This window comes from Engystomops pustulosus, chromosome 2, assembly GCF_040894005.1.
Source record: "Engystomops pustulosus chromosome 2, aEngPut4.maternal, whole genome shotgun sequence".
NCBI classification, from domain to species: Eukaryota; Metazoa; Chordata; class Amphibia; order Anura; family Leptodactylidae; genus Engystomops; species Engystomops pustulosus.
This window is the reverse complement of record NC_092412.1, coordinates 230,871,255-231,122,020: the sequence shown is the minus strand read 5'-3', so window position 1 is coordinate 231,122,020 and position 250,766 is coordinate 230,871,255. Positions and strand designations below refer to the sequence as shown.

General features: G+C 41.6%; 3 protein-coding genes across 18 annotated transcripts; 2 read left to right on the top strand and 1 right to left on the bottom strand.

Annotated features, from left to right (window-relative positions):
- Positions 1-8,857: 8,857 nt before the first annotated feature.
- On the top strand, positions 8,858-94,638 carry ST3GAL6 (ST3 beta-galactoside alpha-2,3-sialyltransferase 6). 13 transcript variants are annotated; one of them, XM_072138498.1, is made up of 12 exons: positions 8,858-9,009; positions 33,800-33,929; positions 58,123-58,222; positions 59,860-59,925; positions 65,880-65,945; positions 75,242-75,342; positions 85,582-85,645; positions 86,333-86,428; positions 87,863-88,049; positions 90,541-90,678; positions 91,343-91,495; positions 92,408-94,638. In XM_072138498.1, the coding sequence occupies exons 2-12, from the start codon at positions 33,920-33,922 to the stop codon at positions 92,486-92,488; spliced, it is 1,062 nt and encodes a 353-aa protein (XP_071994599.1). In that variant the 5' UTR covers positions 8,858-9,009; positions 33,800-33,919; the 3' UTR covers positions 92,489-94,638. The 13 variants fall into 13 exon arrangements, with proteins under 13 accessions (XP_071994599.1, XP_071994598.1, XP_071994604.1 ...); XM_072138497.1 differs by having other exon boundaries at positions 8,920-9,077; XM_072138503.1 differs by lacking the exon at positions 59,860-59,925 and having other exon boundaries at positions 8,920-9,077.
- Positions 94,639-97,887: 3,249 nt separating this feature from the next.
- COL8A1 (collagen type VIII alpha 1 chain) lies at positions 97,888-153,566 on the bottom strand. Of its 3 annotated transcripts, XM_072138493.1 has the most exons (5): positions 153,301-153,566; positions 130,217-130,232; positions 120,519-120,531; positions 103,734-103,999; positions 97,888-103,551 (listed from the first exon to the last, which is right to left on the bottom strand). In XM_072138493.1, the coding sequence occupies exons 1-5, from the start codon at positions 153,388-153,390 to the stop codon at positions 101,639-101,641; spliced, it is 2,298 nt and encodes a 765-aa protein (XP_071994594.1). In that variant the 5' UTR covers positions 153,391-153,566; the 3' UTR covers positions 97,888-101,638. The 3 variants fall into 3 exon arrangements, with proteins under 3 accessions (XP_071994594.1, XP_071994592.1, XP_071994593.1); XM_072138491.1 differs by lacking the exons at positions 120,519-120,531; positions 130,217-130,232 and adding an exon at positions 117,183-117,259 and having other exon boundaries at positions 103,734-104,019; positions 153,301-153,363; XM_072138492.1 differs by lacking the exons at positions 120,519-120,531; positions 130,217-130,232; positions 153,301-153,566 and adding exons at positions 117,183-117,259; positions 118,030-118,089 and having other exon boundaries at positions 103,734-104,019.
- Positions 153,567-239,201: 85,635 nt separating this feature from the next.
- On the top strand, positions 239,202-243,165 carry LOC140116769 (uncharacterized). Of its 2 annotated transcripts, none has more exons than XM_072133204.1 (4): positions 239,202-239,257; positions 240,760-240,806; positions 240,891-240,939; positions 241,047-243,165. In XM_072133204.1, the coding sequence occupies exons 1-4, from the start codon at positions 239,248-239,250 to the stop codon at positions 241,595-241,597; spliced, it is 657 nt and encodes a 218-aa protein (XP_071989305.1). In that variant the 5' UTR covers positions 239,202-239,247; the 3' UTR covers positions 241,598-243,165. The 2 variants fall into 2 exon arrangements, with proteins under 2 accessions (XP_071989305.1, XP_071989306.1); XM_072133205.1 differs by lacking the exon at positions 239,202-239,257 and adding an exon at positions 239,340-239,423.
- Positions 243,166-250,766: the final 7,601 nt, after the last annotated feature.

Below are 250,766 nucleotides of genomic sequence, written 5' to 3'. Positions count from 1 at the left end.
CTGTACTCTGACATTACAGTGTGTATTATCCCTGTACTGTGACATCACTGTGCGCATTATCCCTGTACTGTGACATCACTGTGCGTATTATCCCTGTACTGTGACATCACTGTTTGTATTATCCCTGTACTGTGACATCACTGTGCGTATTATCCCTGTACTGTGACATCACTATGTGTATTATTTCTGCATTGTGACATCAGTGTGTGTATTATCCCTGTACTGTGACATCACTGTGTGTGTTATCTCTGTACTGTGACATCACAGTGTGTATTATCCCTGTACTGTGACATCACTGTGTGCATTATCCCTGTACTGTGACATCACTGTGTCGCATTGTCCCTGTACTGTGACATCACTGTGCGTATTAACCCTGTACTGTGACATCACTGTGCGTATTATCCCTGTACTGTGACATCACTGTGTGTATTATCCCTGTACTGTGACATCACTGTGTGTATTATCCCTGTACTGTGACATCACTGTGCGTATTATCCCTATACTGTGACATCACTGTGTGTAGTATCCCTGTACTGTGACATCACTGTGTGTATCCTCCCTGTACTGTGATATCACTGTGTGTATTATCCCTGTACTGTGACATCACTATGTGTATTATCCCTGTACTGTGACATCACTGTGTGTATTATCTCTGTACTGTGACATCACTGTGTGTATTAACCCTGTACTGTGACATCACTGTGTGTATTATCCCTGTACTGTGACATCACTGTTGTGCACATCCTTTAAAACATAGTATCATAGTTTTTACGGTTGAAAAAAGACCCTAGTCCATCAAGTTCAACCGCAAATAACATATTAGTTATACATTTTTTACCTGGTTTTAATGAGCCAAAATGAAAATTTATGAGTGTAAGATAAGATAATCCCTTTTTAGTCCCACAGTGGGGAAATTCACCGCATGTGCTGGGATTGTGTCGCACGCAATCGGTTATAGGCGCAGCTGCGCTGGCTTCCATACAACAGTAATTGGGGGTGTGCCGTAGGACGATCCAACTGATTCAGTGCATAAAATATCTGCACTGAGCAGCTCTGTAGTTCTGCCCTTCGGCTCTGATAAATACCATTAGCAGGTTCTGTTTGAATACTACAGAAGTCATTTAGAGAAGAGGGCATGGGATAGGGAGCAGCTCAAAGAAATCCCTCAGCACAGCAGTGTGAGGAAATTTCATCCAGCTACAATTCTGAAATATAAATCCACTTTTTCTGCTACACACACAAATGTATGGTGATACAGCTTTCCAGGGGCAATCCAATTCTGTTTGAATACTACAGAAGTCATTTAGAGAAGAAGACATGGGATAGGGAACAGCTCAAAGAGATCCTTCAGCACAACAGTGTAAGGAAATTTCATCCAGCTGCAATCCTGAAATATAAATCCACTGTCTGCAGCTTTTTGGGGCAAAACTGTTAATACAATCCTTTTTAGATGTCTGTGGTATATGGGCCAGTATATGTCACAGGATCAGAAGCTACAGAAGAGTGCTGGTGCTTCTTTATTTTATGAAATTGTAACCCAAGAATGGAAGCACTTTGGAAGTCATGCCTGCAAGTCTATGATGATAAATGGAAGCATTAAGAGAATAACTGAAGTGTGAACTGGGGCAAACATTTAGTTTTTCATGCAAAACAACCAAGTGACCCCAGCAATTTTACAAAAGATAGTGAAAATATCGCAGAGATCAATGTGTGGTTCCATTGTAATAGAGAACCTTGGCTAATCCTCTTCTAGGCCACAGGTGCTATACATATATCCTGTATCTATAGGTCACCTGGATACATAACTAATATATGAAGGGTTGCTAAGATAAAATAGCTGTAATGGAAAGACTCTAAATAAAGGATGAAAATGATGGAAGCCGTTGTTACCGAAACATGAAACACAAAGGAACGATTGACAAATCTGCTGTTTCAGATGAAAGGAGTCATTCATTACCATCCAATTAAAAGTGGCAGGATATTGTGATACATTGTGTAATAATCTATATCTGCCATGTATCTCTGCGCTGTACATGTCCGCTAGGATGTGCTATTTAAATATTTGTTCCCTTAGGCAACGTGTTAATGGTCCTATTAGCTGTGGTGCCATACTCCCAGTCTTAAGGGGATATGCGCCCTTTAATTAATATACAGCCGCTGTTATTTGTGGAAAAATAAATAGTTCTTAGTAGCTTTAGGAGCTGAAAAATGAAGCAATTCAGTGATGTTTTATGAGGCCGGTGACAGCTGGGAACTGGTTGTATGGAGGGTTATTATAGTGTAGAGTGACAATGCTGGAAAGACTTGTCATAGAAGCAGAAGAAAAAACCTATTTACATTTTTTCCCAAGATAATTATAAAAATAGAGTATGTTTCCATCACCGGTTTTTAATTCGGATCCTGCCATTGACTTTTTACCAAAATGCCCTATATTCTGTGTGGCATCTGTCCACATTCTGCCACAATATGGGGCACGTCTGTAGCATAAGCCATCAGGTGAACGGGGCCTAGAAGTCTGGGTCTTCATGTGGTCGCTGTGGGATGGTGATGTGATTGAGTTGCTCTCCACTTTTCTCCAAATATTTTAGGCTACTTTCACACTGCTGTTTGTTGGCAGATCAGGCACACGGTAATGCGCTGGAGAGGTGAAGGGGTGAGCGCTGCCCATCCCTCTACATAGCGATGCATGGCACCTGGCCGTATGTCAGTTCATGCAGTGATGCCTGCTCTGTTAATCTGGGGTACAACGGGGGTACTTGTGATCCATGCTGGGTCCCATCACCGAGACCGCCACCAATCTGCAAGTTAGCCTGTATCCTTGTTTTTACTTGGGAACCCCTTTGGACCGTTTTAAAGCATGTGTTTAAAGCATTCTAGAAATGAAGATAAACAGGTTGAAAGAAGCCCAACGCATGGTAAACATTCAAAAACACATACTTTAAAATGGTACGAAAAGGCGACGTGTGGCATCGCCTTAAGGTCGCATTCACAATGCCGTTTCCTGCCATTCCGTTCCACGGCAGTGCCAGGGAGAGGAGGAGGGGGTCAGTGCTGCTCACCCTGCCCCTCTCCATAGGAATACACAGAGCACGGCGCCGTATTCCGTAGAAAGATAGGACATGTCCTATTTTTCTATGAGCAACGGAACGGTGCCGCATGTGTGCTGTACTGTACAGCTCCCGTACGGCGCCGCAAGGCCATTGAAGTGTATGGGGGACGTATATACATTCGTTTAAATGTAGCCTTAGGGTCACTCACTTGAGACTTATACCAAGCCACAAAGGTCTGGTGTCACAGTGGGTTCACTTCCTGATGCCCATACTGTAGTTAATGATATGCTGAAAACACATAAATCACACAATGAAGCTATTGTCCATTCTATGTTTTAATTTGGCTGGTTATACTATTCGGTGCTAAGCTGTAGTGGACTGTAACAACAGTGGTTTGGACAGAAGCCGGAGGCCCCAGGCCCTGTAGAGAAAAACCATCAACTGTGAAAACTTCTATGCACACGTGTGGCAGCACAATATCATTCAGACCGGTGATGTAAGTCTCGCTCACACACTGTCGCACGGACCCTTTCCACACGAACCGGAGTCCGGCTGCGAGATTTACACACTGCCGAGTGACGTTACTGGCAGTCTGAATGATATTGGGGCAAACCCAGCTACAATTATAATAAACAGGGCATGAATAAACTATCAGCCATAGGAGATAGGAGGCGCTCAGGTGACGTGAGCCTAAGCGCCTCTGGCTCATTAGCATATTCAATATATTTCATCAAGACAATACTCTATCAAGTAGTAAGAAGTATGTATTTATAGTATAGTAGTAAGGAGTATGTATTTATAGTATAGTAGTAAGGATTATGTATTTTTAGTATAGTAGTAAGGAGCATTTATAGTATAGTAGTAAGTTTATAGAGAGGGTTGGGGGTAGGAGCTGAGCAGGAGAGAAAAATGGATACCTTCACAAAATCTGCAGCCATTAATAGAAAGTTGTGATCTTACCCCAAGTGTTTTTTTTCACTTCTATTCTCCCCATTACTACTTCATAAAGTGCATCATTACATTTCTGAGTGGAATAGTGGTAACAAACCCTATTCCCGGTTTTCTGCAGGGAAGACAGAGCCTGCTATATAAAGTTAGATATTGGCCAGAACTAGTCTTGCGACTCATGTACACAGACTGTACTCTAGATTTATGCAAATTTTGTTGAAAGGTTAGTGAGCATTTACATTTATCAGGCTGTGACACCGGACTCTGTGGTTTGCTCATCTCCTTGTGTTATCTTTCTATTATGTCTTTGTTAGTTTAGGCTCTTAACTACAAACATTGAGTTGCTGACGCTGCTCCATAAACATAAACTAAATGAGCTTAAACCAAAGTTAAGGTTAAAAAAAAAGTTTGGCTTTGCCTGTTTTTCTTAAATCTTTTTCTGCTGTGTCTTCCTTATTAATCCATCTGTATTGATGTTTTATGTGAGTTTGCAAAAGGGGATATTTCACCCAAGTGATCTTTCACATTGGCATTGCTGTTCAGCTTCAGTTGTGCATCCATTCCGTTTTGTCTCCGTGTCCGCAAAAAAAAAAAAACTGAAGGTGTAACATTGCGTCGAAAAACATCAGACCTGGTTTTTCAGCCTCATCAGTGAGAAAAAAAATAGATGTTGGATCCATTTTTTTTTGCAGACCCATAGACTTCTATTGGCTTCTGTGATCCGCATCAGTGAAAGAAATACGACATGTTTCATAATTTTTTTACAAGGACAATGGATCACTGAAAATACAAGCCAATGAGAAACCGCCCATAGAAATCAATGGTTTTGTGAGGCATTCGTGGAAATCACTGAACCACGGATGAGAGAAACAACAACAATGTGAAAGAGCCCTAAGGCCCCTTTCACACTTGCGTTTTTCACGCGTGCTTTTGACGCGCAGAACTTACATTGCACTCTGACCCATTGTAATCAACGGGTCTTTTCAGATTTGCATTTTTTTTAACGCGCGTTTAAATCTCGACAGGCTCTACTTTTGCAAGTCACGTACGTGAAAAACGCATCATACAAGTCTATGGAGATGCATCAAAAATGCAAGTGAAAAACGCATTGCACTTGCAAGTGTCTCAGAGTGCAATGCGTTTTTCACGCATCAATTGCCATAGAAAAGATAGAGCTCAGTCCTGAGTCCTTTCACGCACATTACTTGCGCGTGAAAAACGCATTGAAATTGCATTGAAAAAGCGTGTGAAAAACTGAGACACTGAACAAGCTCTGACTGAAAACTGATTGAACTCAAACGCAAAATGTGCGTCTCAGGGGGCTCAGACAATGATGTGGTTTGTCGGCAGAGAGAGAAAGACAGTTAATGTGTTAATTATGCAAATAAGATAACAAACAAAGCAACTGTAAGTATTATACCTGGCAGACTGGCTGCATAAAACACCTGAGGCTTAGAAAAATTGGTAACATACATCTATACGGGGTATACATAGGGCACATGAAAGTCCTATGGAAACATAGGCTAATACACACGAGTCTGGATAGGACAGCAGATATGTAGTTGGTATAATAGTAGTGTAATATATGAACTGTAAAGTGTAGCGGAATATGATGGAGCTATATAAAGATTTATTATACTTTCTGTTGTATTAGTATAATACCTCAGTAAGGCACCACACCCCTCCCTATAAAGGCAGCGTACCAAACTGGTGAGGTTGGACACATGCATTTTAAGTTCTCAAAGCAAGCAAGAGATGATGTGATATTTTGTGAGAATTTTTAGCAATGAACACCTCATGAACTTCTTGACCCAAGCTCAGTTTATTTTATGATCTCACATCTGCAGTGAAGGTTATAGGACACATCCCCCGTCGTAAATCCTATTGTCTAAAGAAGTCTCGTCTGCTCACCCTAACCCTCTTATTTGTAAGTAATTTCTTACAGAAACTTCTGTAGCTCAAAATTAGTTCCAGACACCTGGAAGCAGCGGTTTTGGCAGAAAGCTAAAAAAGCCCAAATAGTGACATAGGACAATGGTGAAAAGTTCTATAACATGTAGCCTTTATACGTCGGCGCTGTAAGAAGGTCAGTATGACACTGACACGGGTATTTGTTTTGCCTTGAGAACAGGTAAAAGGTTGGCCAGCAAAGTAAATATTGTTACAGATGAATCCATTACACAAATGTATATTTGACGTTATCTTGATAGTCTTCAACGTCTTTCTCAATGTAGGCTACTATAGAAAACCTTTAACTTACTCGGCAAAGATCAGAATTAAACTTATAGAATTGTGGTGGGCTGTAGGACTCTTGTCAATCTTGAATTCCTAAGGATAGGTTATCAATTTTTTTTGTTAGAACTTGACAACCTTGTTAAATGGTGGTCATATACATTAGATAACCAATCCCTCCATCATCTATCCTCCACACATGTACACACTTGCCAAAGATAAAACTGCATGTGTTTTCACCACGGCCTGAGAACAAAAGAAGATGTCAAAATTGATCTGTCCAATTCTCTTTTACCCCAACATGTGCCATCTGGAGAGAGATCCGACGGTTGAATGGTCCCAAAGAAAAGCCTAAATAAACATATGTGCTTTTCATGTCACCAAAAAGGGGTCCCATCAACAGCCTCAAAATTGAAATCTACCTCAAAGATATTGCTTAAAAATTACCAGGGTCAACTCAGGAGTGCCACGTATGTAACACATATTAGATTCACTTTGAAAGTGCTAAAGGTAGCATACAATTCCCGATATGTGCTTAGGCACATAAAAAGACCAAAAGTCACCTTAACAGCCTTAAACCCATGTTAAGTGCAAATCGCCCTCAAAAGAATAAAAAAAAAAATAACAGATATGTCACATGATCTAAAAACACCAACTTACAAGCTCCATTACAATCTTGCCTAGAGGCCACGTACAACGCACCAATCCACTTCACAAGTAACAGTCACTGCACAATACCCGAAATGTGCAAAGACAGACAATCTCACATGTATTAAAAATACATAAATAACTAGTGCCAAATTCTCCTAAAAATAACACAGGCATCGCCTTTTAAAAAACACCAGGGTCACTGCCATGGCCAAGTTACAAGGCACTGGATATGTGCCAAGGCTATCTCAAATGCATTAAGCATCTAGTCCCAAATTTATCTTAGAAGCATACCCAAAAAAATTACACATAACCTGAAAAGCACTAAATTCACTTCAACAGCCTCAAAGCCACCATAAAAAATCTAAAATCCTCCACAAAAGCATAAAAGCCACCCCAAAAAATACAGGCACCTCACATCACCTAAAAAAACACCAGGATCACCTCACAAGCGCCACGCCAACAATGCAAATCCACTTGACAAGCGCCAAAGTTATGGCACAATACCCAACATGTGCCAAGGCCGCCTCATACTGATTAAAGATACCTTACCAAATTCACAAAGGCCACCCCAATAAATACACCTTCCATCATCTGAAAAGTATTAAGGAAATCTCAAAAAACTCAAAGCAACCTTAACCACCTGAAAAGCATAAAAGTGACCTAAAAACACCAGGGCCACGTCAATAATGTCCAGGCCATGTAAAACGTAGAAAATTCACTTCACAAGCCCCAGGTCAGCACACAGTATCTGAAAGGAGCCATTACTGCCTCAAACGCATTAACTGATATCAAATCCAACTCACATAACATAAAAGCTCTCGCAAAGATAAGACGCCTCAAATCAACAAAAAAAAAAGAAAAAGCACAAGAATCTGAGAAACTTACAAGTGCCTATTCCATGGAAAATGTGTAAAATCCACTTCAAGAGCGCCAAATTAACTGCACAATATCCGATTTGGGCCAAAGCTGCCTCAAACATGTTGATGATACTCCTTCAGTGCCAAATCCACCTCAAAAAGAGTACAAGCCACCATCAAAATAACAGACACCTCACATCTCCTTAAAAATAAGAAATAAAACACTTGGATCACTTAAGGCCACACAAAACGTATAAAATCCACTTCACGAGCGCCAAATTCACTGCACAATACCTGATTGGTGCCAAAGCTGCCTCAAACGTTTTGATGATACCCCTTCAGTGCCAAATCAACCTCAAAAAGTGCAAAAAACGCCTCCAGAATAACAGATACCTTGCATCACCTAAAAAAACACCTGGATCACTTAGGGAGATGCCACAAATGGCGTTTTGAACCCATTTTTGGTCTGTTTTTAAGCAGTCAAAAACGGATGCGTTTTCAAAAAAAGGCGGACTGCTTAAAAACGGACCAAAAATGGGTTCAAAACGCCATGTGTGGTCACATAAAAATGTAAAAAAATCCACCTCACAAGCGCCAAAGTCACCGCACGGTATCTGATATGTGCCAGGGCCGCCTGAAATACATCAAATTTATCACCAAAAAAAAAAAACTGGTCAAAAACGGATGCATTTTCAAAAAAAGGCGGACTGCTTAAAAACGGACCAAAAATGGGTTCAAAACGCCATGTGTGGTCACATAAAAATGTAAAAAATCCACCTCACAAGCGCCAAAGTCACCGCATGGTATCCTATATGTGCCAGGGCCGCCTGAAATACATCAAATGTATCACCAAAAAAAAAAAACCTCAAGCATGACACATTAAGTAAAAAGCAGCAGAGACACCTCAAAAATGATACAGACACCCCACCTCTCCTCAATAGCGCCAAAGTGAGCACAGTATAACCCCACACGTGTGAGAGCAGCCCTGAGCCCTGGCCATTGTGCTGCACAGGTGGCCATCATGTCATGCTCGTCCCTGCACATACACCGCCATGTCAGTGCAGGCGTCATTCCCAGAGCCCCCGCTTCCTCGCACAGGATATCCCCCCTTTGTGTGAGTTTGTTGCCCTGTTACATTGTTGCAGACTCCCCTCCATGTCTCAGCCGCTCCCCCCCCAGGCTGGCGCCTCCCTCTGCCCCTGCAGCTCCCTCCCTCATTCCTCCTGGCCGGGGCTGCTAGCGGATACTGCCTGCCCTGCTACACACAGCAAGTAAGTACAGCATGGGCTGCAGACCCCCAGGACACATAGCCCCCCTCGTGTGATCACTGGACTTACAGGTAATCCCCCATCTCCCCTCCTGCAGCTAATAAGAATCCTCTCCAGCATGTAAGGGGTTAAGGTAGAGCCCCCCCAGCATAAGCAGTGAGGGGCTTCCTGGCCTCCCCTCACCCTGTTCCATCCCCCTGTGTCATAGTTCATGAAGTAGTTTCTTCTTCTCCCCCCTCTTGTATATGGCGCAGTTCCTCTCAGGGAGTTTTGTATTTGGTATATTTTGGGGAGAGCTGTGTCCTCCTCTGCTCCATTGTTTGCAGGGAGACAGGAGCTGTGTACTCAGGGCTTGTCTTCCATCTTTTTGTCTGTGTCCAGGGCCCAGGGGAGACAAGCTGTGAATGGCATCCTGTGTCAGAAGTTTTACAAAGCCGGAGACTCTTGTTTGGGTGAAGTCTGTGTCTCAGAGAGTCCTTGTTATTGGGGAGGAAGGTTTTCATTGCCGCTACCCTGAGACTGCGGATTTGAGTGTTTTTTTGGTACTGTATGTTTTAAAAATTTTGCAGGCAACTTGTTTATATGTATTGCCAACCTTGCAGTGGGTACGGGTGCTCCCTCGCACTGTAAGAATAGTGTTGCAACTGCTCTGAGGCTTTGGATTAGAATTTTAAAGTATTTTCTTTTAAAATTTAGCAAATTTTGGTGTTTTGGGCATCTTGTGTGCATTTATTGCCTCCCCTGCCTCCCCCACAGTTTATAAGAACAAACTGTGACTCTAAGATTTTGGTTGCAACTACCCATAAGCTTCATATTGGGATTTTAAGATGAATATTTTCGTTGTTTCTTTAAAAAATGTTTGGAAATTTGTTTCGGGGATGGTGGCACCTTGTTTTGCCACCACTTTTGGGTGGTCCGTGGTACTGGAACTGACAAAGCATCTTCTTTTACATTCATACAATGTTTCGGGGGGCGCACTTCCCGAAGTTATTGTTGTTTTTGGATAGCCGTGGCCGGACATACACACACTTGCAGTATTTTTGAAATGTAGCATAAGACCGAATAGATTTAGGTTACTTTAACATATAGGTTGCTTTCATCCATGGTGCGCTATCCGTTTTTGCGGATAACATACTGACACATTTAAGGCCAGTTACCATCTACGTGGAGGTTTCTGTTAAAAAAAAAACAGATGAAATTTGCACGGACGTGTAAGGCCGGCGGCACACGTGGCGTTTTGAACCCGTTTTTGGGCCGTTTTTCAGCAGTCCGTTAAAAACACATTTGTTTTTTTAAAACGAATCCGTTTTTGACCAGTTTTACGAATTATCTTATTTATAACGGGTCAAAAACGGATGCATTTTCAAACGGACTGCTTAAAAATGACCCAAAAATGGGTTCAAAACGGGACATGTGTCGCCTGCCTAATGGTGTCCCTTTGTATCCGTTTTTACATTTTCCGTTAGACCTTCAGTTAATTGAACGGACAGTTGGAATAAATAAAAGGGATTGCTATAAAATAATGAAAAACGGAAACAAACTCGCACTACTGAACAGAAAAGTATGGTTTTATTTTAAACATAATCCTCTAAGAAAACTGATACATTGCTTTTCATGTATCTGTCAATTTCAATTAGTTAAAAAAAAAAACGGAAACTGCTAAACGGAAGCCAAAACGCAGATGTGATCTGGCTCTTATTTCAATTGATCCCTACACATGACTTTTTTTTTTTCGGATCTGTATGGAGGCTTTAGAGAAGTCAGGACAGGTCCCATTCCTGCCCTTGTTTTAGACTTAAACTTCCCATAAACTTTAAAGGGAAAAATGAGAAAGAGATGACAGTCTTGCAACATAAACAAACCGCAGATACGTTTTTTGGGGCCTGAGAATAGCGCACGTAACCCAGACTTAAGTTGGGAGACTGTGGTCACATTCTCAGCCAGATTGAGGCGTATTCACACTTAGAGTACAGAGTGTAACCATAGCCCCACGCTATCTTAGCTTCTGCTGACTTGTATATATACAATATAGTGTAATTTTACAGGGGCACAAATGCCCAGAAATATTTTCGGGTTGTACCACCACTGGATAGCATTGGCGCAGTGTGAAAAATAATGGATCTGCAATAGCATTAATCTTGGGAATTTTATACATAAAACAACTTGGTAATGATCTAAATATTTAATTTATCAATATAAAAATATCGAATATGTAAAAGATGAAGGATAAACAGCCGAATAAATAAACACTATAAATATCCATAAATATATGGCGCACTAGTACAGGATCTTATACAGGACGTCCACGGGTTATGTACAGGTTAGGTTCTTGGAAGAGGGAGATTTACATTTACACCAGTGTCTAAGAGCAGAACTGTTCTAGTTTCCATGGGCAAATAGAACAGTTTTACCTCAGATACTTCTGATAAATCCCCCCCCCCCCCTCCCAAAAAAAAAAAAAAACCCAAACAAACAATGGATGTTTGTACTTGAGATGAATTTGTATGTAAGTCAGAACTGGTACATTTTATAACTGTGGCTCTAGTTCCTGTGACGATTGGATTTTCAAAGTTTTGTGTTGTCATGGGAACAAGGATTATCAATAAAGCTTCATTACAGACACTTTACGGCTGGTCATTGCGACCTGGGACTAAAGTAAAGCGGCCAGAGAGCTTAAGCAGAGGTCACAGTGGACAGAGGGGTCCGTCTGTAAGTCGGTTTTCCTTAAGCTGGTGACTGTCTGTATATTCTATGTAAATATCCTCATTGTTCCCATGAGTGAGATCGAGGCCTGGTACATTGGAGGTGGGTCTTGGGCTGTTGGAGTATTGTGGCCCGCTTTCAACTGCTAAAAAACTGCAAAATAATGTACATAATAAGGCCTAAAGCTGTTTTATTAAAAGGGGTTGTCCTATTTATTGGCTATGAGGTAAAGGGCTGATTTGTAAGGGTCTGACTACTGGGACCCCCACTGATTACTAGAACATAATCCCCTGAGTGGAGCAGCAGGATGAGCCTGTGTCCATCAGTGAGAACAGGATCCCTTTTCTCTGAGAGAGCTGGGACCCCAGTAGTGGGTTATAATATAAGCGGTTTGGGCAGTAGCGCGGGGCCCATGGCAACCCAAACCACCCATCAAATTTTATAAGGAGAAGGACCTTCACCCATGAAATCATTGTACATCTGTTCCTGCTCTCAATACACATGTACACAAGAGCCATTTCAGGACTTTTGAAGGTCCTCCAGATTGAAAGCAGGCGGAAGGGACACATCCTCCATTCCCCAAGAAGCTTGATTCTAGTACCATATGTGTAGGACTTGTAGGGGCTATAATAATCATACAGCCCAGGGCCCATGGCAGTCCCATCATATGATCAGTGGGGGTCCCACCATCCGGACTCCCACTGATCAGCTTGTTATACCCTAAGTTGTGGATAGGAGATAACTCAAATAGTTGTGACAACCTGGTAAAGTCACCACCCTCTATGACGCTGTACCTATGAATGGTCAGGATGTGATTCAAGGCTGTAATATGGTCTGTTTAATTAGGATGTTGTAAATAACATTGATGTCCAGGCGTCTTATCAGCTGATCTATTGCCCCATGTACACACTACAAAGTGGAAGCTGCAGACTACGACCATTGTCATTGTAAAAGTTGAAACAAGACTGTAAACAAGAAACCTCCTTTAATCTGCATTATAAAGTGGTCTCCTCCTAGGAGGTGGCCATCAGGCATAGTACACACTATCCAGGCCGGGGTAACAAGGTGACCTCCTCAGTTTCACTTGTATCTAGTGAAACTGTGTAGTGGTTCACCCAGTGTCATGTCTGTATAGAGGTTTATCATTCTATTCGGGATGTGAGGTACAGGAGAGACACAATCTAATTAATACACCATAGCTGAGCACAGCGAATGATTTAAAGGGGATGTTTAGAAATTTACATTCAGGCCCTCCTCCTCTTTGATATAACTAGACATATACAATTACCGCCATTTAATTAATACGTGACCCCCCCCCCCCTTTCCCCCACTAAATAGCACTGAATAGATGCTACTGTCTTCTTCATGGAATAACCCATAAAGCATGACCTTTTACAGATTGTGGACCTTTCTTTGTTCTTTTGCCTGGTGGTACCCGGTGCAACAACCCCATAAGTCCCCTATTAAAAGCACAGTACTAAGATCCAGTGTGATACCCTTTCCACCTTTCCAAAGGATGAAGATAATATGATGCTTGGACCCCCGCATTCTGTAGAAAGGGGGTCCTGCTCTAAGTTGAGCTGTCCAGATGTTTCCGTTCAGGTTCGTCCCGCGTGACTCGGACCTATTGCTGGATTTACGTCCACATACCCAAATTTTGCAAATTGACGGCCCAGGAACTAGCAGCGGCTCGGCCGCCAATTTGGAAATATATCTGAGTCATGTGGGATGAACCTGGATGGAAACATCAATTCCATAGAAAAAGATTACTACACATAGGTAGAAAAAAACGCCAGCTCACCCAATTTCGGACTTACACCAGGGCTTGTAGCTCACGAGACTTATGAGCAAGACGCTAAAGGGCCAAAACGCTTAAACCCTCTTCTCCTCGTGTTGGATATTGCATTTTATCTGAATAAAGGACATATATCTTTGAACAAGTCTACCCGTTGGACTCTTCCGTGAGTTCCGATCTGTTTTATTATTCTGAATGGAAACACCGGGACGGCTCATCTCTAGTTCTCACTCATTGAATAAAGCTGCAGGTCGAGCATTTGTCCCTCCACTACTATGCGGAGCACTGGAGAGTGTCCTGGTATAGATGATGCATAAATCTCTCCGCTCTTCTCCATTCTATGACCTGATTTTGGTTTTATTACGGCTACTTTTATACCGCAGCATCCTGCGGCAGGAAATTCTGTTGTTATAACTTTTAGCAGGGAGGTTTCTGGTCTTACCCCTAAGCACTCAACATGGAGAGGAAATTACAGGACATTATAACTATTTACCTCCTTCCTTTATCACATTGTTTAAATTTATGTCTAGACCTTTCTTAGTTATATATGGTACACGGAAATCTGGAGGGGCCGATAAAATGTCTTCCACAGAGATTTGATTCTCCTGTTACGTCATTCAGGGGCATGGGAAAGCTGGGTTTTTACAGCAAAATAGACTCCACTGATATATATGAGAGCGCATCTTACTTTTACAACTTGAGAGAATCTCAATATATAATGCCACAATATAAGGCATTAAGGGGTCAAAGTCCAATCCAACATCATGCTTGGTACACAGACTAATCCTGTAGCCTTATCTCTAGGATCCATAGGATGTCCTGAAAGAGGAGAGAATGCACACACACAATGTAACTTCCTTTGTTGGGTACTGATAAGGGCACCATGTGGGCAGTGTAGATGAGGCTGAGCATGCACTTTTGCTTTTAATAGAAGATGAGGGAAGAAACCGCTGTCATCTCTAAACTGTTGATCTCCACTGACCCCTCATTACATCACTACTAACAATAGATGAAGTCACAGCTTATCTCCTCCTCCCTGTACAATGACCTCTATATAGATAACATTGACCCATCATTACATCACTACTGACAATAGATGATGTCACAGCTTATCTCCTCCCCCTCCTCTACAATGTCCTCTATATAGATAACACTGACCCATCATTACATCACTACTGACAATAGATGAGGTCACAGCTTATCTCCTCCTCCTCCCCTGAACAATGACCTCTATATAGATAACACTGACCCATCATTACATCACTACTGACAATAGATGATGTCACAGCTTATCTCCTCCTCCTCCCTGTACAATGACCTCTATATAGATAACACTGACCCATCATTACATCACTACTGACAATAGATGATGTCACAGCTTATCTCCCCCCCCCTCCCTGTACAATGACCTCTATATAGATAACACTGACCCATCATTACATCACTACTGACAATAGATTATGTCACAGCTTATCTCCCCCCCCCCCTCCCTGTACAATGACCTCTATATAGATAACACTGACCCATCATTACATCACTACTGACAATAGATGATGTCACAGCTTATCTCCTCCCCCTCCCTGTACAATGACCTCTATATAGATAACACTGGCCCATCATTACATCACTACTGATAATAGATGATGTCACAGCTTATCTCCTCCCCCTCCTTGTACAATGACCTCTATATAGATAACACTGACCCATCATTACATCACTACTGACAATAGATGATGACACAGCTTATCTCCTCCCTTTCCCTGTACAATGACCTCTATATAGATAACACTGACCCATCATTACATCACTACTGACAATAGATGATGTCACAGCTCATCTCCTCCCCCTCCCTGTACAATGACCTCTATATAAACCATGCCTGCTTGTTATATGTGTTTTCTTAGAATTCCCAGCGCTGTATCATGCGGAACGGCCTCGGCCAGAAGCTGAACACAGCGCGGCTTCCATGCCCATGTTTGATGATACTTTATCCAGTGCATTGCCTTTCTCTATTCTTTATTTCCTTCAGATTGAGTTGTATGATCACCTGTTTTTGCAGTGGATAGTGTATAATACAGATTTGGTTTTGTGATGGTAACATGTCTGAGTAACCTTCCATAACATCCTGTAATGTCACATCTATAGGTTCTGCTGCAATTTATTGAGCAACTTCTGTTGCAATGTAAGAATTTCAGTATCCGGGTGCTGCTCTTGTGCTGTATTGCTTTGTACTTGTGCTGTAGCTGTGTATGAAGTGAGCGATTGGGACAGAGGTCACACTGCCATTCACTTTCGAGGTGGTGTTATCTCTTGCTGTATCATGTACGTCTGGCTCAGCTACCAGCTAGAGACAACACGACAAGATACTGATAAGGTGTGTGACTTTCTCAAGTTTTCATAAAGACCGTTTGCTAAAAAATAAACCTATTTAAGATATTAAAAGTATTTTTATCAACTATTAAAGTTATCCACTGATCTGACACAACTTGGATGACGCTAAGACAGCGAAAACTTTTTGGATAGTAGTAGGAACAAAATGGTCAAAAAGGCAGATGATCCACCTATACCACGCTGCAGGACTGATACTCCCCCTTCCTCCATCCCAAATCCCCCTCACTCCTCCCTCATCTTTACATCCTTTATTCCTATAGTTTATATTTGTTCTCCTCTTTTCTATACAATTTGGAAAAATAGATACTTTTGTTAGTTGCATACGTTTATTATGATCTCTACACATCACAACTGTAATGATTACCTGCAATTAGCGGACTCATTCTCCGTAAATGTTAAAGCTTATATTATGCTTCTGCAGTAAAGCGTTGTTATATTTTTTGTCTGTACCCTCTGTGCAATTTTAATAAAGCTTTTTGAATTTAAAAAAAAAAAAGGCAGATGATTTTCCCTGACCAAAAACGTATGATTTTACACCACTAATTTAGGAAGGTTTAAAAATAAGTAAAGGCCTCTATCTGTTAAGTCTTAAGGGCTTGTATCAAGTGGGGGTCCTGTTCTCACTAATGGGTGTAGATGCATGTAGGGCGTGTGTCACATTCCCTTCAATTGTATGGTAGGTACATGAAACTTGGGGTCCAATCACAATGACGTGCTCTCACTGTTTTATTTTTTCCCTGTGCGTGGTATGGTGCGGTGCCACATGTGTGTATGGAGCGGTGCCACATGTGTGTATGGTGCGGTGCCACATGTGTGTATGGTGCGGTGCCACATGTGTGTATGGTGCGGTATGGTGCCACATGTGTGTATGGTGCGGTATGGTGCCACATGTGTGTATGGTGCGGTATGGTGCCACATGTGTGTATGGTGCGGTATGGTGCCACATGTGTGTATGGTGCGGTGCCACATGTGTGTATGGTGCGGTGCCACATGTGTGTATGGTGCGGTGCCACATGTGTGTATGGTGCGGTATGGTGCCACATGTGTGTATGGTGCCACATGTGTGTATGGTGCGGTATGGTGCCACATGTGTGTATGGTGCGGTATGGTGCCACGTGTGTATGGTGCCACATGTTTGTATGGTGCCACGTGTGTGTGTATGGTATGGTGCCACGTGTGCATGTATGGTATGGTGCCACGTGTGCGTGTATGGTATGGTGCCACGTGTGCGTGTATGGTATGGTGCCACGTGTGCGTGTATGGTATGGTGCCACGTGTGCGTGTATGGTATGGTGCCACGTGTGCGTGTATGGTATGGTGCCACGTGTGCGTGTATGGTATGGTGCCACGTGTGCGTGTATGGTATGGTGCGGTGCCACATGTGTGGGACCCCTGTTTCAGGATTGGGGGTCGGGTTTTGGTGCATGTAGGGAATAATATGCAAACAACTTGGAGGCAATTACTTATTGGAGACTTTCATTAATCAGTGGTGTCAAATTGTACGTTTTTGGTAAGGGAAAATCGTCTGGTTTTGATTAACTTTTGGCCTTCCTACTATCCAAAAAACTTTTGCTGTCTTGGTGTCATCCAGGTTGTGTCAGATTTTCGCAACCAATGTTCACAGCTCTGGTCTACTTCCTTCAAACACATGCATGAAATACTGACCGCATTATGGCATCATCCGAATGACATGCATTTTTTTTAAGCTCCCAATGACTTCACTAGGTGAGTCGCACCCAACTGGGATCAGGCTTGTGCCAGTTTTGCAATATAAGACATTTTGGATCAGAGCTGTGCTCCCTGCAAATATCTGGGATAGGACTGGATCCATGAACAGAGAATGGATTTATGGATTTGGCCTGGACTGAAAAACACTTGTGTGCAAGGGACTTAAATGGGTGTTCCCTAACTTGCTGATCAGTGGGGGTCTCAGTGCTGAGACCCCCACATATTGCAAAAACAAGGGGTCCATCGGACCCCTCGTCGCTCCATCAGGCTAATGGAGTAGACGGCTGCGCATGACCCTTCTGGTCCATCAATGTAGCTGACGGAAATTGCCGAGCGCTACCCCTCCTTTTTGCGATCTGTGGGGGTCTCAGCACTGAGACCCCACTGATCAGCAAGTTAGGCCCTATCCAATGGATAGGGCCTAACTTTAGTTTGTGGGAAAACCCCTTTAAATAGTGCAGGTATACATTTCTATAGTGACTATTACTATTAGTAACGAATACCACTCCACATCTATGTCCCACCCATCCATTAGGATACCCTCCAGAATATTTATATAACGCCATCATATTCTGCAACACTTTACAAAGCAATGACCAATTAAGATGCTTTAGATGCTAGAATACACAGCATGGTGTGAACAGGGATCAGTAGCTTCTTGCCTTGAACTTTTAGCAATGGACTTTTCTAAGTGGAAGTTCCCTAGTTCTTTGATATCCCTTGTCAGTATCTGTGTTACCATAGAGGCAAATTGATGCTATGGGATTTCCAAATGTGTTATGAAACAGCAATTGCTGTAAGCTGTACTTGGCACAAGGTTTATGTATGTATCATAGAGGGTGTAGTGTGTCTTCCTGAAGTATTGAATTAAGTATAAAGGTCCTTAAATGAACATGGTTAGCAGCCTCATCTCCATAGAGTAACATAAAAATGATTTGAATATCTAAATACTGTAAAGAGCAACTAACCATTTTAATTCATTTTCTTTCTCATTTCTGGAAATTAATTGAATAAATGATAATAGAAAACTTGGTAATATACGTCACACAGCAAAGCAGCTTCTTTGTATATTTTTTCTGCTCCTTCTTTCTCCTGCAGTGAGCATTGAATCTAAAAGCCTTAGAAGGAGCCTACTTCAGACAGATAAGGTGGCTAAAGATTAACTCATTATCCATACCTATAGAATATTTCGCCCCTCTCTCACTAGACTATCCAGGAACTGTCTGTAAGGAGTTTAAGCATTAGCTACTTTATCAGGGTTCCTTTATCCCTCAGCTGTCAGTGGATACAGGACATGAAGCTGATTTATATAAACTGCTTAAAGGGAACCTATCACCACATTTTTCACAAATACAGCTAGTCACAGGTTCCCATTGAGCCCTATTAACTACCTGACACCCTTCTTTTAGCTAAAAATTGTTTCCCTAACATCCCCATAATATCAACTATATGTTATCCTACCTTACATTTAAAGGGGGCGTGTTCTGCTCGGCCTGCCCCTCCCATCTACTCTTCCATATGCCTCCTACCATTCAGCACTTCATGTCATGTGACCATGGTGATATTATCTAAGGTCCTTTACTCAGTAAAATTTGCTTTACCCTTGCTGTGGAGGCATACGGTGGTTTCATGTGATAAGTTACATGTATGGGGTAGATGTTAAAGGTAATCTACCATTTGATTTCATGCATTCATGAACCAAATATATCTTGTTTAATCCCTGAGCTGAGAGGTTTTGCTAAAAAAAAACAGTTATAACATTCAGGACCTTGGGAAAGCTGGGTTGGATTCAGCCTGCGGTTCATAACCACATGACACAGAGCTTCCTAAATTGTCCAGACAGGACTAATCAACCTGAGTTGGATCACTCAGCTGGGGGCTGGTGCAGCTATTGATTAAAAGTAAAATTTACTATGCAGGACTCCATTAATATCATTGGACTCGCCTCAGGTGAACTGCATGCAAGTTTCCAAACGGATTCTTTTTGTATAAGGGCAATGCTTCGTAATCCTAGTTTTTTTAATGGAATAGTTTATTTGGGGCGGTTTAATTTAAATGGCAGGTTCTCTTTAAATACTAAAGGGGGGAAAGAAGCAGGGATAGTCACGAGGAAAAGAAGGACACAGGAACTGATTTTCTTTACTAAAGTATATTACACGGTTTACAATTATCATACACGCTATTCATTCAGGCATTCATTCATTCAAGGTTTAGTAGCACTGAGTAATAATGAATAATAATTCCTTTATTTATATAGCGCACACAGATTACGCAGCGTTGCACAGAGCTTGTCAGATCGGTCCCTGTCCCCAATGGGGCTCACAATCTAAACAACTTATCAGTAGGTTTTGGAGTGTGGGAGGAAACCGGAGGACCCAGAGGAAACCCACGCAAACATGGAGAGAACATACAAACTCTTGTAGTTGGCCCAGGTCTCCAGCGCTTTAAGGCTGTAATACTAACCACTAAGCCACCGTGCTGCCCCTAGTATATAAGAGAGATTTATGGTATAAATGTATGAAGTGCCTATTCTCTGCCATTGTCATCCAGATACCCCAAGTATTACATTTAATGACCGACTCTCCCTTCATATAGAGCTGTTTGCTGAGCTTCTTAAACCATTGCATTTAGGTGGTGGTGAAGATGCCTTGTTTAGTATGCAGCACATTTTCAGTTTACTGCTAAAAGTTGAGACATGTCGAACTAGTGCACATGTTATATCTTGTCATTTCCAAAGAAGAAATATTTGATGCTAATGAAACATTTTTGCAAATCTCCTCATGCAATGCAGCACTTAGACTGTTATGTGATCACCTCTGTAGTGCAGAGTTATGGTCATTGCTTTTCCACTGTGTATACAGACTTTTCACTTGGAGTTGGAAATGTTTTCAAAAGTTTCCAGGAGGAATTACAGAGGAATATGGAGATTTGTTGCTGTTCCAAGTATTGTTGTACAAAAAAACCCTGTTGTAATGTGGGGTACCCCTTTTAAAGGGGTTTTCTAGCCATTAATAGATGGATGAACCCATATCTGTCAAAGGTTTCAGCAATATTGAGAAATATTGTGGTTGTACCCCCATACAAAATGCAGGAAGCCCTGTGACAGTTCCTACAGAATATTAGGAGAAGTCTGATCTGAACATATTAGTTTAAGTTTGACTTTTCTTAGGGATTTGGATCATTAGGCTCAGCTCACTAATAAGAGCCGGCTCTTCTGGTTCCTGAACAGCTCCCAATAAAATCTATAATAGGGAGCCCTAGTGCAGCCAGTAACCCCTCACCACACCACTTTTAACCCGATTTTAATCGGGTTAAAGAGGGCATAGCTACCTGATTAGTGTCAGGGTTATGTGACCCTGTAGGGCAGTGATTTTCAACCTTTTTTGAGCCGCGGCACACTTTTTATACTTAGAAAATCCTGGGGCACACCACCAACCAAAATAGCACAAAATGACACTAAAAGGTCATAAAAGGCCTCCCTTTACTAATAAAAAACCCCTATCGGCCTCCCTTTACTAATTAAAAAAAGACCCTAGCTTCCTTCCCTATACAAATAATAACCTTATATACTTACCCTTGATGTCTTCTTCCGAGTACCTTCACTCCTAATGGCGATCCGCCCACCTTCTGTAGCTCCTGCACCGCACACCTCTGGTCACGTGACTTAGGCCGCGCGGTGCAGGAGCTACAGAAGATGGGCGGATCGCTGACGCGGGGCTTGTAGGTAAGTATGGACGCAGACACACGGGGCGCGGCGGCAGTGCTACACAGGGGCACCATGGTTCGGGGAACTTTCCACGCGGCACACTCAACCATGTGTCGCGGCACACTAGTGTGCCACGGCACACAGGTTGAAAATCACTGCTGTAGGGAACCAACTCCCATCATTCACACTTAAGAGCCGGCTCGTTTGTAAACGACACATTACTAGAACATATGTACAATATTTTGGATATTGCAGTGTGTAAAGCAGATGAACAATCAAACTATTGACGTCTTATGTATAATTGTCGCCTTTGTGCTACAAATTTGTCCGTAATGTATTGGAGAATCATATGACTACATTGTGATATCTTACGTCTGATGTAGTAATATACATCTTGCCTCTAGCCAGTCCTGGACAGTCAGCAGAACACCCTTCTGCTTTATTACCATAGTCATATAGGGTTCAGATGATTTATTTATTTGGGTGGGTTCACATTTCACCAGTATTTCGGAGAGATACAGAACTTTTAGTGGGAAACTGATGCCAGATCTGATCCTATTTGTTGTTTTCTGAGACGTTGTATTATATGTGACGTTCATATAAAAAAAGAAATCTTATCAAAGTCCAGCATGATCGTGCACTCATCATAGATGCAGGCACCGTGACTGTGGTTATCTTCTTACAGTTGTTATCCATGGTCTCCTTCCTTGAAAAATCAAGTTATAAAATGATGCCCCTCTATTCTCTCCGTTACACTGTTAGGGCTCATTCACACGGCCATCTGCGGGGATGTACATGCGGCCGCAAATTTGCGGCCGCATGTACGTCCCCATAGACGGCAATAGCGGCACGGCGGGGATCCGGGCCGCACACCGCAAAAAGGAGGGAGGAGGGGTCACCTCCTCCTCACCTCCAGCACACGGCGGTATGTCCGCACGGCGGGCATACCGGTGTGTGAATGTACCCTTACTGCTGCCATGAGATGAGGAGAGGTTGAGACAGTGTTGCAGCTTGTAAAAAACAGAGAATGGAGGAGCTTTTCTCATTAGCATAATTCTTAAAGTTGATTTTAGAAGGAAGGAGGCCATGGATAACAAATATAAGAAGATTACACTTCACTTTTGAGCACACTCCAAATTTGCTTGGTTGGCATTTGTATTGTTCCGGTTGGATTATTTTATAACTAATTACATATTAGTTTATATTTTAGTGATCCATTTGAATATGAATTATACCCCTTTAATTTAGTGGTTTAGGAAAGATGGACCTTGTGAAAGACTTCATTCTTTTGCCATTTTTATGGTGTAGCTTTACTTCCTTTTCCTTTTATCACTGACCACCATGTACTGTTAGCACATACCTCCGCGGACCCTATGGAGTGACCTTGTTATACCCAATGACCAGTAGGTAGTATTTCTTCAATGTCCAGAAGGAATTGGTTATTTCTACATAACTGGAAACATGTGGCCACCAGGAACTGGTTTTGCATGTCTTACTGGTCTGCGGGTACGGCTCCTATGTAATCCAGATGTAAACAGTTAATTTAGTGGCCATGAGGGACCGGTACCATATAAGTCACTGGACACTAGGGAGGAGAAGTGTAAACATCTGGCCGACAGGAACTGGTTTTGCAGAAGAGGCTGCAAGTCCTAAGTGGTGACTGGTCCAGATATACCGTGGAGCTGCCATTCTTTCTTTTTATAGTCTGTCTTATCTTCTAGCTCCTTGTTACTGTCAGTTCTCGTGGGAATGTCTCATTTTCAGATAATTTTGGTTGTGTACAGAGATGATTTCATGTACCAGGCATGCACAGCATCCCCTCCCACAAGTTTAACCACTGCTAAACGTGCCGACTGTTCGTACAGTAATATACCTGTGTGATTGTGACCTACAGTAATGTATTTTCTATGTAACCACGGCCAGTGTCATATCATTCAGGGAAGGATCTGCTGTCCGGGTGGTGTCGTATGATACTGGATCTTTTACATCGCTGCTAAGGAGAAGCCTCTTGTAGTTATCTAAACTCAATAGAGCGTGGCTGGCGATAGAAAAAAAAATAGGAGAACAAGTTCCAACATGCCACGCTTGTGAATGTGGAAGCTAAAAGCTGTTTTTGCTCCTGAATAAAGGGCGCCAAGCTCCTGGTCCTACAAGAGCTGTCAGCAGGATACAAGCTGTTGTTTTTAGATCCTAGTATACTGTGTAATCTGCCCCCCCCCATCCATGACTCCTCACTATGGGTGAAAATAAATTGCAGGTGATAATAGTAAACTTTGTGCCTTCTTTAAGCTCCTTCTTTCTCCTGTAGTGAGCAGTGTATGTTAAAGCCTTCAGAACTCCCAGTCCCCTTCAGACCGATGAGGAGGCTAATGATTATTTCTGCACACGACTAGAGAATATTTCCCTTGATGATTCAGCTCTTTGAGAAGATTTGACTATCCAGGGACTGTCTGTGGGATCACTTTCACATGCTGCGTTTCGATTCAAGAGCAGCGGAGAGGAGCTTGTAGCAATTACAGATGTGTTTAGACCTAAGATGCATGCTGCTGATTCTCGATTGTAACTGATAAGGTGTTTTTTACGAATTGCTCAGACTCTGTTAAGACCTGCGAGTATCCTCAGACTTCCATTCACCTTCAGTTTCCTTTAGACTTGTATTTATGAAAGTTTGCCTTCTATTATACTTCCCTTCCACATTCCATGATCAAATAGTGGGAAATTTTTTTGCAGCAGAAATTATTTGCAAAAGATGAAGCAATTGTTTCCACTTTTTGCTAACATAATGTAGAGCAGAACACAGGTGTGAACTGAGCCTAAATATAGAAGAAAGGCAGGGGAAAAGAAGGACACAGGAAAATATTTCTTTATATAAAGTATATTACTATTATCACAAGCACTATTCAGTTGTGTAGTTTAGTCAATAGCTTATTTCCCCTTTGATTGAAATGATGTTGCTCTTCGTGATCTGCAGTAAAATGTATATTATAAACCTGGTTTCTGGTTCTCCTAAACGTGTATAGGTCTAGGTCCGCAAACCCAGTCCATGGTCTGGTGTTTGTGGCCTGACCCTCATAACAAAAGACTCCCTGAGGGTGAAGACACACGTGGCGTTTTTAGGCCGTTTTTGGGCCGTTTTTACTAAGTCCATTTTCAGATCGTAAAAAACGAATGCGCTAAAAAACGCATCCGTTTTTTGAAAACGCATGCGTTTTTGTCCGGTTTTCCGAATTTGCGCAATTAAAAACTGACAAAACCGCATGCGTTTTAAAAAACGCATGCGTTTTTAAAAACCAGATGCGTTTTTTACGATCTGAAAACGCACTTAATAAAAACGGCCTAAAAACGCCACGTGTGTCTTCACCCTGAGGCACAAACTCGGACAGAAGTAGGACGTACTCTCAAATAAAGTAAACTTCTTGAGATTGTGACACCTTTCAATGGCTAACTGAAGTATAAGATGTTACAAGCTTTCGGGACTGCTAAGATCCCTTCATCAGTTTTTAGGCACGGGCAGTCGGCTCATACACTGGGCCATGGAAACAAAAGCGCTATTGTGAGCCGATAGCAGAGACTGGAACGTGTGCTAGCCAATGAAGCAACAGCTTGTCCGAAATAAACGGCTGTGTGAGGGTAGCCTGAGGAATCCAAAGTGCATTGGGTGTGCCACTGTCTGAACGCATGGGATCAGCAACCAGCACAGTGTCTTGCATTTAAACAATACTGGTTACCGATTGCATGCGTATCCATAGAAACTCATGCGATCGTGCCTTGGCCTGCCCCCATGTGCATTTATTCTGTTTCAAAATGCTACGTGTGACTGCACCCTCAGACAAAGGGTGATGGCACACGTGGTGTTTTGAACACATTTTTGTCCCGTTTTTAAGCAGTTCGTCAAAAAACGCATGCGTTTTTGACCAGTTTTAATTAAGATAATTGGTAAAACCTGTGAAAAACAGAAGCTTTTTCAAAAAACGCATGCGTTTTTTTAACGGACTGCTTAAAAATGGACCAAAAACGGGTTCAAAATGCCACGTGTGCCATCACCCTAAGAAAAGTTAAATCTTCAGGTTTCTTATGTGTCACTTTCTGCTAAAAACGGGCCGGTGTATGGGTGTAGCTCCAGGACATGTATGACTGCACAGGAGCACATCCTGTTTTCTGTGGTTAGAAGTGATGACATAGATTTGTACTTTTGTGATTACGGTAATTGTGTGAGTCTCGGTGGGTCGGTGCTCCTGTCTCCTTCACGGCAGCTCGTGTTTGCACAGAAGTCCTTCCAGATCTTGTCCTTCTGGGAGATGTGTACAGACTCACCCCCTGTCCTTTTACTTGTTCTCAGATCAACAAAGGCCCTTTTTTTTGTCTTTGTTGGTTACTGGAGCTTGATGTGACGATGTTCTGGATCGGTGGTCTGCAGCCTGTGACTGACAGCTGCCTGGCGGTCTGGTGGGATCAGCGCGAGGGACAACCTTGTATTATTAACATGGAGAATGTATATGTCCTTCATACACAGCAAATGCATTGTTCATCACTGAGCAATTTATGTCAAGTAGCCATTGCAATCTGTTTACCCTAATAATGGTGGTCCCCTGGTTACAGACAAGATGGGTTCTTAGGTTTAATTTGTCAGTGTAACTACAGATGAAAAAAATTTTTGTCCCGTGACTATTGGATTTTCCAAAAATTTGGGTTGTCAAGGGAACGAGGGTTAACAATAAAGCTTCATTGCAGACGCATTTGATTACTCTTATGTTGACCATTTGTAACCTGAGGCTAAAGTTCGGTAAATAATCAGCTTCCAGAGCGCCTGACAATAGGTCGTAATGCACATATAGTCTGTAACAAGGAGTCTCTGTTGTTGTTAAACGAAACCTACCATCAGGAATCTACCTATTATTATAAGGTACATCTGATAGGTTCCAGTTAATATTATAGACTCTGCTTTCAATAACAATTTCTAACCTTATCTACAGTCTATCTAATATGCTAATTGTCCACTGTAAATCGGACCCTCCCTAATCAGCTGTCTAATCCTAGCGATAACTTGAGAATGCAGTCACACGTGGCCTCGGCCCGATCATATATGGGTTTTCAGTAACCAGAACCTGGTGTCTAATATTGTTTAAACCTGCGTGCAGTTGAATATGGCGCTGTGCAGGAACTCTGCTCATGTTCAGTAGCTCTGGCTTCAGTGATGGATGCGCAAATCATCGCTTACACAGGTAGGGAGGGATCGCAGAGGCTACTTGGGAGTGGGGTAGCCTTTTTTGCTCTCAAATAAGGGTGATGCCACGTGTGCCGTTTTGAACGCCGTTTTGGCCTGCATGCGTTTTTGACCAGTTTGAATTAAGACAATTGGTCAAACCTGTCAAAAACAGATGCGTTTGGCCTGCTTAAAAACGGGCCAAAAACGTGTTCATTTGGGCCATTTTTAGTTAGTAAATAACGCATGCATTTTTGAAAAACGCCATGTGTGTCACCACCCTAGGCTACTGGATGTGGAGTAGCCTCTCTCTGTGGAGCAAAGGCTACTCCACTCCCCATTAGCCTCTGTGATCACTCTCTACCTACGTCCTGCCAAGTTGAATCTGTTGCGTCACCGGCTGCGTATGCCTAGTAGCTCTGGCTTCAGTGCCGGATGAGAGCGATTATGTTGTCCGTGTGCCCGGAACTGAAGCCGGGGCTGCTGCGCATGCGCATTGCTCCACACGCCGGGGGTGCACCTGATTTAACTTGGCTGCCTGCGGGTTCTAAAACAATAAGACACCAGTCGCTGGTTACCGATCGCATGTTTTTCACTGTAAACGCATATGTGATCTGCTAAGGCCTGCCCCTGGGCGCTAGCGACTTTGTTTGCGTTTGCAAGCGCAAACAAAGCGCCACGTGTGGCGCCGGCCTAAGCGCAACGCTAGCGCCACATTTGACCGCGCCCCCAGGTTATCTCTAGGATATGATAGCTGATTATTCATGGTCCGATTGACAGTGGAAGCCCACAATGGAAATGTGAACTAGATCTTATCCTGAAGACTGTTTGTTTTTTTTTCTGAGATAGGAAGTGTATTGTGGTATTCACACGCGGTCTTTGGCCGCGCTCACACGTACTGCTAGACGTCTGTTCATAATGCGACGCTAGCGCACAGGGGGCGGTCCTCGGCCCGAGCGCACATGAGTTTCCAGAGAGACGGATGCGATCGGCTTATCAATCGCATGCGTTTCCCGGGAAACGTATATGCGTTCGGGCCGAGGACCTCCCCCTGTGCGCTAGCGTCGCATTATGAATGGACGCCTAGCGGTACGTGTGACCGCGGCCTTCCAGCTCGTCCTATTACATGCAGTTTGTGGATGTGACCGTGATAACTGTGGTTTTATTAAGAGTCCACAATCTTCATTCACTCCTCCCAGGGAGGCAATTTTCAGTTTTTCATAGTCAAGTTTTTATTGCCACTTTAGAAATGCTATATATTTTCATAATAGTTTTGTGAGTGTTTGTTTTTGTTGTTTACTATACCATATTGTGTATTGAGAAATTTTTACAAGCACTTTGGTGGCCAGAGATGGGAAAAACCCCTTATATTGTTTTTACAACACTTAGTTCCCTGTAAATGTCTCTTTATGGATTCAGCTATGGGAAATATATTGCTGTCGTAACGGCACCTTCTAGGTCGCAACACAATACATCCACCATCATTGGGAGTGATATTGTAGCTTTGCAATATTATATATCGCGGTGTAGCCTACTAAGCATTATACAACCCCAGAGCTTTAATATATGTGATTATGGGTGTTATCGCTATAACATATCTGCAGATGCCTGTGTAAACAGCTCCTACCTTGTGTTGCAATTACCTCCTATGTGTCAATTAAGAATGCAATGGAAATCTTGATGCAATGTCTTGGGAAACTGAGCGATGGGCTGATCCTCAGATGCTCTGCCTTTGGGCCAAAACCAACAGCCAGAAGGTTAATTGGGTGTTCCTAATGATAGACCCAGTCTGATATTTCTCATGGAGCTAACTCTACAGTGTACTTACCCATGGAGCAACATTTAAAGGGAACCTGTCCCCAGATCTTTCCCCAAAAATCTAGTATCCCCCTCAGGTAGGGTATGACATGTTCTTTCTAGAATCCCCTCTTTTATTAGAGGTCTATGCCATTTACCTATTTTTTTGTCCGTTTTTAATTGCGCAAATTCGGAAAACGCATGCGTTTTTTACACTCTGAAAACGCTAAACTAAAACCGTCCCAAAAAGCGCCATGTGTGACATCACCCTAAGGGTGCTGCCACACGTCCCATTTCTGGACCGTTTTAAAGTATGCGTTTTCAGTCCTTTTAAAAACTCACACGTTTTACATGCTACCACGCGTTTGGCTACTTCAAAGCAGGATAAACGCACCCACACGCACCCCCAATGTAATCTTCTGCTAGGTCGTATTCACATACCGCAGCACCATGCAGCTGCAATGTGTTTAGAGGTACTTGCCCTTTAATTGGGCATTTCATTACCTTGTTCTGCTAATTTCAGGTGTCAGTTCCCATAAATTCCCTGATATGAAATCCACACCACATGATCGAAACCAGAAGCAGCTGCTCCGAGCAGATTATTACAATACCTCAGGGTGTATTTAGGGTAATGGACGCGACGCTGGATGAGCAGCGCACTGACATGTGTGGTTACCTTACATCCAAGGATTTTTAAGGTTCGAACCTTCATTGCAGGTAAATAGTTTCTGCTTCTTTGCTCCTCTGGATATATTCCCTTAGGAATTTTTTAAAATGCTTGGTATGATTGTAGACGGCCATACATCACGATATCCAGCTGCCATATTCTACATCCAGATACTAAATATGAACAAGATGCAAATACCATCTGGCAATTCCCCGGTTTCAACTCAATTAACTGACCCCCTAATATGTGTGTGATGCTTCATTTGTAGATGTTGGCAAAGAGGAGGTTTTGCAGTGTTAGAGTGCATTCACATTGTGTTTACTGGGCAGCATGGTGGCTCAGTGGTTAGCACTATAGCCTTGCAGCACTGTGGTCCTGGGTTCAAGTCCCATCCAGGTCAACATCTGCAAAGAGTTTGTATGTTCTCTCCGTGTTTGTGTGGGTTTCCTCCAGGTCCTTTGGTTTCCTCTCACACTCCAAAACATACTGGTAGGTAGATTAGATTGTGAGCCCCATTGGGGACAGGGACTAATTTGGCAAGCTCTGTGCAGCGCTGTGTAATCTATGTGCGCTATATAAATAAAGGAATTATTATCACAATTTTACCATCGGAGAAATTTGCTCCCTGCTGCAGGATTTCCAAGACAGAACCTCTAATCACTGGACTGAACTCGGGTTAGTTCTGGGAAATCCCACCAGCACATTAAGTGAGTTTCTAAGTCTGAACTCGCTTGGTGGCAACCGGTCTCAAAGTGCATTTACGTAAACCTGGTGTTAACGCAATGTCACCATAATATGGACACAATATAAACGCATTGTTAACGTGTGAACGCGGCCTCAGGTTATAACTGTTCGATCATTCTATTCCCAGGGAGATGAGCCGCTGACAGACAACCTGGCATCACCTTCCCATATGACGATACAGAATTTGGCTTGGGGCCAGGGCTTAGTGTGATTGGGAGAATAATGTGAAATTGGAGTCACATGATCAGATATGACATTGTTTTATAGGGCCAGTCATCAGTTCCATGGAATCGTTCTCAGATATTCTAACAATACCGAAAAACACATCTGTCATCCTGATGCTAATCTCTCAGCATTGTGGGGACATACCTTCCCCTTTTCCCAGCGAGCTATCCTTCTAGGTTATATTGTGCATTTTATTTTTACACAAATTAGTTTTCCGGTGCACATTTCGTGACAAGATTCTCGTAAATATACAAGTGGAATTATCTGTGCCTGATCCGTAGGTACATCCAGCCTAAAAATGTGATCTACAGATTTTCGGCCAGATTTTACTTATGATTCTCAGAGGAGATGATAGATGGTAATCTTCTTACATTGGTTATCCCATGTAAAATCAACTTTTATAATTATGCTAATGAGCCAGAAGGGCATTGGGGGTTGGGCGTGTTGTAGCTGTACAGGCTGTTAAACTGTTTCACCTCTCCCCCTTTCCCCCACCCTGCCTCTTCCTGCTGTAATGTCACACAGCGGGATGCTAAAGTGCTGCTGAACAGCATAACAGCCTGTGAAGCTACAACTTGGAGGGGCTCTGGTAACTCAACCCCCACCCCACCCCCACCAGAGACTTTCAAGCTCATTAGCATAATTTAAAAGTTGATTTTAGAAGAAAGGAGGCTATAGAGAAATTCACGCTGCCTGAATGTATGAGAGTCTCTGGTTTAGCATGATGGATTTTGATGGTAGATTTCCCCTAAATAGTTAATACAACCCCATTAATAATAAGGAAGCCCCTGATGGGTGCTGAAACAGACACTAGCAGTGACCTGTATGACCCTACTGACTACTTTGGGGTCTTTTGGGTGGGTGTCTTAACCCTAGAAATTACTGAAGTGAAAACGGAAAAGAAGAGGTAACTAAAACTCTTACATGGGACGTAGTTTCTGTTTCATTTTGAGCCAAAAATAGGTCTTCTTCTAACAATAGAATTCATGTATAGGGTATTAACGGTGACCTGTCCCCTTCCAAATTATCCTAATAGTTTAGGAAGGTAGCTTCTCAAGCTGTTACACTGCAGGAGCACCTCCTTCACCGTGTGAGATTACATCAGGCAGAGGGAGTGGGGAGGTACTGGGGGTGGGGGGACAATGTACTTTCCTGTTGCTGTGAAATTGTGGCATTACATTGGTAACCAGGTTTCTTGTGGGATGAATGGCTGTGGCATTACCATGAGGGTAAATTCTGCAGCCATTCATATGGGCTGATGCACACAACAGCGAAACTATGCTTCACCATGTGTACAACACAGGGCTTCACTAAATACAATACCTTTCATTAGACCAACTCCCACAGCCAATATTTTAGCGGACTGTGCGACGATTCGTTGAAACATTGAGCATGTCCTAGTCGGGTCCAATTTTCCCGGATCACTCAAACTATGTAGACTTAGGGTGATGCCACACATGGCTTTTTGAACCCGTTTTTAAGCAGTCCGTTAAAAAATGCATCAGTTTTTTGAAAACGCATACGTTTTTCACCATTTTCAATCAAGATAATTGGTATAACTTGTAAAAAAATTGATTCGTTTTCAAAAAACGCATGCGTTTTTTAATGGACTGTTTAAAAACGGACCAAAAACAGGTTCAAAACGCCATGTGTGGCATCACCCTTATAGTTCATGAGGATCCGCTATACCCCACCCCCTTCCCATTCATTCTCACCGGTTCCCCCACAACATCTTATTGTTGAGTGTCCACAACAAGGTGCCTGACAAAAGCCGTTGAGGATGAAGAACAAAGCACAATGAGGCTCTTGTGAAGGGTCTTCTGACCACTCCACGTTCCTGCACATAAGGAATGTGTCCAGGTTCTGGTGGTCGGTACTGAAGCCCCTGTGATACCTTCACTTGTAATAACCATTAATGGTACAAAACAAATCTACATGTAAAGCGTCACATGACGTAATCAACCTCTTTCAAAACTGCATTTCTTCTTGTGTGCCAACAAGATTGTGATGTAATGGTTTTCCTGAGAAGGGTGGAATAGTTTTTGGTTTTCCCACTTAAAAAAAAAAAAATTTTTTTCTGCTTCCAAGTTTCCATGTGTTTTATATCATCTGTGTCTGCGGTGCTAATAAAAGCCAGTGAAATGCACACGGACAGATAATTCTATGGACAGGTTAAAAGTACATTAAAGGTGTTGGTCCAAAACAACAGCCAGAAAGTTATAATTTAGTGTTCCTAATGATAGACCTAGTTGGATATTTCTCAGAGGGGTAACCCTACTGAGTCATGGAGGAACATTTAGAGGGAACCTGTCACCAGATCTTTCCCCAATAATCTACTATTAGAATGGAATAGAATTAGAATGGATGGTCTGTACCCCCCCCATTTGTTATGGGTGGTCTGTATAATTGGGCGGCCGGCATCTATCCCCCAATGAGTCAGGATTCGGAAGCACTTGGCTCTGCGCTTTCTTTAGTGGCTCCAAACTGCGGCTCTCATTTACGTCTATAGCCACCGCGGCTCGTAGCAGATGATCGATGCAGAGGCTTTCTGATTATAAAGGGGTTGTCTAGAGGTTGAGAAACAAACCTCTAATCCTGAAGGCAACCTCTAGTGGTTGGCTTGGAGTCATAATTAAAGGGGTTGTCAGAAAGGTTGAAAAACATGGCTACTTTCTTCCAAAAACAGCACCACCCCTGACCCCTTTAATTGCAGTTCAGCTGTATAGAGTTGAATGGAGCTATGTTGCAATGCCACACACTACCTATGGTCAGGGGTGGCACTGTTTTTGAAAGAAAGTAGCCATGTTTTGAACCTTCTGGCAACACCTTTAAGTATGTTTTCAAGTCAACCGCTATGGGATGCCTTCCTGAGGTCTGTGATGGGCATGTGTATGGGTGTTTCCTTGGTTATTGAATCCCTCTAGTGACCTTCCCATAACCCTTTTTTTCGTATATTCTTTACATTGTGGCTCCCTAGTACAGAGGGATCGTGTGAGTCAAATACTATCGTCTTCTTATTATGCATTTGGTGAAATGAAGAAGTAAAACATGTAGTAGAAGCTCTTTTGTTGACAGGGATTTGCTAGATTTGGCTATAGATTTTAGGCCCCTTTTAGCCTAATGATGGGAATATGAACATCCTGCAGCTTGGGGTAGAGTTCAGCCTTTGCATTACCATCGCTATACTGTGTCTATAAATTGTTGTGGACTACCTGGGGGTTTTACTTTACAATATGTGTTAAAAAATAAATCCCCTCCCTCATGCACACAGCAAACTCAAGCATTAGTGATATGAATTATCCATGCCCTCCGAGCAATATGGACCCAACAGGGAATGGGCACCAGGGAGACCCCAATGCCTTTGATGGGCACGGTAATTAAAGATTTGAAAAACAGCAAAGCATGTCACTCATCATAAAACCAATTGATCATCCATTGTACATAATAACCTAGCTTCAAAGGCTAGATCAGGAGCCCAAACTACGTTTTAAGGCAGCTTTTACACCACTGAACAAACCACACCCTGAGCTAGATAAAGAAAGGGCCACCTAAAGTAATGTTCTTTCTCCAACCTGCAAAAAGGACTCATCACGGACAAAAAGTGACTCTTCTCAGGTCATTTGTGTAAAAACTGTGGAGGTTTTCACATAAGAGGGCATTCTGGAAATGACAATTCATCCCCTACCTGGGGGCTAGTAGTTTAATGGTGCACAAACTGGTTACCTTTAAACAAACAGCAAATTGATAGAAAAAAGTTAATTTGTAGAATTTGTTCTTTTTTTATTTACTATCTGCTTATAGTGGTTGATTCTAATTTTATTTCCTTCCTTTCAGGGACCAAAACGTGCGGTTCAATGTGGACTTTTTCCGCTTTGAAAGGAAGGCCGAAAGAGTGCGATGAGGATTTGACTGGTTCAGTTTAGCCGCTGTGTACGGGTAGCGGGAGACGGTACCATGTATCAAGGTACGTTTTGCAGAAATTTTCAGTCTGTATCGGTTTGGTGCATATTTAATTAAATTTGTAGTTGGACACTTGTGTTACGCATACTATTTTATCTTTGTGCAGGCATGCGGTACTACTTGCACCATATTTGTTATGCATGGCCTTATTCCTTCTGAAATCAACTTTTATAATTATGCTAATGAGCCAGAAGGGCTCCTACATGAGCCCTTCTGTCTTCTCAAGTTGTCACACTGTCTCCCACTCATACTGTGTGCTGTTGAGAATATAGGAAGAGGGTGGGGTAAGTGCTGAGGGAATGGGGTGAGACAGTGTAACAGCTTGTGAAGAGAGCTCAGGTAGAAGCCTTTCTGAGTCATTAGCATATTTTTCAAAGTGTATTTAAGAAGGAAAGGGGCCATGAATAACAAATATAAAACGCCACAGTCACGGTGCCTGGATCTAGGAGTCGGTGTCCCTGGTTTATCATGATGGATTTTGATTTTAACAATATTTACTAGTCGTTTTTTGGGTCTAGAATTTGCACAGTTCTTTATTAAATTCTGATAGAATTTTATGCTGTCAGTATTAACACTCCCCCTGCCATGGTGTCCACTATTTCATGTCTTGCCTTTTCAGTTCATAAAAGTCATGTATCCTCTCCCCTGAGTGTACAGTATGATTGTAAGCTCTGCGCCTTCTGGGAAGAGGAGACAATGTGCATGTGTTGTAATAGATAATGACCACTTGTGGGTGACACGATTGAGTCACTACCAGGATGGCAGTGTCTCATGCCATGTGTTGCTATATTTTGGGTTTTGGCTTTTTTTATTGCTAAAGGACTTCAGTAAAGAGCAGGGATGGGAGAGAAGGCAAAGTCTGGGGTGAAACGCGTCGTCTGTACTGGATGTTTTGTGTCATTACTAGTGAGTGCAGTTAATCCTATTGTTTTCCCTCATTAATCCTTTTTGTTCTTGCTGATACTCGCCCGCCTAGCATTTGTATGCTTTTATTGTTGTGTTAGTTTGTTCTATGTTACTTTATTTGAATCCTATTGTGTAGTTTGCCAATGTCCATGTTTGTTTTCCCTTTTGGCTGTAAATGATATGATGTGAACACTGCCTGCCATCACATCAGTGTATTTACGTATGATCCCTTTTATACCCTCATTGTGTGTATTGGAAATACATTTAGGGTGTGTTCACATCTGCCTCAAAATTGAATTGCATTCATTTTTTTTTGTGTGCAGTTTTTGGGTTTAGAGGTAAAACCTGTGTTATAAATTTGTATTAAGATACTGCACCATCATTGATATGACGCATTTTTAACTGCAAAGCATGAACGTAACCTTAGCTTGAATTGGGCTTTGGGAAGATGCATCGGTTCAGTAAGAAGCAAGTGTTTTGCCAATAAATTCTACATTTTGCTGGTCCCCCATATTTGTCTAAACGCATCTACGTTTGGGATAAACTCCTCAATGCGATTGAATCACGTTTCAAGACGCCATTAAAGCGCATTGTGTGAACACAGCCTTAGATGATGTGTATTTACTTAGTATATCTCAACAATGATCTTTAGATTGTCCACATTTGGTGTAGATACAACAGTGGGAGATCTAATTATACGTGAACAAGAATTTGCTAAACATTTACACCTGATTTTACTTCAGAAATGACTTAGGAGCAACTTCATCTACTTAAAATTCCCTAGGAAGTGTAAATATGGATGACACCTGTGTGTCATCTGTGTTTTTCACATTTCCATAGGAATTCCCAGCAGGAATTGGACCTGTTCTGAGTTTTCTACGGCCCCCACACTGATCCATGGAAACACCTTTATGTACATTGAAATGACTGTGTCAGTTTACACCCACAAAATAAATTAGATAGATAGACAGACAGGAACAGCCTGAGGGTTGGTTTTGGTAGAACATTTAGTCATTACTAATGAAAACCCTATCCGCATTAGTTAGGAGCTCTTGGCCCATTAGCGGGGTTGTCCACTTTACCTCATATTTTCTATTATGTGTGTTTAAGTGTGGGGGCAGGATGTTGGGTAATTTACCATTTACATATAAAGAAGGCAGATCAGTTTTACTATATGTATAAGTAAAGCCCCTGGTTCAGGTCTTTCACCTCATTAGCTGCCATTACTTTCCATAAAATGGCCGCTGATGGAGGGTCATGTGATCCAATTTGACTTCCAGCGCCTTAAAGGGGTTTTCACACGGAAGGAAAGTTAGGCCCTATTTTTAGGTCAGGAATGTCTGGCTGATGAGGTAAAAAAGTTAGTGCAGAACTATTAATAGTTGTTTATTAGTAAATTATCTTATATTCAGGTGATATATTTATGTATATATATGTGGCAATTGGCGCATGGAGCAAAAGTGCAGCACCTTACTGCTCTGTACACGGGGAAATTCTAAGACATGTCCTATCTTTCAGCGTGTTATGGCGCCATGTATCTCTATGGGTAGGGAAGGAGTCAACAATTCTCCTCTCCATGGCGCCAGTCTCTTTATTCATCTCTATGACACTAAGGCTATATTCCCACTGCCGTTGCCCACCGTACCGTAGCACATGTCCTATCTTTCTACTGGCTACCCTACCGCTCCAGTACAGCATTGTGAAGCCATTGCGATGTATGGGGGACGTATATACACCGTATATACATCCCCCATATGTTTGTGTGAATGTAGCCTAATAGAGATACTTGACCTTCATACTCGGCTATATCTGTCCATGCCATAGAGCAGTGCATGCGTGACTGGCTGCTGTGTTCATCTTCGGTACAACAGACACCCATTCTCGTGAGTGAGTGGCTGGCGGTTGCGGCCTAGGCACGCTAGTGTTTGGTATGGGGACGTATTCGCAACAACCTCTCTGCCTTGCATCGGCAGGGATGTTGCACCCCATTCTGTGGATAGAGAGCTAACTACTTGTCACCCGACAACCCCTTCAAGCTGTATGGCCATATGTGTAGAAACATGGAAACAATGTCCGTATATAGCAAAAACAGGGGCGCTGCTGCTGCTGCAAAAAAAACAACTAAATAAACAACAAAGAACACATTTATAGTTCATGCAGTTATCTAGACTGTGTGCCTTATTCCAAGAAAACAAACAAACTAAAAACTGATGTTCCTCTGTATTTCCTCAGCATCACAACTAGTGGGTAATTGAGCTGTGGGGTGTGGATGTGCTCAGAGGGAATAGTCTTGCTCAGAAAATATATTGAAATTTTGTATGAGGCAGGTTGGATACTAGATGTGAGATAATGAAGAACAGCTCCTGGCACCTACACGCGCCATGCACAAGCCTGGCCGGGCCAGGATTTCCCCTCCTCTTTGAGTATTGGGCATGGGAGAGAGAGATTTATCTCCATGCCTTATCGATGCCCTGTAATGCTCTGCGTCACTGGGGGCATAACCCTCATCCATAACGCAGGCAAATAGTCTTACAGAGAAATACACTTTGGTGTATACTCAGTGCTATTATGTCTACCGCAAGTGTATGATACCCACACCCTGTAGGTGGCGCTCCTTCCGTGGCTTGTTCTATCAGCCCTGATATATATTTGTACATAAATTTCCCCAAAGTATCTACATGCTTACATCTGCCGTATATAATAATATCATCCTGCAAGTTTTTTTTTTTTTGCCAGACGTACAGAAACCCCCGGAGCCATAAGCAAAGGGGGACATGACTTTGGCACGGGGGGACCTAGAACGCTGGAAGTTTTTATGTAGTTGTATTCATTTAATATAGGTGGGTTCTGCTTTGAGAGGGCAGAGTGTAGGGTAGGGTGGTGCTATGAGAGGGGTGGGACCCAGCAGTAGATATCACTTCCTGTCCTGGGTCTCTCTTCCTCTTTCTCTCACCAGAAGACCATGGAGAAACATGTCTGCTGCCTGGGGGAGTATAATACTGAGGTTATATCACAATGTAGTGACCACATACACCTCACACATCAGGTATTAGTGTAGAATCAGCTTCTACATCAGGTATAGAAGGATTTTTACCTCAGAAATCATAATTAACACAGGAGTTTATGTAATAATCTCCTAATGAATATAAGCCCAGTTATCTTATATATGGCAGACATGACTGTATGTCAGCTTATTACCTCATACACTGTGGATATGGCTGCTTAGTGTTACTGGGGAGAAATATTTTATAATATTATGTGAACATGCTGCAGGGGTGACCTGCTCCCAGTTACCTCACATAGTGCAGACATGACTGTATGTCAGCTTATTACCTCATACACTGTGGATATGGCTGCTTAATGTTACTGGGGAGAAATATTTTATAATATTATGTGAACATGCTGCAGGGGTGACCTGCTCCCAGTTACCTCACATAGTGCAGACATGGCTGTGCAGGTATCTGCTTCACACAGGGATCTCTATGGGATGTTTATTACCTCACACAGCTTTCTGCAACTCATATGTGCTCTTACAGCAGACATGGCTGATACATCACATATTACTGCAGCATCATGAGTCCTGGTGAGCTGGAGACGTGTGATAGGAGAAAGGCTGAGGATAAATGTCACGATTACTGTGCTCTCTATGAGGAGGTCACATGTATCACACACTGGTGGGAGAGGAGCAGGTTGGGAAGGAGAGAGAGCATAGATCACATGAAGCTGGGAGCTGACATTTCCTATAACAACCACTTATAATGTTATCATAGTCTCTGTATATCTGTGTATGTGGCCTCCATCTTAGTCACTGACCATTAGGGATGCAGGTTATTGCCCCTCCCCTCCCTGTGTATTGGGTCTGCTGTTATGTAGTTGGTATTATCAAAAAAAAAAAAAGCTCTATAGTATAAGACTACATGTGCTCATGTATATATTACAAAGGAGGTGGATGGGATAGTAGTGAGGGAGTACATGCACCCTTAGTCTATATTACTGGAGAATCAATGTAATATAAGAATACATGTGCTCATGTATATATTACATAGGTGGATGGGGCAGTAGTGAGGGGAGCACATGCACCCTCAGTCTATATTACTGGAGAAGCTCTGTAGTATAAGACTACATCTGCTCATGTATATATTACATAGGAGGTGGATGGGGCAGTAGTGAGGGAGTACATGCACTCTCAGTCTATATTACTGGAGAAGCACTGTAATATAAGACTACATGTGCTCATGTATACATTGCATAGGAGGTGGATGGGGCAGTAGTAAGTGGAGTACATGCAGCCTTAGTCTATATTTATTATAGCAGAAGCTCTGTAGTGTAAGCCTTCATGTACGCATGTATTATTATATAAAAAATAAAAAAAGTATGGGGCTGGACTGATGGGATTACATAAAACCTCAGTCCTTGGAGTTCTGGAAAATGATGGAGGAAGGGGATTTACCTTCAGTCGGTCTCCGACTTTAAATTATACAGATCATTTAGCCTTCCCCCCTGGGAGTGATGTTGGTTTATTTTTACAATGTGGAAGTTGTGCTCCTCAACTGATGGTGTATGTTTAAAAAAAAAAAAGAAAAGTTGAAAATTTATATTTTAAATTGATGTGGTATCTCTGGCGGGTGGAGGGTCCTCGGGGTTGGTATAAAATGTCTTGGGAGGTGGAGTCGGAGGGGAGTGACACACCTTAAAAAATTTTGGCTGGTTTATTTCTGGTCAAGGCACACATGGGTATGGGGCTCTCACAGGGTGGTGTCCTTGGGGAGCCCGGGAGATGAGAGTAGCCACCTAATGGTGGCTGGCGGTGCCACCGAGCCTGTGGTGGCGGCTGGCGGTAATGGAACATATTTTCCTGGTTTTGTGTGCCTGACCTTTTGGGGCCTCGAGGACTATCTACCTATATAAATATGTATATATTTATGGTTATATTTATATTTTAAATATGGCTCCCCATTTAGTTGTCACCTCTCAAGTCGGTAAGTTTTTTGGTTTGGGCTATTTTGCAGACCTTACTATCGAATTTAAATTTGAAATTAGAATTATAATAATTCTTTATATATAGCGCACAGAGCTTGCCAAATGGGTCCCTGTCCCGTGGGGCTCACTATCTAGTCGGCCCAGATACGGGTTATAAGTTGAACACAGTTACGGAAACAAATGCCTCTTATGGCTGTTGGGTATATATGAACAGGTGGGCATTGGCTGTCTGTATTCAGACCAGCAGGCTTAATATATACTATTATTACATTAGGTTCTAAAACTTTGCTCATTAATGGTAATAGCCTGTAATCTAGCAAAACACATTTAAAGTACGGCCTCTGATGCATTTTGCGATTTGGTTCAATCAATTTGAAAGGTCATTCTTGTGTTTTGCTTTACTGATATACTGGGAGAGGCTTAGAAAGGAGTAAGATTTTGATATATACTACAGACATACTGAAAATATTTATATAATAAAAAAATAAAATAAAAATCATGTCCCCCCCCCCTCCCTGGGGGTAGCCATCACGGGTATGGCCTCCTGGAGTGGAGGAGTAGCCATCACGGGTATGGCCTCCTGGAGTGGAGGAGTAGCCATCACGGGTATGGCCTCCTGGAGTGGAGGAGTAACCATCACGGGTATGGCCTCCTGGAGTGGAGGAGTAGCCATCACGGGTATGGCCTCCTGGAGTGGAGGAGTAGCCATCACGGGTATGGCCTCCTGGAGTGGAGGAGTAGCCATCACGGGTATGGCCTCCTGGAGTGGAGGAGTAGCCATCACGGGTATGGCCTCCTGGAGTGGAGGAGTAGCCATCACGGGTATGGCCTCCTGGAGTGGAGGAGTAGCCATCACGGGTATGGCCTCCTGGAGTGGAGGAGTAGCCATCACGGGTATGGCCTCCTGGAGTGGAGGAGTAGCCATCACGGGTATGGCCTCCTGGAGTGGAGGAGTAGCCATCACGGGTATGGCCTCCTGGAGTGGAGGAGTAGCCATCACGGGTATGGCCTCCTGGAGTGGAGGAGTAGCCATCACGGGTATGGCCTCCTGGAGTGGAGGAGTAGCCATCACGGGTATGGCCTCCTGGAGTGGAGGAGTAGCCATCACGGGTATGGCCTCCTGGAGTGGAGGAGTAGCCATCACGGGTATGGCCTCCTGGAGTGGAGGAGTAGCCATCACGGGTATGGCCTCCTGGAGTGGAGGAGTAGCCATCACGGGTATGGCCTCCTGGAGTGGAGGAGTAGCCATCACGGGTATGGCCTCCTGGAGTGGAGGAGTAGCCATCACGGGTATGGCCTCCTGGAGTGGAGGAGTAGCCATCACGGGCATGGCCTCCTGGAGTGGAAGGGTAGCCATCACGGGTATGGCCCTCGGTTTCTACAGATCCTGTTAATATATCCCTGCATGTCACATGCTTGCAGAATAAATTGGGTCCTCTGAGCTTGGTGTCTTGCGGCTGGAGGAATGGTGCAGAATAAATTGGGTCCTCTGAGCTTGGTGTCTTGCGGCTGGAGGAATGGTGCAGAATAAATTGGGTCCTCTGAGCTAGGTGACTTGCGGCCGGAGGAATGGTGCCTTTCTCAGATGTCCTTGGAAACTGATGCAGGCGCAATGAATAATGCCAACAGGAAGAGCGGGCAGCACCAAGGAGGTGCTGGTCCTGGTCAAAAACCTAATTTTCAACTTGAACTGTTGGCCTGCACAACAATTTATATTAGAAGAAGGAAGTCTGGTCAGAAACTGCAGCAAGAGATCGAAAAACACACAAATGCCCCCCCCCCCATCTATTCTCTTATTGTCTTCTGATCTATATTAAGGGTATATATTGGACTTATTTGGATCCTGGTGTTGATGAATCATAACTACTGGTCTTGGCTGTACAGAACCATTAGCTAGGCAGAGGTGCAGTAATTTTTGTATTTTAATAGGAGAGGGTATGTTAGCCCCCATGTGTTTATTGGAATCATGGTTACTCTTTTATGATTGCCCGCTTCACTGTTTTTAAGTAGATTATTATTGTTGTCATTACTATATAGTCGGTTACATTTTGTAGAGTTGGGCTGTACTATTTTACTTGGACATTTCCTCACTAGTTTTGCAAAAAACATCTCTGAGAACTAGAGTTTATTGGCTTTGTGGGGGGTCGAGTCCATTTGAGGTGTCAAACGGCCTCTTCTGTGGCGGTGGAGGAGTTGGGTGGACTTGCAGGTGGACTTAATTTTAACTCATAGAGGATGTTAAACCTCATGGTGGTGAACAGGCTGAGCTTTGGAAGTGGCCAGCCTGAAGGATGTCTTAATGGTAATGTCATCCAGGGGCGGGCACGGTGGTGAAGCACAGGAGTGAGGATCTTCACAAGGGTCATTGGTGCCCTTAAAGTGGACTGGCTCTGCTAGAATGGCAAGCCAGAGCGTGCCGCCCCTTTATTGCTGCCTGGCCGGTGGGCTGTATGTCAGGCAGCTGGGGATCTCACAGTATAGGTGAATCCCATTCCTAGCAATTCACCCAACTCCTCCTTTAACTGTTTTAGTCTTGTGATTTAAATAAAGCTGTGGCCTATTTGACACCATACAATGAAGTGTTTTGTGTTTATTTATACCCGACACAGTGTTCCCCTTTTCTTTTGAGCTGTTATGACGAAGTGAGGGTCCATCCCATATCCAAAAGTCATGTCTTTGCTTGGTTTTGTCGCACTCCAATCCAGCGTTATACACTTACAGCTAAGTTGTTATGTTATTTTTCTTGTGAATACCAGAGCCAATATCAGTTTATTGCTTTGGCGGAGTTTCTTACGCCTTAATCATCTGTGTACATGGTACAAAGTATTATTAAGAAGTGCCAAGTCTTTGCTCATAGAGGAAATTATTGGGTAATACTGCTGTACATGTGTCCAGCTGTCTGTATATGTGTGTATACAGTTATAACATATATATATATATATATATATATATATATATATATATATATATATATATTAGTTTCTTTAAAGACATCTACCATCAAAATAAAGAATGAAAAACCAGGGGCACTTACTCACAGATCCAGGCTCTGTGGTAATCATCTTATATTTGTTATCCACGGCCTCCTTCTTTCTAAAATCAACTTGTAAAATTATAGTACCAGAACCCTTCAGACCTCCAGTGCTGTAGCTTCAAAGGCTGTTACACTGTACAGGAATATTATCTTCCACTGTGTGCGATTATATCAGGCCAAGCGAAGGGGTAATGCTGAAGAAGCAGGGAAGAAGTGCTTTACAGTGTAACAGCCTGTGAATTGAGAGCATGGAGGGGCTATGGTTACACCCCTTAGAGTCCTGTTGGCTAATTAGCATAATTTTAAAAGTTGAGTGTAGAAGGAGGAACGCCATGGATAATATTTGAGGATTACCACAGTCACGGTGCCTGGATCTATCAGTGAGTGTCCCTGGTTTTTCATGCTGGATATTGATGGTAGATTTTTCTATAATCTCTATGTTTATTATAAACATTTCAGCTACCGCAAAACCTCTTTAAAGTGTGCACGTAAAATGTCACAGGTGTATTACTCTGCTATTCACACTGTAATAGATTGTTTCCTCCTGGAAATGGCTAGAGGTCCACAACAAAGAGAGAATACAGTAAATCCTCTATTCACAGCTAAGCTATTGAGTGTGGCTGATGATAGATAGGGCTGCTGAAGGAGGCCTTTGTGGTGTAGACAGGTGTCTATATGTCAGGGCTATATCAGCAGGGTCCTGTTCAGACACAGAGTGCTGGGAATGTTTGAAGTCTCTTTGCTCTATGCAGGTCACCTAAGGTCTAGGCAAGTCTCCATAATGCCACTTGTGAACTGTCGTGAGACAAAGCGTATAGACTATAGAGAGAAAACTAAGAACCTGAGAAGTAAATGATCGGGCATTTATTGGGGGAGAACTAAGAGGCCGTCATACATGTTCTATGGTTGTCTGTACCCAAATCTGGCAGTAGACTTTCATAAAAGGGTTTGCGGTCAGGGAAGTAAGAGCTCTCCTTTCAGAGCCGCCTGCACGTATAGACTTATAGCCATTGATGCTCCACTGGGGGATTCTGGGAAATATGCAAATATGCTTTTCAGGATGGGATAAGGAAAACTTTGGCTCTTAGCTACCTTTTAAGGCAGCTCCATTAACATCAAGCAGGACTTTTAGCCCAATGGTTGTCCAACTGATTGGTTGGACAACCCCTTTAATATAACATGTATGGGCAGCTCTGCTCATAAACTGTAAAATATATTTCTTCTCTAGTAAAATAAATAGTGTTCCGCATATAATCTAATTTAGCATATAATTAGTATATGGTGCAAGGCCATGTACCTAGTGGATATACAGGTCCATAGTCATGTATCGTCCAATACAGAGCCTTCTCCATATTGACTTATGTACAATAGGCTGGAAGGTGTAGATCATCCCTAAAGATCTGTTCACATCATGGTTTTAGTCAAAGTCTTAGGCCCAGTTCACACCAGCATTGGTAGGGTCTTGATTATACTCTGTGGGAGCGTGAGGGTAAATATAAACATACGTAAAACATGAAAATGTATTTTAATTTATCTTGCTATTGTTGTCTATAGTGGAAAAAACATCCAGGCTTCTGCAGAACGCAGGTGTGAACTTGGCCTTAGTTATACGCTGGAAGGGTCTACAGACATGAATGGGATAGGTTACGCATTTGGTGTAGCGTAGTCTACCGAATTATTCATGGATGCTCTTTCACACCAACTCGACCTAGACCATGGGATCATGTTTTATCATCCAAAGGCCAAAAGGGGCACTTTATTACCCGTATGAATACGATTGGCAAATACAGCAGGAGCTTTACCTGACCTATATATATATATAATTCAGCATTCAGTGCACAGTAAGATTTGCCCCTTGTTAAACATCATGTACAGAGTATGATGGGGGTTGTCTTGATTTTGTCTATGGAGGAAGTGCTTCCCCCTCAGTGTATCTCCTGTCCTGTGTAGTAGCTGCTGTCCGGCCTGTGTACAATATATAACGTGATGGTGGGCAGTGACCTGACAAGCTGGTGCCGGTTGGGCCCCGTCTTATTATCCCCCCACCAACAATAGATCCTCCTGCCTGACGTTACCCCAGATGTTCTCCTCTTTTTTTAATGACTTGTAAACATTTTGTGAGGGGGAGGCCGCGTGCCAGCGCAGACACAATGAAATCTTTGTGTTTTCTGTCTCTCTCCCTGAGCAGCAGATGTTTCTGTAAGCTGGTGACTGGAAGGTAACGTGTCTCATATGTCGGGGGTTTTATGATCGGGTCTTGTTCCCATCACATGAATGGATTTTCCCATGAACTACACAGTATAGAGGACACGAGACTGCTGAGGGTCAGCAATTGTGTGTATGGGGGCTCCTGAATCCCCTGTGTGACAACAGCTTTTACGTCAAACCACGACAAATCATCTCATTTTAACCGGTTTGGTCAGATTTCAGTCCTCGTGCTATGTGACCATCCGTTTTTGTAGTCCTGATCATCAGATTTTTACAGCTCTGGGCAACTTCCGTTTTTTCATGCATACTTTTGACTTCAATTGGCGAATTTCATGCACAACTTAGATCAGATGCGATTTTCTTTGATAGGATCTTGTGGGATCAACAGACCGTGAAAAACATCCGATTTGTGCAAAGCACCATAGACTGTCAGTGAGACGGGTTGCTATCCGCTGCCGACTAAGACAGCACTCGTACGAGAAAATCGTTTGTGGGCAAGGGATCTCAGCTTTGTAGATGTGTAACAAATACTACCGCTTCATTCACACAGGGGAGTGGACCCTAGTACTTAAGATTGTCTTAGGTCAAAGGCTACTGATCTGTAATCCTGCTTCCTCTTCACAGAATAACAGCCTGTGAAGCTACGGCACTGAATGGCTCTGGTAACACACTCAATAGCATAAGTTGATTTTAGGAAAAAGTAGGCCCAGTGTCGAAGGCAGACAGTTTGTGACAATGTAAAATCCGTAGCATTTATGTCTTGTGGACATAACCCTTCCAAGAACTTGATTTGGTCCCCCCTTATGCTGTCATTGACTAGAGTTAGGGTTAGGGTGCCTGCTTTACAAATAAATGTGGTTGTGTTGTGACCTGCCAGATGCTGCTGCGCTACCATTGCCAAAAAATACAGAAATTCAACAAATAATGTCAGTTCTGGCAGCACCACACTGATATTTGGCTGAAAAATGTGACAAAGAGCCAAAGTCTCCCTGTTGTAATACACAATATTTGAGTATTTAAGTATTTAACAAGAGTGGCTGTTGACCTTATGAAGCAAATTTTGGGTATTTTAGTATTTGGACCACTTCTCGTCTGTGCTACCTGCTGCCAAATCACATACTACGGCTCGTTACAGGTATATACAGTGACAAAACGCCTTCCTCAGGTTATCACCGCCTGCAGTCATGGCAGAACCAGTGGCCCCCAAAGCCCCTGAGGCTACAGCGTTCCTAATGAGGATAGGAAGTCAGGACTAAATAGCTTTATAAATGTGACAGCCACATGGCCCCATCACATTATCATTAAAAAACCAAAAGAAATCAATACACAGACTTTACTTTTTGCTGTAGAAATCTGTAAAGTCTCAGAAATTTGCCACAGTCTCTGCTTGTGAGTATCAGTAGCCACGTGGGGCACAGTGTTATGTCTACAGCTTAGCCTTTCTTTTATAAGGGATTCATAGGGGGCGGCAGAAGGACAATGCACAGGAAATGTGTCTCCCCCCTCCTCCTCTGACCTGTTCAAACACATCATTGTCATTGCTATGGGAATCACCAGTTTGCTTGGAGAGTGACCAACTTTTAGGATGAGTTAAGACAATGGGGCAGATTTACTTACCCGGTCCTGTCGAGATCCTGCAGTGCGTTGTCCAACGAGGATTCGGAGCTGCCGCGATTTACTAAGATCGTGCGCCCGAGTTCCTGCTTCCGCGCTGAGGTCTGCCGGAGTTGACCTTCTTCTTCCTGGTGCATGTGAGTGCTGATCTTGCAACACATTTCCTTTTTTAAATTCAGCGGTTTGTCCGAATTCTTCGGGTTGTCCCATGACCACGCCCCCCGATTTCTGTCGCATGCAAGCCGGTGTCGATGCGACACAATCCGATGGGCAATTCAGCGCTAAACGCAAATAATCAAGAAACCCGGCGAAAGTGCGGCGTTCTGACCCTTCATAAATGAGCCCCATTGTGCACAATTTTCTGCCTCATAGTGAATGTTGCGCTGTTCATTGGCTTATTCCTGTCCCATAAACTGTAATGGAGATGTCCCTGTACATGTGCAGCGTGTATGACCGGGAGGGAGTAAAAATAACCCTCCACCTGTCCTTCAGCTTCAGTCCGGACCCCCATCTTGCTGCTTTCTGTCTGTATCATGACCAGGCCCAATGTGCGGCACAGAGTTACTTATGACGTCTATGAAAAATGCACGCTGGGTGGTCACCGACTTGGCAAGTCATTGACAGCGGGGGACAAGACGGCCATCACAGGCGGCAGAAGGGAGGAATTGAGTGAAAATTCCCATTACAGCACAGGGCAAGGTATTACAGAAGTATACACTAAGTACAAGTCTAAGAATATAAGAGTCCATTAGTTGTGAGACCGGAGAATGGCTCTAGACTCTCGATTCTCCAGAACCTGTCATCCTGTATAAGAAGTCCATGAGATCTGTATTACTATCTGTTTATACTCTTATTTTATAGTTTCTTATGAAGGGTTCAGTGAAAGTGCTTCCACGTGTCGGATTACTGATAAGCCTCGCTATGACGGGTGTTGTTTTCCGCAGAAGTTATAGGGAATTGTTATTTATAGGTATTTGGATGGTTCTGCAAAAATTTCTCAGCCTGTTATTCAGTGCTGGACTTGTGCAGGAACAGATGTGTTTTTTTTTTTATTTTTTTTTTTTACGGTAATAATTCCTGTAAATGTTGTAAAAAAAAACAAAAAAAAAAAAAAAAACCCTTTTTAACCCTTTCAGGACTGGCCTGTATTGGGCCTATTTCTTTTTTTTTGTTTGTTTTATTTTTACAGCTTGATAACTTTTTGGAGCTCTACAAAGGCTTTGCTTTTATAGGAATGTTTTTCACGTACCATTATATTGGGGAGGGGGGCACTTTTTTAAGTTGTTTGGTTCCTTGTACTACTGTTTCACACTTTTTTTTTTGTCTCATTTGAGCCTTTTTTTTTTGTATTACAAAAAAAAACATAATGTGGAGATAACTCCTTCCCTGAATTAATCGAAAATAATGTTGGCCCAATGCAATAAGATATAAGGCTTTATATCTAAGATGAGGTGTACAGCAATATAAAAAGTTTGATTGTAGGGAATAATGTATATAATATGTGTATATGTATGTATGTATATATAGTGTGTTTTCTAACCTTTTGATCTTTTATTTGCATTGCCCGTCTACGTCATTCATTCACTGTCAGTCATGGTTTCGGTTCTTATTAATAAGTATGTGCAGGGGAATAGTCTTCTGCGTTGACATTGGTGCCCAGATAAAAGTTGGACCAACTTGATCAATAAGCTTCTGAACGCTGGGACTCACTGACGACAGTAATCCATAGAATGGGGGTCCCAATCCCACTAATGAATGGAGCACTGTGCTCAGCAAGTTTGGGTACTCCCGTCCTACTAATGGAGCAACGTCAGTTAGTGAGAATGGGACCTCCATTCTTCTGTAAGACCCACTTCAATCGACTAGTTATCCCCTATGCTATTGATAGGAGAAAACTTTAGAAGTTGGTACAATCCCTTTAACGGGCTGTTGCATTGGATATATGCTGCCGTGACATCTAGGGGGTCAATGCTGTTAATTGGTGTAAAAAATTATTTTCATTTTCCAGTTAGCTGAACACAGTCTGCTATGTAAACAGTGAATATTTCAGGTCCAAGGTCATGAATATGTATACACAAGAGAAGTACAATTGTTCTTTTATATCTGACATGTTTTTGTTTCATTGTTCTGAAAATAAATATAGAGATTGAATATGTTGTGGTACTACTCCCATAGCTTTCTAAGACACTTCTGCAAGCTACAGGTGAACATAAGATCAAAATCATCCACTTTCAATAGTTAAAGGGGTTGTCCAGCAAGAAACATGGGGGGGGGGGGGGAATTTATCAATTTATCACGTGCTTGATACATCATCAAAGGCATAGACCCCATCTTTTGTCACCCCTTCATCCTCATAGACCGTAAGCTCTTGTGACCATTGTACAAGTACTGTCCTCGCCAGTCTCACCCCTTCATACTCATAGATTGTAAGCTCTTGTGACCATTGTATAAGCACGGTCTCCTCCAGTGTCACTCCATCATCCTCATAGACTGTAAGCTCCTGTGTCACCCCCTCATCCACATAGACTGTAAGCTCTTGTGTCACCCCCTCATCCTCATAGACCGTAAGCTCTTGTGTCACCCTCTCATCCCCATAGACTGTAAGCTCCTGTGTCACCCCCTCATCCACATAGACTGTAAGCTCTTGTGTCGCCCCTTCATCCTCATAGACCGAGTCGCACTCTGTTGCATGGCTTTCTTGTGCTTACAATACATGTGTACTGTTTGTACAGTGCTATTACAATATGTGTATCCTACAATTTCTCTGTAGACATCGAAACCAAAACGCAAACATGTTCCATAATAGTAGTTGACCTTCTGTGATCCCAGTGCATACAAGGAGGCAGACAATTTGTGTATTGTACTTCCAGCACTATTGTATGGATATGTCACCTTTTACATAGTCCTTGCCTTCTCATAGGAGAAAACCTTGTGACTATTTGTGTGTGATATAATGTAGTTATCTCTCACTCCAGGGGGGATCTAACCTATGAATGCTCCATTAATACTTATCCTGACGTCTGGAAATGGGAGGACAATGGTTTTTGTTATTACATCCAATTTTTAAGAACAGATAAAAAAAAAATAGGAGCAATCTCTCTCCCTTCCCACGTTTCCAGCTTCCTATCAGTATCTACGTCCTGGTTTTTCTCATCCAATCACCGGACTAGGGGAGTCGCCCTGCAGCTAGTTTTTGGGTTTGCTCTATTTACTATGTGTGTAGAGGAACCAAAATTTAGAGATCAGCTAGGAACCTGGTCAGTATCGGAATAGGAGATCATAACCAAGTGAGCATTGCTGCTTTTATTTTTTTTTAACCCATTCCAAGTTTTTTTTTAATTTTTTTAAAACTTTTGGACATTCATATAAGCCGACTTTAAACATTCGTATTGTCCAGAATATGAGCGATCAGTTATTGATTCTTGGGACCTTCGCTCATGCAAATAATCTGACCTTCAACTGGGATACATATTTGGATTTGGTAAGAACATGGGAAGCCATAGAGGTTCACGCACCATTGTCCCAGAGAAATGGAAAGAATATGAAGCGGATAAGTATGGGAAGCAAGTAGAGAGGGGAGAAAAATGTATGCATTTATTATTATTTTTTCTATATTTTTCTAATTTGACACCTCTCATTTTTTTTAGTAAGAATTATTTTTTACTTTTGTTTGCATAACAACGTTCAGTTTTTCAGATGCAGTTTCCGATGTCCAAACCAGTGTGAAGCAAAAAGAGAGGAGCTATAGTATCAGTCAACAGGGCTTATTTACTAAGGGTCCCGAGGCCGCATTTCCGTCGGGTTTTCTGACGTTTTCGCAGACCGCGCCGCTGGGACAGGTATTTAGTAGGTGATTGGGTTGCACGTGATCAGATTTGGTCACAATCGCGCCGGCTTTCATGCGACACAAATTGGGGGGCGGGCTGTGGGACGATCCAACGGATTTGGACAAACCACGGGATTTTACTTAAAAATTGTGTCGCAATCCAATGCTTACATACACCAGGAGGGAGATGGAGAAATCCGTCGGACCTGAGCGGGGAAGCGTCACATTTAGCAAATCGGGCACACAATCTTCTTGAATCGCGGCACAGTGCATTGTTGTTGGACAATGCACTTTCGGGATCTCCTCCGGACCGGGGAAGTAAATGTGCCCCAATATATGTTCTTACCCATTCTGATCCACAACCTGCTTTTGGCTTTGAAAACTGTATCTGAAAAACTGAACGTTTGAACGTGAGGGCGCTTTCACACGCTGCGTTGCATTACGATTTTTGATGCTTTCCAAAGGCTTCGGCATTGATCACATGCTGAGGTTACATTGCGTTTTAGCAGATGCAGTGGAAACACAATGTAACCTCAGCATGTGATCAAGGCTAAAGCCAGTGGAATGTGTCAACAACGCATAAAAAAAACTTGACACAACGCATCGTGTGAAAGCGCCCTCACTCATGGATCAAGGCACCGTGACTGTGCTTATCTTCTTGTATTTGTTATCCATGGCCTCCTTACTTATAACATGAACTTTAAAAATTATGCTAATGAGCCAGAAGAGCTCTAGGAGGCATTACCAGAGTCCCTCCATTGTAGCAACTTGTTGCAGGAGCACTTCACCCTACCACTGTGGGGAAATCACATCAGGCAAAGGAAGGGGTAAGTGCTTAGGGAGCAGAGGAAGCCTTGGTAACTTCTTCAGCATTAGCATAATTTTAAAGTCGATTTTAGAAGGAAGAAGGTCATGGATAACACTTATAAGAAGATCACAGTCACGGTGCTTGGATCTATGAGTAAGCGTCCCTGGTTTATCATGATGGAATTTGGTAGATTTCATTTAATAGAACTTGTCAAAATCAGGCACAAGAGAAAGTGCCAAAACAAGGTTTTTATTTTGTCATGGTGGCCACATTCTGAAATCCAACCCCAGCACATTTGATCCAGCTTTATTTCATGTGAAGGGTACAGCAGGTACTGTAGACGTTTTAATACATTTCGCTCCGCTCCCTGGGCTTTTAGTATCATTGGCCACAGGTTTTTACATTTTTTTTCCCTTCTTCCAAACACTTGCCTCTTTATTCCAGCAAGGAATGGAGGTTTATTGCCATATTAACAACAGCTGCCTGCACCTATGCCGACTACTCCCATTTCCTTCCAGAAATGACTAGCCCCAGCATGAACAGCTCGTACAGTGTTCTGCCTCTAGTGTGTCCGCGGCCAGAAGGAAGAGAAAGTATGTACGTGGAATCTGACTTATTCACTATACATCCAGACACAAGTCCATTTTTGTTTCTTGGGAGGAATAAAAAAGAAAGTTAAGCCTTTTCACCACAACTTGTGCAAAGGGGCAGATTTGTTGTGGTTTATTTATTTTTTAAATCGGGTAGTTTTTACTAAAGGTTTTTTGTCCCCTTCCATATACCATCAAGAAATGTACATATTAACACAGAAAATATCTGCCGCAGGCAGTGAACATAAACTTTGTCATAAGTACATATAATCAGAGGAAGAAAACAAAATTTCCATGTTTCCATGTTACTGTACTGTTTTCTGTGCTTTAATCTACCGAGGCATATTTATTCTAATAGAATACTATATTCCATACATTGTAAGTATTTTTTTTTTTTTCAAATTTTCTACTTAACAATAATATGATTATTATTATTTACATAGCAGCATCAAATTCAGCAGCACTTTACAAATCTGGTTGGCATTTTGGGAGGGTACAGGACTTGGTGTCATGTGCAGTACCTATATTTATCTGGAACAGGTTTTCTTTTTCTACAAAAGAAAACCCCTCTTCAAAATGTAAGGACGAGTTCACATGTGGCGGTAACGCGTGCATTTTCAAGCGCAATACAACAGCTGAGAAGAGGAGATTTGCTGAATTACATTGCTGTCAACATTGCGTTTAGAAAAGGCATGCGTTAACGCGTTGTTAAGGTTGGTGTCACACGTTTTTAGTCTGTTAAAAAACACATCCATTTTTGTTTGGTTTTCCCAATTATCCTAATTAAAAGCTGACAAAAACTGATGCTTTTTACAAAAAAAATGCACTGAAAATGCATAACTATAAACGGGTTCTATACGTCACATGTGACACCACCCTAAGGCATGTGTTAACACAGCGTTAACAAAGACATGCATTAACGTGCTGTTAATGCATGTGATTTGTAAACGCAATGTTCACAGCAATGTAATTAGGCAAATTTCCTCTTCTCAGCTGTTATGTTGCATTTTTTAATGCCACGTGTAAACACTACCTATGGCTATGTAATGTGTAGATATTCATGGATGACTCTGTTCACACACACCACAAAGTTATATAATCAGGAGTCAAACCCCTATCATCTGGTGGATGTGTATGGTTGATACTTGTTGCTATTCAGGGAATCCCCGGGGATGTCTGCCATCCCCCTGTCACACACCATCCATTGGTCTCTGCATGTCTTGTATTACAAAACCGGGGGGTTGTCCTATCACAAGACCAGGAGTACTGTTCTCAATAATAAGTGAAGCAACAGGTCGAGCACAAGTCCTATTTAATACCATGGGAATGTTGGATATTGCGCAGCCCTTTTCTTGGGCATCTCTATCACTCCCATTCAATGTCAATAATAGTTCTGGAGGTAGTTAAGCGCTGTTCTCAGCATCTTCCACAACTCCTTAATATTGAATGAGAGTGGCAGCCATACCCCAGCGCTGTGCTCAGCTTCTGACACTCCTATTGTATTGAATGGTACAGCAGGACACATGCTCGACCTGCCACTTAATCCATTCGTGAGAATGGGACCACCAATCTCCAGATTGCTGGGGTTGAACGCCCACTAATCGGCTTGTTATCCCCTATCCTGTAGATAGGGGATTACAATCACTCCATTAATGGAACAGATTCAACCAAATGCATTACTATCTATACCCCATAGCAACCAATTACAGCACAGCTTTTAATTAACTAGAGCAATCAGCTTTCATTGTATTATCTGCTGTGGGAAAATGAAAGCAGAGCTCTGATTGGTTGCCATGAGCAACTTAAACAGCTTTTAATGTACATTGACATGAATTGTTGAAAACTGTTTTTCTTATGTGAAAACTCGTCCATCATCACAAACATGAGTAAAGGGGAGGTCAGAAATTTGGGCTGACATTAAGAATACACGCTGGGAGGTACCATAGAGCAGGACCATCAGTGACCGTGCCAGGTACTTTACTTTTGTACTTTGACTCTCTAATACTGGGTTTTCACCTGTATTGGTTTTATTGGTTTATATATGAGGCTGTTTATATAATTAATAACTCTGGTGTTAGGAAGCAGGCAGATTACAAAATAAATATCTACCCGGATCAGTAATAAATGACTTGCATTCTCCATTAAGACCAGTCACCAGGACACATCCACAAGGGACGTTCTATAGAACATACAGAATTACAGATTTGTTGCTGAATTTGCACTGAAATCTTAATTTTATTTTTATTTTTTCCAAGTTGCCGTCAAATGTTACCTTCCATAGCAGCAGCATCTGGAAATTGTGAGTAGATGGGGGGAGGGGGATGTTTTGGGATGAGTTATATATTAGAAACTGCACCACTCTGGTGCTTAGGCCACGTCTGGTACTAGCTTTGCGGTAACGACGCAAATGTAGCACTGCAATGCTACATGCACCCTGTAGACAGGTGACCGGAGAGGGGCAGCTACGTCTTTCTTATTTTTGCACCACCTTCCCCTGTTGTTTACAACTGCTTTATACGTTTTTTTTTTATGGGTTCTTCATATTCACTGGTGAAACAAATGTGGCGTGAGTGTTTCAAGTGGTAAATGCAACTGCATCAAAAAAGCCACACCAAATCTCACCCTGAAGCTATTCCTCCTGACTCTTCTTTACATTTGCTTACATATCTGATGGATTGAGCCATCAGCCAGACAGGATGTGTCCTGAAGCTCCATTCTGTAGCAAAGCAGTGTCGGAAATTGCAGCGCACAGCGAACAGTTATCTCTGGAACTTGTTTGCAGTGAACGAGAGTTCCCAAGATACCAGAACGCTGTGCTCAGCAATGTCTGACACCCTGTATGGAATTGCTACCACCCCTTTAACTATAGATGGTGACCTGTATATCATTGTAAACTATAGCTGGATACATCTATTTTTTTGTACTATTAGAACACTGAGATATTATTCTGTAGATTTTTATTGGCATTCTGATAAGACTTGGCTTCTCTTTTATCTCCTCCAGTCGATCTGTTACTCAGAATTTACTCTGTTTGCACAAGTTACATTTATACAATGAATCATTGCTTGATCTACATGTCAGAGCTCATTGTAGGTCAGGATTGTGAAGTCTCTTATGTCGGTGCCCTGCACCTATTCAGGTCGTCCTCGGAGAGCTCCGCATAGAGGCGTCTTTGTGTCTTATTGAAAATCTTGAGTATGTGACGTACTCAGGAGCAATCCACCTGTTATCAGGATAGACGGCGTTACGGAGGGCATCTGTTACAGGAGCCCGTATCATTATCACACTGACGTGCGGCTTCATTAACCCATTTACATTTTTTTCTGATGTTTCACACAATTTTTGACATTGCTATGAAACCACAACAGAGACTTATAAATACACACCCTATGCCATAAGAGGAAGGGGTGTACATCATCAGAACATCCATCCATCAAAATATAGATGGTGTATTATTTTTTTATTTTTTTTTAAATAAGTTTTTATTAATTTTTCCAAAATTTCTTAACATACAGATGAACTCAAGAATGTTTAATTTACATCGTAAAAGAGACAGGTATAAGATGCATGTAATGTCTACACAGGAGGTAGATTGAAAACGTAAACCTGCAAATGACATGATTAATCTATTCAATAACATCTGTATGTTAAGATGGTGTATTATTAAAGGAAATCTTCCATCAAAATTCATCATGATAAACCAGGGACTGTGACCGTGATCTTCTATTTGTTTTCCATGGCCTCCTTCCTGCTAATATCAACCGTTAAAATTATGCCAATGAGCCTGAGGGGCTCTGGTAGGCGTTACCAGAGCCCCTACATGCTGCAGCTTTACAGACTTACACAGTGCAGGAGCACATCTCATTCTCGCATTGTGTGAGATTACGGCAGGCAAAGGGATTGGGGAGGAGCAGGTTGAGAGTGAGATGTGCAGTAGAGCTTCAACACAGAGAAACTTTGGTATCACACCCCATAGTCTTTCAGGCTCATTAGCAATTTAAAAATTGATTTTTAGAAGGAATGAAGGCCTTGAATAAGAAAAATAGTTATATAATGATATAGTCCAGTGGTGGCGTACCTATGGCACAGGTGCCAGAGGTGTCACTCAGAGCCCTCTATATGGGCACCCAGGCCATCACCCCAGCATAGCGTTCACAAGACAAGACTTATGGCCTCCTCCTGCAGTCCAAAGCCACACAGGTCAGTGCTCTTAAAGCAACACATTAGCTCCCTGGGACTAGAGGAGGAGGGGGAAGGCGTGGACAGGGCTAGATTATCATTGGCGCTCCTGCTCTAGGCCCTACAATTCTTTGTGTTTGGGGGGACCCTGGAGGGTGACTACAATAATGATCTGAATTTCTTTACGTGCTTTCTACTGTATCGGTGTCCTACGGATGCCAATACAATTGAAAGCTGTGACAAAGTGAAATTATTGCTTACCGTAAATTGCCATAGCGGCAATAAGTTGGTTTTTAGTTGTAGTTTGGGCGCTCACTCTTAAAAAGGTTTGCCATCACTGATCTAGTCCCTTCTTCTACATAAAACATCATGATAACAGTCCTGCAATACTGTTTCACAAGGAAACTATGATGCTTAGAGTCCTGTCATCTGCACTGGGGTATATAAAATCCCGCCAGCTCACGACCAGTAACTCGCACACCCACTATTGTTGTGTGTCCCGTTGCCGTTCTGGATATAACCCTGTTTATTCTGGTTATTATTTCAAGTGGAGGTGGATATCTGCCAGGCTGCCCATTTTGCCATTAATGGGTGAAAGGGGCTAAGTTAATCCTTAGGATCATATCTCATACATTATACCGCCATATGGTTAGATAAGCCTCTTGTCTTCCTTTTAGGAGGAGAGCCAATTTATATACTGCTTTGAGTCCTCCCGCTGAGTAATGCTTGCACAGCCTTATTCACACACCATTGTTTTGTTCAGTTATTGTGAGCCAGAACTAGGATCCGGTCCAAAATAAAAACCAGAACAGGTGCAAATCTTTCCATTATACCTTATCTCTGTGTATTCTCTAATCTGTTTTTGGCAAATACAAATACTGACCTCCGCACCGACGTGGAAAATCTACATTGTGGCTGCACGATCTGTATTCGCCCTCTCATCTGTCTGCCAAAAATCTTGTCTTTTATGAACTTCATTCCCTATGTAACATATGAAGCTGCTGTCTTCCGGGCCGGTGGTTCCAGCAATGCGCTCCGCGACGTGTTTACATGGCTACAGCCAGGAGGCGCTAGAGCCACACAATCAACGGACTCTGGGGTATACGGCTAAGACTGCTGAGGCCAGTGATTGGTCGGGTGTAGACAGACTCCTCCTCCTTTAGCCATGTAAAAATATCCCGGCTACTGAGGGCCAGGACACATTGCTGGAGGCTGCTCTCGGGTAGACAGGTAAGTTTAGTGGTGTGTGTTGTTTTTTACCATTGTCTCTACATAGAGAAAATATATACCTCGAGTAGAGCTGGTTCATGCAGATTGCTGTTCTTATCTATGGTATATAGTAATTTAAGAGTATAGAAAAGTTTGGGGGTTTACCTAGATGATACTTGGGCAGGTGTTTCTTGTTGGTTTTCCGTGGAGTTTTAGGGATTTTTGCTAGATGAAGAGTTCTCATAGAACTGAATACAATGAGACGACTATATAGATATGTCAGATCATGAATGATGTGTAACTGGGATATGGGGAGATGTTTGAGACCCAAAATCGTTGACTACCTAAAAACCTGTCCCATTGCTTTTGACTTCTTAAAGGGGATCTACCACCAGGATGAAAGACTGTATACAAATGAGCCTGAGGGGCTCCAGGCTCCATAGGTATTAATGTTGCCTGGAGCCCCTCAGGCTCATTTGCATACAGTCTTTCATCCTGGTGGTAGATGTCCTTTAAAGGAAGACTCAACATAGATGAAGCACATAGCACTAGTCTTCCTCTGACGATTAGACTGATGCACGAGTTACTATTTTTCCATTTCTGAATCTAATAACAAGATCCTCTATTTGGAGTGTTGGACCGTCTGACTTGTGATCCATCTGTCTACCCTAACCCGAAGCCTTCGTAGAATAATGTCGTACCGCACTATAACGTGTAACGCGCCAATGTGTTGTCTCCAATGGATGTTGACCAAAAAAGAGGATCTGTTGGTTTTGTTTTTTTTTTGTTTTTTTTTTACACCATGTAGTAAATAGCTCTCATTTTTTTAAATTTTATTTTTAGGTTTCTTAGTCATGAGAAAGTTCCTGTTTGTTGGAATAGTATTTGCGGCTTTGCTCCATTTCATGCTCCATATATTTGTCCAAAAGAAAACCATCTCGACGTAAGTGCTGTGTTTTGTCTTTAATTTTTTTCTTTTCCCCTTGGATTTTAATAATAATGTTTTATTTTGGCTATACATGTTTATGGTACATGTAAAATCAATTACTGTGTATAGAAAACCACAACTAAAGGGGTTCTCCAGCTATAGTAATTTAGGCCCTATCCACTGATCAGTGGGCGTCCGTTGTACCCCCATTGCGTAACGGATGCATGCACCGGCTGCTCTTTTCAACTCTATGGCACTGACAGAGATAGCCGAGAGCCACACTCGGCAACCTTCATCAGCGCCATATAGGTGAATAAGGCAGCCTGCGCATGCATCCGGAACGCAAGATTTGTGGGGGTCTCATCATCGGCAAGTTAGGCTCTATCCACAGGTTAGGGCCTAACTTGCTATGGCTAGGGAACCCCTTTAATGGGGAACTTGGGCGTCCTCTCTTTGTGATTTCCATACTTTTATTCCTCTTTTTGGGGTCATATATTTGGTAAAGATGTTCTCTTCTGGAAAACCCTAGTAACATAAATTTCTTCTCTCTCTTACCATTCTACGTTTGGTTTCTAACTTCACAGTTCTTTTAACCAACCTTCTGTAAAACCACCATGAACAGGAACAGAGTGGATGTAATGAGTAGGCATAGCTAAGTGTTCACGTCTCCTTTTACAGACAGTAAATTAGATTCCAGAATATGCGTTTTCATTCTTTATTTCCTTTCTGTGGTTATTGTGTATGTTTTATAGAGCTGCTTCAAAATACATGTTTTGTTCTGTAAATAACATAAATTGTGCACTAGATGTAAACTTGTAGATCGTTTGTAAATTTTTGGATAAATTTTAAAGCCACTAATGTTTGGAATTTTTACAAATGTTCCGGTGTTTGTTGCAGTTCTGCTCAATTTTTATGTGTTTTGAGTTTGCATTTACATAAGCTGTACATATACAAAAAAATGGACCTGGTTGATGCTTCAAGGGTGACTCCATCTATCTTCAGATCATGAATGATTTGAAACTGGGATATGGGGAGCTGTTTGAGACCCAAAATTTTGTTGTCTACCAACAAAATCCGTTCCCGTTGCTTTTGGCTTTGTAAAGGAACACTAAACTTAGATAAAGCACATAGCACAGGTCTTCCTCTCTTATTCACCATTGATCATATTTTGTATACATCCCTCCCTGTTGTCTGCACACCACCCCCTTGGTCTATATCCAAAGATCAGAAGAAGGCTACTTGTATGTTTTTTACTTTTTGGTTTAGTGTTTCTTTTAAAGGGTTTTTTCTGGATAATAGTATTCATGGCATATCCATCTAATAGGCCATCAATGGGATGGTGGGGGGGGGGGGGTCACCCATAATGACTTAAAGGGTTGTAGCACCTCTATTGTTTATCTTGACACATTCAATCATCTCCCCATATCCCAGCGTCTCCCTGCTCTTGCTTCAACATAAAGTAAACAGTAAATTTTAGCTAAATGATCAGATCTAATAAAATAAAGAGCCCTGTAATTTATTTGGGCTATGCCTGTTTCTTGATTCTGTGAAAATCTATTTCTGAACAAATTACCAAATTTATTTTTCGCTTTTTTTTTTTTTTTCTTTTCCTGTCTCAATTCTGTCGCTTATAAAAATTTCTGTATGAGCAGGTCCATTCGAGAGTCTTTCACCACACTCAAATCACCGACTCCAGAATCAGTGAGATATTCGTTAAGGTATATTGAATGAGACTTTTTCATCAAAATGCTGTCATGATCAGTAAATTTGCTTTCCACCCTGTGTATAACTCATGTTTTTATATAAAGTTTTTAGATCTTTTTTTTTTTTTTTTTTTTTTTTTTACAGTTTACCAAATTATGCCTCATTCACTACACATTTTGGTCTGTATTTGTTCATACTTTTGCCCAAATATGTCAACCTTCGGATAGAAATTAGCTATATATTGAAATGTGTTACCTAAAATCTTGGGCAGAGAGTGGTACAATGGAAAAATAAACATTTCTTAAGTTCTTAAACCCTCTGCCTCTTTTTGTCTTACAAATGCTAATGCAAATACTGACTAAAATAGTGTGAATAAGGTCTTTAAAGGGGTTTTCCCATGAACTAAAGTTAGGCCCTATCCACGTGGGGTTCACGTAGTGCTGATCAGTGGGGTTCTCAGTACTGTCAGACTAATGGAGCAGACGGCCGTGCATGACTGTTCTGTTCCATTAATCTCTATGGCAACTTCCGTCCGGTATGTGGGACCCCTCGTTTTCGCAATCTGTGGCGGTCTTATTACGGAGACCCCACTGATCAGCAGGTTAGGCCCCATCCTGTGAATAGGGCATAATTTTAGTTTATAAACCAAAGAAAGAGGCAGCCCAATTAGGTACTGCAGTATATTACCGCAACTCCCAAAGACACTATACAATACACAACCCAGAAAAGGAGTCGAAAAAGACATCAAAAGATAAATAAAATAAACAATGTATTTTATTAAAGTGACAATGCACACATAGCAAGAACATATATTAAAGGGACAAAAATGAAAGGGGGAACAATTCAGCCCCTGATGGAAATGGGGCAACCATCGAAAACATAAGCACCCTAAAGAAACCCCAGAACCTAATGTAAAAGGAACTAATAATGCAGACTACACAGTCTGAAAAGTGGTAGTAGATGATGCAAACGGGAATGTGGAAAAGAGGAAATCTCCTCAGTGTAATCCTATGTGGAGTGGGGACCGGAGGTACCAGCCGGCTCCCACCATACACACAATCTTTTATTGCTTACCCGTAAGCATGATGGTAGGTTCTATAGGGAATCCTCAGAGGCCAGTAAACTTACACCCCTAATTTTAGTTTGTGGGAAAACTCGATTCCATCTCGATTCCATCTCTCTCAAAACACAAAGGAAATATACTCTGGTGTTAAGATCTTGCTGTTACATCAGGGGGCGCCATATAAATGTGTATTTTCCAATTCCCTTTCATTGTGTCCACTGAAGCAATTTTTAATCTTTAAAATGACTAAACATCTACTGCCATGTTGTATATGAAGCTCCTATGCGTTTCTGTGGTAACAGACTACAAACAAACCTTATTGAGAGAAGTTCAGAAGGTCAACAAGAAAAATCTTAAAGGAAATCTACCACCAGGATGAACGACTGTAGAACAAGCACACTGACATACTGCTTTGCTTCCTATGGCAGTATTTGCTCTTCTTTTAGCTTCTTATGCTCTTGTTTTTAAGAAAAAAAGACTTTACAAATTATGCAAATAAGCCTCAGGCTCAATTGCATAATTGTAAAAGCCTTTTTTGTAAAAATCCAGCGCACAACAAGCTAAAGAAGAGCAGATCCTACCGGGGGGAGAACACACCAGTATGTCAGTGTGCTTGGTTTACAGTCAATCATCCTGGTGGTAGATGTCCTTTAAGGCATGGCAGAGACTTCATACTTTGATCATATAAATGTGCATAAGGGCTGAAAACACAACATTGCAGCCTATTTTTAATCAATACAAAAAGTATTGGTTATGAAATCTAGGAAACAAAGTTACTAATCTTTTCTGCAACAATTCCTGATTCACTAACCTACTATAGTTTAATATAGAAATCATCTTGCCTGCTGTCTAGTATGCTGATCAGTTTTACGTATTTGGAAGTTACTTTGTATACGTGCTTGAATTTAATGTCCCAGCGTGCTTTTGTTTTATCAGCCCATTTTTGTTTTTTGTTTTAATGTTTTGTAAAAGCAAATTTATATAAATGACTTTGATGATTTTGTCTCTATAAATGAAATTTGGATCAGGAAGCAATGACGTCGCTCTAGCACTGATGCCGAATACCTCTGCTTTTCCACTACTATTGTATACTCAACAGAATAATGAAAAGATACCGTATTAATATTTAGCAAAAAAAAAAAAACTGGGCAAAAATACCCAGACCGCAATCTGTTACTATTCAGTATAATACATTGTGGTATTTCAGTATATTATACTACAAGGCCTAGAGAAGATTAAAAAAAAAAGATAGAAAAAAAAATAAATCTAAAAATGGCAAAAAAAACTTTCAAAATGTCTGAATGGCCACTTTCCTGCCTTTTCACCACCCATTCTAAAATTAGAATTAAAAGTGGTGCAACTCTGGTTTTATGCCGTCTCCATTGAATTTGAATATGCACTCGGCTTCCTGTGCATTGCACAGAATATTTACGGTAATACGGTAATTCCACTAGGAAGTACCACAGATAACAAAGACCTCGTATAGGAAAGGGGCAAAAGCTTGAAAGGGTTAAATAACAATTCTATTCATAGATCCCCCTTTATATGGTATAGCTGCAGCTTTAAAGGGGTTGTCCAGGACAAGGCTTGGGAGGCTTCAAAGGACATCTACCAGCAGGATTAAGGTTTGTAAACCAAGCACACTCACATGATGGTGTGTGACTCCTCTGTCAGCATCTGCTCTTCTTTTAGCTTCTAAAGCCCATGTTTTTACAAAAAAAAAGAATTTTTACAAAAAATTATGCAAATGAGCCCAAGGGGCTCCATGCTCAATAGATGTCAATCGAGCCTGGAGCCCCTCAGGCTCATTTGCATAACAAAACCCTTTTTCTAGTAAAAACAATGACCAGAAAAGCTAAATGTAGTGCCAGTGTCGGGGTGCTTGGTTTACAAACCTGCATCCTGGTGGTAGATGTCCTTTAAAAAGAATAAAAAGCTCATGCTTGCCTTCTCTAGTGCTCCCGTTCTCCTATGGAGCCGCCCCCTCACTGCTGTGCCTCTGTTTGTATACAGAATCCGGACGGTCCCGTCCCGACCTCTGGCTCGTCCATGCATGAGTTACAGAGGCCCAGGAGCACCAGAAGAGGGGAGTATAATCTGTTTATTATTTTTACAACCTCCCAGCCTAGTATATAATTAAAAATTAAAAAAAATCGTCCTGGACTATCCATTTAACTTGCAGGCTGAAAAAATGTACCAAGTCTATTGGACAAGAAAACAATGCAGGTCATTCAGAACCTTTCCTGATTACTTAGTAAAGGATAATTAGAAGACCAAAGTTTTTCTTCATCCATTGGCAATTTTTAGCTTTTTATGTTGACTAAATGTTGGCTTTGTTTCAGCCTGACCTTGGGACAGCTAATTTTACGCATAACTTGTCATGAAGCTTCCACCACATCTTTGACATAATAGATCACCATGGTGTCCTGCTGCTTGTCCGTCTGCACACGTTTATATCTTCTTCACCATTCTTGATTCCTCTCTGCAGTGACGCACTACATCACCACGGCGTATTGGATTTTCCTCCTACTTGTCCTCCTCCACCTATCACTATTCTTGTCCTCTCATGAACTCCGCTCTGCAGTGACACACTAGGTGACCATGATGCCATGGATTTCCCCATGCTTGTTCAGACACTTATTCATCAGCTTCTCCACCTCTGACTCTCACTGAATTGATCTAATTAAAGGTTGGGACCTTAGACCTTTCTCTTCTCCATACATACATACATACCTGCTCTTGGCCAGCTAAGAACTTATATTCACCTAAAGACAACCTTTATCATCTGGATCTTCCTAACCTTCCAGATTGCCCAACATGTACCAAATCCATTCTCTTTCTATCAACGTACTTCCTCACACTGAAAAATAACATTTACTGAAGACTTGCCTCACCATGATCCCTCTCACATCACATTCCTCTTATACACCACATTGATTACTGTAGTAGTGACCCCTGTAGTTTGCTCTTCTACTTCATACAGATAATGTTTACAAATTTCCTTACCAGTCCTTGTACGACCTTGCACCTCTCTACTCTTCTACTGCCTTCTTCTTCATACTATACAATCTGCCATTCCCCAATATATGTCCCTGTCCTTGACTCCTTTAGAGTGTAAGCTCATTTGAGCAGGGCCCTCTCCTATGGCTACATTCACACGACCGTTGGGGGACATATATACGGCAATGGGCACAAGGAGTGGTACGGTGTAGCACACGTGCGGCAGAGTTCCGTACCCGGGGATAAGATAGGACATGTCCTATCTTACCCCGTATTACGGTGCCGAGCGGTACGGTGGGCACAGGTTCGTGTGAATGTAGCCTAAGTCTGTCGCCTATCTGTGAGTATATGTTGTAATATATGTTTATACTTTTACTTTTTCATCCCATTGTGTTCATGTTTTTCTGATGTTTATACCGTCCATCAGCTCCCCGATCACGGTGCAGGACCTCCTTCTACTCAATTTTGACAATTCCTTGCTTTCCGAGTGATACCGGGCGAGAATTGGATCTTACACCTATTAACTTGGTTTACCAAAATGTTCTTATTAATAACAATTAAAAGGATCTTCAAGTACCCTTATGGTCGACCAAAAACATAATACAACTTGCATTCCTTATTTTCCTGCTGATGATCCAGCACTGGGCCTCTTGTGATGCTCCCGGTTTTTCTTAGGAGTAAAGAAAGCACATGACCATTAAGGCCAATCATAACTGAGAGGTGTCACACGAACGACGCTAGCTTCAGGACCGATGTCTACAGAACATCCATTCTCAGCTTTAGCAGCCCCGTGGCCCCCTGCAGTGGCTGATCGGTAACGTTCTGTAGACACTGACCCCCAAGCTGGTGTCTTCAGACTGTTACAGACCGGCTGTACCGGTCACGTGTCCCCCCTGACTCCTAACAAAGACCTGGGGCACCACGGGAGGATCACCTGCATGGAAACAAGGCTACTATGTTTTATTATGTTGTATGTGGACCAAAGGACATTGAAAAGTAAAAATTATCTAGCACAAACCTAATCTCTGCGTTCAGGCCAAGAATTTTCTCAATTAAGTCATATTTATTGTGCAGGACATGTCACCACGTGTTAAGGCTATACGTGAAGGGGGAGCTGACAGGTTCCATTAAAAATATTGTATGTTCATATCTACTGTTTCATTATATGTGGTTTATGACAAAATTGTCATGGGAATCCTTTTGCCACAGATTGTATGCACACTTTGGACCATTGTAAAACCTCATGTATTTTGAAAATCCACAATAATCCCATTTTCTGAAAATACTCAGTCGCTGCTGAATCTACTATTTTGTTGCGTCATTTTGAACATTCCCTTTAAAATACTTCATGGACAAAGCACAATGTACAAGTCTTATTGTTGTAGTATGTAGATGTTTTATTACCTTGACCACCTCTCAACTCTTATGTTCACATCATGTTGATGACCTCCTTTTAATGTCTACTCTGGGATATATTGATAACCCATGGGTGTCGCATTACCCTCATAGACACTTGCACAGACCATTTTACTCCTCGAAAAAAGTCTCATGCGTATAAGTACATATGACACTTTTTTTTTTTCTCTTCTCTCTGTCAGGCCTAGGAGCTGCAGCTTTCCATGCTCCTTGACTGCTGCAGCTCATGGATCCCTATGGAAGGTCATGTGACTGGCGCTCAGGTATTCAATACCGAATGCTGATGCTCCAGTCACATGACCTACAGCGGCCCTAGCTGCAGCAATGGAGAAATCATTAAGCCTTGTATCATGTTTGTCCACCCTATAAACAGAAGAAACATCACGCCTTGTTGGTATAGGTTTTATATGTTTTTATAAAAGTAATAAAATTGTGTTTGGCAGCTATATAATGTTTTATGGTGTTCATGATGTGTGTTCTTCTCTCCAGGTTACCCACAGACTCTATCAAAGAATACAAGTCGTGTTACAATGAAAAGTTTCACCTCCTCTTGAAGTAAGTGGTCATTGTAGCCAGGGCTGTGGAACTGGTGACCATTTGTTGGAGTATTGATGAAATGATCCGATTCCACAACCATAATAAATTGTAAAAATTATGAAATTTCCTTTGCATGCCCCTTCTCTTTTTGATCTAAGGGTTTAGGCCAGGGGTGAACAACGTTGATTGGTCCAAGTGCCACATTGCTATACTACTTTAAGGGGCTTCATCAGTAACCAGAACCCTAGATTCACTAACAACCACTGTACAGCACAAAATGCCACCCCAGAAATTATAAATACCACAGTACAGCAATAAATACAAACTCAGAGAACAAATATTGCATTCAGAGCATAGGGTAATAGTGGAGACCCCAGAGCAGATGATAATAGTACTGGAGACCCCAGAGCAGGCAACGATAATAATGTAGAGACCCCCAGAGTACTAAAGACAGTTATGCATACTAAAAAAAAAAAAGCCTTTATGATCTGTTCTGTTAAGAGAAAAGTGCAGCCCGAAATCTCTGACTTATGGTCTGCAAAGATGTCCTGTAGGTTCAAGTGACTTGTGCCTGGGAGAAACTATCCTGAGAAGATGGGGGGTGAACCTGAAGATGAGAGAGAAGTGGGCACACGGAGTAGCATAGTATTATAGTTAACGTATTTTTCGGCCTATAAGGCGCACTGGAGTATAAGGCGCACCTCTAATAAATGCCTGCTAAGACATCTAGGTTCATATATCAGGCGCACTGGAGTATAAGGCGCAGGATCAAATGCAGTACCTAAAAATGACCAGCAGGTGGCAGACCTGTGCACAGTTCAAGCCAGCTACACTTCCCGGGAAACTTGTCTTCAGTGTGTCCGAGAGCTCTGATCTCAGAGGTATGGCTGCTGGGGGTTAATGCAGGGTGATGCAGGGGTTAAGTGGTCTCTCTCTGCCCCTTCTCCTTCTGGCAGGGTGTTATTCCTGTGGGGTTCCCTGTGGCTCCTTCTCTTTCCCCTGTTACAGGGCTGTCAGGTATGGGGGATTGGTTACTGATGATGATGATTGCCTCGTGGTCGGCACTATGGCAGCTCCGGTCTCTCCGTGCTAGGGGAGGGCAGGATGGGCACAATGTTAGTTGTGCTGCCAGGGCACTTCAGGAGCCAGGGACCCTGTGTACAGTGCGGGAAGGTGCAGGAAATTTTTGGGGATGGAGCTATTAAACACTGGTAAATGTACAGTACATCTTGTCTGTAGTACATTTCTGTATAAGTTCATATATAAGGTGCACCGGCCGAAAAATACGGGAATAGTAATATCAGTACTTTCTTCACATGAATACTGCTCACTGATGCTGTGTAATGGCCTTCATGATGCTTTCATTTTTGGACATCATAGTGACATGAAGGTATGGTTTTTGCAGGTTAAAGGGTTTTTCCCACGAACTAAAGTTTGGCCCTATCCAAATTTTCTTATCCAAGAAAATTGGCCAACTTTTTCACAGATTTAATTAGTCTTACGTTGGTACTTGAACAAATGATCATTTTGAGGAATTCTAGGGTGGAAGAAAAACAGCAATTCTTTCCTGTTTCTCTTTTTGGCCTATTTTGGATTCCTCACTCCTTGTGGTTCGCACCTTTTGTCTCATGGAATATTGTCCATTAAGACTTCAAGGCTGCGATCATAGAAGGACCAGTGATGTGTGACCTCTTGGGTCACATGACATATTGGAAGTGAATACAGGCCAGTATGGTAATGAGAGGTTCATTTATATAAAAGGAAGTTTTGTATTTTTATATATTTTGGGCACAAACATTGTTCCCAGCGCTGCAGCAATATATTTTTAACGCAGCGCAGCAGAAATGTATCAGTGCACATCCTCGGCGTGTGCTATTTTAGCTTACTTAGGACTTCTGGTAATCTGTGTTTTTGAGGAAATGGAAGCTGGAATAACTTAGTCAGCATTTTGGGTCATTGTTGGGTAAAGTAGTGATGGAGAATTGTCGATGAATGATTCAAAGGTTTGTTTTTGACAAAACTGATAAGTATCCATTATCAGGTGGCCGGGGACGTGTTCATCTAAAATTACCTAAATTAATGTTTGTAACAAAATCTACCCAAAACTGGCGTACACACCACATTTTAGGACCGTATATACTGGAGTATAAGCCAAGTTTTTCAGCACAATTTACTCGGGTATATATATATATGTCACCATTCAGACGGCCCGGGCAGCGGCAGCTCTGTGGTCAGCGCCTCCTCTTTTTTCAAGCCGTCGCCAAGGCCGCGCCAGCGCACTCTATGATGTCAGCAGCGACTGACATCTTAGTTGTGCGACAACCATGCCGCGCACTGAGCCATTGCGGACCCGGCTTGAAGAAAGAAGAGGCGCTGCAGATGGAGCTGCCGTGGGCCTGCTGCTGCCCGGGCCGCCGGAATGGTGAGCACCGAGTTCATTTTTTTTTTTTACGGGCAGGCTGCTACAGGGGGCTGTCGGGCTGCTACAGGGGGCTGTCGGGCTGCTACAGGGGGCTGTCGGGCTGCTACAGGGGGCTGGCGGGCTGCTACAGGGGGCTGGCGGGCTGCTACAGGGGGCTGGCGGACTGCTACAGGGGGCTGGCGGACTGCTACAGGGGGCTGGCGGACTGCTACAGGGGGCTGGCGGGCTGCTATATACTACAGGGGGCTGGCGGGCTGCTATATACTACAGGGGGCTGGCGGGCTGCTATATACTACAGGGGGCTGGCGGGCTGCTATATACTACAGGGGGCTGGCGGGCTGCTATATACTACAGGGGGCTGGCGGGCTGCTATATACTACAGGGGGCTGGCGGGCTGCTATATACTACAGGGGGCTGGCGGGCTGCTATATACTACAGGGGGCTGGCGGGCTGCTATATACTACAGGGGGCTGGCGGGCTGCTATATACTACAGGGGGCTGGCGGGCTGCTATATACTACAGGGGGCTGGCGGGCTGCTATATACTACAGGGGGCTGGCGGGCTGCTATATACTACAGGGGGCTGGCGGGCTGCTATATACTACAGGGGGCTGGCGGGCTGCTATATACTACAGGGGGCTGGCGGGCTGCTATATACTACAGGGGGCTGGCGGGCTGCTATATACTACAGGGGGCTGGCGGGCTGCTATATACTACAGGGGGCTGGCGGGCTGCTATATACTACAGGGGGCTGGCGGGCTGCTATATACTACAGGGGGCTGGCGGGCTGCTATATACTACAGGGGGCTGGCGGGCTGCTATATACTACAGGGGGCTGGCGGGCTGCTATATACTACAGGGGGCTGGCGGGCTGCTATATACTACAGGGGGCTGGCGGACTGCTATATACTACAGGGGGCTGGCGGGCTGCTATATACTACAGGGGGCTGGCGGGCTGCTATATACTACAGGGGGCTGGCGGGCTGCTATATACTACAGGGGGCTGGCGGGCTGCTATATACTACAGGGGGCTGGCGGGCTGCTATATACTACAGGGGGCTGGCGGGCTGCTATATACTACAGGGGGCTGGCGGGCTGCTATATACTACAGGGGGCTGGCGGGCTGCTATATACTACAGGGGGCTGGCAGGCTATCTAGCTGCTACAGGGGGCTGGCGGGCTGCTACAGGGGGCTGGCGGGCTGCTACAGGGGGCTGGCGGGCTATATACTACAGGGGGCTGGCGTGCTATATACTACAGGGGGCTGGCGGGCTGCTATATACTACAGGGGGCTGGCGGGCTGCTATATACTACAGGGGGCTGGCGGGCTGCTATATACTACAGGGGGCTGGCGGGCTGCTATATACTACAGGGGGCTGGCGGGCTGCTATATACTACAGGGGGCTGGCAGGCTATCTAGCTGCTACAGGGGGCTGACGGGCTATCTAGCTGCTACAGGGGGCTGGCGGGCTGCTATATACTACAGGGGGCTGGCGGGCTGCTACAGGGGGCTGGCGGGCTGCTACAGGGGGCTGGCGGGCTATATACTACAGGGGGCTGGCTTGCTATATACTACAGGGGGCTGGCGGGCTGCTACAGGGGGCTGGCAGGCTATCTAGCTGCTACAGGGGGCTGGCTTGCTATATACTACAGGGGGCTGGCGGGCTGCTACGGGGCTGGCTTACTATATACTACAGGGGGCTGGCAGGCTATCTAGCTGCTACAGGGGGCTGGCAGGCTATCTAGCTGCTACAGGGGGCTGGCAGGCTATCTAGCTGCTACAGGGGGCTGGCAGGCTATCTAGCTGCTGCAGGGGGCTGGCTTGCTATATACTACAGGGGGCTGGCTGACTGTATACTGGGGCTGTGACCAATGCATTTCCCACCCTCGGCTTATACTCGAGTCAATAGGTTTTTCCAGGTTTTTTTGTGTTAAAATTCGGGATCTCTGCTTATACTTGAGTCTGCTTATATTCAAGTATATACGGTATTATCTTTTAGTTTTTTAGAACATTTTAGAAAGGTGATACAGGCGGTCCCCTACTTAAGAAGACCCGACTTACAGACGACCCATAGTTACAAACGGACCTCTGGATTTCGATAATTTACTCTATATTAGTCCTAGGCTACAATACCGTAATCAGCTGCATCAGTTATCAAATGTGTCTGCAATTAATCTTTATTGTTAATCCTGGTTTTTATTACAACCTAACATTTTTAAAATCCAATTGTCACAGAGACCAAAAAGATTTTGGCTGAGGTTACAATTATAAAATATATAGTTCCGAACCTATAGAACCTATCCTGTACGTAACCCGGGGACTGCCTGTACATAGCTTTAAAGGCAACATTATATGCACCAAAACCAGATTAGTAATTGGCTAGAAAAATGTGCCAAATGTGTTCAGTAATATGTGTCATCCAACAGAAGCTGCTGTGCTGAACATGTTCTAAATTTAAATGAAATCTACCATTAAATTCCAACCTGATAAACCAGGGACATTTACTCCTAGATCCAGGCGAGCCTAAGGCGCTCCTGGGTGCTGTTACCAGTACTAGTTAGTTGTAGATTCAAAGGCAGTTACACTGTGCATGAGCACTTCCCCATCCCCTAAGCTTTTTTTGGTTCTTACCCCTCCCTCTGCCTGCTGTAATCTCACTCAATGGGAAGTGCTCCTTCATGGATGAGAAATAGAATAAGATTACAACAGCCATGTTGCCCAGATCTATGAGTAAGTGTCCCTGGTTTATCATGATGGATTTTGATGGTAACTTTAAAAGGAGTTTTGATAATACTTTTCTCGTTGGAAGAGGTAATCAATAATTTGGTGGTTAGGACTTTTGCTTCAGGGGCCAAAGTTATAGGGGCTCTGTCACTAGATTTCCGTAAACTACTAGCTCCTAATGTAGGGTATGAAATGTCCTTTCCGGCATTGCTTCTTTAATTAAAAAAAAAAAAAAGTAGCAGAAGTGAGTCATGTAATGACTTAGATGAGTCACTTTTAGAGGCTGAAGCAGAACGGTTAGTTTAGATACCGCTAAACTCGGTTCTGCATGACCTAGAACCATGCGTTTAGGATTGTGGTTCTGTGATCTACAGGCAGCTAAAGAAATCGGTTTGGAACTGGATCTTTATCTAAAGGTCACAATTCCATCTATGTTTTTAACCCCTCTCTATCTGCAGTTCTGTAGCTTACAGAACCACAACCCTGATGTAGTCTGAAGGATAAGATTCTTTTCTTTAATATGAAACCAAATGTGTCTAGGTACTATCAAACTTGACTCGCCTATGGCAAAATATGACTCTGGTCTGTTTTTTATGATATTTTTTTTAAATAAACGGGTGAGACTTTACAAATTACATTTCATCCCCTACATAAGGGGGCTGGTAACAGGCAAATTCTTTTAGGCACCTTAAAAAAGTTTCTTAAGGTTGACATTAATGGTAAATTATTATGTCTCTCTCCTGTCTGTAATATCCTCCCGGTAGTGAGTGTAATATTTGGCTGTGGTTTGCAGTGTATTGTTTCTCTGTGGCCGTTGTTGTAGGTTGTGTGTTCAGTTGTAGATACATTCATGATGTCCTCATTTAATAGATGTCTCCTGGTTGTCTGCCAGCGTCTATCGCAGGAGCCTTCCCTATGCCGGGTCAGACCGCAGCTTTGCTTCTTCTCAGGGGTTTTGATTGTCTTTCCTACGGTAAATGAATCCCATTATAAGGTGCGGCACATAGAGGTGGATTAAACCCAATAAATGCTTCTTCATAATACTCTTAATACTTATGTAACGGGAACAATACATCGTATTACGTGGCTTTGTTTTCGTTTACTTTAGTTGCCTGAGAACGGATGATATCCACGTACTGTGGGCAGCAGCCACCACAAGGCGATTCGTACCAATGCGCTGCTTCAGAAACATTTATTTAGAAAAGTTGATGGAATAAAAATAGTAATTTGGTCCTTTCTTGGATAGTAAGTAATGACATATAATTGTGTTATTAGCTTGGACTGTGATGAAGCCCCACCAGCTGTGTAACTCTTCATCAATGAAAGCAGTAGTCCTCTATCTTTTTGTAACCAGGGACCGGCTGCAGCAAAAAAAAATTTAGGGACTGGATTGGGTGCCCTGCCCGTATGGTCCTTTAAAAAAAAAAAAAATCAGTGTGCCCTCAATTGTCCTGTACCATGGAGACCACAAATTGACTGAAGCAATGTCCAACCAGACAGCTTTGTCATGTGTTACCTCCGGTCACTAATGCTCTGGGTTTGTATACGGATGCATAACCGGTGACACCATGTTGTTGTTGGAACCAATTGTGAGACTATTGTGGATGCATATGGACGCTGCAGCATCATGGATTCTGTATATATAAAGAAAGACCAGTGGCGGGGGGAGGCTTTGGAGAGAGCCGAGTCTACCTTGTTACTTATTTTTATACCAATATGACAAAAACTCAATCCCAGATCACTGCCTAAGTCTGAAAACGTCACAGCTGTTCTTTTGATATAACAATAGCTGTGTACATGAAAGGTTTTATTATTTCACCCCGTGCCGCATTGCTCTTGCAGTAGATAGAAATATCGAAGTAGTAATTTGGTCCTTTCATCCTCATGCGCTGAGGTTTTTTCAATTATAGGGTGTTGCTGCCATCTTACTATTCCTGGTTTGTTTCTCTTTGACATAAAAAAAAGTCTTTTAACTTCTAACCTCCCCCCACCCCCTCCCCCCCAAGAAATAAAAAGAAACTAGACCTTGGGTGGGCCATTGGCGTCCATTGCACTTTTGTCTAGCACCCTCTCACAAGTGCAGACACTGCAGTTCTGTTCATCTTAAGGAAACCTGCCATTTGATTTGATGCATTATGAAGCAAACATACCTTGAGAATGCTGTAACTACACTGATGCAGGATCATATCTTGGTTAATCCCTGAGTTGAGTGGTTTTGCTGAAAATACAATTAGGACATTCAGGACCTTGGTAAAGCTGCGTCAGGGTGGCTGCCTACATAAACACATTAGACACAGAGATTGTAATTAGAAATGGAGGTTAGTCAAGACATGACTAATCAACCTGAGTTGCATCACTCATACAGATCTGCTGGGGGATGGTGCAGCAATTGATTATTCTGCCTTCAGGCACAAGCCAGTGATTACATCATCCCGTGGTGCAGTGAATAACTCACATGCTAGGAGAAGCACTGGGCCAGCCATGGAAGAGACAGAGCTTCACTATAATAATGTTATATCTGTTTTATCAGCAAAACCACTCAGCACAGGGATTAACCAAGATGTGATTCGTGAGTAGATTTCAGAAATATTGGGGGGAATGTATCGCTGCTTGTAAGCCAATTTTCTGCCGCAAAATTATTGCAAATTCTTGTGCACTGGAAGAAAATTGCAATTATTATGCAATTACGCCATGTGGGAGGGGGCATAAAGGGGAGGGTAGCCGTCTGGCGGGTAGGGCAAGCATGAGGCAGGAACATACTTTTTAAAAACCTGCAAATGTTCACAGGTTTTTGCGCGAAGCTACGCCAGGTCAGATATTATGCGCCACCCAATGGCCTTAGCCTCATGACGTTTTTGGCAGGACGCGGGGGACGTGGTCGTGCGCTGACATATGATAGATTCTTAGTCAATGCTTCTTAGGTGACGTTCACACAACCATTTTAGGGGACGTTATCTGTATGGAGATGGGATGGGTGAGGAGCACCCGCCCTCTTCACTGCCTTACCGCGGTACGGCCCCAGGGAGCACCGCCAATGTGAATGTAGCCTTAGTGTGACTCCTGGGAGACTGATTAGCCCATTACTGACATGCAGTCAACCCCCTGCTTCATTCTGTTAGTAAGAACCGTAGGACCCTCAACAATCAGATTGTTATCCCAGATTTGATTTCTATAATTTCTTAATAGCGGCAGAACCTATCTTCATAGTATCCGTTGTTTATATTTGGTAAAAATAGATTAGATTTGTAGGTAATAGAAAAATAGATGATCGGTCTAAAAATATTAAATGTCCCTGCGCCATATTACTATGTTGTGGGAACTGTGGTTTAGTCGGCTGCGGCGCAGGGATGGAGTGGGCACAGGAGCTGAGCTTACACCATCATTTGCCATTGCCAACACATGGCCTTTATCATAATGAATCAAGAGTGTAGAAAAAGGGAAGGTGCTCCCTCTGTCACACCACTAGTGTGGATGGTTGGCCATTGTAAGTGGGGGCCACAGAAGACCTCAGGCCTGCCATGTGTGGATACCTTTTTTCCAATACCACACTGCTGCCGGGATACTGATGACCTCACACGACCCCTCAATGACCAATGGGCTCGCACGGGCCTGCCCTTAGGCCGGCGGCACACGTGACGTTTAGAACCTGTTTTTATTCCGTTTTTAAGCAGTCCGTTAAAAAAAAGGCATGCGTTTTTTGCTAACGCATGCATTCTGGACCAGTTTTAATTAAGATAATTGGTAAAACCTGTCAAAAACTGATGCTTTTTTTTAACGAACTGCTTAAAAACGGCCCAAAAACGGGTTCAAAACGCTGCGTGTGCCGCCGGCCTAAGGATGCTTCCACAAACGTCTACGAACCCCAGGCTAGACAACTATAATCCCCCCCAGACTTTCATTGTGCAAGTAAAGTACTTGAAACCTAAAATTAATGGTGTGAAACAACTTGTATAAGGCTTCATATCATTTCACCACCATAGCCCGATGCTACAGGCTGTCATGGCTTGCTGGGAGTTGTAGTTTGCACAACTGGGGCACTACAGGCCGGAGGACACTGCCCTAGCATTGTAATAAATAAGCCATTAAGGAAACATAACCAATCTGTATACATGGGCTTGTTGATGGCAGAGATGTCCCGTTCTTATACGTTATATTCTTCCGTTCACAGCATGTCCGAGATTGATCCTTTTCTATGTGATGACTACAGGAAACAATCGGCTATTCTTGGCAGCAACAAAGTAGATCTCCCGTATGGAACCCGGAAAGGAGGCAAGTTTTTAATTTCTATGAATTTTACCCAATATCATTTAGAATGCATTTAGTTATTGTCTTTTTGTAACATGTCTTAAAAAAGAAAGTTTGTCAAGGAATGTTACTGTAATTGTATGTTATTATAGGTTTGGTCCTAGGTGCTGAGCCGCAGTAGCCTGACACAGACACTAAGCAGCTTCTGAACCTGCTGATTGGTGATTTTGGACCATCTGATACTAATAACTTGTATTAGGAATAGATCATTAGCTTTAAACTTATTTAATTTTTTTTAAAAGGGCTCCACCAAAGTCAGAAAGTTACTCTGTATTTACAGGACAGTGGATAAGAAGATGATTGGTGCAGATAAGGCTGCAGGGACCCTCTTGATCATGGGAACCTGGACCCCCAGCAATCCGGAGAACAGGGGTCCCGTTCTAATAAATTGGTGGAGCAGCAGGAGTAACATGTGTCTTGCTGCCCATTTAATAGTATGGGTGCGTCAGAAATTGCTGAGCACAGCGCTCCACTATCTCCAGCTCTCCAATTCTGTTGGAGCAGTGGAGATATCCAAGCGTTGTGCTATACATTTTCCAACTCTCCCATACTAAGTAGGACACCTACTCGGACCAACATTCTCTGGATTCCTGGGGATCCCAGCTGTCGGACCCTCATTGATCAGCTTGCCTCTGTGGATAGGGAATAACTTGATAACTTTGTACAAGCCAAGTTTTATAACCAGGTTAGCTTATTTGTTTTATGCCCCTGTACGCATGATCATAAACAGTAAAGTTTCTGCCCTGCCTCTCCATTCATCTATGATACTGCCATAGAGAAGCCTAGCGCAGCGCTGTGGTGCGTTCCTCTGGTGTCTTCCTCGGTGTTGAAGACTTAAAATAGCAAAGTAACTTGACTACTACTTCACTTATACAGATGGATATGGAAATCACATTCTCATGATTGGGGACCCTTTAAATCATATTATCATCGAAAGCCTACTAGGTTCTGACCACTATATAGTGGTTGTGCAGGGTTACTGCAGCTTAGCTCATAGGCACACAATTATTATAACGTGATAGATGATGCATTCAATACCTCATGAACTGGTCTTCTTGTGTGAGCTTTGATTTTATCAGTAGCACCTTCCTTATCAGACCACAGGAGGAACTAATACAGATCCCAATCCACTCATGTGTATGAACTTTTGTGCATGGGAAAACCCCTTTAAAGTCAGTGAAGCCACCTCTGTATCTAAATGATCATCTTCATGCATTTCATTATTTTATACTATTTTACATCCCTGCCTCAATTGAAACCTCTCAGGCCGCACTTCTACCTTAATCTCGTCTCCTAGCTGCAAATCTCATATTGCCTTCCATTCGTCCCTGTAATGCTGTCAATGGCTGATTGAAGATTACTTTAGGCTGATTAAAAGAAACTCATCTTATGTCCTCAAGACAGATTACATTGTGTAACACAAGATGATTGTGAGAGGGAAGGGGAACTTCAAGGAAAGATGTGGAAAAGATTCTTACATTTCTGAAACTTACTTACAGATCCAGAGGTCTGAATTTTGTTTCTTACAACTCAAATTTTTCTTTTGGGTTCCTCACAGCAATGCAAGACAGTAAAGCTAAGCAATGAGCCCATAAATTACACACATTAAGAATTCTGTGGCTTACTGGTGACGCTGACTACAAATGGTTTCATCTGTAGTCAGGTTCTATCAGTAGAAGTTACTCTAAAGCTGTTGCTATTGCTACAACTGAGGCTACCTGCGCACAAACAGAACCGTGTTCTTTCATGCATATTCCCCAAAAACACTCCACGGGTAATCCACATTTCGTCTGTTTTTGTGGATCCACAAATGAACCAGAAAGCTGGACAATGGTGTCGCGAGCTTGTGTCAACCTCACGTGATTGTTGTGATCCGCAATAATGAGCGGCACCCATATATTTCACTTACTCATAGACTTCTATGGAAAGCCCTAAGCTTCCTACAGCCTCCACCTGGAGCCACGGACTTCACAATAATGTGCATGAGCCCATCCAAATGAATGTGTCACCAGGGAAAGAAAATTGATTGCATTATAGATGGTTAAAAGTTGAAAGGATTGGATACTTCCAGTACACGTTCCAGGAGAATTATTCTATTTTCACTTATTTTCTTTACACGAAAACTGAAAAACCTCTTTACAATTATAAAGTGACGGGGGACGAGGCAAACCGAGTGCTTGGTGTAAAATAGATATAATGATCCTCGAAAAAATTCGGGTGGGACATGCATTCACTTCATGGTCTAAGCTTCTGTGTACAGTGCTCAGGGACAACAATATATGTGCACAAATAGGAAAAAATTGGATGTGTGCACTTGCACAACCACAGTATATAGTGGAGGGTAGGCCCAGCTGCAACTAGAAGACACTGGCCTATATTATGATTATTGTGGCTGCGGCTGTTCACGAATATTTCGTGTAAATGGTGATTTTCCTGCGGGCCAGAAAACACGTTATTGGAAAGTCTTGTGCTTCTTAACAAACCACTTTAAGGAATAACTCATGTCACCAGACTTGGACATCATGCGTTACGTATATCTGACTTGATGCTAGTGGTACCTTGCGCGACCCATTGGGACTCCTATCGAGAAGAGGGGTCCTGGTTCTCTCAGTGTATTTCACATCTCTGATCACGGTCTGTGTGACAGCGGGAGATAACCAAGTATAGTGCTACCTACCCAGCGCTCAAGGCGTACACACTGCCTATTGGGACCCCATTTATGATTGTAGGGGATCTAGCAACCCAACACAAACTTGCAATCTCTTCACTGCCCTGTGGATAGGAGTTGACAATATGGTCAAGAATAAGATGCACCTCCTTTTAAAAGATGTTCTGCAGCAGATAAGGCAGCAAATCATGTAACACAGAGAACTTCTTTATGAACATAATGGAGTCCCGTCATCTCTGCACACAGAGGTGGAGTATACACAGACGTTCTCTTCCACAGAATCTCATTATAGACAATCCCAGAACTTTTTCATAAAGCATCAGGAAAGTTTTAGGTGCCTAGTTCAATTTTTTTTAAAGGTTCTGCAGCAGCTTCAGTGTAAGCAGTAATGGCAGAAAAAGGACGGCAGTGTGTCTATAAATATATATGTATCCAGTTCAACTCTGTTTTCCTCGGGTGATATATGATCCTCTACTCAGCAATACACGGCGAAACAATCTGGTGTGAGCAGCGGCTAATCTGCACAGATTAGTATCTAAGCAATTAATCTTTTACTACTGATCAGTGAAGTATGTTAATCTGCGTTACACAGTAAGGCTTGTTAGTGTGTATTTCTCAAGAACACTGGGATATTACTTGAAGATCAAAAAGATCTTTGCACCAAAAAAACTTACAATATAGAATATAATACAGATATAGAAGATCCCCATCGCTGCTGCCCCAGTGTGGGACCTACCATTACCATCTAGATGTTACTGTCATTTCCAGGGAAGAGTTAATTCCCAGGGTTCCCTTTAAGCCACAGTTAAACCTACACTTAAAGGAAAATCCCTAACAAACTTAGGGAAGTGCTGGGAAATTCTAAAATGAATCTACTATGTGTGAACAGGTCCTTAGGGGCATCAGTTCGGGTATCAGTGCTGAAGAAAACGAGGGGTCCAAGAGGGTCCCACGTACCTCCGTCAGATCCCTTCGTCACTCCATCAGACTAAGGGAGCAGACGGCCGTGCATGACCGTTCTGCTCCATTTAACTCTATGGGGCTGACGAAAATCGCTAAGCGCCGTGCTCACCGATCTCCGTCAGCTCCATAGAAATTAATGGAGCAGGATGGTCATGCGCGGCCGTCTGCTCCATTAGGCTACATACACATTCACGTGTGCCTGCCGTACCACCGCTCACCCCTGCCCCTCTCCATAGCTGTGCGCCCATTGCCGTGTATGGGGTGGCGTATATACGCCGTATATACGTTGGCCGTATATATGTCCCCCATACGTTCGTATGACTGTCGCCTTACTCTGACGCAGCGGCAAGGGTCTGACTGAGGTACGTGGGACCCCAACAGACCCTTCGTTTATGTGATCTGTGGGGTCTCATCACTGATCAGATTTGTTTGTGGGAAACCCCCTTTAAAAGAACCTGTCCCCAAGGTCGGGTCGGGTGATCTCTTTTGCAGCAGAGAGATCAGCTGATGGCACTGCAGAGGTTGTATGGAAACCCAGGTTGTGGGTTGATGGGTTTTGTGCCTCATCTTACTTTATAGATTGTCTATAGGTCAGGCAAGTTAGATGGCTAATCAAGGACAGTGATACTGTGGTCATTAAACCAGGTATTGGTACTTTTAGCAGAGTGGACAGATGCCAAGTCCTGCTGGAAAATGAAAATCCCATTTCCAAAAAGGTTGTCGGCAGAGGGGAGCATAAAGAGGTAGTATTGGCTGCGCTGACTTATGGTCTTGATAAAACACATTGGATCTTAACTAGCTGATGACATGGCTCCCCAAACTATCGCTGATTGTGGGAACTTCACACTAGACCTCAAAAAGTTTGAAGCTTCTCCACGCTTCCTCCAGACTCTGGGCCCTTGATTTCTGAATCAAATGCAAAATGTACTTTCATCTGAAAACAACACCTTGGACCACTGAGAAACAGTCCCGTCCTTTTTCTCCTTGGCCCAGGTAAGACCCTTCTGGCAGTGACTATTGGTCAGGAGAGGCATGCCACACTTGTCCTGTATACGTCTGAAGCACTGACTCCAGCCGCAGTCCCCTCCTTGTGAATCTCACCGAAATTTTTGAATGGCCTTTTCTTTACAATTACAATCAAGGCTGCGGTTATCCTGGTTGCTTTTTTTCCTTTTTCTACCACACTTTTTCCTTCCACTTTCCATAAATATGCTTTGATACAACTCTCTTACAGCCAGCTTCTTTAGCAACGAGCCTTTGTGGCTTACCCTCCTCGCGGAGTGTTTCAATGACTGCCTTCTGGACATCGGTCAAGTCAGCAGTCTCCCCATGATTGTGTCACCTACTGAACCAGGCTAAGGGACATTTGAAAACGCTTGGGAAGCCTTTGCAGATGTTTTGGGTTAATTACAATTTTCTGACATAATGACTTTTGGGTTTTCCTTGCCTGCAAGCCATAATAATCAACATTAACTTGAAAAAGTGTTCACTCTGTTTGTAATGACTCTGTATAGTATATGAGTTTGACATTTTGAATTGAATTCCTGGAAGCATTTGTATACCTAAAAGGTAAATCCACAGAGAATCGCATGTACAAGCGAACTATTGATAATTCTTTTGTGTGTCCTGAATTTGGCCTTTTATCTGGTTATTCAGGCCTCTCAATGAGGTCAAGTTCTAATGCTGTGCAGAAACAAAGCCAAAAACCATTAATAGATTAAGGATGGAAGCGGAAGTGGAATGATATTGACACCGGCTTACTGTGTATCCTTGGAAACCTCGCCATTGTATACACATCCCTTATATTGGCCTCATACTGACTACTGACAACAGAGGCTTTAATCCTCTATTATGGCTCCCAAACTCCCATCATAAAGATAAAAGGTATAGACAATGCCGCACATTGCATCATGACCTCCATACTTGATCCATGAGTAAACTGTGGTCTAATCCTGTGTTGGCAGGACACGGAGGGTGCGTCCACATGTTCCAGTTCGATCTGCATCACAATCAGTTTTGAGGTGGTTTTAGGTGAAGTTTATTACTTTAACAAGTAAAAGACATGAACTGAGCAGGTGAATGACATTTGTGGAGCAGGTTTCCCCTTCAAAATCAAATTCACCCGTTCAGTTCATGTCTTTCACCTGTTAAAGTACCAAAACTGCACCTAAAACCACCTCAAAACTGATAGCGATGCAGTTTTAACGATAAACACATGGTCGCCCCCCTCAAAATCAGGTTCTCCAGCTCTTTTGTTAGATATAGCACACACTTCATAATCACACAGAAATGAATGGGATTGACCACTTAATAATTGATATTGTTGGTGAAGTGGAACAGTTACACAATTTTCCAATATACTTTCTGTATCTGATCTCTGCTCGCTATCATTCTATGGGAAGCGTCGTTGTTCAGCGGTTAAAAATCGTTCTATGGTCATGTGATGTCAGTAATCATAGCTGTGTGATATAACAAGCCTTGCACCTGTGTGATATCACATTACCATGAATATAACAAAACGCGCACCTGTGTGACATCACCTGACCAGGGATATAACGAGCCGTGCACCTGTGTGATATCACCTGACAGGGGATATAACGTGCCGTGCACCTGTGTGACATCACATGACCAGGGATATAATGAGCTGTGCACCTGTGTGACATCACATGACCGGGGATATACCGAGCCGTGCACCTGTGTGATATCACCTGACCGGGGATATAACGTGCCGTGCACCTGTGTGACATCACATGACCGGGGATATAACGAGCCGCACACCAGTGTGACATCACATGAACAGGGATATACCGAGCCGCACACCTGTGTGACATCACATGACCAGGGATATAACAAGCCGTGCACCGGTGTGACATCACATGACCAGGGATATAGCAAGCCGTGCACCTGTGTGACATCACATGAATGACCAGGGACCAGTTTCTGGTTTCCATTCACAACTGGAAGTGTTCTGCTCTTAGAGACTTCTGAATTATCTCCCCCATAAAGTATATTGGAAAATTGAATAATTTCTCACTACGCAAACCATATCAATTATTTGCTGAAAGTGGACAACCCCTACAATGTTTATTTTATTAGGATGGAAACCTATAGGGTATTTTGACAGCTAGGACCCCCTGCAATTCATACAAAAGGAGACATACTGTAATATATTACATGTACAGTAAATCTATAGCTGGTAGAAACACTTTCTAAAAGGTAAAGCAATAAAACTGGGGATCCCTGGCAGTGAAGGGATCGTTTGACATCATAATAAGATTGAACCAGCATTATTCAGTCATTTCTTGAATGTGACGTGTGCTTTTGGAAGCAGAACACATGAGCGAGCACTTCGATCTAAGAGCGACTTGTAAAGGCCCAAAAGTAATGGATAGACAATGGGGTTACAATGTCTCTAAAATGACTGTATGCAGGGATTAGCATGTATGTATATTGTTGCAATGTAAGGAAAGCCATTGATAGGGGTGATGGCAAATATGGCGTTTTGAGCCCGTTTTTGGCCCGTTTTAAGCAGTCCGTCAAAAAACACATCCGTTTTTGACAGGTTCGACCAATTATCTTTATTCAAACTGGTCAAAAAGGCATGCGGTTTTTAACGGACTGCTTAAAACGTGTTCAAAACCCCACCTGTGCCGTCACCCTAAGTCAGTGATGGCGAACCTTTGAGAGACCGAGTGCCCAAACTGCAAACCAAAGCCAACGTTTCTATCACGAGGTGCCAACACAGAAATTTAGCCCAATGGGTCCACGATATCACCTAACAATAAGGCAAATTATACTGCTATATGATGCTGCCACCTTTACAACCACATAAATAGCATCATTCTGGTAATAAAGACTATAGAAAGGCCAATGTTACCCATAGTACTGCTATACTATGCTATACGAATATAGTGATGAATATCATATTACTGCCATTCAGTGAGGAATATTACCGCCATATACTGATAATCATTACCCCCATACAGTGACAGTAGTCCTGAGTAGATGCAGGGACTGGGGGACTGTGATAAGTTAGATTGCTCATGGACCAAATATTGCCATCTTTACCCCCTTTTTGTTTTTGCGTTTGCATTTTTTTACTCCCCACCGTGAAAGAGCTCTGCATAAAAAATTGCACTTCATAGTGATGGTATTTAATATCCAATTCCCTGTACTGGGAAGTGGTAAAAAAATTCCAAATGCAGTAAAATTGATTAAAAAAATGCCCTTGTGACATATTCTTGTGGGCTTGGATTTTACAGCTTCCACTGTGCACCCCAAAGGACGTGTCTACTTTATTCTGTAGGTCAGTACGATCACAGGGATAATATATTTACTTAGGTTTAATAATGTTTGTATACATTTACAAAAATTAAAACCTCATGTACTAAAAAAAAAAAAAAGTCATTTTGCCATCTTCTGGTGCGAATTTTTTGGGCGCTTTTTCATACTTTGGTGTACGGAGCTGTGTGTGGTGTAATTTTTTGTGATATGAGATGCGCTTTCAGTGCTACCATTTTGAGGACTGTACAGCCATTAGACCACTTTTCATAACATTTTATTACATGTTGCAAAAAGGCAAAAAAGTGGTGGTTTGAAGGGCAAAGTGGTTGTTGTGGGGTGGGATCACCCATAAGACTGCTGTCTGTGGCCACGTATACACTTGCCTCAGCCCTCATCACCTGCACCACACTACCAGTGATGCAGCATAGCACCCGGTTACATGGTGCATAGGGTGCTTACTGTGGGGTTGTCCTGGCTTCACTGGCCGCTTTGTGCAGGTGATGAGCACTTCAGATACAGGCAATGTGGCCACAGACAGCTGTCATACAGGGGGATTTTTGAGACACTAAACCACAAGTATGTATAGTTGGTTTAGTGTCACCTGGCAGGGCCTCCTGTAAGTGTGCACATGTGTGTGAGCAGCCCCAGCAGCTCCTGACCTCCTATGACTGCTCTGCTCTGCTGCTGTCAGCTCTGTTCTGTGAGCTGCCTCACTCCGTTCTCTTCCCACTGTTTCCCGGGCCGATCAGCTTCAGGCTGCCGGAGCTCCGACTTTGATGAGACCGAGGAGATGGTACGCGTGCCTGCAGAGAGGGCTCTGCGTGCCCTCTCTGGCACGCGTGCCATAGGTTTGCCACCGCTGCCCTAAGTGTTCGTGGCTGTATGCGGAGAGCGGAGCCTGGGAAAGAAGACGAGCCGGAGGAGGTAGTCGGGGGCTGTATAACAGGCCCAGATTCTATCTCATTACACACAATTTTATTACCCTGCATAGAGCCAATGCCCCAAAACGAACTTCCCCCTCCCTCGTGCCATTTGCAGTCAGCTGAGGAGCCTGTGAGAGGTCTGGACCTGACATGTGACATTCTCGCCCTTGTATATGTGCAATGGTCACACAGATCATGAGACTTGCTAATGACTCTGAGCCTAGTGCATTAAACCCCAACATGTGGTGTCCCGGGAGCTACACCATAACAATGGTCCGCTTTGTAAGCTGAGGAGCCGCGACACAGGGGTCAGGCCCGTCTCACCCGCGTTGTAAAGAGCGACGTGGATTTTTGTAGTTAATCATTTCCATTTTGATCTTTCCCGCACTGATATCAGACGTTGCTAATTGCTGTTTATGTAGAAGATTACTTTTATGAGCATCTTTTATGGAATTGTTTTTACCTGTAGATGTTGATGCTCTGTTTTAGCCGATCTCCACATGTTGGGGTTGGAATTGCTATTCCCTTCTGATATTTGGACAAAACAAAGTAAAGACCCCCTAAACCTCCCTAGATGAAATTAGTCCACATCCTCCGATCTAATATGTATGGCAGATATCGATCAGTAAATTGCAATTCTTCAGTGTCATACATTTAGATGTGCAATATTTTTGTCTTGAAGTTTACACCAGATAACACTTTTTTGTTTATTCTGTATTATCTACGTAACTTTGCACTACCTATTGGTTGGCCTTCTTTTCTTGCATCATGAGCAGGGTGCACATGAACGTTGGTTCCGGTTGCACAGGATGGGAGTCCTTGCATCATACAGAAATGTGATGCAAGGACTCCCAGTCTGCCAGACAAAATGTTTTGCTGGTACTGCATTAAATGTTACTGTGCCAGCGCTTTGTCCGGCAGAAGGGGAAGCCTTTCATCATAATTCTGTATAATGCCAGGACCCCCACTCTGTGCAGTCTGTGGGAGCGGACTAACATATGGCCCTGCTGCCACAGGCTGCACACAGCAGGTAGTCTTCAAGGAGTTTGCCACCTGTGTACCTGGATAGGAGCCACCAACAGATCAATCCCCAGGCTTGTTGTGATTGCTTTCCTGGATTATTTCTCTAGCGTTTAGTGATAAGTTTTATCAGTGACCTCAAGTGATCGATTTTAATTGCTCCACCACATCCACTACATTATAAATTAACCCGACTTTCTCCAGATCTGTGTCCCTGAGCCATATCTGTATAAATGAATGATGGACAATTGGTGACATTTAGTTGTAAATATCCCAGTGACATTCTGGATCCTCATTGAATTTTTCATAGTATTTACTCAAGCGACATTTTTATTATTTTCACAGAAAGGTATTTCGATGTGGCCCTGAAGAAGCTTCCAAAGTGCGACTTCCCGGACGACATCAGGAAGTAAGTGTGAACTGTGTCGTGGTGCACTACAGATACCACAGAGGGGCCACTGGTATCTATAGGTTTTGCGGTCGGAGCTTCCACATAAGGCATAGCTGTCTTTCCCAGGAAATATCCCCCACACAGACTCCCTCACGGGGACATTGTGGCATCTGAAAAGCTGCCAAAGCCTGGAATAGATCCGCAAGAGCTGAGGAAACGGCTCTTTTTCTCCCTCCATTTTTGGAAGTGAATTTAGGCATGTAAATAGCTGTATATATTATCACACACCCTGTAACCTTCCCTTGTGTGATGTATGGTCCTCGACTCCAGACAAGGGTAGAGTTTGATGCCTCAGTGAGGCGCGGAGTAATATTGTGTACAGAGGAGCATAGGTGCTATCCTCCTGCAGTCTGTATAGGTACTGGGAGTGTACATTGTACGGATTCTTATGGATTCCTGCAGGTTCCGTATGATTCTGTACACAAGTTACTCCGCAAGTCACATAGATAAACAGTGAAAGTGGCGCAGCTTTAGTCATCTAGTTCCCACAGTGATCGTAGAGGTCTCATCACATGGACCCCCACCAATTAAAATTTCGCTAAAGGTTATTTTATGTTGAAGCAATGATGTCTACCCCATACCTATCCTATACGTGTTCCCCCCTCTATAAATCCTCTGATCTTACCTTATGTTTCTCCTCTCCAGTATCTCCTGTAAGAAATGCGTTGTGGTCGGGAATGGCGGAGTACTGCGGAACAGCACACTCGGGAAGAAAATCGATAGTTATGATGTAATAATAAGGTACAGCGACCTCTCTATGCTATTCCTGCATTGGGGGAGGAAGGGGGTCACTTCAGGTCACTGTGACATCCTGTTAGATGGAAAATAATATATGGAGTTGGGATTTGGTTTCTAAATGGAACATATCCGGCTTTGATGTTCTTGGCAGACCTCTTCATTCTTTCATAAGAATATTATAAAAAGTTAATAAACGCCTACATCTTTTAGATTCAATTTTCTTAACACTAAAACGGTGTTTAAAGGGAACCCCACTTACGGTAACTACTAGCCCCCTCAGGTAAGCCATGAAATGTTCTTTCTTGATTCCCTTTTTTATATGAAATCTCACACGTTTATCTCCTCCAAAGTAATGTAAAAATATGAGCAGAGAAGAGTCATATTTTGCCAGAGACAAGTCATGTTTAGAGGTTACATTGGGAGTACCACTTCAGACGCCCCTATGAACTTGGTGTGAACAGAGCTGTAGCAGTACATTTTGGTTTTGGTCCACTGCCTATAATCTGAAGGGTTCATACACATAAGAAAAATGATAGAAGAACATGCAAAATTGGTGGGACAGATAACCACGCAATTTATAAAGAAGAAGCAGATTTCAGGCTGGAAAGAAGTGCAGGGAATGTTGGATTTTAGGGGAGCACGCTATTCTGCTCTCCCTCTTAAAACTACATCCATGGTTAGCTAAGCAGAGTGTATATGTCTACAATGGGAGGGGAATAGACACTATTTAGGGTCTATGGCCACCTTACGTGTACTTCACCAATGGTGTTTTGCCTTTAAGACTTTCAGGATCATATTTTTCCAGGGTTCTGTGTATCCTTTAACAAATCTATATATCTTCATGCTTACGGCTTTGTGAGCCATAATTTTAATTATTTTTTTAACTGCCTGTATGTCCAGTTTTGTAGCTCAAAGAACCATACGCTCGGGGTTTGAAAGATGAGATGCTTATCTTTAATATGACACAAAAACATGCATCTAGGTGCTATAGAACCACATACAGGAGATTCTGAAGAGACTCTACCCCTGCAACCACTAAACTCCACTCATGAAAATGGGGTGAGAAGAGTCATATTTGCCTGAGATTGGAGGAGATTTTTTAATAGGTAAATGGGTGAGATTTCACATAAGAGGTAACTTTAGAAAGGACATTTCATCCCCTACCTGAGGGGTCTAGTAGTTTAGTGGGGTAAAACCTGGTGACAGCTTCCCTTTAAAGAGACCAGTATTTAAAAAAAAATATGGCAGAAAAGAAGGAATGTTTATTTCCAGCAACAACCGTGTCTTCTATCACGGGGCGACTGCATCCACTCACTGGCCTCAACAACAGCCACAAGTGAGTCCAGTGGTCACCTGCAGCAATAATCTCTATGAACATGAAGTCGTCGCTGCAAGAACCTAAATGTATCCTTTTTTTTTTTCTTTCCCCCTCATTAGAATGAACGATGGCCCCGTCCTAGGGTATGAAGATGATGTTGGACAGAAGACGACTTTCCGCCTCTGTTACCCAGAATCCATCTTTTCAGACAGTTTGCACTATGATCCTAACACCACGGTGGTGCTTATGATGTTCAAGCCTCATGATGTCAAATGGTTATCAGAATTACTTTTACACAGAGTTGTGGTGAGTGTATGACGTTGGCCTCACATAATGACGCGTCTCGTATCCAAACTGCTTTGCTTTCTGTGCTCTAGACTGATTTGCTTAAGGACACAATGTAAAATGTGGCCATAAAATTATTATACAAATTTTTTTTTTTCTGAAGTGCTTGGCTAAACCTACTCGTTTGCGATTTAATAAAAGCTACGCAGTCTCCCCTGTTCGATCCGATTTCAGTTTTAAGGTATAAGGTACAAAATGACAAAAAAAAATTGTGCTAAAATCTCAATAGACCAAGTCCTTTGTTGGATGAAGCACAAAAAGTCTTTCAAACTATTACTTCATGTGGTTTTCATTAGTAAATCTGCCTCCAGTGTGCTGAAAAATAATGTACAGTTATATCCGTGTCATAATAAGTTCTAATAATTATACCTTAACAATATGAACTGTATAGAAAGGGTCTATCCAATGAGGTGCTGATCTCTCAGCCCAAAATTCAGCTGTACTCTATGGCAAAATCTAAGAAAGAAGGGATCTGTTTCTCTACAGTGCCTCCGCAGGGGAATTGAGGAATTACACATTACCATTGAAAGTAATAGATGTGACTTGGTAAAGTAATATATCTGTCCCATGAATCTGATAGAAGTTGGTTATATCTGGTCTCTGCTAAAAGCTAATGGGGGGGGGGGTCCTCCAGTTTATTTGCATAATTTGGGTGTCATCCATATCTATATTCTTCTTTTATAAAGCTTGCTTGTGTTCCAGCTTTGCATTAGCTGGCTTAGGCTACTGGGCGGATATAAGCTGTGTATTGATATATGTAAATCTCCAGTGAATGTTGCAGTAAGTGAAGCCTGTGACTATTTACCTGTCCCCGATACACACACAGGAATGTATTCATCTATCATCCTGGATTACATCCTGATGCTTTTCTTATATCAATAGGGAGGTTTTGTTTTTACATGCACATTTGCAAGATTCCTCAGATGTGACACATCACTTCCGTCTTCCTGAAATCCCATGCAGCTCGCCTTTCTCCTTTAGAAAATGCTTAGTTATAGCTGAGGTTCTGCAGGAGCTCAGGCAAAGTATCTTAACCTCTTTATGGCTGCTGCACAGCTACAAACCTCCTAATTGCACATACCCATATAGGTAGCACATTTATACATGTCATGGCAGGGGCTACATTTTCTGAATTGTGGCACCTAGAAACACAGTTCTGGTGTCATTTTAAAGGGGAGATTTTTTTTTTTTTTTTGAGCTGCAACAGGACTAGAGATATTCACTTTTAAAGTTGCAAAGTCAAAGTCAGAAATTAGATTTTTATAGAGATTCCACACCCGACTGTAAATTAAACAGGATTCAGTCGACATCCCCCCGGTGGAATCATCAAATGGTTTCACTGACTGTAGACTCGCTGGCCCATCATTCAGGCTGGACTCTTAATTGTCTACTGGAGGAAGCGAGAGGCAATGACCAAGGGCACACATTTTGTTTAAAACGTGTCAGCCAGTATGGAGGGCAATACCGACCTGTTTGTTTTTAACATGCACTAAATAAATCAAGAATTTTACATTGTGTTACTGGGATGTTTCTCTGCTTTTTCAAGCAAGAAGAGATCACAAGCACAAAGTGCCATTTACTCCAATACTGCAGCATATTATAGTACATGGTAGAAGCGATCAGATCCCCAAAGGTTAAAGTAACCTGCAAGTGAATAAAAAGTGATTAAAGAAAAATGGCACCTAACAAGTCAGTTTGCAGTAGTGCGAAAAAGTTATTGGCGTCAGCACATGGTGAAATACACCTTTTATATATATTTATATATATATATTTTATATATTTATGTAATATTTATTTTATGTATTTTTTTCATACAAAAGGCTTTAATTTTTTTAAATTTATGCAAACACGATAATACCTATATAAATTTTATATCCCCGTGATTGTATTTTGGAACGAAAATCGAAAGGCGTAAATACAGAGGCCACAGGAATAAGGCACAACATTTTTTTTTTTTTTTACATGTTCACCACATTTGGAATTTCCCCCCCCCAGTTTCTTACGGAATGTTAAATGCCGACATTTGGAATTACAAGCCTCATACGGATCTGTACATGGAAAATTAAAAAGTTATAGATTTTTGGAGTTGGGAAGCAAAAAATAGAAACACAAAAATGATAAAGGGCCAAGTCATAAATAAAAAAAAATTGCTGAGCTCCAGACTTCATTTTCTTCTCCACGCTGCTTGAGAGGTTTTTGGGGAACACATGTTTGTTGTGTGGAAGTTAAAAGTTATAGAAACTTGCAATTAGGTCAAAATCTGATGACTGGTTTCCCTATATAAAAAAAATCTTAGTACCGTAATAGTTTTTTTTTCCACAAACATATAAAAAAAAAACCCAGCATTATAACTGCGCATTTGTAATAAAACTGTAGCCATCCCCATAATGTGTTGTCTTTGCTCATGATTTGTTATATTGTAGCCCTCACATATTTTGCTTCCTCTTTGCAGAGCACTTACGGTTTCTGGAGAAAACCTGCCATGAAACTAATCTACCAACCTCATCAACTCCGAGTCCTCAACCCTTTCATCCTCAAACAAGTCTCGCAGAATCTATTGAATTTTCCTACAAACTTCCCCAAGACAGAAGTAAGTTCTTCCAGTCTTCCTATAGGTTCCTTTAGAGTGTTTCGGGGGTTTCCTAGTTGTCTATTCTTGGCGCTGGAAGATGAATCATAAATTAGGTTTATTTTCATCTGCAAGAACTCTCTTCCCTGAGGGATTACTAGGCTTTGCATGAGGAGGTGTAAATTGGCTGGTGGACATTATCCCCTGTGTAATACGGCAACTATAGATCTCTATGGGGCTTGTAGGATAAGGAACTGAAAATCTGATCTTTGGTGGGTCCAACTATTGCAGTTATGAGAGTGGCTGGCCTGATAACGGTGGATATGCCTGACCCCATTCATTTTTGTGGCTGTCCCTGGCGCCAAATAAAACTGAATCCCATTGTCCCATGTCATTGGCATCGCAACCCTCTCATAGAATAATGCAGTGTTAATGGGGGGGTGGCCGTCTTCCTACACACAGTTCTGTGGATGCAAAGTAAGGATAGCAGTAAAAGAAACAACAAAGAATGTGATACAGAAATTTTAAAAAGTTCTGGAGAATATAAATTTTACCATAAAAGGTATTTACAGTAGAAATAATGAAAGTTTTGCTGCTGCCGCCATCTAGTGGTGGTACTCGGGTAATGCCAGATGAAGGATTAGTAACTAAATCCGCTTGTCGCTTTTTTCGTTTTTTCTTTCAGAAGCCAAAGCACCCAACGACGGGCATCATTGCGATCACACTGGCGCTGCACATTTGCAATGAAGTCCACATTGCCGGATTTAAGTACAACCTGACGTCTTTAAATAGCTCCCTTCATTATTACGGGAACGACACAATGTCTGTAATGGCGCAGGTAAAGGATTGTCCATGAAGTGTGGAATAATTTGTTGATTGCAATCGAAATAGTTTTTGGCTGTTCATAACAACCAATCCAGAAGCAGACAGCTCCCTATGTTGTATAGTGGCCATACACTCTTACTGCAGTATCCATTCATGTGAATGGGGCAGGGCCTCTATCACAGAGATGTAGCTGTCTGCTTCCAGTCCCTGTTGAAGGTGCTGCCATCACCTTCCTTTTTTCCATGCAGTGTGTAATGGAAACCCCTGTCTCAGATGTGAACTGGGTCTTATACTGCCTGTCTGATGTCTTGGGATCCAGGCCTATTCTCTCTTAGTCTTAGTTGATTTACAACTAAATTGGGAAAAGAAAAAATAGCACTGGAAGCAGTGCTAGGGAGAGGCGTTCTGTGGGTAAGCAGTTTTGGTCATAATAAACTGCAGACAGTTCTAGGGATAGGCCCTATGTAACTGCCTTTGTGTGTGTGTGTTGTAAGTAGCAGCAGGACTGTGAAAAGTGAATGTTTTAATGCAGGTTTGCAGCTCTTGAAAGTTCTCTGGGTGGGTCTTGCAGCCTGAAGAGCTTTCTACTCAGTGCAATGAACTGTTCCTCAGCCCCACCCCCTCTGCTCTGAGTGACTGCTGTAAGTATCCAACCAATAACCTGATACTGCTCCTACTTCTAACAGGGGGGGCGGGGCTGAGGAGCAGCACAGAAAGCTCTTCAGGCTGATAGACCCACACAGAGCCTTAGGAAGAGCTGCAGAGCTCGACTATAACTTCACTTTTCGCATAAAGCAATGAGAACACAGATCTCCAGAGCTACTACCTAAAACTGCCTGTAGCTTTGTATGGTCAGAACTGCTGACAGGTCCCTTTTAGGTTTCGTGTACAGTAACATCTTTTATCTCTCCTCTCTCTTTGGCAGAATGAATACCACAACATATCAGCGGAGCAGATGTTCCTTAGGGACCTTATTGAACACAAAACAGTAACAAACTTGACGTAAAAAAAAATGGGGGAAAAAAGACCTGGAATATCACCCGACTGTACAGTATTCTTATTTTTATATATTTTGGATTCATGTTTTTTTTTTTTTTTTAAACCGAGAAGGTTTTTGTGAAAAACCCCAGAAAATGACCTTGAAGTCATTTTGCCTATTGGCACTAATTCACAAGAGACTTTGCAGGTCCTGCCCTCAGTATGAGCAGCGCCGCCCGATCCTGGATGAGCCATTGTGTAATAAAGACTTCAGCATTGACTCCTCAACCCCTGGACTGTCCCACATCATGAAGCACAAGGAGCCAAGTTTTTGTGTATGAATGAAATGAAAATGCTTTGTAAAAGAAATGTGTATTATAGTTGTCTGTTTCCTCCGGTTATGTCATTAATTATTGCTGTGTTTGGACAACGTTTGCCGAATCTTCTTCATTTTTACTTTATTAAAGTTAATATAACTTTGGCCAACTTTCTCCCTTGTATAACGAAACCAGGAAATGAGGTTCCAATAACTTGTGTGTCATGGATCACCACCGCCTCTGTATCACTGCTCCGGTAGGTTATGGATGTAGGAGCTACTTCATGCATTGCACTTTTAAAGGGAACATTTCACATTTAAATCATACAGGTCTCTGCAGGCAGCATGTTATAGAGCAGCAGGATCTAAGCAGATTGTACATAGTGCTCTATCTGTGTGCAGCATGTTGTAGAGCAGATGGAGCTGAGTAGATTATGCATAGTGTCCTATCTGCAAGCAGCATGTTATAGGGCAGCAGGATCTTAGCAGATTGTATGTACAATCTGCTCAGCTCTTCTTGCTCTAAAGCATGATGCCTGCAGATAGGACAATATATACAATTGACAGGCAGTATGTTCTAGAGCAGAGGGAGCTGAGTAGATTGTGCATAGTGTCCTATCTGCGAGCAGCATTTTATAGAGCAGGAGGAACTTGGCAGATTGTACATAGTGTCCTATCTGCAGGCAGCATATTATTAAGCAGGAGGGGCTGAGCAGATAGGACCCTATGTACAATCTGCTCAGCTCCCTTTGCTCTATTGCATGCTGCCTGCAGATAGGACACTATAAACAATCATCAGGCAGTGTGTTATAGAGCAGAAGTACCTGAGCATATTTTTAATAATGGCCTATGTGAAAGCAGTATATTATAAAGCAGGAGGAGTTCAGCAGATTATACAATATCCCATCTGCAGGCAGCATATTATAGATCAGGAGGACCGGAGCAGATTATACATAGTCTCCTATCTGCAGGCAGCATGTTATAGAGCAGGAAGAGTTGAGCGCACATTGTACATAGTGTCCTAGCTGCAGGCAGTATGTTATAGAGCAGGAGGAGCTGATCAGATTGTACATGGTGTCCTATCAGCAGGTAGCATGTTATAGAGCAGGAGGAGCCGAGCAGATTGTACATAGTGTCCTATCTGCAGACACAAGACACTAAAACTTTGAGCATAGGACCTGTGCCTTATACTGCTAGGAGTTCAGTAGTGTTTCTCAGTACTGGTAATGTTAGATTGGGTAGGTGATCCCAATTGGACACTTAGAAAATCACTTCCTAGATGCAAAACACCAAGTATAAGAACCACTGAGCAGTTGAAAGGGAATCCTTTATAGGTAACATCCCCTGAGATTGGGAAGCGGGTGGTCACTGCTGCAATTGCTCAGTTTGATCCAATTTAAGGGCTGCCCGTCCACACTTGTAAATGTCTTTATTGAAATGTGTCTTACCATAACGGTGAACCTGGTTATCCCTGATCAATTTGGGGGTTTTCTTCTTTTTTTTTTTTTTTTTTTAAAATCCGTCCGCAGTTTAGGAAGATCTTGTTTCTATTAGTGTAGTTCAGACAGCAGTATTAAGCCGAGCAGCCTGGTGATATCCCACTACACCAGGGAACCTGCCTCGCTGGCGTGACATGTCTACGTTATACCCATATCATCACCAGGATGGATGGGTGCAGCCTCCACAGTGTATGTCCCATATTTTGGGGATTATCTCTGTTATTCTGTATTTTTTGTATGTCTAATTTAAGTTAAAAGATGAACCAGCAGCTTACATTGTATTATAAATGTTCTATGAACCAAGGATTTTACACCCTGATGTTTGATTTATTATTAAAATTCACACACCTTTTCGAGGGTTAATTCGCTGTGTGTTTTTTATGTGCGTTCACTCGATGCGCCAAAGCTGACCGTCAACTTCAGATATCCGCCACCAATAGGCATGAAGGAGCAGGAGCTGGGGCCGCAATTCAAAAATTTTGGTAAAATTTTGAGCCAAAGAAATGGAGAATGAATTCGGCTTGAGGCCAGAGTGAGGCTGCAGTATTGTACGACTGTACTTACTGTGTTTATATAATGGGTACGGGTCATGGGTCTGGAGTCTTGTATATCTCTGTGTGATATGAGTGGAATTGATTGGCTACGTGGTAACATAGCCTGACACTGACCAATCAATGATGAGAATCAATATGAAGGACACAATGGGGGTCATTTACTAAGGGCCCGATTCGCGGTTTCCTGACGTGTTACCCGAATATTTCCGATTTGCGCTGATTTCCCCTGAATTGCCCCGGGATTTTGGCGCACGCGATCGGATTGTGGTGCATCGGCGCTGGCATGCACGCAACGGAAATTGGGGGGCGTGGCCGAACGAAAACCCGACGGATTCGGAAAAACAGCCGCATTTAAAACAAAAAATCTGTCGCGGAGCTTGCACTTACCTTCACTCAGCCCGGCCCGGTGAACTCCAGTGCGTTCCGATGCTTTTCAACGCAGCAGTGCCACCTGGTGGACAGCGGAGGAACTACCTTAATAAATCCCGGCCGGACCCTAATCCAGCGCAGAGAACGCGCTGCTGGTTCGCGAATGGACCGGGTAAGTAAATCTGCCCCAATGTATTGAAAGGAGAATGATAATCAATTTTTACATTTCCAGTGGGAATAACATCGGAACAACAAGATGCAGAGATAATCAGTAAGAACTTATGCTTCAACCTTTCTATTTCGTGGACATAGTCTGCAAGAAAATCAACCATCAAAATGGAAGCATGATAAACCAGGGACACTCATTCATAGATCCAGGCACTGTGACTGTAATAATCTTCTTATATTTGGTGTCTTTGGCCTCCTTTCATTTAAAATTCACTTTTAAAATTATGCCAATGAGCCAGAAGGGCTTTATGTGCATTACCAGAGCCTCTAAGTGCTGCAGATTTACAGGCTGTTACAATGAGCAGAACATGGCGCACCCTCCCCCTGCCTGTGTAATCTAACAGGTAGAGGTAGGTAGGTAGAGGGGAGACCAGCTCTGCTCATTGTAACACCCTCCAGAGCCATTCAGGTTTATTAGCATAATGGTGGATTATAGTGTAGGTGATTTGGGTGGCCACTATATGTGCAGTGGTTGAATCCAGTCCGGCTCTTCTGAACCGGCTGTTAAACAGCAGCTGACTTGGAGAAATGGACGGTAGCCGGAGGCTGACCCGAATCCCACCACATACTTGTGTGACGGAATAATACGCTCCCTGCTCTGCCATAGACCAAGGAGCGCACAGGAAGTCAGTGACATCACACACTGACTGGTAGAAGAGGGGGAGGCCGCGTCGCTCATCAGGGAAGCAGGAGAAGGTAAGTAAAGGTTTATCATTTTGTTATTTTACTGTATGTATTCATTACTAGCAACATTACTTTATTGAAAAAAATTGTGGGAGGGGCCTGTCTAGCCACGTCACAGTCTGAGATTTACGGACAGAGCATGTTTATGTGTTTTAGCTTCAGAGATGTAATCTTTGCCCAGATTGAGCTATTGATGCAGAGGGTGCATGTACTTTTGCAATCTCTATCTATCTGTTGCTCCTTCTCCATTCTGTCTTCAGCTAACATGCGGGAGGGGCAGACTTCAAATAGTAATATTTTCTGTTGGTGCCATTGTTCATAAGATAAAACTGTTTGGAATGGGCCCCTGTCCTGACATCTATACAAATGCTATCTGCATGGGGTGTGTGCAGTTAAAAGCATTTAAAGCCCTATGGCAGTCAAGAATGGGTTAAGCTACAATGCAGTGTTAAAGGGAACCTGTTATTTAAACTAACCCACAGTATATAAACATATCTTTGAAAACTGCTATCATACAGCAATACAACTATCCCTATATTGTTCCTCCCCATGCCTGTAATGTTGACTCACCATCTATGCATATTCATGTTCTTTCAACTCTGCAGTACCTACAGCTTCCTGGCTGACAAGAGCCCTGCTTTCTCTTTAGCTAAGCCAACTCCACTCTGCTACATTATTCCCTCCACCAGCTAGCTGTGTCTGAATTCCTGAGGGAGAATTAGGGACTTCATTTCTCTTCAGTGACTTCTCTCTCAACTCGGTCCTCTCTTAAGGGATTCTCTATAGCGTCTCTTTTAGGAAGTTGGAGGCTTGGCAGAGGAAAGGCGATGGTTGGACTCACGTGGGGTCATTTGCACTTTACGAACGGACTTTCACAGGCATGCAGAATAACAATATAGGGATAGTTGTGCTGCTCTATAATCGCAATCATCAAATAAAGCATATGTTTAGTTAGTGTGGGTGGTTTAACTGACTGGTTTACCTTTTAAGGACCTAAAAGCCCTGGAAATAAAGTAACAGTACCACGTATTTGGGGAAAATAACTTTATTGTTCAACAACATTTTCTTTTTTAGAAACTTTAATGATTTTTTATTTCACATTCCAATCAGTATTGTATTTGTGTGCTAACTCCAGATTTCAAGAACAGCCGTATTCACCTGTGTATAGCATGTTACCTATAGAACGTCATAGATCATTCACAGGGACATTTCATGAAAAAAAAATATTCTTCATTTTAACATTAAATTAAACAGAATCCACTTTTCTATGTTTAGCACCATTTGAAAATTACAGTATCGTCATAGTCATGCTTTGCACCGTTTCAGGAAATCTGAGACACGTGTGAGAAATATTGCAATTTTTTAAAAAGTTTTTTTTTTAAACAAAAATAATTTACTTACGTCATTGCATAGATATAGTAATAACATAGCAGTTACCAGCAGGGTGTAGGCATATTATATGTTTAAAATGAATCTATTCTATCTGTTGTAAGATTAGGAATCTGATCGATACGTGAAAATCTGTCGAAGACTGTATATAGTGAAGCACAGTAAAAAATATTTGCATCAAAAAAGTTTTTGCTGTTTTTTTTTTTTTCTTCTGATTTTTTTTTTTTAATATCAGTTTGTTCAAGCTATGGATAAAATGAAATAGTGAAAGATTCTGCATATGCCTTTTGCATGTGTTAATGTTGTGCTGTGATATAAGAACCTGTTTATTGCCTACAGGTGGTCAGTGATCATTCGGTAGCAGAAAATATCTTAATTTTATTACCGGTATATCAAATTTGGGAGATATATCTGCAGCATAAAGTAGTACACAAAAATGCTCCTTATGTCTGCGCTCCTGAGCAGTGCATGTTACACAAAGCTGGACACAGAACTGGTATAATATCAATGATCTGGTATTTTTCTGGTAATCTGAAATTTAAAAAAAAAATAAAAAAATATGCAAATGCCTTTTAATAATAAAAAAAGAAATTCCTATAATTTTGTGTATACAGTTCCATGGGCACCTCCACTGTCCTCATTACAGTCTAATCCTGCAGTCAAGTTTCCATTATGTAGGGGGGCAAGAAATAGAATTTGGATGGAAGAGAGAATAATTGTAAAATCAGACTACGCAGGATTTGTTTGTAGTCTGTTACCATGGTTACCTATTCCTCTATACAGATGATGTAAACACATAACGAGAAGACCTTTTTTGTTGATATGTAATAAACTATGGAACTGGAACAATAAATCTAATTTATCGTGAAGGTGGATGTGGGAGAAACTAACTTTTCACACAAAAGGTGCATTTATCAATCGTACAATTGAATAGATTTTATCAGAAAAAAAGTGCCTCCTTTAGGCTTAGTTCCCACCTGTATAGATTGTAGATCCAGTCACACTGATGTATGAAATAAGGGGATTTTTAAATGGGACCTTCTTCAGACATAGTTTGATTTGGTTGCCGCTAACTTCACTGTGTGCCAAATGTTGCTATATGCAACTGACAGAATTACACATTTCAAAGCAAACTGTGTCTGAAGAAGGTCCCATTTTCGACCGAAACATCACTTACCTTGTTTGCTGTAATAACTCACACACAAAAGAATCCACTTATTTCATATATATCAGTGTGACTGGATCTATATTGCTGATGGGGCTGGGTCCCTTCCAGAGCACCTGAAAATTCCTCTTCAGTGTGCAGTGAAATTCTTGAAAAGTACCATAGTCCACATTGTGTCAGGGGCTCCCCTTTAACTTGTGTTCCCCACTGACATGTAGGGAAGGTGGCAAACCACTACAATTCTGTTATAATAGAAGAATTTAAACATGCGGAACGCAGGTGTGAACGGAACCTTAAGTTCCTCTCAAGCTCTCTACTTTTCTCTCTGAAATCTCTGCTGAATTCCACTTTGCTAGCAAGATGACAGAAGTTAGTGGACAATAATTGGGAGACATTTATCAGAAGTGTCTGAGAGCAGGATTGTTCTAGTTGCTTCTGGAAACCAATCAGAGCTCAGTTTTAATTTTATAAGTGGCTGTGGGAAAATGAAAACTGAGCTCTGATTGTTTGTCGTGAGCAATTAGAACAGTTCTGGTCTCAGACACTTCTGATAAATCTCCCCCATGAATCACAGCAGCTAGAGATCCTCCCCCAACTCAAAGTACACTGCAAATTTACAGACAGAGATTGCAGAGGGGAAAACTACAGTATTTTTCAGATTATAAGGCGCACCATCAATTAATGCCTGCTAAAACTTCTAGGTTCATATATAAGGCGCACCGGATTATAAGGATGAATGACCAGCAGGTGGCAGACCTGTGCACAGTTCAAGGCAGCCGTTGTCTGTCAGTACGGTTCATATATAAGGTGCACTGAACTATAAGGCGCACCTTTTGATTTTTGAGAAAATCGAAGGGTTTTTTGTGCGCCTTATAGTCTGAAAAATACGGAAATAAAGTTTGTTGAATGCTGAGGAACATTTTAAAATAGATCTGCAATTAAAACTAATAGTGAATCTGAAAATATGCACTACAGGACTTCACAGTCAAACAAGGTCAAACTCACAGGACCTAAGAGATTAGGGATAGGCGTTACTGTAGATACAGGAAGTTCTATTTTATCGGTATATTGGTGCCTGTAAATTTACTCTGTGCTTTAATGGACATAAAAATAGTACAAAAAATCTGATTTTCCATCAAGTCTCATGGATATTTTGGAGCTGTGTTTTCACTATATAATTATATCCGCACCTCTGACAATATAATCCCTTACCTTATGAATCACTTTCTCTATTATCTACATGTATATTAGTCAATAAAACAAGGACCTTGTAGAAAACGTATTTGCTTATTTCCCAGGAACAGCACCACCCTTGTCAACAGGTTGTGCATGGAATTGCAACTCAGCTCTACTATCATGAATACTGAGCAGCAATACCAGACGCAACTCATGTACAGGAGTGATACTGACACCCTTAAAAGAAAATCTACCATTAAAACCTGTCATGATAAACTAGGGACACTTACTCCTAGATCCAGGCACCATGACTGTGGTAGTCTTCTTATATTGGTTATCCATGATCCATGGCCTCTTTCCTTCTAAAATCAACTTTTAAAATTATGCTATAGGCCTAGAGGGTTCTCTGGGCTTTACCAGGGCCCCTCCCTGCTGTAGCTTCACTCTCTGTTACACTGTCCATGAGAGCTGATGGAGAAGGCAGTGTAGCTGCCTTTGAAGCTACAGTATGGAAGGGCTCTGGTAATGCCCCCAGGAGCCCTTCAGTCTTATAAGCATAAATTTAAAAGTTCAGAATGAAGTAGGCCATGGATATCTAATAGCAGATCACCACAGTCATGGTGCCTTGATCTATAAGTAAGGCCTCATGCACACGACTGTATCCACATTTTGTAACCGTTTTCTGACCGCAAAAACAGGCTTTGTGTCAGCCATATGTCACCAATATGCCACTGTAAACTCTCCATATTCGCAAAAAAAATATGGTTGGCTGGCACCCACCTGACCTGAGCTCCCAGGTAACCCACCACAAAAACGGGCCACATATGGTGGACAACACCGAATGTAGGTGGTTTCTTTGTACTCCCATAGACTTCTATGGAGAGACCACACTGCAAAAATATCATCAAAATAGGACCTGTATTTTTTACGTTACGGTCTGAAGGCCAGTTCACAGGTGAGAAAGACGGTAACCGGATACATAGCCATAATCTCTATTAAAGTCAACGGAGCCATTTTTTAGATGCAAAAAGAAAACTTGCAGTGGCCGTTTTTGCATCTCAAAAAACTGTTGTGTGCATGAGACCTGAGACATGAGACCGCGAGACCTAAGTGTTACTGATTTATCATGCTGGCGTTTGATGGTAGATTGAGTTCTTAAAGGGCATCTACTACCAGGATGAAATACTGTATTCAAATGAGCCTGAGGGGCTCTAGGCTCCATTAACACCTATGGAGCCTGGAGCCCCTCAGGCTAATTTGCATACATCCTGGTGGTAGATGCCCTTTAAAGAGATATCAGTGCTTTCTGTACCCCCTACTAACACATAATAACTATGGTGGTCAGATATGGGCATTACATTGTAACCTTGAATTTGCTTGTTTTTTTTTTTTTTGTTTTTTTTTAGGTTTTTCTTTCCCATTCCAAAATGTACCTGTAAACTATGCAATAAAATATATTAATTTCAAATAAAAATGTAAATGAAATAATGTCAGAGTTAAGATTGTGATCTGTATGTGCAATATGTGCCGGGACACTATTTCCGTAGAGGGTAGCACCAGACCTTAATTCACTGGAGATAAAGTCTTCACTCTGTATATAGTGTGCATAGTACAAGAGAAGATTTAGCTGTGGTTAAAGATGGTCCAACCAGTCAACGTTAGCTGATGCCTTCAGACCAGAAACATACCGTCTAGCAACGTTTTATGCCGCTGGTAGCAATGTTTTTAAGGCAATTATTACCAATATAAAAAAAAAGTAAAAGCAAATTTAATTTAAGAGTTTCTACTAAATTTTTGTTCACATTGGATACAATAAATATCCGGAGAATGATGAGTGGACATATTGTCCAGCGTAGAGTCCAGATGCTTGATCTGATGGCATTTGAATATATACTTTGTCTCCGTGCATCAGTGGGACCACTGCGCTGCCAGAAGCTTGGTCCAGGTAGCCCTTTTTATACTCATCGTACGTGTACATCAATGGTTCGGTGTTCTTATATAATGCCACCCAAACATTGGCACCTTTACAATGGACATGGTAAGAAAAGTAGTAGATTCCAGGAATTTCACAAGTGAATATGCCAGTGTGTGGGTTGTAGCCTTGTCTACCATTGTACAGTAATCTTTCAAACTTTATGGGTTCTCCAACAGGTGGGAAGGCAGTGGTTAGTTCAGCTGTGAAGGCTGGCATCTCATGGACTGGCACTGTGCCTCCTTTTTTTCCTGCGTAACCTTGTGGGGTCTTTACTCCATCAATTGCAGGTCCAACGTTTGGTAAATACTGTCCCATTCCTGGAGGTGTCGGGGGAATTTCTGCTGGAAGTCCAGGCACACCTGGTGGGCCAGGAGGACCAGGTAAGCCACGCTGTCCAGGAGGTCCTATTGCTCCAGGTGGCCCTGATGGACCTTGTGGTCCTGGAACACCAGCTTTTCCAACACCAGGTAGGCCAGGTGTCCCTGGTAATCCTTGGTCACCCTTGGGGCCTGGAAGTCCAGGTGGACCAATAGGTCCGCTTGGTCCTGCAAGTCCAGGTATTCCAGTAGGCCCTTGCACACCTTGTTCACCGGGAGTTCCACCTTCTCCTTTAGGTCCAGGTAATCCAGGTGCACCAGGTGGACCAGTTAAACCTTTGTGTCCAGGTTCTCCTTTCGGACCACTTGGTCCTGGCAAACCTCTTAGACCCTGAGGCCCCACTTCGCCTGGAAATCCTTGTTTGCCTGGAAGACCTTGAAGTCCTGGTTCACCTTTTGGACCTGTTGGCCCCTCAGCACCTCCAACACCAGGCTCCCCTTTGGGTCCTGGAAATCCGCCAACACCTGGAGGTCCCATGGGTCCTGGTAAACCTGTGGGACCAGATTCGCCTGGTTGTCCTCCTATACCTGGTTCACCTATATGGCCTTTCTCACCTTTTGGTCCGATAGGACCAGGTGGTCCATTGTAACCACGGTCACCTTTAAGTCCTGGAAAACCTGGTTTACCTATTCCCGGAAGACCTGGAGCACCAGGTAAACCTGGAAGTCCTTGATCACCTTTTCCACCAGGTAAACCAATTTCACCGGGCAAACCATCTTGGCCTGGTTTTCCAACACCTGGTATTCCTGGTGGACCTTGAAGCCCTGGTGGTCCAACAGGTCCTTCTGGTCCTGGTTGCCCTTGTAACCCTGGATTACCAGGGTGCCCCTTTGGTCCTGGAAATCCATTTATACCAGGTTTACCAATACCAGGCAAGCCAGGTTGTCCCGGTGGCCCCTGCAATCCTGGAGGACCTTTATGTCCAGGTAATCCTGGTACACCAATTCCCTTATCTCCTTTCGGGCCTGCCATGCCAGGATATCCTGGTGGTCCTTTAAATCCTGGTTCACCTTTAGGTCCTGGAAGTCCTGGTAAACCTGGTTCACCTGGTTTTCCAAAACCAGATAGTCCCGCAGGCCCAGGAGCCCCCTGGGGTCCAGGCTGTCCAGTTTGTCCACATTCTCCCTTTGGACCGTGATCGCCTTTGGGGCCTGGTATTCCAATTCCTCCTGGTTTTCCTGGCATGCCTGGCATTCCTGGCTTGCCAATCCCGGGATATCCTGGTGGACCAGCTGGACCAGGGTTTCCTTTAGGCCCTTGCATTCCTTGTCCTGGTGGTCCTGGAGGCCCTGGTGGTCCTCTTGGTCCTGGTTCCCCGGCAGGGCCTTGGTCACCTCTTCGGGCAGATGTTGGAAGTTCTGTCATAAAGAAAGACAAGTTCTATTACATCCAAGAAGATACATTCAATGTCATTTAACTTTTTTTTTTCATATGACATAAAAATAAATGTTGTAAATTAGTGTTCAAGTTCATCAATGACTTCTAATCTACAATTTATAAGCAGAGTTTGCCCTTGAAGAATAAATTTCAGAATGTCTACCTTTTCCTTTTCCATCTTTTCTTGGCATCATGTCTTTTCCAAACATTGGCATCTGTGGTATGTCCTTTCCATAATGTGGCATGTGTGCTTTCTCCTTTCCCATGTGGCCCATTGGCGTGCCATCTTTTCCCATTGGCATATGATGCATTTGCTGTCCCATCGGCTGGTACTGGGGGATCTGTGGTAGTGGCTTCATTCCATAATAGGCGCCACCATTGCCATAACTCAGCACACTAAGGAGTATGACTGATAAGAGAGGGAGTCTTCTGAGCTGAAGCGCCATGACCTGGAATACAAGAAAATGTAAATATTTCATGGAGCATGAAAATAGTAACAAATGTCAGATATTATACATGATCCTGTCAATGTCTAATCTTGGACACCATATCCAGGTTTCTAAGCTCATTCTTATCATTATATATATTATAAAATCCACCTTCGACCTGGCATTTTTGAATAAAAAATGATGTCCTTTATGTCCACTTCTTCTTTTCAAAGGCAATTAGAAAAGTGGGTGTGGCTAATTGGAGTAAATAACATGCAAATGTATGCAATTTTTCTCTACCTGGGCTGCCACAGTTTCACCAATTTTATCAAGAGGTGTAAACTAGTCTAACTAAATTCCCACCGCAGAGTTAAATATTATAAGTCTGGTTTCCAGCAGCCTCCACTAGGGGGAGCTTAGAAGCATACACTGTATACATGGATGGGGCTGCCCAATTATTTTTTTTTACTTTCCATTAGAGACTAAATGTTGGATAAAAAAATATCTGACTGCTAACGAGTTGCTCTTTTCTGCCCACTTATTATGGTCAAAGGCATAAGCCTTTTGATGTCTGGTTGGCTTTAGTAGGATAAGAATCAGTTGACCCTTTGAAACTCAGTATGCAGTAAGGGCGGCACTCACGGGTGTTTAAGGCCAAGGTTTGGACACCAGACACTCCACAGAGACAGGCTATTTCATGCACACTACACTTCTTCGAGCCTGGTCACAGGCACAAGACGTCCTATCTCTGTATCTGCTCAGTATCCGAACCTCTGCCTGGAAATAGAACCTTGAACACCGGTGAGAGACGTCCTCTCTCACATCTTCTCCTTGGCATCGTATTGTGTCTGCTGCAGTATAGGACAGAGCAACCGGGAAGGTCCATCAGACTCCTGCTATTACAAGCTTATATCACCTGGGAGTGCCGATGTGACTTTTCTCCTTTTTCAGAATGCAATAAGCTCTTTAGCTCCCTCTAGTGGACAGGTATCCAGAATTCTAAAGCTGTGACGGAGTACTGCATTCAAAAAAGTCTTAACTATGGGATAAAATAAATAACCAATAATGTTTCAGTACTTATGAATATCAATGACTGATTTAGAGGTACATCAGACATGAGGCGAGTTGAGCCTCTTGCCTCGGGCGGCGCCACCTGCAGCTAGGTGGGGGGCAGAATCATGGATGCAGTAACCCACTATAAAGCAGGAGCTGAGAATTGATTTTGACATTGGTGTGAGAAACTACATGGAGAACCCACCTACTAAAGAATAACCTATATTACTACTAGATAGGATGGAGGAGGGCGCTGTTCTATAGCTCACTTCAGGCAGCAGAGAGTTTAGGTTCACCCCTGATCACAGCCTGTTCACCCATTGAGTAGTGGGGGCTTTTATGTAGCCATTCATAAAAGATGATCAAAAGGAAAAGGAAAAAAACCTTGAAAAAATTCCAGATCCTACAACAAATAGCTCAGCAAGCTTTTTCATGTTTCAGAGCCTCCGATGATTAATGTTTCGGGAGAATATGACCTCATATTTCATGATCCTGAATGCACAATGTGAGTTACATAACACAGAGCACATTTTCTGTTGCTGTGATGATGACAGCCGTGTCGACACCAATGTTTATGCTCCCTGTGCAGTTACTTTCCTGTATTTTTATAGCCACTTATTTTAATAATTCAAAGCAGCAGAGCTTGTAGTGTGAACACCCGCACTGCCACAGTGTTGTAGGAAATTCTTTCATATATTAGTTATATAGGGCGGCATGGTGGCTTAGTGGTTAGCACTACAGCCTTGCAGCACTGGGAATCTGAGTTCATGTCCCAGGTTCAACATCTGCAAAGAGTTTGTATGTTATCTCCATGTTTGCGTGGGTTTCCTCTGGGTCCTCCGGTTTCCTCCCACACTCCAAAACATACTGATAAGTTGATTAGATTATGAGCCCCATGGGGACAGGGACTGATTTGGAAAGCTCTGTGTGGCGCTGCATAATCTGTGTGCGCAATATAAATAAAGGAATTATTATTATCCTGAAAATCCCTTTAAAAAAAAGTATAAATTATCGATCAGTGATCGATTGTAATCTGTAACATGGGACACGATGTTCAAATCCTACAGTGCCCCCGCAGGGGAAATGTAGTATTACATGATGCATTGAAATAAATGGGCTGTACATGTAGTATGCTGGGTCCAGAACAAGAGTCTATCGTATTGGGTCTACTATCCCTACTCTTGGCAATAAGTAGATCATAACTGTTTCCTCTGCTAGGACCCTGCAGACGTATATAGCCACATAAGAGAGCTCTCACTCTCTTTTTTATTAAGGGGCTCATGTGAGGACTCTTTCAGATTGCTGAAAGTTATTCTACAGTTTTTGGATTTTCCATTACAGACATTTTCTAGAGAATGCTTGGGGTCTGCGGACTCTGCAGCAATATATACGACACACTGAGGACATCCTGAGGATTCAAAACCTGCAGTGTGAATGATAAATTCTATCAACTATGCTGTGTCAATAAATCACAAAGATTCAGCCTTAAAGTGCAAAATAATCTTCACAAACATAGATCACAGACACCAGGGGGAGCTGAGGAGCATACTGCATACTGCTTTATAATAAAGATCAAGATGTAAACTGTATACAGTTTGCTCAATTACACCGCCTAGTGGTGACTTCAGGCAACCATCATATTAACTTTTTAAATCTATGTCTATACTACAGATGATTTTGAGAAACCTATGAAAATAAATAAGCTTTGACAAGAAGAAATGTTTCAGCCCAGAATGTGGAGTCTAGATAATAATAATAATTCTTTATTTATATAGCGCACACAGATTACGCAGCGTTGCACAAAGCATGACAAATTGGTCCCTGTCCCCATGGGGCTCACAAACTAAACAACCTTACAGTATGTATTGGAGTGTGGTAGGAAACCCACGCAAACATGGAGAGAACATAGAAACTCTTTGCAGATGTTGATCTGGGTGGGAATTGAACACAGGACCCCGGCGCTGCAAGGCAGAAGTGCTACACACTCAGCCACCATGCTTCCCATAAGATACAACAAACGTTAAGTAAATCTGTCCAATAAGTAAGAGCCCCCTTCTATTGATATTATTTCGTGATTCAATGATTGCATTTAAACACAATGACGCAATTCAAGACAACATTTTGTACTTTCCCCTTGTTTGAGGCCTGTGTTCTTAAGACTATGATCTCATAGGTGGAGTTATTTCACACTTGAAGCATGCCCCTTGCTTGTGGCCAGGGCCGGCTCCAGGTTTCAGTAGGCTCCTGGGCGACAGAGCCTCAGTAGGAAGCGGAATTAAAAATTCTGAAACTAAAACCTCCGGTTTCCTAAAATATTCCCTAGTTTATCAACCTCCTATGGATTCATTAGATACAGCCCCTGTCACCCCCATGGATTCCATATGTACAGTCATATGTGGGCCCCCCCAGGAGCCCTGGGCCCTGGCACTTGCCCGGGTATGCCCAGTACTGGCGTCGGCTCTGCTTGTGGCCAGTGGAGCCGATATAATAATACACATAGGCTATACAGCTTTCTGCTTGTCCTCTTCATATATAAATCATATATTTTGTCACAGTGTATAGGAATACAATAAAGCCAATAGTGGATTATAATATAGACGAAGGCTCCTCCCGAGCCGAAACGCGCGTCGGGGACGCGGTCCAAATCTGGCAGCGGAGCTTTGCACTACCCCTTACTGGTAAGAGCTGGTACACATTTATAGACAGCTTTAAACTCCAATATTCTCCTTTCACAGGAGTCTTTGCGCATCTCTCCTAGATATGCATTCTACGGAGATACCACACATCCATTACACCTCTTTGTCCAGCTCCACATTTACTGGTTTCAGCATACTATAATTTTTCTCCTCTGCTCAGGCATATCCGCTTTTCATCTGTGCCAAACCAATGTGTTTTATACTGTATGTTATATTGTTTGTATACACACCAGCGCCAATTATATTGGCACTCTTATGTTTTTGTATTAATAAAGATTAAAATTTTATATCAACACTCTCAACCTTGTTTGTGTCCACTTCCCCTTCAAGAAAGGGGTACCTGTTGTTGTCTATGTAGCTTTGGACTAAACAATCTATATGCGTAATGAGAGTGGGCCACGTTATACAAGGACTCCGTTTGGTTACCATACACACCATAAAATTTAGTGAAATTTGCTACACAGTGGGCCCTCATCTCTGTATCCATTCTGCTTTCTAACGATTTGGGCAGTAGCCCAGGGCCCAAACCTTCTAGGGGGCCTTTGGCCACTGAAGCCACCCACCAAATTTTATATTCAGAAGGACCTTTATATATGAAATCCTTCCTGCTCTCAATACACATAATAACATGTACACATTTCAGGACCTACGGAAGTCCTCAAAAGGTCCTGAAACCACAGAATGAAAGCAACATCCTCCATTTCCCAAGAAGCTGATTCCAGTACCATATGTAGTAAGTGATTCCAGACTTGTAGGGGCTATAATATTCCTACAGCCCAGGGCACATGGCAGTCGTAATCCGCCCCTGAATAAAGTTTTTAAACAATCAGCAAAAAAAAAAAAAACTTACATAGATTGCTATGTGTATTTTACTAAACTAGCACTAGATGGCGACATTGACTTCTATATTACACAAAACTATTGCGCTTTAACTTTTCTCCTCATACTGATAAATAAATTATAACATATGACGATACAGTTGAAAGTGTCTAAGAAATAATAGATTTTATTTTGCCTACCAACCAACCAAAAATGAAAGCTGCGATGTGGTTGTTTTGGGCAATAATGATTGTTTTTGCATATGGACAGTTTACATAAATTGTCCTCACATAATTTCATACATTTGTAAGGTGACACAAAGGGAATTTCTAGGAATGTAAAAAGCCCCCAGGGAACCAATGAGATCACATAAGAAGCGAAGAGCCCAAGAAAGCGGAAATTATGTTCTGTGGTCCACGGAGGCCACTCATCTCCCTAAAAAGCCTTGGAATTTCAGGTTTTCCCCAAAAAAACAGAAGTACCTGAGAAACATGGGACCCAGTAGCTGATGCAGGGGAAGTATGCTTTCTTTTTTCTCCCATCCGTTCCCCTAGGGGTTTTTCAGATTCCTGGAATATCACTCTTATATCTTAAAGGGGGTTGTCCAGTTTAACATAATACTGCATTATTGCTAAAATTGCTGACATAAATTGATCTGACCTAACTGTTCTGTGGTCAGATCAGCGCCACACCTGATCACGGTTTGTGCCGGTATTGCAACTTAGCTCAGCGCCAACCACTTTAAAGGGCTTGTTTGGAGGATGAAAAATATAGCTGCCTTCTTTCAAAAACAGCGAACATGGTTTCTGTTGGTATAGCAAATCAGTTGCATAGAGATAAATGGAACTGAGTTGCAATACCAGAACACAACATGTTCAGGTGTGGCGCTGTTTTTGGAAGAAATCTGCTTTGATTTTCATAATCTGCACAACCCCTTAAAGGAAACCTACCACTTGAAGTGGTAGGTATAAGAAGGCAATACCAAGCACCAGCTCAGGGTGAGCTGGTGCCAGAGCTTAATTTTGTTAGTGTTTTAAAACGCTGTATCGCGGTTTAAAACACTTTTTAAACTTTATGGCCGAAGCTGCTTTGGCGCACGGAGGTACGCACTCGGCGCACCATGCGCGCGACCGTGCCCGCGGCTACATAGGAAGTGAATATTTGAATACTCATGTGCACACATATAGAGCATATACACACATACAGTGCCATATACAAACATACAGAATATATACATGCATACAGTATATACAGACAACATACATACATCACAGATACAGCATATATACATTACAATTATGTTATATTCATATTATGCTGTACAATGTGCAGCATAATAGGGCAAATTTACTTACCTGGTCCTGTCGCGATCCCCGATCCGGGTGGTCCGATGAAGATGAAGTCCGGAGCGATTCACTTAGCTCGTGCGCCCGATTTCCTGCATGTGTCGCTTCCCCCTATGAGGTCCGCCGGAGTTCACCTTCTTCCCAGTGCTTGTAAGTGCTTTGTTAAATCCCGTACGTTGTCCGAATCCGTCAGATCAACCGGTGGCCCGCCCCCCGATTTGTGTTGCGTGAAAGCCAGCGCCAAAATCCGATCATGTGCGCCAAAAAACGGAAATCGTCAGGTATTCCGACAATAGTGCAGACCGCAGACCCTTAGTAAATGAGCCCCATCCTCTACTTTTTAGTGTCAGGTTGGATGACGGGGTTCCCTGACACTGCGGGCCCCATAGCTGCTGCTATGGCTACTACCACTGGAGTTACACCCCTGGGTCCACCCATTTAAGGGCTAGGGCAAGCAAAATTTTCCAGAATGTAAGAGTCACCTATGTAAGAGAATCTTGAGAGACAAGAGATAAAAGGGCAGATATTTTCTGCACTCCTAGTTCATGGCCCTGTAATGCTATTGCTCTGTGCTGTAAGTCAATCCCAAAGTAGAAGAACAGCCAAGTCAGCTTGATGTAAGCAGCCATAATTAGGAGTATTTGCGTATGCTAATGAAACCAGATCCTCCAATCCTTACACATTCCACTTCTCTCCAATGAACACAAATCAACTTAATTACTGGCAGATTTTAGTAAATGACACTAGTGATTTCCTGACATCGAATACACATCAAAGGGGGAAAGTTACAAGGAAACCGAATGAAGGACATGACAGTCTAACAGGAGACAATGGTCTAAATGATGAAAATAATGTAAGTGCAGCAAAAACATTTTCTTTAACATTTTACTTAAATAAAATTTGAGTAGAATATTATATAAAAGCTGCTTTCTGGTTGTTTTACTTAAGAGAACTACAGATTGTTTCTAATCCCAATTATCCCAGTGTCAGTTCCTCTGACATCAGACCCCCTATCATCAGAAATCATAGGGGATCATTTATTATCGCCTTTCAAACGGAAAACTGGCAACGTTTTTTTCTTTCTTAATTGCACCTTAATTTCTGAAGTGTCGGCACCACATTGTTGGTGTTTTCAGACCATCTCTCCCCTTTTTTTGGTGCCGCTTGTGAATGCGATAGTTTTCTGCCACTTCTATTTTTCCAACTCATTTTGTGGTGCAGCTAAATGCAAGTACAGGGAGCTCTAAACCATTTAGTCCGTGCACCAGTTCACTAATCCCTTGCGCCACAAACTTACATTCCACTTACATAGCACGGTTACTGCGCCCAAATTAATAAATGCCCCTAATAGATTTTCTCTGCTACAACAGCACCATACTGGGTCAGTGGTTATTTCTGGTATTGCAGCTCAGCCTTACTTTCAGAGGTTGTACCAACTAAGTTATGGCCTATCCGCATGGGTGAGGAATTGACTGCTGGGACACCCCCATTCACAAGAATGGGACCACCAGAAATCCAGAGAATGGGGTCTCGTTCTGGTTTAGGTGTGGATTAAGACTGCCATGGGCCCTGGGCTGTATAAATATTTAGGACTAGAATTCACTTCCTACGTATGGTACAAGGATTAAGTTTCTTGGGGAATGGAGGATACTTGTGTTCTCCCTGCTTTAAATCTGCGGTTTCAGGATCCTTGGAGGAACTTAAAAGGTCTCTTAAATGGCTCTTGTATACATGTGTATCGAGAGCAGGAATAGATGTAAGAGGGTTGAAGGTCCTTCACAATATCAAATATGGTGGGTGGTTTGCATGGCCATGGGACCCTAGAAGGCTTGCGCACTGACTACCAGCCAAACCGCTTATATTATATTATATTATAATCCACTACTGTTCTGGCTAATAGGTTCAATTTAATGAAGTGTTCAAAATTAACGAGCATGGTGCTCTAAAATATAATTAAATAGAGCCGCCCATTAGTGAGAACTGAACCCACATTCTCTGGAGTGCTTGTGATCCTTGAGGTTCCCATCCTCACCAATGAGTTTGTTATCTCCTTTCATGTTGATAGGGAATAACCTAAACAGTAAATAGTTAGAACAACCCCATTAAATGAAATACAATTCCTCCGCCCATGAATCACAAGAAACGTGGTTCCTGGGGGAGCGTTTGGTGTTTGCATGGGTCCTGATGCTCCATTTAATGTCTACAAGGGTTCCATCAAGCAGGAAGAACAAAACTCATCCTCATGATTGGTGAAGATCCCAATGGTTGGACCTCCACTAATCACAATGCTGTCCCCTATCCTTTGAATAGGGGATAACAAATAAACATTGACCAACCCCTTTAAGTGAATATATACCCAGAGCTCATTGCATTATCTGGAGAGGAAACCATCCAGATTTTTCTAATCTCATATAAGTCTTATCTTTTCTCTACCTACGGAATAACAAACCAACCTGAAGCTGCACGAAGATCTATTGAACCCAGATTTACCTCCTACACTTCTGACCTGTAGACTTCTTTATTACTAGCCAATTCCTTGCCCAAGAAGAATTGGGGCAACTATTCATGGGAAACATTCCCAAAATAAATAGAGCCATAAACTAAGTAATGGGTCCCAGGATTTAGGAATGTAAAATTTACCTTGCCCTAGCAAAGCAAACTTCACAGTGTGTGCTGAAAGAGTAGCGGGAATGTGAAAATTCCTGGAGTTTACACCATAGTCTGTAGACATAATCAAAGAAACACCATCTCCATCATTCGAAGGAGACGTTTATGGCCTCCTTTAAAGAGAGACTCTAGACACACATTGCTAATATTTTAAGAATGCTACAGAACATGTATGAGTAAGATGTGTTTATATAACACTCTGAGATATATGTATTCAGAGCTTTATGGCAGACGGAATATGTTCCGAGGATGTTAAATAAAAACAAATCTTACCCATTTGATATTTGTCTTACGTTTCAGGAATGTTGCCATAAAGTGGGTTCTGTTTCTATACAGTCATTCTTAACAGAAACAGTTTATAGTTTTGTTCCTTGGAGATATTGTTGTGAATGTTATGGCTGAATGTATTCAGGCAGATCAATAAGAGCAGATGAGACGGCTATTCTCACATAAGGGAGCCTCGAAATGCCTGAATAAGCAATTATCTTCTGATCAGGAGAGGTTTGCCATCAGACCGGCTTCTAATGCTTCAGACATATCAGAGGGCTCAAAGTGGCATGGATCTAGCTCCTGGAACTACTCCCAAAAGGAATATGTTACCGAAATATACGAATTTTTGGTGATTTTTAAAAAATGTTTAAATGTTAATATATATTTTTTTAAAAAATGAGAAAATCCTTCATTTTTATTTTAACACATTCTATTGGAGATTTCTTTCGTGCAGTCACCTCTTTACCATCAAACACAAAAGATAGTTCTGGTAAAGGATCCAAAATTTACAATAAGAGATGATCACAACTTATCTTCTTCTCTTCCCAAAAGGAAGGCTTTTGCAATGGTAGCAGAGCAAATGTCAGGGCTCGGAGCCAGTGAACCCCCTGGACCACCACAGATGATGACACAAGCCAACATCCGGGCCAACATCCCTGAGGAAGCGACGGCGAAACGCGCGTTGTCTGGTACAGCGCCACATCTCCTGTTCAATATGCAGCCTGGTTGGTATATATAGCTATTTTGCACGATGCACTTTATTTTGTCTTGTTTGGTTTATATGACCTCCTACCAGGTTCCATGTTATTTAGATTAGGTTTATGTTATAACCTCTCGTTTACACTTGTAATATATTATATTGATTGACTTGTGTGTTACATTGAAACCTTATGTTTACACTTGTAATGTATTGACTGACTGTGGTTTACAATGTGATTGTACAGGATTGGCGGTGTACTTTTAGTCCACTAGGGATTGATTTTATGGGTAGTTTTTATTGCAGTGATCATATGTGTATTATTATTTTGTTCAATAAAATTCTGTGTTTTTCATATTATGGTATTTATGCATATATTTTGTGTACTTTGTTGTACAAGGCCTGTATATAGGTACATATAGAATCTAAGTGGCATCCTGTCTGCACCAGAGCCCGCCGTGAAGCAGGATGGTCTTTCTGGGGTGTGGTGCCACCAGGTTGTTCCACAGGTGCGTCTCCGGATAGGAACAGGTGGCAATGATGCAGAAACTGATATGGAGCAGAAGGTCAGGGCTGGCAGCGAAGGAGCATGGTCAGGGTCAGGTCAGAGGTCACAACAGGAGGTCAGGATACGAGTAACAAGGAACGCAATGAAAAGCTTCTCTCAGGCATATAGCTCAAAGATCCGGCGGGGGTTGATGGGAACAGCCAGTTTAAATAGAAAACCCAGAAGTGGCCAGCACCAATCGGAGGTGTACTGGCCCTTTAAATCTTCAAGAGCTGGTGTGCGCACACCCTAGGGAACGCGCGCGCCAACTGGCTGGGATGGAAGCAGAAACCAAGAGAGGGGAGGTTCGGGGAGGGTGCCGCCATGGAGAGGGGCACAAGTGTGACAGCAAATAATAAATCTTTATTATTATTATTATTATTAATCTTAGCAAAAAGTGGAAAAAATTTAAGGATTTGGCTGGTCCTGTTTAGTCTGGGGAAAAGAACAGTCCATAGGGTTATCCTAGTACCTTTAGTGTTTAATGGAGTACCGGTAGCTGCTGCCTATCCTCCCTATGGGGCCCCACTAGCTGGTCCTGTCCTGAATATAGTAGCATGCGTGTGAGGATACACTGAGATTATTAACTCTTCTACCTTCTAAAAAGAAGATTTGGGTCTATACAAGGGCTCTCTATTTCCAAAGTATGAGTATGTTTAGTAGCATCAAATGAATTTTTATTCCAGCAGAGAATTGCAACGTATTTCAACAACGAACAACTATCTTCTCCAAGCACATGGATGATGTGACTGTTGTGTGCTGGAACCAGGCACTAGGATCACCCTACACTTTCTTCTTATGTTTTATCATCCCAAACTTAAGACAACCTATCCCCAAATTTGAGGGAATGATTCCTATATAGTTGGATTCCAAGTTACTTGCTTGTCTTTTCAGGATACCCAAACATAAAATGTTTTTCTGAACTAGTTATTTTTGCAATATCGTCAGTCTTTAAGTTTACATAAACGTCAGAAAGTATCATAATGATTTTATTTCAGACGTTGGGAGCTAAGCTATTCATATCTTCTCAAGGGATTCTCAGTAGAAGCAAAGTTATCTAGTGACATCATCTTGGCTGTTTAATAAGCTGAGAGTCACCCTCTGATGACACATTGGCTGATGTCGAGCTTCACTTTCCCATGATCTTTCCAATGGGAAAGCAAACCAAAGTTTTTCTGAGTACGTGCTCACTTGTTCTTTACTTAGCAAGTTGTTTCTATGATACAAGTTATGATCAGTGAATGGTAAGACATAACCCATATTTCTATCCGAATATTGATGAGGAACATCAAACTGGCCAAACATCTCAGCATTTTGATCTGCTATCCAGTGTCCATTGTCCATTGTACATGTCGTACTTTTTACTGTCCAGGTTGTTGACCTCGCAGCTGCAGATCCAGCTGTAAAGTTGCCTCCAAGTTGTTCTCATATTAATCCAGCCATTTGAACATTTTATTGATGGTACATTTTGGTTTGAGATTTATTGGCTTTTTAATTTTCAATATATTTTCTACTCAGAAAGCCATCTGTGAAAAAATACATCTACTGGCACTGGCGCAACTTGCACCAGGCATCTGGAAAATAATGTATAATTTATAGCATTGGTCTTCTTATATTGGGGGGAGACTCTCTATGGGCCCCTTTACGCTACTAGCATTGAAGCAGACCTTTAAGTTCAAACAATTTCTTTTAGGACTCCTTGAATTAAAGCATAATCCTTAAAGGGGTTGTCTCATGATTCAAATATAACACCCATTTAGAGGATAGGTGTTGATTGTTTAATTAGTGAGGGTCTAACCACACTGTAATGGGGTTCTGTGTTCCCTTATATGAAAGGAGAGTTGTGTAAACATGTGTGTTGGCAATCTATACATTTCAATGGGCTGAAAAAGGGAAGGTGAATTAGAATGCAATACTGCAGCATAGGCGTTAATACGGTGCAGGTGCCCATGTCTGTATTATAGGGCTTTTTATGTTGAAGAAAATCTACCATCAAAATCTATCATGATAAACAAGGGCACTTTTTAACTTATAGATCCATAGATACTGTGGTCTCTTCATATATTTGTTATCCTTGCCCTACTTCCTTCTAAAATCAACAAGCCAAAAGTGCTATGGTGGGTGTAACCAAAGCCCCTGGGTGTTGTAGCTTTACAAGCTATTATACTGTGTGAGAGGGAGGGGGGAAGTGTCAAGAGAGCAGGGACTGGGTGATATGTGCTCCTGAACAGTGTAACAACCTGTGAAGCTACAACATTAAGGGGCTCTGTTAACGCCCTTTAAGAGTCCTTCTGGCTTATTAGCATTAGTTTACTTTAGAAGGAAGGAATCCATTGATAACAAATATAAGAAGATTATGCAACACCCCTGCCAATGCAAGGCAGAGGCCGCAACCGCCAGCCACTCCGGTATTCTGGGCACTGGCTGCCTTCAGGCGCCAAGAAGAAGGCTAGGCCCCGGTGGGGGCTGTTGCAATTACAATAGTCAATGTGCCTGGATCTATTAGTAAGGGTTTAAAGCATTCACAACCGGCTGCTCTCTTCACCATGGGCATCCGATGGGGGTATAACAGACCCCCATTTTTGTGTTCCATGGGGGTCCTATCACTGATACCCCCACCGATCCTCAAGTTAGAGGGGCTGGAGAACCCCTTTTATGTCACATATATTAAAATTCACTGCAAATGCAAATTGTTATGACCCTTTCTGTCAGAACAGCTTAGGGTACACTGGATTCTCCAACCTCCTTAACATTTACTTATTGGTTTATTTATCATTTTTGTGAGGTAATTTTTCCTCATATGTTTATAGATCACATGATTTTTGTGTTTGCAAGATATGGTTCTAAAAACTAGGCCTCCTTTATCAAAACTGTCTTCGTAGCCTATAGCAACCAGTCAGAATTCAGCTTTCAATTTTCCAGACCACTTTCAGAAATGAAAGACACCCTCTAATTAGTTGCTATGGTTCACAAAGGAATCCTTACTGCTCAGATAGAAGAGGCCCAGTATTTTACCACATGCTTGTCCTCACAACACGAAATATACATATCATGAATATCATAGTCTGCGATAATTATATATAACTTACATTTAAGCTTTGAGGTGGCAAAGAAAATCCTCTTTTTCATATAAATGTGGGTAGAAATCTCTGTCTCCAATAAGCACCTGAAACAAAGGAGCGTACAGTCAGTCATTAAATACTAAATAAATAATGCTGCTATATTTTTTCATAAAAATGCTATTCTCCAACTTTTTGGGTTGTTTTAGCTTCTGTTCAGACTTGTGTTTTATGTTTATTTGTCAAATTTACTGGTAAATGACAGATATTGGACAAGATGTAGACCCTTTATGGTCTTCAAAATCAGAAGTATGACGGCTGTATTTATTTTCTGTATGGTGGCATTATGCAAAAAAAGAGCAATATTATTGTACAATCTAATTTTTTTACACTAATTTTTCAACTTTTTGAATCGATTTCCACCCACACGTGCGTAACCCTTTGAGGGTGAGAATGTATCCTAAGAAAAGAGGCCTAAACGTATCCTTACAACAGAGGGATAAAACGTATCCCTCTGTAACAGCGTACGCTCAGCAGAGGCTGGGGATGGATGCCATACAGTTGCATCCATCCAGCATAAACTATGGCCTCTGTTGAACTCGTACATCAATTTGTAGCAGGAAGCAAGAAGATTGATGGATGCAACATATACTGAGCAGATGGAGGCAAGATGGATGCCTATATCTGCCAGCATGTGTCTCGGTATATGTTCAGCATTACCGCAGGAAGTTTTTTTTCAGCTGAACATATTCAAAAAATGAAATGTGAATAAAATCTTAACGTAACAAATAATGCAGCGTCCGTTAAAGGAAAACAACAGCCATATTAGGAAAAAATAGTTGCTGCAGATTTTGTAGTGTGTCTGCAAATATGTTACCTTTTAAGTGATGATCAGTATCAAATATGAATGTCTCATTATTCACAGACTGCACTGAGATTTACAGCTCTCTTAGATTGAAGATCATGTGTCCTGATGTACTTATGATGGAAATCCACAGCGTGTATGGCTAAGAGGCTAGACTGCAAATTAGGAAAATGAGAAAGTAGAATTAGTACTTTTAGAGTGTTATATCCTTTATGTGTCTATGTTTGGCCATCATTTTTTGTTTTGCAGTCTTTCTTAGTGTCATATATCCATAAAATGTAACCAGATGTTTAACCTAATTTCATAAATAAATAGTAAACTTTGTGATATAGTTAAAGAAAAATCCATCCCTATGTCCTTCTTTTTCCCCTGCCTTTCTTCTTTATTTAAGTTTGTGCAAATCAGCTTTCAGTCCTGTACTCCACTGATAGTTAAAGAGAAGTTGATAATTTGTCTAATGACTTAAAGGGGTTTTTTTATTTCAACAAATTAATGTCATTGTTTGTATTATAAAAAGTTATACAATTTTCCAATATACTTTCTGTATCAATTACTAAAGGTTTTCAAGATCTCTGCTTGCTGCCATTCTATAGAAAGCTTCTATGTTCGTTACCAGTGGACAGAAATCTGACCATGGTCACACAGGTGCACGGCTCGTTATATCACACAGCTCTGATTACTCTCTATGATACTAACGAGCCGTGCACCTGTGTGACCATGGTCAGATTCTGTCTACTGGTAGTAAACATAGAAGCTTCCTATGCAATGACAGCAAGCAGAGATCTAGAAAACAGTGAGGAATTGATACAGAAAGTATATAGCTAAATTGTATAACTTTTTAATATGCAAACAATGACAATAATTTGCTGAAATGGGAACACCCCTTTAACGCTTTAGAATCACTGGATAATCCTGGATGTCCTTACAGAGCTGAATGATGTCAAATATGAAAATATACATGGCAATGAGCTACTCTGAGTAAAAACAAACAAAAACCTAACAAACAAAGGATTTATCAGACTGATGGCTTTCATCCTACATAGTAGAAAATTGGTTTGGACTCTAATACCAATCTCCAGTAATGCTATAAACTCCATGTTACCATTATTACATATTATTTACAATTGCTTACAGCTAGGAAACCCCCATGCAGTGGCCTTAATAGTTGCACGTGGCTCCTAAGCCACTAATTGAGAAACACTGGTATATAATTTTTGTGAAATAATGGGACAATAGATTTTTGAACTTAGTAATGTGTGTTTACAGGCAGTCCCCGGTTACGTACAAGATAGGGTCCGGAGGTTTATTCTTAAGTTATATTTATTTGTAAGTCGAAACTGTATATTTTATTATTGTTGATCCAGAAAAAATTTTTTGGCCCCAGTGACGATTGGAGTTAAACATTTTTTGCTGTAATAGGACCAAGGATTATCAGTAAAGCTTCATTACAGACTCCTTACAGCTGATCATTGCAGTCTGGGACTATAGTAAAGCATTCAGAAAGCTTCACCAGGGGTTAGAGGGGTCTGTCTGTAACTATGGCTTGTCTGTAAGTTGGGTGTCCTTAAGTAGGGGACCGTCTGTATATCTGATTCTGAACAACAAAATTAATTAAAAAATCTTCCATCCCCAGGTTACTACCGGCTGCTGTAAAACTCTGGCAGATTCCTGGAGAAAGGTGGCATTTTAGTATTGGTGGAATTCAATAATATATTATTAGTACATTCTCACGTAAACATTCATCTTCCATATATAAATATATTACTCCTCCTATTATGAAACAATGAATTTCAACAATGATATAGTGATACATTTATACATTAAAGGGGTTGTCCACTTTCTGCAAATATTTGAAATGGTTTGAGTAAGGAAAAGTTCTACAATTTTCCAATTTTCTTTCTGTATCAATAAATCACAGTTTTCTAGATCTCTGCTTGCTGTCCTACTATAGAAAGCTTCTATGTTTACTTCCAGCGGATAGTAATCTGTCCATGTGATGTGATGGACAGACAGATGCTCGAGCCATTATTATCACACGGCTTCTATTACTCTCACTGATAATAACAGCTTGTACACGGGTACATCACATGACCATGGACAGATTTCTATCCACTGGAAGTAAGCATAGAAGCTTTTTATAGCAGCACAGCAAGCAGAGATCTAGAAAACCGTGAGGAAATGATACAGAAAGTATATTGGAAAATTGTAAAACTTTTCCTTACCCAGACCATATCAAATATTTGCTGAAAGAGGACAACCGCTTTAAGATCTATAACACCACCAGGGGTGTAACTAGGAGATTTCTGCATAGGACCCCCCTACCCATATATATATCTTTCTATACTAACACATGTGAGTTACTATCACACACAATTATACACTCAAATACACACATACAGTATATACACGCCCAATACACATCTTATACCCAGATGCTGGGCCCCCTGACACTATGGGCCCCATAGCAGCTGCTATGGCTGCTAGCCCGGTAGTTGCACAACTGAACATCACTATCTTAGTTCTCTTCCAAATAATCCATGGACAGGTTCTCTTTAAAAGCTAAATGTAAATATCTGCAAATATGACAAATTCTAAGAATATCATTAGTTGAACAGAACATACTGTAGGAATAAATAGACCGGGCCGGGGCTATGTAATCCTTTTTGTAATATAATTTGCTATTAAAGCTTGTATTGAATTATTGTCTCTACCCCCTTTCTTGAAATCTACATCAACTAATGCTCTTAAAATATCTGCAGCTCTACCACAGTAGCTGCTTATGGAACAATAACACCTTTTATGTAGCTGGGAATTAGGTAACCGTTTATTTCAGCAATCTGGCAGAGCGCTTACATCTGACACTTACAGCAAAATCCACTGTAAACGCTTGAAACTTTGGGAATTATGAAGCTTGATCTCTGGCTTAAATTTCATGTTTTCAGAGGAGTCTCATAATATTTTAGATGGCATTGAAAGTGTTGTCAACAACTTATAGTGCACCTCCAGTGAACCCTGGACATAAATTATGTTAATCCTAATGACCCTCCCTTCCCCAGCAGGTGTCCACAAAGAGGTGTATTATTCCAGGCAGGGTCTTTGCTGCTTAAAGAGAACATTTCATTACCTCCTTGCATCCTTTAATAGGTGTTGATCTACTGATCCTGGAGTAACCTGGTTATTGCACATCAGATCTCAATTGCAGCTGAGCTGCAATTACTCATCTTGGCCACCAAACAGGAAGTGGAGCTGTCTGCTTCCTGTCATATTCTATGTTGATTGAAAGCTGCTCATTGAGGGTTTCCAATGTCAGGCCCTCTTTGATATTATATTGACAAGCTATCCTAAGGATAGGTCTTAAATATTTGTAGCCTGGTAAACACCATTTAACACCTAGAGTAACTAATGAAGTACATACTTAAAGGCCTCAGAGATAGGGTATGAAATATGAAATATTCTTTTTTCAGAATTATCTCTTTAATTTTAAAGAGGACCTGTCACCTACAAGAACAGCACTAGGAGCTACTTACTAAAGTGAATCTTTAGTTCTGCTGTTTTTTTCTCTTTATTTTTGCAACTTTTTGTTGTCTTGCAACTCATTACTGCAACTGTTGCTGTTATTTCTCCAGTACTCTTTTTCCTGCACTTTGTGAAGTTTGCCTTATGTATCTTTACTTTCCAGATGTTCCCTGTAATTTTTGCCTTATTTGTCATTTTTATGTTTATTTTTGCAACTTAGGCGCTTCTTGCCATGCAAGGGCATTATACTACGTATGGCAGGATATGGCAATTTTTTTTTTTCTTGGACCCTGTTTTAAGGAGCACATGCAAAGCACATAACCTGTTGGGAATTGAAAGTTTGTGTTTTTTTTTTTTTAAACGTTGCTTTCACAGTTGATTCTAAATTCAGTTTACTTTCAATCATTTGTTTTGTGGCCCAATTTCAAGGTTTGATACGTCTCCATTTTTTAGACAACAGTCTAAATCATGTGCAAATGTCCAAAATTTACAGTATCGTAGACTCCTGTACATCCACATGGACTTGTGTCCATTTGGATTTGCAACATTTGCAACAAAATATCTAAAAAAACAAAAGTCACACCTGCCAAGACATGAAAAACTAAACATGTTACACAAGAAAAATGGCATAAACATGCATAAGGTGCAAAAAAGATCTAACAAAAGAGACAATTATACAAAAAACAAACAAACAAACAAACAAACTGAGATACAATTCCCCCTTTGTAGTTCATTTGAATGTTAATTTCACATTTTTTTCTAAACAGCCATGGGAATGTTGAGAATATTTCATACCTTACCTAAGAGTGTTGTTAGTTCAGGGCTGTAAAAGATGGTGTCAAGCTTTCTTTAAAGGGTTTCTACCACTAAGGACATTTCAGAGACTCCCATCACTAAGAGGTCCACCAAATCATAGACCCAGATTTCCAATAATCTCAAACTGTTGGACCACAGTAAGACTACGGTCAGATTGATTAGTGGAAATGAAAGTGAAAGATCAATCAATTAAGAATTAAAAGAACTGAATGAACTAATCTCCCTCTTGCATGGCAGGGTATACTATCTACTGCCACCCTTCCTCTCTGTACTTTCATACTAGGAAGAACACAGGGGATCCAAGAAATGAGACATGTATTAGTTATCCTGTGGGGCAATCACTTAAATGGCTTGGTCACTCTTTTACATAACTTGCCCTTATGCCTTTACTACCTTAATAATAATCCCTAAATGTTCATCAAATGATTCAGCAGTCCTGCTACTTACTTTTGTGCTCTCTGTACACTCTACATGGATCTTTGTTTACATGTCTGAGCTCTGATGAATAAGAGGAGCAGCAGAAAGATGTTTTGACTCATCCTGCTACCCCTTCCTTCTAACTTTGTCTGTCAGTGAAACGGACTGTGAGAAGAGAGACACAGTGGGTGACACTATTAGAATGGACTGAAGGAGGTTTTGTATATATGCAGAGGGCAGCACTGTGAGAAGAGGGAAAGGCCGAAGCTCTCAAAGGAGGCAAAGGTACAGGTACATTTATACATGCAGAGACATGCGGATGTCTAATAAAAGAGATTTATTGAAAAGTGGTCTTAAAATTGGTACTGGTACTGGAACTGGTATGGAAGATATTCAAAAATATTAATAAATAATGATAATAATTATAAAATTACATCTCTTGTTGAGTCCTGGTTTGGTCAACATTGTCTTCTGCTGGACTCTGGATTAGAGTTTTGATATTTTTGAGTACAGTTCTTTTTTAGGATTTTCAGGATAGATTCTGATCCCTATATCCCTAAACATTAGAAATGCTTATACCTCTAAATACATTTAAAATAGGAGGAAAATTTAGATATTTATCCATCAATGTAAATCTTAAGTAATACCTGACCTCAATTTTTTTTTCTGGCGGAGGCTGAGCCCAGACTGGCGGACGGTCAGCTTGGATCAGAGCACGGACATCAGGCTTACAGATGTTCAGAAAACCGCCAGAGTATAAAATTCTGGTAATCAATGACAATAATCCGAGACGAGCTAATCAACTAGATTCTGTCTTTAATCACTAGGCTGGATTTTTTTTTTCCTTTGGCTGTTTGGACCATTTATCCAAATCTGAGCTGTTTTGACTGCATCCATTTTACATGTTAATAAACAAGATTTGAAGTCAATGGAAGAGAACAGATTAAAGTGTTGGGAAGAGAGAGAGAATAGCGATTTTCAGCTTTGCAAAAATAAACACAGATTTTGTTAGTAATGATGTAGACTATTTGGCCATAGGCTCAGCTGAAGATGGGAAAACAGGAACGCACGTTGTTCCAAGAATTGTTTTCATAATTGGATTCATAGGCCTTAATGGAATGTTCTACATGCAACATTGGGCAACAGAAGACAACGACACCCTTGTCTAGTTTCCTTCTGTTTCCTCCGGCGCTGCGCCAGTAAATGTAAAAAGTCTTTGGAGGAATCAAGAAGTTTTTTGGGTGGTTACCATTTAAAGAAATGACCCAGCCCTACTGGAAGGATGACACTTAAAGGAGACATAAAAATAGTATGATTGTGATTCTGCTTCGTTTTTATAGCAAGTTGAAAAATTACAGTGGAAACTTATAGATTTTCATGAAATCCATTTCATGTATGTAACACACATAGTAAATGTCAGTGCTCAACTCTTTAAAAATAGCTATTCAGTCTCAATGAGTGGTCTCACCACCTGTCCGCAGGTTCAAAATGAAAGATCTCCCAGGTTCCCTGTTTTTCTCTCCGTTCCCTTCCACGGGATCCAATTGCAGTCCTTGTATCACCTCCGTGCCCGTGGTGTGCTGCAGGTCCTATGTCGGGAAATGTATGGAGAAATAGTGCAGGCTTCCAGGGTAAAGGAAGAATTTTTATTGTATGTACTTACAAGATGTAGGTTAAAATCGCGCGTTTCAATAAAAGCATTCAGCGCCAAACACCTCTTCATCCTATGGATATTATATACTTATATATCTGCGTCAAACGCCATGCCCCGGAAGAAGCCTTAAGAGGGCACGGAGGTGATACGAGGACTGCAATTGGATCCAGTGGAAGGGAACGGAGAGAAAAACAGGGAACCTGGGAGATCTTTCAATTTTTAACCTGTGGACAGGTGGGATTTGAGCACTGACATTTACTGACTGTGTTACTTGGTGGCCATTGTGGGAGATTGCTGAGTCAGTGGCTCCTCGGAAATTTTATTTTCCGCTTTCCGAAAGTCAAAACTTTATACTATGTAACACACATTAGTCACGTATCTTGGGTTACACATTGGGTGTCTTAAAATTCCCTTTAAATAATAAGGGTCAATTTTCTAGGTATGTTCTCCTTGGATTGTAGGGAGACAAGAGTTTTGTTGTAGTAATCTGTGGTTTAGTAAACTAAATGCTCATTGCAATGTTTCCGCCGCAGTATGGTGTACCGCCGCCCAGGCGCCATAGCTGTCTGTGGGGATGTATATCCTCACAACGGCTGAGTGCCTTATTGCCATTGACACCCCACTAGAAAATTCTGGGAAAATATGCAAATCACACCGCTTTAAGCTACCCTTTAAGGCAGCTCCTGTGACATCAAGCATGTATACAGCCGGGAGTCTGTTCCTTTTGGAATATATATACTGTTTTGGTTTTAATCCCACATCATGCTATTAGGCTTCCTGAAAGTCATGCTTGATGTCAAACTTGCTGCCTTACAAGGTAGCTACAAGAGGCGTGGTTTTCTTTATCCAATCCTGAAAAACATATTTGCATATTTTCCAAGAATCCCCTAGTGGAGCGTCAATGGCTATAAGTCTCCACACACCTCCAAGTCGGCCTCAATTGGACAAGTCTCTGTAAGGAGAACACTTACTTCCTGACCCCAGTAAAAATAGAATAAAAGATTCATGCTTGCAAATGGTGATGTAAAATACAGAGATAATACACACAATAATGTCACGGTACAGAGATAATACACACATTGATGTCACTGTACATAGACAATATACAGAGATAATTCTCTTAGTGATGTTACAGTAACCAGATAATGTGCTTATCGATGTCACAATTATGGGATATTTCACACCATGACATTATAGTACAGATAATATACTCTGTAATCTTGCAACTCGAGAACTCAGATTTTAGCGATAAACAGAGTATAGTGTGATATAGATTCCATTGAATTGAGTTATTTCCATTATATTGAAGATAAATTGTCATAAACTTTATAATTTTGGTATAAACTTTTACCACTTGTGGGGTCAGTGCATGACTTGTGGGTCTAGCATACAGTACATCTGGGGACACATCTAGCAGCGTTATTCAGTATGGTTTTTTTACATCCGCTCCTGGTGTTAATAATTTTCTACTTTGCAAAATTGCATTCACTTCAAAGTTCTCTTTCGGTGGCATTGGCTTTCCATCATTGGCTTACAAATCCACTGTCGAAGTGGATCAAACCTCACCGGTTCCAAAGTAGACTCTTTGGTCCAATTTCCATTCAAGTATGGAAACATACAACATCTCACAAGGGGATTAACTAAGATTAGGGATCAAGAAATCAAATAAATGGGATTACTGAAATATGAAAGAACTAAAACAAATGTGGTTGCCGATCCAATAATGAAGCATCTTGACATTAATGTGCTCATAAATTTTTATGTTATTTCATGAATCTTAGACAAAAGTATGAAAGACATCGTCCTAGATGGCCAATTCATGCACCTGGAAGAACAAAATCCCACATGACTACATCCCACTAGTGTAAATAAAATATTATTATGGCAACTCAGCTTAATGGAGAACAGCGCGAGGAATTGGAACAATGACTTGGTGAGGATCCATATCCATAACGGCAACTCACAACATGGATCCACAACCTGAATAGCAATTGTCTGTTTTGAATAATTTTAGATTTCAAGTGAAATGTCAAAATTCACTATCTCATAATAACTGCAAGAACTTATGAATATTATCATTTTCCTAAAACATATCCACTCCCATACAAATGAGGGTAAGATGTTTTGTCTTGTTTAGGGCCCAGGTTTAACGTCCTGAACTCAACTCGCTTGACGCGACGCCTTTTGTTCAGTTGACCGGGTTTCGGGCAGCAAGTATTGCTGACACCTTGACGGAGTTTGCCAACCCCAAACTCTGCTTTGTCAAGCTTCCCTTAATATATCTTTTGAACTGGTGGCTGCAGAGAATATGTTCTACCTTTTTAGTGTTTTTACTTTTTGTATGAATCTTATGAAACTTTTATCCCCGGGACCTGAATTTAAATCTCCTTAGACTTGTTGTATACGAATGATTGAAATCCGAGAAAAACACACTGTTCACTGGAGATTTCCCAGACTGAACCATGGATCATTGAATAGAACTCAGCAAGTCCATTGGTCATAAGAGGTTAAGTCCAGGAAATTCCTGTAGCCTAGGTGTGTATTTCTTGGAGTGCACTCGCTCGTAAGGGGCCATCTGCATGGAGTTTATGCAGTGTCTGACCGGGGTGACTTGGCCCCACCAGATAAAAATATACTTTGGGCCCACCATTTATCAGATAGACCCTACCAGCCTTCAAATTACTTTGTCTTCTGCTGTGTCTCTGGATCCAGTAATGAAGCCACCAAATTCTCCAGTGCTCTGGTGGGCAAGTCCGACACTGAGTTTATATGTTCTCTATTGGTTTGTATGAGAATCCATTGGTTTGTGTCTGCACCAGATAATGAGAATCTATATTTATATATAGCTTCCAGCTTTGATACTGAACAATCACCGTCTCACGCTCCCCCTGCTTCCTCAGCATGTGTCCAGTGAGCACTCACAGCTCCCTGCAAAAGTGGTGAGGAAGCAGGGGGAGAGTGTAGATTGCAGAAGGGCTAGGGTAGCATAATTTTTAAAGTGAATTTTAGAAGGACATGGATAACAAACATAAGAAGATTACCACAGTTACAGTGACTGGATCTATGAGTAAAATTTGATGGTAAACTTCCTTTAACGAATATGACCATCTGAATATGACCATCTGAAATGCTTTTGATGGGTTTCTGGTATATAAAGGGCATTGGTAGCTTCTCTGTTATCTGACTGATTCCAAATTATCTGCACTTGGATTTGATCAAGTGATTGGAGTTCAGGACTACTCTACTGGGGACACACAGGGGAGGAGAAAGGTGTTGTGGAAACTTGTGGTCCTGCAGCTTAAGTCTGATAATTCTTTAATCTAATAAAGACATATAGAACACAGCAACTGGCACATCGAATACTATTTAAAAAAATGTACTATTTAATCCATAAAAATTCCCAATATAATATAAAAAAAATCCAGCTGATCAAAAAATTAACCAGAAGGTTACACGAACATGTTTCACCAGAACAGATGGTGGCTCAAGTCAACCCCTGCTGCATTGGGGTTGGCACAATCCAAGTAGATTTACACAATCACTACATACACTATTAATATGACTTGTTAATACTAACGTGACCCATTAGCCCCACCGTATAAAATCCAGACCCTAGTTTTACCTTCATCAACATTTGTGAAAGAATAGCTTGTCCTGAAGAATTTGTTGTAGATACAATGTAGAAGTGTCCCAATACTCAATATAGAGTAGGTACAAACTCTGCTGCCAAATTTGGTGTGTTACATATACCTCACAAAGAGATTGGCAACAAAAAGCAAACAGTTTGACCAAAAATAGAATATTTCCATTTGGGTAGAGGACACTCCCTGTTTCTTGGTCCCAGAAAGTGTCTACTTCTAATTTGTCTCCTTTAGTTATAGCTTCTTTGCAGTAATTCTTCCATGAAGGCCTGGATCACTAAGTGTCCTCTGAACCATTCAGATACACTTGGTTCTTGAATTTAGTGAAGCATATATTTGGCCTGCTATTATTAGATGAATTATTACCCTACTACTTTCCTCTACCAATTCCTGTCCAAAGCTATTTCATCACAATGCTTTATGTATATTCCCACTAGAAGCTTTCAAGATTGTTTCAATTTTAACCAGTGTCAGATTGATGTTCCTATAAATCTAAGGACTCGCTTTCACCTATCACCCACATGGTATTATAATCAATAGTATGACCAAGAATGTCAAAGACATTATTTTTGGATTATTCTATAAGAAAAATACCCTGTAGCAAGTGATTGGCTCCAACTTAGTTTGTCTTCTGCTGGACTTCATAGTGACAGAGCTTGAGCCACAGTTGGACCATAGCATGAGCTCCTAGATCCGGCTAGACTACACATAGTTAGGGAGAATTAGGACACAACAAAAATAGGCTTTTCAAGTTACAGGGGTTGTTTCATATACAGCCCCCTATTGCTCCTCAATATGCCCTCATATATGCCGAAAGAGCATCACCTCCCGTAGAGGGTTGTCAGCTGACCATGGTTGCCCATTTGCTCAAGTGTGGCAATGCATGGCTTCTCTAGCCAATAAATGGATATTTAAGCATCTAGATCCATGTCAACCAACTATTTTTTAACGTACAAGATTTATAGATGTTTCACACGCTTGACTTTTCACCCTACCTTGGGAAGACTTTAGTGGCACATGAACAGGTCAAGAGACAGTGGTGCGTTGAACCAATGGAATTGGCAAGAATGAGTTTGAATGAGGTCAGGACAGATAGAGTATGTTTGTGGTGGTATAACAGACAGATCACAATGGGTGGAACAACCTCAGATACAGTAAACAAGCAGAAGCCAGAGCAAAAGGACAGGTTCAATTATGTAAAATAGATAAATTGCGGGAAATAGCCTGATTATAGGCCATAAATTAACCATAATGTCCGGCACTTTTCGCCGGGAGAGGGTGCCTCAAATAAACCTGGGTTGCTAGGGGGGGCTCAACATAGGGTATTGTGGAGACTCTGCACCCGTTGAGACACGGAATAACACAGTTGCTTCACATTTTAGAGGCATGCAAAAATCTCTATAAGATAGCATGGCATATGTCATCTATTTGCATCCAGCCAGGAATAAGAAGGTATCTGATCACTTATTGTATTTGTACAATACAATAAATCTGGACTACGCTTCTCCTTCAAGCAGTTATCAGTGAGCCTTCCAACATAATGCTATACAATGGATGATGAGTCCTAATTCCCCATCAATGTCTTCCATTAGTGAGGTTTCTGGAGTAGCACCCCCCCTGCTTCATCTGGTATCATATCTGTGATGTATTTGCGGGTCTGATCTGGGCACAGGGAGTCACTATGCTGACACTATGCCAGGAAAAACTTGATAAAATCCCCTCAGTATTATTTTTCTCATATCAACAAATCTAGAAGTGATTTGCTGCCAAAATAAGAAAGCAGCATTATTTCTGCAAGCAACCAGCATTCCAACAGCAATACCTATGCGTCTGAAAAACACAAATGGAAGAGGAAATCAAGAATGTTTGACATTTTTCCTGTTATTATTAAAGATTGCCAAGGATGCTTCCAAATTAAAACCATTATATTGACCGATTTAACATTCTGTCTGCTACATAAATGTCCTGATTTGTATGAAATCTGGGAAAACTTTCGAAAGTATGGGGAAGAGGGGTGATGAAGTCAACTAAGAATCAAGGGAGAGTTCTTATGGGGGTGTCTGAGAGTTATAAAATATAGCAATGTGGGCAGGGGGGGGGGCTTCTCAAAAAATAAACATGTACTTGACCTCAGTATCTAAAGGTGTAGCGTGACGTGGTCTCTCCATGCTCTGCTCACACGGCTATTGTTCCAGCGCTGTATCAGGCGGTGACGCCTGGGCACGGAAGCTGTCTGACATGGAGAGGCTGAGGTGAGGGACACCAGTACTGACCAAGGAATTAATTACATATCTATTTTTTCAGACTGCCCCGTCCCCCACCCATGCGGGGGTCACTTTGCTATTTTTTATGACCCTTGGACAACCCCTTTAAGATGAATTGTTATGTAAGTCGGGCCAGGTATATTTTGTAAGTGTTTGGAAGTTGCTCCAACAAAGCAGAACACTTGACTTTTGTGGAATTATTAATTCCCCCATTTATAATAAGAAATTCTGCAATTATGAGCAATTTGACAATTGTCAAGCAAATCTACCACCCAGATTTGCAGCTCCGCTCTAAATGGCAGAGAAGAATATTGGTCTCTGCTCTGCCATTAATTTTAACTGTATTGGCTTCCTCGTGGTGCCAATACAGTCCAAAGCAATTAGGGAAGATGCAGATAAGCATCCTTCTCCTCTCTTTTTCCTTGATTGGTTGCTTCCCATTACTCTCTAGGACATGATCTTTGGGGCCCCATTCGATCATGGGTTGTGTTATAGGTAGATCTACTGCTGTTTATAGAGAGAAGAGAAACTATCGCTCTGTGATCCAGCACTGCTTTAAACTACATTGGCATCTTCTGGATGCCAATACAGTCCAAAGTGCTTGAGGAGAATTCAGCATCCTTCATCACCCTTGTTCCTTGATCAGTTGCTACCCACCACTCTGTGACCCGTGACCTCTGGGGCTCCAATCAATTATGGGTTGTGTAGATCTCTCTTAATGATAGAAGAGAATCTATTGCTCTCTGATCCGTCATTGCTTTAAACTAAATTGGCAACATCTAGAGGCCAATACAGTTTCAAGCACTTAGGTAGGTTGTAGGTCAGTATCATGCTTCACATTTGTTCCTTGATCAGCTGCTGTTTGTACTATGGGTAGATCTGTCACTGCTTATAGAAAAATTGCTTAACATCATGGGAAAAAGATTTTTTTTTTTTAAAAAAAGGGAAAGTGTCCAGTGATATAAAATGGAATATTGTGTTGTGTCACATTCATAGCCAATTACAGAGGCTTAAATGTCATGATAAATGCCATGTCTGGGATTCTAGTATATGCATTCTTTGCTTGAGTTAAAAATACCAGCCCTATGATCAATGAGACAAAAAGTGTCTGACTATAAATGTCATACTCGCTGCATTCTCCGAATACCTTGGCACATTCACCTCGCTCATTTCCTAATCACAGGAAGTGTAACATCATAGATTGCTGGACTGGATCATACCTTCCGCCCGGAATGCTTCTTACTTTGATGTCTAGCAGAACAGTTCATGACAAGGCAAAGGATGTGGAAGTATAATAAGAAGGATGGGATTTCCAGGAGGGCTCACTAAAGGAGTTCTGTTCCTTGTATGCACTGTATATTAGCGTCTTAAAGGAAATCTACCATTTGCTTTTATACATTATGAACCAAACATACCTTGCAAATGCTGTAGCCACACTGATGCAGAAACATATTGGGGGTCATTTACTAAGGGCCCGATTCGCGGTTTCCCGACGTGTTACCCGAATATTTCCGATTTCCGCCGTTTTCCCCTGAATTGCCCCGGGATTTTGACGCACACGATCGGATTGTGGCGCATCGGCGCTGGCATGCACGCAACGGAAATCGGGGGCGTGGCCGAACGAAAACCCGACGGATTCGGAAAAACCTCCGCATTTAAAACAAAACATCTGTCGCGGAGCTTGCACTTACCTTCACTCAGCCCGGCTCGGTGAACTCCAGTGCGTTCCGATGCTTTTCAGCGCAGCAGCGCCACCTGGTGGACAGCGGAGGAACTACCTTAGTGAATCCCTGCCGGACCTGAATCCAGCGCAGAGAACGCGCCGCTGGATCACGAATGGACCGGGTAAGTAAATCTGCTCCATTTTGTCTAATCTCTGAACTCAGTGGTTTTGCGGAAAAAAAACAATTATAAAATTTATGACCTTGGGAAAGCTGGGTGCAGGCTGGCTGCTGCACATAAACATATTGCTTCCACGTACACTGGAGCTGTGTTTATGTACAGCAGCCAGCCTGCACCCAGCTTTTCCAAGGTCCCGAATTTCATAATTGTTTTTTGAGCAAAACCAATTGGTTCAGGGATTAAACAAGGTATGTTTCTGCATCAGTGTAGCTACAGCATTCTCAAGGTAAATTTGGTTCACAATGCATTAAAATGGTAGATTTCCTTTAGGTGACATGTATGAATCAGGAACACTTATATATTAGTAGCTTATTGTTATACAAGATATCATCATCACGTCTAATCCAACAGACTCCATGGGGGCATATTTATCAGAGCCTCTGCGCCATGTCAGTAGCTTATTGCTAGCACTTGCGATTATTTGCCCCAATCCGCCACCACTTCAAGAGGCTGAAGCCTCTATTAAAAAACCCTCCAAGCTGGGTTAAGCTGCAGTATCTAACTGGTAGAAAGGAGTGAGAATGAGAATGAAATTCTCACCGTAGGTCTGTAACAATCCATCCAGTCCACACAAAGAAATCAAACCATAGATGTCCATTCAGTAAGTTGTGTATTATAATGATATACCACACATCGAAAAAGTATTGAACACGCCTACTGTCATTTGTTTAATACTTCGTACAAAAGCCTTTGATGGTGATGACAGCTTCAACGTGCCTCATGTAAGGAGGAACTAGTCACATTGCTCAGGTGGGATTTTGGCCCATTCATCAACTCAAACGTTTAGATCCTGAGGGTTCCATCTGCTCCTTCTATGAACTTTCTAGTTAGGTGATTGGCTAGGCCATACTGGACGCTTTCTCTGAAAGTTTTCTTGTCAGTGTATTTTGACATTATTGTCTTGATGAAATGCCCACCACTGTTTCATCTTCTTTGTAGATGTCAGCAGATTTATATCAAGAATGTCTTGCCACATTTGTCCATTCATCTTTCCTTCAATTATATGAAATTGGTGCCATGTGCTAAAAAACAGCCCCGCCCCATGATGTTCCTACCTCTAAACTTCACTTTTATTATGGCATTTAGGGGGAGAAATACAGATCCTTTTGGTTTTCAAACATGCTATGTATTATAGCATCCGAAGAGTTCACTTCTGGTCTCATCTGATTATATTATATTCTCACAGGTTTGTTAAAATTTCGTTGGGAATACTTTAAATGCGCTTGAACATGTTTTTCGTTCAGCAATGGAGTCTGGCGTGTAGAGTGTGCATAGAGACCATACTGGACCTGCTGGTTCCAGATCTTTCTGTAGCTCTCCACAAGTGGACCTTGGCTCTAGGACAACTCTTCTGATAATTCTTTTCACTCCTCTGTCTAAAATCTTGAGGGTTGTGGAGGGTCTAATCAATGTCATCAGTATGTTTTTCAACAATTAGTTTGTGAAGGTCTTGAGAATGCTCGCTGATCTTCTTTTGTGGCGCCTTAGTAATGAGACAACCTTTTATAGTACATCAAGTAAACCAGCTGATACTATTTTTCACTAACTATCAGGATTGCTTTCTAATTACTGAAATATTTTTAGTGGTGTCCTGATTTTCCATAGTTGTTTACACCGCTCCTTCTTCGTGTGTTCAATACTTTTTTTCCTGTATCATTTCTCATTATTACTCATAGCATAACTTATGGTTTGATGTCTTTACCAGTATGGATTGTTGATTGGTTCAGTAGTTATTTCACCCATTTGGGGAGATAGTAGCTTCTTCGGGTTCCCTTCAAAAAGCCCTTTATCCCAGCCTGCCTTTCCAGAAACCACCTGCTCCTAAAACATTTTAACTGCTATGATATCATTATATAATAAATTGTAGATAACAAGATAGGGAGAGGGGGGATATGCAGCTGCAGTTTTGCTCTCTTTTCTGGTGTATCAAATAAACAATGTTTTATGGAAACCATATAGTAAAATAAAAAAGATAGAAAATAAGGAACTCTGAATTTTACACTGGGTGTACCGCCATGGGATGTAAGCTGGTGTCCATATTACAGATAAGTAATTACACCAGGGCATTTTTTGTGGACAGGTGAAATGAACCTACATCATAATGTTTTATATGTTTTAGGTAGATTTGCTTGTGAATTTGTCAATTGAATTTCAAATTGAAGGAAAACCAGATTGGATCTGTGCTAACAACATCGTCATCATGCCCTTGAGTGTTTTCTATACTTTGGTGGTTCTGTATTACCGACACATTACTACAATGGATATTCTGCATAAAAATCTGTGCCCAAACAAAATCCATATGTAAATTAAATTACCATGAAAGTGTAGAAGAAGCAAGGGTAAGGTTATTCTTTACATACAGCACATTCATGCAAATCACAATTCAGAGAAGAAAGTAAAAGTATCCCTGGAGTCTAGAAAAAAATTAAAACACATGAAAACGTTTTATTAAAAAAAAAAAAATTGGCTTATGTAGATTGTGAATGTTATAAAATAGTCTGGGAATCTAAATTACACCCACTTTACTATCCTTTCTCAGACACGTACCATGTGCAAGTTATTTTGACTGGCACAAACTCTTCCAAATCATCGAGTGATCTGAAAATGACAATCTGGTGTACTTCCCGCTGCTGAAAACAAATCTTTCTAGATTGTTTCAGATTTTATTGGACAAAGCAAATAATCATTTTATAAACGGCGAAGCACTTCATCAACCTACATAGCTTATAGGACATCTACCACTAGGATGAAGGGTTGTAAACCAAGCATAGTGACATACTGGTGTGTGCCCCCTCTTGCAGGATCTGCTGCAATGTTTAAAAATCAGTTTGTAAACTGAGTCCAATGACACTAAGCGAGTCCAATGAGGCCCTGCATATTCATTGGTTATTGCATTGCTCTGCCTTCTTGTTCCTGATTGATAGGTCTCAGTGCTAGGGCATGCTGCTGTATGGAACAGTGAGAGAGAGAGCTCTGTTACTCTTTGCGCAGGGTGATGTCATTTAAGCACCAGTTACATCTGCAACGTCTACCCCATGTATGTATCTGATCACATGAAATCACAGCATGTCTCTATGGATTTCGACTCCTTTCCATGCCTTCATGGACTTCTACACCTCCCCATCCTGCATGGAGACATGCTGGGATTTCATGTGACCAGATACATACATGGGTTAGATGTTGCAGATGTAACAGGACCTTAGATGACATCACCTTGGTCACATGACATGAAGTGCTGAATACTTAGAAGAGGCATGTGATGGAGTTGATGGGAGGGATTGTCCGAGCAGGACACTACCCATCTGATGTCAGGAAATATAACATAAAGCTGATTTATGAGGGTGAAAGGGAATCAATTTTTAACTAAAAGAAGGGTGTGAGCCTCTCGTAATTAGCCGTATTTGTGAAAATGTGGTCACAAATTCCCTTTAAATGTTCAGTAGGTGGTTCTATTAAGTGACCATAGTTATATTAGTATTTACAGATATGAATAATAGATTAGGACTACTCACAGACTCTTAAATGGACCACATTTTACCCTATTAAACTACTACCCCCTTAGGCAGGTTATGAAATGTCCCTTTCTCGTTTTTGAGTGAAATCTCGTCCTATAAAAAATGCCCTTCAAAGTCATATGAAAATGAGCAGATAAAAGTCATATTTTTCAAGCTTAGAAGCTGCAGGGGGAGTGTCAATTCAGATGATTGGATCTTCAGATGTATAGTTCCTAGATTCATGGACATTGTGTCATATTAAGGATTAGTTTCCCTTTCTATATAAATTGCTTTAAGTGGTTTGCAGTAGTTGATCAAGATTGCTATATAAATATCCTTTAATCAGTATGTTCCTCTAACTTAGAAGGATCTGTAGCAGGGATCCAGAAGTACTTTGTCATTCCCAACTCAAGAAGTGGATGCTGACATCTGGCTCCGCGCTGCATTCCTCACTCATCAATGTTCATACAAAAATGGTTTACATTTCTGCCTTAATCCCGCTTTTAATGTCAACTTCTTAGTAAAGCTTTCCAAAACCACAACCAAGTACATCTATTTTGTTAATATGATTTAGCAAAGAACTTTCACCGAAATAATGGAGCCGCCCTTTGGAACGAGGGAAATACAATGTTTTCAGAACTTGCCAAAAGTAGGGGAAAACTCGGTCATTTATTCTTTCTTCAAAAGGTTACATATGGAGTGGCCTGGACTATCATCAATCAATCATGGGGTTTATGATATGCAGTAGACTACCTTTCAGTGTGTACTGTATTAGTGGAGAGAGTTCATTAAAATGTAGCGTAAAGAAAAGTGCTAGTTTTTGCCAATCCTACAAAAATGTTTGACCCTTCTTCTACCATTTTTTCAAAGTTGGAGGTTGTAGCTGTAGAGGTGACCTAACACATTTAGATATTGAATACCAATAATTATAACATCTTTAGATTATCTTTTTATATTTTACTTTGGAAAAATTGATAAAATTTGACCAAATCTCTTCTATACATTGTAACTGCTGCATAGATTCTAATGACTAGAAATTAATTTTAGACTAGTATTAAAGGACTGTACCAAATTGAGTATAATGGGCTGTGTATACATCCGGTAGGCCCATCAGTCACACATCCACTAATCTGACCTTGGTAGCATATCCTAGTGAAATACCCCTTTACTCTACAGAATGGACTGGAATATGCTGTCCAATTCTGGGCTCTGGTCCATAAAAAAGGATGCCCTGGAGCTGGAGAGGGTTCAACGTAGAGCCACAAAAATGATAAGGGGTATGCAGGGTCTTAGTTATGAAGAAAGATTAAAACAATTAGATTTATTTAGTCTGGAAAAGAGACGACTACGAGGGGACATGATTAATTTACACTCACCGGCCACTTTATTAGGTACACCTGTCCAACTGCTCGTTAACACTTAATTTCTAATCAGCCAATCACATGGCGGCAACTCAGTGCATTTAGGCATGTAGACATGGTCAAGACAATTTCCTGCAGTTCAAACCGAGCATCAGTATGGGGAAGAAAGGTGATTTGAGGCCTTTGAACGTGGCATGGTTGTTGGTGCCAGAAGGGCTGGTCTGAGTATTTCAGAAACTGCTGATCTACTGGGATTTTCACGCACAACCATCTCTAGGGTTTACAGAGAATGGTCCAAAAAAGAAAAAACATCCAGTAAGCGGCAGTTCTGTGGGCAGAAATGCCTTGTTGATGCCAGAGGTCAGAGGAGAATGGGCAGACTGGTTCGAGATGATAGAAAGGCAACAGTGACTCAAATCGCCACCCGTTACAACCAAGGTAGGCAGAAGAGCATCTCTGAATGCACAGTACGTCGAAGTTTGAGGCAGATGGGCTACAGCAGCAGAAGACCACACCGGGTGCCACTCCTTTCAGCTAAGAACAGGAAACTGAGGCTACAATTTGCACAAGCTCATCGAAATTGGACAGTAGAAGATTGGAAAAACGTTGCCTGGTCTGATGAGTCTCGATTTCTGCTGCGACATTCGGATGGTAGGGTCAGAATTTGGCATCAACAACATGAAAGCATGGATCCATCCTGCCTTGTATCAACGGTTTAGGCTGCTGGTGGTGGTGTCATGGTGTGGGGAATATATTCTTGGCACTCTTTGGGCCCCTTGGTACCAATTGAGCATCGTTGCAACGCCACAGCCTACCTGAGTATTGTTGCTCACCATGTCCATCCCTTTATGACCACAATGTGCCCAACATCTGATGGCTACTTTCAGCAGGATAATGCGCCATGTCATAAAGCTGGAATCATCTCAGACTGGTTTCTTGAACATGACAATGAGGTCACTGTACTCAAATGGCCTCCACAGTCACCAGATCTCAATCCAATAGAGCATCTTTGGGATGTGGTAGAACGGGAGATTCGCATCATGGATGTGCAGCCGACAAATCTGCGGCAACTGTGTGATGCCATCATGTCAATATGGACCAAAATCTCTGAGGAATGCTTCCAGCAACTTGTTGAATCTATGCCACGAAGAATTGAGGCAGTTCTGAAGGCAAAAGGGGGTCCAACCCGTTACTAGCATGGTGTACCTAATAAAGTGGCCAGTGAGTGTATATAAATATATGAATGGTCCATACAAAAAATATGGTGGTAAGTTGTTTAAGATTAAATCAAATCAAAAGACGAGGGTGCGCTGTCTCCGTCTGGAGAAATCAAGGTTTAATCACCGGAGGCGACAGGGCTTTTTTACCATGAGAACAGTCAATCTGTGGAATAGCCTGCCTCAGGCGCTGGTCACAGCAGGGACAGCAGAGAGCTTCAAGGAGGGTCTAGATGCCTTTCTACATCTAAATAACATTGACAGTTATGTTATATTGAATAGTTTCCCCTAAATCTCTTCCCTTCCTTGGTTGAACTTGATGGACATTTGTCTTTTTTCAACCGCATAAACTATGATACTGTGATATGTATGTACAATGGGAACCTCATCTAATGAATGGGATATGTAGCTCCTCGTAGCATTGGATAAGTCTTCATCTCTTAGTTGAGCTGTTTGTACGGCTGCAGTAAATCTGTCCCACTGCTGGCACGAGCTTCTGTATTTTCTCATATTTATTCATATATATCCAAATGTTCCAGACTTCTCTCATCTTATCACACAATGTTCCTCCACCAACATTCCACATCAACGTAAGGGACATTTAAAAATTTTGTCTGAGAACTTTGGCTGATATTGTATTGTTTTTTATTTCCCTGTGTTATTCTACCCACTTAAAGGTTTTTTGTTTCGTTTCTGTCTTGTGATAGACTTCTACTTATTATCTTCAGAAGATACCAACCAGTTCTGCAGATATTTAGCAGGTGTCTTGAGATGTTGTTAGTACTCGCAGATAATTTGAATGTTGTAGTCACCAATAGAGATGAGTGGACCCGATGGTTGGACCAGGGGGATATTGCCTTTTATTTCCCCTATCTGTAGGCTAGCAAACAGTTACCAAGAAGTTTGAACACTAATGGATTGTCATCCCCTTGAACATAAACTGAAGTCAACTACAAAGATACCAAATATATCATGGCTTTAATAAAGCATCTAATTAATATCAGAGCACCAGTGAATCAAATATATACATTAAAGGAAACCTACCATCATGGATCTGCCTACTAAGATAGATCCGGTGGCAGGTTACTGTAATGTAGTCTAGCCTAATGCTTTTTATTATAAAACTCTTTGTGCCCCAGAACTTCATAAAACTTTAATGTGATTTATATGCAAATTTTCTTAAGAGGCTACTGGGGGTGGAGTAGCCGTGCCGTAGAGTGGGAGCTATGGCTGCTTCCCGCTCCAGTAGCCTCGTTCAATCTCCCTTACCACAGTCTTCAGCGTGCAGCTCACAACAGCTTTGTACACCAGGATCAAGGATTATAAAGCCAGCACACGCACATACTGGTGTTTACCCCCAGAGGCAGTATCTGCTCTTCTTTTGCCCTGGTTTTTTACAAGAAAAATTTCAAATGTCAAATTATGTAAATGGGCCTAAGGGGCTCTGTGTTAATGAAACCTGGAGCCCCCTTAGGCTTATTCGAATAATTTTTAAAGCCCTTTATTCTTAAAAACAAGATCATAGGAAGCTTAAAGAAGAGTGCATCCTGCCAGAGAGGGTTCAAGTATGTCACTGTGCTTGGTTTACAACCCTTGATAGTAGATGTCCTTTAAGGAGGACAAGTTGACAACTGAGCAAGAATTCAGCCAACAGATATTTGTACAGTATAAAGAAACTTTTAGAGCTTTGCTGTAACTAAAGAAAAAAATCAACTCTAGTCATTTTAAAACTGGATTCGGCAAAATATGCAAATACCTTTTCCAAGATGGGATAAGGAAAAATTCCCTGACACACTAGAAGATAAAGCAGATATGTAGAAATCTGGCATCCAGTTATAATTCATCTGGCTCTCCAACGTAATGCAAGTTACATCCCTCAAAACCATAAACTGAAGACTAAACTGGGATAATCTATAAGGAAATCCTTGGGATTAAAAAAATGTTACAGGATGAGATTTTGTACTAATGTATTTTTCGGAGCTTCCTTCCTGAACTACAGCGTACAAGTGAGTTTTACATTCAATTTTAGGATTGTCCAAAAGTGAAGAAAATTGATAGTTTCTGGATAAATGGACCTTTACAGTAAATAAATGTAATCTGTTTGTTCTAGATTAGACATTAAAAAAATCCCCTGATCCTTTGAGGCGTATGTTACTAGAAGGCGTTATAATCTATTTTTAGGTTTAAACAAATGTTATCCTAGACTCTTAAGCGAATAAAACCATTTTTAAATGTAAGAAAAAGAGTAGTTTGTAAAGTTGGCATCTGACTCACGCACTGGGACAATACTTTCATTTCTCACATACTAGTATCTGTGGACTTGTGGTCAAGGAAGGTTCCAAATTCACACACGGCAGATGTAGGAGCTTAACTGCAAAATTCCAGAGGAAATTGACTCCCCAGACAGTACATCTGCTGGAAGACCACACCAGAGTTTCAAATTCTGCACCTTTGAAAATGGCTCTTTGACGAAAGCTTTATCAAGTAAAATGCTTTATGGGGACAGGTCTTAAAGGTCAGGGAGGTTAGCAAATATTTAACGCCTTGGATTCGAAGAAGTAAAATATGGATATAACTTCAAAGTGGTAATAAATAACTAGAAAATACATTTCATATTGACTGTTACTATTGGCAGCAACAGGTATTATTAGAATACTGTTCACTAAATGTCAATCTGTAGGTCCAAAACCTCTAATTTTATGGAAACGTTACTATCCTTCTATAACTTAGCTCTAATTTACTTCAGGAATTCAGACGCTGAATAAATCAATTCCATAAAATACTGCAAGATGCGAACAAGGCCCTTGAAGGTTGCAACGCACAATACAACCACTGGGTGGTCAAACATAGAGATGTTTTGCTCAAAATCATTATGACTTCAAAAGCTGGACATTTTGTGATACAAATACTTGGACATGTCCAGCCAGTTAGAACATGTCCGATCTTTTCCCCTTGTACGGAGCGGTATGGTGCTGCACGTGTGCGGCACCATATTGCTCCATGCACCCATTGCCGTCTTTGGGGGACATATGTACATCTGCAAGCTTGCGTCCATATATACATCCCCCTGAGGGTCGTGTGAATACAGCCTAAGGCTACATTCACATTGCCGCAAGGGGGACTGCACATGTGCGGCACCGTACCGCTCCGTACCCGGGAAAATGATAGGACATGTCCTATCTTTTCCCGTATTACGGCGCCGTGCACCATACATCCCTATGGAGAGGGGCGGTGGTGAGCAGTGCTCACCTCCTCCTCCTCTCCCCGCACGCTGCCGTGTGCCTGCCATGCTACGGTACGTGCGGCAGTGTGAATATAGCCTTAGACTGGATTGATTGTTCTAATTTAAAAGGAGTCTTCAATCAGTTTAAGTGATGTGCAAATATTGGCACCATGTTAAAGGGCCACCTGCTCACTTTGCGGTCATAGATTTCTATTCTGGAAATGTAAAGCTGTTTTATTTAAAAAAAAAAAAAAAAACATTTGACGTGGTATGAAAATTGTCCCTTATCCCTCCTCCCCAATTACACCCTTTCTCATTATACAGTATGGTATAGCCCAAGAAGTCCTGCATTTAAACGCATACATTGCTGTTATATCAGACAGTCTCTACACCAAATTTCCCAAATGTAAAGTGCACAGTGTGGGGCATTTATCAATTTTGGTGCAGGGTGGCGCTGGAAAGATGCTATAATTTTCAGTGTAATATAAGTTTGTGGTGCAAGGGATTAATGATTTGGCGCACGAACCAAAAAAGTTAAGAACTATCTCCACATTCATGAAGGTGACGTAGAACTCCCTAGACCAGCTTTTAGCAGCGCTATTTGTGCACCAAAAATTGTAGAACTGTAAAAATGCTGGAAAAGTGTTGGATTCTCAAGCATCGATACAATATTGTGCCCAAAAAAAGTTGTGAGTGTCAGAAGACTACCAAAGTTGTGGCTCCGACACAATAAATAAGGCGCAAGAGGCACATCCGTTTGAAAGGCGATGAGAAATAACTCTCAAAGTGGGACGTCTTGCAGGACGTCTTTGGCGTTATAAGAGAAGTATGGTGTAAAGAGGGAAGTTTTGGAATCAAGGACACGGCCGGTATGCACAAAAATGCCAATTTGCACACCTCTTCAAAGTTGATTTTCTGAAAAATTTATCACATTTTTCTGATCATAAAGATGTGGACACAGTGGGGGTCATTTACTAAGGGCCCGATTTGCGTTTTCCCGACGTGTTACCCGAATATTTCCGATTTGCGCATATTTCCCCTGAATTGCCTTGGATTTTGGCGCACGCGATCGGATTGTGGCGCATCGGCGCTGGCATGCACGGGACAGAAATGGGGGGGGGGGGGGCGTGGCCGAACGAAAACCTGACGGATTCGGAAAAAAAGCCGCATTTAAAAAAAAAAGTGTCGCGGAGCTTGCACTTACCTTCATTTGGAATAGGCCGGTGAACTTGAGTGCGTTCCGATGCTCTTCAGCGCAGCAGCGCCACCTGGTGGACGTCGGAGGAACTACCTTAATGAATCCCTGCCGGACCCGAATCCACCGCAGAGAACATGCCGCTGGATCGCGAATGGACCGGGTAAGTAAATCTGCCCCAGTGTTCTTAGTTCTTGATGACACTAATGTCACACTCCCTTTAAAGAGGAGAGGTTATATTTTTAGAAGCAACTACTTTACTTCACTTCAATTGCCTTATCTATCACCAGGCAAAAACTACCTCCATATGGTAATGTGGCAGCTCAGGTCTAAGGTCTAGGTTTGTCGTAAACTAACTGGTGCTATCCATCCTACGTTTGACCTCTGAGATGTTATCACTGCCATTTATAACGAAGATTTGTCATTAGACGGATCCCTGTGGCTCCTGGTGAACTTCACAGGGGTAACATTTCAATGGCAAGAATAGCTCTGCTTGCTTGATGTCAAATCTGACCTAACTGCAAGCAGTGTCGGACTGGGGTTCCTTGGGCCCACCAGTGAATATTAATCTAAGGGCCCACTCTTCAACTTCCCCCCCAGTAAATAGACTCTAGCCGCCTCCAAATTTGGTTGCTTTCTGTAGAACCTCTAGGTTCAGTATTGGGTTGAACCAGGGTCCACCAAAGGAACCTCTGATACTCCGATGGGCCAACCCGACACTGTCTACAGGTGACAGTGTGGATCCTCAGCAGTAATTGGAAATAGGGATCTATTGTATAGTATTTACCAATATATTACCCCAAATCAATGAAATGCTTTGTGCGTTAACCCATTAATACTACAACACAATTGGAATCAACAAGTAAACCTGCTCTTCATGAAATAAATGAAATAATAAGATGGATAAAATCAATTTCCTGAGGACTACTAAAAAAGAAGATGAAAAAAAAAAACTTTTACATCACCTGTTGATACATTTTGCCTTTTTTGGGTTGTTTCCCTAGTATTCCACTGCGATGTATGATATCTGAACAAATGTGAAACCTTCCTTATTTGGCCTTTTGTTCTTCATCCAGAAAAGGTTTATTGAAGATCAGGGATGAATTTAACTTTTTCTCAATTTAAATCCTTCAAATATACTTCAGAAATGATTCATATCTCCAGCTATGAGCACAAGTCTCGTTCAAGGAATTGGGGACGAGAAGGAACTCCAGCTACTGTATGATGGTTATATTACTTCTCTTTCAATATTTATCAGCATGTTTTAGCATGTATTACACCTATGTAGACATTTCTAGTATACAGATGTAGCAGAGAAGATAAGGTCATTCAACAACTAAAAACTTTATTGCTCATTCAATCTTATGAGCCTCTACAATACTCTGGACCATGTGGTCTATTAGGTTCCCTTGTGTATTATTGATGACAAAGAGTAGATTCTTCAGGTAAACTACTCTGGCAATATGAATCCTTTATTAATCTTGACCTCTATGATTGCCATTGTCTCCAGAGATGAGCTAATTTTCCAATTTTCGCTTCATACTAGCTTTGCCAATTTTTTTAAAATATTCAGTTTCAATCCTATGTTGCTCCAGTTGTCCTGGAAATATAACCCGCTCTAGTCCTCTGAAAAAAAAAATATTCTTGTTTCATGAATTTTAAAAGATTTTTTTTTAAATGACCTCTCCCTAAGCTCTGGAATGCAGGACAGCAGTAGATAGATGCCATTTTAAAACATTTTCCAAAGCGAGACGAGAAAGATTTTGATTTGTGGATTAGTTGTCTCCATTCCATATAAAAAGTTGACTTCTAAAGGGGTTTTCCACGTTCAGCAAATAATTGATATTGTTTGTGTAAGAAAAAGTTATACAATTTTCCAATATACTTTCTGTATCAATATCACACAGTTTTCTACATCTCTGCTTGCTGTCCTGCTATAGAAAGTTTCTATGTTTCCTTCCGCCGCATAGAAATCTGTCCAAGGTCATGTGATGTCACACAGGTGCACGGCTCGTTAGTATCACAGAGAGTAATCAGAGCTGTGTCATGTAACGAGCCGTTCACCTGTGCGACAATGGACAGATTTCTATCCACTGGAAGCAAACATAAAAGAATAGAATTACAGCAAGCAGAGATCTAGAAAACCATGAGGAATTGATAAAGAAAGTATATAGGAAAATGGTATAACCTTTCCTTACACAAACCATATCAATTAAAGTGACAAAGGAGAGCTATCATTTAGTAGTATTCAGACCAAACCTTATTAAATATATAGTGATAACCCTGGGATTAAATAGAGTTTTAAGATGTAGTAAATTTTATATACCCAAAACATATCTATTACTATTGCTACAGTAACTACATCTTTTCAAACTGCTATAATACAACAGTACAACTATCCCTATATTCTTCATCTCCATGCTTGTAAAGTTATACACTTTTTTCATAAAATGGACTCACCATCTGTACATATTCATGTTCTTCTTGCTGAGCCACGCCTAAAGCTTCCTGATTGACAAAGGACACCCTTTCTCTTCAGCTGGACCAACTCAGCTCTGCTACCTCAATCACTCCTGCCTCAGGAATGAGTGAGATGCTGGTTGTGTGTGAATCACAGAAGAGAATTCCTTAGGGTGGGGGTAATGAGGGAGCTGATTTCTCTTCCGTGGGTTACAGCACATGTCTCTCTCATTGCTGAGAGAGGGAGGAATGAGGTATCTGTGTTTAATAACACAGAAAGCATTCCCCTTGTCAGTCAGAAAACTGGAGGCGCAACTGAGCTGGAAGAACATGAATATGCTGGACTTAAAGGAAAGACAATGATTGGGCTCACATTTATTCATTTGCATAAACCTTGAGACAATTTTACAAACGGACTTTGGAATTTTACGGGTATGGAGAGGAACAAAATAGGGATAGTTCTACTTATGTATAATAGCAGTTTTCAAAGATATGTTTGTGTGGTTAAGTTTAATTGACAGGTCTTAACTAGGATTTTATATTGATGGCCTATCCTCATGATGAGGTGGGTGAGAGACAGACACCCGATCCTTCAACTGATTAGTTGTTCATGCCCAGAATAACACAGACCACAGATTTGGAAGCAGGTAGCACCATACTCTGTGAAGCGGCCATGTTCTGTAACTGCTGGTGCCTCTCCAATTCATTTAAAGAAAATCTACCAAAATCAAGCACAATAAACCCGGGGGCACTTACTCATAGATGCAGGCACCGTAACTGTGGTAATCTGCTTATATTTGTTATCCATGGCCTCCTTCCTTCAAAAATACACTTTTAAAATCATGCTAATGATTGAAGACATTAGGGGGCGTTACCAGTGCTCCTCCATACTGTCTCCACCACCTCTCTGCTCCCTCCCTAAGCACTTTCCCCTCCCTCTGCCTGATCTGATCTCACAACAGGAAGTTTTAGCACACAGTAGGAGGGGGAAGTACTCCTTGTACAGTGTAACAGCCTCTGCAGCTATATCATGGAGGAGCTCTGTTAACACCCTCCGGCTCATTAGCATAACTTTAAAGGTTGATTTTAGAAGGAAGGAGGCAAAGGATAACAAATATAGGAAGATCACCACAGTCACAGTGCCTGGATCTATGAGTAAGTGTCCCGGGTTTACTTAAAATAAGGTTGCAATCCCTGGCCTTTTCAGAGAGCACTTGGCCAACTCCAAGGTCAATTTTAACCAATTTTAACCTATTTCTAAGCCCCCTTTATTCTTTTTTACCACTAATTGTTTGCCCCCTAGTGGTAGCCTCAAGCAACTACAATTATATAATTTTAAACCAGTGGTTCTTAACCAGGGTTCTTTTGAATCCTAAGGGTTTGGTGAGTTGGTCTCAGGGGTTTGGCAGAGCCTCCGCCACGGAGGTCGAGACACACACATATTTGATTTATCACTAAGAAGGGTTCAGTGAATTTATATATGAAACTGGTGGGTTCAGTACCTCAAACAAGATTAAGAACCACTGTTTTAAAGGGAACTGGTCCCGTGAATTTGGGACAGTTTTACACCAAAATATGTAGTCTGTGTTGGAAAAAATTTTGTGCCTCTGGTACAACAAAGAGCCGTATGACACTTAATATTTTGTAGCATACCTTAAAATATCTGAGGGCAGGAAACCACAAAGTGTTTTCAGCAAATTTCTAAGATGACTTTTAATGAGAATGAAATAACAGAACAAGTGGAGTTCTGCATTGTTCCGTCAGGATGTGCCTTTCTAGTATTGGCATCCAAAAACTTGTGAAGAGTCGCAGTGAGCGCTGTCCTGCAACAAGCTACAGATTCTTGGCTTAAATGGATTAAACAGGAGTTGGACTTACTATAGTGTACAGTATCAAAAATGTGCTATTGCTGGCAAAGCTGCAGAGCTCCGGTGCCACGAGCAGACATATTTTACTCAGGGTGTAATAGCACAATCTAGCGAGCGGCAGCAAGTGTTTCCAAAGGGGGAAAGAGTGTACAGCACTTCACCGGGACATAAATAAGAGAAAAAGTCAGTGTCAAGACATTCTGCATGGCCTAAAACACAAGTACAAGGGATTTCAATGTCACACCATTATAGGAAGCCATAAAAGCAGCCAAAACTCCTAGTCTACAACTCTTATCATCCAGAACACACACACAAAAATGTGAGCTTTCTAGTCTGACCAAGGTTACAGTTTAATCAGAGACTAACCTTATCCAAAATGCATTGGAATGGTAGTATGCCGGATGTTCTGGAATTTTGTCCTAAGGGGCCCTATAAGTGAGCGGTTCTGACCTTTCATTTGATCAAACTTTCAAAATGTCATATTATATCTTTATAAGGGTTTTCTGGATATAGCTTAAACTTTCTTGCTTATCCTTACAAAGAGATAACATTCTGGCTGCCTAGAGGTAGAGGAAGACTTCAGATTGTATATGGTGTGCTATGTGCTGACAGCATGTCATAGAGCAGGAGGAACTAATGAACATAGTGTCATTTCTGCATGCAGTATGTTATAGAGCAGGAGGAACTAAGCATATTGAACATAGTGTGCTATCTACAAGTAACTAGTGATGTGTCGTTTGTGAACAAGCTGGCTCTAAACAGCGGCTCTTTCATGTAAATGACGGGAGTTGGCTCCCTGCAGTGAGCCGATGGCTCACATAACTCCTCCCATAACTGTTTAACCACGCCCCATTTAACCGGATGAAATCAAGTTAAAAGTGGTGTGGAGTGGGGTGACTGTCCTCAGTGAGCGGAGCCTAATGATTCAGCTGAGCAGATTGTACATAGTGTCATATGTGCTGGTAGCATGTAATAGAGCAGGAGGAGCTGTGCAGATTGTACATAATGGGGCACATTTACTAGGATAGTGGGAGACTTCACTAAAAGTGCTCTGCCTGTGTATAATACTTAATCATTAATCTGCCGCTTCCCCACACTGGCCCAACAGAGTTCACCAACTTTTTTGTGGTGCACTTTTAACATAGGGCGTGCAACAGACTTTGCATGTACGGTGCTCGGTCCCACTTAGCACCGGAACGCCCCCTAACTTGTGCTACATGGAGGCTAGCACAAATGCGCCACATAATGGTCGGGAGCAACACAGTGGCGCAGACACTTCTTAAATACCTGTGCAAACAGTTTTCAACTAAAAGAATGTGCAAAGTCCATCAGAAAACTGGTGCAAAGCCCTTAGTAAATGTGCCCCAGTATCCTATCTGTAGGCAGCATGTTATAGAGCAGGAGGAGCTGAGCCGATTGTACATAATGTCCTATCTGTAGGAAGCATGTTACAGAGCAGGAGGAGCTGAGCAGATTGTACATAATGTCCTATCTGCGCTGAAAAGCATCGGAACGCGCTGGAGTTCACCGGCTCGGGCTGAGTGAAGGTAAGTGCAAGCTCTGCAACAGATTTTTTGTTTGAAATGCGGTGGTTTTTCCGAATCCGTCGGGTTTTCGTTCGGCCACGCCCCCCGATTTCCGTCACAATGCATGCCGGCGCCAATGCGCCACAATCCGATCGCGTGCGCCAAAATCCCGGGGAAATTCAGGGGAAATCGGCGCAAATCGGAAATATTCGAGTAACACGTCGGGAAAACGTGAATCGGGCCCTTAGTAAATGACCCCCAATGTCCTATCTGTAGGCAGCATGTTATAGAGCAGGAGGAGCTGAGCCGATTGTACATAATGTCCTATCTATAGGCAGCATGTTATAGCGCACCTATAACATCTAGGGGTTTTATGAACTTTTCTATGTTCTAATCTATTCTGTCACAAATTAACTGTTATTAGTAGAGAAAAATGAACCATATGCTTTCATGTCTGCTTTTCCATATAGAGTATGGATAAGACTAATCGGGTGACATATTACACATCAACTTTTCCCAGAGAACTCAAAAGAACCTACAAAGAAGAAATATGATAAGAAATGACATTTATACATGTTATAATTTATTGTACCATGAATATGGATCAGAATATAGATTCACAGATATTGAAGACATGAGGACATGTCCGAGATTATGATTCCCAAACTGCAGGTTTCGATCCATATGCTCAAATCTTATCACTAGCTCAAACACTACAAAGAAAAAACCTTAAAAAACAAAAAAAGCTTCAGCATCTTCCTGGTACTAAAAACGTGTCAGTGAATTTGTAGCTCCTGTATCTAAAAGCTAAACATGTAGCATGGTCCTTGACCACTGTCCTAATAAAACTGAAGTAAAGCCTTTGATCTCATCAGGTACACACTAGGACCTGGGTGCTAAAATGCTACAGGGAATATAGTTTATAGCTACAGGGAATATAGTCTATTACAGACTATCTGCCTTACTAAAGAGGGTCACTTACAGAGATGTTAGATTATATGGAGAGGAGATAGGAAAAAGTGAGTCACAGCAGCTCCATGAAAAGGGGGGGGGGGGCAAATGTGAGTCACAGCAGCTCTATGAAAGGGGGGGGGCAAATGTGAGTCACAGCAGCTCTATGAAAATGGGAGGGGGGAATTGTGAGTCACAGCAGCTCTATGAAAAGGGGAGGGGAAGTGTGAGTCACAGCAGCTCTATGAAAAGGGGAGGGGGAAATGTAAGTCGCAGCAGTTCTATAAAAAGGGGAAGTGTGAGTCACAGAAGCTCTATGAAAAGGGGAGGGGGAAGTGTGAGCCACAACAGCTCTATGAAAAGGGGAGGGGGAAATGTGAGTCACAGCAGCTCTATGAAAAGGGGAGGGGGAAGTGTGAGCCACAGCAGCTCTATGAAAAGTGGAAGGGAAGTGTGAGTCACAGCAGCTCTATGAAAAGGGGAGGGGGAAGTATGAGTCACAGCAGCTCTATGAAAAGGGGAGGGGGGAGTGTGAGTCACAGCAGCTGTATGAAAAGGGGAGGGGGAAATGTGAGTCACAGCAGCTACATCTCCAGCCATCAGTACTAAGAATAATGCAAATTTGTAGACAGAGACTAATGGAAAATAAAAATAACATATAACATAATGGCCATAAACAATGTCACTCCCCTTATACACACACTGGACTTTATGTTCCTTTTTTACCTATACAATAGATAATGATATACCTATATCAACAAGGCCTCTCATATAAAAGTTGGTTTCTTACTGGAATGACAATATTTGAAGAGAACATCAATAACAGATGGGCTGATAGATGGGGATTTGTTACAGTAGCCAAAATCTCATTTAACATCCATGAAATCTCAGTGTTCTGTAGCGCAGATATTGTAGGAAATTTCCGTTGTATTATTCTTTTGTGGGAGATACTCAAGCCTGCGGTGCCCCAAAGCGAAATGTTGTTATGCTTTTACTTCAATGTCAAGAGTTGGATGTTATATAAATGCTGTATAGAAATGTAGCATACTAATAGAAACCAGAGATCCATCTCACTGCCAGAACTCTCAGGAGTTCTGCTTAAGAGGGAAAGAGCAACATCAATGTTTATGCAAGAAATCAAAGAACCATCTGATAACATCAAAAGGGAAAGTCATTTTTTTCAAAGATTTTCTTTGATTTGACTAAGTGTCAGAAACTACAATACAGGCGGCCCCCTACTTAAGAACACTCGACTTACATACGACCCCTAGTTACAAATGGACCTCTGGATATTGGTAATTTATTGTACTTTAGTCCTAGGCTACAATGATCAGCTATAACAGTTATCACCGGTGTCTGTAATGAAGCTTTAGTGTTAATCCTGATTCTTATGACAACCCAACATTTTTCAAATCCAATTGTCACAGAGACCAAAAAAGTTCTGTCTGGGATTACAATGATAAAATATACAGTTCCGACTTACATACAAACTCAACTTAAGAACAAACCTACAGACCCTATCTTGTATGTAACCCGGGGACTGCCTGTATATAAATACATATAATACATACAATGTATAAGGAGGAGGCGTTACATCAAAAGACAATATAGACATAGAAGGGGTTACATCTAAGGACAATGTATGTAGCAGAAGGTGTTAAAAATCTACATTTATTTTTAGATCAGGTAAGTAAATTTTTTTTGGTAGTTCTTATTTTTTTCCTTTTTGGGTGTTTATCTCATATGTTGCCAATAAACATGATCTATCTACAAGAATTAAAGGTTTCCCACAATGGACATTTATAAGTCATTGACACACGATTGTCAGTGGCCAACACTGGTCCCTATAATGCGGGTTTCCTAACCCTATTTATAAAGGAGGGGCAAGCAAGGATGTACCCATTCCTTCTATTTAATGTTAATGATACTAACATAGTTAGCCACTTGGTTGTTCACATTAACCCCATAAGGAATAAGACAATCATCATCCATTGTGTAAAACCAAGGTTCATAGAAAATACCCATATGGATATGGGTGTGGTAGAGCACTAGAAGAGGCCCCATTTTATATTTACATTCGGGTTCCCTCTTCTTTTATGACTGTAAGTCATACACATGGGATCAGGGGACCAACATCTATAAGATAACTTTGACCCAATTATAAAAGTGGCACAACTACTCTCATAATACAGTTGGGAGATTTATCAGAAGTATGGGAGGTAAAACTTACCGTGGAAACCAATCAGAGCTCAGCTTTAATTTTATAAACAGCAGTGGGAACATGAAAGCTGAGCTCTGATTGATTGCCATGAGCAACTGAGACACTTCTAATAAATGTCCCCCAATTATGTCTATGGCTTCAGGACTTATGAGGTGAGATGATGTCTACACCTAATGGTTCATGGCTCAGTCCAAACCTTGAAACTGAATGTACCGCAGGACAAGACACAACGATAGAAGTATACTACAAGTGGTCCAGAAACTATACTAAACTACAGTACAAAAATAGTCACAGATGTTTCTAATCTTCTACTTTTCTTAATGCCTTAAGTCTTAAGTTTTTAATGATCCAAACTCAACGTCAATAAGGTTTTTCATAGTCAAGTGGAGCGAAAAACCAATCTCCAATCCCTTAAAGGAAATCATCAACCATTAAACTTGGCTTCAACCATGAAACTTGGCTTCGTCGACCATCCAAAATGAATGAATGGAATGATATAAGAGCGTTCTCTACATTAGGCAATCCCCATTATAAGAAAATTAATAGCACATTCATACAACTTCCAAGCAGTTGAAGAAATCAAGTGTGATGGGACTATAATAATCCCTATGTTTATACTGTCAGGGTTTTAATTGCAGGATTTTATTAGTTCCCAGAAACCATTTATAAGTAATATACATGGCTATGTACATGTTCAATATAAAGAGAAATAAGACACTATTTACCTACTTGCGCTGGACCATACCATTCATACATTTACCCAAGGCAATGCCAGGGTTTAATTCCAGGATTTTATTAGTTCCCAGAAACCACTTATAAGTAATATACATGTCTATGTACATGTTCAATATGAAGAGTAATGAGACACTGGTCCCATTCTTGCGCTGGACCATACCATTCATACATTTACGCAAGACAATACCATTATATAGACATTTCATCCAGAAATACAGCACAAATAGACATCTTGTCAGTAGGATCCGGTTCCTTATTTCTACTTTATTTTCCTTCACCCATCTGCGAAAATAATTCTGCTTCCTATTTTTAAATAACCAGGATTTTTCCAAGAGATTACTGCTTCCCTGTACAACACAGTGCCCTAGTTTTTGAGTGTCAGATGGTTTGCAGCCAGAAGGAGCAGAATAGCAGTTCTTGAGTTACTATCCACCTGCGTTCTGTCTATACTGACATTCTACATATTCCTAAAGAGAGGATCACTGAGCTTCACTCACTGCTTCCCCTAAGGAAGCTCATATACACCTGCCGCCAGCCCCAGCAATGAAACTTGACCTCTCATCAAAGTGCAGAATGTAGCATCTTCTCATTGCACCTTCTCAGAAATTCACACTAAGGCAATAGCAACAAACACATATCTAAGACAAGAAGTCAAATCTTACCTCTGGATGAAATGCAATAATATAAAAAAATATCAAAAAAATTGCCAATGTTAAAGTGCGAATTTGATGGAGTAACTTGCACAACAACTTTGCACTTATTGAATGAGTTGTCTCATGTAGGGTGTAGGTATCAGACAAGGAAAGGAGGCCATCGTCTTACCTTAGATATGCAAGATCCAAGAGAAAGGTATGATGCAGACATGTGACAGTGAGGGACTGAGAAAGTGCTCTGATCAGCTGCTGGTAACATTCACTTGGCTTTTATGTGCAGGTGGGTGGAGAGTTCCCCTGTAGTAGGTGGGCTGAGAATGGAGCAGGCACATTCACCCAGCACTCTGTTTACCAGGGAGCAAACGAGAAAAGGGAAAAGCAAAGTCATCTGGGCTGCAGAAAGAAGAAAAAGAATGTGCAAGTGGAAGAAAATGCATGTACAATCCATCCATCCCCTGGAAGAGCCTGTCATCTCATAACTCAGCAAATGCTTCAAAGTTCTGCAAGTAGAACAAGGAGGGGACGGGAGCTACAATCCACAATTTCCTCTTCTAATTATAATAATTTATATTATACACTAGACTGGTTTGTAACCCCTCCAATGTCCTGCATTTCAGTAGTGCTGGGAGATGTTCTGGAGGAGAGGAGGATACTTTTACACCATCAGATTGTAACTTTGTTTTTTATGTTCAACTTTTTTGGAATGTGAAGTTTTTGTGCAGAATTTTTTATATTATTTTTAAGGTAATATAAATTTACATTCAGGCTTTAAAAATTGTCAAAAAATTTAGAAATAGGCGAAAAATAACTAAAGAAGAAATAGTTATCTGACCGTCCCTGACAGTTCCAAGTTAGAGGGGTTGGCCACTTTATCTCATGTTTTGTATAAAATTAGTGTAAGTCTGGAGAGCAGGATATTAGGTAATTTGCCAGTTTATATCTATTACTAGTTCTGCTCCACTTTCTTGATATATAAAGTGAAGCCTCCTGTCGCTTACCTCATCAGCCAGAGATTCCTGATCAAAAAATGGCTGCACATAGAGGGTCATGTGATCTCCAACTGTCCATGAGCAATCTCCCTGCCAGTACCTTATGATAGTATTCATGAATGTAAGATCAAGGTCCTGGCAGGGCGATTGTTCATGGGCATATAAAGATCACATGACCCTCCATCTGCGGCCATTTTAAGGACAGAAATGTCTGGCTGAGGAGGTTCAATACAGGAGGCTTCACTTTACATATCAAGAAAGCAGAGCAGAACTATTAATAGATGTAAATTTGTAAATTACCGAATCCCCTGCCCCCCATACTTACATGCACATTACAAAAACATAAGGTAAAATGGCCAACTCCTTTAAGCAGCACCTAAGCTCCCAGTTTTAGAATGCTTTACAGGAAAAGAAAGTGCTTATATCCAAAGATCTTTTTATACCCATGCCTGTGACCAGGACAAGGGGGTATCCTCCACACCGAGATGAGAGGAGGTTCTACCATCACCATAGACAGGGGGCATCCTCTACACCTAGAGGAGAGGAGGTTCTACCATCACCATAGACAGGGGGCATCCTGTACATCTAGAGGAGAGGCGGTTCTACCATCACCATAGACAGGGGGCATCCTCTGCATCTAGAGGAGAGGAGGTTCTACCATCACCATATACACGGGGCATCCTCTACACCTAGAGGAGAGGAGGTTCTACCATCACCATTGACAGGGGGCATCCTCTACACCTAGAGGAGAGGAGGTTCTACCATCACCATTGACAGGGGTCATCCTCTACACCTAGAGGAGAGGAGGTTCTACCATCACCATTGACAGGGGGCATCCTCTACACCTAGAGGAGAGGAGGTTCTACCATCACCATAGACAGGGGGCATCCTCTACACCTAGAGAAGAGGTGGTTCTACCATCACCATAGACGGGGGCATCCTCTACACCTAGAGGAGAGGCAGCTCTACCATCACCATAGACAGGGGACATCCTCTACACCTAGAGGAAAGGTGGTTTTACCATTGCCATAGATGAGGGGCATCCTCTACACCTAGAGGAGAGGTGGTTCTACCATTGTCATAGACGAGGGGCATCCTCTACACCTAGAGGAAAGGCGGTTCTACTATCACCATAGACAGGGGACATCCTCTATACCTAGAGGAGAGGCAGTTCTACCATCGCCATAGACAGGGGTGTCCTCTACACCTAGAGGAGAGGTGGTTCTACCATCACCATAGACAGGGGGTTCCTTTACACCTAGAGGAGAGGTGGTTCTACCATCGCCATAGACAGGGGTGTCCTCTACACCTAGAGGAGAGGTGGTTCTACCATCACCATAGACGGGGGTGTCCTCTACACCTAGAGGAGAGGTGGTTCTACCATCACCATAGACTAGGTGCATCCTCTATACCTAGAGGAGATGCAGTTTTACCATAGCCATTGACAGGGGGCATCCTCTACACCTAGAGGAGAGGGGGTTCTACTATCACCATAGACAGGGGCGTCCTCTACACCTGGAGGAGAGGTGGTTCTACCATCACCATAGACAGGGAGAATCATCTACAACTAGAGGAGAGGGGGTTCTACTATCACCATAGACAGGGGCATCCTCTACACCTAGAGGAGAGGTGGTTCTACCATCACCATAGACACGGGGCATCCTCTACACCTAGAGGAGAGGAGGTTCTACCATCACCATAGACAGGGGCATCTTCTACATCTAGAAAAGAGGCGGTTCTACCATCACCATAGACAGGGGGCATCCTCTACACCTAGAGGAGAGGCGGTTCTACCATCACCATAGACAGGGGGCATCCTCTACACCTAGAGGAGAAACTGTTCTACTATCACCATAGACGGGGGGCATCCTGTACACCTAGAGGAGAGGCGGTTCTACCATCACCATAGACAGGGGCCATCCTCTACACCTAGAGGAGAGGTGGTTCTACCATCACCATAGACAGGGGGCATCCTCTGCACCTAGAGGAGAGGTGGTTCTACCATCACCATAGACAGGGAGAATCATCTACAACTAGAGGAGAGGTGGTTCTACCATCACCATAGACAGGAATACTTTACTGTAAGAGCAGTGAGACTATGGAACTCTCTGCCCCAGGAGGTTGTTATGGTGGACTCTGTGTACACTTTCAATTATTAGTAAGTATAATCTCTGGCATTCTCATTCACTGTCTATGGGAGTGTTGGAGATAGCTGAGTGAGAACAGCATCCCCGCTCTCCAGATTTCTGGAATCCCATTCTCATGGACAGTGGGTGTCTCAGCAGTTGGACCCTCGCTGTTAAGCTTGGCCACCTTTATCCTGTGGTAGGTAGCTGCACCAATTGCCACGATTTAGTTTCTGAGGGAACATTTTAGTCTTTGATACCTAACAAAAAATGTATTCATGTCGGATATCGTTATATGGAATAGCATAGACAGGAGGCCTATCTTAGGCTTTCTATGGCATCTGGTTACATCATGTTTCTGGTGATAGTGTTATTTCTTACTTACATATCGACCTGCTATATCAAGCTGTACCAGTACACATGACTACACCTCCTTATCCGCATGGGCCCTGAATACTACCTCCTCGCTGACTCCTCCATCTGGTCAATGTCTCATCTGCATTCACGCATAGGCGCAGTACGAGGTCTCCGCCTGAGTACCTCCAAGGTGCCCTGCGCATGCTCAGAAATCCTGACGAGACACCGGCCAGACTAGGGAGTCAGCAAAGGGGCAGATGGCAGGGCTTGCTGTGGTTAAAGCAGATAAGTACCTCCTTGACTGTTGGGACGATAACCCCACCGCCCTGACTTTATGCCAAACAGTGATATCGGTGCTTTTTTTGGCTGGAGGCAGCATTGAAAAGTTATAAAGACATGGCCAGCAACTGACATATAAGGTACTTTGAGTGGTTTACAAGCATGGGGGCTAGTCACAGGTTCCCTTTAAATTGCCATATTGGCACTTTGTGGAAATTAGTGGATTTTGGTTGTTGTTAGGGCACTGTGAGGGGCATTTATTACCGACTTTCAAACTGAAAACTGGTGTTTTATTTCTCTCTTTGCTGCGCCTGTTGAGCCTTTTTTATAAACTGTAGGCTCCATAATATCGGTGTTTTTTTGACACTCATGAATTGTTCTTTCTTTGGGCACAAAATTGTGGCACAACACTTTTTCGGCACATCTAATTTTCTAACTCATTTTGTGGCGCAATGTTTGGTGCACACTTACAAAAGCTAAAAGCAGGTCTAAAGAGTTTTATTTCACCTGGAAAAGCTCCCTTTTGTGAATAGGTTTTCTTGGATTTGTCATCCAGAAATCCATCCTAGAAGTCCATCCCTGGAATCAGTAGAGCACAGGAGCTAGGGGTACACTTTCCCAGTATCCCGGTCATTCTTATTATTGTGGGGTTCTGCTAGATTTAGCCCATTAAACAGAAAACAATTATACATCCCTTTTTATATATCATTACTTGATGTAATATGAAACCCTTTTTCTTATACCCTGGGGGACCACCAGGATTTTTAACTCCCTGTACTGTACAATTCTCTTTTAAAAACCAATAAAAATTTATGTTAAGAATTGAGATTTCTTCCGATCTTGTAGTATCTGAATCTACGCTAAGAAAGTCAGAGACTAAATATGGAGCAGATACCTGGAGCTTGGTGTGATGTCCACAGGAAAGATAAACCACACATTCTGATAATCTTACTGATTTATCAAAGACTCTTATACTAGATGATAAATCTAGCTAATTTTCAGACTGTGAAGTCTAATTTACAATTTCTTTACTAAACTTATAAAGTGTCACACTTGTCCACCAGAGCAGCAGAAGTTCCTGGAGTAGGTCCTGGCAAGACAACCAGCAGAAGAAAACTTAACGTAGGCTTCTAAGGTCTGTTTTTAGGGGTTTGATGGAGAATGAGCCCCAAAGTAATTATATTTGGTGGTTCTTAGCACTCCACTACCCATGCAGAGAGGAGAATGTAATGGTTCTACCAAAAAGGAAATGGCTTTCCAACATGGGTTGCATTATGGGTAAATCTGCCCCTGTACACTTCTCAGACCTCTACGTTTGCCACAAGGACCATACTATACTATTTCTCCCTGTGCCAGGATTGTATTCGTTAAGAGGCCTCTGTTTTTTATTTGTATTATAAGTTGCTTTTAACATCTTCAGACTTAAAATTTATACATAGAATTATTTTTAAAGGGGTGGTCTGCTCATAGGAGAGCAGCATCCATGGAGTAAAATGGGGAAAAATTGGTAACTGAAAAAAATGTTTTAATACAGAGGGGGTCTTCTCATAAAGGTGGTGTTCTGGAGAGATTTCAATGTATACAATTGAAGCCTAGAATTCAAGCTTTACAATTATAACTTTACATAATGCACAGAATTGTTCAGCATCTTGCTCAATATCAGGTTCCTAGTTTTACTAAATGACCTGCTGACCCCCATACTATTTGTCTTATTGCTCCTTATTTCACACATTTTAGTAAAAGATCTATATTTTCTCACAGGTAAAAGTTAACTTAAAAGTTATAAAAATGAACTTTGGATTCATATGTTCTTAGAAATGTGGTCTGTTCTATGATTTGTCCCCCTAAAACATATGAGTAGTTCCTTGATACCATAGATATGGGCTATTATGTTGTTCTCAGTACAGTTGGTGGAACAGGTGACTATTTCCAAGTCATATAAGTCTTTTCAATACAGTACAACCTACAATGGTTTGTCTCTTCTCTGGTTAATTTGGAATTTGTTTTTTTATGGGGTCTTTGCGTCAATTTTCAGTAATGTGTACTCCTTACTTTAATGACTTTAATGTCAACAGCTCTGTAATCACAGCTGTGATCACAGAAGAAGAAGCTGCCATTAAAGTGAATGTATCCCGCTCCATCATTGTAGCTCCTTAACTTCTCCCATGGGATTCCTTACATTTTTTAGGGTCATATGGATGTCCGTGTACAACTCTTTGTACTGCGGCTTTCTGTTCTCATCTTCGTCGTTGGGCATTTGTCAAATTTTTCTTTGCTGACTAGTTTGGAAACATATAAAGACATTAGAGGACAATACCCAATTCATAGCTACAAAGGAAAGCAGCCAGAAGAATGATTAAGATGATAGAATCTAATTTCTCCCTCCATGGAAAATTGGACATTGGGACCCTACTTTGTGATCAAGAGTTTCCAATCTTTGGAATTGAGGCTTCAAATCTTAGGAACTCAGAAATTCTATTGTAGTTCTATGTCTCCTGTTTAAATATAACATTGATGGAGATATCTAGGTAGAGGTCTAGGTAGACCTTGTTGCATAGACGTTGGTCGGATTCTAAGTGATTTTACATTGACAGTATCATCTTGTCTTTGGATAGAGTACATTCCTAGGCCAAGTCCTTCAAAGTATTTGGGAACTTTCTATCCATATATTTTTCTATCCATCTTCTACTATACATTAGTAAATAACACAATATACCTATAGGGTATGCAGTAGTATTGGTTTCACTCAGGCTTTGAATCCTAATAGCACCCTAAAAGTCTATCTGCCCCAGATCTATAAATTATACATGATAGTAGACAGGTTTCAGGAGTTTTTCCTGTACCGAATGGCAGACAAGTTTTGTTTTCCGTAAACGGTACACAATACATAATACATATATAAGAGTAGACTTTTGAGTGGGTTACATGAATTTGTCAGGAAGGAGAAGCATTGCAGGTCCAGGTCTACAGTCTCTTGTCAAAAGACCTATTGAATGATAAACCATCAGACTTCTCTCATTTACATTTTCCCTCTCAGTGATTGATGCCATTTGTTTAGCTTTCGGGACACATTGACCACTCTGCAGTAGTTTGTGACATTGGTGTTGTTTTCCCATCTGGATTTGCTTATTTTCATTGGCCTGCTAGTTTACCAGCAGAATAAATATGCTTTCTTAGAGGTTTACTGAGAAAACATACAAACAATTCAATTAGATGGAAAAGCGAATACTTGCCCTGGACTCTATGCCGGACTATTACACATGGACAGTCTTGTTTGTCGGGGGTTTCTAACAGACCATCGTTCATTAACAAGGTCCCACCTCTGCCATAGAGGTCATAACAGGAGTAACTAAAATGTATTATACATGGATACAATTAGCATTCATGTATTAATACAACATTTAGTGCCCTCATTTTCTTTTAGGGTCCTAATTCAACACTATAATGCTATGTGGGAAAGAACTATCGGAGCAAAATGTGTAGGACAGACATCATGTCTCTTGGAGTGGGTATTTCAGAATTCACTGTGGGATAGGTGAATTATAAAAGATTAGAGGGGTTTGATACCTTACACACTCACGATCAGCTGTTTAAATAGACTGCACCTCGTGGATGTGTTTTGGTTATGGTCTACCAAGGACAGGACCATACAGGTTTGGACCGGTCCACTATATAGCAGATATCCTCCAATCTGACACATAAAAATGAGCTTGCAAATAGGACATAACTAGAATTTATTAGGCCCAATAGCAAACTTTTATCTCTGGGCCATATCACCCATACATTGTGGTGTGCAAATGTACAGACTGCAGTGGTGGCCTGGGGGAGAAGCTAAGGAGAGGGAAGTGCCTTTGACCACCCCCTCATGAGTACGCCGGATTGCTGTAGGCTTGGTCTTGCGTTCGGACGGCTATGTACTGAAGTTTCCTAGCTTATCGGTATGTTCCAATAAAGCTAGCGATTTAACACTGCTATAACTGTGGTAGGGCAAGGGAGCTTTAGTAAGCAGCTCCTAGAGGCAATATTCGGGTGACAGGTTCTCTTTAAATATGGAAGGGTATTGACAGCCAGTGCAGTGACTGACACAGAGTGGAGGCATCCATGTAGCGTCCAGATTGATAGACACATTCAGCTGCTGCATTAATAATAGTTTGTAGAAGAGAGAGTTTAGTAAGTGGAAGACCAATTAGTAGGGATCTACCGTAGTTGAAATGGGAGTAAATGAGAGCAACAATTAGGGGTTTAGAGGTTTCTGGAGTCAGGAATGGATGGATTGTGGAAATATTTTTTAGGAACAAGGAGTTGGGGGTGCAAGTAATTGTATGTATGGAGAAAAGAGAAGTCGGAGTCCAGCACCCAGACAGAAGCTCTTCTGCCTCAAATGGAAACTGCAGTGTTTGGTGTATTAGTAGATGGTGGAAAGAGAAGAAGTTCAGTTTTAAAAATTTACCTTCGGATAGAGAGATGACTTGTCCAATGGGACTAGTAAAGAGGAAAAAGAAAAGAGGACCTAGGGAAGAGCTCTAAGGAATCCCAACACTAAGAGGAAGAGAGAGATTCAGAACAGGAGACTCCTATTTTATATACAATTATTAAGGACTTTTAAACCTTATTGATCGACCATTTGTCTGATAAATGTGACTTAACTTGTCTGTGAATCTGTAGCAACTCTCATTGGAGGGTTGTGACTACCTCAAACAGTTGGTCAGTGGGTTACCAGAGCTTAACCATTCAGCCATACTGGTAGTATCCCATTACTAAGGCTTATCTGTGACAGTTTTACTAGTGCAGATACAGCAATAAGACACATTTTATAGATTTGTATGTTATTTGTCTATATTATTCTTATACAGCATAAAACATAATAAAAGAAACATAGTTATGTTTGATAATAATAAGTACTTTGGTACCAAAGCTTGTAACTTTTACAACAATTTAAATTCTAACTATGCAAACTCAACTTCCTTTCTCATTGTTTAATTATTATTATATACAGCAAATACCGAAATTTTAGGGTATCATTTTAGGAATTAACACTTAACTATTAAAACTTAATACTTAAAGGGGTTTTTCCACGAAACAAGTTGGGCCCTATCCACCAGATAGGGCCTAACTTGCTGATCAGTGGGGGTCTCAATGATGAGACACCCAAAGATCCCAAGATCGAGGTGTCCGATGAGCTCCCAGGTACCTCTGTCTGACCCCTCGTCACTCCCCAAGATTAATGGCCGTACATGACCGTTCTGCACCAATCATCTCTATGGAGCTGACAGATTGCCAACCCCTCGTTCTCGTGATCTGTGTGGGTCTCTTCATTGAGACCCCATCGATCAGCAAGTGCATAGGGCCTGTGGACAGGGCCTAACTTGTTAAGTTGGAAACCCCTTTAACACTTTACATAGAATTAGGAATAAATATTTGAACATTGAGGGTGTAACTGCTATAGAATAATTGTGTGCATGCTCAGCTGGAGTTCATGGGACACTTATTGTCCATCATTCATGATTAGACACGTAGGGGGAGATCTACCATTACTAGGGATATAATGTCTCATTATACTCCTGACCCCCCTGACAAGAATTGCCTGGTATACTAAGAGGCTCTGTCCTCTTAGTACAATTGAATTCTATCCTTAATCCAGCAAGAACTACTCCACATGGCTCGTATGCCAAAGCCATAATAATTGCCCCTCTTATCTTGGATCCTGTGGATATGAAATAACAGTCATGGTTTAAATTCATCATTGAGACAATTTTTTCCATAATCTTAAATGATTCCTCACTTTTTAACAAACTTTGCTTCAGTAGCCCAAATGTACATTGTTTTTTACCCTGAAATCTCTATTGACTTCTGTCTTGCTTGAGGAATCAGAGTGGGGGATGAGAACAAGTAAATCACAGCAGCCGGCCGTCAGATCTCATGGACACGGCTCTGCCGGCTAATACAGCAAAGAGAAGAAAGAAGAGGAGGCGTGCCGAGGATTGGGAGCCGCACCGAGCATCGGGGACACTGGAGGGTGAGTATGTAAGTTTTTTTTATTGACTCGTGTATAAAAAACTTGGCTTATACAGGAGTATATACAGTACTACGCTTTCTCTGCCAGTTTTTGGGCATTACATGGCAGAAAGAAGAACGGGCCGACTATAATCTCTGCCATGTCAGACCTGTTCTACACTGGCCTGACCTAGTTGTCGCTTCTTAGTAGACCCAGCACGGCAGTTATACTAGATTACCCCCATTGCTAAAGGGCTTTTCAAAGTTTTCGGGATTTGCTGCGCTGTGACAGGTATTTAACTGGGGATTGCGCTGGCTTTCATGCGACAGACATCGGAGGGTGTGCCATCGGATGATTCGACTGATTTGGACTGAGCGCGGGATTTAAGATTCAATTTGTGTCGAAACACAATGCACTTACATACGACAGGAAGAAGAAGGTGAACTCCGGCGGACCAGAGCGGGGAAGCAACACATGCAGGATAATGGGCGCACTATCTTAGTGAATCGCAGCAGATGTGCATTCCGCTCGGACAATGCACTTTCGGGGATCGCGCAGGACGGGTAAGTAAATGTGCCCCATTGTGTTTTTAATGGTTTGACATTTGCTGACTACATACAGTGCCAGAACCAAGCTTCTTGGGAAAGGAGGGGTCCCTTCTTTTGGCTTTTAGTTCTACAGTCAAATATCCTTCATGGGTTTTGTATACATTTGTAGAGAGCCAGCACATGTATATAAGGGTTTCATGTCCCTCTCTTTATTATCTCTACAGGGAAGTGTCAAACCTGGTGTGTGGTTTGGGTGGCCATGGACCTCCTTAAAGCTTTGGATCCTGGGATATTCCACACATAGAACTTATGATATGTGCAAAGTTTTCCAATGTTTAGGTGAAATCTAAACATTGAGCACTATACACTTTTGATACAATTGTAAGATCAGTAATCACATATTAGCATCTATCGAAAATACATTCAGGATATGATTCAGAGAGGAACGTCACCTAATAAATATCAAGAACATAGAGCATTTGCCATCAGTGGTTTTATGAGAAAGTACATTATACTGCCAAGTATGTGACACAGAACTGGAATCCAAGTGTCTGTCACTACTTTATGATCTGCCTTTAGATGGGTCCGAATAAAGCTGGTGACAGCTTCCCTTTAAAAATGAGGTCGTATTCAGAAGTCTATAACCAGCCAACATGTGTTCTCCAAGTCATGGATGCAAAATAACCAACCAAGACGAAGCTAAATGAGAAAGGTGAATCACAGAAAAAAAATCAGTCTAGACAAAAACGATACATTTACTGCACATAAATATAATAAATCAATATGCAATCAGACAGGGCGCATAGATTACTGCGTGAATAGTAGAACCATTGTAAAAAATGGTCATGCAAAATAAACAGAGAGTCTTAAACAATCTTTTAGTCACTACTTTGGAAAAATATAAGATCTCTTTATGTCTTACTAACTGCCCCTTTCCCTGAAAATAGCTAAAAGTCTATAAAAATATGTTTGTTTGTACAGCTGTGTATTATTACAAAGCTACAAAGTTACTAGCTAAGCATGGCGTGCGTGGTACCCGGCCGGGCAAGCCGCTATACCATTAATACGATATTCATGAGCGATGCAGAAACGTTCCATAAAACTCTCTTTTATGTTTTGCACCTTTAATTGCCTGAAAGTATAAAAATATAGACTCACAGCATGTGAAGCATATTGGAGGGAACGTATAACTAGATTCTAAGTAACAAAGTCTTTATGCTACAATTTAGAATAAATCATGAAATCTGAGGTTGAGCTGAAAAATATTTTGGAAAAAAAGTTTAGATGTATACGCAAACGTATCTGAAAACTAAAATTTGAAAATTACATTTTTAATCAATGTGGAATAAAAGTTAATCTGGATATAAGAAAATATTCTGAAATGTAAGGGCCAGTTCACACCTCAGTAGTTTCATCAGATTTCTGCAGCAGTTACTGTGAGCCACAACCAGAGACTACTTAGGATTTGTACCTTGACCACTCACAATAAGGGGAATTTTGTTTCACTCTGTCCCCACAGCCTGAATTCCGGTTTACACCTTTCTTAGCTGCCTTATTGATTTCTACCATACCCGTCTGTCTCCAGTGAATTTTGCTCTGGGCTTCAAACTGTGATGGACAGAATTTTCCTCCATTCATATTTCGGCCCTGTAATGGATGTCAGGGATCCAATCATCCTCTGGACCGGGACTGTCATAAAAGGTTTACTGGTTATTTTCTCCTTCTTCTCCTTCCTTGCTATAAGTCTTGTTTGGAGCTTGCTGGCATTTACCTTGATTTCTGTATTTTATATTATTTGACCCTTTGCCTGTTCTCTGACTATATGTTTGCCAATCAATTGTGTACCGCATTTGTCCTCTTTGTTCTAACCAATATTTTGTCAACTTCACTTCTGTGTTTCTATTGGCCTGTCTTTGTCTCCAAGTTTGCCCTTTAGCCCAGGAAAGGAAAATTGACCAGTTGTCACCTATGGCATAGGGTATGCTGGGCAATTCGTTAGGGTAAGCTGGGAAGGGGGTTTAGCCTTAGGACTCAGTGTCCTTGTCTGTCCTTCCAATTCATTCAGGCCATTCCCTTGCCCTGCATAACAACACATGAGAATGATGAGGTGGTTTTTATAAGGGCTTCTGTGCTTAGACACTTGCAATTATTTTCCTCTTTCTGCCACTTCCCCGCCTGCCAGGGGGGAATGGAGGGGTGTGAAGAGGGGTCATGGTCGGCCAGGGAGTGGGCACAGTCAGCGGGCCGGCATGAAGTGTTTCTGACCCCACCACAGTAGCAGCATTCAGTGACTTTTCACCAGTGCCTCCCTCCAGTAATCAAATGCCCTGCAGCAGCCCCTCGTTATATAAAAAAAATAAACTTAGGACTTACCTTGAGGTTCCGCACAGATCCTCCTCTCTTCTCTTCATGTGTAACAGAGTAGCCAGAGTGCACACTTTTATTTTTTTGTCATAAAAAGGTTTTGAAAAACATGTGGTCTTAACTATAATTTACTTACAATTAATTTTTCTAAAATTGTCATTGCCATCTAGGCGATGTCTTGGTAAAGAATGAGGTCATGAGTAGGACTGACAATATTCCTAAAGTGTGTCCTATATCCAGGCCAGGTGTTCAGGCATGGATATCCCACAGCACTATAATTTGTGGTGCTTCTCTTCACTAACGCCATTATACGAAATTGTTTGTGTTTTTCAAGCCCTAAAGACTTCTTCAAATGTTCGAGATTCTTGAGTTTTATAAATGGTAAAAGACGTCTGAGCCTATTATAGTTTTGTGGTAAAACACATTTAAATATAGGCATTAAATATAGGACAAGAGATGTAGCGTAGTGGGTACAATGTGGTTAATGTTTAGGTCTGGAGCTCATGGTTTTGGTCTAGCCGCAGTCACACTTGTGATGTTCTTGGCAAGTAATTGACTGGATGACTCACTATGCCCAATGCTAAAATATCATTGATTCTTCTCTGCAGAAGATGCAGAAGAAGATGAAATCAAGATGCAATATGTATGTTTTTTACGTAGACGGTTATCCTAAAGTGTTGATAGTAACAACCTCCACCAAAGATCTAGCATGATGAAAAAGATGCCTCACACACAGATCCCAAATATACCCGTACACCTGCAGACAGTGTAGGCATCACCCTTTAAAAAAGAACTCTGAAGCCATATGCTAGTTGTCTAGTTGGCGCAGCCCGGGGCGTTGACTATGCTCCCAAATCACAAATTTGGTAATACTTCTCTCTCTCCTCTTGCTTTCTGGGGTACACTTCCCCTATTACAATGCTCAACGCCTCAGGTCATGACCTTATCCTATGTCTATGGCTACTCTGCCATCTTTGTCATACTATTTGGGTTCCGGCGCTTGTGTCCTATCAGCTGGCTGGTGGAAGAGATACACTCCATGGCCACCTTGGCCATTCTAAAAATTGTTTAGAATCCCCCTGATCATGCTATTCCCCGTATATGATGTGATGTAAGGGTGTGGTGTACCTTCCTGGTTTCATTGAACCACTGTGGCAGTACAGGGAGCACCAGAGAGAAGTCCGATGAGCCACATCTCTAGAGTGTTTTAGATTGTGACCCTGGACAGAATTCATATATGAACACTAAGAGAGTGGTCCATTGGGACCTGTTCGTGGTTTAGTGATCCACATAGTTGTGACAGGGTCCATTTAAACATAAATTTCACTATTCATTTTAAAAATATATAGTGTAAATATAAACTTTAGCTAAGGGAATTTATTGCATTAAAACGGAACTGATTAATTCAGTGCTGGACTTTGCTACCTATGACCTACATGGGGACACCAGTCTTCTGAGCTGATATACTATCTCCTGGTCCCATGTCTAGTTGTAGGACATGGAACCAAATGGGGATGCCACAATCAAGAAACTTTTAATTTCATTGTAACTTTTTTTTATCACCAAAACTCAATCAGGTTTTATTCAAGGTCTCTAAATGGTTTTCTGTCCTCAGGCCTCTCCAACCAATATATGGAAATCCCATGTTTTGCATTGGTTGTAGTCCATGACAAAATTTTTATTAGTTACCCCACAATAGAATGTTAAAATAGGATATAAAATAGTATAAAAAGAAATCAGTTATGTATCATAGATGAGCTGACTTGCCGTTCCCGTTTCTGGTTCGGTGTTTGGTTTTGGACGCCCGATCTGGGCCAATCATAGCCATGGCTAGTTGTTAGGGCGTTCATTTGCTGGATTGGCTGTTTGTCCACCAATCCACCAATGCTAATCTCTAATCTTTATCAAAAATAGGAAGCACCATAGAAAGGACTATATAGCATTTACACAGTAAGGCTCTCCGGTGGTTGGTTCTCTTTAAGTGAAGAAAATCTTGAATGACTGTCTGATCTCTTCTGAGGAACATACCCATGGTTATTCGGGCATCCTGGCATTTCTGTGCTGTAATTGGGCCATTCATGGGGACAAGGAATTATATAAAAACAACTGCATTCAGTTTCATAAATCTCCTCTAATGTCTAAACCAGAAATATAATATATGAAAGAATACGACTGATACATTTCTCACTTTACCCTCTGCCCGTGTGAATTTGGACGTTATCTGCTACATAATGTGCTTTATCATACATAGACATCCATTAATGCATCCTAAATCTGTATTTAAACTTTTCCCTCCCTTACTAACAAAATAAACCATTAATAAGAAAGCGACACAGTATGCTAGGAAATGAATTATAAGAGCTTTGGATGGCATCTTACGATGAGTTATTAATACACGGCGGTTGCTCTTTATGTGCCTTTTTATGGTAGGGATAAAATCTATGTGGTGAGAAGTGAATAGAAAATGTTCATACTACCACTTCTCACACCCAATTTGGCAAAGTTATGTGTTCTCCGTGAATGGATTGAAATGAAAAGACAAATGACAATCTGTGGCTCTGGGAACCACTGCCCCAAACTAGATACTTGCTGGAAATTTCTTTGGAATATTCACTCCGTTTTAAAGGGTCCCTTAATATTAGACAAGTGAATTGCTTTTATTATAATAGGGCAGAAGCAATGGGTAAGAAATGGTATATGTTGAGGTTATATGGGCATCTTTCACATTAGATACGTGTGATATAGTTGCAGGGGATTACTGCTTTTTGGTAAATTGCACAGGTACTTGCTGTTGCTGTTTGATGGGGTATTCCAGAATTTTTTAATCAATCACCTATACTTCGGACAAAAGATCAATACCAGATCATTGAGTGTTGGATTGAGGCTTGGGTTGTTCTAATGATTGCTGCTTACACATCACAGGTAAGTGACCAGGACTGTATTAGAACATTAGTAATCTAAGTGCAGAGGTTACAGGTGGGGTCCCCAATTCTTCCATAGAAAAAAAATCATATATAGAGAATACTGTAATAATGTGCCCATATGCGCAGGATAAGGGTACAAGTACTATGTTATGTGCCTATACATACAGAATAAGAACAGTTGTACTTTGCTATGTCCGTATACAACAAATAAGGATAGTAACGCTGTGCAGTTCCTATAAATACAGTATAGGTGTAGCAGTACTGTGCTGTGCTTACCTATGGAGAAAAATATTAATAATGTACATTCTCCATATATTCAGAATGGAAAGAATAGTTCGTAGCTATGCCCCTATATTCAGGATGGGAGGAATAGTACTGTGCAGTGCCCATATATGTAGTATAGGTGCATTAGTAATGTACAGGGGGCATTTATTATCAACGTTCAAATGGAAAACTGGCGGAAAATTTTTCCTTGCCCCTTCCCTCATTTATGAAGTGGCGGTGCATTAATTTTGGTGGTTTTTCGACACTCACGTCTTGTGGGAGCAAATTGCGGCGCCGATTGTGAATCTGACACTTTTCGGGCACTTTTATCTTTCTGACTTGTTTTGTGGCGCAGTTTTTGGCACACAATTACAGCAGCTAAAAGCTGTTCTGGGGAGTTCTATTTCACCTTCACGAAGGAGGAGACAGCTCTCAAGCCTTTGGTTCGTGCACCAAATCATTAATCCCTTGTGCCACAAACTTACATTTCACTGAAAAATATAGTTTCCAGCGCCAACCCTGCACCCAAATTGATAAATGCCCCCCACAGTGTCCAGGAAAATGGAATAGTCAGGTGCATTGTCCATATATTCAAGATGGGGAAAAATAGTATTGTGCAGTGACCCATATATTCAGAATGGTAGGAATAGTACTGTGCAGTGTTTGAATACACAGGATAGGATTAATAATGTGCACAGGAATAGTATTGCACTGTGCTCATATTAGCAAGATAGGAGAATAGTAGTTCAGTGGTACTAGTGCAGGATGGGAGAAATAGTACTGTGCGGTGTTCATATATGCAGGAGAGCAGTATTGTGCTGTGCCCATATATGCAGGATAGAGTAGTAGTACTGTGTTGTGCCCATATACACAGAATAGGAGTTGTAGAACTGTGTTGTGCCCATATATGCAGGATAAGAGTAGTAATACTGTGATGTGCCAAAATAGGCAGGATAGAAGGAGTAGGACTGTGTCCATATCTACAGGGTAATAGTTGTACTGTGATGTGCCTATACACATACAGAGTGACTATTACATCCCTTGCACTCAACTCCTTGGGGCACATTTACTAAGAATGTAGGAAACTGCACTAAAAGTGCTCTGCCCGTGTATAATGCTTGGTGCACCAGAATCATGAATCTGTAGTTTCCCTGCAGTGGCCCCCGAAAGAGTTCACCAACTTTTTTGTGGTGCACCTTTAACATAGGGTGAGCGACAGACTTTACATATTGGGGCACATTTACTAAGGCTCCGAATCACACTTTTCCGTCTGGTTTTCTGAATTTTACCTTTTTGCGGCGAATTGCCCCACGCCGCTGGATCGTGACAGGACCGGGTAAGTAAATGAGCCCCATTAAGTCTGGGGCACGGTCCGACTGAGCGCTGGAACGCCCCCTAATTTGTGTTGCATGGAGGCCAGCGCAGCTGCGCCACAAAGTCGTGTGTGACACAAATGTGGCGCAAAGCCCTTAGTAAATGTGGCCCATTCTTCCTACTGTGGAGGTAAATAGAAACAGAGTTATGGACTGTCAGGGGGAACCCCAACCTGCACAGGGCCTGGTGAAGGTGCAAGCTTTGCCCTCTGGGGAAAATGACCATGTCACATTTATTTGTCATATACAAACGTTGCAGGTCAGTCCCACTCATGTAAATCCGGCTTAGCTGCAATACTAAGGAACATTGCAATTCATTTTAGCCCTGTGGTATAGCATTAATCTGCAATGTGCTTCCAGGGAGATTTTATCAGAGCCAGAATATCATTACATCGATCATACAGGAACCTTACAGCGGCTCTGGTATGTTACACAATGATCATTGCTCTCTGTAATTTTCATTAGAGAACTTTGACAAATGAGCCCATAGTTTTACATTACATGGCGATTTTTTTCCCTACATTAATAAATTGGGTCTCATGAATATTTGGCGCCTAACAAAGATGCCGGACATATTTGACAGCAATGCTATTTGTTATAAGCTGCCAAGAGATTGGCTTCTATTAAACACATGCATACTTCTTACTTTAAGAATAAACTCTCCTCAGCATCGAATAAAACCGAGCCAAGCGGCACAGATCTTGGCTTTATAACTCAAATTAAACTTTTACCAGTAAAAAAAAAAATTTGGTAATTTTCCATGATGAGTAATCACATAGCTATATCTCACCCTGTCATGTCTCCATTAAAGTTAAAAACACGGCTTTCAGTAGCGGTCCAAGCAGTCTAGGAACTAGAACGTCATGTCCTATCTTTTCCAGGAGGTGTCTGGGATATTTTATTTTTCTTGTAGACAGGATAATCTGTAAGATTGGGTCAAGGTGAAGGAGAAGAGGCCAAATATTTTGCTGAAAACTGACATGTTAAGATGACCTTCCTAAATGGATCATAACTGGCTGAACATGATGCCTACTCTCCTGGCAGCATCTTATAGAGCAGGAGGAGGTGAGCAGATTGTACATAGAGGCTTGTCTACAGGCAGCATATTATACAGCAGGGGGAGCTGTGTCCTGTTGCAGGCATAGTGTTACAGAGTAGAAGGAGTTAAAGAGATTCTACATAGTGTCCTATCTGCACGCAGCATGTTATAGAGCAGGATATGCTGAGCATATTGTATGTGTGGTCTATGTGCAGGCTGTATGTTATAGAGCAGGAGTAGCTTATCTGTTTATAGTGTCTTATCTCTAGGCAGTATAACAGTGGCATACAGTGGTAGCAGCCATAGTGGCTGCTATGGGGCCCACAGTGTTAAGGGGCCACGGCTTTCAACCTGACACACTAAAGAATGGAAGATGTGCACCATTATATAAATATAATGCTGCACATTGTACATTGAATATTATACTTTGCACATCATCTACAGTGCACATCATGAATCAGCAGCTCAGATAAGAAATGTCAGGGGTGAGGGAAGGGACAGCAGAATGTCACGCATGTGAAAATCAGCATAAAATCAGCACCATGATGCAGATTAGATGATGTCAGATCAGTTGAAACAGGTAAAAAAACACATGAAAATCCACATCAAAAACACACTAAGGGTATCTGCACATGGTCAGGATTTGTTCAGGATTTTGCACAAGTATTTTTAAGAAAAAAACAGGAATCATACAAAACATGTAAAAGATGCTGATTATACCTATACATTGTGTAGATTCCACTTCTGGTTTTGGCTTATAAATACTGTTAGCGTGGAGCATCGCGCAGGCGAGTGCAGACATGAAAGTCAGGGCTGGGAAGGGTTAAGGAAAATGGGTGGGCAATTTTGGTGGGTGGATGACTAGTGGAAGGTGATAGGGGGATTTAAATTGGGAGGAGGAGTTTTAATGGGGTTTTTAATGAGGGGACGTAACGCCATCTTTGCCATAGAAAAATTGTCCTGTCCTCCCTCCATAATGTAGTTGGTCTTTGTATTAGTTTTCACGCATGTGAGTTTTAGGGAGGAGGTATATAAGTAGTAAAAGTTTCCCTTGTATAGGTCGGGTTAGTGTTTGGGAGCAGTGGGATGCCTATTTTGTGATGGAAGCGGTTGCTTGGCAACAAGAAAATTGCATCTACGCGCTGAGACATTCTAAAATTCAAGATTGGCTTCTTTAAGGGGGCGGAGCCTGGGAAGCAAGTTGATGATTATTCACACCTGGTTTGCGCCACTTGCTAGGAGGTTTGGGGTTAGTGATGGTGACGTGTGGTTTGCATTGATTTAAAGTTGTCTGAGATATGATTAATATGTTTATGGCCTAGGAATGGCGAATTTTGCCGCCTAAGGATTTGAGTTGCCAAGGACTCAGCTGTCAAAAATGTTATTTCACGTTTACTGTTAATGTTTTCTTGTCATATGATTTTATGTTTTCCAGACTGTAATTGGAAGATGTATAAATAAATCTGTGACCATCTCCGATCCAATAAACAATTTGTGTCTTGGTATTTATTTTAATTGGGTGGGGGTTAGGCACAGTGGCGTAGCTTCAAGCTGATGGGCCCCAGTGTAAAGTTTGTGCCAAGGCCCAACTATAATGTATGGTGTATAGTACTAGTCTTCTCATATGGGAAAGTGACACCTTATGGGCCCCCAAAGCCTCTTGGGCCCGGTTGCGACCGCAACCTCTGTACCCTCTCAAGTTACGCCCCTGGTTAGGCAACTTTCTCTCCTTCTCCTTTATCATTATCCTGAATCAGCCATTGGATAGTCATGATACAAAATCCTGATCAAAACCTGAATGTGTATGGATATGCTAAAAAATAACACAAATCCACATAAAATGCACATAAAAACCACACGTATTGAATGCTGATTTTATGTGGATTTTCGTGCAGATTTTCCTCCTGGCAATCCACAACATGTACAGAGACCCATAGGCCTCTTTCACACTTGCGTTGCAGATCACGTCAGAGTCTGATCAGGGTGCGATCAGGGTTTGGTCAGTGAAAAACTGACATTTTGCATCAGAGTTCAATCAGTCAGAGTTTGTTCAGTGTCTCAGTTTTTCACACGCCTTTTTTTGGTGTTTTCAATGCTTTTTCGATGCGTTTTTCACACGTAAATGACACGCGTGAAAAAGACTCAGGACTGAGATCTATCTTTTCTATGGCAATTGATCAGTGAAAAACGCATTGCACTTGCATTGGATTTGTATGTGTCTCAGAGTGCAATGCGTTTTTGATGCATCTCCATTGACTTATATGCTGCGTTTTTTAACGCAAGTGACTTGCAAAAGTAGAGCATGCCGATATATAAATGTGCACGTGTATGTGTGAAAAAAGAAGCCAGTCTGAAATAATCCATTGATTACAACGGGTCAAAGTGAAATGCAAGTTCTGCGCATCTAAAGCACGCACAGGGTCCCACATTAAAAAGCGCAAGTGTGAAAGGGGCCTTAGGCTCAGGACTGCAGAAGATGTAATAAGGAGATTGGGGCATAGATTATCAAGCTGTCTAAAAGTTAGAAAGTTCTTATTTGCCCATGGAAACCAATTACAGTTCCCCATTAAAATATTCATGAGCACTGGTAAAATGAAAGCTGAGCTGTAATTGGCTTCCATGGGCAACTAAGAACATTCTTACTTTTAGACAGTTTTATAAATGTGCCTCATTGAGCTGCAGAAATTTCTGCTTCAAAACCTGCACAAAATGTAGCCAATTTGCAGCAGACATCTCGTATGTCCCAAGCACAGGATTTTATCTCTGAACTTCTCAAATCTCTCAATAAATATGGTATTTCACAATGTTCCAGCATATAAAGTGGTCAGAGTATATACTCCAGGCCTCTAAATGGATTAGAGGTCCCATCTGGGGTCGAAAAACATCTCCAAAAATCTTTTTCAGACTAAATATTTCAAATCTGAATTGATCTATTTTTTGTATAATAGAATAATATGACAGGCCGGTCAATTCTGATATATAGTAAATGATGATTGTAATATTAATAGAGACACACATAGTTTATTGCATACAGTCAGGTTTAGAATGTACAGATGGTTCTCTTTGTCACAGACACAATATATATTAATTAACAATACTTATTCGGAATTTGGAGCTCCCGCTGTGCACATTTGTAAAGACTTTTTGGCAATATGAAAATTCGAGGGTGTTTACATCGTTTCTGGGATCCTCCTTTTCTAGGAAAAATATTGCTATCATATATACAGTCGGTGCTGCGTCCATCCAAGAGCCACTCCGATTGTTTATGGAAGTCATTATGTAATGGAGTGATAATCTTAACAAATATATTTATTGCTGATTGTTTTAATCTTAATGTCAACGGCGGCGCTCCGGTGTCACATGATACGTCTCGTCTTTCTGATGCAATGTCTGAGGGGAGACGTAATCTTCACAAGAAAACACATTCTTAGGTTTATCCAAATTTCTACTGTGAAAAAGTATTTAGACAAGGATGTAGCATATCAGCCATGACACCCTACGTGGCTACGCCTGAGACTCAACAGTATTCGGAAATAGATTTTTTTTGAATACCAGTTTCTAAATTTTCCTTTAACTTCTAAAAGTTCATAAATGTGAAAAATTCCCCATTAAGCAAAAGTTTTAATAATCTTCTCTTAAAGCTCTGTGTTTAGCTGATCTTTTTGTTATAACTCTTAGAAATTTTAAACCAGTTAACCAAGTGGGTGTTACTAGTAGGGGGGGTAGTCCCTGTACATTATAATGCTGTCAGTGATAATTGAACAGTGTCACACTGACACATACTTTAAGGAATACACCATCAAAATCCATCATGATAAACCAGGGACAGTTACTCACAGATCTAGACACCGTGACTGTGGCAATCTTCTTATATTTGTTATCTATAGCCTCCTTCCTTCTAAAATCAACTTTTAAAATTATTCTAATGAGTAAGAAAGGCTATGGTGACATTACCTGAGCCCCTCCAAGCTGCAGCTTCCCAGGCTTGTACACTGTCTGGCCTTCCCCCCTTTCCCTCTGCGTTTCCCACCTCTTCTGTCTGATGTAATCTCACTGCAGCAGGTAAAGTTTCACTACACAGTGGAAGGGGGAAGTACTCCTGCACAGTGTAACAGCCTGTAAAGCTACATCATAGCGATACTCCCAAGCCCTTCTGGTTTATTACCAATTTTTATAAAGTTGATTTAGAAGGAAGGAGGCCATGGATAACACATATAAGAAGATACCACTGTCATGCTTCCTGAATCTATGAGTAAGTGTCCCTGGTTTATCATGCTGGATTTTGATGTTAGATTTCCTTTAATTGGTAACTCACCTAAATAAAAACTGAAAAAAATTTTATAAGGCCGTATAAAGACTTTCTCTGACAACAAAATTGGATCCACGGTACGTACGTCTTTGCAGTCCATCTGCATCTGTGTTGTATCCAAAAATGGTCCCTATGATATCCATTTGTCCTCTGTTTTGTGGATCCGCATAAGACCTGAATGATGACACCAGCTTGTTGTGAAGCCCTTGTAGGGTCAAATAATTGTATTACCTGATTCGCAAATATAGATGGCAATCAAAGAACTCCCATGTATCATCCGTGTGGCATGTGTATTTTTGACCTTCTAATACCTAAACCGCAAACATGGGCAGTAATAGGACATGAGATTTTTACAGACTCCACATGGATCCATTAAAAAACACAGTCGTATTCATGGGCCCATAGAAATGAATGTGTCAGAGTGGCATCAATTAAAAAATGTATAACACACAGACAGAAACCATGTCCGCATGATGCCTAAGGAATATGAAAGGAACAGCCGAACATAGAAGGGTCCAGTGGAATTGATTATTTGACCTATGTGTACAATGAACAACAAAGATTAGGATGTGGGGGTTCATATATTCTGTCTTTCATGGGGGTAGGTTCATATGAGTCTTTCATGGCAGCTGAAATATATAAAGATGTAAAAATATAGAACATTTCACTATGGTCTTGAGTCTACCCAATGAGACATTTTTTATAGGCCCTCAAATAAACCAGCTCATAATATTTTTCACTAAGAATGCTTTCTAATTACTGATAGATTCCAGATGGTGTCATGACTATCCATGGCTTTTTTCTCCTCTCTTTCTTCACCTGTTCAATTACCTTTTAGACATAAATTAATTTATGGATATCTATGGTTTGATTTTTTTTTTCAATGGGAATTGGGTTGTTTGGTACCAACATCTGGTGAACATTTCATGTCAATAGAATCTTTAAAAATCTATGTACTCAATACTTATTCCACACGGAGTAGATTTATTAACATTATGATTATTATTTTCCATTTCTTGGAAAATCATAGAGTTCTCTACCTGCACAGTAACTTGTTCTTGTCTGTTATGTCTGTATTGTCTGCTCAGATGCGCTGACCACATGGTTTTGATGAGAGGTGGATTATTTTTAATCTGTTCATGATGTTTTATTTAATAATAGAAACTCTTGTCTCGCACCAGAACTTTTAATAAGGAATGTCTGACTCGTAACAGAATTGTATAAGTACGGTAACTTTGAAACTTTGGAAATTTTGATAGGTTTTCAATTTACATTTGTATTGTTATGGGCATTGTTTTTATGGCTTTCATTGTCCTGCTCCAAATGATATATTCCCTTTGTTCTTTGGGTCAATATGATCATGGAGGTAGCAAAATTATATACCGTAGTTATAAACTCTATACAGGCAGTCCCCGGGTTACATACAACATAGGGTCTGTAGGTTTGTTCTTAAGTTGAATTTGTATGCAAGTCGGGACCGTATATTTTATCATTGTAATCCCAGCCAGAACTTTTTTGGTCTCTGTGACAATTGGATTTTAAAAATGTTGGGTTGTCATTAGAATCAGTATAAACACTAAAGCTTCATTACAGACTCCTGTGATAACTGTTACAGCTGATCATTGTAGCCTAGGACTAAAGCACAATAAATTACCAATATCCAGTGGTCCGTTTGTAACTAGGGGTCGTATGTAAGTCGAGTGTTCTTAAGTAGGGGACCGCCTGTATAGTGTTAAAACCTTTTTTTTTTAAAAAAAGTTAATCAATATCTGAAACTACATGAACTTTTGAAACATTTAATTTAAATTTTTTATGGGGGATGAATGGACCCATTCATCTTCAGATTACGAACCCAAGCTGAAAGTTCCTGAACTAGCACCTCCACTGGTAACACCCTCGATTGTTTTTTATTTTTTATATAAAAACCGTGGGTGTTACACAGATGTTACCATAAAGATGCAGGAAGCATGCCATCATTTTCTTTAAGATCGTTGCACCCTGTGATATCAGTGGGTAGCGGCGACCCTAGGGAAAATGCCAGCGGGCACGTACTGGTGGAAATTAAGGCATTAACACCTAAGATTGGGTGTTACTTGTGGAGGAGTGAACCCAGAATTCCCTAACATTGTGGTTCTGGTGCGTTCATCCCTAATGACAAACTGACAAAAAGTCAATTCAGACATTTGAAATTTTTTTTAAATTGCATTTTTTTGTGATGTGGAGATACCTAACATGCTAATGATTTTTTAAATTTCATTTTCATATGTGTTATAGGGAAATGGGGGTTCAATTTGAATGTGATTTTTTTTCCCGCTATATGAGAGGCCTGTGAGCCCTGGAGAGGCTTTTGACCATTATGACAACTTTTTGACCCCAGAAAAGTTGCCGGAGTTAAATCACTCATTCTCCCCCTAAATATTTAAAACTATTGGAAGTGTTCAGGTTTTAAGGCTTATAGACTAGTATAATAAATTCCGATGGTTGCCCCTAGAACTTGTTGACAAACTATAGACTATAGAGGTGAAGACTATAGAACGATCTATTGGTTGTCATAAAACACTGTTTAGTGTAGACTACAGCTAATTTTATCTCCCTGGCAACTTCCCTGCTTTAGGCTGAGGTTGTGGATGGCGGCCTACAATATGACCAGACCCTAAGGGAAACTGGGGGATTCACATTCTCTGCAGCTGTCCAGAAAAAATATTCAATACAATTGCACTTATCAAGTGCGAAAAGTGCGAAAATGTGGTTGGTGATTGAGCAATTCTTTGGTCTACAAAATTAATTATTCCAGGTTCTATAGTTCTAAAATTATAAGAGCCTCTTCATATCAGACGTAAGGCAGGAACCGTCACTGGCTATAGCTAGCCTGGGGCCCATTCCCCTGCCTGGCATGCCCACTCCATGCCCACTTCATACCCATCCATGCCCACTCCATGCCCAAGAGTCTGTTCCACCACAACCACCTCCACTTCTAAACTACTGGCACTGCCACACAGAGACTCTTGCATGAGAACATGCATAAGGATCAATTGTGCAATATACTTGAAAAATGTGTTATATTTATGAACCTATTACTGCACCCAGGGCATTGGGGATAATTTATTAATCATTTTGGCACAATTTTGGTGCACAATTAGACCAACTTTCTACCAAGTTCTTTTTCACCTTGATGTATGTCCAGTTCGTTTAGACCCTTTTATGCCAATTTACGCCAAAGTCCAACATCTCAATACAAATTACCGCAAAATTTTGTGCCAAAATAACGGACCCTGTAAGAATATTAATGAATGCCCCCCCATTGTCCCTTCCGGATGCTGCTTCCATTACAAGATGAGTCCTGGGGCGTTAAAAATAATTCCTTTATTTATATAGTGCACATAGAATTTGCACAGAACTTGCCAAATCATTCCCTGTCCCCATGGGGCTCACAATCTAATCAACCTACCAGTATGTTTTGGAGTGTGGGAGGAAACCAGAGGACACCCACGCAAACACGGAGAGAACATACAAACTCTTTGCAGATGTTGACCCTAGGACTTGAACCCCAGTCCCCAGCGCTGCAAGGATGTAATGCTAACCACTGAGCCACCTAGGTCCTAGATGGGAGGAGTAATGCTACCCCTCCAGACGCTAAAAGTGACTCATCTCAGGCAAACAGTGACCTCTCCCAGCTCATTTCCATATGACTTTGGAGGAGATTTTTCACATATACTGATGAGTAATCTGAGTATAGCAGTATATATCTATACTGGTGATTTTTAAGAAGGAATTCTAGATAGGACATTTCATAGCCTACTGGAAACTAGGGGAAAAATCTCCATTTTACAGCGTCTCCCTGCCTGTCTACTACAGTTTGCCTAAGTCTTGCATACACATACTTATTGGATGCGTGAATGATATAAAGCATTGCCTGCGAAAGAAGGGAAATCCTAGCAGCGCACAGTAATACACAGAGGATTATGGGAAGATACAACTAACATGATTTATTTCTGCTGAACTTTAGGGGTTAGACACACATTTGCACATTCCCTGATGGATGGCACTACTATGGTTTTGATGAATGGTCGGATTCTATGGTGCAACGCCTAATAGCTTTTAGGTTTTCAATGAAATATGAGGCAAAGTTCTCTTCACATATTACTTAACTTTATTTTTAGCTCCATATTCCCAGGCATCTTGATTTCCCTAAGGATGTTTTGATTTCCAATGTCTACAAGGTTTACAAGGATTGGGTGTATATTGGACATGTCATGATGATAACTTATAGTACATTTATTTAAAAGAAAATCGACCTTCAAAATCCATGGGCTCAACTTGTAAAATTATGCTAATGAACCAAAACCTCTATGGAGGGGGTTACCAGAGCTGGAGCACGTCTCACCCTCCCCCCTGCTCCCCCAGCACTCTACTTCCTCATCTGCCCCTGCTCATGTACTGTGTAACAGCATGTGAATCTACTGGTAATGCCATTATGCTCATTAACATAATATTGAAAGTTGATTTTAGATGGAAGGAGGCCATGGATAAGAAATATAAGAAGATTACCCCAGCCATAGTGTCTGGATCTATCAGTAAGTGTCCCTGGTTTATCATGCTGGATTTTGATGGAAGATTTCCTTTAAGGGAATATAGATAGTGTTCAGTGGTAACAGAAGTCAATTTTACCCAGTGGCATCAAGAGGTTGGGGCTATCAACATTGTTCTGATGTCATACAACATACAACATATGTATCTATGTAAGCAAGTCAGCCTTTACCAAGATAATTTGATTTGTGCATGGACACTAAGAGGATGGTACGTAAAGATAGCCAGGCACACAAAAGGTTAACTGGATCAAATATTGATTCAAATTTTAGGCAACAAGCTTGGTGGTTACAAGTTATTTTACTATGGATGCTTCATGGTTGCAACTATATTTTAAAAGCAATCTTCATGATGCCTCTCCCAAGCCCTTCTGGTTCATTAGCATAATTTAAAAAGTTGATTTTAGAAGGAAGGAGGCCACGGATAACAAATATAAGAAGATTATCACAGTCACTTTGTAAAATGCAAATTTGCTAATTTTATAGCAAAATTGATGTTCCAATATATTGAATAGGAGGCTGCCCTATCTGTTTTACTGACACAAAGTATTGGTCAAAATCTGTACTAACTTGAAGCCATGTGAACAAACAGGGGCATGGAAGCCGCGCTCAATTCAGCTTCCGGCCAGAGATATTTTTATCCCGCCCCATCCGGCCCACCCAAGAGTTTTTTATACCTTCAGACAACCCCTTTATATTTCACATACATTTTTTGAATGCTGCATTGTGTGCATTTCTTTGTATATGCACAAACATGAAGAGAGTTTGCATTAAACTGAAGCAGATTTCTCCCTTTTGCTTTCCGGCCTCGAGCTCTTCAGACAACATGTGTCATCACTCTATGTATGGGAATAGCGGCTTTTCAGGAAATAACAAATCATAATTTTACTGTATAAGGAGGATAAGTCGATTTTCTTTGTTGACCTTCCCACAATTTTTGTAGCTACGTTTAAAAAAAAAAAAATTTCATCAGTTAACGTTTGCTGTCTGCTATGTGAAGCCCCATGTGCTGCTGAAAACAGACAAATTACTTGGGTGAAATGCTCTCACTCCTTCCTAAAGTCTATGGAGTCAACATAATATTCATTAGCTAAATTTAAGGGGTGATTTGTTGGTAAAAACTCTCTTTAGATATGAAAACAATTATCAATAAAACTTCATTACAGACACCTTACAGCTGATCATTGCAGCCTGGGACTATAGTAACATCCAGAGATCTTCACCAGAGGTCAAAGTGGGCAGAGGGGTCCGTCTTTAACTAGGGGTCGTCTGTAAGTCGGGTGTCTTTAAGTAGGGGGCCACCTGAATATCAAAAGTGTACCCAAACTTTGCACATAAATTCGGTCTATTGGAGGCTCTCTCTGGCAGTAAATGGGACTGTGCATTAAAATGAACCAATCCTATAAGCCAGGATGCACCAAGAGCATCAAGGTTTTCTGTCCCAACTTCCACCATGATGTCAAGATAGAAGCCTAACTACTAAGAGCAACCCTTCCAAGGAAGAGGGCCAGTGTTACAAACAATAAGGTTACATGCTCACTACCATGTGCAAAATAGAAAGTACACAGGTATCCTTTGAAAAAAAGACAGAGGCTAACTAGTCACAACAAGTTATCACAACAATAGCTTGCTTATTGGGAAGGGTACCAGTCATGAGACCCACATGGATCAGGAGGATGGGTCCTTTCTGCCTGCGTTCAATCTGTGGTTTCATGACCTTTGGAGGATCTTCAAAAGGTCCTGAAATGGTTTTGTGTACATGTGTATTTTGAGCTGGAACAAATATGCAAGGATTTCATTAGGGCGGCACGGTGGCTGAGTGAGTAGCACTTCTGCCTTGCAGCACTGGAGTCCTGGGTTCAAATCCCACCCAGGTCAACATCTGCAAAGAGTTTGTATGTTCTCTCTGTGTTTGTGTGGGTTTCCTCCCACACTCCAAAACATACTGTTAGGTTGTTTAGATTGTGAGCCCCATTGGGACAGGGACTGATTTGACATGCTTTGTGCAGTGCTGTGTAATCTGTGTGCACCATATAAATAAAAGAATTATTATTATTTAAAATTTGGTGGGTGGCTTGAGTGGCCATGGGCTCCCTAGAAAGCTTGAGCCTAACTGCCTATTATAATCCACTACTGTTTCCATCAGTGCCATAGATTGTAAATGGACCAGTAGGACTCATGTCCCACTTTCCACTCAGTTCCCAATTTTCTCCAAAAAATCCTCAGCACTTTTGAGCATACAGTAAAATAAAGTCATGGGGTCATGGGGGTGGTTCACAGAGTATCAGAATCATGGAGTCAGTGTGTGAATACCTCTTCTCATCTCCCTCTTCTCCCCTTCCCTTATAGGCACATAGTTGTTGTCGCTTTGTTCAAATCCATTGATCGGCATGCATACTGACCAATGGAGGTACACCTCGGCTTTACTGTATGCGCAAGTTGTGGACTCCACCGCTCAGTGCCCATATCTGGAGCAAGGCTAGAACAGCTCAGCCAACTAGGCAAGTCCAAGACTAAAACCCTACGTGAACATCACCATGATTGTTCATTGGCAATGAGCCAGGGACATTTTTAAACTTTATTTTATACTCCACAGGACTTTTTTGCAAAAAAATATGTTTGGTTTCTGGCTGTAGAAACCTGTCATCAGTTTCACTATAAACATAATAGCAGTCTCCCCTTCCCAAATTTAGACTTTTTTATTTACCCACCAAACTAAATTGGTGGAGCTTGTTTATTAGAGAGACTCGTGTAACACAATTAATAATAAATCTAAAATTAATCGAATCAACTTATACTTGATAGAAACATGAAATAAACCTTGAGGAACGAAGGACGGCCAGAGCCAGGGGTGTGCCCATGAAGAGGCAATCTTAAACAGCTGTGGTTGGCACGAGGATCTAAAGACCTACAAAATGAGGGGAATTCAATTAATCCCGCCAGTTTTCTTCATGCAGGAGTGAGCAGATCTGTGAAATACTTAAACCATACAATTCTGGTTGCTGAAAGCTCTCACAATAAATACATTTGATGTCTTCAACATCCGACTATCTTGGCAAACCATTGACATGAGGACTGGCTACAATTATGGCAAAGGGCAAACAGATATGGTACATTGTTATATTATTGCAAATATTTAGTAAGAGAGGCAAAGTGTCTTAGATAACGACCTTGAAGGAAACCCATGATAGAAAGCCAGGATTCGTCACATTGTGTCTCTTTGGCTCGGTCTACACACTATAAACATATAAAGGATATTACTGCACTCGTCTGGAAACCCCAATCCTAAAATAGACTGATGTTTGCATGTAGACAGTCATTGGCACACGAGAGAGGCCGTGCCAGGTTGTAAACCAGCTTCCCAGTATATTCAGGGTAGAAATATGTTGATGACAACCAGCTGCATTATACAGCCTTGTTTTCCTAATTGTTTATACAATCATCATTTGTTTGTTAGACAGGAAATAACAATCTGAATTGACTATAATGGGTATAGTATTAAGAAGGAGTTTATGGGCAATTTGTGAAATTAGTCGTACTACGTGTTAAGGGAAATAGCTTTTCTTGATGATAGTAACCAATACCACTCAACTTGCCAACGTATCGGTATGTATAAGGTAGTACAGAGACAATAGGGGGCATTTGTTATTGATTTTCAAACTGATCCTTTTCAGATTTCAAGTGTTAGTACTGTCAGTAGTGGATTATAATCTGGGTAGTTTGGGCGGTAACCCGGGGCCCAAGCCTTCTAGAGGGCCTTTGGCCACTCAAACCAGCAACCAAATTTTATACTGAGAAGAACCTTCATGAAAATCCTTGTAATCTGTTCCTGCTCTCAATACACATGCACATAAGAACCATTTCAGGACCTTTAAAGTTCCTAAAGGGGTCCTGAAACCACAGAATGAAAGCAGGTAGAAGGAACACATCCTCCTTTCCCCATGAATCTGATTCTAGTCACAGATGTAGGAAGTGATTCCAGACTTGTAGGGGCTATAATATTCATACAGCCCAGGGCCCATGGCAGTCTTAATCCATCCCTGAGTGCAGGGGCTGGGCTGTGATAATACAGCCTAGTGCCGGCACCACTGGGACCCAATGCCTTGCAATCTTCTTCTGACATGGCTCTGTAGAAATCCCATAGAATTTCAATACAGTGGTCATTGAGCAGTTAAGGAACACCTTCCATTAAAAAAACATATTTCTCTTAGATACTCATGAGCAAATGTTTGCAGAACTGTTCCTGTTAAGGCTCAGCTGTTTATTATATCATGATTTTTTTTCTAACATGCAATATAACACATTCAGTAGAGCTGCAGCCTGGTCACATGTATCACAGATATAGCTAATGACCAAAGAAGCGAGTGTGGACTGAGAAACTCGCTCCGTGCTCTCGCTGGATTTTCCGTACCTTTAATCACTGGACTGGAACAAACGTCTCTTGGGCCTTGTTATAGCATTTTCTCTGGGGCCCTGAGGCTTCCAGTGGTGACATTATACTTATTACTCATCCCCTTGTCCCTCTCGTATGGCGGAGACTCACTACTTGAACCAGTGCCCATGCTGCTGAAATCACAGCGGACACAAGTGACACACAGACAGCTTGTAATTCCCTGTCTGGGGAAGATATCCAAGTTATTTTAACAATATTACAGCAGGGAGAAAACAAAAAAGTTTTCTTTTTAAATATGATACAGAACCAGTAAGCGACTTGGTGTTGCTACATTCGGTGCTACCCGACGTGTACTCTTAGCGTATACCAAAAACGCAATTTGAACCCAACCTAAAAGATTTCTCATTTTCTATTGTAGAGAATAACAAGACCAAGGTTAGGATTTTGTTTAGTACCTTTTTTGGGATATAGTATGGTTAACCAGCACATTGGTACTTATTTACTAAGGGTCCGGAGATTGCATTTCCGTCAGCTTTTCCGACGTTTTCGGGGATCGCGCTGCTGGGACAGGCATATAGCAGGTGTTGTTTTGGGGGGGGGGGGCGAAGGACGATCCGGCGGATTCGGACAAACCGTGGGATTTAACTTAAAAATTGTGTCGCAATGCACTTACATACACTTGGAGGAAGATGGTGAACTCCGGTGGAGCTGAACGGTGAAGCGACACATTCAGGAAGTCGGGCGCACAATCTTATTGAATCGCGGCACAGTGCATTGTCGTCGGACAATGCACTTTCGGAAACTCCTCCGGACCGCGTAAGTGAATGTGCCCCATTGTGTTGGGAGATATTCACACTATGTATCCGGCAATGTGGTTGCTTTTTCTCTCTTTAACTCTGTTGAGTTGAGTTTTCACATAGGTTTTGTATTTGTATCTGTAATAACTGCATGATGTAACTTTCTCTGATTGATGTTTGATGTTTTTTATACCATGGATAAGAACCACGTGGTTCGAAATGCCTAGGTCTAGTCCAGTGTCTGTACAGGTTTTTAATCTACTTTAAAAAGAAATGTTTTATAGAAGTGCCACAGCTCCTGCCACATTTTATCTATGTTATGGTTAACCGGATTTACCATATGCAAGATGCTGCTACACTATAGGGGGATTTCATTAAGACTGACATTTCAAACGCTAGTCTTAAAATTCCCCCCGTCTGTAGATACAGCCGAAAACTCCTCCAGTTCAGACCTGATACAACGTCTGATGTGGAGGAGTTTTTTTCTGGTAAATCCGGTGGTCCGGACACCACTGAACACTAGCTGACAAGGCATAATGAATCTCCCCCATGTGTTTCCATTATTTATACAGTAAGTTTACACAGAATACCTTCAAAACGCTTATAATTTTGTTGCGCTCGACTTCAGCCACATTGAAAACTGTACGTTCAAAACGTGTAGAACAACATATGTTTTCAATAGAAGGTTTCAGAAAGGAAATCTTGAACCCTAGAATTGTTCCTTTGGTATAAATATTATCATGTGGAAGCAAATGGTACCTCATTGATAAAGATCGAGAAACAGGGCAAAAAAGTTTCCACATAACTGGTATGGCACACTTTAACCCCTTCACGCTCTGTGACGGATATATCCGCTGCAGAGCTATGAAGGGTGTATGACGAGGGTTCACGGGCTGAGCCCTCTTCATACAGAGATGGGCTTTGCTGCATATTGCTTCCCATCTACCACCAGGAGGAAGGATTGAAAACCAAGCACACTGACATACTGGTGTGTGTCCCCTCTGGCAGGATCTGCTCCTTTTGTAGCTTCTTAAGCCATGGCTTTAAAAAAAGGTTTTAACGATTATGTTAATGACACCTACAGAACCCAGTGTCCGCCAGGATCATTTGCATAATTTTAAAAGTCTTTCTTTTTTTTTAAAAACCAGGGCATAAGAAACTAATAGAACAGCAGATCCTGCCAGAGGGTGCATTTCAGAATCAGTGGTAGTGAATTCTCTCTACCACCACGGACATAAGCCGACACCCGGGATCTGAGTCTAAGTTGCACCCAATTTTCACCAGAGCCTTCCACAAAGCAGGTTGGACTTGCTTGCGGCGTGGTATCATCAGATCGTTCCACAGGCACAACTTTGTCCACGGTAGTGGCCAAGGAGTAGTACAAAATCATCAGGCAAACTCGTGGTCAGGGACAGGCAGGAGGACAAGACAGACAGCACAGGATCAGAGTCGGTCAAGTAGCAATAGGTCACAGCAGGCAGCGGAGGAGCGTAGTCAGAAGCGGAACCGGGGTCACAACGGGAAATCACAATATAAGCACAAGGCATGAGACAAAGCTTTTCCTAAGATCTGGCAGGGTGCGATGGGAGAGGCAGGTTTAAATAGCCTTCTGGGAAATGGCCAGCGCCAATTAACGATGTGCTGGCCCTTTTAATTTCCGTAAACCGGCGTGGGCACGGGCCGAGGCTGGGAATCCGGAGCTGGGGCAGGTGAGCAGCTCATGCGCCGCGCCTGTGGGCGGTGAGGGTCACGGTCTAGCCCGCGACCCACGATATGGGTCACGGGAGCACCCGTGACAGGGCACACACCAGTATGTCAGTGTGTTTGGTTTACAATCCTTCATCCTAGTGGTAGATGTCCTTAAAGGACCTGATGTTTTTCCTAGTAGCGCTTTTGTCCTTATAGATTGTAATATATTATACAGCAGATGATAATATGCAAGAGTAGACTTTTTATAGTAGACTTTTGCATATGAGGCATCCATTTTTTGTAGAGGATTCCCCACTCATAAAAATAAAAAATTGGAATGCAGGCTAAAAATATAGGTCAACATTGAAAAGTCTGAAATGTGGATTTTGATACAGAATTTTGTTGTGTGAATGTACCCATATACTATGATTATTAGTATTATTTCCTTTAAACAGCAGATAATTATTTAAGGTATACACTAATAGCGTTGCAGTTTTTTGGTAAAAAATATGGGGCAAATTTACTTACCCGGTCCTGTCGCGATCCCCGATCCGGATGGTCCGACAAAGATGAAGTCCCGCGCGATTCACGTAGCTTATGCGCCCGATTTCCTGCATCTGTTGTTTCCCCAGCTGACGTCCGCCGGAGTTCACCTTTTTCTTTCTGGTGCTTGTAAGTGCGTGTCTTGTGACACGAATCCGTCGTGTTGTCCGACGGCCACGGCCCCCGATTTGCATTGCATGAAAGTCAGGCAAAATCCGATCGTGTGCACCAAAACACCTTGTTAAATGCGGCGCAAATCGGAAATTGATGAGAATCCCAATGAAAATGCTGTCCACGGGCCCTTAGTAATTGAGCCCCAATGAATAATGATAATATAAAATATAGTTACCAGGTAATGTGCCTATACAATCAGTGCTACATGAGTAACACTAGTTTATTCACACTTCAATCCCTCTGCTTCACGTGAGTTTACAACAGGAAGCAGTTCCCGTCATACATTTCCATGTCAGTGACATAGTACATTTCGGTTTTTTTAGACTGACGTGTGTTAAAGGCAGCCGTTACCATCCTACAAATACAGCTCTTTACTAAGTAACATCATCTACCTTAGTAAACAGCAATCAAGAGAAAATTCTCCCGCACCAGTGAAGGGCTAAGTGTTAAGCCCCCACATTTACCAGGCTGCCGTTTCACTGTTTACCCATTCATTTTCATGTGTGGTGAAACTTTTTACATTGACTTCTGTGTTGTAGTTGTGATCTCAGACTGTATATAAATAAGCAGAGTTTGGTTACCATGCAGCTTGTCGACAGAACAAAGTGACTGTATGTTTCATGTTGAGCCTCTGTGTAGTCTGGATCTGACAGTCCGGAGAACGAGCCAAGGGAGACCTAAGGATGTATTATTCATTTTCCAATTTGGAACATATAATGATATATAAAACTAATTTTAAAGGAAATCTACCACCAGGATGAAGGATTGTAAACCAAGCACACTGACATACTGGTGTGTGCTCCCTCTGGCAGGATCTGCTCTTCTTTAAGCTTCTTATGCCCTTGATTTGACAAAAAAAGGCATCAAAATTTATGCAAATGAACCGGAGGGGCTCCAGGTTAAATTAACAGCTATGGAGTCTGGAGCCCCTTAGGCTCATTTGTATAGTCGCTAAAGCCTTTTTTTTTGTAAAATCATGGAAATAAGAAGCTTAAAGAAGAGCAGATCCTGCCAGAGGGGGAACACACCAGTATGTCAGTGTGCTTGGCTTACAATTCTTCATGCTGGTGGTAGATTTCCTTTAAACAAGGTAGGACATTGATGATGAAAAAAGAGGATAATACAGTAGTTTATTCCTTCCTCTATTTTTGTACATGGGATAAAAGCATAAAACACAGTGAAATAAAATATAGATTGTTACTTACTAACAGTCTTTGACTAGTGATAAGCAGACCCCAATCCCACTACTCGGGTCCATGCCAAATATCATGGGTTCAGACCCCCAACCGAAATTTCAGCCAGAAATTGGCTTCGGGCTCAGTGATTGGCCTCACCTGGAAACAATGGCTGATGGGCAAGTAGTCAACCTGCGTTTAGCCTAACAATAGGCCAAGGGGGGCATTTTACAGGAATTTTAGGGTCAAAAACTTCAGGTCCCCATTGACTTCCATTTGGGTTTAGTGTCAAGTTTCGTTGAAACCCAACATGGAGAGACCCGCTCATCAATGCCCATAACTTTCCGTTGGACAATAGAAGACCTAATTTATTATTATAATATTCTTAATTTATATAGTGCTACCAAATTCTGTGGTGCTTTACAGATTACGGGGCAAATTTACTTACCCAGTCCTGCACGTTTCCCGGGGTGCGTTTCCCGAGGTGCGTTCCCCGCTCAGGTCCGCCAGAGTTCACCATCTTCTTCCTGGTAAAAATCCGACAAAATCCGATAGCGTGTGACACAATCTCCTTCTAAATCCCTGTCCCGTGAGCCCCGAAAAGTCGGAAAACCCGACGGAAATGCGGCCGCGGGATCCTTAATAAATAAACCCCTATATGTTTTTTATAGCTAACACATATTTTTGTTTCTGAATGAAAAAAAAAATTCCCAAATTTTACTCTCTGTACATTTTCTTTTCTGTTCATCCTGTTTAGAAATCATTTGTGGGATTTACTGTAAGATGACCATTTATAGTAAATCCAAGTTTCACTTGTTTCCTCTCAAGAGCACGGAAAACTGAGTTTTAAGTAAAGTTTTGTGTTGTATGTTTTTATTTTTCATTTATTTTTTTCAAGTTTATTAACAAATTCTAAGTACAATAAACTAGAGATTTTTTTTTTTATTTCCCCAAATTACGTTTGCAGTATACATACCATTGAACCTCCATGAACTATTTCAAAGCAGCCGGATTATTTTGATTCATATTGAATTTAGCGATTTTCTTACAATATTACTTTAACTCGGCTTCACAACATTCATTGCTATATGAAAACATAAAAAAACATTCTGTAACCTTACAGTCTGTGGACTGTCTCACACATCCTGGATGGACAAATATTTGATCGCTGATACCGCATGATGTTTCACACTCTACAGGCAGTGGAGTCTCTGTACAGTGAAATGTGTGAAAGGGGGGAGGGATGTCTGACACCCTGACTAATAATAGTAATAATTCCTTTTTTAATATAGCGCACACAAACTATGCAGTGCTGCGCAGAGCTTTCCAAATCAGTCCCTGTCCCCATGGGGGCTCATAGTCTAATCAACCTACTAGTATGTTTCGGGGTGTGGGAGGAAACCAGAGGACCCGGAGGAAACCCACACAAACACAGAACAGAGAACATACAAACTCTTTGCAGATGTTGACCTGGATGGGACTTGAACTTAGGACCCCAGTGCTGCAAGGCTGTAGTGCTAACCACTGAGCCACTGTGCTGAACAAGGATAACTAGCTAAGGCCTCTATGTGTAGGTTCTAGAATCAATAACTTTTTTTGTGACAATTGTAGCAACATCCTGTAAATCAATGTCCAATCCATTACAGAACACTAAAGCAGGACTAGGGACAGAATAGACCAAAGACTGAAGAAGTTGTTGGTAGTACAAAAAGCTGAACTCCATCAAAAAGGAATAGGTGGCTCAGTGGGTAGCACTTCTGCCTTGCAGCGCTGGAGTAATTTACCAATATACATCTAGTAATAGTTCTGCTCCGCTTTCTTGATATGTAACGTGAAGCCTCCTGTCTTTTACCTCATCAGCCAGACATTCCTGTCCATAACATGGCCGCAGATGGAGGGTCATGTGATCTCTATCTGTCAATCACCCTGCCAGGACCTTATGAAAGTATTCATGAATATAAGATCAAGGTCCTGGCAGGGACAGATTATGGACAGATAGAGATCACATGAGCCTCCACCTGAGGCCATGTTATGGACAGGAATCTCTGGTTCATGAGGTAAAAGACAGGAGGCTTCACTTTACATATCAAGAAAACAGAGCAGAACTAGTAATCGATGTATATTGGTAAATTACCTTATATCCTGCCCCACACACTTACACACACATTACAAAGATGAGAGAGAAAAAGCGAAAAAGGACAACCAAAGAGGACGGCGCCTCGTGTGATAACGTTTGGGAGGTTTGTATGCAGGTAGATAATTGGAGGTGCTCACCTGGTGGCCACTTGGCCAATAGCAGATATAGATATGAGGGTCTTGGTTACCCTTGGAGATGAGTCCTTGGTGGGGTTACCTCAGCAGCTTTCCATGCGCACACTAGAACCGGTATCCAGAGGAACCGTCAGGAAAAGGAGTATCCACAGGAAAAAACAGTGGCGCTACAGTTGGGTGCGCTTGTAACCCAGAAATTATGTTTGCCAACACACGGTTTGGTAGAAAGGTAAATTGGTATTTATTAAAAATATTTTTTTTAAATTGGATATCAAACATTGGTTACGCGTTTCAGGAGTGTCCCTTCATCAGACCAATACTATAAAACATGACAACAGAAGAATAAATATAAATAAATAAATAAATAAAGTATAGTCCATATATAAACACAATGGAATTGAGAGCGAATGGCAAGTGAAATCTTATAAAGATACCAACAAATAAATAAATAAATAAAGTATAGTCCATATATATACACAAAAGAATTGAGAGCAGATGGCAAGTGAAATCTTGTAGAGATACCATCCAGGTGATGATTGAGGTCCATATATATACACAATCAAAGTTAAATGAAATAAAGTGGAAGACAAGTAATATCGCAAAATTCCCAAAAAATAACAAATAAATATTGAAAAAGTCCCATAGAAGGGGGTAGTATGGCTCAAAGTATATAGTATAAAGTACATGGTGCATGGAGGTGAAAAAATCACTTACATAGTACAGCAAACCGGAGGTGTGTGGATGCTGCAGAAGAATGAATGAGCGCGCGCTGCCGCGCCGCCTGTCTATAAACAGTGCGGATGCCGGTGCGCGCGCGAAATGGGTCGCATGACCGCGCATGCGCACTGGTGCACGAAGTGCACCCGAGTGGCGCATGCGCAGAGGGAATCTGAGCGACGGAAACTGCCGGTGTGTGGCGCACGCACTAGGGATGCTGCGCCACAAATGACATATTAGAAGAATGCTAAAACAGATATACGATAGGTACAATGTTGCAAGGATAATTGGATAAAACGATCTCTCGATAAATAAATGCTTAGTTGGGGACAACCTGGTGATTAGAATAGGGGAAGATGATTAATAAGCATGGAGGAAACTATTTTGTATGGAGAATAGGTATAGACAAATGTATGGTAAAGGAATAAATGAGTGACTAGAAAATAAATAAATGAAAACAATAATAATAAACTTGAATTAGGTGGATAAACAAATAGCCTTGAGGGCTTGGCGGAAGTAATATGGAGCAGGGGGAGGGTGGAATGGTAATGCAATACTGTGATGCAATAAGTAATGCAATACAGTACCGTAAAATGGAGCGAGGTGATATGGGGCAGGGGGATGATAGAATGATGACACCAAATAGTAATATAATGAGAGGCCAATGGTGGATTGATGAAATATGTATTATTATAATATAATGATAATTAACATAATATAGTATAAATTAACATAATAAAATGAGACAATGGTAATAAGCTATATTAAGATAATATAATAATATAATAGGAGACCTAAAGTAAATAAAGGAACTTATTAAGGATAAAAGAACGGATCGGATGTTAAAAGATATTTTCTAATGACTCATTAAGTCCGGCTGGTGTGAGGGTTTGGAGTCTAAAAATCCAGTACATCTCACGTTTAATGAGGTGGTTATATCTCTGTGGAGTGGACGGGGGGATGTGTTCTATTGGGGTGATGGTGAAATCCTTATAGTTACGTTTATGGAATTGTGCTGCATGTCTGGATAGACTATGTAGAGGGAAGGCATTACTGATATTGCTTCTGTGTTTGTTGAGACGTTCCCTCAGAGGTTGTATAGTGCGGCCCACATATTGCAGTTTGCAGCCACATTCTATCAGGTATATTACATAGCTAGAGCTACAGTTGAGGAAGTGTTTTATCTGAAAACATTCACCCGAGTTGCTGGATGTAAAAGATGATTTTCTGTGGCTTATAGTTTCACAGCATTTACACATGCTATGACCGCATCTGAAACTCCCTAAGATTTTAGGAAAGAATGAGGTAGTTTTGTTCTTGGGCATGGGTAAACGGCTAGGGGCAAGAATATTCTTGAGGGTACGGGATCTTCTAAAAGTAATCCTAGGGTTGCTGGGTAGAGTATTTTTGAGGTGCGGGTCGTGAAGTAGGAGGCTCCAATGTTTTTTCAAAATCCTCCTAATATCACCACCGTCATCTGAGAAAGTGGTAATGAAGTTAATCTCATTGTGTGCTTCTAGGGCATTCCTGGCCTTTGGTTTTAGACATTCGGTTTGGGTTAGGGTACTTGCTTTAGAGCGTGCAGAGGTAAGTAGGGGAGCAGGGTATCCTTTTGCTTTAAAACGATCACAAAGGATTTTGCTTTGTATCGCGTAGTCCTCATTAGTCGTGCAGTTACGTCTGATTCTTTTGAGTTGGCCATATGGTATGTTGGTTTTCCATTTTTTGAAGTGGTTGCTATTAAAATCCAGGAAACTGTTGCTGTCCACAGTTTTGAAGAAAGTTCTGGTATTGATCTGTCGATTGTTGGGGTAGACCACGACATCTAAAAACTCGGTTTCTTCTGTTGTTATATTAGAAGTGAATTGTAGACCCCAGTCATTATCATTTATATTATTAATAAAGCTAAGGGCCTCTTCTTTGTTGCCTCTCCAAATAATAAAAATATCGTCTATGTATCGTTTGTAGACTACACATTTCTCAAAATGTGGGTGGGTAAAAACATTTAGCTCCTCAAAAAGGCCTACATAGAGATTGGCATAGCTGGGGGCAAATTTGCTGCCCATAGCCGTACCCCTCTGCTGAATATATATTTTGTTTTGAAAAGAAAAATAGTTGTGGGAGAGAATAAAGCTGATGGCTCTGAGTATGAAGGTGCTCTGAGAGTCAGACATGGCTGGGTCTTGTCTTAAATAATGGGATGAGGCATGTGTGCCTAGGTCATGGGGAATAACTGTATAGAGGGAAGAGATGTCCATCGTGATAAATGGGTATGAGTCCTCCCAGGGAATGGGTAGGATGTGTCGAATAAGATCTGAAGTATCAAGGGTGAAAGATTTGAGATTACGTACATATTTTTGTAAAAAAAGGTCAACATAATGTGAGAGGTTAGCCGTGAGGGAGTTGATTCCTGAAATGATCGGGCGACCTGGTGGATTCTGGGTATTTTTATGCACCTTTGGCAGGTAATAAAAAATGGGAGTGGATGGTTCCTCTATTTTCAGATACTGAAATTCTTTCTTGGAGAGTACGCCTAGACTGAAACCCTCATCCAGTAGGGCATACAGTTCAGTTTTGAATTTGACTGTTGGGTTATGGGAAAGTTGAGAATAGAAATTAGTGTCAGAGAGTAATCGGAGGGACTCCGCAATATAATCGGATCTGTTGAGTATAACAATTCCTCCACCCTTATCTGCTGATTTAATCACAATGTTTTCGTTATTAGAAAGTTTCTTAAGGGCTTTTCTTTCTTTAAATGACAAGTTGTTTTTACGATGGGTTTTATCTTTATCTTTTATCTGCACGACTAATGAGGACTACGCGATACAAAGCAAAATCCTTTGTGATCGTTTTAAAGCAAGAGGATACCCTGCTCCCCTACTTACCTCTGCACGCTCTAAAGCAAGTACCCTAACCCAAACCGAATGTCTAAAACCAAAGGCCAGGAATGCCCTAGAAGCACACAATGAGATTAACTTCATTACCACTTTCTCAGATGACGGTGGTGATATTAGGAGGATTTTGAAAAAACATTGGAGCCTCCTACTTCACGACCCGCACCTCAAAAATACTCTACCCAGCAACCCTAGGATTACTTTTAGAAGATCCCGTACCCTCAAGAATATTCTTGCCCCTAGCCGTTTACCCATGCCCAAGAACAAAACTACCTCATTCTTTCCTAAAATCTTAGGGAGTTTCAGATGCGGTCATAGCATGTGTAAATGCTGTGAAACTATAAGCCACAGAAAATCATCTTTTACATCCAGCAACTCGGGTGAATGTTTTCAGATAAAACACTTCCTCAACTGTAGCTCTAGCTATGTAATATACCTGATAGAATGTGGCTGCAAACTGCAATATGTGGGCCGCACTATACAACCTCTGAGGGAACGTCTCAACAAACACAGAAGCAATATCAGTAATGCCTTCCCTCTACATAGTCTATCCAGACATGCAGCACAATTCCATAAACGTAACTATAAGGATTTCACCATCACCCCAATAGAACACATCCCCCCGTCCACTCCACAGAGATATAACCACCTCATTAAACGTGAGATGTACTGGATTTTTAGACTCCAAACCCTCACACCAGCCGGACTTAATGAGTCATTAGAAAATATCTTTTAACATCCGATCCGTTCTTTTATCCTTAATAAGTTCCTTTATTTACTTTAGGTCTCCTATTATATTATTATATTATTATCTTAATATAGCTTATTACCATTGTCTCATTTTATTATGTTAATTTATACTATATTATGTTAATTATCATTATATTATAATAATACATATTTCATCAATCCACCATTGGCCTCTCATTATATTACTATTTGGTGTCATCATTCTATCATCCCCCTGCCCCATATCACCTCGCTCCATTTTACGGTACTGTATTGCATTACTTATTGCATCACAGTATTGCATTACCATTCCACCCTCCCCCTGCTCCATATTACTTCCGCCAAGCCCTCAAGGCTATTTGTTTATCCACCTAATTCAAGTTTATTATTATTGTTTTCATTTATTTATTTTCTAGTCACTCATTTATTCCTTTACCATACATTTGTCTATACCTATTCTCCATACAAAATAGTTTCCTCCATGCTTATTAATCATCTTCCCCTATTCTAATCACCAGGTTGTCCCCAACTAAGCATTTATTTATCGAGAGATCGTTTTATCCAATTATCCTTGCAACATTGTACCTATCGTATATCTGTTTTAGCATTCTTCTAATATGTCATTTGTGGCGCAGCATCCCTAGTGCGTGCGCCACACACCGGCAGTTTCCGTCGCTCAGATTCCCTCTGCGCATGCGCCACTCGGGTGCACTTCGTGCACCAGTGCGCATGCGCGGTCCTGCGACCCATTTCGCGCGCGCACCGGCATCCGCACTGTTTATAGACAGGCGGCGCGGCAGCGCGCGCTCATTCATTCTTCTGCAGCATCCACACACCTCCGGTTTGCTGTACTATGTAAGTGATTTTTTCACCTCCATGCACCATGTACTTTATACTATATACTTTGAGCCATACTACCCCCTTCTATGGGACTTTTTCAATATTTATTTGTTATTTTTTGGGAATTTTGCGATATTACTTGTCTTCCACTTTATTTCATTTAACTTTGATTGTGTATATATATGGACCTCAATCATCACCTGGATGGTATCTCTACAAGATTTCACTTGCCATCTGCTCTCAATTCTTTTGTGTATATATATGGACTATACTTTATTTATTTATTTATTTGTTGGTATCTTTATAAGATTTCACTTGCCATTCGCTCTCAATTCCATTGTGTTTATATATGGACTATACTTTATTTATTTATTTATTTATATTTATTCTTCTGTTGTCATGTTTTATAGTATTGGTCTGATGAAGGGACACTCCCGAAACGCGTAACCAATGTTTGATATCCAATTTTAAAAAAATATTTTTAATAAATACCAATTTACCTTTCTACCAAACCGTGTGTTGGTAAACATAATTTCTGGGTTACAAGCGCACCCAACTGTAGCGCCACTGTTTTTTCCTGTGGATACACACATTACAAAAACATGAGGTAAAGTGGCCAAACCCTCTAATTATATTTTGCTATGTTATTTTTTTTGTCAAATTTCCAAAATATGGATAATCATTAGAAATGAGTAATAATTAGTCATTCTATGTATCACCTACAAGTTCTCCACAATTTCAGGTGCTTACGCCTCCTGTGGTAGCAGTATCACGTTGTGTAGAGACAGATCATAGGAGCCATGTCTTTTCTTTGTTTGATACAAATGATAGAGATGTAGGACCTAAAAGAATTATCTTCTGCTTTTAATATGATTTGTTTATAGCTTATCACATACTTGTACTTGTCTATAATTGAGGTAAAATCCTCTTATCACTTACATTCTAGGAATAGCAATTCCGATAGTAATATCGTATAAGTGGACTTTTGGCCCTCATAACAGAAGAAGACTGATGGGCAGTGATGACTGCGCAGCTGATTCAACATACTCAGTTATCAACGGGTATCCAAGCGTCTAGACTTTGCACTTACTGTTCCTAAATATTATCAGAACGAAGGGGAACAGCAGGTTGGAATTTGATGTTAATGTATTTTATCAACCTTGTAAAACTCAAAAGACACAGAGGGGGTCATTTATTATGGCCTTTCCAAGAGAAAACGGGTGATGATTTTTTTTTTCGTTTTTCCTTTCTGCACCTCTTGCGCCTTAATTTATGAATTGTCAACGCCACAATTTTGGTGTTTCACGGCACTCTTGACTTGTTCTATTTTTGGGCACAAAAATCTTGGCGGTGATTGCGAATCAAACAGTTTTCTGCGCTTCTATTTTTCTGACTAGTTTTTGGCACAATTTGTGGCTCAAAAAGAGAGCAGATAAAAGCAAGTCTAGAGAGTTGAAAATCTTTTAGTCCGTGCGCCAGTTCATTAATCCCTTGCTCCACAAACTTAAATCCCACTGATAAATATAGCCCGGTTACAGAGCCACCCTGCGCCAAAGTTAATAAATGTTCCTCAGAGGGACTGCAAAACTTTACCACTGCAGGAGGTCATCTGAATGGAGGGCTGTAGCTTCTGGTGAAATTGAAAACCATAATCATCAAAACATGATTGGACTAAATCACGTAAGATGGTGCGACTGCAGGTCTTTTAACCCTTACAGGACTCCGCCCTTTTTTATTTCTGCCATTCTGTTTTTTTACTCCCCTCATTCCAAAAGCGATAACATTTTTATTATTCTGTTAACAGAGATGTCTATGGGCTTGTTCTCTGCGGAACAAATTGTATTTTTTAGTGGTGCTTTTTAATATCCCATGCAATGTAATGGAAAGCTGGAAATAAAAATTCCATGTGCAGTGAAATTGACAAAAAAAAAACACATTTGCTGTGTTTTCTTGTGGGCTCTGTTTTAAAGGATCAAATAGCGATCCTGGAAACTACAGACCCGTGAGTCTAACTGCTGTGGTGGGGAAAATATTTGAGGGGTTTGTTACAGATGCTATCCTGGAGTATCTCACTGTGCACAACCTTATAACCCAGCGTCAGCATGGGTTAATGAGAGATCGGTCCTGTCAGACTAATCTGATTGGTTTCTACGAGGAGGTAAGTTCAAGACTGAATCTGGGGGACACTGTGGATGTTGTATATCTGGACTTTTCAAAGGCATTTGACACCGTGCCACATAAAAGGTTGGTATATAAAATGAGACTGCTGGGAATAGGGGAAAATCTGTGTATTTGGGTAAGTAATTGGCTTAGTGATAGAAAACAGAGGGTGGTCATTAATGGCACATTCTCAGATTGGGCTGACGTTACCAGTAGAGTGCCACAGGGGTCAGTATTGGGGCCACTTCTTTTTAATATTTTTATTAATGACCTTGTAGTGGGTTTACACAATCAAGTTTCAATATTTGCAGATGATACTAAGCTGTGTAAAGTAATAAATACTGAGGTCGATAGTTTAGCATTACAGAGGGATTTGTGGAAGCTTGAGGAGTGGGCAGAGAAATGGTTGATGAGGTTTAATGTAGATAAATGTAAAGTTATGCACTTAGTAAAAATTACTTAGTAAAATTACTTAGTAAAACTGGAGCTGAAAAGGACTTGGGGGTATTGGTGGATGGTAAACTTAATTTTAGTGACCAGAGCCAGGCGGCTGCTGCTAAAGCAAATAAAATTATGGGATGTATCAAGAGAGGAATAGATTCTCATGATAAGGACATAGTTTTGCCCTTATACAAATCCTGGTCAGACCACACATGAAATATTGTGTACAGTTTTGGGCACCAGTGTATAAAAAGGATATAGTAGAGCTGGAACGGGTGCAGAGGAACCAGGATTATTAGGGGAATGGGGGGATTAGAATACAGTGACAGATTACAAAATTTTGGATTATTCAGTTTAGAAAAAAGACGTCTGAGGGGAGACCTCATTACAATGTACAAATACCTGAACGGACAGTACAAGGATCTCTCCAAAGATCTTTTTATACCTAGGCCTGTGACCAGGACAAGGGGGCATCCTCTGCGCCTAGAGGAGAGGCGATTCTACCATCACCATAGACAAAGGTTCTTTACTGTAAGAGCAGTGAGACTGTGGAACTCTCTGCCGCAGGAGGTTGTTATGGCCGACTCTATGTACATGTTCAAGAGAGGCCTGGATGACTTTCTGGAGAGAAAAAATATCACGGGTTATGGGGATAAAGCATTTATTTAATTCTTAAAGGTTGGACTTGATGGACTTGTGTCTTTTTCCAGCCTTATATACTATGAACGGCTTTCATTCTGTGCGGCATCACATGACATCTCCAGTTGCCCCCCAGCACCAATACTGGCAGGCATAGCCCCCATGGCTCCGGACCCCCACCAGCACCGAATCAAAGAAGCAGCAGATGCCATGCAATACCGCACCATGTGAACAGAACTTAAATACTCACCATGTGCGAACAGGTCTTGAATGCTCACTATTCCATGAGCTGTTTAAATGTTTTCAACAAAACCACTAGTATTTAACTCAATGTGGCGAGCGCCCACAGCACTTACATACTGCTCCGCCATTTTGGGGAAGAACAACGCCCCTCATGACGTCATTGAAGAGCGCCAATCCTCCCCAAAATGTAAGTTTGTACTTGCCACATTTGTTTTAAATATTGTCAGTGGTTTTGCCGGCGCCATTTGAACAGTTGAGAACCGCGATCGGTGCCAGCATCGATCTCTGGCGTTAGCAGCATAAGAGATGAGCACAAGTGAACTCTAACCCAAAATTCTGACTAAACTATCGGCTCAGGGGACCCAAATGTGCAATGTTCAGTACGTACACAAACACTGCTGTTCGGGTCCACTCGCCACTATTAACTATAAATGTACCGTGAGACCCTATGGATGATGTTCTGTGTATTCAAATAAAAGGACACAAAATGATCCATATACATAGAATCTATAAGAAGTATCTTCTCCAGTAGGCCCAAAGAAAACCAGTCCCAATTTGAACACCGCCCATCTAGCAATGCTATATCCTCCACTTTTCCGATATAGGATCTGACAGTCCCTTTTATAGACAGCTAAACTTTAGTTTCCCAGTAATGGATCCAGACTGCAGAATTCAGTGACTGACATGTTCCGATCTCTATGGATTTCTTAGAAACATGACTGACTTACATAACAGAGGCAAAAAGATTTCAAGAATGCAGCAGCAGACGTCCTGGGAAAAAGAACACTTATCTCGCTACAGCTCCTCAGTATATTAAATGTCCTTAAACCATGCCAGCGCTCGGAGATAATATAAATAAATCACGCTGGGCAATTCTCTAAAATAAAAACACAGAACATTTTCTCACTATTTCAGTCATCTCCTGGACATCCATGAAGGGAAACAATTCAATCAACAGAATGTTTAAGGTTGGCATGGGTCGTTGTTATGTCCGACAAATCCGTAAAACATCTCCTCTGATCAAATGGCCAAGATAAGAAATACGTTTTCACCACTGTGTCGAGACTGTCGGATTAGCAGTGTGAATTGATACATTAATAGACTTATTAGACTTTATGAGATGAATAAAGGTAAATTCGTAGGGATCACAAGTAATAAATGTTAGCGTTCGCACTTACTTAGTTATATTACTTTCAAGAATTGTGTTAAGATGGATATAGTAAATTTCCATCCTAATCTTAATGTTATCGAAACGGAATGAAACGTCTATTGAGTCTAGAGTTTTACATTGGTGTTAGGACTCTCGAGTAGGTCGGCAGGCGTTGGCTGAGTTATTGATACCGCTTGACATAAACCTTCACAATCGAAGCATGGTGGCTCTATGGTCGTCCTTCTAAAATTGGGACTTTATCTACTTGGAGTTTTTGTGTTTTCTCAGTATTTACTTTAGTTTTTTTTTTCCATGTTATTCAGTTCCCAGTATTTGCGAGTTCTCCCGGTTGTTCAGTTGCCTCCCTAACTCTAAAGTTGGCCATAAGCATTGGGGGGGATTTATGAGGTGCTGGCGCATCGTCTTCCATTGCTTGCCATTAACTTCACCCAACAGGTTGCATGGAATATGCTAAGAGGTTCTGGCATGTGGACACACAATTCTACACCAAGAACTATTGCATGTATTTTTGGTGAAACCCTTTGAGTAACAATAGGGTACGGCTATAGAGGGCAGAACTTCTTCCGCTATGGTTCACCTCTGTGGGGTATCCACAGTACAATCCACACCAGTCCCTTGTTTTTGCTGCAGATTTACCTCCACACATTTCACTCCTGTTAAATTAGAAGTTGTGAAATGTCGGCAGCATGTGGATAAATTATAGAAACATTTTCATTTCTCTATGGACTTTAGTCAATGGTCTATAGTCCGAGGCCATAGGAAGATTTTGCAGCAGATTTTCCCACCAGGTCTGAGCAAACCAATAGGCAAAAAAGATTTCTGTGGGACTTACAATAAAGAACATACACCTGTCACCTTTTCAACACAATATAGTAATCAATTTAACAATATTAAGTACATCATTAAAATATACTTACCTATTCTCTCTTGTAATCAAGATTTCCAGGAAATTATTGAAAAAGGAGTCCAATTTGTGGCAAAAAAGTGACACTTTAGGCACCACCCTGTCACCAAGTTTATTTATCAGTGAGAAACCAGACACCCACAGACATACCTGGCTAGATTTTCCAGGTTCCCACAAATGTGGACACAAGCGCTGCAAAGCATGTGAATACATCACACGAGAAAATTCATTTACTTCCTTTAGTACACAAATTTGTTACAACATTAAGTCCTACATTAATTGCAACACTTCCCATATTGTATATCTGGCCGCCTGCACATCGTGTCACTTACAATATGTAGGTAGCACTACCTGTCCTGCCAAAATTCGCATTAGACGACACATCTCAAATGTAACAAACGATACAGTAAATGTCTCCTCTCTCACCCGTCACTTTAGAGACATACACAAAGGTGATGTCTCCACTTTCAGATGGAAGGGCATAGAGAAAGTATCCAGACCCACTAGGGGAGGAGACTTTCATAAGAAATTACTGAATAGAGAGTCCTATTGGATTTTTGTTCTCAACACCAGACAACCGCAAGGTATGAATAACAGACATGATTTAATTACCAGTTATTAGCATGTTCATAGATACTTGTTAGATGTAACTTCCATTTCATTGTAATCTAGTTTTCTTTTGTAACAGGCTGTTGGATTTATTTTCATCTAGTGTTGAGGTGAAGCTTATCCTCTTTTTATAACACTATGTCCTTTTGTGTAATCAAGGGTTAATGCTTCCCAGTTCGCTCCACCTCTTCATTCGGGTCATGTGACCAGGATTACAACTTGTATATAAGGTGTGTGATTTTAGTAGTTTTAATGGATCATGACTAAGGCGTAACAGTCGCCTCTGCCATATACCATCTATGTATTCAACATGAATTCCTAGTCTTTTATACTTTCTTGGATCATATTCATATAAAATTTGCAAGATTCCCTACTGATAGAGAGAACATGTTCATGGACACAATGTACAGAATAAAAAAAAAGGAAGAGACCCCATTCTGGACTTACTTTTCGCAGAGTAGCCTCTATTCTTTATCTTGATATTTAGATTTCTTTCTGCTTTGCTATCAATCTTATGATGTCTCAACACAACATTACATGACCATTTAGAGACAAAGCCATCTCTGCCAATCTCATCTCTGTTTTTTGGGCCCTTAAATCCATGACATTATATAGTGGAAGTTTTTGTATGGACTAGACACTGAAATATGTAAGCACAAATGCACCTGTATAAGCAAAAACTTGCACTTACCCATAATGCTCTATGTGTAGTTCAATATGGACATTTGAATAAAGTTGTGTGTCTATCACACAGATTATTTTTTGCATACAAAACTCAACCTTCTAGAATGTTTATTCTACCAACATTATCTGTCATTGTGTAATAGTGTCTCCATCAAAGAACATACTGTACATAGGTGGTCATCCTGCCAAATTTAGTAGTTTCAGCTCATGTTGGGCTATCGTGTATGGAAACCTTTAGAGTTTGGGGCAGAGTTAATAGATGCAATTCCTAACGCATAGCCAGGAATTGCACCTATTTCCCCCTTACAAGAGTGTGGATTACCATTAAGGGGGCACAGCCAGTGGGCTAGCAAGAGGTGTTACTGCCACTCGCCTCTTCCTGCATCCATTGATGTGGAGGCTATGGCGCAGCTCTACATCAGGCCGGAGTTGCCGCCCGCCAGGATTTATCAGAAGGCTTGAGTACGGGTAGACGGAATTTCATCTTATTCTGGGACACTTAGTGCCAGTGTATGATAAATGTGCCCCCATATCTCCCCTAAAAGTTATTTTTCTATATGTACCTAATGGGTCCTATATAGCAGCACACAAAAGATATCGGAGAGTATCAATTATTGACTTTCCAACAGAAAACTGTCATTTTCCCCCTTGCTGCACCTTTTTTATGAAGTGTTGGTACCACAATATTGGTGCTTTTCTGATATTAACAAATTCTTTTTTTATGGGCTCCGATTGGGAATCTGACACTTTTCCTGTACTTGGCGCACACTTAGACCTGCAAATTGCTGGTCTATGGAGTTCTTGTTCAGCATCATGGATGTGGAGACCGTTCTAAACATGTTCGGTCTTGCGCCACAATCTAACATCCAAGTGTAAATTGTAGCAGGGTTTGTGCGCCAAAAAAACCAGACTTCGCTTCGGTATGTAACTTTCAAATTGTGTTGCAAGATCAAGCACTTACATGCCCCAGGAAGGATATGGGGCGCACGATTGCAATGAATCGCGACGATCGCAGTGCATTCTGGTCGGACAATGCTCTTTCGGGGAACGCGTTAGGGCGGTTAAGTAAATGTGCCCCATTGTACCAGTTGCTGGGTAAATATTCTGCAAATTATTAAAAGCAAATCAAATGAAATATTCATTTCTTGGCTGAGTTCATATAGACAGTCGCCTAAAAGAATTCAAACTGCAAGTGGATTCAAAGGTTTTCTGCTTTTATTGAAAGGACTAATATGGAAATGACAAACTCTGAGATCTAGCACCGGAAGTTCCTAACATTGCAATCACTATCACTCTGTCCGCTAAATTCAGCAAGAACCGAGCCAAGAAATCAAGAATTCCAAATATGTACTTTGAAAAGCTTCTCTTTACAATGGAATTTTGTGACTTCTGATCTAATGGAGACTGGAGGAGGAGGGAGGGAGAAGAAGATCAATAAATGTATTTCACCCAGGCACAATATATCTTATGTATTATTTGCTTGCGGAATTTACAATGCGATGCACTGTGTCAACAGAGTGCGGAGAACTTGCCATCTCTCAGAAGCCCAGGAAACAGAAGCAGAATTGAGGTCATATCAGACCAAAATATAATATGTGGAACAAGCTGTGTTTTCTTTACCTACCTGCGAGTTCCTTGGAATGCTTGAGAGATCTTTGTGGTGACCTTAGAATACTTTAAAGAAGCATGTAAAGGACCTAGGAAGCAGATATATGGTCCATAGAAAAAAAAAGGGCTGTGACTGGCATTTTACTGTGGAGGAGAAAAGAGAGACATCAAACGCTTACTAGTAATAGTCACCTATACAAGAAAATGTGTCAGGAACATGCTAGAACCAGAGCTAAAGAGGTCTTATTGGTCTAAAAGGAATCTCTGACCCCACTGATCCTCTACCCTTCTAAGTGACAACCTTTAAAGGAGATTTAATGCTTGAGACAGAATCAAGAGAACAATCTAATACTAAGAACTTTGACTGTGTCTACAAGATTGTGAGATCCCCTCACCATGGACATCCTTGGCAGGGACAGTATTGTACAAAGTGGGGCCCTGGGCAAAAATATAAGTGTGGCCCAAGGTAAAACTATTTTCTGAAGAGAGTCGCAGTCAGTAAGAGGCTCCTTTATCCCTGCACAATAATAACACTTTGTAGTTACAAGCAGTTGTAAGGTAAGGCAATGTGTAATATGGGACTATAGGAGGATTGTATAGGAGATAGACAGATGATGTGAAGATGGATGATAGAAGATTAATATGGAAGGTGATATAGATATATTGGTGGAACTCAAAATGGAAAGTTATTGAAATCTGTAACCACATTAGACGTTTTAACTACTTGCACAGATCTGTGAATAGTGCATGGATACAGTATACAACATTGGGTTGGGTTCTTCCTTTTAATTTGCAAGTTTAATAGGCTAAGTGAAATTGGGCTAAGGTATTCTGACTAAGGCAAGTGCAGTCAGTTAAAATCGCTCTGTGTGCTGAAGGCATCTCCCAAACCTCTTTTTACTGGAATAAACCTCAGCACCTCAGTTCATTCCAGTGATCAGAGGTTTGGGCCGGGAGATCTTTAATATTTTTAATATTGCTTCATTACTTCATTACAATATTGCTTGGGCAATACTAAGTGGACGCACTTTCGTCGGTTTTTCTGACATTTTTGCGCTGCTAGGACAGGTATTTAACAATTTAGGGGCGTGCCATAGGACGATCCAACTGATTCAGACTGAATGCAAGATTTTACTTTCAAATTGTGACAATGCACTTACATGCACCACTAAAGAGATGGTGAACTTGTCGGACCTGAGCGGGGAAGCGACACATGCAGGATATCGGGCGCACAACTGAATTGCGGCACAGTGCATTATCGTCGGACAATGCACTTTCTGTGAACTCCTCTGGACGGGTAGGTGTAAGAGGTGGGTGCCACAATGATAAGCTAAGCCATTTTGGGTATTCCACCTCAACTGTAAACATTAAAAGCATCTAAAATGGAGTGTTCTGTACCATTGGGTCAGGCCAGAAATTAAAGGGTTGGCCGTGATTTTACACTAATACCTCAGTAAGTCCATCGGCACAAGGAAACTGTGGGATACTAATGCAAGGTTGCTAGGGGATAAAAATTAAAAGTGTACAGAACGTTGAGAAAAATAGCATCTCATTTTTTTTTTTAATTAAAACATTTTTCTGCTATTACATGATAAAAATTGAGAAACACAACTCGTTTCAGCACATCCATAACACCATGTACTAACAATGAATGTTATTTATCTTCAAGGCTTTTACATCTTGTCTCCCAAAATTTGGAAAACCAATATAACTTTGACCTAGAAGAATTCTAATGAGTACATAAGTCACCCCACCAAGACACAGGACGTCATAGAGAGAACTGTCACATTAAGAATGCAATGATAAAAAAATGTTGTGTGGGATAGTCCTATGACAAAAGTAGGTTTGGCCGCGGAGATCATGAGAACTGGGGTCCTGATCTCTCAGTGTGATTTGAATGTCTGCTGGAAATACTAAGCTTTACTTAAGTGGCAGTGTGCTTCGAGACCCCCATCCCATTAACATGGGGAACATAAGGGGGGATATATGATAAGCTGGAGCATCATGTAGATCTGGGGCATCAAACCCCTAACTCCAGGCACCCACCGGTGTAAGGACAATTGCAGACACCATTCTACATCAGGTCCTGTCTGGCATAAAACTGGGGTTTAGCCTTAGCCCAAACCTGGTGCAGGCTATCTATGATCAAAATAAAGCATGATCAACCGCACTTACCCATAGATCCATTCACCATGGTGATCTTCTTATATTGTTATCACTGGCTGCCTTCCTTCTAAAATCAACTTTTAAAATTATGCGAATGAGCCTGAAAGGCTCCTGGGGTGGTCACCGGAACCCCTCCATGCTGCAGCTTCACAGAATGTTACACTGCCTCTCCATCCCTTGCTCCCTCAGCACTTCCCTCTCCCTCTGCCTGCTGTTATCTCACGGTACACATAATGGGAAGCGGGAAGCGCTCCTGCACAGTGTAACTTTGAATTTGCAGCATGGAGGGGCTCTAATAACGACCCCCCCCCCTCCCCAGTAGCCCTTCAGGCCGCATAATTTTAAAAGTTGATTTAAGAAGTAATATAAGAATTATAAAAAGTCACAGTGCCTGGATTTATTGTGCTTGATTTTGATGGGAGATTTCCTTTAGGAAAGGGTTGATCCTCCCAAATTTTTGTGTTATCTACAATGACGTGGATGTGAATATGTCCAGTAGACATACGGCATGTATTAGGGGAAAAAACAATCATTCTTAGAACAAATAATTTTATTTACTTTTGTCTATTTACTTCAAAGAAATGAGTCTTGTGCCCAAATCTTAAAGTAAGCTGTTACCTCGGCCAAGTCTTCTCACTGTGCTGTCAGGTTAGGAGGAGAAGCCGTGGATGTCTCTGAGCCACCAGTGCCGTGATGTAACGGCGTGTAACATTCTTGTGACCCTTTTCATCTCTTTTTAAGTAATTAAATGTCCTCATTGCACACAGCTGTGTTTGATAGTCTAAAAGAACAAACAGCACTGAGAGGCGAGAGCAGCTGAGCATTGCCTGCCGCCCGCTGACCCCGCTAGCATCGTGCAATGGATCAGCTGCCGGGTCACTGCCCCATTCCATATTTTCCTGTATTGTTTGCCTTCTAAATAAAGAATCACTTCTCCAAATTGTAGCAAAAAGCAAGGCAAATGTAACAATATTGCATGAAAAGATCCCCAAAAAATGCCAAATTGTCTTCATCAATATTAAAGATGTGATTGTGGTAATAATTATAATGATTCCTTTATTCATATAGCACATAGATTATGCAGCGCTGCACAGAGCTTGTCAGATCAGTCCCTATCCCCATGGGGCTCACAATCTAATCAACCTACCAGTATGTTTTGGAGAGTGGGAGGAAACCAGAGGACCCGAAGAAAACCCACGCAAACACGGAGAGAGCATACAAACTCTTTACAGATGTTCACCTGGATTGGACTTGAACCCAGGACCCCAGCAATGCAAGGCTAACCACTGAGCCAACGTGCTGCCCCATCTTATATTTGTTATCCATGGCCTCCTTCCTTCTAAAATCAACTTTTAAAATGATTCTAATGTACAAAAAAGACTCTACATAAGCCCCTCTGTTCTCTGTCTTCACAAGCTGTTACACTGTCTCCCCCTCCCCCCTGCTCCCTCAACCCTTTCCCACTCCTACTGCCATGAGAATGCAGCAAGAAAAGGGAAGGGGGAAGTGCTGAAGAAGCAGGGTGAGGGTAAGACAGTGTAACAGCAGGTGAAGACAATGCACGGAGGGGCTCAGGTAGAGCCCATTTGACTAATTAGCATAATTATAAAAGCTTTTTTTAGAAGGAGGGAGGTCATGAATAACAAATGTAAGAAGATTACCACATTCACGGTGCCTGGATCTAGGAGTACGGTAAGTGTCCCTGGTTTATCATGCTGGATTTTGATGGAAGGTTTCCTTTAGGTTGAATGTGTTGTACCGTTTTTTTCGGACTATAAGGTGCACCGGATTATAAGGCGCACCATCAATAAATGCCTGCTAAAATGTCTAGGCTCATATATAAGGCACACCGGATTATAAGGCACACCTGATTATAAGGATGAATGACCAGCAGGTGGCAGACCTGTGCACAGTGTAAGGCAGCTGTTGTCTGTAAGTGCTGTTCATATATAAGGCGCACTGGACTATAAGGCGCACCTTTGATTTCTGAGAAAATCAAAGGATTTTTTGTGCGCCTTATAGTCCGAGAAATACGGTAAGTTTAATTTATTTTTCCTTGGGATAATAGAATTTTCTAACATTTGGGTTGTCATGGGAGCAGGTAATTACCTGGCAGTTCATTCTGTACACACAGATATAAATGTAACACCGGTGACAATCGATATTGCTGTCTCATGTACACATGTTTGTAGTTTTGTGGGTCTGAATGGAAGCAGGTTGTGTTAGATCACTTTATAATTACATCGCACATTGATAATTACCATTTCTCCAAAAATTTAAGTTTCTTTAAACAATCCTTGATTGTAAATGTCTACTGGGAGCTGGAACAACATATTTTATACATGGAAGTCATCTTACAGCTAAAATATGTATTTGATGAAATATTTCTGCTAAATGAATAGGAAGCACTTGTGGTTTTCCTTCCCGACACTTTCCAGGTGGAAATTTGATTAAAATTATATTTAATCTCCCAAAAAAACAATATCTGCCACTTGAATTTTGTATATACTTTATGTAAAAATTCAAATAACAAATGTAAGAATCAAACTTCATTGGTGAACAGTCTGTGGGTGTTAAAATGGCCACTTTTTCACTTTACACATATAATATATTATATATCACAAGATGGTAATTTCCCTGGTGGGTTAGAGAGGTTTGATTGTTACTAACTTATATCATTCCCTATAGTGTTGTGACAGCTACATCCATGATGCTTATAGGTTCAAATTGATATTCACAAAGGTATTAAAAGTGATCTGTAAGCAGTTTTGACCATACAAAGCTGTATACAGAGTTATGTATTGTCCCTGGAGATTAGTGTAACCGTAACTTTGCATGTGCTGTTAGTAGCAGCATCACTTCGAACTTCTGTGCTCTTAGCACTCTGCATTGAGCCACATCAAAGCCCCTCCCCACTGCTCTGAGTAAAAGCTGTTGAAGGCTTCTAGTTAAATATTTAAGTAGTGTGGAGAAGCTGTAGGCCAATTTATAGATGAGATCCCAGAACACAGCAATGTGAAGACACTTCACCAATGTCCTTAGAGAAGCCACAATCCCCGAATATGAATCTATAATTCACAGTCCAGCTTCTACTAACAACACACACGAAGATGCGATTACAGATCTCCAGATATCACTGTCTGCAGCTTTGTATGGTCAAAACTGCTGACAGATTCCCTTTAATAGTGTGATTTGCGAAAATAGAGTAGTAAACAGTATAGTGTACCAATAATTTCAAACTCTGATCACTTGGGGGGATGCCCCCTCCTGTGTCATCAGTGGTGAAACCCCTCTATAGAAAAGTTATAAGTATGTTATATATACCTAAAATGTTTGTCTTTTCATTAAAACAAGGCCTGATACAGCTAGGTTGAAGTAAAAATCATCTTTGAAGTTTTGTCCTCCCCAAATAAGACAATGAAAAACAAATGCTTGGTCTCTTAAAGAGGACCTGTCACCCACAAAAATTCCTCAAGGAGCACTTACTGAAGTAAGCAGCAAAAAAGCTGTAAATGAACTAAATTGTAAACTTGTATGCAGTACAATCATGTCCTCCCCCTAGTGGTGGCGGCGAACATCTTGTAATTCAATAACTGTAAAGTCAAAGCGTGTTTTCCAGTCCTTGCAATGTAGCGCTACTTCTCGTCTACGGCAAGTGCCTGGGATCACAGAACCCACTTCGCCCAATACATAAAGACCACAAGATGTCACAAACAAGGGTCTTGTGAAAGTACCAGCATATCACTGGAAACCGGAGCAGGGTGAGTGCACATTCAACTTTTTGTATTCATCGCTGTGTTCCAAATTGACCTGTAGGATATTTTTGTGTGGGTGCTTTCCGCTCGGTGCCTACGTGTTGCGGCAAGTGAAGCTGGTGTAGTACACCCCAACTTCACTGTGCAAGTGTTGTAGGTTTGGTGCATGTGCAATGCAACTGGGGCTTCATTCAAGCAACATGGCTTAGGCACTGGTCCAAGGATCATCAGATGTGACTCCAATGTGCCTCATCGGACTCACATCTAGGTAAGTATAAAGGTTTTTTTTTTAAATGGAGAACACAGACAGCTCTGATATAGGTCGAGTTGGGACACTAAACCACCGGTCCATATGGACCTGTAGTTAGTTTAGGGTTCCAAATAGACATGAGAGGTTCTCCTTAAAGAGGACCCGCCACCCATAATTTCGGCACTAGGAGCTGCTTACTAAACGCCTAGTGCTTGAACAAAACCTCCGGTAACGCTATCTAACACTGCGGCGGGGTACAATGTAATCGTCGGACCGCTCACAAAGCGGTCCAATGTATTCATGAGGGGGCGGGATTGAGGCGTGGTAAGGGGTCAGTCGCTTGTGCGCCTATGGAGCGAGCGGGGCGGTCCCGGGAAGAGACAGCGCCTCGTACCACCCCCTCATGAATACCGCAGACTGCTTTGCAAGTGGTCCGACAATTACATTGTACCCCGCTGCAGTGTTAGATAGCGTTACCGGAGGTTTCTGGTAACGCTATCTTTCTAACACTGCGGCGTTTGTTCAAGCACTAGTGTAAGCAGCTCCTAGTGCCGAAATTATGGGTGACAGGTCCTCTTTAATGTATATAATCCCTCATCTAGTTTTTCCCAGGGTCACTCTTATAGAAGACATAACAAATATTAATATAGAAGTCATAAAATATCTGGGCAAGGGATGAAACCACAGATTCTATATACCGGAAATCACAGAAAAGAAAAACAACTAAACAATCCACTTTGGGCAGTCACTTCATGAACTATATCTGTATTTTATTTCCGATATGTCTGCAACAATGCAGAATGTTAGTATTCGCCAAGAACATGAACATTCAGCAAAAGAATAATAAAATTAATACCTAAATAGCGACCTTATATGCCCTTACAATGAAATCTAGCCCAGAGAAATGATGAGGTGCCTTCCACAATTAAAACAATCACAAAAGGATGGATTTCTTGGAAATATCAATATTATATTCTAACGTTCACAAGGCCTGAGCTGGAAATATGATTTTATGTTTTTGTCATTTTCGATGAAATTGGAAAGATGACAAAATGTTTGAGGCGTTGTACGTCTTCCAGTAGCACTTGTCACTTGTTCTATAAATAATTGATGTCTCTCAGCACGCTGCCACCTTCATGGTTTGCATATTGTGCTTGGCAGGAAGGATTATACATATGTAAGTCATTTACCTGTACATTCTGCAGATGAATAATGTCTTTATCCACTCATGTTTTCAGTTTTTGAGCTTTGGTTTAGTTCCTCGCTGCGATGAACTTCGCTGGTGAGTCTCTCATGTACTGTACATGCCTCAGGCTGTGGATTGTCAACCTAAAGAGGTTGTATATCAATATAAATGTCATCCCCCTATCCACAGGATAACAGAAAACCTTCAGATCAAACTGCTGGGAACTCTAAGAATGTAACTTTGCTCCATTCATTCTCTATGGGACTACAGGAGACAGCTGAGCAATGTAATTTGGAGAATGAATGGAGCAGCACTGTGCCTAATCTACTGCTCCATTCGTTTGGAGGAATGGTCCTCTTGTTACGGTCATCATTAGGGTTCTAATGGTTGCACCTCTATAATCAGCAAGTTTTTCACCATTCTGGCATTCCCTGGTCCGGCCCACTCCTCCCTGTTCACTTGGTGGGGAGGTGGCGTAAGGGGCAAAAGTCGCAATTCCAGGCCATGAGCTAGTAATTGTGACATGGCTTCTACAGAACAAGCAATGACTGTCTCAGACTGTCAGAAATCAAAGGAGATCTAAGGGAAGTGACAGTGGCCACTGTCAGGGGCTGCCATCATGGGGTAATGATGGGACTCCAATCATAGGCACGACCAGTAGAGATGGGCCCGGCAATTGTCACCGGTGCTAACCACCTAGTCATCATCATTTTTTTAGACCAATGATGAGACCTGAATATTATACCATGCTCCACTCTCAATATCTGGGGTGTTTAATTCTCCATGATGCAATCTTCAATGATAACAATATGGAATATGATGATGAAGATTAATATTATTATAATATAGTTGCATTTTAGACCTGACCAGTGGCTGTATCCGTAAACAAAAGCAAAATGAGAGCGCTGCATGACCGGGTGACATCACCGCTGGCTATGGAAAGTCTCCTCGGACAAAAAGCATCCAATAAGCTTCAGAAGTTTGTGCTTTCCTTTGTCAGGGATGACGCTCCTGAAGAAAGACACAGGGGTATTTTTATTAACAGTGATGCAAACTGCACACGCAACCTTTTATTTTTTGGTGCACTCAGTTTAATGAGCACGTGCCACAATTATGTCGGACTTTTGACATAAATGTGGTGAGTCGGCACTGGACCCCCCTTTTAGGTGAAGAGTTTTGTGCACTGGGTCGGCCGCGACACAAAACAGGAGCAGTCACATCATAAATACATTTGCCAGCAGTTTGTACCCCACAATCTTCTGAAATGCTACCAATGCTTTTTGTCTTAAGAGACTTTCCATAGTCTGTGGTGACATTATCCAGCGGACCCTGCATCATGGTGGTTTTGCTTTTGTTTCTGGAAATAGCCTTGTACAATATAACTTGAGTACAAATTGTTTTATATTGGAGCACAGTGAGGTCTTGATTATATAATTTTTTATCATGTGTTATGCAGATGAGTGCAGTTTATGGGATAGAAGAGAGTAAAAGACTAAAATGGGTCCCTCTTGTGGTGTCAGTTTTTGTTGTACAGTATGGTATCTGTTTCATTCTATGTCAAATGTCCCGCCATGAGTCTCACATAATTGAGGGAAGTTCTGCACAATCCAGAAGTAAGGGGATAAGAACTAGGGTAGACCCCCTTTCAATAGTTGAACTATAGCAGATGTAGAGCAAGACTCCAAAGTCTCAGTTATTAAAAGGGATATTTGTTGGGTTACCCTTACATGACATAGGTGATCAATACCAGGACAGCAGTGGTCCGTCATCTTGCACTAATTACTAAATAGGCCTCAAGGAACAGACAAATGTACCAGGGTTACCGTACATTGCATAGTGGATGTTCTTGGTATTGCAGCGCCATTCCACTTTAAAAAGATCTCATCAGAGTTTAATAAACTATAATATGGATAAGTTATCATGAAATATATCCTGGAAGACCACTTTAATATACTGTCATAGTATTCCGATGTACTTTCAGTTATGGGAAGCTTTAGAAACATCCAAGATCATAATGATACAGGGTATTCCAAGGACTATTCAGCTCTGAAATCTATGGACTCCATCATTTGCCAAAGTGCGGGTCCTGAGTTAGTGCAGTTCAATCCAACTCTGCAAAACTCAATGCAACTCCATTCAACTTCTCTTGGCTGGGGACGATGGGGGAAATGATATTGAAATGTATTGATGATCAGGGTACTAGCAGTTTGACCTCGTGAGATGAACCAGTTAGTGGATAAGTCATAATGTTATAAAACTTGCAGACCTGCACTTTAGGCCTAAGTTCCTTTAAATAGATGTAGACTATGGTCTTCTTGCCTTTTCTTGATGCAATATGAAAAATATTCACCTTTCAGATGTCCAGCCATCGGCGTCATAGTCATTTGGAAGAGAAAAAAAAAACGTCCTACAAAATGAAGTCAATACCGGTAATTTTTCCTATCATTTCATAGAATTCATAATCCCTTCCTTTTTGTCCAACACATTGAAATTAAGCTGAAGCAGGGGCCGGTGTGATGGTCAGCGGGCGGATTAATATTTTCCACATATGTAATATTATTGTTCAATATTAATGAAAGAAAGCAGTGACACAAAGAAGGAACGGAGTGTAGCTGTCTGGCCCCAGACCTTTCGAACAAAGCCAAATAAGGCTGGAATGGTATTTTGGTGTCAGGTTCCATTTTTTTATCCTTTTGTAAGTCAATATGCACACATAATCTAAATTACAGTAGTGCTGCTTGGTACGCATAAACACATCACATAACACCCCGTGATTATTTGTTTGGACGCGTTCTTGATACTGTCTCCGAGGCGCTCGGTTAAAATTTATAATTTGTGATATTCATCCAGAAGGGCAGCTCGTTTTTCATTGACCTTTTTCAAAGGCAATTTCAAGCTTGACGTGAAAATGAATTTCAGCAGCACCCTGGAGTATTATAACACTTTCCTAGAGGAAAACAATCTGTGAACTGTCTCCCAGCCTCCCCAGCGAATTCATGGAATTGTTGAGTACATTGCAATGGCTAGTGTGATATAATTGAGAACAGCTACATACTAATTAAAGATGAGTAAATCTCCTGCTCAATCATTTGTTCCCTCTATAATACAATGAATTGTAATTGTGGGTTATTCAGGAAAGCAAGTCGTTATATACGAGACCAGTGAACCCCAATTTTACTGGTACATAAAGATTGGAAATGTGTGATAAAGCCAGAAATTCCGTTTGACACCCACAATTCTGAAAATGTTCTATGATGTTTAAACATTAATGAAGATGTAGTGATATATATCTTCCTACACATCATCATACAGCAAAAACCGCTCCTTAAAAGGTCACTAAACTGTCAACAATAATACATTAATGAAAAGTACAGATGATAACTGTAAACTTTGTAATATACTTTATTAAAGAAATCTATCACTGTGTCCTTCTTTTTCCACTGCCTTTCTTCCTTATTTAAGCAGTTTGTATAAATCAGCTTTCTGTCCTGTATCCACTGACAGCTGAGAGATAAAGGACCTGATAAAGTGTCTGATGAATTAAATCTTTTCAGAAAGTCCCTGAATAGTCTCCATGCAGAGCTGAATAATGGAGGGAAATACTATCTAGGTAGGGAGAGAGTCAATAATTAGGCCCGATATCTATCCAAAGGTGGAGGATCTCAGCACTTTTAGAAACACTGTTAACTGCAGGAGAAAGAAGCAGAAGAAAGTCACAGAGAAGCTGGTTTCCTAATGAAGTATACTACAAAGATTACTATTATCACCTACACTATTCATTTCTAGAGTTTAAAAAAATATATCAAAGGTTTAGTTAATCTTTAAAGAGGACCTTTCACCTCTCTCAATGTGTATGTAACATCTGCATCATCTTCATTCAATATGCGACTGAAGATGTCCCAATAAACATTGTTTATTCACTAGTGTGAACACTGCTCTGTTTCTTCCAAGCACTTTGATTATTTATGCAGCACACACAGCAGTGTTCTTTTTGGTTCCCAAGATTTTAAAAATTCTACGGACAGGTTACGGAGGTTTTTTTAAAAAAAACAAAGCTGTACTTACCTCCGTCGCTCCTGGTCTCCCACGCCGCCATCTCGCTGTTTGTTTACAGGGTCATGAAAGCTGCGCTGAGGTCAGCTTCCGCTCTGCTAGGGTGGCCGGCCATGCCCACCCATCCCCATATCTCAGCACCTGATACAGCGCCCACCTTGGCCGGCTGGAAGCTGACCTCAGCTTGTTTATAGGGGCACGGCATGGCAAGACAGAGGCACGTGACACCGAGAGTGACGGAGGAGGTGAGTACAGCTTTGTTTTTTTTTTTAAATCCCTCTCCAGCCAGCATGCAGAATCGTGATACTGTCAACCCATAAAGGTACTGGAAATCTATCCTTAATTCTTGTCTTCACACTTGAATAAGGTTGCATGGATTCTATCTTATCTATCATATGGTTTCTTCTGACCCCTCGGCTTGTTTTTCTGGTTATCCCTTTTGTCTATTTAATTGGTACTTTGTTGTCCTCTAGGTTTTGAATTTAGCTGCTGTTATCTCTTAGAATTAAGGAGGGACTGTTGGGGATCTTCTGCTTTTTCCTTGCATATCCTCTCCAGTTCCCTTAGGTTGGATGGTGAATGTTGGTGGAAGTCATTTTCAAGTCTCTGCAGAGATGTTTAGTTGAGTTTAGGTCCAAGCTCTGTCTGGTCCACTGAAGAATGATCACAGAGTTGAAGCCACTACTTTTTTATTTTAGCTGTGTGCTGAGGGTCATTGTCTTGTTGGAAGTTCAACCTTCGGCCCAGTCTGAGGTTTTCAGCCAGGATATCCCTGTACTTGGCCATATTCATCTTACCTTCAATTGGAACCAGTCGTCCTGTCCCGGCCCCCATAGCATGATGCTGCCACCACTATATTTCACTGTTGGGATTGCATCTTCATCTCATCAGATCATAGAATGTATGCGGCTTTCATATGTCTTGCACTGAGGGGAGGCTTCGGTCGGCACATTCTGTCATAAAGCCCTGGAGGCTGCCATGATAGTTGACTTAATGTAAGTTTCTCCCATCTCCTTACTGCATCTCTAGAGATTAGCCACAGTAATCTTGGGGAGCTTCTTTACCTCACTCACCAAGGCACTTCTCCCACGATTGCTGTTCACTTAGGAACCTTGAGTGCTGCAAAAATTATTTTGTAACTTTTGCCAGATCTGTGCCTTGCCACAATTCTGTCTCTGAGCTCCTTGGGCAGTTTCTTAGACCTCATGAGTCTCATATGCTCTGACATGCACTGTAAGCAGGGAGGTCTTTTATAGACAGGTGTGTGCCTTGCCTAATCAGGTCCAATCAGTTTAATTAAACACAACTGGGCTCTAATAAAAGAGTAGAACCATCTTAAGGAGGATCAGAAATAAATGGACATCACGCAAGTTTAATATGAGTGTCACAGTACAGTGTTTGAATATTTATGACTATGTGATATTTCAGTTTTTCTTGTTTAAACAATTAGCAAAAATATCTACATTTCAGTTTTTTTCTTCAAAATAGGGTGCAGAGTGTATACTAATGAGCAAAAAAAGAACTTTTTTGATCTTACCAATTGGCTGCAATGAAACAAAGAGTGAAAGATTTACTTACCGTACCCACTGTATTTGTGCCTTCTATCCTTACAATGTATATAAACAATATTATTGTTATAAAATGACTCAAATAAACTATTTGTAATATACATAATTTTTTTGTATGATAGAATTAAAGCACAAAGTATCCCATTATGGTGAATTTTTTTACATTGTAAAGATTAATAGAATAATCAACATTATTGCATGTATTGTAATGAGTGCGGAAGTGGATAATATATATTTTATATGTTTATTTCATTGATTAGCATTTAGTTTATCAATTATTTTGTTTAGGTTTTTTAGCATTATTTGAATCCCCATCTGCAGTCTTGATGTTACTCCAAAAGTGGAGACTTCACTTAGAAAGCTAAAGGTTTTCTGTTGATTTTGATGATATTTTGTAGCTGTTCCTGTCAACTACATAATAATAGTAATACAAAAAAATATACAGCTCTATCATATTTGCTGCCCTTCACAGATCATGGGGGGAATGTACAAACAAAATAAGACATTGCAGAGCAATTACCATATATACTCGAGTATAAGCCTAGTTTTTCAGCACAAAAAATGTGCTGTCAAGCCGAACTCGGCTTATACTCGAGTAAAAAAATATATATCAAAACTCACCTTTTTTGCTTCCCCCACTGCTGGCTATATACTGGGGCACGGGGCTGGCTATATACTGGGACAGGGTGCAGACTATATACTGGGGGATATGGGATGGCAGACTATATACTGGGGAGCAGGTGCTGGCTATATACTATGGGGAAGGGTCCAGCAGGCTATATACTGGGGAGGCTGTGACCAATGCATTTCCCACCCTCGGCTTTTACTCAAGTCAATAGGTTTTCCCAGGTTTTTGTGGTAAAATTAGGGGTCTCGGCTTATACTTGGGTCGGCTTATACACGAGTATATACGGTACATCATGAGATGAAACAAATGGAATGAGGGCCCTGCTCACAAGAGCTTACAGTGTATAATAATTTTGCATGAAGGAGTTAAAGAGCATGTTATTAGGCCAGCAGGGAATTTAATTCAAATTGGGTGTTACACAGATATATTTTACATCACATCACTGGGAGGTAGAAGAGAGTGATCTTGAATGTTCAGTACAAGGCATGTAACAGGGGAACATAAGTCAATTAACAGGCACAGAAGGGAATGGCCCTAAGGTATTATGTAGTGTGGAACATGTTTTTAAAGCATTTTCAGTGAGACAATTGGCATAGAACACGTATAATAAGTGTAATTTATTATTTGTGCCAGAAAGAATGAATATTTGACTTTTCTGGTAGTCTGGACTTTTTCTGAGCCTACTGTACACATTGGGTGAATTGGAAATTGTGCACAGAGAGAAGTTAACACATTGTAGTTACAGCCAGATCCATGTGAAGGGTTAGCACATGGGGTTCCCGTAGAGTCTACTAAAGAGTGGCCCTAGCCGAATTTGATTGACTCAAGCCCTATTTAAAAGTAGACATATGCGGGCACATTTAATTACCCGGTCCTGACGCAATCCCCAATCCAGAATGTCCGACAAAGATGAAGTCGGGCACAATTCACTAAACTCGTGCGCTCAAGATCCTGCATGTGTCGCTTCCCCGCTGAGGTCCGCCGGAGTTCACCTTCTTCTTCCCGGGCTATGTAAGTGCATTGTCTTGCGACACAATTTGAGATGTCAAATCCCGTGGGATTTGTCGCGTGAAAGCCGGTGGCGATGTGCCACAATCCGATCACGTGCACCAAAAAACCCTTCTAAATGCGGTGCACACAGGAAATCATTGGGTATTCTGACAATAATGCGGCCTGCGGACCCTTAGTAAATGAGCCCCATATAATCTTACTAATTGTGTACCCTGCTTCTCCATAGACACGTATAGTATCCTCCTCTGTAGTACACAAATCCTTTGTGTGACTCACATAATCAAGGGAATAACTAGGAGAGGCTGAGCCCCGTAGCAGACATCTGCATGGGGAGCCCGCTTTTTTACTTAAAAGAGTGTATACATATACAGTTTATACAATCACACACATTTATACAATTTTACGCATATACATACATGTGTACATACATACACAGTTATACACATTTATGCATACATACAGCACAACACATAATATACACACTCATGCAGTATATACACATAAAATACACACACATTACATATACACATATAGTATATATACATCATATACATAGACATACTTTATAAACACACCATATAAACACATATGCATATAATTTTAAACACATACAAACAGTACATACACACACGAAAAACAAACATACAGCATAAACACACATAAATGGAGATTCATCAAAAGTTTCTTACGAAACTGTTCTACGAAAGCTGCTCTGTCCAATCAGAGCTCAGCTTTCATTTTCTTACAGTTGTTTATAAAATTAAAGCTAAGCTCTGATTGGGTTTCATTGGCAACGAGAACAGTTTTACCTCAGAAACTGATGATAAATCTATACAGCATATACACACATACATTAATACAAGAATACACACATGTATGTATGTGCTCACTGCCAGGAAGTCTTATCCCAAAGGTGTCATAGGCCACACTTCTGTAGGACTATACATGTTAAATGTGGCACACGGTCCGACTGAGCACCAGAACACCCCTTTCAATAACGAAATTTGTGTCGCGACACAAATGTAGCGCAAATGTAGTGCAACACAAATGTAGCGCAGGCACTTCTTAAATACATGTGAAAGCAGTTTGCACATGAAAGAACATGCAAAGTCCAACAGAAAACTGGCACAAGCACCTTAGTATATGTGCCCCATTGTGTTCTCTCTCCTTACATCACCAGCAGAGTTTTAATTGCCTTCCATTCATGTAGGTAATTACTGGGAGCATTGACCATGTCCTTTTACTAAATAGAAGAATGAACATTGTATCCTCATCTGACACCTAGGATCGCAACTCTCAAGAAAAGTTCAGATCTTGTAGTGGAAAGTGGTATTTGGCACTTGCGTGAGTGAACTTTCGTACATCTGATACTAGATGGTGATACTGGCTGCGGATTCGATGAGTTGTGATGTGGTTATCACAGCTCGCGTCGTAAAATTCCTGTGGAGAATTGGGTTTCAAGACATAGAATTGTGATTCATGGCAGCGCTGCCTTCAACGGACAACACAGACCAAAGCTGAGAACTATAGAAGACTTGGTGTCTGAAGAACGTGTAGACTGCATGTACATCAATCAGCCCCATAACATAAATCCACCAATAAACGTTCATGAGGATTTTGACCCACAAACCACAACTAATCTGTTATCCAGGACAGAGACAGGATCACAATGAAGTCCTTCTATATTCTTGGATATTTATCCAGAAATTGGTTGTGGTAGAACATCCCCTCCTGGTGTAATAGATTTCCCATAGTCCAGGTAAATCATTAAGGATGGGGGGGCAGCTGCTGAAGGTTATGATAACATACTGTATTTACATGACTCCCATGTCCCATTTTTGCCGGGACAGTCCCATGCACGGGCAGCTGTCAGATTGTCGCGGATTTTCCCTTCAGGTCCCGGCTCTGTGTCCCACATAGTAACCACTTTCAAAGCCTGAACTGATAGTACCGAATGGCTTCTACAGACATCGGGCAGGGAATCCTTTTGAGAGATGTGTCAGGTTAGCGGAGAGCAGGGACCACGTCATCAGGTTCAGATCTCTATCCATATATGGTCACTACATCTCTTAGGGTTCCCCAGAGCAGACATTGGGCAGGGAATCCTTTTGAGAGATGTGTTGGGTTAGCGGAGAGCAGGGACCACATCATCATATTCAGAACACCATGGGGTTCATTTACTAAGGGTCCGAACGCTGCACTTTCGTAGGGTTTCCCAAATATTTCTGTTTTGTGCCAAATTGCCCTGGGATTTTGGTGCACGCGTTCGGAATGTGGCACATCGGCGACGGCTTTCACGCAACTGAAATTTGGGCGTGGCTGTCGGACAACCTGACGGATTCGGAAAAACCAAGGAATTTAAAAAACTATTTTTGTCGCAAAATCAAGCACTTACATGCACCAGGAAGAAGGTGAACTCCGGCGGACCTCAGCGCAGTAGCGACACATGCAGGAAATCGGGCACATGATCTTAGTGAATCCCAGAAGACCCAAATCCTCATCGGACAATGTGCTTCCCCAGACACAAGCTGTTTATTTAATTAAATTAAATAAATTTTTACCCAGCCTGGGATTCGAACCCCAGACCCCTCTGCATTAGAGATAGGAGCCTCTACCAACTGAGCCCAGTGATTACATAGCTGAGGATTTTTGGTAACTAAGAACTGTTATCTGCCACTGTTACACTGTGACACAGACTAAATGCCCTGATATATAGAGAGGGATCTTCTCATATATTATTATTGTAATCATTGAGACAGTTATTATTATTATAAATGTTATTATTTTTATTATTATTGAGATAATTATTAATGATAGTAAAAATAATAATAATCAGCCACCACCTTCTATTTACAAAACATTCTGCAGAATCCTCAGCTCGGAGAGAACTTTGCAGAATTTTGCAGATACTACAGACAAGTGTACCCAGTGTAGCAGGATGATCACACTGGTGTCTGAGGAGGATACTGTGCAGAATTACAGGGGTACAGCAGGAGACCAGCAGTGGGGGATCCCCTCCAGGAAAAGCCACTGCTGAGGAGATCACTGGGTGCTGGGTGTCACACACCTGGGTGCTGCTGTGTGTGTTTCTTCATTCGGGGATGTGGGAGAGAAGTAGAGAGGAACTTGTAGCAGGATCACATGTAAGAGCCTGAATCTAACATTACGCCTAAACTGCACCAAAATTGCGACTAAACTGTGTTAAAGTGATTAATAAGAGGCAGGAAATTACCTTATCACACATGTTTGTAGCTTGTGATAATTCTGGCAAAACAGTGTGCAGCTACTACATTTAGGCGCACAGAAGTGATACATGTGGCCCTTAGTGCACAATTTCCTGTGATATATTTCAGATGCTACATGCGTCCTTAGTCTGAACCTTGCTGTGCAGAATTCCACAGAATTTCCTGGCTTAGCTCACTCAGAGCTGGTTATGCTTCCTGCAGTGACCTACTTGGAATGTTGCAGGAACCTGACTGCCGCACACAGCCGGACCTCCACACTCCTGTCACCGTTGACAGTTGTCACAGTGACAACAGTTTAGGATGAAAATGTCCAGGTGTGCAAACTAGACGCCGACCTGGACTTACATTTTCGTCAAAGGTCGATAAAATGTTAATGCAATTTTGAACATGGGGCACGTGTCTGCTGTTTTTAGAACATATATGGTTTATTGGGATTTTTAATCATTCTTTATGCTGTAATTTTGGTTTATTGGAAAAACTGCACTGGCCAATAATGCAACAAATTTCCAAAAACTCCTGGCAGAGAAAGGTTAAATCTCTGCTTGCATAATGCAGCATAGCTAGTGACAAATCCTGTGGCTTCCATACAGATATACCTTTCATATTAATAAGTAATAGTTGATATTTTTGGGTCTGTACTCCCAAGATATGAAATCTAGGTGAGGGCTTGTTTTTATGTCATTAATTGGGTTGATGGTACAACAGTTAAACCTCTAAGATGCGGTGGTTGCTGCTGACCAAGAAATAGAAGTGGTAATTGGTGGCAATTGCTGCTCTTGCCCCATTCTTGATCCACTACTGTGGCTAGTAAGCGGCATGAATGGTTTCATCCTCCGATGCTGGAAATCACAAGAAAAAACACAGAGCAGTTGAAGAAAAGTCAAAATTTGACAGCGAATCAATAGTTGCCCTCAAAACTACTGCAATAACTCAACAAATTAGGTGGAACGTGAACCTCCTGGGCTCTAATACAAAATAAGTAACGAGGTTCCAGCTATATGACTGAGGGACCATTCAGTTTCTCCGACACTGGGGCCCAGGTGCAAGGATACAAGGCAGGATATTTCGCATATTTCCCACAAGTAATGGGAACGCGGTCAGAACCAATGTAAAAATATTGGTTCATAACTTCTTACAGACCACACGCAGAATGAGTTATTTTAGTAATTCCTAATTTCCACGCACTTTCCATTCCCGCGATGTGTGAGATCTCGCCTGGACTCTGTGTAACCAATAAGGTGAATACACCCATAAGAATAGGCTTGAAGATGGCCCGATCCATTTCCATTTTGGACAGTGAAGTTTCAAAACTGCTCAGTTTTGGTGAATACTTTTCGTACTCAAGTGAAACATTAGCCGGCTATACCCATGGGAGATCTCTTTAAGGTATAAGATATTTTGATCCATCTGGACTTAACAAAACATGGAAAACAGCGCTCATGTACTGTACATTTTCGCACATGGCTGCCTTTCAAAGGAAACAGCTCTGGATGTTTCTGTGTCTAGACCACAGAAGAAAAATACTTTTTATACTAATTAACCTATCAAAGGGATAAAAGACGGTGATTAGCTGTATGCAAAAATGCTATATATCTAAAACCCTGCCAACTGGATACAATGTATGTTTTAATTTCGACTTCCCATATACGTGAAACTTTTTCTTATGCTCCAGCACCATTACAATGTGCTAAAGACTTCAAACAATGCCTTTTACTGACGGGACCCGAGCCATGGAGGCCATGTGCCAGTAAGAAAGGTATTTTGACATTTTTATGGCTTCCACATTTTGTTGAGTTAAAAATTTCTCAATTTGTCAAAATAAAAAGTACATTTTCGGCAGGTTTTTTTTAGCTATTCTTCTGGACCTTCTGCATCTTTCATTGCTTTTACACATACATTATTGATTATATATGATTGATTATACAATGTTACTACAATGTATCTACAATGAACCTGCCTGGATACAATGTTTACTCTATAAGCAGATTCTTAGAACTGGCTTTTGGACAGAACCATTATGGCTGTCAGGTGCAGGTTGAGACTGCCATGTGCCCTGGGCTGTATGAATATTACAGCCCCTACAAGCCTGGAATCACTTTCTACATATGGTACTGGAATCAAGCTTTTTCATAATGGAGGATGTGTCCCTTTTGTCTGCTTTCAGTCTGTGGTTTCAGGACATTTGGAGGATCTTCAATGTCTGTTGTGTACGTGTGAATGTACAAGAATTTCATGGGTAAAGGTCCTTCGGAGTATAAAATTTATCGGGTGGTTTGGGTGGCCATGAGCTCCCTATAAGGCTTGGGTTCCGGACAAAAGCCTAAATCACTTATAATATAATCCACTACTGATGGGGGGTGCCCGGTTCCATATCCACAGCTCACATAGCCCTAGACCAGCGGCGGTGAACCTGTGATTCACAGTTGGCATTTTTGGATCCATCAGACTGGACTGTAGGCATAACCCAAGGTAGTTCGAGACGTGCCATATGCAGTGCTATTTTAAAGTGACACATCCTGAAGAGTGAGAAGTTGTGAACAGGGTTGGATTGGATTATTGTTGCCATTATCATTACCATTGGAGCTCCTGCTCTGGGCCTCACAATTCCTTCTGATTGACAGTTCCTGAAAGGAAGCTACAATGATAAGTCAAATTTTCCATCCTAGTATTGGAGTCACCTGGACCACAAAACCATATGGAGCTGTGGCAGAGCGTGAAGCAATAAGTTGTTGTGTTGACATTTCCTAATAAATACATGGGTTTTGGGCAATCTTTAGGAATTGCTAGTTTCTTTGATTTTTGGTTAGTTCTAACAAAAAACTATGAAACTATCACAAACAATTTTGGCCTATGGACATGTACAGATTGTTTTTCTCTTCCTGGCTTCAGTGATTTTTCACTGATGTCTTACTGACCCATTCATTTCAATGAGCTTTTTTCCACTGATCCAATGTTGTCAGTGAACACAAAAAGAAAAGGTTCTTAACTGAGAACTGATCAGTGAAAAAAGCAGAAGTGTGAAAAAGCCTATTGAAAAGAATGGGGCAGTAAAGAAAAAGGGAAAAATCACTGAAGCCAGGAAGAGAAAACCAATCTGAATGTGTCCATAAGCCAGAATGGGTTCAGTGAAAAATCACTGATGTGAAAAACAAACTCCAACGTAAAACCACCCTAAGGGCTCTTTCACATTGGTTTTGTTTTTCACATCCGTGGTTCAATGATTTCCATGGATGCTTCTCAAAGTCATGAATTTGTATCAATTTTGATGCTTTGTATTACATAATAACCATTATGTTGGCCAAGGAGGAGATTAAAGCTAAATTTATAAGAATATAATTAAAAAACAAAGCAAAAGTACACGCCCTTCACAAATGGACAGGACCACATAGACCTAATAAAAAATCAGCAATAAAAAAAAAATCACTGTATGTGCTTTTGGAACATAGAAGTATGTAACGGGCTTCATATCAGCTTCTGCTGGAAATTTGTAGACCAAACTTGAACTAGAACCTGGGCCAACCAGAAGATCCTCTGTTCTGAGTCTGCACACGAACTATAACTTCACATGTGAACATTGTGCTTAGTTTTCAATTAGATATGAAAAGATCCTAGACATTGACACGTGACAGATGATTTTCTGCCTCCCATTTACACATTGCTGCATTCCTTGGACTGACATTATGTCTTTCTGTAGTTGCATTCCAGCAGATTTGCGTAGAAATAATCGTTCGCTGTTGCTTCAAAGGGGCCCATAAAATATTGAGTGTCATTTATATCCAAAAAATGCACTCTGGAGTGCAGCCTCATTGCATTTTTGGATATCTGACCTTACAAACCGGTGGATTGGGTTTGTTGGATGCCTGCACCCACCATTGGACAATCGCCCTGAGTGTCATTTACATGTACAACATTTTTGCTGTGTTCTTTATCGGGCAGTTGCATTTTTTCTAACTGCAGAAAGGTGTGTTACAAAAAATATTGATGCCATCTTACCCTAACCAGTTTGACTGTCGGAATCTCTGAAGATGTTCTGGTTTTTACAATGTAAACAAGTAATCAAAGTAATAAGATACTAATCAGAGTAGTCCTGCGGTAGGTGGCAGCTGATACAAGCAAGTCAAGAGTAAAAAACGACCAGGGAGATAAGCAGGAGTGGTCAGGAGCAAGCTGAGGTCAGGGCAAGCAGAATTTTGAGTCCACTACAAATAAATTCTGATTGACTTTGCTCAGATCTGACAATGTCACTGTCTATGGACAAACCACACTGACAAGTAGAATGGTCACACCTTGTTGTCAATTTATTCAGAAATATTCAAGATGAATTGTATGCTACAGAAATTGGAAATACAAGGGTTTACTATCTATGCCAGGAGCGGTGACAGAATCGAGAGGAGAATTCAGGATACAGTAAATAATATAATCACTACACTTTAAGATCCTCCAAGTAGAACTTAGCTAATCTTGAGTAATACTTTGTTATTATTGGACATGCTATTGTGTAAAAAGTATAATGATTAATTCTGCCCTGATGAAGTGTCTGTGTCATATGGAGATAATAAAGACAGTTTGTCTGCAGTTAAAGGAAACCTACCACTTGAAGTGGCAGGTTTCAGATGGAAATACCGGGCACAAGCTCAGGGTGAGCTGGTGCCGGAGCTTATTTTTGTTAGTGTTTTAAACCGCTGTATTGCGGTTTAAAACACTTTTTAAACTTTATAGCCGGCGCAGGGAGGTACGCGCTCGGTGCTTACCATGCGCGCGGCTCTCATTCACTTCCTATGTAGCCGCCCGCACGGCCACGCGCATGGTAAGCGCCGAGCACGTACCTCCCTGCACCGGCTATAAAGTTTAAAATGTGTTTTAAACCGCAATACTGTGGTTACTAACAAAAATGAGCTCAGGCACCAGCTCACCCGGAGCTGGTGCTCGGTATTTCCATCTGAAACCTGCCACTTCAAGTGGTAGGTTTCCTTTAACAAAAAGGCAAAAAAATATAAGCAAATGACACCTAAAACTGTACTCAGACTATTAAGATAAGCTGAAAAATGGTGACTCATTTATAGACAGATATACAAAGGATGTAGAAGGCAGAAAGCAATACAATGCTAAAAAGATACTTAGATACAATGGGGAGAATTCATTAAGACTGGTGTTTTGCCCGCAGGTCTTAAATTACCCCCACAGGTGGTACGGCACTCTTAGTGGATAAGGGCTCAAACTCTGACCTCTGATCCATGGAGGGACCTGCAATCAGTGGAGTTGGGAGTCAGTTACCCATCAATCGCTTGTTAATAACAATTCCTTATTGGGTCAATTCCCAAAAGCTCCATCATCATACAGCACATTCCCAAGAAGGAATAATAGGATTAGGTAAAGCAGACAAGTCAAGAGAGCGGACGAGTCATTTTCAAACTCTGACTTTGAACAGCAAAGCCAAGTGTAGATGACAATTTCAAAGATTAGAACTAGAAGTATAAAATGTATCCAAACAATATAGTAACATCCCTGCCGAAATACTGTGATTTACTTATAGTAGCTTCTTCCTGCAATATGTCTGCAAATGATGTTACACTCCCTGGAGTTTCCTTTTAGAGGAAAGTTGGATAAGGCATGAGATCATTAAAATTAAGAAAAGCAAGTGAAGAAGAAATTCATGTAGGGTTTTTATCAAGAAACTTGGGAAAGACTGTAGCAACAAAGTGAATATTAAGTGATCTCAATGAGAATCCAGTAAACAAGCATGAAAAGCAGAAGGTTACGTATGGCACAGGCACCTGTCGCTCTGGATTTACTCACTGTCTGCACAATACATGTTACTATACAGTTACTATAGTCAGAAGCTGCCATGGGTTTTCCCAACAATATCCTCTGTGTGAACTGTCCCTAAGGTTTCTCAGTCCAGGGGCAACAATTCCCTCTGCCTTCGCTAATCATTGGTTGCCTAGAATTGCATGCTGCCACAATGGCTCATGTACCACGGAAACAGCCCAAACAGCTTCTATAAAGGCCATTGTCAGACTGAGGTCCCAAGCTCATCAGATTAAAATTATCCTGGGGGTCCACCATTCATCAACCACTAGGACATAACTTGATATGGAGGCTACTGGGGTCTATCTTCTGCTGTATCTCTGTGGTCCTGTATTGGGTTAGAGCAGCGGCAGGCACTTAATTTTCCATGAGACTATGTGAGAAATTGTAATGGTTTTAGAGGGCCAGGCTAATATACTTACCTCAGTTCTACCCGATAGCTAATTCGCCTTTCGTTACAACCTATTCTTAATGCCCCTTTTATTACACAACCTCTCATTATGCTCCCATTCATAATGCCCCCTATCATTAAGAAACCCTCTTATTATGCCCCCATTTATAATGCCCCCATTTCTTATACCCCAATTTATAATGCTCCCTCCATTACGCCCACTTTTATAATGCCCCCTCTTTTTACGTCCCCATTTACAATGCTCCCTCCATTATGCCCCATTTTATTTCACCCCCTCTTCTTAAGCCCCCTTTTATTATGACCCTTCTTATTATGTTCCCTCTTATTACGCTCTCTTTTACAATGCGTTCTTTTGTTCTCCATTCTAATGCAGGTTTTAATAAAAAACAATGATCACCTTTCCTCTGGTCTGGTCTCTCCGGTATCTTTTGTATCAGCTGCGCTGGGAGTGATGCTGTGCATAGTGCCAGAACAGGGAATGTATAACTACCTGCTCCACGGCATGAGCACAATGAGCTGCAGCAGCTGACACAACTCCTTTTTCCAGCCATTGCGCCCTCTCACCACTATTGCAATCGGGGAAGATGTGACAGCAATCGTGGCAGGCCAATTAAGAATACATAGCAGGCCAGATGTGGCCCCTGGCCCATATCGTGTCTGGCCCTGGGTCAAAATCTGGGCCCACATGCGATCCTTTGGTACTTTGGTGGGCGACCCTGTGTATGCTATTTCACTGTATCTACAATATTAGACCCCTAATGTATGCTACACCACGGGGCGAAACTTAGGCATAGCATATGGCCGGCTACAGAAGGGAAGACAGTAGCGCTACACACCATTCCCCTCTCCACAGGAAGCTGTGGCGTGTGCATCCACGCCGTATGTATGCCAAAATATAGGGGATACTCTATCTTTTTCTGGCTGCGCCTAGTACGGTGACACACATTGAGGCTTATTTACTGAAGGTCAGCGGCCGCACTTTAGTCGGAATTTCTGACTTTTCCGGGGGCGATCTGACTGATTCGGACTGAGTGCGAGATTTAACTTTCAAGTTGTGTTGCAAGACAATGAATGCACTTACATACAACAAGAAGAAGAAGGTGAACTGTGTCGGACCGGAGCGGCGAAGCGACACATGCAGGATATCGGGCGCATGTGCATTATCATCGGACAATGCACTCTGCAATGAACTCCGTGGACCAGATAAGTAAATGTTCCCCATTGTGCTCACTGTGCTGTGCCATGCACAATGCACTTCTATGGTGGCTATATATCGCTATATACAGTTGTGTGAAAGGGGCCTTAGACAAAGATGTTCACAGCATTTCACATGGTTTAAAAAAAGTAGATTAACAATAAATGCTAAACCATGGGGCCACTCGTTAAATAAATCCTACGTAAAGCCCATAGACAACAAGCCAATGCATAATGTCCTGTTGAATGGTATTTTTTTTGGCCCTAAAATATGCAAATATGAAAACAGAAAAGAAAACCTGTTCTTCGACGTAGAACTTCAGCCACAAAAGATCCACTATATGAATATCAGTCAGTCCTTTAATAAACCTCATCAACTCATGGAGTATTACATTCCTCAAGCGCTGACGCTTTCTTCACTTTGTCATAAAACCATAGTGGAAAGCGAGTTTTCCCCAGAATTACTATCCTTCTGGTCACTCTTCCCTTTAGTCTCCATCCAAACAAAACTACAGGATTACCGCACCGAACAGCCAAAGACAATTCATTATTTCATTTTGAGTGTTATTGGTCCTGGAGACGGCTTAAGATCCCTCTGTCTGGTCAAGAACTTAAAAGTGTTTTACGTGTTTGACTGCCAACCAGAGGTAAAGATCGGAGACTTCTAAGACTGCACAAAATCACAGCTATAAATATCTAGTGTTAATTATGTCAACAGGAAAGAAATGACTATGGCGAGTAGGCCTCGTTGTAATGTTGATACACTTGTGGTCTTCCCAGAACCCCCTTTTTATGGCCTGTAATAGTTCTTGAAGCTGCAGTCTTACTAGATTACATTCACTCTAAAAACCAAACCAGATGAAAGCTTGTGAGCTATGACAGCAAAATGATGGCTATTATATGCGTGCCACAAATCATATAAAGAATGGCTCTCCAGGCCGTGACAGGAAAAAATATACATAGCTGGCAGGGAGACCTTTTATATATGTACATATATATGAATTATGTCTTTAACTGCTTAGAGGGAGGTTTCCGGACAAAAAGTCGCATTGTTGGAATTTATGATGATTGCTCAAGGAATAAAAATGTGCCCCCCTCCTTGTGCCAACATATCAAGCTGTGCCAGTGTTAGATGCCTGACGAATACTAGTTTGAACTCTGCTTCATGTCTACCCTTTGTCATGTCCTCTACTTAGCAGAAGCTGACTGAGAAGCAGAAGATAAGGCAAGTAGTCAAGGACACAATGTAGTCTTCTCCGTTAATACTTTCATTCTTACATAAGGATCTTGGCAAGATAAGGGGGAGCCATTAATCAAACACTTCAGATATCTTATTAGGCCAGCAGCTATCTATCCTGGATAAGTTGCCCATGAAGTCTCGATAGATGTTTAGCCAACAGCCATCTTTCCTATTCTTACCATACGGAGGATTGTATTTTTGGTGACTTGTAGAGGGGATAAAACTATGGCCACATTCCTCTGGTATCGGCTTATCCCAGAAGATAAATAAAATCCAACTTGAAATGTTGTCTCCCTGGATCAACAGTGTAGGATCCATCCCATGGACTTGATGGACCCGTTCCTTCATGCAAGCTATGAGTGCCCATTCCTTATTGCAGCAATAGATCTTGGGGGGCAGTTTCAGTGATTTTGTAGTAATAGTGTCTTCTGGGGGGCTCTCTGTATAGCACTATTAAAGTATTTGGGTGCACAATGCAGTGAGTGGTAGCCAGTTCACAATGATATTGGAGCAAGATAGAGAGGACAATAGAAAAGCTACTTTCCCATTGTCCTCTCCATCTTGGTCCCTAACACTGTCAACCAGCTACTACCCATTACATATGGGTAGAGTGTACTGTAGTTGTATGAAGAGATCATGGTAGCCCTGACGGAGAAGAGAAGAAAGGAGAACTACAATGGAAGGACATGTAACATGTAGTCATTGAGGGTAATAAATATGGAATTTCCCTGTATTTCCTGCGGCTGCACATAACTACTGTAGTTTTTTATACCTCCTTTGTCATTCCTTAGTCATTATAGATTGTAAGCTCTTCCAAGCAAGGTTGTTACTGCCAAGGTATTAGGTACAGTAGGTGACACACATGGACCATTCCTGTGAGGTCTAAGGCACATGATGACTATGAATAATAGAAGCCACTGTGGATTATCTATGTACTGTGACACCAATTTATGCATTATACTAAAACTGTGACCCCAATTTGTGTATTACACTTGTACTGTGACATCACTGTGCATTATCCTAGTATTGTGACATCTGTGTGTGCATTATCTATGTACTATGTGATTACAGTGTTCATTATCCATGTCTTATGACATCACTGGGGCAGATTTACTTACCCGGTCCATTCGCGATCCAGCGGCGCGTTCTCTGCGGTGGATTCGGGTCTTCCGGCGATTCACTAAGGCAGTTCCTCCGTCGTCCACCAGGTGTCGCTGCTGCGCTGAGGAGCATTGGAAAGCACTGGAGTTCACCGAGCCATCCTGGCTGAAGGTAAGCGCGTGTCCCGTGACACTTTTTTTTTAAAAATGCGTCGGTTTCTCTGAATCCGCCGGGTTATCATTCGGCCACGTCCACCAATTTCCGTCGGGTGCATGCCGGCGCCGATGCGCCACAATCCGATCGCGTGCGCCAAAAACCCGGGGCAATAAAGGGAAAATCGGCGCAAATCAGAAATATTTGGGTAACACGTCGGGAAAACGCGAATCGGGCCCTTAGTAAATGACCCCCTTTATGTCCCTATCCCTGAACATAGACATGTTTCCCTGTTATACCAATACTGTGATATACGATCTTGTAACTGCTATATCCCTTTGTGTATCATTTCTGTAGTGTGACATCACTGTGTGTATTATCTCTGTAGTGTGACATCACTGTGTGTATTACCCCTGTACTGTGACATCACTGCATATTGGGGGTCATTTACTAAGGGCCCGATTCGCGTTTTCCCGGCGTGTTACCCGAATATTTCTGATTTTGGCGCACGCGATCGGATTGTGGCGCATCGAGGCTGGCATGCACGCGACGGAAATCGGGGGGCGTGGCCGAACGAAAACCCGATGGATTCGGAAAAAAACGCCAGATTTAAAAAAAAATAATCTGTCGTGGAGCTTGCACTTACCTTCACTCAGCCCGGCACGGTGAACTCCAGCGTGTTCTGATGCTTTTCAGCGCAGCAGCGCCACCTGGTCGACGGCGGAGGAACTGCCTTAATAAATCCCGGCCGGACCCGAATCCAGCGCAGAGAACGCGCCGCTGGATCGCGAATGGACCGGGTAAGTAAATCTGCCCCATTATCTCTGTACTTTGACAACACTGTTGCACATTTACTAAGGGTCCGAACAGCGCATTTTCGTCAGGTTCTTTGATTTTTTTATGTTTTGCGCTGAATTTCCCCGGGCTTTTGTCGCACGGGATTGGATTGTGGCGCATCGGCGCAAGTTTGCATGCAACACAAATCGGGGAGCGTGGACGTCGGACAACCCGACTGATTTGGAAAAACCATGGAATTTAAAAAGCAAATTGTGTCGCAAGATCAGCACTCACATGCTGGGGGAGCGGGGAAGCGACGGATGCAGGAAATTGGAAATCGGAAGACGGGACGGATAAGTAAATGTGCCCCTCTGTGTGTATTATCTGTACACTATGACATCACTGTGTATTATCTATGTACTGTGACATCACTGTGTACATTATTCCTTTAGTATGACATCATGGTTTGTATTATCCCTGTACTGTATCCCTGTACTGTGACATCACTGTATTATCCCTGTACTGTGACATCACTGTGTGCATTACCCCTATATTGTGACATCACTGTGTGTATTATCTCTATACTGTGACATCACTGTGTACATTATCCCTATAGTATGACATCACTGTGTTCACTTCATGATTGTTACCCGTGTACTGTGAGAACACTGTGTAAATTATCCCTAAAGTACTATGATACCACTTTGTCCATTAACCCAGTACCAAGACATCACTGTGTATTATTTTTTAGTGTGACATCACTGTGTGATTATCCCTGTACTGTGACATCACTGTGTGTATTATCCCTGTACTGTGACATCACTGTGTGTATTATCTCTGTACTGTGACATCACTGTGCGTATTATCCCTGTACTGTGACATCACTGTGTGTATTATCTCTGTACTGTGACATCACTGTGTGTATTATCCCAGTACTATAACATCACTGTGGGTATTATCCCTGTACTGTGACATCACTGTGTGTATTATCCCTGTACTGTGACATCACTGTGTGTATTATCTCTGTACTCTGACATCACTGTGTGTATTATCCCTGTACTGTGACATCACTGTGTGTATTATCCCTATACTGTGACATCACTGTGTATTATCTCTGTACTGTGACATCACTGTGTGTATTATCCCTGTACTGTGACATCACTGTGTGTATTATCTATGTACTGTGACATCACTATGTGCATTATCCCTGTACTGTGACATCACTGTGTGTATTATCTATGTACTGTGACATCACTATGTGCATTATCCCTGTACTGTGACATCACTGTGTGTATTATCCCTGTACTGTGACATCACTGTGTGTATTATCCCTGTACTGTGACATCACTGTGTGGATTATCTCTGTACTGTGAAATCACTGTGCGTATTATCCCTGTACTGTGACATCACTGTGTGTATTATCCGTATACTGTGACATCACTGTGTGTATTATCTCTGTACTGTGACATCACTGTGTGTATTATCCCAGTACTATAACATCACTGTGGGTATTATCCCTGTACTGTGACATCACTGTGTGTATTATCCCTGTACTGTGACATCACTGTGTGTATTATCTCTGTACTGTGACATCACTGTGTGTATTATCCATGTACTGTGACATCACTGTGTGGATTATCTCTGTACTGTGACATCACTGTGTGGATTATCCCTGTACTGTGACATCACTGTGTGGATTATCCCTGTACTGTGACATCACTATGTGGATTATCCCTGTACTATGACATCACTGTGTGTATTATCCCTGTACTGTGACATCACTGTGTGTATTATCTATGTACTGTGACATCACTATGTGCATTATCCCTGTACTGTGACATCACTGTGTGTATTATCCCTGTACTGTGACATCACTGTGTGTATTATCCCTGTACTTTGACATCACTGTGTGTATTATCCCTGTACTGTGACATCACTGTGTGTATTATCCCTATACTGTGACATCACTGTGTATTATCTCTGTGCTGTGACATCACTGTGTGTATTATCCCTGTGCTGTGACATCACTGTGTGTATTATCCCTGTACTGTGACATAACTGTGTGTATTATCCCTGTACTGTGACATCACTGTGTGTATTATCTATGTACTGTGACATAACTATGTGCATTATCCCTGTACTGTGACATCACTGTGTGTATTATCTCTGTACTGTGACATCACTGTGTGTATTATCCCTGTACTGTGACATCACTGTGTGGATTATCCCTGTACTGTGACATCACTGTGTGGATTATCCCTGTACTGTGACATCACTATGTGGATTATCCCTGTACTATGACATCACTGTGTGTATTATCCCTGTACTGTGACATTACTGTGTGGATTATCCCTGTACTGTGACATCACTGTGTGTATTATCCCTGCACTGTGACATCACTGTGTGGATTATCCCTGTACTGTGACATCACTGTACTATGTTTTTATTCCTATTAGAGATACTCAGATAATCAAGCTGCCACCATCGCTCGGTCCTGAGTGGGCCAATGTAGTTCTATCTGACCCATATGAGCAGACTGTGGATGTAAACGCTGGTACTCTTTAGTCTAGGTATGACATTTAGGTTGAAATTCATATAGACAAATGTTGTCCAGAACTATTACATCTGCTATAAGTGCGCAGCCAAAATTGACTTAATCCATTGAACAATAAATGTGAAAAATAAATGTACAATAGCAGAGCAAACACTGCCAGATAATGAACAATGTGAAAGCGTCACCTTTTCTAGTTATAAGATATCTCCAGACATGACATCAGTGCGTCCGGTTGATTAAGTAGCGCATTGACAAGCCGGAGCGGAGATCCAGAAGATGTCTGCAGTAGGACGGGCGGCTTCTTACATTGCTGATAGGTTTGCATGTCATGTTCATAGCCAAGTCGCTTATGAACTGCATAGTTCTTAGGTCAATGTTAAGAACTTTTAGTAGTAGTAATAGTTTCATGAGGGCTGTGATTAGTTTGGCACATCATAAGCTGCAATTCTCATCTCCCCAATGTATATGTTAGTGAGCAGGAAACTCAAATAGCGGAAATTATTGCTCCCAAGGCAATTGCCAAGAAATATCCTCACACTGTACATGTGTCAAACCCATGGGCTATAATCCGAGATCATTTCTTGTAACTAATTATATAAAGTGGCTACACAGTTATTCCATGTGTGTTGGGCCGCAGAGGCGATGATATTACCTGGGCATCAGAAGACACTTTTTTTTTTTACTATTTTACTTATTTTTACGTATATAAAAATGCCATGTCCGTGCATTCAGAAATGAAAAAAATCTATGGAGAGACTGTAAAAACCTCTGCAACATTATCTACTGTATGTACTTCTGTTTTCTTGTACATATCTATAAAATTTATTTAAGAAACATGTATCCAATACTGATTTAATTCTTTCTATATTTTTTATATTTTGTAGGGTTTTCTCACATTTTTTATTAAAAGACATCTACCACCAGGATGAAGGATTGTAAACCAAGCACAGTAACATACTGGTATGTGTCCCCTCTGGCAGGATGCACTCTTATTTTAGCTTCTTATGCCCTGGTTTTTACAAAAAAAGGCTTTTAAATTATACAAATGAGCCTCAGGGGCTCTCGACTGTCTGTAAGGAGATAATGGAGACTGTAGCCCCTTGTATAATTTTTATAGCCTTTTCTTCTCAAAAACAAGAGCATACAAAGCTTAAAGCATTCCAGGATCAGACTAACCCACTGGTATAGCAGTGAATGCATCAGTTTGCCCCAACATCCGAAGACCTCCTCCCCCTCCCATAGATAAGACTGACCCATCATTACATCACTTCTAACTATAAATGATGTCACAGCTTATCTCCTCCCCCTCCCTCTATATAAATAACACTGACCTATCATTACAATAGATGATGTCACAGCTTATCTCCTCCCCTTCCTGTAAAATGACCTCTATATAGATAACACTGACCCATCATTACATCACTACTGACAATAGATGATGTCACAGCTTATCTCCTCCCCTCCCTGTACAATGACCTCTATATAGATAACACTGACCCATCATTACATCACTACTGACAATAGATGATGTCACAGCTTATCTCCTCCCCCTCCCTGTACAATGACCTCTATATAGATAACACTAACCCATCATTACATCACTACTGACAATAGATGATGTCACAGCTTATCTCCTCCTCCCTGTACAATGACCTCTATATAGATACCACTAACCTATCATTACATCACTACTGACAATAGATGATGTCACAGCTTATCTCATCCTCCTCCCTGTACAATGACCTCTATATAGATAACACTGACCCATCATTACATCACTACTGACAATAGATGATGTCACAGCTTATCTCCTCCCTCTCCCTGTACAACGACCTCTATATAGATAACATTGACCCATCATTACATCACTACTGACAATAGATGATGTCACAGCTTATCTCCTCCCCCTCCCTGTACAATGACCTCTATATAGATAACATTGACCCATCATTACATCACTACTGACAATAGATGATGTCACAGCTTATCTCCTCCCCCTCCCTGTACAATGACCTCTATATAGATGACACTGACCCATCATTACATCACTACTGACAATAGATGATGTCACAGCTTATCTCCTCCCCCTCCCTTATTAGCCTATTGGGTGCCAAAACGAAATTCAACCTAAATACCTGCTATCCTATGTAAAAATACCACAAATGTACATAATAGAAAACAGGACACAACACAAAAAAACTACCAACTAAAATTAAAATTTTTACAAATAAATTCACAATTCCACATCTTTGGAGTCTGCTGTATATATTACCTATTACCTTATGTCTCCATTGCTTATTTCCTTCCAGAACGAGTTATAATTGATTATGAAAAAAGGAAACATGACCCATCTTCAAACTTAAAGGATGATGTATTGTAGGGGAAGCTTGGAAATATGGCAGAACCACATAGTAATGTCTGTTACAGACTGGGAGGACTGAGTCATGCACAGTTTAATCTTTATACAAGAATACTTTTAGGCTTACTATATTTTGAGTAGTTTTAGGTTCACGCATGGAAGTTATTAACTCTATGTAAATTCAAGTCAGGGTCCCTAGCACTATGAGGGGGGATGTGCATACATTATAGGGGTTTTCCCACTAATTTAAGTTAGGCCCTATCCACGGGATAGGAGGGGATCAGTGATGAGACCCCCACAGATCATGAAAATGAGTGGTCCAATGGGGTCCAAATATACCTCAGTCGGACCCCTCATCACTCCATGAGAGTAATGGAGCATACGGCCGTGCATGACCGTTCTGCTCCATAATTCTCAATGGAGCCTACGGATCGCTCAGTGATCTCCGTCAGCTCCATAGAGATGAATGGCACAGAACAGGGAAGTGACTTGAGACATTTGTGCGACATTTTTGAGACTATTGTAACAAATGTCACTAAAAAGATATCTGAAAAAAAAAATGATCAGGTTAATACAGTTCTATGTAGCCTGGTCATTAAGGGGTTAAATTCACTGTATTACATGCCACTGCTCAGCAGCCAATAGGATCGCTGTGTTTTGGTTTGAAACAGAACCAACAGTCATTGCTGGTCAGCAGCCAATAGGATTGTTTTGTTTTGGTTTGAACCAATAGTCATTGCTGGTCAGCAGCCAATAGGATCGCTGTGTTTTGTTTTGAAACAGAACCAACAGAACCAACTGTCATTGCTGGTCAGTCAGAAGATGGACGCCGGTGAGATAACACCCCCCCCCCCTTTCCCCATCACACATACCTGCACCTCATTAATCCCATCTCCCAGGATGATTTATTACATTAATAGGAACTTCCTGGTGATTTACCCCTTCATTACATGGACTCCTAGATGAGTCATATCCCCAAAAGGCTCCACTAGGGGGAGGTAGCTGCACTTCCATTACATACATTTTCCATTAATATGAGCTGTGTGTATACATGTGGGTATAGTGAGCGCCCCCTAGGGGCTGGTTCCGGATCATTTCGGGTAGGCTCTGCGGCCAGTATTGGTTATTGGGTACAGGCTGCTGACATTATATATGTGAGGGGAGGGGGTGAGACTGAATATGAGGGGTTTTGATAATGACTGAGATTTTAGGGCCATAACAAATGCGCATTCAATTTCCAAAAACTGTTTATAGTTATAGGTCTGACATGTAATAAAATTGTATTAAATAATGTGTCATTAATGCAGATGTTTTATGCATATACTATAGGTTTTATTATTTCCTGTGTTTATAGGTGAATTAAAAAAAAACATAATAATTATAATTGATTGATATATAATATAATGATATAATATGATTTGTAAGAAATGTGATATCTGAAATGATGATTATAAATAATGAGGTTTCCTTTATCAAAACTGTTGTCTGTTGTTGTTCCCCTAGCAACCAATCACTGCTCCACTTTTATTTCTACAAAGCAGTTGAGAAAATGAAAGCTGAGCTCTGATTGGTTGCTAGTCTTTTTCACTGAGTTAAATGTTAATACTTTCTGTCACCACTAGGGAGAGCTTACTAAATATCATGGGAGAGATTTATCACTGCTTGTACTATAGTTATCTGGCGCGGCAGTCGGTGGAGTAGTCAGGCGCAGAGTATTGGTGTATGATAAATCTCCCCTTATGGGTCTTAATAAAACTATGTTTACTGTCCCCAACAGCTAATCACTGCTCAGCTTTCATTTCAAAGCAGTTTTAAATATGAAAGCTGAGCTCTGATTGGTTATTATGGTAAATAAGATAAGTTTTAGTAAAAGCAAGCTGTTATTTTCTGACACATTGCTCCAAATCTTCTGCAGTAATGTTAGTGACATTGCCTTCTGCCACCACAAGGGGTAACTGGGTGATTATTGGGCCTCATTGATCACAGTAAAACTATCTTTGTTCCCCCTGGTGCTCAGCTCTCAAATGTTATCTGAGCGGCTAAAGAAATGACTTTCATGTTAGAAGTCCGAATCCTCTGCATCAGCAACCAATAGCTGCTCAGATTTCATTTTTTACTATGAATTTTAGAAATTAAGAGCTAAACCCTGATTGGTTACTATAGGAAACAGTGATAGTTTTACTATATTGATACTGTACATAAGCTCAAACAGTTTGGACATGGGAGTAATACAACATTTTGCACTATGCTCCAGTGCGCCCCCTAGTGGTGGCCGGGTCTGACATCTGGTTATATATTCACTTATCAGCGACTAAGTCTCTTTCTGGGTTTCAGCTTTTGCAATGGATTCCGAAGTTTCCCGCTTCTACAGGAGAGCACAGGTTGGTGACTTCATTGTCATATTGTCATATGGTCTATTCCTGATGAGAGATAAGTGGACACTTACTGGTTTCTATTCTCTTAAGGAAATTTACCGCAGCCAGGATTGCCTGTTTGGACCTGGAGTTTTCTCAGGTAAGTTTTCCCTGTCAACTTTAAATATACACTAAACCAACATAGAAATGTCTTTATAATGTCAATAATCCACTAATGACTAATTTTATCTTCTTTTTGTTTTTCAGCAAATCCCAGCACCCAGGAGGAGAGAAACCTTCAGCTGCTCATCTATGCCGCCAGATTCCTCCCATCACCTCTCTACAATATGGATCGCCTCATGCCCACCAACCGGGAGGCGCAGAAGAAATATCTGCCATTTCCATTGGATGATGAAGAACCTGCCCCGGTTATGCTGAACCAGCCGTGCCATGAGGAGAAGGTGGAGGTACAAAATGTGGAGACAACCTCCGTGGATGAGATGGTGCAGGAAGATGAGAAGAAAGACAAGAAGTCTACTGAGAAGTCCGAGGAAGAGCAGAGGAGCTCACAAGAGGACACTCAGAACACTCCTGAGGAGACTGAGAAGACCAAGGAAGAGACTGTACTGAAGATACAGAAGACAAAGAGGATAAAGAAGAGGAAGAAGAAGACAATTGTGAAGTCTTCAGCCAGAAGTCGTCAGGTGCACCAGACTTCCATCCTCCACTACATCGGCATCAGCCTCAGGATGAAGAAGAACATCCTCTGGACCCTCCTCCTCCGAACGACGTGTGAACCCTGTCCCACTGGATGGTAAGAGCACCACACAAACACATAGAAACACATAGAACAAAACACATACAAATAATATTATTTAGGATAACAACACATAGATTAATACTAATAGCAACTAGCACACACTAAATAGGAATCAGCAGCTTTGATCCAGGGTCTCAGGACCGATCGCCTTTTCCTGGGGTCAGGAAGGAATTTTTTCCCCTGTGACACAAATTGGCTGAATGTGTCCAGGGTTTTTTTTCGCCTTCTTCTGGAGCAACAGCTTTAGGGATAGGGATCTAGATTATATTTACAATAACACTACATTCAAAATATTATTTATATATAATAAATTAGTAATAATACATAGGATAGGGATAACCACAGTTATAAAAGTCTAGTATTTCTATAGACACTTAAAAAATCATATAAAAACATAAATATAAAACATTTGTAGGCACTAATCAGCAGCTTTGATCCAGGGTCTCAGGACCGATCGCCTTTTCCCGGGGTCAGGAAGGAATTTTTCCCCTGTGACACGAATTGGCTGAATGTGTCCAGGGTTTTTTTCGCCTTCTTCTGGATCAATAGCTTTAGGGATAGGGAACTAGATTACATTTACAATAACACTACATTCAAAATATTATATTAGAATAATAAACATATACATGTCAAAAAATATTAATAATACTTGGAACAGGTTTAGCCACATTAAATAAAATAATGTAGAATTAATATAAACAATTACACATTATATAATACAAATACTCAGAGTAACACACAATCAGAAATAGCTGTTAAAAATATTAGGCAAAAAAATGCAAGTAATAATTGAAAAAAAAATAGTATTAAAGCCGTAGAATAATTATAACCCCAATAATAGTATTAGTCATTATGTTAATGATGACCACATTAACATTAATAACCACGATAACTTAGCAGCTTTGATCCAGGGTCTCAGGACCGATCGCCTTTTCCCGGGGTCAGGAAGGAATTTTTCCCCTGTGACACGAATTGGCTGAATGTGTCCAGGGTTTTTTTTGCCTTCTTCTGGATCAACACCTTTAGGGATCTAGATTACATTTATAATAATAATAAAATTATAATAATAAAATTACATTAGAAATATTAGTAATACTATTTATAGCATATTATTAATACTACAGTATGTGGAAGGTTTTGCACATCAATAACAATATTGTAGGATTAATATAAACATTGATACATTAAATAACACAAGTGCTTAGAATAACAATCAATTTAATTAAATTTTTAGGGATAGGGATCAAGATTAAACCGAGAGTAAAATGACATTTGAAATATAAGTAATAATAAAATAATAAATAGATTCACATAATACATGATTAATAACACTTAGCATAGGTTTAGTCTCATCAGTAATTATAGTGTACGATTACTTTAAACAATCAATAAAATTCTAAAAATTCAATACTTAGTTAACAGTAATAATTAGTACACACTAAATGGTAATAATCGGTGTGATCCAGGGTCTTAGGACCGATCGCCTTTTCCCGGGGTCAAGAAGGAATTTTTCCCTTAGGGGTTTTTGCCTTCTTCTGGATCAACATCTTTAGGTTTAGGGAATTTTTTTTTTTATGGTTAAGTAATAAATGTTTAAAGAAATTCTTAACCATATTTAACCGTGTCGTGTCCTTTATTTCTCTTTTCCTAAAAAAAGTTATGGAGTTTAGATAATTTAGTTAATGAGGGCAGCTTATCATTTCAAACAGAAGCATGAGGGTGCTCAATGTGTGAGGAAGGGAACCTGGGGGTGCAGGATGTTGGAGGAGGAGGGGTACACAAGGGTGCTGGCTGTGGGAGGAGGAGGGGTACACAAGGGTGCAGGCTGTAGGCGGAGTGGGATATGAGGGTGCTGGCTGTAGGTGGAGTGGGTTATGAGGGTGCTGGCTGTGGGAGGAGGAGGGGTACACAAGGGTGCTGGCTGTAGGAGGAGTGGGATATGAGGGTGCTGGCTGTAGGAGGAGATGACACAAGGGCACTGGCAGTGGGTGTAGGAGCAGGACACTAGGGGTGCTGGCTGTATAAAGATGAGAAGAACATGGGAGTTAGGGCTGGGGAAGAGAAGGGAATATGGTGGTATTGGTTGTTTATGGAAAGGAGAGGGGGGAGCAGGATATTTGAGGAGGACAGGGATCTTGGGGTGTGAGCTGCATGAGGAGAGGAACATTGGAGTGCACCAAATATTTTACATAGTAGTAAAGGTAGATAAAAATGATAAAATTCTGGGTGCTTCTAGTCACTATATGGAAACTATATAGGACCTAAAATAATGTTTCCTAAGTTGAGTGTAAAGACAAACAAAATATCAACTTCCATGGATTTTCTAAAACTCTCCTATCACCTTCTTTTGCAACAAACAACACAGCGAGTGATGATTCAGACCCCGCACTATGTTACTGAAGTATCACAAAGTCACAAAGTAACAGGTAACGGATATCATGCAGTGGAATATGGACACATGTCTATGGGTTACATACATCCTACACTGTGCTAATTAGGGGCGTCACTAGGTCAAAAGATCCGTGGCACCAGATCTTTTGGCTGGAACCCCAGATCTCCCTGGGTCAGCGGGACATTTGTCCAGCTGCCTGGGAATTCCTCCCCACTGTCATCACGATCTGTGTCCTCGAGACATAAAAAGTGATGAGAAAGTGTGCATCACTGCTCTCCCCTGCAGGTCCTACCCACCATGAGGCTGCAGGACCTGGCACATTACTGGGGGTAACTGTGTGGGGCACATTACTGGGGGCAACTGTGTTGGGCACATTACTGGGGGCAACTGTGTGCGACACATTAGTGCAGGGAACTGTGTAGACACATTACTGGGGGAACCTGTGTGGGGCAAATTGCTGCGTGTAACTGTGTGGAGAACATTACTGGGAGTAATTGTGTGGGCACATTGCTGGAGTAAATGTGTGGGGCACATTACTGGGGGAAACTGTGTGGGCACATTAATATGGGTAACTCTGTGGGGCACATTACTGAAGGTAACTGTGTGGAGCTAATTTATGGGAGTAACTGTGTGGGCACATTACTGGGTGCTGTGTGCAACACATTACTGGGGGTAACTGTGTGAGCACATTACTGGGGTAAATGTGTGGGCAAATTACTGGGGGCAACTGTAGGGGCATATTACCGAGGGTAACTGTGTTGGGCATATTACTAAGGGTAACTGTGTAGCCCTCATTAAAGGGAGTAACTGTGTGGACACAGTACTGGGAGTAACTGTGTGGGGCACATTACTGGGGGCAACTGTGTGGAGAACATTAATAGGAGTAATTGTGTGAGCAAATTACTAGGGGAAATGTTGAGCCACATCATTTGGATAACTGTGTGGGACACATTACCTTGGGTAACTGTGCGGGGCCCATTAACAGGGGTAAATGTGTGAGGCACATTCTTGGGGGTCACTGTGAGGGGCACATTGCTGGGGATAACTGTGTGGGGCACATTACTGGGGGTAACTGTGTGGTGCAAATTACTGGGGGCTTTGTGGAGGCTTTGTGGAGCACCTTAATGGCACATTACTGGGGTTAACTGTGTGCGGCACATTACTGGGGGTAACTTTGTGCGGCAAATTACTGGGGTAACTGTGTGGAGCACATAAATGGGAGTAACGGTTTGGGCACATTACTGTGGGTAACTGTGTGGGGCACATTACTGAGGTAACTGTGTGGGACACAATGGGGTAAATGTGCGGGACGCGTTAATTGAGGCACATTCCTGGGATCAAATGTGTGGGGGACATTACTGGGAGAATCAGTGAGGGGCACATTACTGGTGGTAAATGTTTGGGGCACATTACTGCGTTTAACTGTGTGGGACACATTACTCAATGTCACTATGTGGTGCACATTATTGTGAGTAACTTGTGTGGCACATTACTGGGGGGTAACTGTGTGCGGCACATTAATAGGGGTAACTGTGGGGCACATTGCTGGGGGTAACTGTGGGCACATTACTGGGGTAACTGTGTGGTGGAAATTACCTGGGGTAACTGTGTGGGGCACTTTACTGGGAGTAACTGTGTGGGGCACTTTACTGGGAGTAACTGTGTGGGCACATTACTGGTGTAACTGTTTGGGCACTTTACTGAGGGTAAATGTGCAGCACATTACTGGGAGTAACTGTGTGGGGCATGTTACTGGGGGTAACTGTGTGGTGGAAATTACTTGGGGTAACTGGGTAGGGCTCATTACTTGGGGTAAATGTGTGGGACACTTTACTGGGAGTAACTGTGTGGGGCATGTTACTGGGGGTAACTGTGTGGGGAACAATACTGGGGGTAACTGTGTGATGGAATTTACTTGGGGTAACTGGGTGGGGCACATTACTTGGGGTAAATGTGTGGGCACTTTACTGGGAGTAACTGTGTGGGTCACATTACTAGGGTAACTGTGTGGTGGAAATTACTTGGTGTAACTGTGTAGGGCACATCACTGGGATTAACTGTGTGGGCACATTACTGGGCTAAATGTGTGGACACATTACTGGGGGTAACTGTGTGGGGCACATTACTGGAGGTAACTGTGTGGGGCACATTACTGGGGGTAACTGTGTGGAGCACATTAATGGGAGTAACTGTGTAAGCACATTACTGGGGTAAATGTGTGGGCAAATTACTGGGGGTAACTTTTTGGGGAACATTACTGGGAGTAACTGTGTGGGCACATTGCTGGAGTAACTGTGTGGGGCACATTACTGAGGGTAACTGTGCGGGGCACATTCATGGTGGGAAGTGTGTGGAGGAGATTAGTGGGGGCCTGCGTGGAACACATTACTGTGAGTAACTTTGTGGGCACTTTACTCGGGGTAACTGTGGGACACATTACTGATGGTCACTGTTCGGTGGACATTACTGGGGGTAACTGTGTGGGGCACATTACTAGGAGTAACTGTGGGTACATTACTGGGGTAACTGTGTGGTGGAAATTACTTAGGGTAACTGTGTGGGGCATATTACTGAGGGGTAACTGTTTGAGCACATTACTGGGCTAAATTTTTGGGCACATTACTGGGGGTGACTGTGTGGGGCACATTACTGGGGGCTATGTGGAACACATTACTGGGGTAACTGTGTGGAGCACATTAATGGGAGTACCTGTTTGGGCACATTACTGAGGTAACTGTCTGGGCATGTTACTGGGGGTAACTGTGTGGTGGAAATTACTTGGGGTATCTTTGTGGGGAACTTTACTGGGAGTAACTCTGTGGGCACATTACTGGGGTAACTTTGTGGGAACTTTACTTGGGGTAACTGTGGGACACATTACTGGGGGTAACTGTGTGGGGCACATTACTGGGGGTAACTGTGTGGGGCACATTACTGGGGGTAACTGTGTGTAGCACATTACAGGGGGTAACTGTGTGGAGCACATTAATGGGAGTAACTGTGTGAGCACATTACTGGGGTAAATGTGTGGGAAAATTACTGGGGGTAACTGTTTGGGGTACATTACTGGGAGTAACTGTGTGGGCACATTGCTGGAGTAAATGTGTGGGGCACATTACTGAGGGTAACTGTATGGGGGCATATTCATGGTGCTAACTGTGTGGAGGAGATTAGTGGGGGGGGGCTGCATGGAACATATTACTATGGGTAACTGTGTGGGGCACATTACCAAGGACAACTGTGTAGCTCTCATTAATGGGAGTAACTGTGTGGGCATATTACTGGGGGTAACTGTGTGGGGCACATTACTGGGGGTAACTGTGTGGGGCACATTAATGGGAGTAACTGTGTGAGAAAATTATTGGGGTAAATGTATGGCCACATTACTGTTGGTATCTGTGTGGGGCACATTACTGTGGGTAAATGTGTGGGGCACATTCTTGGGGATCACTGTGTGGGCTCATTATTGGGAGAAACTGTGTGGGGAACATTACTTGGGATAACTAAGTGGGACACAAATACTGGGGGGAACTTTGTGGAACACATTACTGGGGTAACTGTGTTGAGCACATTAATGGGAATAACTGTTTGGGCACATTACTGTGGGTAACTGTGTGGGGCACATTACTGAGATAACTGTGTGAGACAAAATAATGGGGTAAATGTGTGAGGCACATTACTGGGATCAAATGTGTTGGGGACATTACTGGGGATATCTGTATGGGCACATTACTGGGGGAAACTTTGTGGGACACATTACTGGTGGTAACTGTTTGGGGCACATTACTGCATGTAACTGTGTGGTACACATTAATGAGTGTCACTATGTGGTGCACAATCCTGTGGGTAACTGTGTGTGCGGCACATTACTAGGGGTAACTGTGTGGGGCACATTAATCGGAGTAACTGTGGGCACATTACTGGGGTAACTGTTGGGGCATGTTACTGGGGGTAACTGTGTGCGGCACATTACTGGGGGTAACTGTGGGGCACATTACTGGGGGTAACTGTGTGGTGCACATTACTGGGAGTAACTGTGGGCACATTACTGGGGTTAACTGTGTGATGGAAATTACTTAGGGTAACTGTGTGGGGCTCATTACTTGGAGTAACTGTGTGGAGCACTTTCCTGGAAGTAACTGTGTGGGCAAATCACTGGAGTAACTGTGTGGGACACATTAGTAGGGGGATCTGTGCGTTGGAAATTACTTGGGATAACTGTGTGGGGCACTTTCCTAGGAGTGACTGTTTGGGCACATTACTGGGGTAACTATGTGGGCAATCTGCTGGGGGTACATTACTGGGGATAACTGTAGGGGCACATTACTGGGATAACTGTGTGGGCACTTTACTGGGGGTAACTGTGTGGCACTTATTACTCTGGGTAACTATGTGGGGCACATTACTGGGAGTAACTGTGTGGGGGACATTACTGGGACATTATGGGCACATTCCTGGGGGTAGCTGTTTGGGCACATTCCTGGGGGGTAGCTGTTTGGGCACATTACTGGGGCTGTGTGGGGCACATTACTGGAGCTGTGTGGGGCACATTACTGCGGTTGTGTGGGGCACATTACTGGAGCTGTGTGGGGCACATTACTGGAGCTGTGTGGGGCACATTACTGGGCATACCTCCCAACCGTCCCGTTTTGGGCGGGACAGTCCCGTTTTTTAACCCTTGTCCCGCCTGCACGGACCGTTAAGTGAAAGTCCCGGTTATTTCTGCGTTTTCAAGGATTTTTCCGTCTTGTCCCGCCCCCGAGTCCCGCCCCCGAGTCCCGCCTCCGTCCTGCTCAGGATACAGAGAAGCCAGGGGGCGGGGTGCAGCGTCCTCCTCCTCTCCAGCTCTCGGGCTGTCTGCTGCAGAGCCGGCACCTCCCCCCATCCCCTCCCCTGGGAGGCAGAGCCCTCCCTGTCCTCAGGCTGCCACTTGCAGGCACATGGATGGATGGATGGAGCAGTGCAGAGTGTCATATTCTCTGCACTGCCCCTGCACAGCAGCCCCAGGGGATCAGCCTCCGTGCAGGCAGGAGCTCTCCAGCTCTGCTACATCAATGGCTCCCTGCCCCCACCTCCTCCTGCTCCTCACTGAAGTTCGTCTGATGAAGCAGAGCCGAGTGTGTGCAGCTGCTGCAGTGTGATAACAGGTACTCTACAGTGACTGCAGGCAGCAGCTAAAGGGTTAAACACTTTCCTCCATAGACCCCCTGCCCCCATCCCTAACCCCCCCAGTGCCTTCTATTCTGTTTTTATTGTACCATATACTTAATCCCTTAACCCCTTAAGGACGCAGGGTTTTTCCTCTCATTTCTCGCTCTCCAACTTCAAAAATCCATAACTTTTTCATGTTTACGTGTACAGACCTGTGTGAGGGCTTATTTTGTGCGTAACAAATGTTACTTTCCCGTAGTGTTATTTATTTTAACATGCCGTGTACTGCGAAGCTGCAAAAAATTCCAAATGTGGAAAATTTTTTTAAAAAAATGCGCGTGTCACGTTCTTGTGGGCTCAGTTTTTTCGACTTTGACTGTGCACTCAAAATAACACCTCAGCTCGGTGCGATCGCGGTGATACCGGATTTATAGGTTTTATTGTGTTTTAATACATTTTCAAAAATTAAACGAATGTGTGCAAAAAAAAAAAATAAAAAATTTTGCCATCTTCTGACGCTAATAACTTTTTCATATTTCGGTGCACGGAGCTGGGGGAGGGGTCATTTTTGGCGAAATGAGCCGACGTTTTCATTACTACCATTTTGAGGTCTGTGCGACATTTTGATCATTTTTAATTTCATTTTTTATGAGATGTAAAAAGGTGTAAAAGTCGCATTTCGGACATTTGGGCGCCATTTCTTGCCTCGGAGGTCACCGCCGCCCGTAACCGTTTTTATATTTTGATAGATCGGGCATTTTGGGATGCGGCGATACCTAATATGTTTACGATTTTTACTGTTTATTATGTTTTATATCAGTTCTAGGGAAAGGGGGGTGATTAGAATTTTTAATATTTTATACATTTTTTTTATTTTTAAAACTTTTTTTTTTCTTTTTTTTTCCACTATTTCTTAGACCCTCTAGGGTACATTAACCCTAGATGGTCAGATCGCTCCTACCATATACTGCAATACTTCTGGCTCATTGTAACGAATCTGCAGAAGCCATGTAGCCTCGTGTCAAAAGAAGACCCGAGGCTACCACAGCAACCGATCGCCGCCCCCGATGACGTTCGGGGGCACAGCGATTCTAAAAAAGACTTTGCCGGCGACAATGACCGACCGCGGTTATTAGCGGTGGGGGTTTTCTGCAACATGCAAAACCCCCCACCTTGTATGAAGAGGTCTCAGCCCGTGAGCCCTCTTCATACACTCCTTATACTCTCTGCGCCGTAGAGCTACGGCGCAGAGCGTTAAGGGGTTAAAGGGGTTTTCCCACAAATACAAGTTAGGCCCTATCCATAGGACAGGGCTTAACCTGCTGATGTGTGGGGGTTTCAGTGATGTGACCCCCATAGATCATGAAAACGAGGGGTCTGTTGGGGTCCACATAAGGTCCATGTCATCGCTCTGTGACAGTAATGGAGCAGAATGGTCATACACGGCCGTCTGCTCCATTACTCTGACGGAGCGATTTTTGCGTTTCCATATTTCACTCCCCACTTTCAAAAATCAATAACTTTTTTATTTTTCCACGTACAGAGCTGTGTGCGGCCTGTTTCTGCGTAACAAATTATACTTCCTAGTGACAGTATTAAATATTCCAGGCCCTGTACTGGGAAG

What these genes read in the sequence shown, in the direction of transcription:
- ST3GAL6 (XM_072138494.1), top strand. Translation starts at nt 47,201, where the DNA reads ATGACCAGGCCCAATGTGCGGCACAGAGTTACTTATGACGTCTATGAA. An exon ending in CAAAAGAAAACCATCTCGAC is followed by an intron (nt 58,223 to 59,859) that starts GTAAGTGCTGTG and finishes CTGTATGAGCAG; the next exon opens with GTCCATTCGAGAGTCTTTCA. An exon ending in TCAGTGAGATATTCGTTAAG is followed by an intron (nt 59,926 to 65,879) that starts GTATATTGAATG and finishes TCTTCTCTCCAG; the next exon opens with GTTACCCACAGACTCTATCA.
- COL8A1 (XM_072138493.1), bottom strand. Translation starts at nt 153,390, where the DNA reads ATGTTACCAGCAGCTGATCAGAGCACTTTCTCAGTCCCTCACTGTCAC. An exon ending in AAAAGATGGAAAAGGAAAAG is followed by an intron (nt 103,552 to 103,733) that starts GTAGACATTCTG and finishes TCTTTATGACAG; the next exon opens with AACTTCCAACATCTGCCCGA.
- LOC140116769 (XM_072133204.1), top strand. An exon ending in GCTTCTACAGGAGAGCACAG is followed by an intron (nt 240,807 to 240,890) that starts GTTGGTGACTTC and finishes TATTCTCTTAAG; the next exon opens with GAAATTTACCGCAGCCAGGA. An exon ending in TGGACCTGGAGTTTTCTCAG is followed by an intron (nt 240,940 to 241,046) that starts GTAAGTTTTCCC and finishes TTTGTTTTTCAG; the next exon opens with CAAATCCCAGCACCCAGGAG.